The 243793-nt window shown below is 41.0% G+C and overlaps 6 protein-coding genes and 1 long non-coding RNA gene across 16 annotated transcripts; 2 read left to right on the top strand and 5 right to left on the bottom strand.

Annotated features, from left to right (window-relative positions):
* Nucleotides 1-11325: 11325 nt before the first annotated feature.
* MOS (MOS proto-oncogene, serine/threonine kinase) lies at nucleotides 11326-12576 on the bottom strand. Its single transcript, XM_010306869.2, has one exon. It carries the CDS (start codon nucleotides 12482-12484, stop codon nucleotides 11435-11437), a length of 1050 nt encoding a protein of 349 aa, XP_010305171.1. The 5' UTR covers nucleotides 12485-12576; the 3' UTR covers nucleotides 11326-11434.
* Nucleotides 12577-21321: 8745 nt separating this feature from the next.
* PLAG1 (PLAG1 zinc finger) lies at nucleotides 21322-73527 on the bottom strand. 7 transcript variants are annotated; one of them, XM_075744062.1, is made up of 6 exons: nucleotides 73318-73527; nucleotides 46126-46308; nucleotides 43806-44033; nucleotides 32292-32391; nucleotides 28147-28505; nucleotides 21322-27551 (listed from the first exon to the last, which is right to left on the bottom strand). In XM_075744062.1, the coding sequence occupies exons 5-6, from the start codon at nucleotides 28386-28388 to the stop codon at nucleotides 26288-26290; spliced, it is 1506 nt and encodes a 501-aa protein (XP_075600177.1). In that variant the 5' UTR covers nucleotides 28389-28505; nucleotides 32292-32391; nucleotides 43806-44033; nucleotides 46126-46308; nucleotides 73318-73527; the 3' UTR covers nucleotides 21322-26287. The 7 variants fall into 7 exon arrangements, with proteins under 7 accessions (XP_075600177.1, XP_075600180.1, XP_075600179.1 ...); XM_075744065.1 differs by lacking the exon at nucleotides 43806-44033 and adding an exon at nucleotides 35331-42407; XM_075744064.1 differs by lacking the exon at nucleotides 43806-44033.
* Nucleotides 73528-73629: 102 nt separating this feature from the next.
* On the top strand, nucleotides 73630-86883 carry CHCHD7 (coiled-coil-helix-coiled-coil-helix domain containing 7). The gene is made up of 4 exons (XM_075744069.1): nucleotides 73630-73866; nucleotides 76773-76845; nucleotides 77401-77499; nucleotides 78318-86883. The coding sequence occupies exons 2-4, from the start codon at nucleotides 76792-76794 to the stop codon at nucleotides 78417-78419; spliced, it is 255 nt and encodes an 84-aa protein (XP_075600184.1). The 5' UTR covers nucleotides 73630-73866; nucleotides 76773-76791; the 3' UTR covers nucleotides 78420-86883.
* A 14382-nt stretch (nucleotides 86884-101265) lies between these two features.
* LOC104644074 (short chain dehydrogenase/reductase family 16C member 5) lies at nucleotides 101266-115048 on the bottom strand. The gene is made up of 7 exons (XM_075744068.1): nucleotides 114901-115048; nucleotides 111577-111920; nucleotides 106638-106769; nucleotides 105586-105685; nucleotides 104294-104438; nucleotides 103607-103732; nucleotides 101266-102519 (listed from the first exon to the last, which is right to left on the bottom strand). Exons 2-7 carry the CDS (start codon nucleotides 111895-111897, stop codon nucleotides 102426-102428), a joined length of 918 nt encoding a protein of 305 aa, XP_075600183.1. The 5' UTR covers nucleotides 111898-111920; nucleotides 114901-115048; the 3' UTR covers nucleotides 101266-102425.
* Nucleotides 115049-124859: 9811 nt separating this feature from the next.
* Nucleotides 124860-129113, top strand: LOC142600725 (uncharacterized). The gene is made up of 2 exons (XR_012834287.1): nucleotides 124860-125155; nucleotides 128358-129113. It is a non-coding gene; the product is annotated as an uncharacterized LOC142600725 (long non-coding RNA).
* A 33693-nt stretch (nucleotides 129114-162806) lies between these two features.
* Nucleotides 162807-173573, bottom strand: LOC104629486 (epidermal retinol dehydrogenase 2). Of its 2 annotated transcripts, none has more exons than XM_075744059.1 (7): nucleotides 173344-173573; nucleotides 172106-172462; nucleotides 168110-168241; nucleotides 166608-166707; nucleotides 164760-164904; nucleotides 163646-163768; nucleotides 162807-163141 (listed from the first exon to the last, which is right to left on the bottom strand). In XM_075744059.1, the coding sequence occupies exons 2-7, from the start codon at nucleotides 172433-172435 to the stop codon at nucleotides 163048-163050; spliced, it is 924 nt and encodes a 307-aa protein (XP_075600174.1). In that variant the 5' UTR covers nucleotides 172436-172462; nucleotides 173344-173573; the 3' UTR covers nucleotides 162807-163047. The 2 variants fall into 2 exon arrangements, with proteins under 2 accessions (XP_075600174.1, XP_075600173.1); XM_075744058.1 differs by having other exon boundaries at nucleotides 173367-173573.
* Nucleotides 173574-186183: 12610 nt separating this feature from the next.
* On the bottom strand, nucleotides 186184-191063 carry PENK (proenkephalin). Of its 3 annotated transcripts, none has more exons than XM_075744055.1 (3): nucleotides 190740-191063; nucleotides 190083-190224; nucleotides 186184-187163 (listed from the first exon to the last, which is right to left on the bottom strand). In XM_075744055.1, the coding sequence occupies exons 2-3, from the start codon at nucleotides 190218-190220 to the stop codon at nucleotides 186501-186503; spliced, it is 801 nt and encodes a 266-aa protein (XP_075600170.1). In that variant the 5' UTR covers nucleotides 190221-190224; nucleotides 190740-191063; the 3' UTR covers nucleotides 186184-186500. The 3 variants fall into 3 exon arrangements, with proteins under 3 accessions (XP_075600170.1, XP_075600171.1, XP_075600172.1); XM_075744056.1 differs by having other exon boundaries at nucleotides 190744-191045; XM_075744057.1 differs by having other exon boundaries at nucleotides 190887-191025.
* Nucleotides 191064-243793: the final 52730 nt, after the last annotated feature.

Genomic DNA, 243793 nt, shown 5'->3' with positions numbered 1-243793 from the left:
AGTATATGTAGCCCACATATATTTTTGCCCATGACCCTCTGTCTACTGTTTTAGAGCCCAGTTATGAAGTCACTGATCACATTTTTTTCTTCCAAAGACCAGTTTAATCTAATCTAATTCTATGGCGAGACAGAGTAGGAGGGAATTGTTTCACGGTGCTTGTGCTGCCTCTCTATCATGGAGCAGGGATAATTTAAGGAATGATCCTGACCTCACACTGCCTTACAACTAGAGGAAAAACTTCTCTTGATATAGAATGCATCACTGCATCGTGGTTGGGGTTTTTTCCTGATAAGTTTTTCCTCTTCCCTTTGAGATTAGTTTCCTCCTTGTGATATTCTTGATCCAACTGGTTTTCAGATGATGAATATTTACAAGCACAAAATTTAGCAAATGCTTGCCATAGATGATGAGGAGATGTAAAGCAAGGGAGAATCACTATCTTGATGGTCAGGACTATTAGAGCAGGGTATTTGTTGCATCTCACAATTTTATCTAGATTGCATCCAGGTGTCACATTGACTTCTGCGGGACTTGTGGAGAGATGCCCTTCCCAACCCTGGCATCTGTAAAGAAAGACTGAAGCCAATTCAGTAATGCTTCTACTGTTGTGACCTGACCCCCTGTGAACTAGCCAAGTTAAATTACTCAAAACCTGACAGAAACAGGAATAGTAACATAAAACTTAGGACCTGGAACTAAAGGAGATACTGTGGTGTTAAAGATGTGCTTTAGAAACAGGAATTATTAGCCACTGAGGAAATCATTACCCTGTGATTGTTCAGAACAGCTGGTTGGATCCACAACGTAACATGAAAGTGATCCAAGAGGCATCAAATATTAAGAAGTTTTGGTTTCAAAGGGCTTGCTAACTTCTCTAAAAAGCTAATGTGGCAAAGCAGCAGCTGCAGCCTACTACGTAGAAATTAAGAGGTTGCGGCAGGGGGGGCAGGAACAAGCGTGGAGTCTGTAATGTCATTGCATAGAAGACCCAGCAGTTCTGTTTAAGAGAACAACTTACAGGAGAGTACAGCAAGTCCATTAAACTTGTCTTTCACCTAAACATATGGCAGAAGTTCCTACTTGTAATGAAAACAGGGCATGTATGTTTCCTTTCACACCAGTCTATAAACCATCATTGTTAGACATATGGAATATGGTTTGGTTAGTCTCCCAGGAAATAATAGAAAACAGAAAAGTCCTTTTCCCCTGCAACAATCACCTAAATGTTGTAGGAGCAACTGTATGTAGAAGCACATGAGCGCACTTCCAACATTCCTACCTCCATGCACAGTGCAAGCTCTAGCAAAAGGTTTTCCAGACGCAGATCAAGGAGAGCAGTATTGTCTACTGGTTTAAAACTGAGGAAAAGATAATATTAGCGATTAAGAGGGTTGTGGTGAAGCATTCAATTTTTCGGCAAATAAATAAAATTTATTGTGGTATAGGTAGAAGGTGGTTTTGAGTATGGTAGCCATGTCCCCTGAAAAAAATTTGAAAAATATTAATACTTGTAATTTTTTCAGCATTATGATCTCATGTATTTCTTTTAAGTACAAAATACGTATATTAAAAAATATTTTTTTAGTACTTTGTTCTATTAATGGCCCTTTTCCCACACCCTTGCAGCAGGTATATTTCCTTTTTGAGAGTCCTGCATGTATTCAGAGGAAGAACTGCTTCTCATACATCTGGTGAAATGTTCCTGATGTGAGGTAGCACCAATCACTTTGTTCTAGCAGGCACAAATGCTTATGCTAATACCTAGGGATTGATTCTCCTCTTTCCTGAAAAAAAAAAACCAAACAAAAACCACACCTTTGATATAGAAAACTGAGCTTTTCACTCTTAAAATCTTCTGTATATAAAAGAAATTTCTTTTCCATTGAAGAATCCATCAGTACTTGTGTACTAGTATACATTCCTGAATCATTTGTGCTATTAAAGTATAGCACTAACTAATCATCATAATTACCACATAGTGAAATCATCAAAAAAGAAAAAAACCTCACAGACAGTTTGGGGGCCAGTAATGGTTGGCAGAGCATTTAAAATTAGCCAGTTTTTCATTTTGATGGGCCAGGACAGTGGGGTTTTTGGTGGGCTGAGAGTGAGGGGAAGGCTCTACTTTTTTTAACTAAACAAGAGACCACTATGACCTGGTGGTGATGAATCAGTGGCTTCATGTGATTTTAAGCACTAGTTCAAGACCTTAGTTTAAGTCACACAGGGTCCTGACAGTCCAGTGGGCAGGTAGCTCTAGCATACAACACAGAAATTCACGTGCCAGCATAAACTTGTTTTTTAATGAGAGCTTCACTGATAGAATGGCATGTAGCAAAGACGTTTGGTTTTGGGGGTGTCTCCCCTCTCCCTGTTTCTGGCTTGTCTCATTGCCTCCGCCAGCCACCTCCCGTGTCTCCCTGTGCAAATGGCTCTTTCGTACCAGCCTTGCTATGATTTGTCAGGTAGTGCTAATTTTTATGATTAGGATACTTTTTCAAATGCTGTTTGTAATTCAATACACAGCTTTTTAAATGAAGTATGCAAGCATGAAAACGTTTTAAAAATAATAAATTTATTTCCTCTGAAAGTCAGCTGTTGACAGGAGTGATTAATTAAATTTTAAGAATATTCTCTTTCTCCCCTTTAAATTAGAAAACATCTAATAGCAATCATTTCACTCCCAAAAGCTATACAAGGATTGACAACTTAAGGGAGGTCTGGAGAAGTTCTGTCACTTTCTGTACAGAGAGAAATTCAGGTGACATTCATCTACTGGCATGTTGGTGCAATGATACATGCCTTCAAAAGCTTTGTGTGAGGCTTTTGTGTTATCTGCAAACCATTTAATGGAACTGTTAGATAAGAGAGAAACAAGGATGTGGCCAAAGTAATCTCTCTCTAAACTTACTGTATTATTTAATATCTACTATTAATTACTGCTAATTAAAAAATCCAGCCTCCCCAGCCTATCAATTCCCATATTTACAATCACCCTTTTTACTATCTCTGTTCAGGTGCAACTTTCTGTACTTCTCTCTGGGGCCAGCTTCACTTGTGCCGTATCTGAATCAAAACCCTGTCACCATTTTTAAGATAAGTGGTTGAGAAAAATACATGGCTTGAAAATAAAACTGGTTTTCCTTCCCCTCTTTTTGGGGGCGGGGGGAGAAACTTAAAAAGAGCTGGACATTTACGTTTCCAATTTGCAGCCTACTTTGCTCTTTGTAGCCTGGCACATGTGCAGTAGAATATTTATTAAGTTATGAATTACCCTATTATCCCAGGTGCCCTGCAAAAGCAAATGCAATCACCTCCCTGCTCTGCTGAACACTCAGGCTATTGAACTTCAGGCTGGGTAGAGAGCGAAATTCAGCCTCGTGCTTGGAGAAGTCCTGGGGCAGATGGTGCCTCTACTATCAAATTGTCCCATGGCATCCTTAGCTGATGGCAGACTGGGACAGATGCCAGTAGACTTTTTTTTTGTTCCATTTTCCTTCTTTAACTGGTTTTAAGGCTTTTCATTTGACAGGCAGACAAATATTTGGCAGCTGGGTTAACTGAAGCATAGAAAGAGGCTCTTTGAGCACTGCATTAAGGTATTTGCAGCAGATAAATGGCTAAAATAAAGTATAAGTAAAATGTTCAAAGTAGAGTTAATTTAAAAAATAACTATTCATTTCGTACCCCTATTTTCACCTTTGTTCTAGCGGATGAATTTCTAAACACGCATGCTAATGGTGCAAAAATTAATACACAAGTCAAATACTAAGCATCCACTTAAGTCCCATTGAATTTTAAATTATTTTTGGTATATCCTGTAAAACATTTTTTTTTTTTTTGTTTTCTTTGCTGCAGAGAATGAAGCTAGATGCCTATGTTTAGATTATATTAAAAGATATGAAAGTAAAAATAGGGAGTTTGGACTGTGTGATTGCTGAAATTGTTTGCATTTGAGTTTTGTGGTAAATTATATGAAATGCAGTCTACCTCATATAGGTCCGGAATTTCTGAAACAATTCTGTCTTACCACAGAATACAGAAGAAACCCAAACATCTTCATGCTTCCCATCCTACCTTCTGTATTAAGGATGTGCCCACCTCCAAATTATATAGTAATTTTATCATCTGAAGATAGTGTCTTTATTTCTGGGTTAAGATAAAGCATGACATCAGGAAAAAAAAAAAAAAAAAAAAGAATATGAAGCAAGCAAGCACGGAAGCAGCCTCCAAGGAAAGGGAAGCAAACAAGAGAACAAGCCAGGAGCAGAGTTACGGAGGCTCCTTGTTGATGGGGAGCCTGAAGCTATGTGAAAGAGAAACAAATAACTGTTCCCTGCTTCATCAATAAATATGTTTAACTGCCATGCTTCCACCCACCCCACCCCCAAATAAAAAGAATAGCATCAGAATTGTAGCTTATGCTTACTTTAAAAAAAAAATAAACAACCACGACAACAAAAAAACCTGATTATGAAATGTTTATTGATATTTCTATTTGGGAACCAAAGACACGAAACCTTCAGTAATAGCTACAGCAAGTGAAGAGTAACACAGAATGATAAAATTACACTTCCATGCTTTCTCTTTTCCTTTTCTCATTCTTCCTAGAAACTGTTTATTACAATTGCATACTTCCCATGTTTCTAGTAATATTTTCTTGCCTTTCTTATAACCACTTAACTGCTAAAGTGATTGTTGGACTTCACAGAACTCAAGAAAGCATGTGTAAGTTGCTTTTCATCATGAAAAAATCAAATTTTGATCTAAAACCATTTCAGCACTAACTAGTATTGGCTCTTATTTGGGGATTCGGTTTGAATTAGATACAACTAGATAAAACTATATAAAATCTCTTAAGTGCATCCTATCAAGTTTTACACATGTGCCCAAATGAGGGGACACATGGGGAGGGTGGTGGATGCCGTTATTAAAAAAAGAAAAAAAGACTAGAATTAGAACTTTTAATTCATGCTTTCCCTTAGTAGACAATGCTACCTGTATAACCAACAAAGCACAAAATATAACACACTAATATGGTTAATGTGTCCAGAGCTACTGCTGTTGATGACTAGACATGAGAATGCAAGCATTTTACAGTATCTTCTGTATATATGCTTTCTGAAATTAGTAAAAGCAGCCAGATTCAGTAGTTAGGTACTGGGAGATTGATGAGAACTAGCTGAAGTTTCCATGCAGGCTGTGGTTCCCCCAGACTGCTATGAGGCAGGAGCTAACCCACCCATTTTTGAATAGTTAGCTCTCAGTGCTGCAGAGCTGGAAGTTTGAAAGGCAGCTTGTGCTACTCACGAACAGAGAGCATAAAACAAAACACAAAAAAACCCCAGCTCACCTTGAGAAAAAGGCCACTGTGACATGGCATCCCTGAGTCCCAGAAATGGCACTTAAGTTGCTGATATAAAAAACCCCAAAACTAAATACAAGAATAGTTTAGTTTCCAAGGAAAATAACTATATCAAGCTGTGGAACTTGGTTAATGGTAAGGCACGAGAGATCTGACATTTACCAGTTGGGACAAATGAGGCTTTGTTCATTCCAAAGAGCACAGTCAAGATGCATGGTCACTCTTATTTGAGGAGGTCCACCCTGTTCTTAGCATCAGATAACTTGTGCCCTGAATAGAGCACACCTGGGTGGCAGAGGGCTGGAGGGCACAGCCCACAGACACACTGCAATACCACTGTGCTCAGACTTACACCAATGCCGCACCATCTGAATCTGTGCAATACTGGATCCCCTGCTTCCGAATTTGCTGGACCCTACAGAGCCGACCAGGACATGAATGCTAGTTCAGCCTTTCAAACTCATTATGCTTTTATATATATCCTGCCAAGACATTTAGACCACAGAAAGAAAAAATGATGTCCTTTTTTTTATTTGGTTGGCTGGATAATTGGGGCAGCCATACAAAGGATCCTCAGCACTGGCTTCACAAGTGTTTTGTGCTCAGAAAGCATAGCAGGATGTTGATAAACTACAATTACCTGGCTGTAGCACTTTCTCCAGGCCTTCAATAAATCTTCTGTTTAGGCTGATCAAGCTGCTGGTGATCAGTTCCAGGAATGAAGAGAATAAATAAACTAGGTACAAGTAGCCTTTAAGGTTTATCCTGACTTATAACCATGACTTGCTAACATCTGGAACTGTGCTGCATACATACGTATGGGGAAGGAGAGATAAAGAACAAAATCAGCTTCTAGAAAGACTTAGGGAAAACTTTGGATAAACAAAATCCCGTAAAAGTGGTAACATAATTGTCTGCAACTGCTCTGCTATCATCACGTGCCTTCTGCTAACATCTTGTATGGAGGTATGCAAGTGTGACAAAGTTAAAGAGCAATGGGCAGCCACGCTAATGAGCTTTTATGCCAGCTTCAGAAGCAGGAAGGCAACTTTTAAAAACCTGAAGCCGTGTCCAGATGAAGAAAATGGAAAGGATGAAACTCTGGTGGATTAGATATAAAAATAATGGAAAAAATAAAACTTCAAGGAACTAACATAAACCCTGTAATTTATAATTTTCAGAATACCAAGAACAAGAAATCTGTCAAGCATCTCTAGTAGATCTACTGATGGCAGGTTTTTAAAAGAAAAAAACAAAACAAAAACCTCAAACCCAAATAATTGAAACCTGATCCCCTCCAAGACAACAAAGCCATTGCAAAGAATCAAAGTGTATTCCTTGCATGTGTGCTGTCACTGGAAGAAACACAGAATAGGCTCATGCTAGAAACATTTTTGTAGGAAAACTCAGGAACTGTCTGAAATTCAAGCATCTATAAATGTTACTATAATTGCACAACTTTTGTGGTTGGAAGGGACCTCTGGAGACTGTCTAGTCCAACCCTCTGTTTAGAGCAGGCTCCACTAGAGCAGCTTGCTCAGTACCATGTCCAGTTGGGTTCTGAATATCCCCAAGGGTGAAGACTTCTCAACCTCTCCGGGCAACCTGTGCCAGCGTTTGACCATCCTCACAGTAAAAATGTTTTCTCTTGCATTTAAAAGGAGTTTCCTGTCCTTCAATTTGTGTCCATTGCATCTTGTCCTGTCATTGGGCACCACTGAGAAGAGACTGGCTCCATCTTTACTGCCTCCCTGTACTGTATTTATACAATCTGATAAGACCCCCCTGAGCCTTCTCTTTCTAGGCTGAACAGTCCCACCTCTCAGCCTCTCCTCTCATGCAGAGGTTCCAATCTCCTAATCAGCTTTAATGGCCCTTCGCTGTACTCCTGGTCCAGTATGTTCATGACTTTCTTGTTCCGGCAGAGTCCTGAGCTGGCCACAGCGCTCCAGATGCGTCTCACTAGGGCTGAGTGAGAAAAGGGGAATAATCTCTTCTGGCAATGCTCTAGAAGAGTTGGCAACACCCTTTCCAGCTCACCCACAGATGCTGTTGGCTGCCTTTGCCGCAAGGGCGCATTGCTGGCTCATGTTCAACTTGGTGTCTGACAGCAGCTTCAGCTCCTTTCCTGCCAAGCTGCTTTCCAGCAGCTCGGCCCCCAGACTGTACTGGTGCATGGGGTTATCCTCCACCAGGGGCCGGACTTTGCAGTTACCTGCATTGATTCTCATCGGCAGATTTCTCCAGCTTGGTAAAGTCCCTCTGAATACCAGCACAACCATCTGAGGTATTGACCAACCACTCCATCCAATTCTGTATTATCTGCAAACTTGCTGAGGGTGCTGTCACATAACCCAGGCCATTAATGGCGATGTTAACTTGTACTGGACCCAGTATCAACCTCTGGGGTACACCACCAGTGACTGGTCTCACCCTTCGAGCCCAGCAGCTCAGCCAGTTTTCAGTTTTCACTATCTAGCCTGTACTTCATCAGTTTCTCCATAAGGATGTAATGGGAAACAGTATCAAAAGCCTCACTAAGGTCAGGATAAGCAACAGCTGCTTCTCTGCCCTCATCCAGCAGCCAGTAATCTCATCACAGCAGGCTACCAGGTTGGTCAAGCATGATTTCCTCTTCATAAATCCATACTGGCTACTCTCAATCACCTTTTTATCCTTCATAAGTTTGGCAGTGGTTTCCAGAATTATTCCATCACTTTCCCAGGGATTTAGGTGAGGTTGACTGGCTTGTAGTTTTCCAGATCCTCCTTTTTAGCCATCTTGCAGACAGAAGTTAGATTTGCTTTCTTCCAGTCCTCAGCAATCTCTCCTGACCACCATGACCTTCCAAAGATAATCAAGAGTGGCCTCACAGTGACATCAGTGAGCTCTGTCAGCATTTGTAAGTGCATCCCATCAGGTCTCATGAACTTGTGTGTCTTGTTTGTTTGAATGTTCCCTAACCTGATCCTTCTCTACCAATGGTAAGTCTTCCTTGCTCTAAACTCCCCACTGGTCTCTCATCTTTTGTGTCTTTATTTCTGTTTGAGTGTCATCAATGTTTAGGATTATGTTTATCCTTGGAGGCATCCCACCATCTTTGCTTGATTTCCTGCTCATTGGGATGGACCAATCTTTAGCCTGGAGAAGGCAATCCTTGAAAATCAACCAGATGTCCTGGACCTCTCTTCTCTTCAGGACCATATCCCATGGAAGTCTTTAAGAAATAACTTTCCTAGTTACATGATTGACCACTATACAAGATACATTAGCAGATAGTATATTAAAGGAATTAACAGACACATAGATATGATTTGTTCAGAAGGAGCCAATATTTCTTTGGTTGGAAGTTGTGCTTCACAATTGTGTTGAATTGTATTGGAATTCTTTAGGATCGCCAACAGCACGCAGATAAGGAGCTAGTTGATATGTTCCCTTTGGGTTTCCAAAAGTATTTTAAAAAAATTTGCAGTGAAGGATTTTTCAAGGTGCCAAGCAGCCATGTTTAAGAGAGAAAGTCCTGGGCTGGATAAGTCAAAAGATAGGAGCAGAGGGTAAAAGCAAAGTGTCAGTTCTCTGAACTAGAGAAAGTGCCCACTGGTGTTTCACAGGGTCCTGCTGCTCAGCATATCCAGAAATGAAGTGCAAGAGGGTGAGCCATAATGTAAACAAATTTGATGATGGCGGAATTATTTAGGACATTGAGTGCAAGGGCCAGCTACAAACTGGCAGAAGGAAACTCAAGGTAGATTGATGTAAAGTGAGGCAAACAGGCAAAACAATCCTCATTGCACAGAACCATGGATTCTGAACTATCAGGCCTGAGATGTTTCTTGATTAGTATTAACTCAAAGCTCATTAGCAATCAAAAAGCAGCAAATCAAATCTTAGAAGTTGCTAAAAAAATAGAGAACATCATTATGACAGCAGATTGTCATGTGCCTACATCTTGAGTGCTGTACAGAGTTCTTACTTCCTCTCAAAAGAGAATCCAGTAAAATTGACATAGACATCTGCAGAGCTGCTTATGCTTCAAGAGTAGGTCTTGGCCATCCACTATTCTTCTGTCAAGTATAACAGAATTTGAAGGGTGCTTGATTTTTCAGAGACTCAAGTAGCACTTACTGATGCTAAAGTATCATTAAGCACAAAATATCAAGTTTCTAGCAGTTTAAGCAACAAGCTACCTAGATTGGCAAAATAAATACAACACAAGCATCTATCAACTACTAAAAAAAAACTTTAATTCAATTTTTTATTATATTCTTCTGAAGACTGGAGAAACATTTTTATGTAAGGCTTGACATTAAGGTGAGGCATGCCAATGGCTTTATCTGACATTTTATTGTACATGTCCTCAGCTAATCATTTTAAAAGGTAACTGGCTTATTATGATAGCTTTTATAAGATATTTATGATTTATTAAAAAAGCTATGCAACACAAAAATCATATGTTCTGGTTCTATAGCACAATTATTTTGACAGAGAAAACACAGGAAATCTATTCCAGAATTTACCTTAAGTTTTTTGATTCCAGCTGGCATTTTACAGTTCCACTTAAAGGGGACAGAAGAACAAGAAATAGTTAAGCTTAGATATGTTTTATAAACCATTACTTTCAATGACCAACCCAAATACCATAAAGACCTACAGAATCATCTCAAATTCACATAGTTGCTCATTTCCAGGATTTCACGGGGCTAAGAACAGATGTGTGTCAGAAATCAGGAAACTGGCTCAATTCCTTTGGGATTTTTTTCCAGAATGGAAGCAGGGGGAGGAAGGGAAAAGAAAAACAATTTTACTGAAACATCACTTTTTCTCCTGTCTTAAAAAGAAGCCGAGCCTTTGGGCAGAATGGCAATATCGGCCACAGCAGTCAGATCTTTGTAGCTCCAGATAAGGGCTGAGATCGACAGATCTATAATTATCAGTTCTGATAAATCAGGAATCAGAGCTCTTTGTCTTCAGCATTGCCTACAGCACTTCCTTTCCCAGACACGTTACAACCAGATTAGGAAAGATAGTAGATAAGACATAAGCAGCACAGAGGATAGTTCAATAGTGTATGCTTTGAGCACCTGCAGAGTATCATTATTACAGCTTTAAGCAAACTTCCTTTTCAGTACTTCCAGTATCTTGTCTAATACTGACCCATGCATTATGAAGGGTGAGTAATCCCCCCCCTTGCCCTGAATTATGAGGGTTTTGTATCTATGCATCTCCCTCCATGGTTTCCTGATTATTTTTTTAAACTCCCCTTGTACCTCCAAAACCTGGGAACTTTCTATTCCACACAAGATGCTCTTGTAATACTTCAGATACTAAAGTTTACAACTTGCTAGTTGGTATATTGTAACTAACACACCTGGTAGCATGAAGGTCTTATGAAAGCACAGGTTATTAATGCATCTTCTTACTCTTAATAGCCTTAGACTGACAAAAAGGTTCCTTATTTCAGTGGGGAGATTGGGTACTTCACATTTTCCATTTCAGAAACAGCACATATACTTAGTTTCAAGTACATCTAAGAACAAGAAAAACCCCCACTGACACTCATTTTTCTACATTCATTGATTTGTGATGCACACTCATTCCTTGGTAAATGAAGAGGAAAAGCTCAAATGCACACAAACCTAGCTAGCGTAAAGAAATACTCATATCTGACATGTTGGAAATACCAAAAGGTATTATGTACCAAGAGCCTTCCAAAACCAGCCCTTTTTTGTATTTGACTTATTTGAAAACAACTATTTTTCTGCACTTCACATTCCTCAGTTTCTCCCTGAGCGAGGCAGCACACAACAGATCAACCAGAAAAAGTCATATTTGCCAATGTCTTGATTCTCACCTCTATCCCCTCCCACAGGAAAACCCCACAGTTTTGTTAAATCTCTTCATTTATCATCTTCTTATAACAAAGCAGCTTTTTTTTTTTTTTTTAAGTATAAAAACCAGCAACAAAGCCTTTAAATCACACAGGGGCTAAATTCATTATGTTGGGAGGAAAGGCGGAGGGAAAGAAGAGTCGACAGTAAAAGAATCAGTAAGAGTCCTGATTTTTTCCTAAAGCCAGCCCTTGAGGGCCCTGAGGCTGGGCAGCAGCTGGGCCGCGCTCAGGCGCTCCTCTGCGTTAGCCTTCCAGCAGCAGCTGATAATGCTCTGCAGTCTCTGGCCCACCGGCGACTCGTGGAAAACAGCAGCAGCCAGCGAAGGGCGTAAGTTATAGGCTACCACAGCGTAGAGCACGTACTGCCGCTCACCCAGGTAGGGCTGCTCTCGCATGATGATTTGCCAGAGGGTGATAGCAAAGGAGTAGATGTCTGCTTTGGCAGTGACCCTCTCACCCTTGAGGAGCTCAGGGGCACGGTGTGTGTACGTGCCCCCTTGCTGGCAAACGTGGGGGCTCTGGGACAAGCCCTCCTCCAGTTTCTGGGAGCACCCAAAGTCTCCAATCTTGCACACCCCCTGCTCAGTGATGAAGATGTTTGCAGGCTTCAGGTCCAAGTGCACAATACCCTGTGAGTGAAGAAAGGCTAAGCCGGTCATGATGTCACAAGAATAGCACACAGTCTCTTCCGTGCTCAGGGCCTTCCTTCCGCATCCTCCTTCATCATCCTCACCCTGCCTCCACACATCCCCAGTGCCGTAAATCACATGGTGCAGGGTGATGTTGCCTACGTACTCCATAATGATGGTGCCCAGGCTGTTCTGGCTGGCCGGGGCACACGTGCTGGCAGCCACCACACGTACCACATTATCGTGCTGTAGCCGGGCTACGTTCAGCTCAGCCCAGAAACTCTGTCGTGACGCCAGCCGGTTTTTGCTGCTCTTCTTCACCTGCTTCACAGCCACAGTTGCACCATGGTAGGTGGCTTTGTAGACAGCACCGAAGCCCCCAGAGCCTAGGGGCTGCAGGAGGCAGAGCTGATCCCAGTTAATGGAGCACCAGGCCAGGCGTGGAGGCAAGCGGCGAGTCCTGACTGAAGGAGTTCCGCCCAAAAAGTTTTTGCTGTCTTTGCCAGGGATAACTAAGGGGCTGCTGCAGGGTCGCAAATCTGCAGATGGGGAAAACTCCAAAGGAAGAAAACAATTAAGAGGAATGGGTGATGGCATAATAAGATGGAGAAAACAACAGGCAGTTACTAAGGCAGAACACTGGAAAGTTTCCCTGACAGAAAGGACTCTACACTGGCTTCCAAAACTTTTTATCCTGTCTTTACCATTCTCCCTCCTGCCCCCAAATGAACTGCATCTGTCACAACTAGCTGAACTCAATCAGGTTCACCTGGAAACATTCTGCTCCAACCCTGAAGTAAATCTCTAGACCAAGGCAAATGGATTTAAAACTAAAAAGATGTTAACTCATATGTATTTCATATAATTTCTAATCTCAAGAGAAAAGAAAGTTGTTCTGCCCATTGAATGCCTCTACCAAAATGCCCCGGGAGTAAATAAAGCAGTGATTGGTGAATGCATTCCACCATGGCTCCAGGCAGGAGTGATCATCATCAGATGCATTAAACAGCTCAAAGTCATTGTCAGAGGAAGCAGCTGAAATGGCCAGTGCTAGCATTTGATGAGGCAATGGCAGGCCTAACTAAATCTAAGTGTTTGTAGAAACCTGCCGCTTCAACGTGAAATTGGTTTGGCTGCTCAACTCTGCCCATACAGGACAACCTTAATAGCAGTGTAAAGACAAAGGATTGCTCTGTATCGTCCATTGGATATAGTAACTAGAATTGTACATAAATATTTGGGCATCTTCCCATCACACCCCACACAGTTACTACAGGTGTGTATTTTATTTCCAGATCCTCCTTAGTAAACTTCTTGCTAAATTTACAGAGCTGTTCTGGCAGAAGGCAAACATGGATCATTTTGCCTTGCTGATCCCAGTGTTTTTTTCAGAGGGGCATTTGCTGTTTTGACCCTGCTTTCATGTATTCCCCATGCTCATGGTAACTGCTGCAGTGTTTGGTACCTGCTGCACTGCCCTTCCATCAGAGTGCTCTCATGGGACCTAAACAGCTGAGTGCTTTTGAGTATTCCAGTAAGTATCTTTCTGTACATGTTGACAAATACCTTGGAAAGCTTGGTCCCCATTTCCCACCTCCTCGCCCTTCAGAACGTTCCTCTGGATGTCAGATCCTGCCATGGGACCTCAAAGATTGGCGGTGCCCGTGTCTCCAGAGTGTACCTCTGGGCAGCACTGGTACCGCAGGTAGTTCCTGCAGAGTTTTCCTGGTGTTTTCTGTTCTTTTTGCGTTGCTTCTCTGGATGAGTGAGATGCAGCACAGATGCGCTGATGGAGGTTTCAGGGGTGCTCAGAACATGTGCAAGCAGAACTAGAGTGTTCTCCACCTTGAGATGGGTTTGGTTGTTCACCTCAACAGACAAACCTAATGTCCCAAAGACACCTTCTGGCCCTCCTTGAAGTCTGGATCAGCTCAGTCAGAGGGTTTCAAAGGCATCACTCCGTAACAAATCAGTGAGGGAGATCTTCCCCGTACTGAGACTTAGGACTACCAGGAGAAATTTGTCATCCGAATTCACAGGGAAACAAACTTGGACCAATGATGAATGAGAATGAAGAATTTGGGTTACCACCTGCCAGTGTGAAACAGATAGGCTGGGGAAGAACTAGATAAATGGGTGCTAATATGCACTTTGGGAGTGCAAAGTGAGAGTGCAAAAAGTTAGGGATGCCAGAGGGTCTCCCAATGGCCCTGGGGGGGGACAGTCCCTGCAGCTGGGGTACTGACAGCACAAGGCTCCTCTTTCCTTGCCCCTCCTGGAAGCGACTCCACCAATACAAGAGGCTCCTGGACTCCTCTGGTGCCATCACACCCCACGAGCTCTGTGTTGTAAAGCAGAAGCCAGCCAGGTCGTACCCTGCTGCCGCCCCCTTCTAGGGGCAGCTGTCTGGCCAGAGGCATGGCTCAACGTGACTTATGGAGGGGTGCTTTGGGGTGGGGGGGAAGACTAAAGGAGTGTTAGTGTCACTTAAAATATTCAGTGAGGTAAGCCATGGAGACAACAGGTATCTTATAGAATCATAGAATCACAGAATGGTTTGGGTTGGAAGGGACCTCGAAGATCATCTAGTTCCAACCCCCCTGCTACGGGCAGGGACACCCTCCACTAGACCACGTTGCCCAAAGCCCCATCCAACCTGGCCTTGAACACTTCCAGGGATGGGGCATCTACAGTCTCTCTGGGCAACCTGTTCCAGTGCCTCACTACTCTAACAGTAAAGAATTTCTTCCTAATATTTAATCTAAATCGACCCTCCTTCAGCTTGAACCCATTACCCCTTGTCCTGTCACTACACTCCCTGATAAACAGTCCCTCTCCAACTTTCCTGTAGGCCCCTTCAGGTACTGGAAGGCTGCTATAAGGTCTCCCTGGAGCCTTCTCTTCTCCAGGCTGAACAATCCCGACTCTCTCAGCCTGTCCTCATAGGAGAGGTGCTCCATTTTACACTCCTTTTCGGACCAGAACTGTGATTTTATGCTTGCATGCAAAAGTTTTCACTTCCGATCTTTGCAGAGAATGTTTTCTAGGCAGGTGAGCTGTGATGGAGATGAAAAGCTGCGGTAAGCAGATGAAGCTATGCTGAAGAGAAAAAGGATTTTTTTGAGTGCTATTAGGGCTCTTGCATGGACTTCTGTGCCATATAGTGTATAAAAGCAGCAGAGAGACACCTCTGCTATGAATTCTCCAAGAACTTCAGCCTTCTCATGGGAGAAATGCACTTGTTACAACCTGTTTTCACCAGGTTAAGGTGGCAAAGAAGGTTCAAAGGGAAAGTTGGTTGAGGGAGAGGAGTAGAAGGATGTGTGGATGAAGGGCCTGAGAGGGGACCTGTTAAGCTGATAACTGTAGGAGCATATCTGGAGACTGAGAATGCTACAGAACACAGCAGTAAAATCTATGTTCATAAAACAGAGGGTTAAGATTAGGGCTGCTCCCAAATTTCTTTGATTGAAGTCTCATTTGGAAGGATATAGTAGACCTTCCATACTATTTTTTTCAAACTCTGTGTCCTCCCCACTCCTTCTAGTTGTCCCTTTTTTCGTAATTTTTCTGTTACTCTTTTCTGCTAGAAACCTTTCTGGTTTGCCCCTGGCATAGCAGGCATGTTGTAGTGTTTTTAGGGAATACACTGAATTTTGAACAGGAAGAGGAGCGTATTTTGGGTTCTAAACAGCCTTAACGTAACTTACTGTCCTGTCCGGAGCTGCTTGCTGAGGACCAGAGCAGGGGGACATCCAGTGTCTTTCAATGTGAATGCAATTAAAGCAGATTTAAAAGCAAGTAGGCTTTTATTCTTCATAAACATTATTTTCCAGTTATCCATTGATGATGGTCCAGCGACTCCCCACGAGTCACAACTGCTGTAGGACGTTCTTGCCACACTTCACGGCCCTGTTTAGCTCCAGCATTACCTCAGGCTGGAGGAGGGGGGCACAGCGTGGCCCGGGGAGCCATTTTCAGAGGGGAGCAGGGCTGCTGGGGACAAGCTGCCCCTTCCCCAGGGGAATCCACAGGATCGCACCGAGCACCCACAGAAGCCTCCAACCACACTGTTCCCATTTCCCTGCTGTTTCCACGAGGAAAAAGGAAGCTGTGTGAACCAGAAGTCATCATCAGAGAACGCCACAGGAACTTTTGCAAGTGTCAAGAGGGAAACATACAGTCTGCATCCTGAGGGCTGCAATATGTCACAGCTCCACAATATGTCACAGCTACCATAACCTGCGGCAGCGAAAGTTTTGTTCCAAGCTTGTGTGTCGTATTTCTGCAAGTAAAGCATGCCTGTGCATCCGATGCTGCAACAGCTGCCTAACCTAATCTGTGCTTCCAGCTGAGAGGGAATACAGAATCAGTCTCGCTCGGTTCACTTGTATATCAGGAATACAGAAACTCCTTGTCTGCCATTACTGTTAGTTACTGCTGCTGCTCCTTGAGTTGCTGGACAGAAGTCAGTCCCGATGCTGAGGGCCTTAAAAGACTGATAGGGATGTAACCCCCCACAACAGAGAACATCTACCAAGCACCAGAATTTCATCTTGATCAAGGTGCATCATCGTTGTGGTTCTTAACAGCCAAAGTTTTGTCTAAAACAGGACAGAACTGGGGATTGGAACTGATTTCAGAGAGTTTAAAAGTGTATAGTTGGATTCTTCCCCACAACCATTACTTTTATTTCTTTGTACGTTTGGTTGGCGTACCATGTAACAAACCCTTGAAGGCTTGGCTGTCCAGTGGCTTATAAGAACTGCTTTACAATATAGAGATAGCATTGTGTTTCTACTAAGTTACTTTATAAATCTCGCTAATGGAGTCAAATTTATCTTCTAAGTATTTAAATTACAGTCCTCCTCTCCAAACAACACAGGTCCTTAGCCTGTGCCTTAGTGATTTCTGAGAGGTTTTCTTCCCAGTTTCAAATCAAAGTTTTCTTTTTTCTCCAGTTACTGTCAGTCCCTGTGATCTCAGTTTAGGATTTGATTATGAACCTACACTCTTCCTTAGGCATACAGTGTTTCATGGTCCAGATGTTGCTTCCAGTCACACCTCATAGACCTCAAATGATATTTTTGATATGACTGAAAAGCAGTCCTGATACAATCAATTGCACAAGTGTAAGCAATACCATTATTTGAAGCCAGTCCATACACAGGCTTGCTCTGAAGACAGGCCACTGAGTAACCGGCGTTTTTCTTACTACAAGCACAAGCCAGAAAATAATCCAGTTCATGTTTCAGAGTTTGGTTGTTTTGGTGAGACAATGACACCTTGGAATAGCAAATACAAGCAAGTTTTCATTAAAGCAGTCAGAGGTAAACACAAATGCAAAGAACAAATACATATGCAAGAATATGATGCTATTTTACTGCTGAGAGACGTAATAATAATAATAAAAAACCAAAACCCCAACATCTAGAAAGGTTAAACCTTAGTTTATAAATAATGAGATAAAGTTTCAAACACACATCGCCAAACAGCTGCTTGATGGTTTTTCCCTTCCCAGTAAGGTCACTCCACGTGTTCAAGCGCCCGAAGCGAAGGCGCTCTGTACCTGCGCGCACTGAGGGTTTAAGCGGAGGCAGTGGCATGGCAGGCGAGGTTTCACAGCTAATTTACTGGGGCCTCAGTGACCACCACAGACCGGGATGGACCAGGGACAACAATCTGGGACCTGCTGCTGTAGATTAATGGCACCTTACACAGTAATTTCAGCCAAATTGTCCAAGGTAGTTTTGCAGTCTTGCCCCTGGAGCAAAGCTGACTTTGCTGGGTCACAGGGAGATGACAAGAAGTAATGGTGGAATTTGAGACTTGTAGCTTAAGGACTAGAAAACGGCTTCAATGCTTAATGAGAAAAATCAATCGCCTCCAGCAAAAGGCCTGGGGGTAACATTATTCTATTCTACCGCTCGGGGACAGCTGCTTTCCCAGGTATGTAGATTTAATGCCGATGCCTGGGACTGAAGCATACAAGGGTCGGTCTGTCCCAGCAGCTCGCGCAATCCCATTAGCTCAGATCATGCCCAGCGCCGGGACCCTGTGTTACACTGCCACAGCAAACGTGGTGGCTCCCTGCAAACACCCCATCTCCAGAGAGCTGCCAGGACGGGAAGGGGCAGGAGGATCAGCTAAGTTTGGTGGCTCTGAAGTGATGGCCTGGGCACTCTAGTGGGCTATAGCAAATTATCAGAGGTTGCTCTAAGTTACAGGGGTTTAAACCTGACTGATTAAAATGGGTCATACAGTTCAAGTACATTGTTACAAGGTTTGCATTGGTGAATAAGCAGAAGCTGCTTGCAAAAAACACTGTTGAAGAAAAGTATGCCTAAGCTGAACACAGTCCATAAACTATGGGGCAATCCCATAATACTTTATTGGCATAAGGAGACAAACACTGACAAAAGAAGAGACAATTTTTAGGCAAGGACAGACTAAGCTTTGGGAGTTTAGTCTGTGTTTATTTGTCATTAATGTTTCATATTTGATATTCCTGTGTTAGAGCTCGATGTTGCTCATTGAAGGCATCCCTTTAACCATACAGAGCCTGTATTTTATTTTCGTTTTCAATGTAAGTACTTGCCAGGGAACTTAAGGACTTATCCATAACCACGTGTAGCAATTGAACACAAAGGCAGTAAGCCAGAGGTGAGCTTAATTTCAAAGTCACTGCTCACAGAACTTCTCTGCTGAAGTCATATCTAATCTGACACAAGGATAGCTGACAAACACCTTCCTTGCGGGAGTCTGTGCGCCCCATAGATAAATTGCTGTCTCTCATAGATTAATCAAGTATTTGGAAGAAACTCTTCCAACTTGCCAGGGAAACCACACGCTGCGTTAACTAGGAGACACCTTTACAAACTGCACGATTCATTTTGGACTTGTAAAACACAAAAAGTTTAAACTTTTTGAAGTAAACCAAAATAAAACCAGTTTCTCAACTTTTCCAGGTTCGATTGCTACCCTCTCGTGCATACATACACGTACACATACATATCTACATGTACACACATACGTATATACGCACACACAGATACATATACAAAAGTTTAAGCAATGACTGTATTTCAGAAGCTGTGACTGTTCAGGCTCTCTGCATTATTTTACACACGAAGCAGAGATCCGACCCATTTATAGGAAAATGACACTAAACCATTCTTCTTTGCATGTTGCAGTGCAGTGCAACAGGGAAAATCAGTGCCATGGGCAAACTATCAGGGATCAATTTAAACGACTTCCAGCCACAGCCACAGCGTCCATTACCACCGTCCTGTTTCCAGAGTGCTCAGCTGATAGCTGATGTCTCTTCAGTCTCCTCTGAGGCAAACTAGCTTTGCAGGTGGCGATTTTGTGACACAAGCATCCCCAAAGGAGACAAGGTTGTGGGATGACAATGACATTTGAAGAACACAACTGTTAATTATATTTTTCAAAATACTTATTTCTCCAAAAATGTTCATTTCTCAAGGACACACAGACTATTTCAACAAATTAATTATATAAAAATAAAAATACTGGGCAAGATATTACACCTTTATTGGGAGTACAGAAAGTTTATACTGAATTACCTGGGATATAGCATGCAAGCAGGAACTTGAAACTTCACGCTATTGCTGGTGTCTGTCATTTTCAACGCTGCTATCTCCGCTGTTGTTTAAAACAGAAATATGGCCTTGCTGTTTGTTTGCTAAAGGCCCCAGCTCATAATCCTCCAATACACTTCTCAAACTTTTAAGCACAGACTAAATTTTGTAATAGAGCTTATCTTGCTGTCCTACTTGCCGCCTGTTTGTGATCGCCGACCCTTGCCGTGCCAACAACGGCAACTGCCACTTTGGAAAACTTAATTTCTACGCAATTGAATGCAATGTTTTGATTTGCAAAGCGAGGAAGGCAACAGCACGTAGCTGCTCAGTTCTTGCTAGTCCAGCAGCAGCTCTGCATCACAGTTTTGGATTTCTCTGTAAAAAAAACATTCTTTATCCTAGGGGATGCTTATACATGGGAAGAAAAAGGAGAGTGAAGGGGGAAACTGGAATAGTCTTTCTCTTCCACTCCTGGAAGACAGCAAGACCAGGTCCAGAGGATACTGAAGGACCATTTTTCTGTACATTCTTACACAGGTTTTGGAAAGGGGCGTTACAGGAGAGAGAGAAGGGAAGATGCCTGTGGCTCTGAATTTAACAAGGAAAGCTCTGGAGGGACTGCACCAAGAGATCTCTGGATATAACATAAATATCATCCATGCAATCACATTCCACTTACTACAGAAGCTGACACAGTTTCTAGAGTGTGTCTGTGTGGAAGGAGGATGTGTTAATTCAGTAACGGTGGGTGAGACCAGCTATGATAACGACACAATGGGGTGGCTTTCTCTCGGGGCAGGGGGGAATAAATGGTTTTGCAGAGCATTTCATATCGTAGAGCATCTGTAGAGCTTCTGACTCTCAATGTAACAAGACCAACCCTCTCAAGCAAGTTAGAAGCCTGTGATACAGAAGCAGTAAGTCAGCTCAGAGGACAGGGGTAGAGATCACAAGAAAGGAAAAATGTCTGTACACAGAAAGCAAAACCCAACAAGTCTCTGTAACGATCGTTTCTCTCAGACTGGGTTACAGCAAGAAATCTAAACAGTCAAGACCTGGAGAAGAGAGGAAACCAAAAGCAGGAAAACACAGGCAATGCTGAGGATGTTCACAAAATACATTCTGAAAAGCAAAGACACGTGAAACACTGGTCTTTTACTTTCCTGGCAGTCTATGCTAGGGAACAACTGTATGGAACGGTCAGAGGCAACGTTCTGCAGTTGTGAGCAGGCCGCCCGTCTGGCTGCACAGCACCTCTTCCCCCACGTGTTAGAGTCAGACTTCTCCAGCAGCGCCACGGGCAGACGGGAGGTCTGTGGGGTCAACGCGACAAAGCTTCTCCTGGAAACGTTTCAGAGAGACAACCCACATGCTGTGTCTAGCACATGCCACCCTTACAGTTTATCCTACAAACTGTAAGGATCGATGTAAATGACTCACGTTAATCTGAAGTGATGGAGAATCACTCACCTACGTCTCCCAAATGAGTGGTCCCACTATGGAAACCCCAAACTCACCTTCCAGCGTCTCACAGCATTTCAAAGTGCAATTGGATGCCAAACTCAATTGCTTCTTTCACTTCAGATCTGTACTGTCACAGACATAGTAGCGTCATGCGATTTGTTCCTTGGTGAAACCATGCAATGCAGATACTTATGCTTTAAGATTTTCTGAAAAACGGGACATTTTACCAGTCACAAATTAGAAAGACAGTGATACCTTTGCAAACTCAGAGTAACTACACCCAGCAAAACTGGATGTATTCTGTAATTACTTATTGTAACCCCAAACATGCAGATCAAGATTATCTATTGAAATGCCAGGCATAAGTTATTCATTAACTAAAACCATTCTGTAATTTTATTGATATATTTTGTGGAGTTCACATATTTTTGTACAGCAAACATAACACTGTAGGCCACAAGAAGCTGCAGCACTATTGTTTAATAGCAGCAAGGTATATTTTATAATCAGGGTATGTGGACAATAAATAGTCTGTTTCTTTGGATGTGAATGTTTAAAATGAAGTTCTGCTGCAGCTTCATAATGTGATTGCTATTTTACAGAGCTTATACACAAAAATATATATGCAATCTTTTTGTCTATATTTTATACAAATACAACAGTAGTTTGTGAATACATTTTAAAGTACATATACATGATAAGCAACTCAATTTCCCATATCACAGGATAGCAAATTTTAAATGCAAGAAACATATACAAATTCAGTCTGGAATGCAGGGTTTTCTGTGTTCTTTTTTTTTCTCTCTATTTTTGACTCAAAACTTTTATCATTAAAACATTTTAGCATAAAAGTCCAAACAATTTTTTCCACTAGCTAAAAATATAATTTCAGCAATCCAAGTCAGGTTTGGGTGTGTCATCATTCCCCAATATACTTTTCCCAGTTTTTGTCTAAATTCAAAGGCTTTTAGTAATATATAGTATGTTCTTCACTCCACACCATATAAAAAGCCCACATTTAATTTTAACTAGCAGTCACCTATTTTTGTGAACAAGAGCTGGGCTTGTCAGCGTTTAAATTTGCATGTCCAAAATTTTACTTTTGCAAGTGCATATGAATACATTGTGGTGTTGCACAAAGTTCATTAATGACAAATTAAGTCACAGTATAAAAATATATCATACAACTATAGGTCTAGTATAGTCCTTTTTTTTTCTATGGGTAAAAATACATCTGAATGAGACAGGGAGGTTTGTAGCACCATGAGAGGAGTTGTATCCCAAGTTACATTAGCAGCATGATCCAATATAACAATATTGCAGGAGTGTTTCTGAGGAGATAAACATTCACTCTGGTTCAACTGTACCACTGAAGCTTATACTGAAAAGTGTTTACATATGATTAGCAATAGTTCTGTGTCACTTCCAGGGCTAGATAACTGTTATCAAAAGACACTGCCTTCCAACAAAAGTAAGACACCCTTATTGCATAAAAGCTTTGGGACTATCCAAACACATTTTGAACTACTGTGGTGGTGTTTGTACGTTGAGCGTGATGCTAAGTAGGCTGTGGTTTTAACTGTACACTGGGAGGATGCAGGATGGGCAGCTAAGCCTATACGGTTTACTACATACCAGATAAGTACATTTCTTTCAGAGGCTTATCTATAGACTGAGAAGAGTACAGCATGAGCTGCTAAACCAGTGTATGAGACAGACATAACAAAGGATGCAATCCTGCTCCCCTCGACCTTTACGGACGCAGGATCAGGCCCTAAGTTAACTTCAGACAGCAGCATAGCGATGATAGGATATGATAAAAAAAAAATCTGTATCAAATACTGCATGTTAAACATTTTTGCCATAGTTTACCATCCAGAACTCCAGAGGACACAGTTTGCAATCGGTGAGGACAAACTCCTAATTTTTTTTTGACTGGTATTCAAAATGGCAGTAGAAGACAGTGTAGTTTGAAACATGTAAACCTAGTAAAAACCATTGTAAAACCCTTAAGAAAGACACACTGGTTCTGTGCAATATAGCAATTGATAAGAAAACACTGTAAAAATGTACCTGTTTAAAATTACAATGTCTACCATTTTGTACACAAAGCATTATACCAAAGGCCTACATATATGTAATCTAATGGCACTTGAAACAAATTATAATAAAAGGTTTTATAATAAAAAGCATAACCTGTAAGAAATTTTCTTAAAAGGTTTAGGTTTTCTTTTTGAAAGTGCTATATCTTGTAATATGTGTAACATAGAGGTTGACCAAGCTTTATTTTAAAAAATATTGGCCTATAATACATGTTTAGCTCACTAGGCAAATGATCCTGAAAATATGTACTCTTAACATTCATTATTAGCTTAATAAAGCAATCAGCTCTGGCTCATGTTTCAGTCAGTATATGGTTTTTAAAAACCTCTACTGCCAAATTAACAATAAATCACTCTATTCCACAATTTACTACTAAATAAAGCACAAGCAACAAGTACACAAAAATATATATATTTAAAAAAAAACCCCCTTACTAGAAATTTAGAAGTTGCACAAAGAGTGGCGCATGATCAGCCAGCCCTCCCCCCCCTCCTGCCGAGAATCCATCTAAAATTGAGAAAACAGGGTTTAAAACATGACGTTTTCGTAGTGGCCAATACCGACTCTGCCTATGTAATATTCAAAAGCACTGCGGCGGTGGTAGCATTGCTTACAGTGTCAGTCTGCTTCCATGTTACCATACATCCTAGGTCAAGCGGCACACACACTTGGTGCTGCCACCCACTGAAACCCTGACTGAATGAGGTTCAATATCTTGTCTGAGGTCCCTATTTCTCAAGTGAAATGTACGTCTAACTCCAAAGTGAAATGTCAATCCCTTTTCAGGAAGCTAAGGCACGAACAAAGTAGTAAGGACTCTGGCTACGCGCTAAGAAACAGATGTTGGCAAAGTGTCTGTTGGGTTTTGGTTTGTTAATCAAGTCTAATCGGCAACTGAGACTGATGAACAGTCGCTACGGATTGGAAACTGGTGTGCCAGAGGCTGCCCAGGACAGGCAATGCTGCCCGGCCACGCTGCTGGGCCAGCCGCAGGATGCAGAGCCCTCGCAATTTCCTCTGCTGCAGGGGGAATTACAGATGCTCGGCTCCACGCGGGACGTGGCCCACTGGAGGAATTAAGTCCATCTATCTTCATCTCAGATTGATTTAAAAGATCGAGAATAAACCCGAGTTCTTCCTAGATGCGTTATGGGTTGCTGATTTAACTAGAGTTACATTCGGTTGCGTTCACCTTGTGCTCTGTTCATCTGTGTTATTCTTTCCTTTAGAAAGGTGACGAGAAAAAAAGCAATATTGAACAAATCATTCAACTAAAGATGTAAGTAAGCGAGCAATCTGTTTCACAGAAACCAGAGGAAGCAGTCATGAAGCAGAGCTAAAAGCCCACTTTGAGAGAACGTGCTCCTAAACCCAAAACCTAGGAGTAGTTTGCAGAATTTCAAAAGGTATTTTCCTTATTAATACATCCTTATTTTAATGCCTTTGGAACACAAACACATTTATAAAAATGGTATCTTTCAGTAATAAAATTTAAATACACATATGTATAAAATAGTAAAACTACACCTGCATATTGCTCCTAGAATTAAAAAAAAAAAAAGTAGGAGCTACTGATAAAACATCTGGAGCATGAGCTCCTTAAATGGGAGCAACTTTTGTTTCTGTGAAGTATATTTAGTTTAACCACTTAAAACCTTGTATGAATCCTCATTATTGTTTGAGAGATCTTAATGTACGTGATTTCTATTTTTTAATTCCTTGAACAAAAATAACAAGGAAAAGAATGTTATTGTTGAATTACAGCAAATCTAGTTTGCTTTCATGCATCACAGGGTTAGTTGGTTGTTTTTTTTTTTTTTTTTTTTCCTCTTTTGGTTATTAGGGGTTGGGGAATAGAATATATTGCATTAGGTAAAAGTGGTGTAAGCAATATGCTTTTACTTCACTCCTAAGAGTCCTGTTTTTAAATCTTGGCAATGGGCAAAAAGTCCCTAACCAAGTACCCAGGTGTAGAAAGTGTGATTAACGTCTAACTTGTTGCTTAGGAGGACATAACACACCATGTAACACAACTGAAAAGATCATTCCAATAAAAAAAAAAAAAAAAAACCAAACAAAAACTGGTATTTGCAAATTTACATTCACTCTCTGACTGCACACTAGTTTTGAACTGAAAATAGATACACACTTTCTGGCTGGACTTGATCCACCCTTTGGCGGTGGCAGCTGGGAGAAGACTGATGCCTACAAATGTGAATACACTATTGGAAGATTCCTATGCAGTACTCTTTCTATGCTACTAAAGAGAAAAAACAGCAAGTTAAGAATTAAAACAAAAACTGCGACAAAATATTCTGCATTACTAAATTACAACACTTTTATATTTCAAGATCAGCCATTAATTTCGCCTGTTTCTCTCTACCAGAGTCATGAAAGCACAACACAGTTCCAAATTCAACTTGAAACATTTGTCATTTAGGCAAGCAGAGATTCTCTGTTGAAATTCTGTTCAGCCATGATTTTAAAGAATTAAACTAAATTTTTTTCTTCCATTATGCGTAACAGGCCACAAAAATTTAAGCCAGAAAATGGCAAAATTCTTAACACCTTTTATAATGACTTCAATACAAGTCAAAATGCTATATATATGTACATGTGTATATATGGACTTCTATATATACACACACAAGTGTTCAGAAAAATCTGAATTCCATATTTATTTAAAAAAATTTAGATTTGTCGTTATAGAACAGATCAGATGTGTCACCATTTGGGAAGAGGATTTGTTTGGAAAGGGACTGGAGAATTTTTTTTCCCAAATCTTCAGGAACCTTTGTGATACACATTTTAACTGGATTCTTTGCAAATACTTAAATATATTAAAAGGTAAAAGTGGTAGTTCTACCACTGACATCAATAAAACGGAATAGCTGGTATGGTTGAAAAAGTTTTTAAAAAGGGATGAGTGTTGAGAGTTTGCTTGGGATGACTTTCTACTGAACATTTTAAATGTGTCGATTGGCAGTGAAAATGAAAACAATACAATGAGACTGTTCTAAAAAAAAAAAAAACCAACAAAGTAAACACAGCTGAGAATAAACACTTTCAAAACATTTTAAAAAAGTTAATTTAAATTTCTTACTGGCTTCATGAGATTGGTACTGTACAAAAGCAGAAAATTTATAATGTCTTATAGTAGGCACTAAGTTAAAAATGGTCACCTAAGGCATTTCTACAAATAGACAGTAACAAGCCAGCTTTGTACATCCTACTGGAAAGCTTGATGAAATCGCGGTAGGGTGGTGGTTGTGCTTAGACTGCTCGTGAAAGCTGCTGACAACGAGTGCAGAGACCCAAGACCTATACTATTGCTGGGATCTTGTGGATCCTGGGTTTGTGGTGGAAGTTGAGTCATAGAAGAATGTGCCTCCTCTTGCGTATAACTCATTCCGAGGTTTCCCACTGAAACAGAAGGATTATAGGGAGGGCCATTTACAGGTATGAAGTTGAACAGCTGCGAAAAGTCCAATGATGGGGTGTTTAGAGGTTCGCTAATAGGAACGGAGCCCTTGGAAAGGGAAACCTCCCCAGACCCATCATCTAGTGGCCCTACTTGCGGATCCAGCCCTAGTTTTGATGAAGATGCTTGAGAATCCTGGGATGAAGAAGGCATACCACTTTGCAACTCCATTAAGTAACTTTCGATTTCCCCTTTCAATGGCTGTTCTTTTTCAGGCATAGAAATTGCGTATGAGGTAGTACCGAGCGGATATTTCAACGATAGCTGGTGAGAAGGGTGGACAGACTCCATATCTATTGGACAAGGCATTCCCAATGGTAACGATGTGGCAACCATTTGGTGTGCAGATGCAGAACTCTGCATGGACTGAATCTGAGTGTTGTAGAGATTTAATTGCAAAGTGTTTGTAAATGGCTTTGATGTCAGTTCACTGGAAGGTAAAGACATCACTGGAAGCAGCTCATCCTTAATAGGCACAGAAACATTGCAGGTAAAGGGATCTAGAAGGTCCATTGGCTCTGTTTTGACCTTCAAAAGTTCTTGGTTGTGACTTTTCTTCATGTGGCGTGTGAGGTGATCCTTCCGCCCAAATCTCTGTGCACAGTACTGACAGAGGAAGTCCTTTCTTCCAGTGTGCACTACCATGTGTCTACGGACATCCTTTCGGGTGTAGAACCGACGATCACAGTGTTCACACTGGTGTTTTTTCTCCTTCACTCCACCCGATGACTTGCCTGCGTGAGTTTTTAGGTGCTCCAGCAGCACTCCTGTGCTTTCAAAAGTCTGCAAACATACCTTACAGGTGAGGTCACCGCTTGTTGCAGCATGCAAAGCCAGGTGACGTTTGAACCCAAGCTTGGTATTGTAGTTCTTTCCACATTCTTCACACTTAAAGGCCTCTTTGTTGGGATTGTGTGTATGTAGGTGATTCTTTAGGTGATCTTTTCGGTGAAACATTTTCTCACAATAATTACACTTGTGGGTTTTCTCAGGAGAATGAGTAGCCATATGCCTTTAAACACAGATATATTCTGTAAGTAATTATTTTGACCAAAAAACACACGTGCTCATTTTTTAATGGCAGATAAATACTACACTAAGGGCTGCTTTGCAACAGAACCTTTTAACTGAAAGCATGACACTACAAAGACAGTTCGACAAATTTAAATATAGCAAAACGCGAGCCATTTCTCTTAAATCGACACTTTAGTTTTGGTGGGTTTTAGCTAATGTAACAGGGGTATAGGGGCAAGTATGAAAGTACTCATGTAAAAGTCCATAGCCAAAAAATTTTCAGTCCATATTCTTTTTTTCTCGTGACAATTCCTTATACAAATGAAAATTCTACGCTCATTTAGAAAAAAAAAAAAAACAGCAAACAAACAAACAGAAAACAAAAGCAGAAAACAAATTAAGAAACAAAATCAAAGACATTAGCTTGCAAACTTAGGTAATTTAGAATTCTAGAAACAATCCCATGGCTACTTTAATTAACACATCCTCTCTGCAATCAGCTGAAGGCGTACACAAATATATACTTTTACACGGCTTAACACGGCCAACATAAAATAGATAATATAATCTGAAAGATAAATAGAGTTTAATACCTTAGTAATTTGTACTTAGAAACAAAGGCCTTGGTGCAGTCTTGTTGTGTGCACTTGTAGGGCCTCTCTCCTGTGTGAGAGTATGAGTGAACCTTTAATTTCTCAACACTGTTAAAGGCCTTGTCACACAGTTGGCAAGGAAAGTTTTTTCTTGGTTTGGTTTCACCACGCTTACGTTTCCCTGAAGGGACTTTCTGGGTATCTCTTACTTCTGACAAATCACCAGGAATGACAGTGGCCATCGCAGCCTAAACCAGGCCTTCTTGTTGGACACTTGGGAATTGCCCAACTCCACTAAATGATTTAGCTTTAGATGGCTTCTCAAGTTTCATGTGGTCGTAAAAGAAAGCAAAAGGGGACTGGAAAAAAAAAATAAGAAACAACTAGTTTGTAACTAAACTTAGATTTTGAAGTTTACTTGCTATGTGATGCTTCTGAATAAAACTTAAAAATAAAATTAGGTTCAGCTGGTCTAATGTAATACCTGTAGGTTTCTTTACACTATTTGCTGCAACTCTTAAAATGCATTGCTCAGGATGAACAGATCCACATATGTCCTGACATCACACCTCACAACCTTCCCCTCAAGCAATGAGGGAGAACAGCAAAGGTTCTGTCAGATTACGGGAGGCATCAGGCAAAGACCCTACCTACCCAGATGGCTTTTGGCAGCTTCAGATTTCAAAGGAATTAAAGCTGCGCCTCTGGTGTTTGCACAGACACACACATGCACGCACACATGCACACACAGAGTTATCAAAGTGAAAATCTGTTAGCCTCGAAATGTTTGAAAACCTGCGCGAAAAGCAGCAACTCCCATGCTGACAGTCTGGGGGGGCAAAGCTCGTGTTCTCACGCATCCCTCCTTGTCATGATTACTGCACATCTATGCACCTACTCTAGTCAAATGTATGCATAGCCAATGATTGCTAATGCCAGGTGAAATTATCCTGTAAACTTACCCTCTGCTAACAGAGACTTGATGTATCAGCAACAGAAATCCCGTGGATTAGGGATAGATTAGACAGATTGGGGTTTTATTATCCCAGCACTGGAGACCCCTACCCTCCTCATGCTATTCTGCAAGGTGTGAGCACTGTAAGCATTGAGATTTAGGCTAGCTGAGGACAGAGGCTCTTAGCTGGTCCTTCTGGGGCACTGCAAACTCTGAACTAAACCAGCGGCTTTCAGCTAAAGGAGGTGCCCAATGCTTGTGTCTGACTTGCTGGCAAACAGCTTTAAATTCATCATCTGGTAACATATAGTAGCAACTGGGCACCTGCCATTACAGGGCACTCAACAGTCCTCCTTCGTCAGGGGTAGCTGACAGCTTTTTGTCATCGTGGGAGCACAGTTGCTACTTTAGATACCAAATCCAGCGCTACCTGTTGTGGGAAACCCCAAGCGTGAGGTCTGCAGCAGTAGGGGCAAGGAGGAGGATGGCAGGAGGGCAGCACTCAACGCAAGGCATGGGCAGGGCCGGAAAGCCTTAAAATTTGGCCTTTCTCCCTCAAAAGCAGCAACCCCCCTGCCTCGGTGTCACGGCTTGCAGCTGCCGTCCGCTCTGGCCTCTGCCGGGGCAGCTGCACAAGAGGAGGCTGGGCCGGGTGGCACCGAGGCCGGGGGCAGCAGCCTGGCTGGGGGCTTGGTGGCCGGCCGCCCCCGCGGCCCCTGGCAGCGCGGCAGGGGAAGTCAGCAGCTGCTGGGACAGGTGGAGCCGGACGGCTGGGAGCCGGGCAGGGAGCACCAGGCCGCAGCTGCTCCAACCTAATGCCACCTCCTTGATAAACAAAACGGACTCTTCCCCGCTGGCAGCCAGGGGAGGCTGGATAGCTTGGTCAGAGGCCGCCTGGCCCCGGTCTCAGCTGTCCTCTCTCCCCTGCTGAGGCTCGGCAGAAACAGAGGGAGACAACGGCTCCAGAGGGAAGTGGAGAGCAGCGCCCAGGTGCGATGGGGGCAAAGCTAAACAGTCCTTGCAAGAGCCCCAGCGTGGCCCTGCAAGAAAGCAGGGAGATATGAGAGCCTGTGGTTTCCTTGATGCATGGCAGGACAGGGTGGCTGGGGACAGGAGGGGGACAAGGGGATGTGCATCTTTACTGTCTGCATTTTATGAAAGCTTTAGAGTGAGATTTCCATTTGAGACATGTACACAGAGTACGTCTTTGTCTGCGCCTCTTCCTCCCTCCTCCCCAAAACTTTTCCCTTGTCTTTACAAGAGGAGAGAAACACTGGCACACCAAGATGGAAATCTGCTGCCTTTCAACCCTATAGTCCTTGAATGGAGGTTAAACTATGCTACCTTCTTTGAGCAAGAAGTTTTGTAAGACCACCTTTACTCTTCCAAATTTTATACGGAACCACTAATCTCTTTAAAGATACCCAGCGACAGGAAAGGTGTTTCTCTAAGGACTCATCATCTCAGATTTGTCTCGAACTCATTCCCACTCATGGGACAAAGCCTGGAGACATCAATTCCATGAGTGGGAACATCTACAGGTCTTCAAAGAATCAGCTTAACTTTATTTTCTGTCTTATAAGCAGCTTTCTAGCTCTTAAGTGAAAAAACGAAACAGGTGTTTAGAGACTCGAGACCAAAGTGTTTCTGCAATAAATGAAGACTGGTTCCAAAGACTTAAATGGAGCCACCAACGTAATCAAAAGGAGGGTCTGATTCACATCAAAGTTGTGATAAATTTGTGGATTGAGAGATTTTTCAGTATACGCTTTAATTAGAATCTGGAAATAAAATTAATTGTGCTTTCCTGTAAATGAACACACTGGTTTTCTACGCATATTGGCCTGAATATAGAATGAAATCTTGTTTTAGCCTAATCTCTCCTCACAAATGAAGTTCTCAGGGAGAAAAAAAAAATCCAACCCACTCTCTGCTTACACAGGGGGTGTATCTATACCACACAGCCACCTATGAGGGACCCGCCACACAGAGCCGACAGTGCAGCAGCTGTGGCCCTCAAGGAGTGGTCTCAAGGAGTAAGAGAGGGCTATGGCCCCTTTCACCTCCCTGCCAAATCCACGTCCAGCTTGAGAGAGGCAGGCATCAGCTGCAGCCAAAGGCCAGAGAACTGCCTCTGCTGCGGGGGAATGTGGTTAAGTTGACCATGCTGGGTCCAGAGCAGCAGGTGGGAAGCAGGCAGGCTGGCAGGATGCGTGGAGGGAGGGTGAGCTGCCACGAGGAGGGACCAGGAACAAAACTAGGATGGGGCTGTGGGGTCAGGGAGGAGCAGGGAGTGCTGCATGGGGGTCTGGAACGTCGAAGGACACGAGGACAGGGCTGAGCTGGTAGCGCTGGGTGCAGGTGGGGAGGAACTGAATGTGCATCAGGCTGGGGAGATGCAGGATATTAGGCCATGCAGAAGGGTGATATGCAGGGTCTGATGTGAGGCCAAAAGCAGTGTTTGCTGTGGAACAGCAGATGAGGATTAACTGTTAAATTAACAACTGACAACTTCTCACTTCTTTTCTCAATGAAAGGATCACACCTCAGGCTGGAGGCCATCCTATATTCAGGCCAGTATGACATTACTGTTATCTTCTCCCAGACTTCAGGTAACCTAGTTGCTGTACGAGATGTAACTCAGAACATTCACACAGGTGAAGAATTCAGGTTTTGTTCCTCTATGATCAAAATTAATTAAGCTGACTTTGAACTGTGTTTGTGTCCTTAAAAATGCATCATAAGAACAAATATAGTGTGGATCCAATCTTTAACAATGACAGTGTTTTATTAAAAAAACATGTATGCACTATTATCTCAGTACCATTTCTCAACAGATGAGGCAATTAAGAACTTCAGTATAGATCTCTGAATAGCAAATAACCACTTTTTTTTCTGTGGATATATAGACTGAGCAATGGAGATAAAACTTAAAAAACCACTGATCCTCAAATATTACACTTTCCAAAGACCAGCTGAAAGAATTTTATGAGTAATATTGCCTGTTTGTGTCTGAACATATTATCACTTAAAATCCTCATTCTTATTGGTGCTTTCACAACTGCAGGATGAATGATTATATGCAGCATCAAATATAACAAACACATTACACAAAACCTCATATATAATACTATTTTGAAAGAAGCATATACTTAAAGCAGGATTAAAGCAGCCTCTGTTCAATGCACACCTGATGTTTGCCCACTAAAGTCCTCAGATTTTGGTCTTAACCAGTTCCGCTGACTCTTCTTGGAGGAAACCAGAATCCAGTACTTCCCATTTTTACTGGTCTGAAAAACAAAAGGAAGAATGAACTAGACTCCAGCGAAACCAGTATATTCAGAAAGGCTGGGATGCGGCAAGACTGGGGGTTGGAAAGAATCGGAAAGGAAAAGTTAAAAGGGATAGATCCAACCCATGCACAGAACATTATGTACTGTTAATTATAAACTGTAGGAATCAATCATTCTTGCATTATCAGTAGCAATTATGCACTTCCATTTGCAGTATACTTACATCATTTCAACTAATGCTATGCTGGACAGTAACACAAAGAGATAAAATTAGACAAATAAAAGGAGTTTTCAATCAAGTTAAGAACAAAACAAAAAAATCCACAGACCACAAATAATTTAGAAATAACAGTGAAACATGGAAAATGCTGGGCCCAGACTTCAGTTTCTTACTCAGAAAGGACTGAATAAGAGAAGATTTCTGGATTAGGCCCAACTTTACTAGAACCTAATGCCTTCATTCTGCTTAATTATACAGGAAATAGCAGCTTAAAAGGTGACCTGCAAAGGAAAATAAAATTAATTTTAAAAAAACAATAAAGCCTCTTAATGATGTACATGCTACAAGTAAATCCCAATAGAGGGCAAGTCTAGGTGTGCCTGAGCAAATCCAGAGGGCCTTTCTGGAATTTCCCTTCTATCTCCCTTTTCCCTGCCACCATCCTTTTGTAAATTTGCAGCATGTCTTCCTTTTCTTGCTAGAAGGCCTCCTGGATGACACAGGTACACACAGAGAACGTGTTCAGCACCTCATTGTAACAGGGAGGTTTATCCTCTCCAACTCCTCCAGATATGTAAAGGCGAAGCCCTATACAGTGCACATACCCCACGTGGCATAGCAGGCTGAAGGTATTTGGCAGGAGCCCCAGAGTAACGTAATATTTCCCCCCGCACAAACCATTTTCCCTTCTCCCTTCCCGTTCACTCCAGTAAAGTATTCTTCCTTTTGGTACCAGAGTTCAGCCTTGCACAGCCCCAGCCTCCTCTGCTGGTAAGCATCAATGCGAGCAAACCGGCGTCCTTGAACTCCTATAAAGGCAAAAGTGCTTCACAGCAACCGACTGAGGCTCTCTGACAGCTGAGGAGCGTTTATTTGGGGCTTTGTACACACAGGAAGGAGGTAGAAACAACTCCAATACCCAAAAAAGTGAAAGCCTTGTTTTCAACTAATGAGCAAGAGAGGGGGCACAACCCTCACCTCCTCTTTCGGAGGTCCCAAAATCGCCTTGATTCAGGGAGAAAGTGCTGATGACTCCTTACTCCCTCTCCCAGCAAGACCTTTATAAATGTTACCCTGCGATGCCTATGTCAAAACCTTCCACTATCATAGCAGAAAGGAAAAGCTTCATTATCCAGATGTTTCTACTAATGTAGCTCACAATAAGTAGACAATATTTAAGACAGCCACATAAACGCAATGAACTAAGCTCTTGTGTCCCTCCACTATTGGTATTTACAGACTATTCCCTGTTCAGGAAAAAACCCAAATTCTGTCTAAAATATTGTAATACCCTCTCAGTAGTATTCAACGTTTTCTCTTAAACGCTTACAATGCTCAATTGTCACCATACATCTAAAGTCGCTCTAGCAAAACACAGATGCCCTCAGAGATGGGCCATCAGAGGCATGGGGCAACTGAAGCAAGGGGAACAAGTAAATAAGCAAGGTAAACACCAGATGGATTTAAAATGCTGAAGAGAATGAAGGAGGAAAGTCAGGTACTCTTATTCATTACCTTACGAATACAGCAAAATCACAGCGCAGTGGATCCAGGTGAGGGCAATGCTATACCTACAATTAGCCAGGATATCGACTTCTTTGAGACCATTATTAAGCAAAGAGCTTAACAACATACACATAAAAGGGGAGAAATTTGTATGAATTATGAAAACATCTGCTACACTTGACAGGATTAAGTGAAAACAGAAAATAAAAAAAATTCCTATGGTTTGCAGCAATAAATCAGACTTTTTGTTATGCACAGCATACAAAAGTTGTCCATGATAATGCTGCTTTTTAGACCACCTGAGAAGCTTTTGTGCTAGACAATCTCTGAGGCGGAATACTGGACAAAGATGTACTATTCTTCTCATAACTGCTTATAGTCATAGTGTTACTAAGTTTTCTTCTCAACCAGATGCATTAGGAACAATTTTTACTGAATAACAAAGCTCAAATTATTCTCCACATGAAGTAGAAAAGCATCACTGCAAAAAGCATTGTCACAGGTACATGCCCAAAACCCACTTGGGAACTAGTAGCAAAATACGATTTCTATAATTTGTCAGATTATAATTCTTAGAATTTATGAGATCTTCTAGTATTCATGAGGCATTAAGTTTGCTAACTGTCTAAACACTCAGATAATTCCAGGTTAGACAATATTTGAATTTCTACCATCTAAGGAGTCAAAGAGAAAAAAAAAGCCCCCAAACCCTAAGCTAAATAATTTATTCCTGGTCTTAATATTAAAAAGAGAGGAACACCCTTTTTTCAAAATTCACAGGTCATCTTTAAAAATCTGAAAAATAGCTGCACTTGAAAATGTTTTAAAACATTACCTGATATCTAAACTAAAAGGATAATGAAGACATTACATGAATACAACAAATAATCCTCCTCCTAATTTGCATTTTTCTTACTTTTCTGAAATGTCCAAGCACAGTAAAGGAAAACACCAGTTTCATGGTTATTTTTTTCAATGAGAGTGATAATGAGAACAGAATATTGAGAACACCGTTTCCGTCACGGCACCTTGTATACAGAACAGTGAATCTAGCTTCAATTCCTGAAATTAATCAGTTTTAAACAAGAAGAAGGGTCCTAGAAACATGAGAGTCATAAAAATGATAGAAGTGATGAAGGATTTAATAGGATTATAGATCCTGGGTTTTAAATATTTCTTTGAGGAAACAAAATGAAAAGCAGTTACTTACCCTATGGAAACTGCGATTCTTTAAGAAGTGCTGTCCACACATATCCCAGGTAAGCATGAACTCACATGAACAGGATTAAGTTCTCTGAAGCAGTAATGTCCATCCAGGCTGTGCCTGTGAACCCTCCTAACTGCTGCCAGAAGTGGTGTAAGGCAAAGGGCTCCCAACCTGTGCCACGTGTGTCATCGCACCACTTAATGTCATCTGTGGCAGCTCCCAGCACTGCTCTTCACTCACGCTGTGGTGCAAGAGCCATTATGTGCACCACTGCCATCGATGCGCTGCCTTGGGAAGTGGCAGCCTCCCTCTTCAGTGGCTGCTGTAGCCCTGCTGCTCCCAAACACATGCTCCCATCTTGGGGTTTCAGGTGCTGGATGAGAAGGTTTGCTGTGGCTGATGAAAGGGAGCAGGACCATGGGAGAGAAACATGTGGGGAAGAGTTGACGTCCTAGCTGGGAGCGCAGTCTGAGAATGGGAAAGCTGAAACACAGGCTGGCATCCTGGTTTGGGAAGAAGGAGGATGAACACATGCAGCCCAAGGAAGCCAGGAGCTGCTGCTGCTCAGGGTGGTAATGGAGCAAACTAAGTTCAGGATGCCCTGGTCACACCTCTCTCAGGTTTGTCACCAGTAAAGCCTCCTTCAGAGCGAAGGACAAGAGATTGCTTGTGGTGCCTCTATGAAGAATGTGCCTGGAAGAGCCACAATTACTGTAGCATAAGTAACCATTTTTCTTCTTTTCTGTATCAGCTGACTAATAGGTGACTAATTTTAAAGTACTGACAGAAGAAAGCTGCTCTGTCAGAGCAGTCACGGATGGCAGGGGGAGCTGAGTTGGAGGAAGCATCAGCAAGAGACAGTCAACATAGCCACTTAGTGTGACTCAGAAAAGCCAAAGTGACAGTCAGACAGCAGTCTGCTACAGAGTGGCACAACTGAACTACAAACCCACCATGTCTGCCCCTCTCAGCCAGCGCTGTTAAAATTGTGCAAATGCCACCAGAGCTCCTGAAGATCCCTGGGTTAAGACAACCAAAGGACCACCACTTAGCCTCCTCCTGCTTTCCATGCTGTGGGCTTACACACAAGCCTCTCACCCTTCCTGGATTACCAAGGATCAACATGCCTACTGCCCACTTGCACTGACCTTGGAGCGAGTGGTAGGTTTGACTGACTTTGTAGAAAAATGCTAGACTTTTTGCAGCAGAAGACTCATCTCAAAGTAGGTGCAGGTAGCATACGGTCTAGCTGCCAACCTAGGACTTCCAGAGGTCCCTCCTATGGAGAATTAACTTCCAGCAAGGGAGCATCTCAGCTGGAGAAGTTGATCCCACCAACGTAAATAGTCAAGTAGGTAAGAAAAATCCATGCTTAACTAGCAAAGATGTTGAAGTATTGATGACTTTAGGGGTGCCTTTCTCCTTGTTAAATTAAAATCAGTCTTCTGACTGACATCAGGGTCTACTTTACTGTTTGTTCTTGGCAGGCCATCTGATCCGCATTTATTTGAACAGCACGTTGCTCTTTAAAGGAGACAGCCAGTGAAGCCTGTTCACCTTTGATGCCCATGTTCAGGAGGAGAATTCTGTCTTTGGTAGGAAGATGCTGATTCTCTCCCATTTGTTTTTGGCTGGATGAGGCTGGAGGGGGAAGGGGGGCAACAAAGGGAGGTGGCCCGAGTTCTCCTATATCTGGAAGCTCAAGCTGAGGCTTCGATGTCAGAGGACAAGAAGGAAGAAGAATGGGCATTGCTGGGGTGAGACTGTTACCCAGAAGGTAGGTTTGACCAGGGAGCTGCCTAGGCCAGGAGCAGCTTATGCCTGGACTTTCACAAAATGATACTTCATTTAATTTTCTGCCTGTTTTATTGTGTGATTTGAAAGAGATTTGAACAGCAAGCAACATGTACACACATGTTTCTCCCCTAAGCAATGAAGACACCTGGCACGACTGTCTATAAACACGGCACTGCCAAACAGCAGGAGGGACAGACATCAAGCCCGCGAGCCCTGCCTCCAGCCGCTGCGGCCTTTGGTATAGAAGACTGCGAGAAGAAAGCCAGCAGGTATGCTACCTGACAGCAGCTGGATTTTACAGCTTCTCTTCTCACACAAGCTGACTGAGAGATGTGAAAAGACAAAGGGGTCCATGCTGAGGCCACGGGGGGGCGAGATGGCATCAAGAAGTGGGTGATGCCACTTAGCCTTTTGCATTTTTGGACAACAGTTATTGTAAATAACCATTCAAAGATGTAGGCGCTGGCCCTACCATACAGCAGTGTTTCGTGTAAGGGGAGCACACACACATAGGCAAACTAATCACGAAAGAACAGATAGTTTGGAGGTTTTTTTAAATATATACAAGACTGTATTTATCTTATCTTGAACTTCAGAACTTCTCCTTATAGCGGGTAGCTGAGTTCAGAGAAATCCTTCTCCATGGGTTCAAGCTACAGGCTATGGTATAGAGGGGGGGCCGGAGCAGCGTGGTAGGACAGCAGCGACAGCACACACAGGCTGCAGAAGACGCAACCAAATCCAAGCATGCAGCAGGAGAACTGCCCGTGAAAACTGCTGCAGGAAAATGGAATGATGTGGGCAAAACAGTGAAAATATCTATCCAGCAATCTTAGGTATAAACATAAGAATGACTTAGAGATAATGACACATAAGATTTTACCCCTCAGGGAAACAGCTTAATACCTAGAACATAATGAATTAACATAAGCACTGAAACTAAAACCAGGCAACTATTGTAGTCTGCTGTTAGTGACAGCACATTATTAATATCTACTGTGTGCAGAACAATGACTATGCTGCAAAGAATATTATATAGAAGGCAGAAAAATACAAGATATTTCATCAATTCAAAACAAAGTCTTTGTTGTGGGTTTTTTTGGGGTTTTTTTGTTTTTTGTTTTTTTTTTTTTAATACATCCACAAACCAGAGAAACTTACTGAAATTGCATAAGGTTGAGCAGGACATCCTCCCCAGTCCTTTCAAACTAGTGTGAAATATGGGTAGGAAGGGGGACAAATGCACTAAAATGATTAAACACATTTCATCTGGGCAGTAAATACATAGATTCCATACATACATTTTATTAATTAATAAAGCAAGCATTTGGAGGAAAAAACCACTCGGTTGCTGTGTGACAGTATTTATATAGATGTGACTGTTAAATACAACTTTTTTTTTCATGATCATAAGACTATTTGCAATTCTTGATAGCTGTATTACAGTCATGAAATTTGGACAACCAGCTTTTTAATTTTAGAAAATAACTCATTCTTATAATATGCTACACTAGAATGAGTATTATATAACCTTTTTCAGATTATAGATGAAAAATTCTATCATGCCTGCCTTTTTTTTTCTTCTTAAGTTTCTGGAAAAGTAGAACATGATCTTAGCAACGTTTATTTTATCATGACCTAATAGTCTGCAATTTAAAGAAAAAAAACCAAATCACAATACTATCCAGCATCTCTTTGTGGGCTTTCCATGTTTCAAATTACTTAGGTCCACTTTACATCCTGAGAGCTCAGTTTTGGTTGCTAAATGTTCCAAAGGATTCCTGATTATATACTAAATTAAAGGAAACAAGAACTGCCTAGAGTTAACCCATCTGATGATTGTGGTTTTATAGGCTTTTTAAGAATCTCTGTAACACTGCATAGATGTTTTTCTAAAAACTTCGGAGAGGCTTGATACAAATAAAGTTGATACCATAATTACTGTTAGAATGTTTAAAACCTGCAGTAGTGCTTTCATGTATCACACACCCTACATGATTAATCTGCAGCCATTTTTAAAGTGATGATGTTTCTGTGAAAGCAAATTTCAGTTACTACTTCACCTGCACACAGGACCATGTCATTTTTATAATAAACTCTAATCCAAAGCAAATCCTGTATCTGTACAAATAAACACAAACACACATCCTAAAGGTGCCGATGAGATTACACACTAATACAATCAGGAATTAGTTGATGTTCATAAGGAACATTATTTTCCTTTGTCCCAAGACATCTTAAAATGAGACTAGGTGTGCAGGCAGATTAACGGTAATCTAGGCCAGTATTCTGCCTCCAGTAATAGCCAAAAGTACGTAACAGGTCACTAATGTGTGAGATTTCTCTTCTGACTTCCAAGTACTTTGATGTCAGGGACTTCCTGAACCATATGTGGTTTCTGTTAGTTTAGCAACTTCAGCACATCACCCTTCCAAGCAACAGTCCACGCTCCCCCTGGAAACCATATCAGTTTCTAGTATCTACAGCACATTTTCGAAAAGTCGTCCCACAGGTGTCTCTGCTACCAATTTTATGGAGAACTTCCTTTTGAAGGCTCTGAACCTGCCTTCCCTCCTAACTGTTTATGTTCTTGCTTTGAAAGGCAGTGGTTAGCCTGCCTCTTCCTTCCTCTGTGGATCTCCATGACATTGCCCTCAATTCATTCCTTTCCCAGACCAAAGTCCCAGTTTACAGAAGCGTTCTTCATATGGAAGCCACCCCGTGCAGCTCATCATCCTTGCTGACCTTAAGCCTCTTCCAGTTTTAAGAAATCCTGTCTAAGATGAAGGTTTCAGAAGTGCACACAGCACTCAGGAGGCAATTAGACCAGGCATTCTTGCAATGACATTCTCAATTTTATTCTATATTTCTTTCCCCTAACATTTGGGTTGTGACAAACGAGCTGATGATATCACAGAATCACCAATCACAATCCCCAAATCTTACTCCTCAATGGTAATACTCAGCTCAAACTCATAAGCTTAGATATAATCTGGATTGTTCTGCCCTGTGCTCCTCAGTTATCCTCATTTATCTACACTGAATTTCATCACCAATTTTGCTGCACAGTCCATAGCACTTTGATGTCCTTCTACTGTTCTCCACAGCTGTCCCTCTTCATAGCAAACTTGCTCACCCAATTGTTCATCCCCTTACTGATACCATTTATGATGTGTTGAACAGTACAGATCTCTCTGGAATGTAATTGGAACCCTCTTTTAATTGAGAATTGACTTTCTGCCTTTCGATCCTACCTTTTAATCTGCCATTTACTTGTGCAAAGACTTTCCCTCTTAGAGTATGGCTCCTTAGTTTCCTTAAAAAGCCTTTTTGATAAAGTTCACTTTGATTTTTGAACCAGAACATCTTTAATTCTTGATGATGCCTCCAAAGAACTCCAACTCCTTAAGACAGGATTCTCTTACAAATGCTGCTTTGACTCTTTCCAAATAATCATACTGCCCAGGTGGCCACCAATTCTGTGCTTTATTATAGCGTCTACCAAAACTGCCTGGTACAGATTTCAGGTTTGCCTGGTACAGTCCTGCCTGGCCCAGACCACCTCTGAAACGGTAATTTTACATACTTACATTTCCGAAGATTTTTCTAACCTGAATACTTTAGGATGTACCATTTAAACAACATAATAAGGTTGCAGAGCACAACTAGATAGGATAGGAAGTTACAAGGTTTACTTTTTGAGACAAAGTCATCTAAATTGAATATTAATGCAAAATGTTTTTAACAGTTTCAGTAATCGGTCAAGTAAGAGGGTTTCTGGTGCTCTAGTCTGCTAAGTGGAAATCACAATGACATTGGTGAACTCATGATAAACTTCACTCACATATATCACCACAGAACACAATCCTGTGCAGGTAGTGATTTCTGCTTGGTCAAAGAGAGATGGCCTGAACTGAACAGCACAGAAAAAAGCAGCCACTAGGCACTCGACTTTATGCTGTGCTCCTCATTTAAGCTGAAAAAGTAAAACTTACCAAAGAGCTCAGTAATTTCACTTGAGGGTCTGCTAGACAGACAGCACAAAGGAATGAGCTGTGCTGGAGAAATTAACAGGGTGCCAGAAGGCAGGGACAGGTTTTAAATAGCAAAGTCTGTAAAATAAGCATGGACTATAAGTCAGAAAACATGGGACTACAATAATCCAAGCAGTAATTAATTGTTTGGGCTCGCAAAAATCCTCTACCCTACCTCAATTTTTGTCTGCTGTTAAAAAAAAAAAAAGGAAGAAAAAAAGAAAAAGGGTAATACTTATCCATCTACTTAACATAACCTCAAAGAAGAGGGGCAAGGTGGTGGTATTTGAAAGAATCGCAATACCACACAGAAGCTGAAAGGACTGTACTAGGACAAGACCTTTCACAGGAGTTAGATTTCCCTCATGAGGTCAGGTTAGGTGGTTGGGAATCTCACATTTGGGACAAAAAGACAACTCATGAAGGATAGAAATAAAATAACTGAGAGAAACGTTAGTCTCCTCTTACATCGCTTCCTGGGTATAGGGGGTAGCTATGCAGTAGTCCGAAGAACATAGCAGAAGCCCAGTCCTGCCCTGAATCACATTGCCTGCACAACATTGCCTGCGGGCAAAAGCTGTGTCAGGGTTCAGCATTTTTTCATCACCTTGGATTTTCATATGATTTATTGGAGCTACTCCAATTAAAAAGCTGATCCTGGTTGTTCCTTCTCCTCTGCCTCTTATCCCAGCCCCCAAAGAAAGGCAACAAGAAAGAGTGCCCAATTTCCAAGCAGCCACTAATCTTCCAATACACCCTACACTTGAGGAACTGCTGTTCCATCTGAAAAGAAAATACTTCATAGACTATTGTAACTTTATGTTAAAGTAAATGGCCTTTGCTACCACTGTGATGCTGGATGATTGTATCAATGACCTTATGAGCTAAAACACAAAAGCCTTAGGAAAGAATAACTAAAGATGCAGAATACTTGGGGTAATACCAAAGCAAATCCCTCTTCAAAGTTGTAGTCAGTAAGCCCTTCAGAACCTGCACAGGTATTTCTGGCTCTCTTCATGTACCAGCTTTGACTATGCAACGAGGTTAGCATACACTTAAACAGCTTACTCTGATTGGAGTGACTTCACAGAGTGTTTGCATGCCATTTTGCTGTGAGAGCATCCTTGCTAATGAGGTAAGTACACAGCTCTGCATTTGTTCCCATCTCCCATTTGGCACGTTGAGTGGTTTATTTACAGTGCTCTGCTTCAATTTGTCATGCAACGCATTTTGGGATGCACATCTGAATCTGTAAGAATTTTGAGATTTGAAGCCAGATTAATGAACAGTTAAAAGCAGTCATGCACAATTTAGAGCTACACATCTGAACATAGCAGAGGAAGATGAAGCCAGGCAGTTAGTATCCAGAGCAGTCACCTGGAGTACAGTTTTTGGATTCAGGTGATCCTGAACTACCGGATTCAGTTTCAGGCAGCAAAGGCAGAACCTGCCAGAAGCTCACACAGATTCTGCCCTGGAGCTACACCAACAGAAAATCAGCCTGGGAGCTCCTGTCAGCCTGATGAAATGTCATAATGATACAGTCACCAAGCAACTTTTCCATTAAATGACAAGGTAACCAGCTTGTTATTGCCAGGGCAAGCAAGTCAGGAAGGATGACAGTAGCATGAGGAGGTTTCTCCACGTCATATCAATGCACAGGAAGTCACAGATAGATTTGAAGGGATAGGGTTCCCTACTGGCACAGAAGCTGTTGTCCTACTCTACCCCAGCTCCACCTCCCAAACACACAGGCTTAAGACTTTATCAACACGATGGCATATTCCTTCACAGTCCCGCTGGACACAGTTTATCACACTAAGCATTCACCAATACTGATAATGGGTGCTCTATGATGAAAGACCTGTGGCCTGCAAGGTAATTTTTTCTACTCCACAGTCCAAGACACCAGGACTTTTTAGAGCTCTCCTCTCAACAGCGACTTAGTAGACTCTGCTTCCCTAATTTCCAAGCCTATATCGAGTGATGGGAGAAAAACACATGCAAGACTTTGCCTTGCACAGCTGCAGACTGCCAGCGGGGCAGGCTTCCAGAAAGGTGGAAGAAAGATGGCGACAAAAAAGATGGAATAAAAATAGTCTTGTGACTGCATGGTATGCATTGTTTCATACGTGCTATGGGAAAAAAAACCTGGAGGGCAGATGGAAACATGAAATGGAGATGGTTTTCTGAGTCCCAGAGAACGTATTCCTCTAAACTGCTCTCCAGCAAGATGCTGGAGCTCCTTTCATGCTATGGGAAAGTAGCAGTAGGCTAGCAAAAAATTTGCAATCAAAAAGGTATGTTTTAGTTTAATTTTATTTTTTAAAAGTTTTGAAGAGATGAGTTTAACAATAGTTGTGTGTTCAATTAATTTTTCAGACAGGTGTTTAAAAAAATGAATTTATTTACTGATTCAGCTGATGGTGCTTTTCCAATGAAAAAATAATGACCTTAAAAACAGAGTAGGTCATGTAAGGAGTGCTCCTCTAGATGATGTACACAAGATCCTGAATACTGTCAGGAAACATTTCTAATTAGCTCAACTGACATAGTAGTCTCAATATGGAACATCATCTATGTTTTGCAGGGGGTTGGAGGTAAAGTGCTTGACCAGTGTTTTGTTACAACTGTTTATGTTTAGCACCTTTGTATTGCCTGTTTCTTGTCCCCTTCCAGAATCGCATAATCCATTTCAATCTTCTGGGAGTTCTCCAGGAAACCCTCCTTTCACCACTCTGCCTTTGCAACCTCCTGCTGAGCTGAGCTGACAATTTCAAGGTTCAGATCCACCTTTTGTTTATCTTCTGAAATCTGATGGCTATCTTTTAGCTAATAATTCCCTTCTTCATATAGGCTGCAGCTTTTTTATGTGCTAAGAGAAATCAGAAAAAATAAAGATGTTACTAGTCACCCCACTCATTACAAACTCTATTTTAATACTGGTAACTAGTTTCTTCCCTCATGACCACATTTGAATTCTTTTCCCGCAACTTTTCTTTTCACCGTGTTCCCTTCAAAACTGCAAGATGCCTTCCAAATTACTTCCACATACTACATATGCTGTTGTAGGTTTTTCTGGGACATACGTAATGGGGTAAGTTGGTTGCTATTGTTTCAAAACTTGAAATGGTCAGACACTGTTGGATAGGCATTTGAGTATAAAGGGTTCTGCTTTTGGTTTTTGGGTTTTTTGGTCGTCTTTTTTTTTTAAGAAAAAGCCAGTAGGCATTACATTTGTAACTGCACACATGTGCAACTAGCTGTCCTTATGCTTGCTGAAGGATATTACTCCCTAGCAAATTCCTGGGAGACTCAAGGGCCTCATTCAAAGAGACAGCAGGCAAACTGTGATAATACATTGCAAGGCTACCTATCAACAAGCTTCATCCAGGAGTGCTAAAGGAGCGTTTCCAGAAAGAACGCAAGAAAGAAATCAAAACAAAATCCCAACACCTCCTTTACCTGCAATGTTTGTGTCAAACCTCACACACATACTCTTTTCACTCTTTTTATGGCTCCTACAAATTACTGCAAAATACACTGCAAACTTAAGAAAATTCTGTAGCAGTTGTTAGATATACACAAGCTCACTCTAGTAAATAAAAGTTTTAGAGCAACAATGCAGTTCAAAATTCCTTGTGTACTTCACCCTCAACGAAGATTGAGCACACTAATGAAACTCCGTGACAGCACGGCTTTATGTTTGAGACTGCATTAAGATTTATAAACACTCTGAGCATGACTAAGGTCTGGAGCAGGGGGGCAGCATAACCAAAGCTGGGGAAGGCTGTGATTAGCGAGGAGGAAATGAGAGGAGATCAAATCAGCTGAGAAAGGAGGCAGAAAAGTACAACTCATGTTTGGGACTTGGCAAAGCAAAGAAATATATGAAAAATGCAGAAGCATCAAAAAGGGTGATCAAGAGCTCTTGTATTTGTGGAGTCAGGTACTGGAGAAAGTAGGGAACCCTGAGTCAGCAGCACAGATGTGACAGATGACACTGACAGGAAGGCAAACCAACACTTGTTAAAGTGAAGGACACATCGCACAGGCAGGGGTGTAGGCAGCAGCAGGAGGAAACACAAAGTCCCATGTAACACCGTCTGTCCCCTACATCTGTGTGTCCCCCCGAACACACGGTTCCCTCCAGCCTTCAAACTCTCTCCCCTTGTACCCACGTGAGGAACCAAGCTCTGGGGAGCATGGAAGTGAGCTGTGCCATGGCTTCCGCTCAGCTGGGATGGGTGTGCTCCCTGACATGCCTAGCTGGGCTGGGCTGCTCCATGCCTTCCCCACAGCTGCAGGGCTCCCCAAGGCAGGCAGGGAGCAGGCAGCGTGCTCCGTGGTGTGATCCGCAACAAGAGCAGGGTCACCTCTCTCCTCCTACAGATCTCCAGGCTCCCCAAACAGGGCAAGGTAGCTACAGGACAGAGTTGCAAAGACCTGGGCAGTGAAGACAACTCGATGTCACTCCTCATGGGATGGATCTTTTACACAGAGGGTAGAAAGCGCAGAGGACGAGGGGAAGGAGAAGACATGGAGGTATGAGGGAACTGATACAGTTAAGTTTCCGAGAAGTCCTTCAGTACAGCAGGACTGATAACTACGCAAGGGTAGCTGTGTGAAGACTGAACAGAATTTGCTAGATTTGACATGCAAAATTTTGGGGTAGGGGATACCACCAGTAAAGGCCGTTGCTCTGGCTGAAAGGGTAAGAGAAATGAAGGGATGTAGGGACAGTAGCTGGAGTGCAGAAGTTTGGAGGTGGCCAGTGAGTGACAGTGCATCTGTGTGGATGAGGAGCCCCCAGCAAATAAATAAAAAAAGAGTCTGATCTAAATTTGAGAAGGGCTAAGTTAAATGGCAAGGGGAAGGCTGCTACCTGAGCCAGAGAGCTCCGCTCCAGAAGAAGTTGTTTAAACCCTCCTGTGAAGTTATTGTGCAATTGGGCATGCAATACTTACTGGATTGGTTTCCTCCTCCAGCCTCTGCAGGATCCTGTAGCCGTTTCTTGGGTATTGTTCACGTCTGATGAGTCACAGTGCTTGCAGCAGGCCCAGGCCCAGCTGGACACTATGGCATAGGTGAGGCTACTGACCTTTGTTTGCTGGGTTTTTACCCGGTTACCTCTGGCCTCTGCTGCGGCACTGTGCACCATTCGGGGGGAAAAATAAATCACTCCTGGATTCGGTGGCAATGTCACTTGCAAAACCACAGCCCAGAGCACGTACGATCAAGCATCCCGTTGTGTTTCTTTGTCTTCTGCTACATCCCTTGTGGTCCTTTGTGTTGATTCATCCCCGAGGCCAGATCCAGGTGTGCTCTCTTGCTTACGCTTACGTAGGCAGTGACCTGTACCTGTCCATCCCATAACGATTCGGATATAAGTATGGTCAGACATACATGAACCGGAGGCCACCAGAGCCTTGGCAGACTCTTCAAAACTGATCAGTCGTTACAACCAACTTGCTTACAACCCCCCCACCACAAAGAGCAACTCTTGGCTACCTGCCAACGTGTATGGAGCATTTACCTCCAGTCAGGATGATCCTGGAGTAAAGAAGGACATGGGTAGTGAGCCAGGTGGGAAGAAATGCAAACTCCAGCACATTCTAAGCAATTAACCCAAAGAAACCTTAGAGTGAAAACTAACACACCGCAACAAGCATTTACTACAGTAAGTAGTCCTTTTTGATATAACTTAAGTTCAGCCTGGACACATGATGCTGTAAGAGGAACTCAAGTGTGTTCAAGGTAACATCCTACTGTGGACTAAGCCATAGTAAATTGGTTTTGTTAATTATTTCCCAGTGATCAACAGCCTAGACATTCTTTCTCACTACCTCCATTTTAAGGTTCACAAAGGGACAATTTTACCCATTAACTGCTTGAGTGAATCCTATGTTTCCATACTTGGAAAAGCAAAACAGAAGTAAAAAAAGAAAATGCAGTAAATTTTGCATACAGTTTCTGTTTGTTAGGACAATTCTTTTTTTCAACGTACATGAAGAATATCATGCAGAAGGTAAAAAAATCCCCAATAGATTATTCTTCATCCTCTTGCCTTTAAAACACTACTCTAATAGATAACACAAATGGGTTTGAGCAACCGTAGTAACTGTTTTCAAGCATATCTTCTCTAAGCTACTGAGATGCCAAAGGAACAGGTCAGGTGGACACACACTTCAGATCTGCTAAGTCCGTGTCCCATCTCTCTCACATACCCCCTCTGCAATTTTGAGCAAAAGCAGTTCATATCTACTGCATATGAGCTAGTGCATTTTTATCAACCTCCAATCCTTGCTTAAACAAACACAATCACTTAACTAAATCCAGCCTACCTCTCTGTCAAGTATGCCCTGACCACCCCTAGTTCCTAACGTGCAGCCCAAGCCACTTGCTCTTCAAAGCTTTCACTGCGCTAATGGCAAAACCTGAGGAATCACTTCAGCTCCTAGCTGCAAAAGCCTGTAGGTCACTGTGCACTGTGAATCAAGTGTTCGAGCTTTCTATGAGATACACAGGCTGTTCTTACTTACAAAGGTGTGGATGTTAAGAAGACACCACTACAAACAGAAGGAGTATTTATTTACAGATATCATTTACAGATATCATTAGCAATTTACAAGAAAATACAATAAACAGGTCACATATGAACAGCTGAAGCACTGAGAAGCTAACTGGGTATTTCAGCTCTCTTAATTAACTTCAGTATTGCATCAAATACTCTAAGAGAGCGACAGATCACTAATGCCAAGTTAGTCATTTTCAGTAACAGTTCTCATGGAATTTTTTCCTTCTAAATAATCAAAACAATTGGTCATTGGACCTTATAAGGAAAAGTGCCATACCAAACAGAATTTCCTAAAATATAGCTGGTTTAACTTCATGGTTCCCTCCAGCATATCTGCAGCACCTGAATTTTGGAGCTGCATTTTTATGTGGTTTTTTTAAACAAGACAACAACTATTAAAATAATTAGCAGTAGAGTAACTCACTCAGATGGTTTCGTCTGTACTTACGACAGTCAGAGATATTCAATTAAACCACAGCATAGCGAATTTTAAACTAATAAACACCAATACTTTATTTTTTAACAGCAAAGTATTAGTCTGTGAGATTTACTGCCAGAAGGTAGCACACAGTTACACAGACAAGACTGACAGAGATAACTGGATCATCCAAAATTATAACACAATTTCAGGAGGGCTTCAGAAAAAGTAATACCAACCCTCTTTTTTCAGGACAAAATCCAAACCAGCAGTGAGTTAAGTAAGAAAGGATCTTCTACTCTGTATCATATGGTTATACCACCCCTTGACGCATCTGATAACAGCTAATATCAAGACAAAATACAGGACTAGACAGAACAGTAGTCAGAATTCCTGTGTCGTATCAGATCTAGAGAGGATAACACTTTTGTGAACTCCAAACAGCAGCCTCCCATCTCTCCAGAGCATCTTTTGAAACATGCAGTTGAGCTTGCCTAAAGAATAGCAATGTATATGTTTTAAGACCTCAGGCACTGGGATACCTGCCAAGTCACAACAAATATGTATACATAATCTAATCTACTTAAATTTTGAGTGGAAACTCTCTGCCCTGTAGATATATCCCTCAAGGCTACGAATAGCATACTTGTTGGACAGGATGAAGTTTCCCTGTGTAAGTAATAACCGAGCTCTCCTGGCATCTAACCACACCTCCCCACTGCTTCCAAAACCAAAGCTCAGGGTGGGAGGAGTGATGGGGATGAAGGTGAGACGGTGAGGAGAAAGAGGCAAAAGAGGGGTAAGGAAGAGGAAACAGAGACAAATTATAAGTGGATTAGGAACAACACGGCTCTCTTAATAAGACAGCCAGCAATCTCTTCCCCACATTCCCCCTTTATCTGGCAGGTGACAAGTTGGTAAAAAAATCCCCAAAACGGAGAATTCCGTGAAAGGTAGAAGGGGGCCTACAAAATGAAGTAAAGAAGAGGCAAAACAGCAGTGCTAACAAATTGCAAGGCAATGCTCACTGTCCAACAGATCTGAATACAGAGAGGATTATTCACAGCTTTGGTATGGTCACCTTTTCTTAGGAAAAAGTGGATAGAAAGAAAGCCAATGAAATCCTTGGGAGCCTGTACGGGCTTCTACAGCTAAAAATAAAATTAACAAAGCAAAAATCAGAACAGTTTAGAATACACATGAAAGCAAATAAACAGGGGCATATTTTGACAGCAAAAAGCAGTAGTTAAATAACTGCGTTGTCTTCTAAAATGAGGGAATATTACTATTTTTCTTTAAAAGCAGGTGACTGTTGGGTTTGAAATTTCATACCGCACTTGTTTCTATGACCTATGAACCTTCTGTTAAGAAAAGCTAAACAACTGGATAAATTTTAATAACAGATCTTTGCATTTGGATTCTAGAAGAAAAATTTCACTAGCAGCCTTATTTCCTACCACTAACCAATCTCTTAAAAATATAATATCTACTAATCCTTTAGAACACTTGATCTAATTGCACGCAATAATGGGCAGACTTATCTGAAGCATATCTAGTGTGGTCTACACTACTTGTTTCAGCGGGATTTTTTTTTTCCTTCTAATTGATAATGTTACAACTACAAATTTCAAACCGCAGCTGCCTTGCTTACCCAAATCTGAGTACCAGAGGGCAAGCAATGGAGATGTATAGACTGGTGCCCATGCTATCAGTGTTTGTAATTGCACAAACGAGCAATCTTTAAGAAAAAAGAAATACTTGTGAACACAAAGCATGGATTCACGACCAGCTAACGCCAGGTAATATATGCTGATAGCACAGCACCCACCCAAGCTTTCTACAATTAAGAACACATGAGAAAGTAACACACGCAAACTTGGCTATACATTTCTTTCCTGCCTACTATCACATCGCAGAAATCTGCCAGGCTAAAGGAAGGTATGCATCCCCTTCTGCAGAGAGAGCTGGAAGCTCACCTTACTAAACCACGCTTGCTACATATTATCGACCACACACAATACACTTACTTCTGACCTGTAGCGGTGATAATCTTCCATCCCTCTCTCCAAACATACCACTCTTCCAGTCCCACCATTTAGCACAAGTTGCCACCATGACTAGTGCTGGGTGGAAATGTCTGCTAAAGGGTCAGGTACAAAATGGTCAAAAAGAATTAGGGTTATGTGAAGGAACAGTTAAGAAAAATGGCGCAATGCTACCAAAACAGGTACATCAGCTTGATGTCCCTTTCTGGTATCATTTGTTTCCTTACCAAAGCAGGGGGGTGCTTTCAGAGGAGCCTGTATCCCAAATGGGAACATAAGAACATGCCAGACCTCTGTGTTTGAGTCTCATTGTTACCATAGTCGTCACCAAAACTTTAAGGTTTGTACCCAAAAGGCCGTACTTGCAAAGACAAGGGCTGATACTTAGCTTGAATTCCAGGGCCACAGAAACCAGCACTGTGAGACATCATCTTTTTTTTTTTCCCCCTGTTCTCTTTTCTTTTAAAAAAAAACCCAAAAACACCACAAAAGAAAATACTGAAGAATCACTCAGCATGGATATAGCTATGGTACAGATAATTGCTGCCAGTTAACCTCAAGGCCTGATCCCTCATCAGATTTGATAGCTGCCTTGGCAAGTAGCTTCAGCAGTTACCTTCTCATCTCTGGACCCAATCCCAAAAGCAAAGCATCTATCTCCAGAATTAGGTAACTCCGCCTCAGCAACAACCTCGTTTACTGGGTCAACCACAGGCAGAGGCAACCATGCCCAGTCCACCCCTGAAGGTGGCCGGACACAAGCCATGTCCTTGCTGGAGGTCGGGCTGTGCAACAAAAGCAGTGCCAGGCTCAAGCGCTGATGAGCAATTCGGAGGCAGAGGGGTAACAGCTCTGCCACAGCACCTTGGCTAACGCTTTGGGATTGTAGATAGACACATCTGTCCAGCTGTCACGCTGAACAGAGCACAGGACAGCACTCTGTCAGCCTGTCCAGAGGTTAGTTATTCTGAGGGTGCCTCCACACTAAAACAATTCAAGGTATGGTGCTTCCTCCCTGTCCTTCTTGCACTGGTGCTCATCTGGCTGCAGTGTACCAGGTCAGAGAGCTAAAACAGTCAAATTAACCCTAGAGAGCTAAAATGATCAAATTAATCCTACAGAAAAAATGCACGCCATTTCTGTGCAGTCTGTCTTTGTCATGGCTTAGCACCAGCACAAGAGGAGGCAGAGAAGAGCCATCTCAGGTAGAGGGACAAGCAGGTTGCGATTCCCGCAGCCGTAGCCCAAACTGCAAATCACTGAGAAACCGCACCCACAGATCCCTACAGTCTCTTGGCACTAACCAGATTGCGCAGCAGTTCAGAGTCAGGAGCAGCAGCAATTTCAGCACCCTGCTAAACAAGAGGATATGGCACCACCTCTGTCTCACAGACCCAGTGCCCAAGAGGGCGGCAAGGGGTACCAACCTGGCAGAACTGATTGAGCGCAAAACACTAACGGAGTATCATGGCACTGCAAAACGCCCTCACCTTAGCAGGGGTGACGAGAGCTACTACATTACTAAGTTCATATTATTGGCAGTGCATGTATTTCCTTGAATAAACTTGGTCAGAACTAAGTCTGCCAAAATCTGTGATCTACAATCACAACAGAGAGAAGCACTGGGCAACTGCTTCAACTCACTATTCCCACTACAGTGAAAATAAGGTAGAAGTTTACAGTCCTCTGCACCAGAGATGGCTACCAACCACAGAGACCAACACAGGCAGGGGCTTCTGAAAGGTGAATTTTAAAAAGTATCTGCTGTACTTATATAATGTTACCATTCATATTGAAATACTGTCTTCTGATTTAACAGGAAGCAAGGCTGCCATGTGATGAGATGGCAGAGTCTCAGAACAGCATAAAATCCAAATAAACACTTTGTCTCATTTCAATATGTAGGAAAGGTGGAGAAAAGTTATCTGGACATACAATTCATGATGATAGCATGGCCTCTTGCTTGGAGCATGTTTTCAAAGAAAGAATGAAAACATGAAGGCAAAGAGAAAATCAAATAAAATGTAACACGATTTTTAAAAGTTTAACCATGTCAAACATCCAACTTTTCTTCAACATGACAAAATAGTCTTTATACAAAGGAAGCACAACAGTTCTAGTCTCACTCAGTAAGAAATCTGATATACTACCACCTGAGCAGTAGTTTTTTGAGCTGAGAAGAGAGGGGTTAGTTCAAGAATAGTATGGCAGGAAAAGCAACAGATCAAGAGGAGATGACAACAGATTTCTTTCTGAAAGGTGGAAGGATGTTATTTATGGACTTCTGCCAAGACTGGTCTTCAGTCTTTTCTGATTCAACATTTTCATTTAGAATTTTTTATGCCTTTAAGTAAGCATTACCAAAATGCATAGAAAATACAAAACTAGAAGGTACCAGAAGTACAGTGCAGACTGAAACAACACACAAGAAAAACTGCAACAAATCTTAAGGACAGCGCGACAGAAACAGGATGAAGATTAACAACGAAGGACAGAGTAATGCATTTAGAGTCTAGTGGTTTCTGCTGAAAAGTGACGAATCATTAGTTGGAAGTAGCAGAGAAGGAAAAAGTTAGTGTATAGCTATCCTATAAGCATCTAGTAAAAGTCACTAAAGAGACCTGGTTCAGAAGAAAGAAAATATGATGATTCAAAAAAGCAGCTGTTTTTCCAGTGCAGAAAGGGACAAACAGATACCTTTACAGCAGCCTACCAAGACGTTGCTGGGAACACCATGTGTTAATCTGGTAATATATATTCACAAAAAATTTATTTGGGATAGCACAAGAAAATATCTGACAAAAAAAAAAGTGACAAAAGGTCTTAATAAGCGTACCAATGAGACAATCAGCAGGGCTGTCATAAAAAACAAGTGTAAGCTTATCAAAAGTAAGTTTAGGCTGGAAATTAAAAGGGTTCCTAGGCAACAAAACACTGGCTTTAAATTTACATGTCAGAGGATAGAGATGTGAATAAAGATGAAAATGTAACTAGTTCGCAAATAGATCTACATAGGTTCACAGAGACAGACATGGTTTCTGTGACAGCAAGGCATTTGGTTCAGCCAGAGTGATTTGTTCCAGTTCTGGGTCCCTGAGTACTCATCGGAAGACAATGATGGTCCTAGCAGGTCAGGGCAGAAGCCCATCCTTGCTCCAGTAACAGCCCACAGCAGACCACGAGGAGGGCAGGCGTGTAGTATTTTGGGGAAGTATTACCATTTGTGATTTAGGGACTTCCTGAGCTAGATAGATTTAATAGCCCTCTTTTCCACTAATTTGGCAGCCCCCTTTTCTGCCTGTGTAAGCTTTTTTACTCACGACATCCCATGGCAAGGAGTTCCACAGCTTAATTTCACACTTTATTAACAACTGCTTTCTCTTAGCTTGCTCTGAACCATCTCCCACTATTCCTCTTTCAGCTAATGATTTTGCTCCCCCTTCATCCCATCTATGCCACTCAATGATTCCTTTATGATCTTTTGACTTTGATATGAAACCTCTCTTGTATCCTCCCTTACCAGGCTGAAAAGTCTAAGCCTACTTTGGCCTTCCTTGCACGGAAGCTGTTTCACTACCTTTTACATATTTTACATACCTTGTCCAGTATTTTCACCATTCTACGTATATCTTTTGTACAGTACTCAGGAGACAGACACACCACAGATTGCTGCCAGTTTTATTTCTTTCCTAACAATTCCCAATATCCACCGAAGTACTACAGTAAGCTTGATGTCTACATCAGGCAAGTTTGCACAAACGTGAGTAACACCAGGGGGCGGAGGGTGGTGGTGGTGGTAAGACACATGAATAAATGCAACATATTGGTGAAGAGGCAGCACAACTTTTGGAAAATGAAATTGAGCTCTAAACCAAGTGCACTTCTCTGAAGAAATCAATAAACATGTAGATAAGGGAGATGCAACTGAATGGCATGCAGGTATGCCTGCACTGAAGTGGCTAGAGACTGAGAGACAAAGCTGAGCAGCCTGGTAGTTACTGCCTCTTCCAATCAAAGAGCTGGAGATGTGAAATAAAATTATGAGGACACAGCCTCAAGAAGGAAATGCACCTGTTCTTCACACATTTCTGCTGTGGAACTCCTTGCAACAGGGTGTTTAGACACTTAAGAGTTTACAAAAGCTCAAGAGGTCACAGGAAAAAGTTCATGGAAAGAGTCCAGTAAGGGTTAGTAAATACAAACCCACCATGTCTAGCTCAGAAAGCCTTTGACAAGCAAATTATTGAAGATGAGGAGAATACTCTGAGAAAGCTATCCCTACACGCTTGCCCTGCTCCTGTGCCTTTCACCACACCTTTGCTTTTGCCACTCTCAGAAACAGAATACTGGGCTTTGATATGCACGCAAGTGTAATTATTCTTAATAAATAAAGTGCAAACAGAATTTGATCAGCATTTATCAGATTGATTAAAAGTAGTGTTTGTCATCTCAGGCCTTGATTGGGCTCATAAGACCTGTGATAAGAGTTCTCTAACAACTCTTGATTTGAAAGCAGGGCAATTCCTCTATTAATTTAGACAAGAACTAACACTGCTGTCAGTAGGTACGCATGCTAACTCAAATCCAGCATATTTTACTATTGGCAGAATGAGTAGGATCACATTTCACCATGCTGCCAAACACTTGCCATTATAAGACAAACTCCTCTACATAAGACAACTTACGACTTTGCCAAACTGCCATTGTTTGGGCTGAAATTTTACAAGTGAGTGTCTGCTTCAGTGTTTTGTTTCTTCACTTTTTATTCATTCAAAACAGTACAGCCATTTAAAAAAAATAAAGGTTAATGTAAAAAAAGTTTTGTCTGTGTCAAAAGTTTCTGGCAGACTTTCCCCACTTTTCTTTTTCCTAGATTTCTGAACCCCTGTCCTTTGGGATGGAGACTTGCAATTAAGACAGGGATAGTGGTAGAGTTGTCATTTCTGTGAACTCAAATTTGGCCAATTTCTTGATTATTTATTCCACAAGCCCTTTAGTCATTCAGAAACCAATCTTTTGAGTCAGATAATTGAATGCTGTCCTACAGAACTCAGATTCTACTAGAGATCTCTGTGTCATTTAAATTGAATGCTACAGAAGAGGTCATTAATTTTCCAGGTCCTTGGCATGGGTCTACGACGAGTGATTTGCAGAAATACTTAGTGCCTGCAGCTGCAGTGGAAGGCAGTGAAAGCTGCATTCTAAACAGATTATGAAGACAATGGTTTTGAAAAACTCAGCCTAGTGATCTCAAAACAGGTTCTCCCAAGAAAAACGCTACAGAAACTTGATTCTTAAAAAAAACAACCCTCAGAGAAACCACAAGAGCCATTTACATTATTCTCACTCTGCGTTTTATCCTGTGCATGCACTGCAGGCTCTCCTGCTTTGGTATCAAGGTGCTTATGGTACAAGCCTCATGATGCAGGTTGGGCAAGTAGTGTCTCTCCATCCCAAGAGTCAGAAACAATGTACAAGCAGCTAGGTATTTCACGAGGGTATGGACTGTGGCTGTAGGGCAGGATTTCTCCAAGTATCCAGAGCCTGAGGCAAAACATCAAACGTGCTAGAGAGCATACCAGAACTCTGTATAAATATGTTCCATTGTCAAGATCCATGTATAAGTTTCCAGCCAGCAAACTGGCTTGTGAACTCCCATCTGCAGGATACATACAGCTCTGAGAACTAGCATCCCACTGGGTATTTGCCTTCAGTGATCCAGGGCTTGAAAATTAGGATAGCATAAGAGTGCCCATGGCGATGACTGAGAGGAACATAATTTGGCTTTGTGTAAATGAGGGACAGCTGAATTTACTATTTTATTTTAAAACAGTAGCGTCAGCCACTGTTGTTAAATTAACACAGAAAATTAAACAAGGTGCGTATATGCAACCGCAAGTACTTTAATTGCTTTTCCCCCTTTCGTTTCCACATGTCTCAGTTCTCCTTCTTAAGAGTAACGCTGCAAGCTTGTCAGGGGAAGGACAGATGCCTGCTGTGTTTTCCTTTTCAGCCTCTAGTACACTGAATCCTAAAAATGGATGCTACTTTTTTTTTTTTTTAAAAGACATGAACAAAGCAACACTACTCCGAAAGCCTCCTTTAGTTCTATTTATTCTTACCCGGTCATCAGTGCTTAGAAACAAACATTCTTCCTGTCTACTGCTCTCCTGTGAAAGACCACAGTATCTATAGTTACTGGAGAAGAGTGCTTCAGTTATCTAGGCTCCAATCCTTCCCATGCTTTACTTTTCAGCTTGCCCCAGAAGGCTTGCATTCTCAGAGGATACCAGAACCAAGATTTCTCTCCTTCCAAAGGCAGCTGCTGAAATTCTCTCTCATCACTGGGAAGCTCGTCAGTCCTTAAAAGAACCAAATACCAAGATCACATCTGAAACTGAAGAGCTAAAGAGTCACTTCTGATCAACTTACAACTTCCAGCCAACCTGCCAGGCCTCCCTGGTATGAGGAAAGCAGTAAGACTGCAACTCTAGCCCTGAGAAATGCTGTCAGAGAGCACAGGCTGAGCTTTTTAAAAAAAGAGCTACCAGCTTCCCCTAAACCATTTTTTCTTCTTAGTTGTATGTCTTCCTGTCAAAGGAAAGGATATTGGGCAGGTGGCACACACCACCACAGTAACACTATGAAACTCTCACCAGGACAGAAATAGCATCAGAAACAGCACCTCAACTTCCTTCAAAATATCCATGATTTTCTAACAGCCCTGAGAAGTAAACACCACGATAATTTCCCATCCTAAGAATGGAACGGCACTAGGGAGCAGGGGGAGAAGGACTATATCAAGCAAGAATCTTTTCTATTCCTTTCTTAAACCATGCCTGCTCACACCAGGCAATCTCACACAAATATGAGATATTTTTGGCTGATCTTGCTGTGCTGTTTTTCCTTGGCCATTTGGAAATCAGATTTATTAAAGAAAATTGTATTTTTGGCTAGAGGTAAGTTAAGAGCTTTCCTCCCTAGAATCCATGAGAAGATACTTCCCTCTTCAGTTCAGTGGAACAGCACAAATTTGTTGCTAAGAAATTTTGGGTGTAATTCTGAAAGGAACAAACAAACAAGCCAAAGTCCAAGTTCATGCAAATATCCTCTCAGGACAGCTATTTTATATAATTCTTCCAGCTGTGTAAAAGGTGCTCTAAACAAACACAGCACGTTGCAGAAGAAAGGGAAGCAGCTCAACACAACCTGAACTATGGCAGAGTTCTTCCCTTGGTGGGCGGGGTGGGCAGCAAGAAGTCAGAGCCCAGGCAGCTGCTGTGGCATACAACACAGGGCAGCAAGACCCAGGACCTGAAACTCCATTGGCAGATGGACATTTCTGATGGTTCATCTCAAGGAACGTCTTAAGACCAGCACACAAGAATCCACTGAAGCATCCAAGTAGTCAGAGGAATGACATATCTTGCAGGTATATCCTTGGCCACGATCTCGTAGTGCTTTATCTATAAACTATTTACCAATACACAAGCATCCCTCTATTTCCTAGTGCTACTATGTCAGAGAGCACCATCAGAGTAAGCAATGCAGAAATAAGAACACAAACGTTTTTCTTTTGCAACTGATGAGTAGTATCTGACTGAAAAATGATGAAAGCAGAGTAGAAAAACAAGCTGGTACGGGAAAATGGTACATTAAAAAGAAGTAGAAATGAAACATTCAGGAGAGGATGAATCAAAACAAAAAACAAACTGAACATTTCCTATAAATTAAAGATTTCAAAATGCTAAACATTAAGAGACCTGATTATGAAGAAATCTAAACACATGCAAAAATAAAAGGGCTAGATCAACAAGGTATTATTATACAAAAATTTGATTATGCAAAATCTTTGCAGTATTATTAAAATGATGGTCCACCTTGTGAAGGTAGTTTTCAGAAGTACTGACATCTCTGAACAATCTTATTTTATGTTCTTCATTTTTTCTTAGAGATATAAATAAAAACTGTTGTTGACGAAAACTGCACAAACTTGCAATAAACATGAAAGAGTAACAAGATGGGAAACAAGTCATTACTAGACAGGAAAAGAGAGAAAGCAGAAATCCAGGAAACCTGAAGCAGAAGAACAAACAAACAGTTTAATCCTTTTGAGGGCAGTGGGACACAGTGATGATGGCTAGGAACACACACTTTTCTGGTCCTCTTTTGCTATAAGTAATTTATCATGGGCTTGACCTCTCATCTGTCTTGGCTTTTTAAATGCAAAAGCTCCTCTTCAGTAACTACATTCTTATCTTTAAAACTTAATTATGATGTGAAAGTTGACACTAAAAATAGCACTAAGGAGCTTCATATTCACGTCTTCTTGATTTCTGTATCAATTTACTTGATTGCAATAGTCAAGCGTATGTCCTCTGGTCCTCAAGACTTAAAGGAGTTCTTATGAGGGTTAGTCCTGCCGAGACGTTTGACAAAGTGACAATTTTGAGTTTACATCTATACATAATAGTTGAAATATCAATCTGTAATTGTAAATACATATATATAAAGGACAAAGCACTCACAAATGTTTAGCAACTTTCTTAAGAAAAGCAAGTATCTGAGTAAAAAAAAAAAAAAAATTAGATTAGGAAAACTTAAAAAAAAAAAAAAAAAAAGGGATACATATTCCACTAATCCATACTGGCATGCCAGGAAAACTTAAAGACAATTTGGAACAAACTTCACAAATTCTTACAATTAGGAAATACATGAGGAATAACATCATGAATAAGTCTTCGAATTAGCAAGTGACCAAGAAGTATATGCTTTGCCAATTTCAGTTCAAATCAAAATATTTCATGATACAAGCATATTTTTAGTACTTTTACAAATAAATGAGTTCTTTGGAAAAAGATTCTTCACTCACTAACATTCTCTTTTTTTTTCCTGCAGTGTCAGAAACAGCCATTTCAAGGTGACTTTTGCAAATCTACACATTGAAAGGGACAATTAACATGTAATCTCATATGAAGTTAGAGTGTTTGAAAAAAGGACAAAAATCTTTTAAATATGAATCTTGGAAAAATCGGTTTTGGTTTGTTGGGTTTTTTTTCCCTTCACTTTAATGACTGTCTGAAATAACTACTGCACTAACCTGATGACACACTTATTTACTATATTTTCTTATGCCCGTTATTCAGCTGCTGGCAGTAATACAACTTCATTTAGCAATAGCTTGGACCCCTCAGTAAGGGAATGTGTACATAGTAGCTCTCTAATCTTGCTGCCCAGCTGCTAAGACAGTCACATGAGTCACTTGCTGCCTTTAGAGCAACACACACCGCTTGCTGAATTTAGAGACATTCTCTGTTTCTGCGCTGGCCATATATATAAATTGAGTAATACTCTATATCCTAATCACACACAAAACTCTCTAGGTGTTTTGTTGTTTGTTGTTTTGTTCTTTTTTATTTAAACTGGTGAGTCAAAGAAAGTATTTTTCACTAATGCAATTAACAACCCAGCTCCACAAAGTGATTTATGTACTGGTTTTCAGCATTATCGTTTTCACTTCAGTTAGGCTAACTTCAGGAATCAGTTCAAATGTAGGTAACTTCATCTAATCGTTCAGTGAAAATCCAGCCCTGGAAAATTGAAGAACTCTATCTGTCAGGGCAATTCAGAATACAGCTTCAGAACAAAACACTTCACAACGATTCCTTCCTTATCAGGATTTTAAACTGTGACTGTTTGGAACACCATCTTATTCAACAGTCTATTTAAAAACAATTTACATAAAGACTGGCATAGTTACTTCCATGCAACACTTTGGTCTACCGATACATAAAACTCCTTGCTGAAAATACTTCATTTATTAACATAATCTATAGGCACTATGTAGGAAGTACTTTCACATACAGATAGTACACAGCCTTACAGCACAACACTGTGAGGAGAATTTTCTCTGGACTGTCACTGTGTCCTCCGCTGAGGTCCTATGACGTTTCATTTTATTCTATATCACATACTATCTTCTTTATCATGTCCTCCCCGTGTCTCATTACAGCACTGTTCCTTGCAGATGGTCGTATATGGCAGTGATCAACAACACAATGCTCTGGTTAAACATGTTCATAGACTACCTGTGTAACAAAACCTCCACAGAATCATGCTCCAAGGTATATGGCTAATGCCACCAAAACCGAGGAGTCTTCTACATTATATGAAACACACTTCTCCAGTTCAAAAATATATTGGCCCAAATTGCAAGACGTGTTTTAGTGTGCCTCAAGAAAGCAGCGTGTAAACCTTACCTAACTCCATCAGTTTAAAGTACGGCCAAGCTTGCCTTAAAATGGTCTTTACAGACTTCTTCCCAGTAGGAAATCACAGTGGGCAATGTCCCAGCTCGCCAGTCGAGCAGCAGCACATTTTCAAGTTAAATACTCTAATCTGTCAGATAACATTAAATAGAGCTCCATAACTAGCCAGAATAGAGTATCAAGTAGTAACAACTAAACTTTTCACACATGTTGTACCATTCTGAATTAGCATTTGTAAAAATAAATGAAAATGGTTATTGCTAAGCTGTTTCAGCAAACTTTGCACTGTAATTCAACCAAGTACAAGCAAATTCCTTGTATTGATATTTAATACCTAACAAATTCTAGTCACTGATGTACACAGTGGCAGTCACCCTACAGTCAATTCAAACTCACACACACATATCTACTGCTCTTACAAATAACACTAAGATTCCTGAAGACAAAAGATAAGGCAGAACTATATTTTTCTGTTGTATTTTTTGCACTTCACAGAATTTTCTGCCAAGTCAGTACTGCTGTTTCCCATGTTTGCATGTCTCTTTACACAGTGACAGTATACAATTATAACAACTGAATGAGGAAAATACGACTTCAGAAAACAAAGTGGCAGAGCAACATGAGGCAAGATTAGCAATTGAAACTAATAATCCAGATGAAGCTCAAGAGTCTCCAATCCAGCTGGCATAAATTCTCATCCTCCTTTACTCTCTCTTTCCCATAATCATTATAGCATTCCATTTGGCTATCACAACATAATATTCTACATCAAAATTAGGAATTGCTACCCTCCACCCTGAAAAAAGGTTTTTGCATATGCCATTTTTAATCAACAATTTGTCTCGAGTAACCAGAATGCCTTAAAGCAGGCCAAACCATGCTCTGACATATAAAACAATTCTTGGAAAAAAGGCTGCAATTTGATAATACATGTATTATGCAGTCTGTTAAAGAAGCTTCTCTCCTTAAGAATTCAAGTTTATGGGTATATTTCTGTGATAACCTGAAACCTTTCAGATGGACTCTAGTAAGAAGTAGTTGCCTGGAATAAAAAACATTGCCTGCAGAATCATGTATGATGGCTTAGTGGATTAGCATGTTAAAAGTATAATCTCTTTTGACACAGCTGTTTTTAAATGGTCTTTAAAAAAGGTATAAAATGTTAATTCTGTTTTCCAATAAACATAATTTTTGATCTGCTGAGTCAGAGGTGTTACACATAATAATCACAGCAGGAGTACAATGCTATTTGTATTTGTTTGGAGAAAAAAACATGAGCACAATTCCATGCAAATAACAAGGAAAAAAAATCACAGAGCAGAATACAATTAAAGGCAAATACACCAGAGGGAAACAGTAATTCTGACAAAACAGAGCACTTGTTTTCCTAGGTACAATCCACATTACTAAAAAGTCAACTCCAAAGCCATGTAACATTCACATTCAGGTTTTACAATATACACTTCCAACACTGGACTAAAATACTGTGTGCTACTAAATTAGTACCACATCACTTTTCTATGTATCACTTTTAATTCTGAATTGAAACCCACAAAACCAACAAACTCACTAACCTTAGAAAGTACTTTATCACACACTAGCTGAATGTAGTATAAGAGTTTTGTGTTTGTACCACTCCTAGAAATAATGATGGCAGGGTTCTGAATACCTATGCATGTCTAGGTACCTAAGCTTTTTACTTTAAAAAAACAATATGGATGTACATGGACACAACATTTTATTTTGGTTTTTTTGCCTTGATCAAGTTCTGATGGTTTCGTTGCTCAAAACTACATTCTAAATGTATATTATGTATTATTTTCATAAACATTTAATATAACACACATTCCATTACTGAGAGAGCCAAGCTATTGCTAAATGAATCTCCCACAACATATAAGTATTATTTACTTGGTTGAAAAATTTCATCAGATTAGTATAGTGGTTATTCTTCTTTGCTTTCAACACAGTTAAACATTTTTCCAAGATCTTTAGTAAAAGGATTTTTGTCCTTTTCAAACACTCTAAACTTAATCTGTGGTTATATTAATTGCCCTTACAAGTTGACAGACTTGTAAAAATCATCCTGAAGTGTCCATTTCTGATACTGCAGGAAAAAATAAAAATGTCAGTAAGTGAAGGAATTATTCAAAATAATTAATTTATTTGTAAAACTCAGAGTAAAGCAGTTCCCTGTTCACACTGTAGAAAAAGACCAATCTTTCATTGCAGGTCTGCTCCTTCCACATTCAGGACACTGAATGTCCATCATTAAGCAGCATCCCCTGCTGAGAAGCACATGACTCCACTGTTCCATGATGTACCCTCAATGACCACCAGTTTCTGAATGATGCTAAAAAAAAATTAAAATACTAGTTTTAGCCTACAACTCCCCCCCCCCCCCCAAACAGCTTGATTCTTGACAACCAGAAAGATCATCCCTCTTTATGAGTGCCACCTGAAACAATCTCAAATGCATGTTACAATTAAAAAAAAAAAAAGGATGGGGAAATACTACTCGCTCCCTGAGAAGCACTTCAACTTTAACATAGATGTCTCATTCTGAGACAGGCTTAAAATGTTAGCATTACAGACTATACAGTTACTACTTGCATTTACTAATGCCCTACCTAGAATTTGATAGATGGAAATAATGGTATTTGGAAAGCATGAAGTAGAGGCTGAGTATCTTGAAGGTCACAGTGAAAAGAATTGTCAGCATCCAACTGGATTTTAATAAGCTTTGCCAGAGGAACCTGGACATGCATTTTTATTGACTGTTTGTTCAATTTAATTTGTTTTGATTTATAGCAAAGCACTGTTGAAGAGGTCAAGGAAACTTTCAAATAATCAAGATCAGACAGGAAAAAAAACCTTACCCTCTTCCATCTACAAATTCTGTAGTTCAGGTCATTTAATAACTTTGCCAGCCACTGCAACATACTCAAAAAATATCAAGGAACAGACTTCCTAATCCACTGATGAATGCAACAAGTGGAGGTGAAAAAAAAAATAATACATTTTTATCTCTACATAACCAGTTTAAAAATACCCAAAACAAGAAGATAGAATACTTGCTCTTCAGGCCTGAGTTCTGCCATGCTTGGGTGGGGGAAATATATGTATTTTTTACTACATAATCTCTCAGATGTACCCCAAACACAAAATCACATCCTGAATTTACAAAGTTGCTAAGTAACAGTTCATTCATAAAAAGGATACAAATACATTATGATCTCCATCCACTAGACCTCTTAACCTTCCTACAAAGGCCTAAGTTACAAAAAGTTTGGAGATATATACATGTATTTATATGGATGGATAATCTTCAGAGCACTGTTGGCAGCAAAAGTGGTGGCAATTTTTAACATATATTTGGGAAGGAAGAATTACCAAATCAGTCAAACACTGTTTTCTTCAAACTACGAGTCTTACTAACTCAATGAAACAAATGCAATTTAAGTACTACTACACGCAACAGTTAGAGAGCACTTGCAACCTGACAGCAAAATTCTGCCTGCCTTTAAGCTTTATGCTAAAATTACCACCAAATATGAAACTAACTCCTTTATGATAAAAGTCGGATGCTTAGCAGAAAGGATTACTTGACCTTCAGCCACAGTTTAACAACTAAAATTATGATAGGAATAGGGGAAGTTTAGGGCATCCATGAAGTCTTTGAGGGTTTGCTAAGAGTCGAGAGACTTTCTGTGGCTTGATTCCTGATGAAAACTGGAACAAACAGCACAACATACAAGTACTTATTCAGACAAAACCTTTAGGAAATTCAGTCTACCTAATGAAGAATTGTGGAGTTCATCTCAAGGTTACTGAATGTATTATCAGTTTTGAGGTTGCAACATTACTGTGCAACTGAAATCAGAAATTCATAGGATTTAAATATTTTGAGAGACTGAGGGGCAGTGATTTAAGTCACCAGAGTCCCTTCCGGGCCCCACCTCCCTTTTCACTCAAGGCTTGAAGAAAGATCTAATCTCCTTTTATGTTCAGTAAAATAGAAAATAATAATATATATTCAACCTCCCCAAACTAAAGCACCTTTCTACTCCAATCAAATGAACAAGTAATCAATGCAGTTAATAACTGCTTAAATGCACTTTCCTTTCAGTACAAATATTTAAGTATAATGAAGAGTAAGAAGTTTGTTTTACATGATGCATAGATAAAAACTGTACTAGAAACCGAAATGTGTTACTCAAGATGGACTTAACTTACTTGTTCTTAAATATTCTGAAGTGGTCAAGTTTTCAAAGGTAAAATAATATTATACTAGAGGGGAGACCCCTAAACCCGTTTTTTTTCCAATAAACTTATTTCATAGTTTATCCTTTCTGAAAGTGTAATCTAGATTTCTGTTTGCCTTCTACAGCAATTGATGCTAGGTGTGTGTTTGAGTATTTCTTATGAGAAATAGTGATACCACATATTTGATTAATGCTACAAGGCTGCAAAACCAGACATTTTCTCCTCATAGGCTAGTTTAACATTCATGCAGTTTGGGACTATTCCAATCATCCAAATACCACTATGATCAAGTTTCCTGTGTTACTCTACACCTGATTATTGTGCTGATGATGCTACAAGTGTAAGTTAATTCCATAGTACTCCTCAGCACCATTTCTGTAGTACAAAATTGATCAATGTCAACACTCAATGGGACACAAATTCCTTCTGAGAGAATGAAAGAGTTTTAAACAAGTGAAAGAACTGCTGGGTTCAGAAAAGAGTGTATCCAAAAGAAAAGGATATACTCGTGCAGCTAAGACAAAAACTCTTTAAAATTACTACTGGGAAAACATTACATTTTACAAGTAATGAGAAATTAAATGAGTTTGATATAAATATTTCATATACACTTTTTAAAGCAATTTCAACACATATTAAAAACAGCCTGAATAATTAGGATAATTAACATATTATGATTCTCGGTAACTTTTTAAGTAACAAATAATGTAACTGTTGTTTAGGAATAGAGCTGATTTCATTGTACTGGTATGCTTATAACTGTACTTAAACACCATTTAAAATAGCATGTAGCAACACCATCCTTTGACAGATGCAATAATATTTTTATTACTTTTTCTGAAACTGATTAAAATATAGCCATAAGCTATATGTTTGTGCTGGGGTATAATTAGAAGTGGTTTAGTCTAAACACAATCCCAGTATTCAAAAGAATTAAAGAAAACTGTCAAGTCACAGAGGAAAAAAAATTTACAGATTCGAATTAACTGGCATTTATTGTGATCAGCTATGTCTAAGCTCTTCTCTAAGCTACGTGGTTCACCGTTTCCTAGTGTCCTAGATGAAACAAACTATGCATGTATTGACCACAAGAGCTTCCAGTGAACAAAATAAGCTTGAACAATGTCGATGTTTAGCTTTTCAACAGAGCACAAAACCCTGACAGGATTTTAAATTTGTTTTATTTTAGTTTAATACTAACTCTTCCTAAAGTACTTCTGAGGGGAAGAGCACCAGTAACTGATAACAGGTAGCTAACACCATAAATTTACATCTTTGTAGTGTATCATCTTATGAAAACATAAGAACAACTGTAGGCAATTTCTACTTTTACATATTTATATTGTATCTATACTTCCATGTGATAAATACAGTATTATTATTAAACCTTGCATGTAGGTAGCTGTAGTAAATGCACAATTAGTATAAATGAAAATTCCACGTGACAGTAAGAGTTTGAAGAAACTTAACATTTACAAACTTGTAAATCTTTTATTACTAAACTATACAGGCTTGATTGAAATTTAATAGTAAGTTGCTAGAAACTCTCTTTATGCCTTTTCTTCAAAAAAGTGTCTTTTAAAAAAAAGCATTCCTATATCACAACTGATTCAAAAGACATGACATTCTCCCTAAACAGCCAGCTGTTTCCTTAAAATGTGTGTATGTACCTGTATTACATATAAATGTAACATTCATGATAAATACATATACTACACAATAAACAGCTTTATTAGAAGTGACAAGCACTTGGGACAATAAAATCTGTTTTGCATACACAGGGTCTTTCTGCTCTTCAAACATTTAGTGTAATGAGATCTCATTACTTCAGACAATTTGCAGGGCTTTTTTTGAGAACTCATGCACTAGTAAATCTGATACATGGTAGTATACAAATACATACTCAATAAATGAAGAGAGAAGATAAGATTTCTGACATTCTCTTTGCTTTTTGATTACTTTGAAATTCACAGTAAATGTGCATAAAACAAAATCAACCATCTACATCTTATTTAATAAGAAATACTTCCGATTTGGCAGCCTCCAAAGTGTAATGTGACCCACAATCATAAAGAAAAGCTTTGAGGGGCAAAGTTAGTGATACACAGTGCCAGGCTACTAGGTAAATTACCTGTACAATACATAAGTAAGTCTATGTGTCTGCATGGTTAAATGATATCAAATAAACTATTATGTACAGCAATATGGAAGAGATTATTATTAGTTATCCTAACTTTAGTAAAAAAACCAACTTTGACAAATAATTCCCTTTAAACACTTTCTAATCTGATTTCTAGGGATATTCTCCTTTGTGAGAGGAATTTAGCACATTAAGTGCAAAAGAAGATTATAGCAATTCAGTTTACTGTAACAGACACCTTCTGCATTTTTCCAAGTTCCTTTACATAGTTATTTCTTAATTGCATTTGATGGCAATTCTAGGTTTTACTTTCCTGATTCCCACTTGACTTTTCAAAGCTGATTTGAGCTATTTTACTTCAGAGTTTTGAGTTACTGTTCTGTGTATTATAGCCACACTTGTCTACATTCATTTGTTTTATCTATCTCACTTTTTGGTTTTATACTAGTTCAGCCCTGATTTGTTTTTTCTCCTTCCTTTCCTTTAAACAAATAAAATAAAATCAGGCACATCAGGCCACATTCTACTCTCTTCATGCCCCTAGTATGTCTATCAAAACTGCCAGGGTTAAGCATGCGTAAAATAGCTCTGGCTATGTATTTTAATGTATTTGACAAGGTATCTCTATACTCTGGACAGACAGTGAATTAGGAATGGGACAGAAATTATTACAAAGAAGGCTATAACAGAAACTGATCTATTCCTTCAACACGACAATAACTATATAAGCTTTCTCACTTTTCACTGTCAAGTATGTACTTATGCACTTATCTCAAAACCCTGCTACGTACAGGGGTTAATTTTAATGCCATGATCCTATAGTAACTGTTTACAAGATATGCAGGGTTTAAATAATAACCATTTTAATATATCCTACGAGAAGGCCCCATCCTTTATAACTTTTATCACATAACTCCTTTTAAAAACATGTTATACCTTGTCAAAAAAATTTAAACCTTCCTCCAATTCTATTAATTTCTGCAAATTCATCCTTCTAAGATGAGACAATAACAGGTGAACACTGAAACTAAAGTAGACAAAAAAATACTTTAACAAGCCAATCTAAATAAAAGTAAAACTGAACTTGCAGTAATGGTGACCAGTTCTGTTCAATATTAGGTTTTCATAACTTGCTTACAATTAGACTTTTTCGCATTTGATATTTGGTGGACAACTGTTCATTTAAAATGCATTAGTAACTGCAATCTATACAATTTTAGATAAAGGGTCACTATATTCCTTGAAAAATTAAAAATAAAATATAGGCAGCTATGTAAGTGATTATATTGAGAGTTAATCAATGTTTTACATTCAAGTTACAAGTTTGCACAGTTTAAAAATCAATATAAATTTAATGAAATTCTAGATGTGATTTTTTTATTAGCAGGAAAAATACACAACTCTCTATTTACAAAATGCTCAGATAAATGCAAATAAAATCCCCTACATTTCAGAAATTTAAACATTTTACATTTGATCAATAGAAAATGTTACTTTGTTCTAATATTTGAATTATTTTTAACTAGTTTTTTAAGGCTACCTAAACATTTGGTAATTGGTAAAAGATGCTTAACAGTTCAGTGGACAGACACTGCACATTTCTTTCAAAAGCAATGCAAGCTAAATCCTCACTACTAGCAGATATTTGGAAAACATCTCCTTGAAGGCAAGTGCTCTATCACTTCAGTGGCGGTGGCTGCTAGTTCCTTTTGCCTCTACACTGATTTCAGAATGGTCTAATTGCTCTAACATATTTCACATTTTCCAGAATAGCTCCCCTTGGTAAAGAGATAAACTTGTTCAAGAACCCTCCCAAAAGGTATTTGCTGACAAAAACTGGTTTTAAAGATATAACAGGTTATAGATACAGAATTTTAAAAACTTATGGTTTTGACTCTGAAATAAACCATCTCTTTTAACAAAGTAACCTTGAACAGTTACAAACAGGGGTTTATTTAGAACAGGAGCAGTGCCCTCTTTAACCCATTAATTTCAAAACACATGCACTACCCTGAAAGGAGGAGACTTAAGGGCACCATTTTGACTGACTTGCTGCAGAGATGGACGACCATTAGAAGTGGCTGAGCTTTGTATGCAGTGCCCTTTGGAATTACACAAACGTTTAAAAAGTTTCTTAATTTAAATCTCAAAGTTTTACATTGGGAAACTAATTTTTCAGGATAATTACCAAATGAAAAGTACACACCAAGAGACACACTTAACTAAGCATTCAAGAAAAGTTGAATGCGTGTCAATTTAGATGCCTGTATTTACTGTACTGTTGTAGAATACTGTAGTTATTAACTTTTAAATATTATTGAATAGGATCGATAAGTATCTAAGAAGGATTTTAATACATTTACAGCTCCCCAGTTTACCTACAAAAAGTAGGGTAACTTTACCAACAATAGCCCATAGTATTTGTTTCCTCAGGTGTTTAATTTTAGAAAATCTTGAAAAAATCATACTGAAACATGTACAGAACCAGAGCAACATATAATAGTGAAGATTATCTTAAGTCTTAGAGGTAAGAAAGCTTTGAAAGCTACTTCTCCTTTTATAAAACACCACATCATACCCATAAGAAGAATTCAGTTTTCTACAAAAAGAGAGTAAGTTTGTAAAAAAACAATCTTAAAGAGCATTTATCTGCTGCTATTATTACCACCATCTGGATTATACCTTAAAATTAAACCCAGTTTAGAAGAGTATCAAATTCTGTGAGAACACCCTTTCCTCTTCCTCCTCCCTATGTCTTGAATTTTGTACTATGGTTGGATACACTGAATTTACTCTGTAATACCTAACTGTAAGTCAAGAAAGATACTCCACAACATATGCTTCTTTCATGTTGTTATTACTAGCGCCTATACCTATTTTCAGCATTAAAATATTAATGATTTAGAAGCTCTTAATTAGGTAAAAATTAGTATGAACACTTCATACTGATGGTCACAGACACAGTATTCAAAGAGTTTTTAAATACTGTTCTCAGTACCATTAACTAGTTTATTAAAGTTAGTTCTGTACATCTACTACTATCTATCTACCCTGGTACATTAAGAACACCAACACATGGTGTACTGCTATTAATTTACCAAATTTCTTTGCATTTCAGGATAACATTATTTCAGTCAATAAAAAGAAGAGATCAGTGTAAGAAATATTTGGAAAGGAACTTTGAAGTATGAATTCTTGGTAACTATAAAAGAGATCTCTAAATCATAAAGACAGTTTTGGAAAAATGTTCAACTTCATTCCTTTATACAAACTGATTAATCTTTCTTCCTTAATGAGCCTTTTTTTCTAGCCTAAGAGTAGTTAATGTGATTTAATTTTCATAACTGTGACTCACTGGAAAACTTTGAGATTTCTTCCAAAATCTTTAACCACAAGACTGTCCCAGTCAACAACTACTGTACAACAGCTTCTTTGGTCACCCTTGCAGAAAAGGTACAGATCATTTGCGAACACATGCTATTCCACACAGAGGGCTATCACAACTGATACCCAACTTCCACAAGTTCAAAGAAAACATTTGCTGAAATAGCCTCCCTACAAGTTCAGTACTCCATCTTCCCTCTTGAGAACCACATACCCACATTCAATTTTTAATCTAGAATTAAATATAAAGATTACAAAAATAAGGCATGTGTAAAGGAAACATCATAACTCCTCATAAAGATATCAAATTGCCATGTGAAGAGGCAATGTTGATTTTTTAAATAGGATATTTCACTGAAAATTAAAATACATAGGAGATAATAGGGACAAGCAGAGCATTTCCAATCATTACAGTTAAACATTTACAAGTTAAAAATTAAGCAAAAAACTGTATCAGCCAGAATCCATGCTAAAAACATGCATGGACGCACACATGCACACATATACATGAAACTAGGCTGCAGTTAGGATGATTTTTCTTTTTTTAAACAAAGCCAGAGGCAGTTCTTCCAAGTGATGTTATAATTACACAGCTAAGGTGTACTTAAGCCCCTAGTTTGGCCAATTAAAACCTACAGTTATTTTCACTATTTTCAGAACCTTTGGGGACTGTTCAGAAGTTTTAAGTATAGAACAAGCTATACAATACTTTTCAACAAACTTAGGCGTCCCCAACAAAACTGTATTTATTCAAAGTAAAAATAACGTGCTTCACAACTTTTACAAAATGTCTGTGAAATTGCCCTATGCACATAGGTCTCCTCCCAGGGAATTCACAGCTAGCAGAACAGCACTAGGTTTTTAATATTAAATAATCTGAACATATTTCATTTCTGCAACACCCATTCCAAAAAACGCTCTCCAAAACACAGCATTTTAATTAACACACCAACAAAACTCCCCTGAAGACCTGCTACACACAAAAGAATTGCTTTGATCCAAACGAATCTGCAGGTTTTTCCCTATTATCCTGCCTTAATTTATCAGACCAGGGCCGATTTGATACCCTTCCATGAAAAAAAAAAACAACGAAGCATCCCTCTGCTAGAGGCAGAGGTGCTGCAGAGGTGATGATAACCCTAGGAAAAGAGAAGCTGTCTCTTTAAAATGCCCTGCTATGTCCCTGATCCCACGTGGAACCAACATCAGCAGCACTTTCGCATTAACTTCAATGTGAGGCGAGATGAGGCATCATTATTTTATATAAATAAAACGAGGAGACTGCAGAATACATTCTTTGTAGGAGACAAACAGGTGAACTGAACGTGCCAGGGAAATCAGCAACCACCCGCAGAAGAGGTGCCCTGCCCCTGAGCCCTCTCTGCTTTCCCTATGGAGCATTACCTCAACCCCACACTACTCTGAAGAATCCAGTTTAAATAGAGGAGGGAGCCACCAGGAAAACTTCAAATTCAAAGGCAACGAAAATGCACTTTATAAACCGGAAAGGTTTACTCTTTGCCTCACACATCCTAATTAGATCAGGAAAGTGACACTACAAAGGCATTACATTCCGGTCCGAAAAAAAAAAAAAAAAAAAAAAAAAAAGAAAGAAAAAAAAGACAGAGGAAAAGAAAGGAGCCCCCATCTCCACAACCCCCCAAACATACAAAAAAAAGCATTAAAAAAGGAAGTTATAAAGCAGCACATACAGCATTTATCTTATCTAGGATCACTTCACATTACCCCCAAGTTATGCACTTTCTGCACTATCATCTCCCCCTACCTCTCTCTCCTGAAAGGGATTTTCACGTTTTCTCATTGTCGGTGGCGAGTTATAAGAGGCTTTTGCCTTTCCAAAGAATTCATCAACAAAAAAAAAAATAATAAATATTAACTCCTTGCTCCCTGAAACCTTAAAACGGTCTCGGGAAGACACGGGTTTTATTCTGTTACCTTGAGGAAGAAAAGGGGGAGCAGCCTCGATTTTTAGGTATTTTTTGGCAATTTTTTTCTGATTTTTATTTTGTTATATGCCTCAGTTCTCCCTCCATTTTGGTTGTTTATGATACTGACAACAAGCTGTCCCTGCTCTCTCTCTCTCTCTCCGGATCTCTCCTGCTTTCAGTTAGCAAACCCCCCTCCCCAATGCAACACGACTCAGCACTTACTTGGGTTCACACTTTTCTCTAAACACACACCGATGGGAAAGGGAAAAGCTTCTGGGCCACTCGGAGGGGGAGAGCAGGCAAATTCGTTTCTTTATTACGAAAAAAAAAACTTTTGTCCAAAAAACGACGGGAAAGGGGGGTCGAGTGCCCCAAAGTCACTCCGGATCCCCCCAAAGACACAGCCGCCAGGTCCGAGGGACACCCCACAGGTAGCCCGGTCCACGGGGGAAATTTCTGTGCGAAATTCGGCCGGTTTGAGGCGGGGGGCGAATTTATATTAATTTTTTCCCTCATTTTTCGGCACCGCGGTCTCTAATGTCTTCCGCTCCCTCTCGCCGCTCTCGCCGCTGTCACTGCATTCACAGCACAGGCTCCGGAGAGGCGAGGAGGGGAGGGGGCGGCCGCGCAGCTCCTGCTTCTGCCCCTGCCCCGCGCCGCCGCCGCGGCCCCGGCCCGCCGCGGGGGTCGGCGGCGGGCACCCCGCGCCCTCCTGCCGTCCCCCGGGCAGACCGCTGCCTCGCCCGCTCGCTCGCGAACCCACATAGCGCCGCGGGGAGGGAGGGGAGGAGTGGAGGAAACTCCTGAGAGAGGTTTTTCTGAAAATCATCTCTTTCTCCCTCCGAGGGAGGAGAAGGGGGGCACCGCTCGCCTCGCCTCCCCTCCCCTGCTTTTGCCCTCCGGGGGGTGTCCGACGCGGGGCGGTGGGGGGCTGCGGGAGATGGGGGAGAGGGATGGAAGGGAGGGATGGTTAACACAAACTTTTCCTCACTGCTCGCTGCTCCTCTCTCCTCTCCCCCCTCCTTCTCCTCCTCCCCCTTCATAATTTAAATAACCCTGATATTTCCCTGCTAAACCCCGGCGCCTGCCCCCCAAACCCGCAGCAGACTCACCGCGGGAGCCTCAGCATCCCCTCTGCGCCCCGTTTCCACCCTTTACAGTGTTCTCCGATTTTTCTGTAATTTTTTCCCCATATTTCGGGCTGGACGCGGCGGGCCTGGAAATTGTTTGCTTTCCCGTCTTTCCAGCAGCCATTGTAGTGTATGCGCTGCGGTGCAGCCCAGCCTGCCGCACACGCCGCGCCCACACCGCCCGCCGCCCACACGCACCGCGGGTTGGACGCCTCCCCCCGTCAGTCACGGCCGCGGCCGCGCCCCGCCGCCGGCGCCTGCGGCCCGCGCCGCCCGCTCCGTTGGTGGAACGAGGCGCCGCTCAAGGCCGGGGCGGACCCGCCGCCGCCGCCATTGGCGGCCCGGCCTTGCCACTCAGCGCCGCCGGGGCGTGGGCGGCGGCGGCGCTGGGCCGGGGGGAGCCGCGAGGCCGGGAGCGGGGTAGGCTGCGCCCGTACTTAAGCGGGCTGCCCGAGCCGCTGACGTCTTTCGAATTGGAGACGGGCTGCCCCCTCCCGCCCCGGGCTCCCGCGGACACGGCCGGGAACGGAGGTGAGTGCCGCCACCGGCGACCCGCGCTGTCCGTCTGCTTACCGTGCCTGCGGCGGGCCGCCGCTTCCCCCGCCGGGGGAGGGAGGGCTCGCTCGCCCCTCGCCGCGGGCTGGGGGAGCCCTGCTTGGCCGGGAGACGGCGCGGGGGGCCCGGCGGCGGGCTGCGGCGGGGTCCGGCGGGGTCCGGACACCGCTTTCTGGCGGCAGGTGGTGCTGAGGAAAGGCTGCGCGCGCCGGCCGGAGGCCGTTGGGCACCGGCGGCCGTTGGGGCGACGGCCGTTACCCGCGCGAGGCGGCGAGGGGCACCGGTGGCGGCAGGAGGGGGGAAGGGGGTGCGGGGCTCCTCCGGTCCCCCGCCGCCCGTGGGGGAAGGCGGGGGCTGGGTGGTGGGCGCCGGGGCGATACTGGCGCCGACCGGCCCCGTGGCGGCCTGCCCGCCTCCTCTACACCTGACCTGCCCCCCAGCCCTCTTCTGGAGGCTGAGGCGGGTGAGGCAGCCCAGCGGTGCCGAGCGTCCGGACCGCCGGCTGCCTCCTCCCGCCCCCCGCTTGTCCCGCTGTAATTGCAATAAAAAACGTAGGATTTTTACACGGCCTCCACTCCAGGGTTTAAGGTTTAATAAGCTGGTCTGTATTGCAGCATAATTAGCAACGTTGCATGTATGTATGCATTTAAAAAACCCAAACATTTTTCAATGGGAGGGAGCCCTACAGAAAAATATCCTGATGGTTTATGAACTGAAAAAGCCCTGGGGTTAAAGAGTGCTAGCAACAAATGCATTTCTCTGTAGTACAGTTTACAACTGTTAATGTGTTAAAGCATAGTTAAGAACTGTGGAATAGACAAGCCTTTGGTTGTGGTCGGGCTCAGACCTGTAATCTGAAAGCAGGAAGGGAAGCCTGTGCATGTGCAAGAACTGGGGGGAAAGCTCGCTTCCTGCTCAACTGCTCATTCAATCGCACAGCAGCATTGCGGTGTGACCTGCCTGCCCTTCTAGCTGATAGTGTTTCAAATTCCGAAGTACTTCGGAGAGGGGGAGAGCGCAACACGCTCAGGGGCTATCAGACCTTTTTGGTAGTACTAAGTATATTTAAACATTTGCCTACTCTGAACTAAGCAGCTTCATGAGAACCTGAACTGCCTGCTCATTAAGGAGGTGTTTCATGTATTGTGTGCATTGTTCCTTAAACTGGGTACGGTTGCAGACTCTTGGAGTGTAATCAAACTGAAAATGTTAATTGCAGTTTGTATAATGAACACTGACACATCCTAGGACTCACGAATGTCCTTTCAGAGAGGAAGGCTGAAGTCAATCTCATACTGTACACCTTGAGGCGTGTCTGCGTAAGTGGTGCTCGCACCTCTAGTATCAATAAATGGACTTATAGACACAAACAAACCTCTAAAAATGTTGTGTCTGTGGTACTGACTTCAATGAAGCATTGTGATATGCTGCTCTTGTTTTTCTTCTTCTTTTCCCTCCCTTCCTTGAACTCTGGGATGATGCTGTTTTCCTACATGCTTGCGTTTCCATTTGAATTAGAATTGCTTGATCAAAAGTCTTTGCACCCAGAGAAAAGCAAACATTTGCCTAGCTGGTGAAGTTAACTTAAACGCTGGATAGTTCTCAAAGGAAGGTGGAAAGGTTTTCTGATGCTGTTCTGTAAAAGGCCCATTTGCAGGAAACTATCATGCTTGATGTGTTTTTTGCATTCCACCAGGAGAATATACTTGCACAGGATGTAAAATCTAAAGCTTATTCACTTGGAATAGCTTATTCTTATCCAAAGAAGAACCTTCATCTAAACATTGTTCTCTGTCACTGAGCTAAGAGCGGTATTAAATTTTTTGTTTGTTTGCTGATATCGAACAAAACTGGCTTTTTACTGCAGACTTGAAGTTATCAATCTCTAATGTGAACAGAAACAGGTTTACATTTAGAATTAGCAGCATTGTCTTTAGGGAAAAAAAATAAAAATGAGATCAAGCAAGGTTGTTCTTTCACAGCTTCCTTCATCAGCTGTACTTTAATTTTCTGCGAAGAGCTCTCTTCCTCAGTCCTGTGTTTCTGCTTGCATTGGCCCAAACAGTTGTCTGGCCAACATTAATTTATTTTTGGTTAGATTTAGTATTTGTTTGAAAAATACCTGCATGGCCATATGTGTGCCAGAGGCAATGTATGGGAAGTAGTAAAGGGAATGAGGGTCTGCTGTTCATCTTGATGTCATCATCTTGGATCAGTGTAGGTTCTTGGCACTGAACTTTGTGTGTCTCAAGCTTACAGCTCCTGGAGTCAGTGTCAGACTACTAAACTGGTGAAAAATGGGATTCAACCTGTCATACACAGTGTAAATGGGTCTGGTCCCTCCTTATGGTGAAGCCATTTCTTTTTCTGTTAAAAATCTGATACAGCCATGCAGGAGGTGTTTGGGCACTTGTTAGACCTGGGAAAACTCAGTGAAGACACAGATGTGATACAGCTAAGGAGTAGGCACAAATCTGGAAATGTTTACTTGTACATTGCTCCCCCGCACTGTTAATTGAAGTGTCTAGAGTGTTGGCTGTGAACAGCTTCTATGGAGCTGTTTCTCCTAGACACTGTCACTTCCTCAATGATATGAGAGGCTGGTATGAGAGTCACCACAGTGGCTCTGTTCTCTGCAGGAATTTATCAGGGAGTAAGCAGTCTTGGTGACAGGCTAAACTTGCCTGAGTTGTCTTGCCGTTAGTGCTTTTGAAATAACATTTTGCAAAAGAAGTTCGGTGGTGGTGTTTTGTTTTTTCTTTTTTTTTAAAGACAACTGAACTGTGTGCATTACTGGAAGACCTTTATTAATGTTGTAGTTCAGATTTCAGTTACTATTAAAAGTAAATACTTAACCTGTTTCTTTTCTGTTTCTAGCCAAGGTACAAGTGTCTGTCTAGAATGTCCAGGCGTGTACAACAGCTTAGAGACCATGATATAAATCCATGTGTAGTGGTAAGGTGATCAAATGGGATTTCTGTTTCAATATTAACTAATGCAATTTCTAGAGGATTATTTTTTATGACTATCACTCTTGCATTGGCATTTTGCATAAAAAGTTTCTTAAAGAATCTGAAGATGGGAAAAGCTGAAAATCATCCATTGTAGTAAGTGTGAAATGACAACCAGTAATTCCTCATAAATAGGAGTAATACAACTGATGGCAATCTCTTCAATTTTCTGTCCTTAAAACCAGAGCCTGAAATCCTGGTTAGACAAGCTTGGTTGATTAAGTCTTTTGTGGGTTATACCAAGCATCCTTGTAAACAACTCTTCTGTGGACTCTATCCTTACTATTTAAAGAGTACTAATGTCTGTTATCTCTAAATGAAGTCACTGCTTGGAATTACTGATTATCCTTTGATAGATGTTTCTCTGCTTTCTTTGATAGTAATCTCTCATCTGAGAAGCTGTGTCCTATCTTCATAGATATTCTGGGACTTGTTAAAATTTTTAGACACTGAATACAGTAGCTTCCCTCAGCTCTTAAGTATGCTTTCCATATTAAAGGAAACAGATGCCTCTAGAAAATGCATGGATGACAACAACTATAACAAGAATATGTGTACTGCTTATTTTTTGAAGTACAAAAGCTGCAGAAAATTCTGGGTAAGCACAGTAGATTTCCTCAGTTTTACTCCATGCTTTGCTTTAAGTACGTTACTTCTGACACATTGCTTTCTGAACTCTTCAGGCTTAGCTAGTGCTGACTGCTGCTGGTTTTACAGTGACTTAGAGGCCTAGGTAGTCTCAGTGTGTATTGCTAGAAGACTTAAGCAGGTGCACATCAAAGTACTTCACTTGGTTCTCCTCAGTTAGCCCTCTTAGATTGTGAGTGAGTGTTCTTGCAGTACCTGATATGTTTTCCTCTGAATTTGAGTCAGATATTTGTGTTTTAAATGGATATAATGAAAAAATTCTGAGGTAATATAACTTCATCTAGTTTTCCATTGGTTTGGGTCATGTTTACTTTAACCTAAGATGAAGCTTAGGAAGACTTCATTCTTACTTGGTGGTGTCCTTATTTCCTTCTCTCTTGTGGTAGAAAAGCATGATGAGGAACTATGTGCAGTTAAACTGTTCTCTGCCATTTTCTTTCCTTATGCCAGAGTAGTAAAGAGTCTTTTAGCTTAGCCTTTAAATACTTGTACAAACTAACAACAAACTGTTTACAGACAATTGCACATTAGTCTGATGTAGTGTGATGGGAATACCATAATTTTGCTGCCTTCTGAAGCAGCAAGGTAAACTATTGGGTACCTTCAATTAATACTAGTACATTTAGTTTTCAGCTAATCAGACTTAAGACAGTCTGATTCTTGATATATAAAGAGTACTTCTATTTAAGAATCTTATTCATTTGGAGCTCAGAGGCAGAGACTTCTGAGAAATCTGTGTTCTCATGATCACTTTCCTTTTATTTTCAGCATGATGTTATGATGCAAAGGAGAAGAAATGGTGTGAAACCAGAGATGCCCTCAGCAGAAGAGAGAAAGAAAATGTTGGAATCAATGGGGAAGCCTTACTGACTAGAAACTTGCATTGGTTGACTGTTTTCCTGTACACAGAAGACTTAGCAGCAAGTTTTCCTTTTATCAGCTGGACTTTATGGTTGCCACATCTTGGATTAAAATAAGTTCTTAAACTTTGAAATGTCTGAGCTTTCTAGGATAGAATGTTTTGGTTTTATTCATACTCCTTGTCATGGACACTTGGCAGCTCACTGGAAGACATGGGTATCAACACAGCTTATGTCTAGACACTTTGGAAGTGGAAACTAACTTGCTGTGAAATGCTAAATATAAAATTAATGGGACTTGCAGAAAGTCTTTTTAAAAAAAGAGGGGGCTGGTGAGTGTTCCAGTGTGGTTCTAAGTATGGAGCAGGTTGAGAGACTGGTATGTGCAACATGTTTCTTGTATCCAGCTATTCTGCCTTAATAGTCTAGATTTATCATGTGTGATCCTATCGCTACTTTCACACGAGTTGTATTCTGTGTCCCTGGTTTAAATAAGACTGCTCATGAACTAAAATCCCAAACACAACAAGCTTGTCGTTAGGTCTGCCACTGCACTCATCGGTGACGGCAGAAACTTGCAATAAATCATATCCATAAGCTTTGTTACAAGGTTAGAGAGGGTGATGAAGATAGAACTGAACTCCTCGGGTCTGAACTGAGTAGTACTTTCTGTGGATAGTAAATAGATACTTTGCTGGCAGGGAGGCAGGAGGGCTTGTAGACATGTAAACATATACTCTGAGTGACATGGCAGGTTTAACTATAGTACATCTATCTAAGACTCTCTGGACAGCTGGAGCCCTGGGTTTGGAAATGCTTACTCATACAAGACTACAAAGCTCAGTTTGAACAGGTAGTCTGATCTTAAGATTGATTCCTTAACTAAATTGAACAACTAATAAGTGTAGATGGGTTGCTGTCTAGTGGAAACACTATTTTCTTACCTCTAGTACTTTCTAGTGTCCCAGCTTAAAAGCTTGCACCCTGTGGTAGAACAGAAAAACCACTGTCATGAGCTCAAGTTCCATGTGAAATCCTTTAGGACTTACTGTGATGAAGTTGGCAGACCTCTGGCTGACCTCATAGAGGATGGTATAAAAGTGTTGTCTCTCTATTTAGACTGTTTTGGAAAGACTTCATGGCTTCCTGTTCCTCCTTCTGTCTGGCTTGTCTTGTTTCTTTCCACTGGAGGCCTATTTCTATGCTTAGTGGGATTTTTATGCTGTTTCTGCCTTCCCCCTTGTTATTTGACCTGACTAGTAACTAATGGAGATCTGCTTTTACTCCTCCTCTTGGTCTGGTCTCCCTATACATCTGATTTTTTGAAATGGATTGATCATACCCTTTCTGTTCCTGGAATGGGTGTGTAACTCTCTGCCTTTTGAGTATGTAGTTCTCTAAGCATAGCTGTGCAGCCTCCGAGCCATGTCACAAGCTCTCTAGTCAGTTCCTAGCAAGGAAAATAGACCTTCTTCAATCAAGATTGGATTCTGTATTTTAAATCAGTTTCTCTGCACTTCAAATTTTGCTGACATTTTTCTTTTTTTTTTTTGGTGTGTGGAACAGAGAAGAAACTTTCATTATAGATTGAAAGGTTCTTCCTTGCTCACTCCCTCCTTCCTCCAGTACCCTCCTACATATTATCTTTCCTTTTTTTGCCCATTTGGCACCAATTCTTTTTTTACTGATTCAAGCATTTTGTCTGTTCTCATTTCAACTTTTTATTTAGTAGCGTTATTCTGTCTCTGATTCAATGATGTAGTCCTGCAATGACTTTCTAATACAGTTCCTCTGGAAGGTCTTGTGTTCTCTGCTCTCTCTAAGTGAGAGGAGCGGTCCCTGCTTTCATTAGTCAAACTTAGCCATAACGCCTCCTTGTTGGCCATGCCTCAATTTCATCTTGTTCATCTGCAGTTTTTGGGGAGCTGATTGACGCCTTTTCCTCAGGGCTATGTCTCTCTGGATTTTTCTGGTTTTGCTGCCTTGCTCATCTAAGGGCACCTTCTCTTCCACTTGGCACAAGTTTGTCATTTGGCACTTCTGCTGTATCTTTGGGCATGTTCTTTGCTCCTGTGGCTCTGGCTACTGTCCTAGAGTTTGCTATTTCCATGTTGCTGTGCTCTGTGTTCTGAGCTTACATTAAAATCTATGCTATGTTTTAGTTCTATGCAAGAAAAATGGTTTCTCATCTTGATGTGATTGTGCTGATTCTTCCTTGTGTAAGCTCAAGTTCCTTAGTCATATCATTTATCCTAGGTTTTCCTTTCACATTTTCTTTGAGTGTAGAAATGCCCTTTCTTCTAGGTTAACTGTTGCATTTACATTTTTTCCTGCCAATATTTACTTGGAAAGTTTCCACTGTTTTTGTTTTCTTTCTTTTAAAGGATGATTGACTTATCTTTAGGCTTTAATAGATACCCTGTACTGCTTTGCAGAGTGTTTGTAAAGAACTAGTACTGGACTTCAGAAAGGCAGAAAAGGAGATGCATTCCCTGCTTTCAAGTATCAAACAATGCAAGAATGTGGGATCACAGAACAGGTTAAGGCACATGTAATGCAAGTACAGTATTCTAATATTACACTTTCTGATCATCAGTGGACACACATGGTAAGCTCCCTGCAGGTGTTACAATGAAACGGAGTTTAGTGAAGAACTGAGGGCAATTTAAGCAGTGACTTTGTGGATTTAATTCGGGTAATCAGTCATCTGTTGTAGAGTGCCACTTATTCCTTTATTTCTATTGCGTATGCCTTTATAGTTATGTTAAAGAACATAACTTTATGAAAAATCTTTGAAAACAAGAAGTTTTCTTCCTCATGTCATAATGCCTTTCAAGAGTAATCCATTAGCAAAGTCTTGAGTTTTCATCATTTTTCCCCCCCACTGAAGGTTGCTGTTCCTGCTTTCACTACTGAAGCTCAGGAGTGGTAAGTTACCATAGTTAACACATAGGCTTTTATGTGTGAAATGGTTGAGCTTTTCCCATTAATTTTTGTAGTGTGATTAACTGTCTTTGTGAGCCAAAGATAATGGTCTTTTCCTCATATCTGAGAGCTTATATTCCACGCTTCACTGAAACACTGAGGAAAGCTATGGCCTGCCAGTCTTCTGGGCAGAAATAAACTGAGTTGAATTCTTAGTTTTGTTAAAGCATGCTCCTGTGTACTAACCCAGAAAACATAACACAATGGACCAATATAATTCATTCAGAAGCAGGGAAAAGACCTGTGGGTTTTGTTTAATAGGTATAATTCTTCATTTTGCTTGTGGTACAAGGAACAAATCTGGATAGTGGCATTAATGTTTCTTAAGTTTTGTTTGACAGCTGGATGGTGCTGTTGCACAACAGACTGAAAACAGAATCACTCCACCCACTGCTGGCTCTTTCAAGCTTTTTTTAGCCTCTTCCCACAGAGATGGTAGAACTCATGCAGGAGAAAGGGAAAATCGGTGCTGTTGCTACACTGTAAGCAGGAGGACAAGAGTCTAAATCACTGCTGGAGAATAGGAGTTTTTTTGCAGCCTGAGAAGCTTTGGAATATGGTCCTTGAAAGAGTATTTTTTCACTGTGGTCATCTGATCAGATCTGAGCACTGAGCAGCAGCTACAGGTGCTCTGCCAGGCCCAGCTGAACATCCACACTCCTACCTGTACACTTTCACCATCTTACCTTTCCCATTACCCTACAGTGCAAGGCCTCTATGGCTTGAACTTTTCTGCTGCTGCAATTGGGATGAGTCTGGGCTCTTGAAGGTGTTAGAATAAAGTCATCTAGCTCTAGAGTCCTGAAAACTTCTTTGGGTTTAACAGCTAAAGCTTTGAAAAGCAGGGAGTTGGATGTGCTGCAGCTCTGAATCTTTTTTTCATGGTTTTCTCCTAAAAAACCCTTGCACTTGTGTGACCAAGGCATGCATATAGGGGAGGTTTTCCTAGAACTTCTGCAGAACAGATAGGATGAACGTGGAGTATACAATGTTACTCTGCTCTAATGCCTTTGGAGGCAGCACTCAACTTACGCTAAAGGTATCTGCATCTTTAAAGTCAGTCTTCCAAAATAGCTATGAAAAAAGTAATTGTGAAAAAAGTTTGGAAAAATAATACACTATTGCAGGCTTTTATTCTCTTAGAAGAATTTGAGGCAACTAGAAGAAATAGTTCCATAAGAATTAAATTAGTAAAAAGTAAAACAAGCATAGTACTTCAGAATATTTTTACTTTTTGTTGCTGCCTATTTGATAGAAAAAAAGAGGGAAGTACTGCATTTATACTGACTAAATGCAGTGAGTCATAAAATAAAACCTTAGTATGTTTTTCTACATAGGATATCATGTATGTACTAGGACTCATCAAATTTTGAATGAGTAACTTCTGTCCATCCTTTAGGTTTCTGTCTTGATGCTTCCTCTCTCAAAATCCTTTTCTAAGGATTTTCAGTTTTAAGGTCTTCAATGTAATGATCTTCAAACCACACCTGATTACCTCCTTTTGACAATTGAGCTGCTAGACTGAATGCAGCAACTTGAAATTCCTTGGCAACTTGCCTGTCTCCCTTCAGCATCCCTTTCAATAAGCTCAACGTCTTGTCTTCCTCACACTGATGCTTTATTCTGCCCTGTGGACACCATTCTCCTATTACATTATTTTTTCGTTTTTTTTTTTTGCCTCAGGTACAATACTGTTTCATCTCCTGATTTCTATATTACTTTCCTGCTTTTATTAATTAGACTGCTTCCCACCGTGTCTTGGAACTTGGTGATTGCCATCTGTGCCTGAGGTTCAAAGTTCATCTTGGAGGTTTCATGCTACGGCTTTATCCTTCCTAATTGCCTTTGCCTAATCATCTCTTTCACAAGCTAATTTCCATTAGCTCTGACTGGTATATCTTCCCTGCTTATATATACATTATACAACTGACTATTTTTTTCCTAAATGTCTGGGTTTTTTACAACACTCTCTTGCCCTTCAACCCAAAAATGCACTTCTGCAGCTTGTGATTGCCTGTGATTTAAAAAAAAAAGCTACTCTAGCAGCATGTTCTTAGACTACCTGTGTATCTATATAAAATGCTAATTAGCTAGCTAGTGAAAGCATCTCCCTTATTTTTTTAAAGTTCTGGTAGTCCTTTTGCAAAAAAGCTTTCCAGTCTCACTTGTATGGTGGTGAATCATGTTTAGTTCAGGCTGTCAGCTCCTTGAGCAGCAGCCTGCCAGTTCTTACTAGCCTGTAGAAAACTGTACACAGCTGTGACATTGGAGAAACAGTAAAAGTAATACTGAAGTTGCTTAGGCTGAGAACTGCAAGAGATTTTCATGTCTTTCAGATGCTGAAGTAATGTGGCAGATGGCCTAATTATGAGTTCTTTCCCTAGAAAATCTCTTCTGAGGAAAGACGTGAAGGCCATTTAATATGAAATGCTTATTATGAAATGCTGATGCTATCTATGGGAGCAATTCCTTAACTTAGTACATAATATCTAACAATCAGACAGGTTAGGTGGCATGGCTCTTCCATCAATAGGACAGGGGTTTCTTTTGGTAGTTTTTTTTTAAAGCTGATGGAATTTTCATTGCCAGTGAAGCTAGGCATGAATGTATTTTTTCTAAGAATGTTCTTTTAATTTTGAGAATTGTTTTCTGTATCTAGGCTTTCCCCCCTTTTGCAAAGTAAACTAATTGTATTTGCATAATATTTGCATTAACTTCTAGGGCTGTTATACCTTAAAGGATTATTCATATTCACAGCCTCCCTATTGTAGGAACTGCATGGTTTTTTGCAGCATTTAGTTTGAGCAGATTCTGTCTGGATCCCCAACCCTAATCTATTTAAATCCATCTGGAGCTCTTCAACAACCTGCTGTTTGTTTTGAAACTCAAGTATTAATTGGTGGTGAATTAGGTTTTGCATTGCATGATTCTTCCAATTGTTATTCTCTTAAAAACCCCACTACTCTTGGGCTACCTCTTTACCTATTTTACTTTGATAAACAGCTATGCACTGCAGTCACTTCCTGATATTTATGTAACTCTGGCAGAACACAGACTTGAAACAAAAATGAAAATTGCTCAATCCTTGCTATTTTCATTAACATTGTTTTCATTTTCAGTTTCAAAACCACCTTACCTCCTCTTTCATATTTCTTCTGCATCACATCAGTGGATACAAGCTATGAGCCACCTTTTGAAGCTGCTATGTAACACACATTTTATGTTCATACCAAACTTATTTTACCTGGAAAACCTTTTTACCTTTTTATGGTAAACATTACCACAAATATTGCCTTCTGTTTGAGTTTTCTCTCTGTACTGCATATTTCATTCTCTTCTAGCAGAGAAGTTGTCTTATGTATCTAACATCCTCAGTGGAACAGAAATGCATGCATCTTTGACTACATGTTCTTTATGTTTTATCTTTCACTGCTCAATATTTTAACCTTCTTCAATGTACTTTGTATTTTTTTTTCTTAAAGGTTTTTTAATCTAGCCTTTGCTTCTGGAAAAGGTGCCGTTACATTCCTGTACTTCACCTTAACCATGCCATGTTTGGTTTGTTTTGGTTTTTAACAGCATGTGACTGTTGCCTGGCACAAAACCTATCCTTTGTGCCAGGAAATATCAATGCTATCTGTTGTCCTGTAAAATAAGAATAATCACCCTTAGTCATTACAACATGCCATTTAATGTGTGCTATGGATCAGTAGACTTAAAGTAACAAATCAACAAAACAATTTTTTTAAAAAAGCAATGTTCTCTTAAATTTAACTGTTACTGTAAGGGATGAAAATGAGATTTAACTACTTTTACTGAAAAGCAGTTGAATATGAATGCTGGATGATTTTTAAAAGCTGCAAACTATAAGTTTGGGAACTCTGTGGGTCGGGTCAGATTTTTGTTGTATATGCATACAACAATATTGAATTAGCGTCTGTGAAAATGGAAAACAATTATGATGTGTAATGATAAGATTATGCTTGAGATAGAAGAGGTGCTCAATATACACTAAAGCAATTCACAGCTGTAAGACAAAGACTAATAGAAATAGGGGAGCATCAGCTCAAGCTTGCGAACACTTACAAGCCTGTGAAGAATCTAAACACTTTTCGTTGATAAGATTGCAATTCTTTTTTCAAAAAAGATTTCTCAGTGTTTTCACAGAAATAGCCTGCTGGTAATATCTTTTATTGTGCCACATGTGAATCTCAATTTTTCTTGCCTTGAAATGTGGACCTCTGAGCAGTCCTTGGCTCTAGAGTTGCACGCAACTGTTGAAGTGATCAGCGAATGTGGTTGCATGTGAAAAGTAGGGTGACAGTACTTTGGTATTTTCTCCTGATTTGTTAAATAGTGGAATTGAATGAAGTTGCTGCACTGGAATATGTTACAATGCAGTGCTTGCTGTGATGCATGAGTAACATAAGGATTCAATGAAGATAAAGAGATAGGTGCTGAAGTAGGGTGTAGGCTATGAATCTGCCATATCCTGCAATATCAGTCTTCAGTGCTTTGGCTCTAAGTTTCCTAATGGTGAATGGGATTCAGACTTGTTACTGATGGTCTAAGAAATGCTGTGTTTTAGCATGCTTCTACTTGACAGGTAAACAAAAGCAGTTCCTTAAGTGATGGTTTAAGATCCTGGCCTAGTCCTATACAGGATGGAAGAACCACTTTGACTCTCAAATTTAAAATGTTAGAGCCCTAAGGGTCTGTTCACCTGTTGGTTGTTTCTGTGCTCAGACTGCTAGAGCCTGTGGGTGCCAAACACTTTGATATCACAGGTCCTGGTGCTCCATGTTCTTCTTGGCAGCGCTGACGGACTGGGTGTCCCCACCTCTGCACTGCTGGGATTTAGGGAATAAACATTTCACTCTCTCATCCCTGGGGAATGATTTTGAAGTCTACTAGTGTGGGGGTGAGCAGAAGGGAATTTATTTTTCTGCAGGGTTACTTGATGGTCATTACTTTTAGTGGTTCCCTTCAGCAAGTGCCATCCAAGTCCCTTGTTCCTGCCCTCCAGCTGGTGCCTCTGTGATCCCCACTGTAATGCTGGTGCAGGGCTCCAGCCTGGGGAATGTATCCAGCCACAAAAATAGCAAAGGGAAAATGGTGAGAAAGGGAAGACCAGTGCTTTTCAGCCCAGCTGGACTCCTGGGCACCTCACTGTGCAGCTGTGGCCACACTTGTGCCCCTAGACTGGAAGGGACAAGGCAGGGTGTCTGGGTGAGCAGCACAAGATGGAGCAAATGCTGAAGCTGCAGCTGCTATCACAGATCAAACAAGGCTTTTTGGGCTTGGGGTATTCAAAGCTGGGAGTACACGAGGGCTGTGATTCTTGAGGTGGCAGGTAACTAAAAGCAGATAAAACCTAGGAGGAGCCACTATTTCGTAGCATCTCCAGCCAGGCAGTTTAAATAGTCGTCTTGACAGTGTGCCCATCCTACATGTGATCACATAGCAATTAAGTGCTGCAAGCATGCACGTATGAGAAAAGCACTGAAAAGGCTCACTGGCAGGTTTTACCTACCTGTGCTTTAAAAGCAGTTTTCAGGTTTCTGCCCTTTATGTTTTAATGTCCAAAACCCTGAGAATCAATTGTGTTACTTTCACACCTCAGTCCTTCTAGTCTTGCTGTGGGACAAGAAGAGTTCACAAAATACTTTGGTTTTCTGTGGTGTAGAAAAATTGCCAGCCAGGAGTTGGCAGAGAGCATCAGTATCTCTGTCTCCTATGGTTGGCAGCTGCAGGAGATGAGCCTGCCTGAGGAGCTGCTGTAAAGTGGCTGTTTGTGAATAGCCAGCCACAAATTGTGTCAGGGAAATCTCATTCTCGGTTTGACCTAAAACGGGTAGGTTTTATACTGCTCTGGAAATGCAGGCTGGTCACTTCTGGCTGTGTTAGTGAGGTCATTTGTTGCTGATTATTGCTACCAACTGGCCTCTGTAAAGCAGTGAGAAGCTGACACTGTTTCTAAAATCAGAGCAATTTGCTAATTTAAAATGTTAATGGCTGCATTTATGTTTTTGTTAGTGTCCTCTATCAGCTCTAGAATTGCTATTTACTTGTAGAGAATCTATTTTTATGTGCAAGTTTTTCCTTGTGATTTATTTCTAGTTCAGCTTTCACATTGCTACATTCTGCAGCAACCCAAGAGAAATAACACTTTCTGTTCAGTAAGGGATTAATACTTTTGATGAGATGTTTCTGACACAGGAGGTTTGCAGATGTTCTTGCACAAGCCTTTAAAAGGACATTTGACATGTGGTGTTACAAGAACATATTCAGCAAATTTTAGGTAAGCAAATTGACTTAATTTAATAAACTGCTTTTCATCGGAACTGGACGGAGCCAAATCAAGTACTTTGCCAGGAAATGTATTGTTATTAGTGCAGTATAATTTGGTGCTTACTAAGCTATCTGTTTCAGGCGGTGGTTTGGAGGGGAAGGAGGGGAGCGGGTGGTGTTGGGAGGTTTCCCGCCGAAAGAGGGTGGCTCCGCTGGGAGCGCAGCAGCAGCGCTGGCTGCAGAGCTGCTCCCTGAGCTTTTAAAGCAGCAATCGATATTGTGCTGCACAACCCATCCCTGAAACTCAAAAAAAAAAAAAAATTATAATTTGAAATGAAGGCTGAAGAAGAGTGAGCTATTTCCTGTGCCCGCTTCACTGGAAATAACCTGAGCTGGGCTAGAGTAGGAAATTGTCACCACACCAGAAAGTGTCCTAGGACTCTACTTCCAGTCTCACAGTAATTTCTGGGTTTTCTAACAAGGGGAACCATTCACTGTGTTAAATTCACATGCACAAACCCTTTTGTGGGTACTGAATCCTTTGGCATACACAGACTTCTTTCAAAAGTGCGTGTTCAATACAGATGTCAACATTTCTGGACAGCAAGTCATCTCTCTATCCCCAAAGACTGAGAACCGCAAACGTTGGGTGCTTGTTATAATTGTGACTTCTCCAAAGAGAGATGATTGTACTATCAGAAAGGAATATTTTTTTTTTTGCCAGAAATTGTCTCCCTGTATCACTTTCTCTACTGAAAGATGTGTGTGGGATTTGGGCTATGCTGTATCTTCTCAGTGGGTCTTGGATGAGATGTTACGGATCATGTGCTTTGGACTTTGTCCCACACAGAGCCTGTCAGGCAGCTCACAGATAATGTTGACTCCCACAGTATTTATCCAAATAACCTTAAAATGACTTAGTCAAAGAAAATAATAATAAAAAAAAAAATACAGCCTTCACCTCCCCACCTCAAAGCCCTGAAGAGATGAGATTTCTTTGAGAGATACAGGAAGAAGACTTTGTTTATATTCCCCTTATTTACATCACAGCAATTATTTTAATACATCCTGCTGTTTCTGGGTAGGTAGCACTCTGAGTGTGAAATACAGCTGTTTTGCTGGCAATTTTGCACCATATTATGAAGGCAGGTCCTTAGTATGACTTTTTTTATGGTATCCACAAGCTCTTTGTTTCACTGCCCATGATCCCCACTTTAACCTGTCACTTCTATCTTCATCCCCCAGCATATGCAAACTACTCTGATTTCTTGGGGTTTAATAAGTCTTGCTTGATGTTATGTGAAATAATCAGGCAAACCAATATTAGATGTCATTACTGCAGCCACTGGAATAAGAGTTTTGTTAGCAAAGTGAGATAGAAATTAATTTTATTTTGAAATGTTAGCATTTGTTTGTGAGGTTATCTGTTTTCCAAGTTAATTTTATGTTTCTTCATGTACCTATTCCTTAGACTCTACTATCATTTCCCGGTTTCTGAAGCTGAAACAATATTGTTTTTCTTTCTAGTCACTTTTTTGTTAAAAAGGATTGATTTGGTTCTCTAAAAATAATCAAATTAGGCTTCTAATTTTAAAAGTTTAGCAATTCTGATAACAGAAAAAACTTCTAAAAGCAGTTTTTTTAAAAAAATCTGGACACTTCAAAATAAATAGCACCAACTAATTGTCCTTCACTAATGTCATTGTATTTTAATTTGTCTTCTATTTCTTTTAACAGTATTACCCACTGATATAACCCAATAAAGACATCAGTCATTGCATCCATCAAATAGTCTTAATTTATTGAGAAACATCCACACTCACACAATCTGTCCCAAGGAGCTGAGCCAGCACCTTGCATGCATGCGAATGCTTATTAATTTCACTGACGCATCTGAGAGAAGCTGTTAGCAGTCTGTGAGGACTGAGCTGTAGTGTTGAACACTTCTGGGTAACAGGTAGGACTAACTTTACTTCTATGAGATGGATGAGAAACACTTAAGCTACTGAATACTCGTTACGTGTAAGAAAAGACATTGCTTGTGGCAGGGAGTTTAGCCATTCTTTTTCCAAATGAACCTCAGAATGTTACATGGTGCTGTAAAGGAGGATGGGAGCCTTTTGAAATGTTCCCTCTCTGCTAAACAGAATGAAAGCTGTTTGAGAGAGATGCAGGTGTGACATCCTGCTTATTAGCAGGTGTGTTGTCATCTAACAATGTATCTGGGGGTGTAGCAAACAGCATTGCTGAAGACTGGCTTCACCTATAGATGTTGAAAGAAAGCATCCCCAACCTCTGGCCACCCAAAGGAGTTTTCCTTCAATAAAGGCAGCAGTAGGAAAGTAATTTTTTTCTATTCCCAAGAAACCAGATCATAGAACTGGTACTTTTCTTCCTCAGGTCCTACAAATACCTAATTCTTCAAAGGAAAAAAAAAAGACATCTGGCAGTAGCTCCGTGCTCCTTATGTCTGCCCTGAATTTTGCCCTGCTATCAAGGACAGATAAGATTTTATTAACCAATATAAAAAAACAAACACAAACCTTCCACATTTCTCACACAGGCCACGTTCTACCAGCTATGCTGCAAAAAATGATGCAAGGAATGGCAGCTAATGGCATCTCTAAAGAGGCTGTCTCTAACCCTACTTTGAAGACAGGTAGTTTCCCAGGTAAACCTATACCAATGGTTTAATTGTTCAAACTTCTAGGCTTCATTTCCCTAAAAAATACCCAAAACAACAACAAAAAACCCAAGAAAAAACAAACCGGAAAAACCCCCCCAAACTAGAGCAAAACAGCACGTCTAAGTAGGCATTTACATGTCAGTGTTTATTGCATGTGTATGATCATGGGCATGTTTTCTCTCTGGTGAAGCAATCACAGTTCAGCTCCCAAAGCGAGAAGTGTACTTTCCCCCCTGTTCTTTGAGACCTGTTTATTTGGATGTTACTAAGCTAAGTATCATTCATGAGGTTAAATCAAGCAAGGGGAAACAGAATGGAAAAAAAGAATATTTGAGAGTATTCACAGACTTGTTTTGGTATTTAATAACAGAACTATGGGTTTTTTTAAATAATTAAAAAAAAAATCCTCTAGAAGAGGGGTTTTATTGCCAATGTAAAATCTGGGGGTTTTGGGGGAAAAAAAAAAAAAACAACAAAAAAACCCCACAACAGATCTAGGCCATAGACACCTCACTCTTTTGAATAACTTTTGAAGTTCATATGCACCTGTGGTATCAAAGTTCCTAAGTCAGCAAATGGCAAAGTCTGGAGCTTTGATGGTTAGAGCACATGGATGAGGAACACTGGGGTCAGTGTACCATTTGTTGTAGACCTGTGGCATTCCCACCAGACTCCTGTATTCAGGTCCAAACATTATGAGTTTCAGATGAGGTTTCGAGAATGGGAAGCTGTGATTTTAGGCAGCGTTTCTTCCCTGTGACTGTTAGGCTTCTGGGTATGTCTCAGGCTATATTTGTAGTATGGAAAAGTCTAACCCCTTGATACATCTCAGATCCTGACCTTTAACTGTTCATATCAGACTCCTGATATTTTTACACCTTCATTTAAGTTCCTCAAGAACCTGCACCACATGCTAAATTCCCATCTTTTTCCCGTGTCTGGGGAAGTGGGGGGGAAAAAAGGGAGAGAAGATAGGGGAATATTTTGCCGCCATTTACGCTCCCTTACAGAAACTGAGCTCATTTGGGAACCTGGAGCCTAGTTCTAGTCCAATTTTCTTGTCCTGAAGTAAAGCCCAAGTTTGCCTTTCCTTTGAGAAGACACATGTCCACTCCATTCACCTCCATCCTTGATGGCAGAACATGTTTTCAACCCAGACTGCATGGTCAGACTGGAGGTGCAGTGGATGCTCCCTCTCTGTGGAAAGTACAGATCAAAGTGATTTTCGAGACTTATTTTGACTGTAGCCAAGTGTTCTAAAGGAGTGCACAGTCTGTGAATTTGCTTTTCAGCACTGTGGGTTAATGAATAATCCTCTGTGTACCTTTATCTTGCAAAGTTTGGTGTTTAATTGTTGGTTTCAGCAGATGGAAAGCAACTAATTATTACTGATTATTTTTTAAAGTGGTATCTGAGATAAATAAACAAAACATTGTAAGGTGAATTAAATTGTAGGGCTGAGCTAACAGCTCACCATTGTCAAATGGGGAGACCCTGCTCCCTTTACCCCATCCCCTTGCCTAGGGACAGTCTCATCTTCAACCTTCCGTGCCACTTCTCGTACTCGCTGGATCCTTCACTGAGCTGATCGCATTTTCTAACCCAGCAGGTTAAAGGGAACAGCTTCGGTGGGGTTAATGACTGGTCTTATGTAATTTCACACTTAAGCAAAGTGATTGTGCAAGCACTGGGACACGTGAGCTACAGGCACCGCACAGCATCTGCTCACAGATAACCATTTGTGATTGCTGCCCTTCTGTTTGGTTATGAATATTTAGGCCAAGAGACCTCCCGTGTAAGCTGGGGTTACCACCAACCAAAGGGATGAGTCAAGACTCTGCAACAGCTCATATCCTCTGTGGCTCACCAGAGGACCTCTAACACCAAAAGACTCCAATTGCATGACAGTGGGTTCAGTTTCAATTTTCCCATCTAATTGTTTGACTTCTTAACTACCAAAGTCTACAAAAAAAGCCTGACAAACTAATCTTATGAGTATTGCTTCCTGTGTTCTGAAGCTGAAGCCAGAACAACAGTTTGTGTAATGATGATGAACTGTTAAATAAAATTAAGTCTTAAGTCCCTATGGATTTTGTAATAAAAATTGTAAACAATATTTTGCAAATAAAGCTGCAGGCCTATGGGCTGTCACTCCCAGATGGCATGAATTAGTGGAAGAAGGTTTGTTGTACTTCCTTTCCCCAGCCGTCCACCCCTCCCTGGGTTTTGGATGTGCTAGCCTTGGATGGGGATGACTCAGCTGCTGGTGAATCACCTGCTGAAGTGCTAAAAGTGATAGCTTGGCTCCATTTCCTCAAGCAACAGTGAGCTGTCAAGGCAGACTAGCAAGAAAATTGTCTTGTGCAGCTGGGAGAATTTTCCTGCTTGCACATCGAGATTCGCTGGAGTTAGAGGCGGTTGCACGGATTTTACTGTGACTTCAGCAATCCCTATTGAGATCTTGTTTAATAAAAGCTTCCCTGTGCAAGTGCTCATTCATGATAGGGCTTTCCACAGGCATTGCTGTAAAGCTTTCTTTAGCAGAAAAAGCAATGGCTGAATAGCTCATGTACAATGTAACTAACTAACTGGAGAAATATTGGTCAGGGATGTTTCACTTTTCCAGTTGGCAACATGGAAAGTAATGGAATCTTTCCAGCCAGAGAGATTGTTCCCGAAAAGAGATGAGAGCTAGAAAAGCCTTCTGAAATCTTGCCATTTTAAATTACTGTTTTCTGGATTGGTGATAGTGGAGAGAGACAGGAGAAAAGCTAAAAAAACACATGGAAAACTTTGCCAGGCTCTACATCCCCACAGGACTGCACATGTCCAACCAGCTGCTAGGGAGAAAAACGTGGAGAAGTTATTGTCACTGCGTGGTGAGTCTAAATGTCCTTTACAAAGACTGTTGGGGAGACACAAAACAATGCTAGTTCACCACAATAATTTTTAATCAATGTGATCAATGGGCCTTTTTTACTATTTCTTTTAGTGTCGGTACCTTCTTCCCCTTGATAGTCAAAGTAGCGTATAAGCCATCTGCCTTATCTTGGCAACAGTAGCACCAACCGCCCCTGCTGACAAGCAAGTAGACATTGTGAGATCATCTCCAAGTCTCTGTTGTGAACCTTGGGAAGAACCAGCATGCATTTTGTTCTCCACCTGCTGTGGTACAGACTTGTACTACTTACTTAATCTAACCAGCAATAGTTCCTTGAGTGGCTGAAGTTTGAAGAAAATATAGTCAGAGCTAGTTACTTTGTTTGCCCACCATGAAGAGGATAGAATTTAGTAAGTACAAAGATAAAACCCCTAAGCTTTACCTACTATGGCAATTATTTTGCTGAATGTTGTTTACTTTGGCCTCTTTGTTGTATACCTTTATATATATTTGGGGATTGGCTCCATCCTCAGGAAAAGCACATCTTCAGCTCTCCGCTCTTCCCTGTGGAGAGCAGCAGTATTATGGGCCCTGTTCAGCTGGTTGGTCAGATCACCCTTCCCAACAGGTATTTCCTATCAATCATCTTTGTCAGTGTCCTCTGAGCCAAAAATCCTCCTGCAAACCAGTGGTGGCACAATGATGGTTAAATTCTCAGTCATGTAGGGTAGAGAAAACAGTGCCAAAAAGAATTATTCAAAGAAGTTATGTATCATCTGTGTAATTCCTCATTGTAGCAAAGCCAGAGGGTTCATCAGCTGGCAGGACCAAGCTAAATGAACAAGTGTAATTTTATCAATTCTTATTTTTGGAACAAGTCTGACTGCTATTAACATTTTTGTGGGGGAAGGTCCAAGGATGTGGCAGAATCCAAATATGAGCCAGGTTTGCTCATATATCATGCTTACTGTCTCTTAATAAGCCTTCAAATTAGTCTTATGATAAGCATGTTGTTTGAGAAAGATAAGAGATTTACTCAAAGGCATTCCTTCACATATTTTTTTCCATGAACATCCCACATCTTTAATATAAAAAAAAAATTCTATTGTCTGGAATAAAAGACATTGGACTTGATGCTATTTGAGGTTCTTACACGCAGAGGTGATGTTCCAAAACATCACCACATGGAGAATGCAGATATCCAAATATCTGCAGAAAAAGAAATGCAAGGGTGTGTTGTGGCATGTAATACTGTGTGCTCTAATACCATTCGAACCTCAGTGGAAAGCCACTGCTAAGCTGTGTGCTTAGTTGCATGACAGCACACAAAAATCTTAGAGCCAAACAAGTATTATGAGCATTGTACTGACTATTTTGCCTTTTTTCGTCTTTCTACCTCAATTCATTTTCAAACCATCGGCCATTTTAGTGTTGCAAGTCTCCAGACTAGAGCAGCTAACTATTTACCTTTCTATTAACTTTATTCTAAAAAAGTTAAAAGCACAATGTATGTGTATGTAAGTTTACAGGTATTTTTTTTTCTCATCAGATAATCGCTTTTGTTAAGAGGGATCTTACTTCTTAAGGGTTTATACTCCATTTAGCAATCCATTTTGTTAGTCTTCTTTAAAAAGCTCTAAGATAACAGCAGTCAATTTATAGCAGTCCTTTCCCTACACAGACAAAATACAAAGGTTCTTAATATTTTCCATCCAAGTCTCCTTACAGTCCAACTTGGGAGTGGTAATAGGATGAGAGCCAAGGAATTTCCAGAAATCTTGAAGTGCTAGTAAGTCATTACTGATGCAGTGCCATGAATATTTGGTTGATGAAAGTTAGATGCAGGACCATTCTGCCCCTGATTAGTGGATATTATCAGTGCATCCCTACAAAAGTCAAAGCTTCTTGCTTGCTTACACAGTGAGGAAAGAAGAAGGGTAGTTACTTCCCCAGTTGGGAACAAACACAACCTTCCAGCACTGTGACCTCAAATAGTCTCTGCAAGACACCATTTTAGCTACTGCCTTTTCTGAGCCCTTTCCTCACCTCAAGTCATTCTTCATTTAGGTTATATTTGGTTTACAGTTTAAAGATTAATAGATCTACTGGTGTGAAAATGTTCTTTAAAAATATTTGTAGGTGTATAAAAACTGGAGACCAGTCCTGTGGCAAAGGGTGTCTTCCAAAACAGATTTCATGGAATACATGGGTGTGAAGCCCTAACTAATGCAGAACTTTGTTAGTCTCTACCAAGCTGTAATAGTTTACATGTAGGAATGTAAGAACAGACATTGTAGATTTCTTCAGGGTGATTTCCTGGATTTTCAAAAAGTGGCTAGATCAGGTGCTTCAAAATAGTTAAGAGAATTCATATTTGCTTTCCAAAGGCATAATTTGTTGTCCTAGTCTATCTCCCCCAAATCCTCAGCCAAGGAATGGTGTGATCCCTGAACATCTCTCCTAGCTTATTCCCTTAATCTATGTGTACTTTCAGTGTTTCTTTTGCATGTTAAGAGAACACCATTAAAAAGAAAAAAAACTGAAACCAACCTATAACTCAGGTGGAGAACATGGATGGATATTCATGGTATGTCTTTGTCTGCTGTAATACAATAAACCAAAAAGCATATGTATACAAGAGAACACAGGACAGGCCTCCACAGTGGAACTAATGCAACAGCTCTTCCTTCAAATGTGAAAAATCTATTATTTCTGTGTCATCATCTAAAAAACTAATGGCAAAAAGGCTTGCCTTGTGTCTGGGTGAATTAAAAAAAGATGCGAACATGCCAGTGTTGTCTCGGTGTGTGTTCTTACCAGCCAGGGTGCTACGCCATAAAATGCCTGTAATTTTTAAAGAGATTATTTAATCCAAGAGAGAAAGCATTGCACAGGCAAGTCACTACATGGCCTCAGATGTAAAGCTTGAGTCTGCTATGGCATACCACATTGCAAAAACTTTGAAAAGGGGGTGGATTTGGAACCCTTCCTGTCTGCCTCAGGAAGGGTGCGTGTTGCTCCTTCGCTCACAACAGCTCTGATCTACCTCTTTTTACCTCTGCACAGGCAGAGTCCAAACAAAACTTAAAAAATACACTTCATATATGTATAATTGAAGCATATATGTGTATATGTGTGTGTGTATATATATTCTGTGGACCCAGAGGGCCTTTGTTAGTATTGCTGTCATTTTGTCAAATTTGTAACACCAAATGTTTATGGACTTCCTCCCTTCCTTCCTCCCTCCCTTCCCTCTCCCTCTCTACACCAGCTGAAATCCCACATTAAAACAATCATGGCATGATTATTTCAAATTATCTCTGCAGCATTATGTATTTGTGACTGCAGTGGTGCTTTTCAAACTTGTAGTACTTTGTAGTTAATCTCTACAGTAGCCCATTACAGTTAGTTTCCAGACTTGTACAAACAAAATAAACACCCTCCCAACTTTACGTAGATTTTTATGTAATTATCACGCTACACTAAAATCCACCATATTTAGTAAGTGGTAAGGTGAAGATAGCAAACATAGTTGGTGCAGTGCTCCCAATTAAATATCTTGAGAAACACAAACCCAAAATATAGCCTTAGAAACATGTCTCTTCCTGTATTAACAACACTGCTAGTTTCAGCAGACACCCTTCCCGTCCTATATTCGGCTTTTCCAAAGTGCCTAAACCTTTGCTTATCGTCTTTACAAAACACCTTGTTTGAGACTTTAAGACACAACGCTAACCCGCCCCTTGTTTAGCTCAGGAAATTCTGTAAAACAGTAGGAACAGACCCAGCCTTCAAAAATCCTGTGGACCAAAGGGTATCTTCTGATACTTCTCATAAGGAGACCATGTACTAATTAATTACTCATCAACAATATCACCCTTCCCTCTTTTCTTGCATCCCTCCACATATTTAGTGGACTCCCATTTGAAGTGGTGAAATAAACTTCCTCAGTACTTTTTCTGCTTTTATGATGCTGCTTTTACAGTGATGCACTTCATACAGGTGATGCAGATTCCTCCCCCGTAGTACTGCACCATCACCTAGGTTTCATTGCTTAGATCATGGCACCTTCACGGCATGAAGCTTACGATGCTAACAGACAAAATTTGTTTGGTAAGAACCTCTTTTTTTGCTGTTGGCTGCATCTGCTGACAGCACTGCTGCTCACGTTCTGGCTCTGCTGATTTTTTCTGCACCACAGCCAGGGATGCTGCCTCTAGACCTCAAGACATGGAGAGGAGGAAGTGTCAGAATATGCCAGACCCTGTCTTAGGGCTCTGCCTCTCCTGGGTCTTGTCTATAGTTCTTCCCTCCTGGGCAAGGAGTCTGGGAGACTATCCCAGAACAAGTCCTGCAGAACTGTGTTTCCTTAGATAGATGTAGTTATTCACCACCTTAGATAAATGTGACATCTCTCAACACAGCTATACCAATAATCAAGGTTTGTTGTAACTAGCCAGCAGACCCAACACTGCAAGGCACCTTAGCATATAGTCTATGCATTTGTCATACCCTTTTGTACATTGTGTCCAGATCATGAGGACACTCTTATTCCTAGTGTGAATAGTGCCAAGGGCAAGGGAAGAAGGTGTGAAGGTTTTTTTCACCCTTCTTCCCTAGACAAAGCTGTTTTCCTCAGGTACATGCTAACTGCAGAACTTCAGGCTGCAAGCTTGGTGGCTTTGGCAGAGAGATACCTAGGACTACAGAGAAACTGTGTTATACACTGAGTGAACAAAAGCCACTGCCTGTAATTCTCCCCCACCTATTGAAGCACCAATGACCCTGCTAAGTCTCACTGGAGAGACAGTGCATTCTCCTGGAATATCTGATAGCTGTGGATCCAAACCTGACTCTCCTGATTGTCACAATGAAGAAAAACTCATTTGGATACACTAAGTTATTTTGTTTTATTTTGATTTATTTTGCAAAACCTATGGTTTTGGACAGCTGCTTAGCAAAGCATGGAGTCCACGTAGGTGTCTTGAGAAGATCAACTGCTACTAGAAGAGTTACCAGAAAAAGAGATTTGGTTCCTTCTTGAAATTGAGATCAGACCATCATGAAGACCAGCTTCCAAGCAGCTACATATTGCTCTTGGGTATGATTTCCAAATTCATAAAACCATAGAATCACAGAATGGTTTGGAGTGGAAGGGACCTTAAAGATCACCTAGTTCCAACCCCCTGCCCTAGACAGGGACACCCTCTTCTAGATATATAGCCTGTATCTCAACTGCTATTTTTTTTATTGTTTTCCTCCTCAGTCTTGTTCAGAGGATCAAGTTAGTGCCAAGAAAAATTACATTATCTATGCTTTGAAGCATTAGAGGATAGTTAAGATTTCTGTTACCGCAGGAATATAACTCACATGGAAAAGAAACGCAACAGGCAACAAAACGCCATGCTCTGGACTGTCCCTGAATCACTGTATCAGTGATTGTCAAGCCAATGCAGCCATCCCAGTCATTTTGTTAGAGACTATTAAAAGTTTCAAGCAATGGTCATGAAACCAAGAATTCCTTTGTGGGAGCTGCCTGATGTACTTCAGAAAGCAGTCCCCTGCTGTTGTGAGACATGATGCTGTCACAGCTGAGATGCTCTTCCAGTTCACGTTCCATCTTCTTGTTTGGATCTTACAGCAATCCTTCTGTGAGGAGTTTTCTTGCTGAGAGCAGGAGAGAATCGTTTTTGGCATTAGGAAAGTAATCAATCACTGTTAAGCTAGAAGTAAGCCATCTTTTATCTCACTTGAATCACTTGAAGATTCAAACACTCCCCCCATACCACCTCCTGAACACAGGGGACAGATTTGTGCTGCTTAACCTCCATGATACAACTCTATGTATCTGTCATGCCATCTCAGGAAATGTGGGAGATCGAAACCACCAACAGGATACGCAATTATCCTCCAGCCACACAAAGTAACATGACAGTGACCATAATATTCCAAGTAGTAGCAGCACACTTGCATGAAAGCAGTATTTGTGTGCTCCTACCAGGACAGCTAGCTAGCAGAGATTTTCTAGTGAAGCTCTGTATGAAAGATTAGGCACACTTAACCTATTACAGAACTTGTTCTCTAAAAGGTGAACACACTGCAGTGAGTCCAGTGAAGGGCCACAAAGACAAGTGAAGTACTGGAGCACCTGTCATACAAGGAGAGGTCAAGAGCTGGAACTGCTCAGTCTAGAGAAAAGGCTCAGGCTCAGTGTGCATCAGAACCTGATGGGAAGGTGTAACATACAGAGCCTGGCTCTTAGTGGTATCTACTGAAAGGACAGGAGGCAATGGGCACAAATTGAAAAAAGTACATTCAATTTAAATGCAATTTTCATTTATTTGTTTTTAAACTGAGTGCAAGCAATCACTGGAACAGGTTGCCCAAAGAAGTTGTAGAGTCTCCAGCCTTAGAGATACTCAAAACATGACTGCACACAGTACTGAGCAACTGGCTCTAATTAACCTTGCTCTGAGTAGAGGTTCTTTCCAAGTTCAATGATTCTGTGACATAGTAAAATCCCTATGGAGATGTACTTCTCTGGCACACATTATCAGGTAAGATCCTCCTAGTGGCATAACAAACCTGAACCTGCTGAGAATCCACAAATCCCACAGCCAGACTCACTGCTTTCAGTTTCCCTCAGCAGAACATGTTCAGAGAGACACCAAGAATGAAAAACTACTTGATCTCAGACAAGCTGGAGTTTGATACACACTGTTCATATGTATAATGTACTCCTCCTTTGCTCCAGAATCCTGCACACCTAGTATTTCGTATTTAGGAGGAAAAATGTGCTTTGTTAGTATAAAAAGGCAAGGAGTCTACAAGACACAGGTACACCACATAGTTATTAGTGATTGACTTTGTGAGCAGTGCAATGTATGTATGGACAGCACATTTAGGCAGTATCTGTTTTTTAATTAGTAACTTTAATTTCCCAAAGTGTACTGTAAAATGAGCAGAATTTCTGAAGTAGGAAAGATGCAGATGTGAAAGGACAGTAAGATGAATCTTTTCTTCATCAGTCTAACTCTCATCAATCCATCATAAAGGTAAGACTATTTTCAACACACTTATTTTCCTCAGTGTTTATTGCTCATCAGTAGTAAAGCAGTTCTTTGTAAACCTTTCTCTGTTGGTAAACCTCACTAACTGTATAGACAAGGGAAATTAAGGTACTTTCTAGGCCATCATGGGGAAAAAACCAAAACACCCATTTCTCTATTCTGTCCTTCAATTAATTTCATGCTCATGCATTTTAGTCTTAGTTTGCAGGTGTTACCAATTGCCAAGAGTATCATGACATGAGGTGGGCTTAGCCAGCACATGCATAAATGACATACATTTAAGGTATAATATTCCTTTTTCTTGTTTTGGATTTACCAAAAGTCAAGGGGACTTTCAGTTTTCTTGGTGGCCATTGTCAAAAAGGGCAAGGCCTCCTCAGCATAGGTCCAAAATAAATGGACCGTCCTAAGAGTAAAGGGAAAGTAAAACAAATCTCTATAGACACAAGGCAACCTGCTGCCCAATTCAAAGAAGCAAAACATAATGCTGTTACCCAAGCTACGGCTGTAATGATCCCATTCACTGCAGTTCTGCCAGCATCATTCCTTTCTGAAATAATCCCAAGAGAAACCCGGATTATACAATGTAATATCTTTGGTTTTAGTAGCTCACTATCTGACTTGGCAAGATGTTTGATGGTCCACCTTGACTGACAGTCTTATGCTTTATAACTACAAGTTTATTCTGCTTAGGAGATGAAAATTTAAAGTTGTTCTTAAAATATTGCACTTAGAAGATACAAAGACTTCTACTACAAAGTTGCAGTCATAGTATTAACTTTTAAAATAAATTAGACAAAAAGTAGATGAGCAACACAAATACATAATTGTGGTGGTTTAACCTTGGCTGGAGGCCAAGTGCCCACCAAGCTGCTCTATCACTCCCCTCCTCAGCAAGGCAGGGAGGGGAGAAAAATAAGATGGAAAAAACCAAACTCGTGGGTCAAGATAAAGGCAGTTTAATGTAAGAAAAGCAAAAGGCCATGCACAGAAGCAAAGCAAAGAGCAAAAGATTTATTCTCTACTTCCCATCAGCAGGTGATGTCCAGCCACTTCCTGGGAAGCAGGGCTTCAGTGTGCCTAGTGGTTACTCCAGAAGACAAATGTTGTAAAAAAAGACAACCAACCCCAAACAAAACACCACAAAACCAAAAACCAACCAACAAACAAAAAAACCCACCAAATGCTGCCACCCTGTTCCTCCCCCTCTCTCAGTTTCTTATTGCTGGGCAGATGTCATATGGTACAGAATATCCCTTTGTTCAGTTGGGGTCAGCTGTCCTGGCTGTGTCCACTCCCAAGATCTAGCCCACCCCCAGCCTACTGCTGAGGGGGGGAGAAACATTGGCAAAACAGCCTTGATGTGCGCTGGCACTGCTCAGCAGTAGCAATACCACCAGTGTGTTACCAACACCTGGCTGGCTACCAATGCACAGCACAGCACTGAGGGCTGCTGTGGGGAGAATTAACTCCATCTCAGCCAGACCCAATAAAATAATATATATCCTTCCCCCCTCCCCAACATCCATAGTCGTCTGTGAGACCTGAGATCACCACCTCCAAAAATTAGTATTTCATTGGTTTTGCACCAACACAGCACAAGTTTTCGTTTCATAAAACTTCCATTTGTATAAATTCAGATCTGTTGTGTCAGGAAACTCTTTAATTCCTCAGCTTACCAGGGAATGGCAATGGCAGCAGCAGTACAGCCCCTCCTCGTGGTTCAGTGAATGGCAGGTCCACTACAGGCTTTCCTGGCTCCCTGCCAAGTACACTTGGTTTCTTGGTCTCTTCTCCCCCCCAAACCTGCTAGTTTGCGATGCAGGATTGTATTTAAGGCATTATAACAGACATAACCAAAGGAACTAATTTCAGTTAATGTATCTCCATAATGAGGTGAAAAGCAAACAGTTCACTAGATTTAAAAAAGTTTGAGTGAAAGCTGTTGATTAAGAACCAATTGAAAATCAATTTCCTTAAAAATTGTTACTAATGAGAAGTGAGGCACCTTAAGTTCAGAGCTGCTAGAGAGGAAGACCTTTCCCACCACCACCTTTAACAAGGTCCACTTTAGAGTTGCTGATCTCTGAATTTTGTGCTTTTTCAGTCCTTCTTCGCTCGACCTTTAAAGTTATCCATGATGTTGGGGTTTCCCAAATAATCCGCAATGAGAACACTTGTTTTCACTGGTAGGATACTGTAAGGTAGAGGAGTTGAAGAAAAAAACACAACAAAAAAAACAACAGAAAACCCAGACATCAGAAGAGTTATGCAGTTTATCACAGGATTAGTTTAACCTGGCTAATACTGGCTGTCCTAGTTTCAGCTGAGAGAGTTAATTTTCTTTCTAGTAGCTGCTATAGTGCTCTGTTTTGGATTTAGGACAAGAATAACATTAACACACTGACATTTTAGTTGTTGCTAGGTAGCTGTAGTCCCTACACTAAGTCAAGGCCTTTTCAGGTTCCCACGCCCTGCCAGGTGCACAAGAAGCTGGGAGAGCACAGCCAGGACAACTGGCCCAGACTGGCCAAAGGGATATTCCCTGCTGTATAACGTCTTGCTCCATATGGAACTGGGGAAGCGAGCCGGGAGGCAGGATTGCTGCTCGGAAACAGATCTGGCATCAGGTTGGTCTGGTTTTTTCCTTTCCGCATGTGGTGAGCGATTGCATTTGTGCATCACTTGTTTTATTATAATAATTATTACTAATGTCTTTTGTTATCCTATTAGACTGTCTTTATCTCAACCCACAAGTTTTTCTCATTCTCCTCCCCATCCCCTTGGGGGGGAGGAGGAATGAGCGAGTGGCTATGTGGTGTTTAGCTGCCAGCTGCGGCAAAACCACGACACTAGCAAAGACAGTCTGCTCTCTAGAACAGAGTACCACTGGTCCTCTCAGAACAGCCATTACACTCATTTGGCAGCCTGAGTTATTAGCTCAATTTCCCAACCTGGCTCGCAACGGAGCCAGAAGTGCCCTAATGCTGGGGCAAGACCCAAGATATGCAGTTACTGAGGAGCAGGCCCCGACTCTACAGCCCACAGTAAAACTGCACCCCACTGGAATCAGCAAGTCACAGTTAGACATTTCTGTTATTGTTCTGTGGTCCAAGGGTAGACCGAACCCCTAGAAACAAACAAAACACCCCTCCAGAAACATGCAGAATTTAATGAAAATGTACACCAAGCAGAAGCCTGGTTTGCACTTTTAGTCAAAAATATAGCTGAAACATCCCTGGATAAAAAAGAGAGAGAGGAAAAGAAGGAAAGGCATAACTTACTTTTTCAAAGCAAATAAAAAATAAAGACTGCGTGGTAGCAGCAATATTTCTTGGTCCTGACGAACAGCAGTGACTATCTTCTCAGCCACATACTCTGGATCTAGAGTGGGAAGCAGACGTGGCCACCTGGAAGAGAAGACATTTCTTACTATAATACAAATTGCTTTGGATTCACATCTTACTCAAAATAAGTCTCCATTTTGCAGTTATTCAACTAAAAGAAGAAATAAATACCACAAATCCTATAAACAGCAGAACCTTCGTTATGTTAGAGAGTGAGCGGCCATTGTTATTTTCCCTTTGTAGGGTCTCTCATAAAACAAATCCAGATTAAGACATACTAACTAGGCTTTGATTGGGCTCCCACATTTGTCGTTATACAAGCATACTGAGCAAAGCTGTGCCACTGATTTCAGGAGTTGAACAGGGGTTTAGAAACCAGAGAGGATAACTGGAGTATTTGGCTTCTGTAGAGGAAAGGACACCAATTATGTTTCACATTTCAGCTTAAATGAACAGTAAAGTACCAAAGGCTTTGCCATTTGGGTTGCCCAGTCACTGGATAGCAGTTAACGCCCTAAAAGTAACACACAGAAAAGCCTATCTCATGATTTTCATAAAGGAAATAGGAGTACATAACATGCTAGATGTGCAAGTTGCATAAATCCCTCACAAGAGTCTACTCACTTGGTTCTGCAGCCATCAAACATTCCCGTGTTTATGATGTAAGGACACACAATTGTGGTTTTAACACCAGTCTTTCCCAGATTTCTCATCTCTGAATCAACTGACTCTGCAAAACCCACTGCTGCAAATTTACTTGAACAGTAATCTGTAAAATAAATAAAACAGTAATTGCAGTTAAACATTTTAATTTACTACTTAATCTTTACTAAACAGGTTCAGCAACTCCTACCACTGACACCAGAGCAGTCACAGTTTGACAGAGAACAGGGACAAAACTATACTCTAGTAAGTAAACTAACTAGCCACAGGTGGATTTGTTTGTTTGTTTTGGTGGTTTGTTTTTACAGTATACAACAGCAACACTATATTATAGAAGTGATATATACACAGTACTTGCAGGAAATTACTGTCCCATAATAAAATACAACAGAGTAGGAACTGTTTTCAGGATTAAGTTACTAATAAAATTTGCCTTTGATTTGATTTACTCCTTTATTTTCCCTCTCCTAAGTTAACTTGTACTAGACTGGCAAACAGAGGCTTTCTCACTGCATTCCTGCTATCACCTTTCTGCTCCCTACTGAAAACTAGCAGATGAAATTATCTTTTCATACCAGACCTTATCTTTGAATTCATGCACTAGCTTCTTATGCATCAGACTCAAGCTTTCAAGACTCTCCAATATGGTTTCAACTTGAAACTCAATTTTTCTTCATTATCACTGCCTTGAAGCTAGATTTCTTTTACTGTTATGTCACCTTATTTCATTTTCCAGAAATGCCTTCTGAGTTTGATCTAATCTCAACACTTTCCCTCCATCACCATACGGGTCCTCTTGAATGAGCAGCTGAGAGACAGAAAACGCAAAATGAGATATCGCACCTCTGCTTCTGTACCACATCTGAATTTTAGTAGTTCTTTGAGTTAGGGAAACCTGTATGGCACTCTGTGTAGCTTGAGAACATGCTTTAAAAAAGAAGGGTGGCCTCTCCCCCACTAAATACCCGCAGGTTAATTTTAACAACATTGAAGCTCTCAGTTTCCAAAGTTCTATATGGCTCCTAGATCCTCTAACTGCCTTGGCAGAAAAACCTGTTTCACAGCACTGCTGAGCATCTGGAAAACTCTTTTGAAAGGAATGGTCTGGTTAAGGTCAGTGAGTTTGAAAGTGTGATCATTTGCTCTACCTACATGCAAAGGCCCAGAAACTCAAGATCAGATTTTTTTTTCATGAGTATTGATTGCAGAGTTTAAATCAAACTAATTGTCTAAATGAACATTTCATACACTACCTGAAAGGCGATTAACTCCAGCCAGTCCTGCTGAGCTTGCAATACTAACCAGGTGTCCATGGTTAGAGGCCATCATTGCTGGGAGGAAGGCTTTGTAAGTCTGCAATGTAAGTCAGAGTTGCAATGAAACATTTTACTAAGCTACATGCTATAATATTTTGAAGGTGGTGGTGTTAAAGAAATTCTCCCTACAGTTGACATAAGTTTCCCTGCTTCCATTATGGAAGAGAAGGGGGGGGGGAACCCACACCCCACAAAAGAAAAAAAAAGAAAAGAGTTTGTTGTTTGAACTCCAGCTTTCAACTACTAAATTGGGACTTTCCAGGCCCCATCAGTACCACTTTCTCCTCAAAGACAGATGCTAATTTGCTGCAAGCTAAAGATACAGCTTCAGCTAGTTAAGTTTTTTGGCCTAAAGCTCAGCACTGCAATGTTTCAAATGAGAATTAAGTGCTCACTGCAAATTTTGTAAAATGGCAGAAATTTGAATTTCATGTCTTTCTTCTATTAAATTAATCTGTGATTAAATTTATTTATGAAGAAACTGGAGCATGTTTTAATATCCCCTTTGCAATTCTTTATGCTAGGAACACCATATAGATGGCCTGCCTTCCCTGGAAGGAAGAAAAAGCCCATTAAGTTACTCATTTTGGAAAAAAGCCCCACACTAACAGAATTGAACACTTCTCTGTTACTAGAGCAGCAACATTTAGGCTGGGCCTGCTTCATGCCAATTAATATTGAGGTATTATAACACATGATTAGCTTCAGAATTTCACGAATGGTAAACTTCAGTTCTTAAGACTTATTTCTAAATACAAAGCAGTTTTGCTTCCACTTACCTACCCCAGAAGTTCCTAAAGGATCCATTCTTCCACCCTTTTATTTTACAGACTCCCAGGCATAGAAAATAATTTCTTGAATAATTTCTGACTGATCTTACAAGGAGCTATATATCCTTCCACATTTTCCTCAATTCCAAAAGGCAAAATTAACACTGAAAATATGTTAAAAGGATGTTTTAGTATGTATATATAAAGTATAGGTACTACCCAGAAGTGTGCCATTGTGTTCACTTCCATGGTTTTTTCCACAAGTGAATCTGGACAATCAAGAAATCTCTTCCCAGTTACAACAGCAGCATTGTTGACTAGGATGCTAACATCGCCAACTTCTTTTTTAACCTAAAACAAAAAGTATCAAGATATTACACAATAAATACAAAACATACTTTTCCACTTTTATATATGAAAACATAATAGAAATATTGCACATTTCAATTAAGTTGAACTTATTACGCTTGTTGTGGATCCAAACACCTCAGGTTCTTGCACATTCTCACCTGATGCCTTTTTAGAGCTCAGCTTACAACTGGACTTTCTCTGGAGGTGTGGAGCCCAACAGTTTCCACACAGGCTTCTGCTTCCAGCACCTCTGGTTGACTGCTCCAGGTAAGTCTCTATTGCTTAGAGACAGCTTAACTACAGTAAACCCATCTTAAAACTAACGAGCAAGTCTGTTTGTAGGGCCATTTCTATGCCGTGCAGTGAGGTACAGTACATAGGTCCTCAGGCGAGTTCACCAGAATCAGGTACATCAAATCTACACAAGTGCTGCAGTACCCAAGCTTCCAGTTGTGAGGTTCCTTGCGTTATACTCAAATCCTCCCACATTTTCCACAGATTAACTTGAACAGAAAAGCAGTGCTGCCATACAACTCGATGGCTTAAGCCAGCTTGCACAGTTCTTGAGTCTTCTGATGAGCAGAAGGAAAAGTGGATTCCCAGTTGGTAGCATTAGTTGCCTGTATCCCAACAGCCCACGGATTCATCTCTCCCACTGCACAGGGCAGCAGCTACTTAACAGCATCTTAATATTTCATATGCCTGATTGTTAAACACTGACATGTATTACACAGTAGTTTTTCACTAGTGTTAATTTCACTCACATTCCACAGCGCACACATTAAGCCAGACTTCCCTACAGCTTTTTTGGGGAGCAGATGGAGTTTTCTGCCCTCAGTGTGGTGGAATGAGAATGGGTAAAAAGTCATTTCTGATAAGAAGCATTCCTCTATGCATAGGCAGTGAGAAAGACCACCTGTAAAATTAGTTTTCTCCTTACAACATTTTTATTTATTCAAGTATCTTGACTCCTTCAAGCAACTTTACAGGTCAGGAACTTAGCTGATATTACCAAACAAAAAAGGGTTGTTACAAGTTTATTTCTCATGAAAACAGGCTGAAAGAACACCATGTCTCCATTGACATTAGCTCTCAGGGCAACACAAGAAGAGAGAAAACCATTAGGAAGGGTAGTAGTCTGTTATGAAAATTAAACAAAAGCTATAAGGTTCTGAATAAAGGAAGATTTTAGTCTATGTGCATTCACAGAAGGCAAAAGTCTTATGAGCTTCTGCAGCTCATGGTGTATAAGCTTGTTTCTAGTTTATTTGCTTCAATTCTACTGCTGTACCAGAATCCTTATAAGATGGTTCTCAGAAAATAAGTTGGCTAAAGAATAGTATCTACACATTTAGTTCAGTAAGAGGAAGTATAGTTCTCATTTTAGCTCCAGACTGAGAACTTTCATGAACAGGCTCACCTGAGAGAACAATCAGAGGCCAGCTCTCAAAAGGAGAATGAAAATATTGAATGTAGTATTCGAAGTACAGTTCGTTAATCTGAGCTATCTGGGGAAAAGGAAATGAGTAGTCTATGCTTTTTAATTTATGATTTCCAGATCAAGAGCTAAACATGTACTGATCAGTATCTTTGGGAAACCATGTTGGTTTTATACCATCTTGCCATACAGTTGCAGATCACAGAACCTCATTTCTTAATGGCGCTTCCTTTGTGAGGTGCCTACAGTGACTAAAGAAAGCACAAGCAGACCAGGTAGGCTAGCCTGTGTAACAGTAAAGAATTAAAGGATAATTTACCACCTATCCTTTATTCTAGCTTAACTTCCTCATCTTCCTTAAACATGTTCCAATCTTGTCCACGCTTGTTAACTAAGTGTTTAAAAAACAGAAAGCAGCCTTGTTAGGATTATACAGAACAGCTTTTATAATAAATTCATCAGTCAGAGCCCCTCTCCACCTTAGTTATTGCTCACACATTCTTGTCTGTCTATTCCCCTCCTCAAGAGTTGTCACGTAACAATTTAAGTATTTCTGAAGCAGTGCCGCATGATCTCCATAGGCAGCCTTAGAGAAGTCGTTCTAGTCACCAACCTGAGTATGTACTTCTCATCACAAGCTAAAAAATAGCATGCATTCAAACAAATAATTCCAGCTTCACAACACCTCTGTTCATGCTGCTACTCTACTAACTAGATGTGGCAGCTCTGTCCTCAGCAAATTGGCTGGTTTAATTCCCTTCTCTCAGCTCTCCCTTGTGCACAACAGAGCCAAGACACTTAGTGCCAGGCTTTCACACTCCCAGTACAGAAGACCTTTACCAAGCCTTTCAACTAGCTATTGTGGGGTGGGATAATGTCAACTTTCCAAAGCTCTAAAGCTGCCCACTTGTGCAGTGCAGGAAAGCCTCTTCCAGGTCTTTGTTTTAGGCCTAGGTAACACAACCATTATGCAAACAGCTGATCTAGATAAACATTTTTTTCACATGTAAAGACTATTTCCTGTTTGTTCCTGCATTTATATTTATGCTTTTATATTGAAGTTTAGTAGTGAGAAATTCCCAGGGTTCCCCAACAGCATCCCAAAGCATCTGCTTTCTAAGAACCACAAACCCCTCCGTAACTGCCTGCAAGAGGTGGAATAAAGCACTGAATGTTTTACAGGCAGCATGAAATACCACCAAGAAATGTGCTTCTACTGTTGCTCCTCTGCACCGGAAAGATGATTCTCAGAAAAGTAGAGAGTGTAAACTGTCATCTTGACTAACAAGTGGATAAACAAAAACGCACCATGTAAGAGAGATCCTAGAAGTAAGTGTGAGTCCAGATGCAACTTTGCAACATGATAATGAGGAACAGGCTTCTGTTTCCTTACAAGTAGGAGGATCAAAAGACAGAGTTACTTCCCTCTTTCAAAGCTCTAGCTTCAAGTTTAGCTGAACTCAAGGGAGGGAGGGGTAGATCAGAGAAGGCCACATTCCTTTTGGGGTACAGGGACATTAGAAACAAGTTGCAAGCTATAGCTCTTGATAGACAAAAGCTGTCCTTCATCCTGTTGGTACAGGAAAAGAACAAGGACACCACACGTGCAGGGCTTTCTTGTTTTCTTCCTACTGGAGTGACTTTTTCCTGGTCTCTCTGTGGCTGATCAAGTACCAGAAGCAGGTATAAGGTTCACATACATTTCATTTTGGCTTTGAGACTGTTTTAATGGGCACAAATTTTCAACCATATCCTGCCCTGCCTGCATGAATTTTGTTTGCTATAGTCTTGCAAGACTCCGAGTTATTGCATGAAGCTGAATCACCGGGGGTAGAAACAAAACCTGGAACCATGCTGCCTCATTTTGCAAAGGCCGATGGCACACACTATGAGCCAAAGTCTACTACACCACATCAGTTAGTGTGTGGTGCCACTGTTTACCTGAAGTCTTTTTGCCACTAATAAGATGGGAAAATTGTCAGCATGATTCTACATCAGTTGTCAGCAGGACATGACACTTCTGAAATAACAGTAGTAAGGTATTTTCTTCTATATGGATCAACAGGAGGACTATTAGTGGGTCAGCTGTTAGCGAACTGCTGACAGAAGATTATAAGCAATGAATCATGCACTGAGACCCTCTTACCACTTCTTCGCTCCTGTCTACCTATGCTTTTATCATTCCTAACCTGTCACACACATATCCACACCCTCTTCTCCTTTTTATACTTGGCCAGAAAGTCTCTGCTACTGCTTTTCTCCACAGGACTGAAGTGCTAGCCCTTGAGTCCTCAAAACTGAAAGTTAGTTTCCATCTTCATTTCCAGTGTCCTTCACACTACAATACTCCCTCCTCCTCCTCCACCCCTCCCAGTTCAGCAGGAAGGAGGGTTACAGGCCTGTGACGAGACATGTGCAACTGCTCTGCGGGGACAGCAGACTCAACCAGCGTAACGGAGCTGCTGGGGGAACCAAGGGTGATCAGCATTACCAGAATACAAAAGCAATAGTACCAGAAATAAGCTGCAAGTCATGCACAAGATTCACTTATCAGAAAGATTTTTCTAGTCATTTTTGCATGGATAGAAAAATATAGAAGGCTAGAGCTTCTTAAACAGCACCAAAAGGGGAACATTATTGCAGCTAACAGATGTTCCTGAAGACAGCTGAACAATTTTTTTGTTTTTTTTTTTTTAAATCCATCCTCAGGCAAATACTCACTGTGGAAACTTTCTAGTCCAATAGTTAAGTTTAGCAACATTTTAAGCAAATGAGAACAGGTTGTTATAATGGAAACTGTTAAGCAATTTTAGCTTTTGGCAATTCTACTAGTCTGCCCAAAATATCTAACCACATGCTATATTTACAGAGCTCTTCAGAAAGGAAAGTAAGAAATATTTAAGACTTCAAGATACATTTATTAGTTCTGATAAATTGAGTCTGCAAGAATCTATTCACAACCATGGAATTATCTGAAAATTGCCTAAGCAGTTAATCCTTTTTACAATGTACGGTCTTTAGGGTTTACTTTTGGTAAAAGGCTGCCAGAACTTGAAATGCTGCTTTAGCTTCAATAAACTCATTTTCTGCACTTCACCAGTAAGCGCTTGTTCAGTATTCGAATGAATAAGAAGCCACCCAGTTGAAATTAGCTACTGAAAACAAAACCAGCTCTTTTTATTTTTAAAGGAACATAGATACACAAGTCAATCCTAAAAAAAACAGTATTCTTGAAATAGGTAGCATGCACAATACATTCTGAATGAATTAACTTTAAATCAAGAGATTAAAGTTGCTAAAACTTATCATACATCATACACACGTGTAAGCACTCAGATTAGTGTCAAAGCCACAAATAAGATACTTTACCTGATCAGCTACTCTGTAGATGTCCTGCCTTTTGCTACAGTCACAGACATAACAGTGCACTCTCACTGCTCCATTTTCTCTCGCCAGTCTACTTGTCTCCTTGAGCCCCTCTTGATTAATGTCCCAGAGAACCACTGTGGCTCCAAGGCTGGCAAACTTTAAAGATAAGATTCTTCCAATGCCACTTCCTGCTCCTGTTATTAATACTATTTCACCACTAACATTCTTCTTCCGCCTAGGCACAATGAAGAATACTAGCGACTCCAGTGAGTAATAAACAATAAGTCCGATGACTTTGAATGTTTCCAGAAGGAAGTTCATCTTGAGGCTATTTCTTTAGGTACCTGATAAAAGAAAATGTTTACCAGATAGAATAACCCATAAAGAGAAAAAAATGCAAACATCAATATTTGAAAATTGAAAAGCACTTGTTTCTGAGTGTTGTTTCAACAAATATATAAGCTTACATCTGCACATCTGACCCATTTGTCCTGTTTCTGTATCATCTCCAGATTGATCCTACTCTCCTCTAGAGCACAGCACAGGATTGATTTACCATTTGACAAGAGGCAGGGAACACCTGCCCTCATCTGCTTTAGAAATTCCCCACCCCTCCCATCATGGGTTTCCATCTCCGCTCTGAGAGAACATGGACTCAAAAACTAGAATCAAAAAGTGATAGTTGCCCCTTGAGCATCTGAAGCAGAAATGCGAGGCAATTACGAATGAAAACTTATGGCTTGATCGAATGACTTTAGTGCTCACAAGCTAGTACTTTTGTGGTCCTAAAAGAAGACTTTTTTCCTGATCTACTTTTTTGCTTTGTAGGCACTCCTTGTCATCAAGAAACCATACACAGACCAAGTCAGAGTCTCAACCTTGCTGAAAAACTGCCAGCATAGGGAGCTTCCGAACACAATATCCTTTTAAATCTCCAAAACAGACCAGGTAAATTACTGGCTGCCACTACTAGCTTTTTAACTACTACTACTACCACTATTGAGGTGAGCAGCTTTTGCAAATGAGTGGAGTATTTTGTTTAGGAATGCACTGCAAAGCAGTTGATTTTCTTCTCATCACCTCTCTGCATTAAGTAAATGTCACAGGCTTGAATCATACCATCTCAGGTAAGCATTTAACTTCACAGCCTGTACTCATCACAGTAATGCTGACACTGATCAGGCATTTAAGTCCTCAAAAGAATGCTGTTTATTTCCCAGTATACAAATGCTATGCAAGAAATGCACCCTTGGTCACAGCAGGTTTTAATCTTTGATGAACTATGGTATGAAGGATTTATACCTTCCTTCTCAGCTAAAGGTAGAGCACGTTGGCGCTTACACTGCAACCTTTAGCACTACATACCCAGTTTGATCACATCTTAGCTAACACTGCTAGCTATGTGTATAGGTAATCGTGTTTGGCAAGTGCCAAGAGATAAGTTACTTAGATATCTGCTACTCTGAGCAAAGTTCACAAAATTTAGCATGTGGACATCCATATGAGTCTCAAGTTTTGTACAGGTGAAACAAGGCCAGTTCTGAAAAGGGATAGGCTGCTGTTAGCACAGAACAAGTTATTTCAGAAAGTTCTCTGGCAGGAACATTAGGACATCTTAAAACTACTCTGGTAACAGAAAAGCATTCATCAAAAACATAGTGGGTAGGGAAACAAAATCTTTTTTCTGAAGAAGAGTCACAGGGTGAACACTGTGTTCCTCATTCCCTTTAAAATGGGACAAAAATGTGCACAGAGGTTCTGGCACAGACAAAAGGTAGTAACGCAAGTAAGAAATGGAAGAAGTACCAAAACAGCACAGGAACATTTTTCTAGAGCCCGTATTGACATCTCCTGTAGTAGGATCTCATAGCTATAGATCTACTACAGATATCAAGTAAGATCAGAGAGTTATACAGGAAAAGCATTATTAAATTTCATGTATATCAAAAAACCAGCAAGTTTTTTGAAACGCAAGTTCTTTGCTGGGTCTAAAAAAAGAAGGACCAAATCTTTAAAATAAATACAGTTGCTGAATTTAACTTGATTACACTAACTTAATGCACTTAAGGTAAGAGCCTCCACTTGTATGAAAGGAGATTGGTATCTCTGGAATAGATAAGATTGTTACAATTAATACCTATGGAAAAACAAAAGCAGTAACTGCTTTCAATGTATAATACACAATTTGATCTAAACCCAGTTTAGAATTTATGTCAGTAATTTATTAAGTAAAATAATCACGTATTAGGCTTGCATCAGAGACACGGAAGATCTTAGAGAAGTACTGACTTTCTTTTACAGAAGTAGAGTTGGTTTAGGCATACAAACCCCAGGAGACTTTCTGTTAGAACACCAACTCCGCATCCTTCAATGCAACAATTTCCACTGGCAGATCTCATGCCTAACCCAGCTTTGTTTGGGCCAGGAGTCCTCCATTCTCACTGGCTCGCTGCATTACTACTGCTAATTACACCAGCAACTGTTCCCAGCATACCCACATAGACAATTAAATTAGCCAACACATGTGGAGTGATTTTGGCTCCTCAACTAAAAAGCAAGCAAGGCTCTATTTACAGGTGAATTAGCCAACAGTACCTTTGGCACACATAACATCTCAGATCCCTTCTGATGCCATGTATTGTTTTTTTTAATATGCCTACACCCACACAGACATAAGCGTGGAGGGCTTTTGTATTGCAGAGAAGTATCAAACACTTTACTGTGGCTTACCAGACTTCTTTTCAAGTGCAGACAGCTTTGCCAGCACACACTGGCTGGTACCTGTGCTAATGCTCAGCAGAGCGGCTCTTGCAGATGGACAGTCCTCACAAAGCACAAGGACAGAACTGAGGATAGCATCTGAACCGCAAAACACCTCTGCTAGCCAAAGGGATTACAGGCTGATCATGCAATCACCTGAGCAGAGTTTGGCAAGTGTGCATTTGCTCACTGCACCTGGAAGGTTGTGACTGCCCAAAACCACAGTGGTGCTGTAGCTAAGCCCAAGGACTGAGGTGCAGCGATGCCTTCCTCACCACCTGGACCACGCTGCACCACCTTACTCTCACTTGGCACACCTCACCTACTAAGCCAATTAGCATCGCACGATAACCCCACGGGCAGCTTCCAGCTGCTGTGACCAACTCACCACCCTCTCTCAGGCCTGACTCCCCGGGGCACGCCGCGACACACTGCACCACCCCCGCGCAGGGCCCGGCTGCCCCCCGACACCCTCGCCAAAAACGGCCACACACCCCGCCCCGCCCCCAGCGCTCGCTCAGCCCATACCGTCCCCAGCACCGGGACCCCCACGGCCGTAGGTACCTCCGCCTGCCTGGCGTGACACAGCGGCCGGCTGCTCCCAGAGCGGATGAGAAAGGCAAAGCAGGCCGAGGAGAGCAAGCAGCAGGGTGGGGCAGCTCGGCCCAGCCTTTATAGCGGCAGCCCGCCCCGGTGCGGGGCTGACCGGATGCCCGGGGGCGGGGCGGAAGGGTTCGCTCTTCGCGGCGGCAGGAAGCCGGGCCGGGGGCAGTGGTGGGGCTGCTCCCGAGAAGGACATCAGCGGTCCGGGGAGCCGGTGAGGGTGCTCCGGACTCTCTGCTCCTCGCTGAGGCCGGGCGAAGGGTTCTAAGGACGGAGCAGCTTGTGGGGCGAGAGCTCTTGGGGCAGCTCCCCCTTCCTCCTCTCCTCCACTCCCCCCGGCCTAGTTCGCTTTTTTAAAAAAGCGGTATTTATTGTGTACTTTTGATTTTTGTGAGGGAAGAAGTAACGTCTGTTGGAGAGGTGATCAACCGGGAGAAGGTGGATTTCGTGCGGCTGGAGTAGATGTGTGTTATAGGGCCGAGGTGGGCTGCGGGGGGAGCAGGGAAACGTGGGGCTGCTGGAGGGTGGTACCGAGGGAGGGGAGGGCAGGGCGCCGGTTTCGGCTTCGGAGGAAGTTTGGAGAAACCTTTTGGGCAGTGTTGGGCTTCAGGATGTGTGGGATTTAGGGAAGCCCGTGTGAAGAAGTCACCACGCTTTGAGGTGGTTGTCGCTGCGTGTAAAGAGACCCGCACCTGAGGGCAGGCTGGGATGTGAGGGGATTGCCTGGTCTGTAGGGCCCAGCCCCGCCTGGAGCCGTGCTGCCTGGAAAGGGTCTCACCGGGTGAACGTGGTCCTCCAGGCTGCTGTCTTTCCAAGAGAATGAACGAGACTTGAGCTTGAAAAATGTGCTCTAGCAATAGTCGGGATACAGGACAGAAATGAAAATGTGAGAACAGAGCACAGTGCTCTGTATTTACTGCTATCGATACTTTCTTCCCTTAGACCAGCATTGCTTTGGAGGGTGTTTTTTACCTTAAGCTCATCATTGGGCAGCAGAACTCTGATATTGAAGAGCAGTAAATATTAACAACTTCAAAGAATGTCCATATGAGGAGAGGATGCTTAGTACCACCAGAAAAAATGTGATTGAAGGTATTTCCTTGGCACCGAGATCCTTAATATGCCTCCTTTCCGGGTTGCTGTGTTTGTGTTGCTGTTAACACTTCTGCAGAAGTGAGAGGACACAACTTTCTGTATGTTATTTTCATCTGATGCAGTAAGCAAACACTGGCTTATGAAACACTAGATTTTATATGCTGCATAATAAAGAATATGAAACAGCAATTCATAATGTAAGCTTCTTTAGGCAGCTTTAAAAATCTGCCGTTTGATTCAGTGATTTCCAAGGAAATTTTGAAAACTCCCTGCGCACAAACAGTTTCAAGGAGAAAGGATGGAGAGAACACTTGTGATACATTCTGGCGAGGGAGCAGGTTGCTTGACTTGCCTGCTTTGGAACAAATGGCTGCCCATAGTAAAAAAGAGCAGGGCTTTGAAAGGTGCTGTGCTGTTTAAATAAATACTTTTCTTGCTTCCTCTGCACATTCTATTTAAAGTGTTGTTGAAAGAGGTCAAAAGGTCTTTTCTTTCAGGTACACAGCTTTGGGTCAGGGTCTAGATTCCTTCTAGACTACTGCGCCCTCAAGAGCTATTCACAGAGAGAAATTAACTGCTGGATTAGAATATTTTAGTGGGAGTTAGTGTATTCCTGTATTAATACAGAAAATCCAGGAGGCTGATGATACCCAAGCAGTGACACTGATGATATTTCGGGTTGGCTGCTGCTTTCTTTTTGTGGATTGTATTGATTGCAGTGGCTTGCTTAAAGAAATGTAAAAAACCTCCACCCATTCATTTAATTTTCAAAAAGGTTTAAATAAAATATGTGCTTTGTAGTAATACTTGGAAATTAATAACATTTAACATTGAGACTGACCTTATGATCAGAGTTGGAGGCTAGAAGGTGGGAGACCTGGCTCTTTTCCCCACCTTGTACAAAGATTTCCTGCAAGTAATAAACTCACTGAATGAAACTTACTGAAATAACACTCACTAAATGCCTTACTTGTCTGTATGATGAGACTAAAATTAGCCTTAAAGTAAAGATACCCTTTTTAAAACTGTCAAGTCAGTGTCTTCCACAGTCTGCAGTCAGGGAAGACCCAAATGGGATTGTTACTCTTGATTCAAGTTCAGAAATGGAACTACCCTGATTTGTATTAGATGATGATGTCTCCCTCTTGCCACACATTACTTTTGGACCAGTATGTGAGTGCTGGCAAAATCCCTGGAGTGCAGAACTGGGACTGGTGGTGTTTGTGTGTTTTGTGTAACATCGTGCTGGATGTTTTCAAAGGAACCCAAGGTCATTCAAGTCATAAGGACAAGTCTGAGGAACTTTTTAAGTGCTCTCACTTTTACTTGTCTGTAGAACTTGTGCTACCTAACTGTACTGCTAGTCTGTAGCCATTTTTTACCAAGGGCTGTACTGTATTTTGGTCTACCTTAATTTCCAGAAAGCTCTTGGCATTTGTTGTCAGGTAGGTATTGGCACCTCTGGTGGAATAGCGTAACCAGTAGCACACTAAATTGCTATTTATGCTTCATGTGCATCTGTAGTAGATTCTTGATTACACTGACCTGACTTCACCATTTAATCTTGGTGATGGATGTGTCACAACAAATGAGGATAAAGCAAATAGAGAGTAAAGGTTGGTCTAAGCTGGATAAATGCAGCTGCACAGTGACTAGGATACTCATCTGCACTTTAGAATAATAAAAAACCAACAGCCTGGCTTGCTGTTGGAGCCACATTCTCTAAAAAGCACTCTCATTTTTTTTATTGTTTCTATCAGAGCACTCAAAATATGATAAATATTTTTATATTAAAGCATTAATTACCCCCCACCTACTTCAGCTGCTGAAGCGGAATAGTGTAATATGCTTGTAAACAGTCTGATCTTTCTGCTTTCTTTTAACTGGTAAAAAGTAGAAAAGGAAGTACAAGCGATACCACTGGTGCCTATATACTGTGATTCATTCTATATATCTACGGTGAAACTTGTAGAATCCTAATAAATTTCCAGGGGCAGTGGCAGCTGTTTAAGCAATTGCAGGGACATCATCGCAGCATACACGAATTGTCTTTGGTCACATATTGCACCTACCCAGGGAGGATTTGGTCTTAGATTGGAAACTGGTGCCTTGCTAGTAGAAATCAAATGTCTCTCGTGTTGCTTATGAAGGAAGTAGGGCAAACACCACTTAGCCAGAATTCTTCAAAATTGACTTTTTCTTTGTACTCCAGCAGAAGAAAACCAGCTGGGCCAAAGGAGATTCCAGTCAAAAAGAAAGGATCATCATCCTGAATGTGGAAAACTGAGTTGCATACTGAATTTTCATTTACCATATACGTGTCCTTTCAGTCATATTTACCCTCTGACAGAAGTTTATTGAATTCTAGTTCCCTCGGTCAGATTGAAAATACAGGAATTGTAGAAGTGACAAACTACTATGCGCTGGTGCCCCATTCGCTACGTCTAGGAAGAGTGCGAAGTCCTGTTTAGTGAGGGTGGGGAGGTGAGATGTGCTGTACTAACATCTTCTGTTCAAGGTATTTACTACCTACACAGCAAATACAACCAGCAGCTTGGCGCACTGAATAGCACACCTCTATCCCTTGCAAATCAAATTAAGAAAGGGACAAATCCTCATTGGAAGAGGACCACGCCAGCACTGTCATCGTGACTTAGCCACTGGATGCTCAGATCCCAGAGTTCACAGCCTGTTAAGGTACCGTGTGTACAGTGTGATGGTTTGTGTCAGGACCTGACACTTTGTCTTTCATTCCCTGAGCATTTTACTGCAGTGTGGTGAACCTCATCAAAGTGATGAGTAAAACCCTGCAAGAAAATATTTGGGTTTTGCTTTTTCACCCGGGCTGGCTCTGTAATCAAATTTACCGTATGCGCACATAGTGCAGAGGATTGTGTGGGAAGAGGAGTGAAAGCCTGCAAAACCAGGCTAACTTAATCAGAGCTGCCATGGGATGTGAAAGTGTGGCATGGGCAGAAGCCTCTAACCTTGGCAACAGGTAGCATTATAGGCAGGGGTGTGTCTGAAATTATGTTCCTTACCTGAACAGCAATGCCTGTGACATTAGGCCTCTAATACCAAGGTCCAATTATTCCTTGTGGATGTAGGTGGCTACATCAGCTCTTATGAGTAACAGGTTTGCTGATGGTAAAAGTGGTGTGTATACCCCTCAGTCATGGAAATGTGTGCCAATCTCTGTTATAGTATGGTTGTGATGGTGTGAAAGACCTAAAACCACATTTTCCATCTCCTGAGAGGACATGTCAAATACCTGGTTACAATTTCTTTATCAGATCTGCAGATCTTCAAGTCGTGCTGAACAAGCGGGTACAGCACAGGTATCTGGCCTTGCTGATGCCTACCCTTGCCCAGCAGTATAAAAATGGATGGCAGCAGCACCTCTTTGAAACCATATTTGCCAAGGGTGCTGAATTTTATTGAACTCCCTGCAGTGGGGATGGAATTGGCACACTCTGGTCCCCTCTGGGCACAGAAATGTTCAGTCTATTGATCCCAGACATGCTTTGGCACAAACTAGGTGGGAGTGACAGCTGAGGGCTGGCTTGGGTAAGAAAGCAGCATCACCTGAGCTCTCATTTGCCTCCAGAGCTGACCCGCTTTGTTCAGAACAGCGAGACAAGTGAAAGAAAAGGTGCAAGTAATTCTAGTGTGATACACAAGTGTTAAAGCACATGCTCAAATATTAAGTTTGTTTCCAAGTGGTGTTACAAATCCAGGCCTTATCTAGCAGTGTCGTGTTTTCCAATCCCTCCACTAGCATTTTATTTGCAAACGCACAGGCTTTGATGCACAACGAACACAGATAATCGGTAGCCTGCCATAGTCAGCTGCAGAGATTGCTGCTATGTAGCTCTTTGCTCGCTGCTTTTGCATGCTCTCCTATGTGCCTGTGGTATATATTCCTCATAGTATCTCTGCTTTTAAGAGAACCTGCCTGTACTGCAGGAGGAAGTGGCCCATGAGATTTATCTCCTTTCTCCATGAAAAAAATATATACATGAGTGGTTACTTGGAGAGTTTGGGCTAAAACATTTACAATACAGATGTGTACAGGCTGTCAGGATGGATTTAAAGGGAGAAGTTGGAAAAAAGAAAGGTAATTCATACTAATATAATACTCACTGAATAGTAAACAGAGTGAGGCAGCTTCCTACCATTTAGGACTTCGAAAAATTTCTTCCTAATAAAGAGTAATGCAAGGTTTCTGACAAGGAAAAATTAGAGACACAGTAGGGAAGCAAAACTAGCAAAAGAGATCCGAAGTCTGTAGTGATGTTTGGGAAATGAGGCAGCAGGGCTGACAGCCAGCTAAGAGAATGAAAAGTTAGCAAGGTTTTAATTAATTGAGTGTATGTGAAAGCAGTGGGTGGGAGAGTGTGTTCTAATATGGGAATAAGCAGGGACTGGAGGAGAATGTGGGATGGAAATAGCAGGGTACAACAAACCAAAGAACTAAGTTAAACCTCTGTGCACTGAAGGGAAGACTGCAGGTGAGCCCGTGATGAGTATCTCCTCTGGGCTTGCAGATCTGTGCCCTAATGGAAAGTCAGGGCAGCCTTGCAGGTAGGTAGGGGCTGCATGTGGAGAGAAATGATAGGGGGAGAGGGAAACAAAGAAAGAATGATTCTGTGCCAGACCTAATCTTCATTTCTCTTTTTCCTTTTCAAAATCTGTTGCTTTTTGTCTTGTTTTACATGGGAAATAGTCTTGGTTCAAACTTAAATGTCACTCTCCCGCATCTACAGATTTGCATTTCTATGGTCCACTTAATAGTTTATTTAAGTTGAACAGCTCCCCAAAAGTAGATAAGGGTGTACAGGCCCGATTTCCACCAGGTGGTTCTGGATGTGCCTCGGTGGCACAGGCTTATGCTGCATAGTACACGTGATGCTACATGCAGTGCAAGTCGCTGATTTCGTGATGTAAAGTTCTGATCAAAACCGGGGAGCTGATTTGTATTCAGGACTTTGAGGTCTTGGGTACTAATGAGGCTATTGGCCTATGTAGTGCTCTGTGGGTTAGAAAGTTGGAGAGAATAAGGAAAAAGACATTTGAAATATAAAAGCAGGGGAAAAAATCCTGTCCAGCTCTTTTAGACACATTTCCCAACCCTTTTGTACATTGTACTACATTTTGGTGTATATTAATTACCATATTTACACTTCGATGATTTTGTTACATCAATTTGCCTACATTTGTTTGAAATGCATTTCAAATTTATAAACTGCATTTATTAATACATTTTTCCTACAATAAACTGTTTTATCTTTGTATATTATGTATAAGATTCATATTTTGAAAATTCACTGTTGTCACACTTCAGCTCTGATTTTAATGCCTATACCTGGCTTTTCATGTGTGAAACTGAGCATCATGTTGTTAGGTGACACAGGGCTGTTGCACGTGATACTACAGCAACACAAAGCGGTATGATAAAACAATCTCACTTGCTAAAATACATCTGCACCAACAGAGTTTGTGAAGAAAGGAAACCTGCCCAGGAGATCTTTAGTCTCAGCTAACCCTATGGAAAAAACTTATCAATGCTTTTGTAGCCATTTATCTTTCATTGTGTTTTATACTAGAAAACCTAATAAAACAGTGCTCAGTTAAAACTTTTTTCCACAGCTGACTTTGAATAGCCACAGGAGATTTGGACTTTTGTGATTTTTTTTTTTTTTTTTTAGACATCACCTTGCTAAGTGTGAAACCTTACCCACAGAGAATCCTATGAAATCAGCTCTGTATTACAGAGGCAGAATTTTTTTCCCCTTTTGTTTTGGTTACTTTTGAATGCAGGTTATGATCTTAGCACTCACTGTGGCATTTCTCATTTACTTGAATATGAAGTGGGTTCCTTATATTTTCTAAAATGGCTGTATTTCATAGTGGTCATTTAATTTCTGAAATATTTTTCTGTACTAGACTTGAAATCTATAATGTGTTAATTCCATAGCTCAAAGCCAAACAAAACCATTTTTAAAAAGCTCCACTGCTGCCCATTTAACTTCATGTAGTTGAAGGATAGTTCCACTAACATTATTTTCCCCAGCCTTCTTCCCATTCCCTGAAAATTATGCTGGGACAAAACATGACCACTGAACCTGCTTTTAGACTGGACTTTATTTCAGAAACTGTCAGGTTGACAATCGCTTGCTTTTTAAACCTAAATCAACAGTCTCTGAAGTAGAGAAAGAGCTCAGAGAGCATTAGGAAGAATGTCAGAGTAACATGTGCAATGAAGGAATAGTTTTTCAGGGAAGAAATGGATAAGGAAATAGAAAGCAGTAATCACACCATGCCTTAATCCATAGTTCACCCACATCTTGAATGCTGGGTGAAGACTAATTCCCCTGCATCTTTGCCCCATCTCAGAAAGGATCTAGTAGAACTTGAAAGCTATGCAGATGAGTGAGCAGGCTGGTTACAGTATGCAATAGCTTTTGCTTAAGAGACATTTCAACAGCTTGGAAGAGAGTTGAGAGGGGAGGGGTGTGATAGAGGAGTATAAAATCTCTAATGGCATGGATGAAGGAATGATTATTCAGTTTCTCATAATAAATAAGTAGGTCATAACAAGAGAACATCATCCTCAAGTTATAAATGGAAAAAAAGGAATTGCCCTTTCCTGCAAATCAGACTGATTTTCCTGCAGCAAATTGTAATCCCTTATGCAAGTTGTTTATAAAACAAATACCTATACATAAAAGTGCACTTATTAACCAGTGTTTCTAGTAATTGCCTACTAGAAGCCCCTTTTCAGAGATTCAACAGTCACCTAAGTTATGTATGAATGAAGAAGTGATTGTGGAGAATGTTCTTATTTTTCAGAGCAGCAGTTTAAGGAATGAAGCGTTTCGTTTCAGAAAGCTAGATTACATAGCTGATCCGACACGACTGATTCTGGTACCTATACTGGCTGTGACATAGTTCTTTACAGAACCCAGTGCGTACAGACATGTTCATTTCAGGGACTTCTGAAGCCCAGAAAATAGTTTTGTGTTTAATGGTCCCGATGGATAAATAGAGCAACCTGTATAACTATGGAAATGTTGCTTTTCTGCCTTTTGATCTCTGGATAATCTTGTGTGAATTTCCCCTAAAAAAGACCTTTTGTATGTAAAGTGCATGTTTTCAGTTTGTCCATATTACTGTGTCACCCATGTACAATTAAAGTCTCAGGGTTTTATCTGACTTACCTGCCTTTGTAGGCATTAGAGTACAGGCACATAATACTTATACTGTGCAATTAGGGGAACTGATTAATTATTGATGGTAACACTGAATTGGAAAACAATGTGTATTAGCCTATCATCTACTGCATTTTAAACTGATCCATGGATCATGCATAACATAATGACAACAGTAACTAAAACAGTAAACCTCTTCTCACTGGGCTTAAATCTGCCATATGGGGACACACAGCTTCACTGGAAAATTTCTAGGCATCTGCAAACTGAGATTGCAAAATATATTAAGGGAAGATCAGTAAGGAAGGTGGGAAAAATCTTCCCATCACGTTCAACAGAGACCTCCACCCCATCCTTTTTTTTTTCCTTTTTATTTTAATCGATACGTCACCCAAACTTTTTGAAGAAAAAGTGACCTACTAACTTTCTGAGGAAAGAAAATCCACAGGCCAGCTTCTGCCGTGTTGTCCCAAAGGTTTGCAGTTAGAAGCAACCAAACCCAAACCTTAGCTTTGAAGATTCAGTTCTTATTTTCATGTTGTCTGCATTTAGCACTCCCAAATACTTGCGGGTACAGTTTTGTTTTGCTTGTTTATGGTGATTTGATAGACTGTCTTTTCGTGTTTGGTATAACATTGGGTGAGCAAACAGTGGTCAGGAAGGTATTGCCAGAGATGGCCCAGCTACCAGCCTCACGTTCCTGGTCTGCCACGAGAAACAAAAAGATGCCTGATGTGTATGCTAATCTCAGGTCCTGTAAGAAGAGGGCAAGGGTCTGCTGCAAGTCCCTGTGGAGCGGTGCAGAGCCACAGCGCCTGCCTCCCAGGGCCTGAACTTTGTATTTGGAAGAAACGCCCATAAAGGCAGTAACAGCCCATCGGCATGGCAATCCTCTAACAGCCGTTCCTCTCCAGGATGTCCATGAAGTGATTACAGAGATCATAAATTTAATAAATGATTTTTAAAATCGATTTCTGAAGTGCCACAGCCCTCAAAAGGAAGGAGCTGCTTCTGCCATGTAACAACCTGGGAGCCAGCTGAAAACCTCCTGTGTACTGACTGGCGCTACCGTTACTGGTCCCAGTAGGAATGGGGACTGAGTAAGTGGTCTTGCTTTTTTTAGGCTTTCCCCTTTAGGTTTGCACCTACAAAAAAAAAAAGAACAAAAAACCAAACCCAAACCAAACCCAAAACCAAAGAAACAACTCCCTTCCTTCCTACGGTGCATCAAGCCGTTGATGCTCCGGAAAACCCGGAGGCGGAGAAACGGGGCTGAACTTCTGTCGCGCCCTGTTGTCGCGCACCGTCCCGTCTCAACCCGCACTTAATCCCTTTCGCAATGAGCATTTACGTTATCCGCCAGCAGCCGAGTTTTACTGGCAGCTGCAGGTGCCCACCGGCACCGGGAAACACAAACCGCCTCGCCCCGCCGCTGCCCCTCACGGGCGGCCGTTGTGGCACGCCCCCGCTAACGGCTCTCCCGGCAGCCCCCGCGGCGGCCACGGCGCCGTTCCCGCTCCCGGGGCTGCTGGGAAATGTAGTGCCGGCGGGGGGCCGTGGGGAGCCAGGACGCGGCCCGTGCGGAGCGAGGCGCGAGTGATTTCGTAGGGCGTCTGGCGGGCCGAGGGCGGGCATGGCGGCCGCCGCCGTCCCCTGCTCGCAGCCCCCTCGGGCGGCTGGCCTGCGCGCCGGGAGGCTCGGCAGCGTCCGGGGCGCCTCTGCGAAGGCTGCGTGAGGTGTTGGGGCCTCTTGTGCCGCAAAATGTCACCTGCTGGTTGCGCCGGAGCGAGCGGGAAGCCCTGGCGTCCGCGGTTCGGTCTCAGCGCGAAGCTCAGTCACGTACCTGAGGGCAGATGTACGTCCATGTGTCAGTGACGGCAGTTGAGCCATGACACCTGATAAAGCGATAGGTAACCGAGTCCTGAAATGTTTTCTCTGAGCCTAGAGCTGAGCTGTGCCCCTGTGATGACAAGTGGGAAAAGTACCTGGATGCTTACATGTGAGCTGGTTTCCACTCCCTGGTTTCACAGTGCTGGGGTTCAGCGTTACAGGCCATATTACAACCAGGTCTGCTTCTCCCTGTTGCCAGGGCTGGTACCTCTTTTTCCCCATCTGTGATGTTTAAGGCTTACATCATCCACAATTCCTGTCCTGCCTCGTGTTCCCCGCAGCCTTTCCTTTGGTGGTGTCATGCCTTCCTCAGCTCTTCTGGTATCAGAAACAGATCACAGTCCTTCCTCCTTTAGGAGAATCCTACCTACTTCCAGTGAAACAGTTCGGAGATCCTTAGTCCAGGATCCTTAGGCCAGTCCATATTTACTACATGTTGTAATGCTAGCAGTCTCACAAGCATCACCTCTTCAACATCTGGCTGTATCTCATACTTACCTTTTTAAGGACAGATTCTCAGCTCTTCTCACCACTCCATTTTTGTGCATCACTACCTTCAGCGCTCCCAAAACTCAACACTCCCTCCTACTCAGCAAGTTGACCACTGTTTTATTCTTTTCCCCCTTACTATCCTTTTCAACTTTTTTTAATTTTACTTCTTTAAATCTTAAAAATCAATCCTTTACTTGCCAGTCCCATTGCTAAAATGGTTATCTATGTCTCAGTCATTCCCCATTGACCTCAGAAATGTAAGGAAAGATTTCCCCAGAGGAGGTTGCCCAGACACTTGAATATTTAGGACAGTGAATTGTGTAGGAGATTATCATAGAATCATAGAATCGTTAAGGTTGGAAAAGACCTCTAAGATCATGAAGTTCAACCGTCGACCCAACACCACCATGCCTACTAAACCATGTCCTGAAGTGCCACATCTACATGTTTTTTTGAACACCTCCAGGAATGGTGACTCCAGCACCTCTCTGGGCAGCCTGTTCCAATGCTTGACCACTTTCAGTGAAGAAATTTCTCCCAATATCCAATCTAAACCTCCCCTGATGCAACTTGAGGCCATTTCCTCTCATCTTATTGAGAGGCTGGCGGCAGATCAGTTCCCAGTACAGCAAAGCCAGAAGCATCAGGGATATAAGAACGGAGAATGCATTGTTAATGACCCACAGGATCTGCTTCTTTCTTCATTCCTTCTGTTAGGTCTGGAAAACAGGGACAGGAGGACCTCTGACGCACATGCCTGCTGCCCCCTCAAAGAAGCCTCTGCGAGGAGGGGAAACAACAGCAATCAAAGCTGGGATAATAAAGCATATAGGAACGTGGTTCGTCAGCCTGACTTACACAGGTCAGGACTGCAGCCTTCTGCTGCATGGGCCTGAACAGAAGCTAGTGGGGAGGAGAAGAGGGGTAGCAGCAAGATTTTACTAGTACCAGTCCTCCTTCACTTCTTTTCCTTGGCACTTGGGGGGTGCTGGTCTGAATGATGCCAACCATTAAGTTACCCACTGTAACGTACTAAAAGGTTACTATGAAATGCAGAGCACCTCTAACACATTATTGGAGTACCTTGGCCACAGGCAGAATTCCTCCCAAACCCATACAAGGAATGGCTGACTTAGCTACTCTTCCTACATCTTGCTGAACATTCAAATATTTAGGTCTGTCTCCACAATTTCCTAATGTTTGTTGTCTCTGTTTCTGTTGTAACTCACTTCTTTATGACTGTTTCTCATGTAAGAAAAAGTGAATGAAATTTGGATAGGAGGCAAAGTGCTCAAGAACAATTCACCCAGTGGCTTGCCTTTTTTTTTTTTTTTTTTTTTTAGAGAAATAGACCTTTGTTTCTTCATCTTTCAGAGACTTATCCTACCATTGCAGTGTTCAGATGTGATAGGAAAGGAAACCCACTGGGTTTTATTTCATGTACTTGCCTGTAAACCTCCTTCATATTTGGCAAACTTGCTTTGCCATGTGGAAAATTGAACTGTTAAAAATTTAAATACACTCAGATATAGTGATTGTTTGAAGAGGTGATGGTCATTAAGGGGTGCTGGAAATTACATGCACCTATCTTTTAACAGCATACACTGGGTGGAGTCACAGAAAGCCACAAATTAATCACATTTCTTGCAAAAGAAAAACATTTCAGTGTTTCACCACCAAGCAGCTGGTTGATGTGTTTCACTAGAGAGGTGGTTGATGCCCCAAGCCTGTCAGTATTTGAGAGGCATTTGGACAATGTCCTTCATAACATGCTTTAGCTTTTGGTCAGCCCTGAAGTGGTCAGGCAGTTGGACTAGATGATTGTTGCAGGTCCCTTCCAACTGAAATAGTTCTGTTCTATTCCATTCCATTCCATTCCATTCCATTCCATTCCATTCCATTCCATTCCATTCCATGTTGAAAGTCAGGGAAAGAAGAATTACATTGGAAAGTGTAGTTTTCATCTCATCCCAATATATTTAGACTTATATTCTTGTTACATTAACTGTCCATAAAATGTCTAAACCTGGGGACCATTGAATGTATGAAGGTCAGTGCAGTGCACAGGTTTCAGATTTGATAAGTGAATATGATTCACAAAACAACTGAATTTTAAAGAAGATATATTTGTGCTAGCATAGAGGAATTTCCCCGGTGTGTAATATTATGGCTAGATCTCCAGTGACTGTGAAATCTTAAGTGAAAAACCTAGGCAGTGAAGGGCATGCAGCTCCTAGAGCAGTTGAGCCAGCAGTTGTCTATCCTGAACAGCTGAGCCAGTGCTGTCTGGTTTTTAGATCTAATGCCCAGACTAATCAGTCCTTCCAGTGGAGCCATTACTTGTCTATATGTTCTCAGCATCTTGTCTCTGGTGTGTCCTTCTGTAGAAAGTTGCTGTGCCAAATTTCTACTTTCATTTAGTTTCTCCTGTTTTTTTTCTTTATCAATGTACCCTGTGAACTTCATCTCGTGTGTTCGCCACATCCCACGTAGATGTAATGATGCATTCCTACATTTGTTTAGGACTTGCAGCAACCACAGCAGGAGGTACACACCAAGATATTTAATACATATTAAAATGACATCTTAATTTGATTTATTACCAAGAAAAATGGGGCAAACATAATAAGGAAGTCCCAGGCTTTCATATTTGCGCAATTAAATGTGTGCGAAATGGAGCAGGCAAGATTGTCATCATGCTGTGTTCGGCCTTACCTAACCTCACTTCAGTTCCAGTTGCTGGTGACCATCTCTCAAGGCCTGACAGAACTGGAGATGAATGGAAGACATCAGAGATGAGAAGGCTCAGAAGTAAAATATAAACTGGAGCTCACTATGGGCAGAAGTCAAAATGCCACCTTAGATTTCAAAAGTATATATTTGTTGCCTCATAAAGGATAAGATAACTTTGTATCAGCAGTAGATAACTTTATTTACCTCATGTAGGTCGATGTAGTTTAGTAATAAAATATATTGAATGACCTTGTCAGGTACACCTGTAAAATAACTTTATACTATTGATAAAAGGAGGCAAGAAGGGTTCTTTTCCAAGGCAACGTTCTTTTAGCGCTAAGCTTGTGTTCACATCTACTGGAGCTGCACACCTTCCCTGACACTTAGGTGTGCTGGGAAGGGAAGATTTTCTTCCCTTATGGGTTATCTTGCTGTTAGTGCTTGAAGTAAAATGTTAATTTTTAATTTAAACAGTCATTCCTTTTCTTTTACATATATTTGCCTTGTCTGTTATACACAGTCATACATGTCCTACACTCTGTATTATTGTAATACTTGAACTTCTGTCTTTTCTGCACAGTCTTGTTCTTTGTTTACTGAGTGTGAAAATGCAACTTTTAGGGGCTTTCATTTTTCTGATAAAAAGCACAGTATTAGGTGTTTCTTGTGAAAATTAGACACCCTTTTACAAGTTGTGAGCACAAGGACATTACAGTTTCACAAATTGAATAATAAAGGTATCCATTAAAACTACTCCCATTTCTCCATGTCTGTTCAGGTTTCACATTGTCTCTTTTGCAACACTTAGAAGCACAGTTGCAGGTCAAAACTGAAAGTAGCTACTGTCTTTGCAGGATGTTATTTCCTGATATTCAACATCAGTTTCAAATGCAATTGTATTTCTCTTTATAGAAAAAATGTATGTATTTTGTACTCTACAGAATAATTTGCATAGGTAAAATACAAGCTTGTTAGGCTTATGACTAAATTTACAGCAAACAAGAACACCATAAGAGCATAAGCTCTTAAACCAGAAAAACAGGGCCAGCAGTGCATTGAAGACTCTTGAGAGATTAAGTGTCTCAGTTTTTCTGAATGGGATGGTCACATGAGGGAAGAGAGGATTGCACACAGAAGGGTGAGGGGGAGGTGGGTGAGCTTGTGATTGAAAAAGCTTGGTCATTAGCTCAATAATCATGCTGGTTTCACTGCACAAAAATGTCTTAACACATTGTCAAAATTGCTCTGTAATGTCTCACACTCTTTCAGGATGTGCAGTTCAGTAACACTCTGATCTCTGAATACCAGAGTGAGGAATCAAGGTCCATGCTAATGCAACCTTACCTCTGCCTCCTGGCAATAATCACTTGGAGTTGTCTGCTGGTACCCAGCTGTGTCCCCAGCTTTAGGTGATACTGAATTGTGGGGTTTGGGGATTAGCTGGAGCAGCTTGAAAGAGCTGTTTTTGGGGCATGAGATGATCCACTCCATTTATATGATCAGAAAAAGACAAGAGAGATTCCCTAAGGGATCCAGAATGGCCAAAGCCAAGTTTTATACCATGTGTCAATGGTGGACTCCCATGGTCTTGTAACGGCTGCGAATGTACAGGGAAGAGGGGGTTCTGGGGGTCCATGGTAGGCCTGTGAAAGTATAACTTTGTGTAAGAGTTATGTGGCTGAGAATAAAATATACAGTTGTAAAATTTAACAGGGTTAATTCTGGGTACCAGACTAAAAGTTTGAGCATACAGCTGTGTGGGATGCTTTGGTTTTATATGTCTGTCTTGTAAACATATGCTTTGATTTAGCAATGAGGTGGAATTGGAGCCTCAATTCTAGAACATTATCTGTAGTCTTCACAGGCAAAATATATTTATGTGAATTAAACTACAGTTGCTCAAAGACAGCAGGACTTAGGTGGTTTTGGTGTGTATCTTAACTCGTTATTGTCCGGCTTCAGAAGTTTGAGTGACACTGAATGTGGTGCATGGTTGGTATGTGATCCTAGTCTGATCCTTCCTCTCCCTGTACACTTAACTATAGTGGAACAGCGCTAATGGTCGTATTTTGAAATAGCTACAATATGTTAGGGCCAGTGAGAGAAACAAAAAATTTGGTCTAACTCTGCCAAATCCTGACAACGTATTGGGGACATCCCTCTCCTTTCCACTTACCTGCTCACCTTTTCCCCAAATACGTTGTCCTTACACCAGGCAGCATTCCCAGCTCACCCTCTTTAATTCCCATTGAACTGTTGCAAGTAGTGAAGTTGTGTGTAAAAATCCGGTGCTTTCTATCTCATATTTTCTGTTGCTGGACACGCCATGGACATCACTTTAGTTTGGGGTTCAACACTTCTGGGTTACGTGGGGTACCTGATGTGCTGCATCTGGAGATGCCTCTTTATAATGGGGTGATTAGCTTGATGGTTTTTCTTTGAAAAGGAAAGGGTGAGACTCTTCTCATGTTCAGCCTAGTGAATTTGTACTAAGATCTGATCGAAATGGATAATGACTACATTGATTGGGATAGATCAGTGCTTTGAGTGGAAGATGAGCCCAGGCCAGTGACTCCTCAGTAATTTATGCATAGCACATGTACATTAACAACAAGCTTGTGATCACTATAGTCACCCAAATCATGTATAACCATATGGGTATAAAGTGCTCCAGGAAAGTAAGCAATAAGAGGTCAAGATTTTCTGGCAGCAGCTCCTGGAAGGAACAGAGCCGGGATCTCTGATGGCTTGTGAGAGCTCTGTCTACTCTGTGATGAAGAGGAGGCTTATTTAAATCTCATGTAACTGGAGTGTGCTGTAGTTTTGTTCTTCCCAATCTGAGGGTTAGATCTGCATTTCCTTCAATGTCTCTCCAGCTAACATGCAAATAACTTCCATGTGTCATTTCTTTTCTCCTTAAAAATAGTTGGGGTTCCTTCTAAATGATGTTCACTATTTACAATATACCCCAAAAATACAAATATCCCCAAGTAGTTTTAATTTCTTCATTTCAATATCTTGTTGAGGGTTAGAAGACCTACTCTGTTCTTTCTTCAGTGCTAAAGAACAGCAGTCTCCCAATATTCAATCAGTGTCTTAAACTCCCAACACCTCTCTGAACTTCAGTTTTGATAAGTTATTTCATGTTTCTGTTACATAGACAAAGAAATGAAGAGTGAGGTGAAGTTCCTTCATGGGGAGCACAGGGAAAGTTGTTTTTTAGTATGGGTTGAGACCCCAGGACTCTTGTCTCACAGGCCTAGTTTCTGACCATGACAACACATCGCTAACCAGGCTGTCTTTTGGCTGCCCTGCCGGTAATCCAATCAGGAATATCTGGCAGAAGGACATAGAAGTTACATTTCCATACTTTTGTGAAGAGTTGTAGGAAAGAAGAGAGTCAAACTGAGGGAAATGCAGGAAGAACTGAGTCACTGCCTGCTCCGAGAGGCAGCCAACGCTTGGCCAGTCCCCCAGTGCTATCTGGAGAGGGTGCTGTCAGTCCCCAGCCAAAACGGCAGGAGCTATGGAGAGGAGACTGAGCTATGGAGAGAAGACAACAAGGGTGTGAACTAAGTAGCCTGAGCTAGGCATGTAAGGGAGGGCTGAAGGTATTGCAGGGTCCTGCCTTGGTGGGGAACAGCTGGAAGAGTTGCACTGAGGAGCAGAAGGGATGCAGGAGAAGGGACAGGGGTGCTATGGTGGTGCTGCTGGGGAGATGCAGGGCATCGTGCAGGACCCATTAGTTGTGCTGCCCATGGAACAGTTTATAATTTAGGACCTCTGATTACCATTCAGAGAAAGAGATGAGAAGGAAACAAGGGTGGCAGAGAATCATTCTGCTTCCTTTTGTGACGAAGTGGGATTTCAATGAAGGGCACATGATCACATTTAGGGCCAATATAGCTTTGCAGGCTCTTTCATCAGGAATGTTTTTGTTTCTTTGAAGATGAGATTACTAGATTCTGATAGAGCTGTCTGTCTCCATGGTAGCAGAGCAGGCTATGGAGGGGACGAATGCAAACCCAAGTTTTCATTTCAGCTAACATTGTTTTCTTAGGAATTGCCTGCACTGGGACACTCAGGAATGTTAAAATGAAATAAACTAATGCACATATGCTAAGTTTCACTAAACCTCTATGTGGATGCTCTCTTTCATTATAACTGAGGTCACCGCATCTTAGCCTACCATGAAATAAAACTGCTTTTCTTCTGAATGAAAATGTAATAAAGCCTCACTTATGTACCTCGACTAGTTAATTTGTCTTGACTAGACATTTTCCTTAGCGTCCTCATGTAAATGAAGCTTTAAGTGAACACAGTACTGAGACCACATTGTTGGGCAATGAAGATCCCAAGCTTAGCTGAGAGTGGTGTGAGGGTATGATAGGACCAGACACCAACTTCTCCTTAGGAAGCCCTTGTTAACACAAATCTAAAAATATCTGCTTCTTGATGCAAACAGTCACATCTATTATAGGACATTTCAATCTGCCTTTTTGAAAAAGTTTATAGTGAGGCAATTCCAGAAATATTTGGAGGCTTCATATTTCCTTGATCCTAGCCAAATTGGTTTCAGGCCTCATTATGGTAGGGAAATTATAAGGCTGTTTGTCTTATTAGCTTACTGGCAATAGCCAAAGACTGAGTTATGTATCAATTATCTACAAAAAACAGGATCAGGGAGTTTGGGAACATTCATTATAGACAAATATACTTCACTGGCAAATTGTTTGACAAATACACTGGCATTTCTTTTGGTATAGAAGGTCACAGTGAAAATGACAACTGCTCTTGTGTTACAGGATTTATTGCCTGACATCTGAAAAGGTAGAATGAATATGGAGTCTTGAGAAGACCAAATATTATAGGAGTGACTTCCCTAATTGCTAGAGCTCAGAATTTCCTATTTTGTGATGATGGGTAGATACATGACTTTGAATATGTCTTAAATACTTGCATTTAATTCATTTTGGTCTTTGAAGATACAAAAAGCTACAAATATGTTTTGTCAGTGATTCCACCCATAGGTAGTCTTGCTTACCTAGAAGCTAAGAAGTGTTCCCCACAAGAGCAATAAATAGGATCATTAAGATCTTTTAATATCTTTGTTGGTGACATGGACAGTGGGATCGAGTGCACCCTCAGCAAGTTTGCCAATGACACCAAGCTGTGTGGTGTGGTCGACATGCTGGAGGGAAGGGATGCCATCCAGAGGGACCTTGACTGGCTTGAGAGGTGGGCCCATGCAAACCACATGAAGTTCAACAAGGCCAAGTGCAAGGTCCTGCACACGGGTCAAGGCAATCCCAAGCATGACTATAGGCTGGGCGAGGAATGGATTGAAAGCAGCCCTGAGGTGAAGGACTTGGGGGGGCTGGTTGATGAAGAGCTCAACATGAGCCGGCAGTGTGTGCTTGCAGCCCAGAAAGCCAACCGTGTCCTGGGCTGCATCAAAAGAGGTGTGACCAGCAGGTCGAGGGAGGTGATCCTGCCCCTCTACTCCGCTCTCCTGAGACCCCACCTGGAGTACTGCGTCCAGCTCTGGGGGCCCCAGTACAGGAGAGACATGGAGCTGTTGGAGAGAGTCCAGAGAAGGGCCATGAAGATGATCAGAAGGTTGGAGCACCTCTCCTATGAGGACAGGCTGAGAGAGTTGGGGTTGTTCAGCCTGGAGAAGAGAAGGCCCCAGGGGGACCTTATAGCAGCCTTCCAGTACCTGAAGGGGCCTACAGGAAAGCTGGAGAGGGACTGTTTACAAGGGCATGGAGTGACAGGACAAGGGGTAATGGCTTTAATCAGAAAGAGGGTAGATTTAGATTGGCTATTAGGAGTAAATCCTTCACTGTGAGGGTGGTGAGGCACTGGAACAGGTTGCCCAGAGAAGTTGTGGATGCCCCCTCCCTGGAAGTGTTCAAGGCCAGGTTGGATAGGGCTTTGAGTGACATGGTCTAGTGGAGGGTGTCCCTGCCCATGGCAGGAGGATTGGAACTAGATGATCTGTACGATCCGTTCCAACCCAAACTATTCTATGATTCTATGATTTGATGATCTTCAATCAGTTAAGAATGCATTTCACATTTTTCATATCAAAGAACCTCCCTCTCTTTGTCTGAAAGGGCATTCCTACAGGATGATGAATGTAGGTAAACACCGTTGTTCATAAGTGGAGGCTGACTGCATCCCAGAAGTTAACTGAGTTCTGAACATGGAGATGCGGGAGAACAAGAATCAGCAATAGCTCTTTGAAAGATCCAGAGCAGAAGACTCCAGGGATCTGCCACGTTTGTCAGCCCAAATGAGTATGTCTGTCTGGACCTGGATAATATGTCATGTTCTTTAAAGAAAATGTTTCGCAAAGCCCCAAGGAATGTAAAATGAGAGGTAAAGGGAGAATCAAGAAGTAAATGGGTGGTATCTCTAAAGCACAGCAGAACTATATGGATCATGTTTGTTCTTTTTCCAAATTATTAGTTGCACTCTAGAAATCAAATGAATTTTTTTCACCAACAGAGAAGGAGTAATGTTTAAAGGGATTAGCACTTAACAAATAGCCGATGCTGAAATGTTGAAAATAAGTAATCAAAACCAGGAGATTCCAACTAAAGTAAAATTGTTACAATGAAAAGGCAAGGCAGAATTAATAAAAAAAGAGAAAAGAAATACATTATACACTGAGGCCACCTACTGGGTACTGTTGAATTAGCAGAGCAAATGGTAGAAAAACGGGAAGAGTCAGTTGGCAAGAGTCCAAAACAAAATAAGAGAATTATCTTGCTCTTAAAAAAAAAAAAAAAAGGTATAAAATCTATGTTCTATAAATTCAGATTTTTTTTTCTCTTGAAGAAGTTTCAGGTTTTTGTGGCTATCAGTCCTCCGAAGGGATGTTATAATTTTTTCCAATGATAACATTATCCCTTGTGCTCTAGTAAAAGTGACATGGCTGAGCTGGGGCTCAGACTAATGCAACTCCTTGGATCTGGATTCTGCTATCCTAACTGAAAAGCCTCTCTTCATCTTTCTCCTTTGTAAAATCAAAGTAGGTTGTCCTAAAGGAATCTCGAAGACAACTTGTAAACGAGTTAATTCTGGTGCTTTAAACTAGTCCTGCTCAAACCAAATAGTAGAGTTTGTCTATGATGGTATGGTGGGAAAGGTGCATTTTTATCCCTTGAAGTGTGGTCAAGATATTAGAAATTATGACTAACCGTTATATACCTGAGTTATTCCTTTTAACTCAATCATTAAAATGAATTTTATATCTGGATTTGCTTATGGCAATGTAAGGCAAAGTTGCTCTGAGAAGAATGTAGCAGGAAAATCAGTATGCTAGTGCTTAGGCTTTATCTAGTTCTCCAGCTTTAAGATACAAGTGTTCCTGGGGATAATCATGAGTCCAGGAAAATCTTTGGACCTTTTAATTATCGGTGTAGAATCAGGGGAATATGAATGAATGTAACAAACATTCAGCACTGTCTTGAGGAGAACTTTGCATGAATGTAGCCTGACTGTAAAAGTGAATGATTTACAAGAGCTGAAGGTTCTTAATGTCTGCTCTTTTCTACCACTTGACTTGCAAAATCCTGTCTAAGTAGAACATTTTGGGAAGATGGAATGCCGTCACCAGAAGACACCTGCCTTTTAGGCGCTTCACCATTTCTTTTATTTTACACAGCCCTTCCCTCTGTTGGTATGGAAAAGTGTGAATGACTAAAGAATGTGTAGAAATTGGGCACTGATTTCAGTGCAAAATTCACCATGAAACATAATCTAAACAGAACACTGTTATTCTACCACCTGTATCAATATAATCTGTAGCATTGAATTATCATAAATGTCAAATGATAACACTAGATTTTAAAGGAAACAGGAGAAAAATATCAAGGATTTGGCAGATTCTCATTCATATCAGTGTGGAAGTTGAACTAATTTCAGTTGAGCTAATTTGGGCATGCATGTGTTGTGGGTAGTGCTGTAGGCTGCAGGTGTAAACAGGCTGCACACGACATCCTGCTAATGGTCCCCCACGGTGGCAAGATCAGTGCTGGTGCCTCAGTCCTGCTCTGCGAGCCCTGGTGTGGCTGGTTGGTAGGACAAGGACTTTGCGTGCCTTGGGAGATGATAGCGTGGGAAAGATGTTGTGGCCCTCTGTGTAAATGCATGAGAGATGGAATTTGTTTGTCAGAGGGTGAAGTAGGAGCAGGCAATGCTGTATGGGGTTTGGCTCATCTGAGAGAAATGTTTTTGAGTGGGATGAAAAGCAGGTTAGCTTCCAGGCTGGCCCTCTTAGGGACTGTAGGAAGAACTCTGATTTAGTCATTGCTGGATGCATTAAAACATAGTGGGCTATGAAATTTAGAAAAAAAATAGAACTGAGCTGAGTTGAAAAGAAAATTCAGCCTTCCCGATGGGCATGGCTGAGGCCTATTGCTGTGATTGGTCCAGGTGGTAGCATTGGAGGGAGGACATTTCTTTCAACCTGTATGTACAGCTCAGACTCCAGAAAAACTGGGGAGCCACTCAGTTCACCAGGACAGCTTTCAATCCGGTGAGACAGGGCAAGAGCTTGGCTGGTTATCCAGCAGAAACTTGGACAGTTTTGGCCTCAGTGGTCATGATTTCTGCTTCTGGTTGTTTCATAACTCAATAGAAGTGGAGAATACAGAGCTCAAGAGCTTATTCCACAATTAAGAAAGAACAACGTGGGAACAGCATAGACATGGCTAAAGCGACGGGGAGAAGTCTGAGCAAAACACACACTATCTAGGGACAAATGATAGGGGAGAGGCACCATTTTTCACTCAGAGCATCTGAACAGGGCCCTGTGTTTGCTGATGCTGAAACATCAGAAGGGGGGGAAAAGCACTGTCAAGGCTGAAATTCTGCTGTGTGGTTTTCCAGGCTTTTCACTGCGGATTTATAGTCGGTAAACTTGGCTTCTGAATTGTAGGGATGTATTCAATTTTTTTGCTGGCTTCAGTATGTTGCTGATCTTCTCTGTACAATTCTTTCTTCAGAAAAGGTTCCAGTTCCTAGGGAATGGATTCTAGGTTTAAGTTCTTCTGTCTTCTTCCCTGCTGAAAATAATATACTGGTCTTCAACAGCTCTGGAAGAGCTAATCTAGCTTTCAGCGTATGTGCTACTTGGTATTTACTGAGACCAACTACCAAAGTGATTATGTAGTCACAGCCTCATACAGTATAACCAAATATACTCACAATCTCAATCAGAGGCTTTTCTCATTCTGCGTCAGGTAAAGAACAGATTGTAATGGCAGTGAACAACTATCTGATATCTTGTCATGAGACTGGCAATGCGTACAATGCTTGGACCCTGGATAACACCCCACTTCACACATCTTACATGTTAAGATCACTATTTAAAAAGATGGTAGAAGAGCTGGATATTTTTTTTGTTTGGTTGTTTTTTTACACAGGACAGAAATGCTTCTTATTCTGAGCCCTTTTCTGTGCAGTCATCAGTTGAAAGCAAGGACAGATGAGGTGTATGATAAGTCATCGCAGTTTGGGTTCCTGATGCATGTCCTATCTAAATGAAATAATAATTACTGACTAATCAGTTAATTCACACTCTGTTCATCTGAACTTTGTCATTAACTGTGTCACAAAAGGGCTGAATCCCATACAGTGTTTGAATTTGTGGTGGAAGAAGCAACCTGTCCATTTTTGTGGACACAAAGACATGCTCCTCTATCAGCAGAGGGATACTTACTTACAGGCTGAGTAGCAGCCCTGCTGGAAAAGACCTGGGAGTTACAGGGGACAAGCAGAAGTCACATTTGAGCCAAGACTGTATTCTGGCAGACAGTAAGGCAAACTGCATAGTGGGCTACACTGGGAGGAGCATGGCCAGCAGGTTGCGGGAAGTTATTATCCTCCTATAATCATCTAATGACAAAGTGCAGTGACCACAGACTGTGGCCTGGGGTATTCAGGATGGACATTAGGAAAAACTTCTTTGTTAGATCAATAGTGCAGCACCAGAGAGTCAGGAGATGGAGGAATCTCCTTCCAATTTTCAAGGCTCAGATAGCCAAAGTCCTGGCTGATCACGTGTTGAGTGGGAAGCTGGGTTAGAAACCTCTAGACATACCTTACAGTCAACGTGTCTATGATTCTGTGGCAAGTCCTGTGAAAAAGAAAAGATAATTCTGCCTGCCTGAAATGAAAGCTGGCAAAGTTCAGCTGCACTTACTACAGCCCATGAGTATTTTTCATGTGATTTAGGAATTATTCCAAACACAGTGACATCATTCACACAGCTCTGAACTGTACACTGGTTACAAAGAATCATTGCTATCATTTTTTGGCTGTCAATAGATGTCTATATGGCACAAATTTAAACCAGAAATATCTACGAAGCCCCTGCAGTCCTTGTCCCAGATTACTTGTAGATATGTGCTCCATAAACAAGAATAGAAAACATCTCTGCACTGTGAGTTTTTTAAATGGTTCTACAGCAAGTGGCCCATGAATCAGAAGAGGGAAGTGATCAGGCACCACAGCCTTCCCCGGCTCCTCTGGGACTGTGCGAAGATGCATTATGCCCTTGGTTTTCCTCTTCATCTATCAATATCTGCATCTGTACCAGTAGGAAAAAACAGCATCAGAGCCTGAGCACTCTCCCATGGTCATCTATAGTGTGGCATTATCAGCGGGTTTTGTCCTTACCAGGCAGCACTCTCCCAAACAATGCGTGGCCATGGTTTTGAGGACAGTACAGGCCAGGGGTGATTCCCTGAGGCCACCTCATTTTTGAGGGGAGGAGAATTTAAGATTGTAGACCTCAGCGACTTGACATCCTACTTACTATTCACATGCTTGCTGCAACACAAAAATGTCCAAAGTTGTTTGTATCTTCAAGGAGTCAAGCAAGAGAATGTGGTTTCTCAGGTGGCTCATTAGACGTGAAGATTCAGTCGCTGGCAAACATTGAAGTGTTGCTAGTAGATTCAAGCACCATAAAAACTGCTCATCTAGTGTCTAAGATTATTTAAGAGCTTGCAGCTGTCCTTCTGATGAAAAAGAAGCTGTAATGATACACACATTTGTATCTACAGTGCATTTTGTGGCTAGTATCATTTGATGTCTCCCAGATGTTTTAGAAGAGATTCTCTATTCACCTTCTTCATGCCACCCTGTATTTCTGGACCTCTTACCATATTCCCAGCTGTCTCCTCAGCAGGTTTAGTAGTCGTAATCTATTCTACCTCTTCTTTATAGGAAGGCCACTCTGTGGTTCAGAATTAGCCTTGCAGTCAGCAGGGCTTTCAGTCATGCTCTTGGTATTCATAATACACATAATTGATCTCACCCAGTAGCATAATGACATTTTTTGTCTTGTTCAGTATTCATCTCTGTATAATTCATAGCATTTCCTTTATTTTTTTTTTAAAATTATTATTCAACACTGATATTTGATGCTTGTGTTGATATTTTCATGTAACTACCTATTATATCTTTAAAATCTCACTCCATAATAGTAATAGCCAATTTGGGGCCATCATTCGATTTGTGTGCAAAGTTAGGATTGTGTTTTCATGTATCATTTTACATTTGTTTACATAAATGTAACTTCCTCTGCTATTTTCATACTTAGGCACTCAATCTCCTGAGGCTCTTTTGCAGTTCATTTTCAGCCCTCGTGGTGCCGTATAACAACATCAGCAGCACACCGTGTCTTTTTTCCTAGTGACACTTTCTGTGGTCATTTTAGATATGATGAATACCTTGGATCTGAGCACAGGTCCTAGAGATGCTCCGTGTATTCTGTAACAGTTGGCATTTACTCGTATGTCTCCTATTTTTTGAAGAATTATAATGACTCAAGGGCTTTTTCTGCTAGCTCGTCAGTGTATTTTTTTCATCTTGTTGAATGTCTTTTTTGAATCTGTATAGGCTATGTTAACTTTTTCTCCCTTGTCTGTTGGCTTCTTGATTCCTTCAAAGAAGAACAATAGATCTGTAAGGCAATGTAGTAGCTTTCCTAAGGTACATGAAATTCTATCTTTATTCTGTATTGTTGGTGTCAGTCATTTACAGGTAACAAATATTGCCTCTGCTTAGTATAGGTAGAGATATATTGAATGATTTGAATGGAAATGAACACCTGAAACCATGCAGAAAAAGTATTTCTGGAATATATAATTTGTTTGCTTTGTTTGCACTGCTTTAATAATCTTATTACAGAATTGCAATAATGTATACATTGCACATCTACCATTCACAGTTTCCTCAGTCATGAAATACTGCTGATGCAAGTTACAGTTTCCCATAAAAAAATTCCTGAGTAGTTATGCAGTAGTTATGCAGCTACCCACTAGTAAACAGATATTATTACTTTTTCCTATTCCATTGCAACGAGGATATGCAAAATATAAAGCAATGCTACAGAATATCTGTTTTGACCAAACACTAGTTTGTTCTGTGCTATGAATAAGAAAGTAAAGGACTCTCATGGCTGAAAAAGAATTGCAAAAAAATTAATCCTGACAGACTTACTGTATTTAAGTGTTCCAGTCACTAAATCTTCAGTCTTCATTATGACCGATTAACTGAAGAAAATGAAATGGCAGACATTACAGAGCTCAGGTGTGGACAACATGTCCATCTTCCTGTGGGTTCCAACAAGCAAGCACTTAATCTACAGAAGAAATAGGATTACTTGACCTCAGGCCTGGTCATTGACCCACAGAGCCATTTAGCTTAGTGGTTAAATGTCACTAACATGAATAGAAATGACTACTTACAGAGAACTAGCATGTTCGCACCCTCCCATATCCTCCCACAACACTTGAGATGGTCAGCCATGAAAATAAGTTGTTTCCTCTGAAAGGGAAGGATGCTGGAGGATGTACTAAGTTGCTTTGAGTCCTTTCTGCAGGCTTGTGGTGATGAATAATTGCTAGATACTATTGGACTTCTCACATGTGGAGTTCAAAAACAATCTCTCTTGCATCTTTTTTATCATCAAGCTAAACTGATCAGGTGACATAAAGTCAAGTACTAGAAAAAGGTAGATGATACACTGCTCTGTCTATTACTTACTCTGTGCAACCATGCTGCTGTTTCTGTCTTGTTGGCTCTGTACTTGGACAAAGTTAGCCCAAGGATGAAAAACAGCTGTGTGAAACAGAACCCATGCAAGAATCACGATGTGAGGAAAGACTTTCTGAGGAGTGCGAAATGCAGTCTACTTTGGAGTTGGTCGATCCACATCTGTAATTGATCAACTGAATCTATAATTTAGAAGTCCTTTTGCATTCCTTGATTGTGCTAAGTTCGGACATAGCATTACCCATGAGTAATGCTTTCTATGAGCTCTGATTGGCTAGAAGACCCCATCCCATGCTGGCAGACAGTGACATGTTACTTTTAGTTATTCATGCTTCACTTGCTTCCTGGCTGGACTACAAGAGTCTGATGTATTTGGTCACCAGGCTTTTCAGCACTTAGAACAATTCACCTAGAACAAAAAGCCCTCAGCCATGCTGTTTATTTTGAGTGTATCATCAGACCTGTCCTCAGCTGTCTACAATCTCTTCCTGCAAAGAAGTCAAAAGCAAGATTTGGTCCTTCTCATCACAGTGGGGTTTCCCGCAATGGCCAAAAACCATCTAGAGCTTAGTGTTGACAACTGCACTCATCTGTCCCTACAGACCATTCCCTTTGCTCCCTGTCTCCACCTCAGTAGGGGTAAATGCTGTCATAAAAGTTGTTTGTCCAGGAGACAGAATGTTCTTGGAGACCACTATGAGATTGTGAAATGAATATCCTGGGATATAAGGACAGTCACAAACCTGACCTTCCATTCAAAGTACGAGACATATTTATTTGACCTCCTCTACCAAAAACACTGAGGCAATGTAAATGTTTATAATCGAACTAGCTCTACCGAAAGACGACGCTTCACTGCTCAAGCATCTTCCCTGGGGAAGAAGATGAGAGAACAAACAGCATGCAACAAGCAAGAAGTCATGCTGCTTAATGTATTTTGGAACGACTCTCCAATGCCATGCTAGTGAGTGAGGTATAAAGAACTCTTGCAAAGCTGAGCAGTTGCTCAGAGCCTAGTTCCCATGCTTTAAGCTGGTCCTGATGCAACCTTGATACCTGCATCTTTGAACATGTAAATGGGGTCGAGAAAGTAAACACACCCTTTCCTTCGAACACATTTGGTTCTGCCACTGGAACATTTGCAATGCTGTCATGGGCCGTAACATACAAACTGCAAACACTCAACATTTTTCTCTTGTTGAAGTTTTTATGATTGAGGCTCAAACTCCGCAAAACCCTCCTAGTTCTCCTCTGTGCTCAGCCCCAAACTCCTTATCCAATGAATTCCTCCACTCCTTCTACCAGATGCCAATTTTTTTTGTCAAGCTTGCAGCTTCCTTATCCACGACAAGAGCTCTTAGGCAGACTTAACAAATACATGAACACACAAACTAAAAAAGTGTTGTCATACTGATAGGAAAGTGTAAAAGCAAATACTAATAAAGCAATAAAATTAAGATAGTTCCTGTATTTTTATCTTCCGCCTTTTATAAGAATTCATCCTCTTTCATCTTCTGCCTCTTTAGAATTCAGTAGAAATCTAACAATATTTAGCACTTAAGTTGTATTTTAGTGATAGAGCTGTGTGCACTTAAAATAAATATGTGCAGTGGAACCAGCGTCTTGGAGACCCTGTGACAGAGAGTCCTGTCAAAGTTTTGTGAAGTACCTATGAGACAAAATGAATTTCTATGGCTCATTTTACATCATATAAATAAATATGAACTCTGTACAGGAACACTTCCCGCCCCCCCCCCCCCCAGTTGTAGGTAATTTTGACCATTGCAGACAGTGCCAGGCAAACACAAGTTGTAACTGACATTTACCATATTTTCTCTACAAAAATATAAAATTGTAGCACTCCTTCCCAAAACATTCAGAGTTTAACTGGTGGCTTCACAGCTTAATTTGCAGTTACTTAACTCATATGGAGATTTATCGAGCACTAAAGGCCAGGCTGAAGATCACACTTCTGGAACCTTGGATAATAAGGTATCAAGTCTAGCCACTGTTAATTGAAGCTTATTTTCTTTTAGACTCTAAGTAAATTCCAGAGTCACCACAGAATCTTTCCTGGCACTTTTTCTTATTCTTTGTATGTTCTTTCCCTTTCCCAGCAGGCCTCAGTACAGAGCCTGCAGTTGCGTGATGTGCTAGGAGCTGCTATCCCATACCAACCCAATCCATGTTTCCATGCCATCTTGGCTTTCCAGCTTCTTCAGGTGTGGCACTGAGTTTGGGACAGTGAAGCCAAGAGGTGTGTTGGCAGAAGGCAGGTACAGCTGATGAGATGCCAGCTGCCCTTCACAGGAGGCAAGACTTTGTTTTTTGCAAGAAGCGGTTTCTCCAGGCATCCTCTGCTAGTTTTCAGAGATCAATAAAAGACTGAGATATTGCAAATTCATTCCAGAAGTTGGCCAGGATACTGCTTCTCTCTTCTGCGGTGAAATGTGAATTGCATCGGCATTGTCTTCAGTTACTTTTATGGATCTAGAATACTCTGTGACAGGAACTAACATTCTCTGTATTTAAATGTGGAATTAGTGTGCATGTTATTTGACCCTGTGCGTAACTGTGTGCATATCTGTGCACACTGATGTGGAATTTGCAGCTGAATGCCGTAATACAAGGAATTCTTTTTGTGATTTCTTTCTATTACACTCAAATTTGAGGAATTACAAGTAATTATAAAAACAAAGAAATTTTTAGAATACTCATTAAAAAAAAGATAAATATGATTAAAGAGGAGAAACGTAAAGGCAATAATTTATTTTTGAGGATGTGGGGGGTTTATTTGTTTTATACTTCAACCAGTTGAGAAAACTAGTTTCTAGAGAGAAAAGAAATTATGCCTGCTCCATAATAGCATACTCCCTTTTCTTATCTGATTCTTTATTTAATTATATGCTTGTTTGCATTCAAATATTTTCATGGCCTGTTATTTGAAGGCAGTTATCTAACACCCTCCACAGCCCCATACATCATCAAACAGAAGCCAAGAAATTACAAACAGGAGAAGTTCGCAACTATTTACTGACAAATAGAGTTTTCACAGAGATTAGCTAAAAAGAACCTTGTGCAAAAGTAATTCTTTTACTGTTTCACACGCAATGTGTAAATATATACTAAAATAGCTTACTTTCTTTTACCTTTTTATAAGGAAGCACTAAGAGTCCAGATAGATTTAGTGTGACACTCAATGTGAGTTATGTTGTTTTTAAAAATAATGAATAGAACTATATTTGTGAAAGAATAAAGAGCAATTTTCACAGCATCATTTTGTTTAACAGACATTAAGAATAACATCCTGAAAAATTTTCAGTGTCATACAGAAAATATTACCTAAACAAGAACTAAACCTAAATAACTCATTAATTCTGCTAATGACAACAGAAGAAGTTTAAATTACTAGCACCAATGTTTTAAACCTATCTCGTTTCAGTCCTTTTCTGAACCATGATGTTATCTAGGTGGTTGAAAATCCCAATGTAATTCAAAACAAGCATTATTGTTGTCCTTGGTGCAAAACTGAGGTGGCAAATACAGAATTTCTGTTAGTCCATAAATCTGTAGAAGTCACTTTCTCCTTCCTCATCCTCAGTGATCCAATCTAAAATCAAAATGGTTAAGTTACACTTCACAGCATTTCTTTACGTCTCAGTTTCGTTTTCATTTTATGTTTGCAATGTTGCACAGGAAGCAACAAAAGTAGATGAATCCACATGACCAAGAGCACAGGGTAGATGCAATCATAGAAATTGCTAAATTGCTGGCATTTAAGATCTTCACAGCCATTTACTTTCAGACATTTCTCTTTCATTCAGTGAATCTTCAACAAACTGAGTAATTTCACTCAATGAAAGACTGCAAGGTAAATGAAAGAGTTTAGCATCACTTTTGAAGGTGCTAAACTGAGGAGGTGTTTTTAGTTAGCCCTAAAATATTGTGTGTTCCCCTCACTAATGGTATCTAAAAACCCCTTAATTGTATCTCAACTCCCCTGTTAAATTCACAATATCTATATTAATATATAGTTATTGCAACATGCTATTTAGATATTACTGTAATACTGTCTTTAGTAATAAATTTGATGGTCTTGCATTTCCGACACATCATCTCTTCATGATGTATCTGACGTTCTGAGGTTGCAGGTGAAGAAGGACCCTCACTTCAGTCAAGCCCTGTCAGAGAACAGTCAGTAACGGAGGCTTCAGAAACTCGGAATTGTGGATTCCTCCCTCTCAGGGCATTTTGCCAGAGAATTCTGCTTGAGACTCATGGAAATTCTTGGACTAAATATATGCATGCATGGGACTGGAAAAATATATACAAAGCATGCGTTTCTATAGGAATCCTATTCACCTAAAGCATAACAGGATTTGAAAACACTTTTTCTTTGTGACTCAGATCAAAAATGACTGTGAGCTCAACAGTCTATCTCATTGCACATTCTGTACCAGGTTTGTAGTAATCGATATTTGCTAATCGATAGTTGGCAGAGAGAAGAAAGAGACTATAAAGAGGAAAGACACATTCTTAAGTGCTTAAGTAAGAGTGTGCTTGCATTTTTCCACTTGAACTTCAAACGTGATCTTTCTGACAGCATACTCTACATCTAAAGTAGCAAACGAAAATGTGCACCTGATAAAATAAGAAACTCGAATTTCAAAAAAGTGTAAAGTTTCATACTCAAGTTTCCTTATTTTAAAGCAAGTTATTTCAGTGTCGATTCTCCAGTCTCACAGAGATCTCTCTGAAGAAAATCTGTAAGAACAGCTGCAGACATCGTGAGATTTTAACAATGAATAAATAACACTTCTGCAGCACTACTTCCAGAGCCTGATGAAATTTATAGGACTTTTTCCCACAGTAACCGACTTGTTCAAATGTTTGCTAACTCGTGCTATGTATAAATATTCAGGGTTTTACTTCTGTAAATGCATGCCTAATCTGGGCCAGCTGAAGGCGACTCTCCGTGTTCAGTTTCCTGCAGCGACACGGGCACTTTTCTGGGAAGGCAGACTTAATTCACACCCTCACATACTCAAAGAGGGCTCAAAATCTCAGTGGTACTTCAGACTAGTTACTTTCTTTCAGTCTCTTTTTCTTTGGTCTTTTCACTGGCTGTGTGGGGAATACACTCCTGCAGTTATGATTGACAATTCTCAGCGTATTCATTACATACAGCATGTTAAAAGCTGAAGCTCATGGTTAATGAGAAGTACCGCTGGTACAGCCTGGTGACACCTGGACCATATCAACATTACCTGGGATATTGTCTGTCTAGGTAACTACAAAGGATGCCAGAGTTCCTGGGAAAGCCCTTTTTCTTTCTTATGCTACGTTACACATCAGGAGCTATAACATGCCGTGAAATACTTGTGCCTTCCAATGGAAATTGAAGTAAAAGCATGAAGAATGTCAATGTCTTTCAATGGGGTGTTCAAACTGAATCTAAACTGGATTGGGAGAAAGCATTTATTCTTCAAGACTGAAGCATATAGAGAGTGTACAAAGATTTTATTACAAATGCATGTAGCCACACAGTGTGTGTCTCTGCCCCAGAGAGCCACACATTAGTTCCAGGCTATCTGTATGGTCACTCTGGTTTGGATATGCCAGTAAAGCATATCCACATGCTGTGCAGGCTTTGCAGAGCCAGCGAGTGACAGAGCTCATGGATGACTGCATCTGTCTCACAGTATCTGACCCCCTCAGGCAGGTGCACAAAAGCACCTATGGTTTTTACACTGCATGTCTGCACAAGGACATTTTTTTTTTCTGTTTGTTTCTGAGGATATTTGCAGAGCAGCTGTTCTCCACAGGGAGCTTCATCTGCTTCAGGAGAAGGAAGAATTAAGCCTTCCTGAGCGCTAGACCTGGACCACAGGGATATCACTATTTTTTTGACACTGCTGTACATCCTGGATGTCCTCATGTTTACAGCAGGTGAAAACCTCCATTCAGGACATCTCAGCTATGTGGTGCCAAAGGAAACCTGCACTGGAATGAGAACAATAAGAACTCTCTCCTGCAGTAGAACCTAAATACATGACTTTTCAGTGTAAGTCAGATCAGTGATTTATTTACCTCTTGATCATGCCCTGGAGGACACTCTTTCTCTTACTGTGTCTTCATCACTCTTAGCATAGCTGATGTGCAGGGAGCTGTGGCTCCCCATCCCCAACTCTTCTGCATTTCTCTATGCTTATCCTTCTCTTCCTTCTTTAAACATTGGGCAACCTCATAGTTTCCTGTTATTTCGTGTTACCAAGGGCTTCCAAATCTGGCTCTGTCCCACGTCTAATCTTGTGGATCTACAGTGTTCTGGGCATCTCCTTTTAAATACCTTGCTGCACTTTGAATGTGACTTTTATAACAATTTGCCTTCCAATTCCACTCATGTGCTCAGTTTTTTTCTTATTGCTAGGCTTGCAATTAATTAAAATATTATTAAGGATGTCTTAAAAAGACCTGAAAGGAATACAAGAAGAGTGCAAGGCATATGAATGACTCCAGGATGCTTTAGAAGGTGTACATGATTTTTCTGGTACACAGGAGAGTTTTCTAAAAAAAGCCAAAAAATACTTTCAGCTCAAAACCATGAAAATTTCACTGAAACTTTGAGAAATTAATGAAAAGGTATTGCTTTCAATATAGAGATGTTTTTATTCAGTAGAGGGCACTCCCCTGTGCACCATGCTTATATGGCACAGTACAGCCAGGCGAGATCTTAGAAGTATCAGCTGGATCTAGGATCTGACAGTTTTGTAATAGTGTCATGTGAATTTGTTTCCTTTAAATTGCTTTCTTGCTGTACAAATCTATCATGCCATTGAAAGGTGAACTCCTCATTTTGGGAGCTGCGAAGGCAGGGTATAAAAGAAGGGGGTGAAAAGAACACTGACCCCTTGGTCACTATATTTTCAATGGGAAATATCAACCACCGGCATCGGGGGCGGGGGGAGGGAGAAAAAACCAACAGAATAAGAACAAGTTCTGCCTTTTGGCTTCTAAGTTTTGTCTACAGGACTTGAGGAGCAAGTGAAGAGGCTCTGGAATCGCCCCGTACGAACGCAGGACGCTGCCGCTCCCGCCCCCGGCTCCGGCGCTGGGGCCGTGGGCGCTGCCCGGTCCCGCTCCCGCCCGGCCGGCCGCGGCATGCCTTTGGTGTGGCGAGTCTGTGAGGATCTTCGTCTTTCCAAATAATTGATGCGTCCTAGGAATTATGTGCTAGGGGGAAAAAATAGAATAAAATTTTAAAAAATTAAGTGTTACATTAATAGATGAATTCCTTGAGTGGAAGATGCCGGTTTAATAGAATTAAATAGCCGTTAATATACAATGAAAATGTCTATAACTAATGTAAAGCGACCGCCGCTGGTCAATGGAGGGTTAACACAGCAGCTCAGGCGTTGAGGCGAACACGGCAGGTCGCCTCCAACAGCGGCGGGGCCTGCCGGGAGCGCCGGCCGGGCCGGGTGCGGCCTGCAGGGCGCCGCGGGCCTGGCAGGGAGCGGGGCCGCCGCCAGCCCAGGGCGGCCGTGGGCTCGCAGGGGCGCGGCTGCCACGGCGGCTGTCGGGCACCGGCGGGACCCCCTCGCTGCTCCGGTGTTGGGGTGTACGGCCTTGCTCGGGGGGGAGGGCTGGCAGCGCGGGGCTGCAGGCGTGCGGCGCCGGCGCCGGCCCCGTTAGGAACTGGGGCAGCGTGCAGTTCCCCAGGGGCCAGGGTGCTGGTTATGGGCAGGTTGAGGTTTAGGGTAAGGCTGTGGCCGCTCCTGCCCTCTCTGATTTTGGGAGCAGCTGGTGAGCTGAGGGAAGATCCAGCCAACACAGTCCTGTATGGCAAATGGGACAGCATGTGGGAGAGAAGCCAGGGTGCCGCGTTGCAGACAGGTGAGAGGACACCCTTGGTGTACCTGCGTGCGCGTGATGTGGCGTTACTGCCTGTGCCATGGCGCCGGAGTACGCTCTGAAGTTTAGCATACAGGCCCCTGCCTGTAGGTGTGTGTAGCTTAGGTCTGTGCCCAAGTGCTAGGCTCAAAAGGAACATAGTGTGTTTCCTCCTTCATGCCCACGGACCCCTCACCTGCAAGAAAATTGTGGGTCACTGAAATGTATGATGACCTGTTAATCCAGCAGCCCTGGCTCACTAGCAACAATCTGCTCATTCCTAGTTTTAACTCCTGCTTTTTTCCCTTCAGTGTGTAGCTGGGTAGGTACGGTGAGTACAGATTTTAGGATCTGTTCGTCTAAGATCAAAAAACCAGAGTGGGTACAGCTTGGCCATTGCTCCAGCAATGAAACCTGAGCAATGCAGGGACAGGAGGCAACCCACCTCCAAATCCGAGCCCTCTGCTCTTCAGTGCTGCGCTGTTAATGGAGGCAGGCCACAGTGAGGGTCTCCCAAACTCTCCCTGCCAGATTGATCCCCTTTAAATTGCTTTCAAAGTTATAATGAGTCATTGAGTTGCTCTTTTCTCTTATATTCTGGCCATGGTGCTGTCTACACCACCCCTGGGGAGTCACGCCTGCAGTGAACTAACTCGAAAATTTCAGCTGGTTTTCGTCTGGGGATAATAAAAACAACCCAGTTTGTTTGCCATAGTTTAGCTGGTAGCTAACTAGTACTTGTGCACTGTGGGTGCCTGGGACATGAAGGTGCCAAGCGAAGGAGGGAGTGAAATAAATTACTAAAGTATCCTTAATATCATCAGTTGATTTTGTTACTTCACTTTTCACCCTGTCTTCCAGATCAGTAACAAGTGCATGAAATGAGCATGGCCCCCAGCACAGATTTCTTTGGGTTTCCCTGAGGAGCCCACCTCCACTCTGGAAATCAATTCCTTGCTCTTACTGGTTGTCCCTGCCTTTTGGGTGGTTATTTACCTGTACAAGTATCTTCATTTTCTGGTCTGGCAGCTTAGTTTTCGTAAGTGAAAACCAGCGTTTCTAGTTAACATAGAAACTTACAAGGTACTCTAGCAATTTGCATGATAATAAAGAGACAAAATGTTCAGAATTTGAACCCAAACTTCATGTCTTCATCAGTATTTTTCCTGACATGTTTGCCTTTCTGACGTTGGGAATAAGAAATGGGAAGCAATCCTTTTAGCCAAGGCCACACTCACTAAAACTGCTTTAGAAATGGCAACTACTCATTCCTAACCTCAAGAGCATTTCTGAGGTTAATATCCTGTAAAGCACAAAAATCTTTCACTCGGCATTGATCTTCATACAGAATGAGTAATTTTACCAGAGGAAGGCTGTTACCTAAATTACCTGTAGCTAATTCAGTAGTGATAGGAAAGACATCTGGTGTTTTAATGCTTACCTTGCCTATCACATTCAACTCAGAGTCTATTGTTTCCAGCTTGCCCAATTAGTACAAAGTTATTAGTTACAAATAATTGCTAATCTATGAAGTGAAGAACAAAGGGATAATCCAATATATCAACAGGATTGTGATGTTTTGGCATTATGTATAGTTATAAGTAATTTTTAATAACAGTTTAAACTTGGATTTAAATTAGCTATATCCTTCCTGTCTGTTTTGTGATGGACATTAAAAGTCCAAATATTTGAACTCATATCACTGAGAACATAGGGTGGAATTCCTTTACCCCATTTTAGCCAATTAAATGGACATCTCAGGATAGGAAATCCATCCAAACTTCCTCATCTGCTGGTAGAAATAAATTGCTGCAAAGGAATTCATCCTATCAGAAACTAATCAGGCAATGAAATGAGCAGCTTGGGTCTACCACCTCACTTCCACAAAATTAAGGGAGACAGATCACATACTTACTGCTGTGGAATCATTCAGGTGAGCAAACAGATTTCAGTATAAATAAGCAAGCACTGCACAGTTAGATCTTCAATTTAAAGTGTGCCACAAGTCTGTGTAATGTACTTTGAATTTAAATGAGCATCATTAAGGAATATTCCTTCTGCTATTTAAGCTCAGGAGAGCGCTTCTGTGATAGTGATGAAAAGAAAGATGTTCGTGTGCAAACAAAGCAAATGACTGCATGATATTAACAAGTGAAAGCCAGGAAAGACTATAATTAGTTTAATTAATACTCTTCATTCTGTGTTTTTGTGAGGAAAAATAGTACATCTAGGAATAAATGCCGTAGACACATTTAAACTTTTATTTATTAAATCAGTTTCACCTTGACTGTTTTGGGTTTTGGTTTTAAAGTTTACACAAAGCACCAGAACTGTATTTTGCGTGCTTTTGGTCCAGTCAGAGAATTGTAGTGACAGGGAAGACGGCTTTGCTGCCTTTCTCAGGGTTGTGGAGCAGCATTTTTCAGAGAAGGAATTCTTGCCTCCAAACCAAAGGAACTATTTTACCTCTCCTGCTTGTGCTAAGAATGGCAGCAACTATCTCAGAGTGACCTTCCCTTTTTCTGAGTCACCTACTCCTTCCTTTGTCCCTTTTTCTCAGTCAGGATCAGAAAAGCTAACTGTGGACCAGTGTTCAGCTAGGAATTCATTTGGAATTAAGTGTTGTGGGAGCACTTTTAGCTTAAATCGAAATGTGTATAAATACTGAATTAGCCATTTTAACAGAATATTTCTGTAAAGTAGTACATAGTCTGGGGATACAGTGTCATCCAAGACCTTTCTGATGAAACAAGACTACATATTTTTCAAGATGACTGCAAGCTCCTGATTTTTCCCCCCACATTTTTGGGGAGGCAGGAGGTCACTGGTATCACAGACTTGGTCTCCAGCACGTCCCAGAGTACATTGGGATCTGCAGAATTTAACAAGATTTTCCAGGTGGTTGATGCCGGCTAAGGCTAGCCCAATTCAAAGTGACCAGGTTAAGTTAATGACTATTTGAATATAATTTGAATGATGCAGAATAAGGGAGATTTTTATGCTAGAATGCATTTTTTAATAAATCTTAAAATCAAGGGAAATGCTAAGAATCTTTGGCTTTTTTGGACCAGAGTAATCTGTGAGAACTATGGCAGGCTGAAGACCCAGACGTTCTGGGAAGAAGCAGCCACCACGGGGACATCAGCCTTTGCCTGGCCTCTCAGTAACTGTGGGAGGTGCCCCGGTGTGGGGAGCAATGATGCCTCACACATAACTGGTAGCCCCATCTCCAGCGAGTAGGGAAAACTGGGAGGGAAGCTCTCTGTTATTTGAAGTGACATACATTATAGGTATTTTTGCTAATACCTGGGGAATTCTGAGCAATTTCATGTGCTCTAACGTAAAGGGGGGAAGTGTGGTTGTGTGTTGGCGTTTGTGAATGGTGACAGAGAATCCTCTCATCGGTGTGGGGCACGAGGAGTTACCTGGTCAAACTCGAACTCTCCAGCAGCCTCCACTGTGCCCTGGATCTCAGCATACTTCAGTAGGGGTCTGAATCCTCTTAACCTATGCAGAGGTTTATTTTGGGAGAGGAAAGAGGTATAAACTGTTAGGTGTCTTTTTGTAGCTTTCCGTGCTTTTCCTTCCTTAGATACCTGTCTGTAAGCCAGAGCTAGGAATTTATTCTGCCAACATCCATTCAGGATAAATCCACTTTCTACCAAATTTTTAGCACTTTCTACCAAAATCGTGATGTTTGACACTAATTGCTTACTGTCCTTTGCTTAAAGGCATATCTTAGGGAAGCACATGAAAATGTTCTCCCATAACTGAGAGTTTGCGCACTGATTTGGCACAGGTAATATAAAGATTTCTTCTATGTAGCTTTCTATTTTGTTGCTTTTTGTTGATCTTGTCGAGGTTTACAGTTTTAGGGAAACTGGTTAGTTCTTTCTGACTATGCAGGCTGAAATACATGTATCTGGAAACAAGTATTCCCTGTAAGAAAGAGTCTTTGAAGTCTTTGCCTCTAGTAAATGGGCTTCATTTGATAGCCAGGGGAATTTGAAAATGGATCTTCTCATGTTTGCAATCAGTGGAATATTATTTTACTGTTACATTTTCGCAACATTTAGGTCCTAGCCAGCAAAGATGAGGAGCAAGCGCACTGAAAGAGCCAAGCGGAGGCAGACTGTGCTGCGTCCTGGTGCTGTAGCCTCTAGTGAATACCACAAGCTGAGTTTTACCCTTGCTGTGCCACCCAGGCATCGGCTAGGCTGAGGACCTAATACCATCCCTGTTCCTAGTCGCATCCCCAAAACCAGAGCAATACCAGGCACTGCTGCTGATATACCTTTGACTAAACAAAAAGGCCAAAAGCAGAAGTATGTTTCCTCCTTTTTTGACACCTAATTCTGATCTTTGACCAGAGTAGCTAATCTGTTTTATGGGAAAGCTTAAGGTCAAGCAGCTTCCAAGGCACTTTAGACTATTTATTACAGACACAGTTTAAGTGTTGTCTGTAACTTCCTTCTTGAATCAGAAAAAGATCGTAGTCCTGTTTGGTTAATCCCCTTTTCCAAATGTCACAATTTAACAAAACATAATCTTAGAAGATTTATTCTTCTAGGGAATAACAACACATAAGCAAGAAATCCTACCTTACCTGTGTGGCCATCCTCTCTATTTCTGTAGCCATGCCAGTAGGCAAACATTCCTTATGCCTCATTTTCTTTGGGTAACCTAAGTGCTGCTTTTTTACTTTCTTTGTTAGCAACCTAGAGCACTTAGGGTAGCTCCAACTGTACCACAGTTTAAGGCAAACTGCCTTTCAGTCTCACCTGGAGCTCTGCTTCTTCAGCAGTGCTCTTTCTATCTGGAGGACATATGCATCATTCAAAAGCCCCAAAGAAGACTCCCAAGGATTGAAGTGTCTCCAGGGTAATTTTTAAGTTGCACGTCAGAAACCCAAAGGATAATTCTCTATTAAGAAAACAAACAAACAAGAAGCAACATTATTTCACTGAAACATAAAAATACAAACTATGACAAAAAGAGGCTCATGTGCACTTTAAGGTCTGTTTCACCTCCCTGTTTTCCATGCAATGCTAGTTAATGCCAAATGCTTCTTCCTTGTATTTTCGCAGAAAGATGACATTTCCAATTAAAAGTACAAGAGAAACACAATGCTACAACTGTAGTATTATCAAATTCTCCTAATATTAATCTTCTGTATTTTCCACTTAGGTATTTTAACAGTTTATGTTAATAAGTATCTGAATACATCTAGTCACGCTAATAATAAGGGCGTTATTTTAAAGGTATTTTGCATTTGGTGGAATACAAACTACTAAAACTAATTAATTAACATTAATGTCATCAGATATGTTGCCATCTCCAAGCTGGAAACACGCCATTCATTTACAAAGTGCATGTGATGAGAATTTATCCCAACAATGCATCTGTTGCTGCTATATGTGGCTGAAGTCACCTGAGTTTTACATTGTGAAAAATGTACCACGATTCCTGAATTATGATGTAGGTTGTTCCTTATGTAGGAATTCTATCTGTTGCTTTTGCTGATCTATAGCAAGTTTGTGTCTAATACAAAAGAAATGCTGTTTCTCTTCCTGATTCTGACTTTAGTTATTGCAGTGGCTTCTGACTCTCATGTAAAATTATGTGCCTTCTTTGGAATGGACATTGTAAAAAATGCAAATTGAAGGAAATCATTAATTAGAAACTCACTGTAAAGTCTTTGCATAGCAAGCAATCAGCTGTCATGAAATTATATATATTAAAGAATTATATATATTAAAGAAACACCACCAGTTTACCAGATGGTAAACATACCTGTATAAAGGAAGCACGTTCCTATGTAACATGGCTTAAATATTGAAATGGAACAATTTTCTTCTGATTTCCACTCCAGCATGGGCCTACAGTGTGGGTGCTCACCTCCTGCTTTCCAAGGTGTGGTTAGAATCATGGCTCTTCTCTTAATGTATGTGGGGACTCTCAGATTTACCAGTTTAGCAGTTAAGGCACTGCTATTCCTTCAGCGTCCAGGGAAATGTAAGCTATAGATAACGAAAGACTTTAGATAACAAACTAGACATCAGGTCTAGCCTGATTTCCTACTTTAAGCTTATTTGCTGTCAGACTCTAAGTAGCTTTCAAAGACCTTTTCAGGACTATCACGCTCCCTGGCTTCTTTCAAACTCTTTTCCTGTTCTGGAGGAGTATCTCGTTCCTTATTTCCTGTTACCTCCTCACATATCATCCCAGGCAGACAGGCAACACTACTGACTCTTGAGCCAGCTCTACTCAACCCATTCTTCTGCAGAAAAGAAAGTAGCTTTGTGTGTGTAAATGTGAGAGAAGAGTATATATATGTGCATCTGCGTGAAATTTGTGTTTCATTTAACTATGGGAAACCATGAGAAAAGGAGCATTAACTAATGTTTTTTAAAAAAATAATTTTAGCATACTTAAAGGTTAGTATGCATGACTCAGCTAGGGAAATATCAAGGAATTTAAATCTTTTGGGGAAACTATTTTCTGATACACATAGGCTGGCAGCTAGAACCATTTAATTCATGTTTGTACTCCTCTTTCATATGTATGTACTTTGCTTTAATTATATATGGGCTCTCCTTCAACACTAACCTAAATTCCTTTGTTTCATTCTTTATAGGACAGTTGAATCTTGTGTACATTCTATAATGTCCAAAACTCAAGAAGCACATTAAAGTATATTATGATTGAGCTGAAAATTATATTTGGTCTTTCCCAAAATGAAAACCAAAGGCATTTAGAACCAAATGCATTACATCTATTTTAGATAAACTCTTCTGGGGATAAAGTGCCCTGAAAGCTTAGCCTTAGCAAGGCACATGCAACTTGGCTGACTATACAGTCGAAAGGAAGAGTAAAATTAAAATAAAAATTGCAATATAGGGAGATGCCTAGAACTAATCCATGGGTAACACTGACAGCATCTGAGGAGCTACAGAGCTTTTAATGTCTTAGAACATGGACGTATTTCACAAGACTTGCATAGTTCTTAATTACAAGGTAAGATGGGTTAGATAATGAAGATATTTAAATTTTATTCATGGATGCTTTGTCTGGTTGTGTGTCAGCATCTCTGTTGTTTGTACTGGGCTCATCATTGCTGCTACTTTACAAATGCTTTTTTCTGAAGGAGCTGAGTTTGGTAAAGAGTAAATCATTTAACAGTGTAAGATATTTATTAATATCTTCATATGGAACTGATGATTTGCCTGTACTTCAAAAAATGTAAGGCCATAAATATGTAACTAAAAATGTTAATTATTTAAAAATGCTAACATTGAAAAGATAATTTTCAATAATGAATATTTAAGATTTGTGGGTATTTTGACTAAGCAATTGAGAAATGGAGGACTAAAGCAGTAATTTCTGTCCTTATATCATCTTTTTGTCTCTCATGAGTGAAAAATAGAAATGATACATTTATATATACATTTTATATCACTTACACTAATTTTTCTGTGCTTCCCAGATTACAAATGCAGATATCGGAACAGCAAATATGTTGTGTAGGACACTTTTGTGAAGAAGTGCCTTTAATCATCAGCCAGTGGCTTGGTGGGATGGCAAGCAATGCTTCATGCGAAGAACTGCTACAGTGGTGCAGTGAAAAAATACCATTTGAGTTTTCTGAGTTTTCCATCCATTAGATAGGAGGGCTGCCCTGGTAGCTGGGGAATTCAGTTGACCCAGAGTAGGCATCTACATCCTACACACCTATAGACACAAGCTACCTAGATTCCCTTTAATGACAGTGCAACAGAGAAGGCATTCCTCGGTATGATTCATCTAAACCAGAGAGCAATAAAACCTTAGGTGAATGGTGACTTAAACAGCACTCAAAATATATATTTGAAATATTAATGTATTATTTGTTAACCACATTTCTGAGAAAGAAGTAATGATGGAAGTGACGGAACAACTGCTAGAATGCCACTTCCACCAGCAGGATACATTTGATCAGTGAACACCAGGGAAGCATGGAGTTCATGAAAGCATTGAGCAATGCCTTGTGACTATTTAAATCACTGCTACCCCAGGCAGTGCTGCCAGCTGCGATTAATTAATGAAATGGATGGCCACCTGATCATTTATTTCGCTTCAGCAACAGTTCTGTGCAATGGCAAATGGCAATTAGATCTGTATTAATTATTTTTTAAATTAAAACAGTCATTCTTTATTAGCAGTCTGTGACATCCTGAAGTATTTAACAGAGGCATTGTATTGACTGAAGAAAGAAACTAGAAAAATCCATAATAGTAATCAACATAGAATTTTGATCTGTTAATAACTGAGCTCTTTGGATTGATTTAGGCCTTTCTACCTCATGAAATTATATGAAGTATTGAAAATCATGAGATAATATAGAAAGTAATAACATTTTCTAGGTGTAAAAGTGAAAAGATGGAGATTCTATTTATGGTTAGCCTGAAAAATTCTGTATGAAGCCTCCTTGTCCACAATTTATAATAGTGAAAAATAGGGACAGTATATTTATACATACTTAATGCCACTTTCACTATATTTTGTGTTTCCCAGGGTACAAATAAGGATACTGGAACAGCAGGATTAAACCTTTTGGTCAAAGACAAAGGTAGTGACAGAGGAACAGGGGATTTCCTGACTTCCAGCTCCAAGTCTATTCATCTATAAGTGTCCCATTACTTGTAGGAACTAAACATCTTTCCATGCAGAGGCTATGAAGAAGATACAGGTTAGTCATTGTCGTGATTTAACCCCAGTGGGCAACTAAGCACCATGCAGCCGCTTGCCCACTCCTCCCCCCACAGTGATGGGGAGGAGAATTGAAAAAAAGTACAGCTCCTGGGCTGAGATAAAGAGAGTTTAATAAGACAGCAAAGAAAGAGAAAATAGTAAGAATGATAAAAGAATTTATAAAAGGAGTGATGCACAAAGCAGTTGCTCACTACCCATTGACCAACGCCCATCCCTGAGCAGTGATCACTGCCCCCTGGCCAACTCCCCCCCAGCATATATGCTGAGCATGATGTCATACGGTGTGGAATATCCCTTTGGCCAGTTTGGGTCAGCAGCCCTGGCTGTGACCCCTCCCAGCTTCTTGTGCGCGTCCTGTAGAAAGCCCATGCATCCTCGCTGGCAGGGCCTGGGAAGCTGAAAAGCTCTTAATTGCAAACACTGCTTAGCAACAACTAAAACTTCAGTGTGTTATCAGCATTATTTTCATCCTAAATCCAAAACACAGCACTATACGAGCTACTAGGAAGAAAATTAACTCTATCCCAGCTGAAACCAGGACACTCATGAATGAGACTTCAAATATTGCAGGATTTGAAAATACTTTTTTCACTTTGAGTTAGTATATAAAACTAGCCTCAAATTAGCTTTGAGTATCTTAGAGTGTCTTTTTATAAAAGCTGTCCTACTAAAATGATTTCCTTTATTTCTCCCACTCTGGGCAATCTTGCAATAGGTTCCCCAGTTTCAGAATTACTGCTCGATAAAATAGGAGAATAAGGTGACATTGGGAACTCCTAGTATCTAGTAAGTAACGTGCCTGTAGCACGTGTTTCAACACTAAGTGAAATTAATGGGAATCTTCCCCATAGTGAATAACATACTCAAATACTTATGTGTGCTGCTTTGTGGTCTGTGCACAAATACATCTGTGGTCTTTGTGCAGGCTGGGAGCATCTGATGCAAACGAATCGTCCTTATCTGGTATCCCGAGACCTTTGGCCGGGTTTCCCGCAAGCACCAGCATCATGATGGCGTGCAAGGGAAATTTTGCACACAAAGGTCTTCAGACTGGCCCTTGCTGTCTTTTCCCATCTGTTTCCTTTGGTCTTCTCTTTGACTGTACTAGTCATTTACTCTCTCAGATTGGTTTGACTCTTTGAAACTGGGATCCAAACTCATTAAATAACTTAAAATAATGAGTTTTCCAGACTAACATTTATGGAGGGTGATCGGGCCTTTGGAAAGCCTGAGGTTGTTCTGGGAATGTTTTATAATTTAATGGGATAATACCAATTCAGGTGATTAAACAGAACAAGCTATTAGAATTTCTGGGAAAGCCGAGTTGTTTCTATGATGTGCTGCAAGTTACACCTCAGTGTCTCTAAGGTGTTGTTACATGCTTAAGTATACAAATGAATAATTTGAGCATATATAAGAAATTGCAGCGATGACTTATAGGGAATATAAACTGAATTCGATTGGGTGGAAACTTTTGTCTCTCCAGTAAAAGATGAATTAAAAAATGTAGGAGAACATATGTAATGTATCTCCATCTCCATGCAATGGCTGTCTTCATTAGAGCTGTGTATTTCAGGTGGTTATTTTGATTTGGCTATGACAGCGCATTATACACCCAGAAGGAACTGCAGACATTTTGGGTCTGAGCCTAAAAGGCTGCTGCGTAACGATGTCTATGGTATAGTGTATCGTACCCTGAAACAAGGGTATGAAACAAGAGCAAGAAACTATATTTTATTTGACACCACAGATATTATCTCTGTATTGATGCAGCAACACAGGTAGATTGAGCCCACGGCTAATCCTGCTAATCCACTTGTCTCTTCTTCATCAGTTTTACAGTGAACCTGGATTCCTCCCAAATGAGAAAAAATGAAGATAAACTGCCTTCCAGTCCCATCTGCAGCTTCAGCAGTAACAGAATTTCCCCTGCAACATTGTTTTTGTGTGGAGGAATTATGAGTAAGATGAAAACCTCAAAGAAGGAAAGCACAGTTACTCAGGAGTTGTCAGTAACTCTGAGATATTTCTTAAGTGGCACAGTATGTTTCAAAATTTTATACTGAAAACCAGGAACAGCATCCAATCGCTTCTTCTGAACTTAAATAGGAAGGTCTTGGCTTACAGGATCCATCATACTTCTTCTTTTGTAAAAATAAAAAAAAATGAAATATTGACCTCGTATTTTCAGAGAAAAGAATGAGTTCCTGATTTCTAGGGCTGATAAGAAGATCTGACAGATCACTGTGAGACTTAGAAAGTCTAATCTTTACAAATTCCTTCTTGAGACAAGCAGATTAGCTAGAAGAAATGGAGCCAAAGAGTGCCCTTGGCTGAGACTGCAGCAATACAGAGTAAGGCTCTGCAGGGTGGCTATGCAGGGCAGGTGAAATACGGCTTAGAAAATAAAGCGTTGTTTCCTTTATATTGTTCTTAATCTTATGTCCTGTGTATGTAGATGGTAAACTTAAAACTGCAAATGTCAGCAGTAAGGTTGGCATATTTTAGTTAAACTGAAAAAAAAAAAAAAGGGTACCGAAAGGAGAGCTCTTACAATGTGCTCTTTGGCTGCAAATATTTCATCCTGACGTACCAGATTTTTAATGATGGCTAGGCCACCAAATCTTAATGTCACTAACAGGTAACTACTTCAAATGTGAGCCTTATTTTACAAAGCATTTTAAAATGTATGCCTTTCGCCTTATGAGCCGGGTTCATAAGCTCTACAGCACAAGCAATGAAATTATGTCTTAAGCATATTCAGGCCTACAATACATTGACAAATATAATGTCAATATAATTTGTGTGGTCTCCTGTAACCATACTTAAAAGCAATCATAGATCTATAGCCACAGTACAACATTCATGTGGAATAAGGGAATCTCAATATTTAACATATTTGTTTGCGGTTGAGGAAAGGATCGTTATTTGCAAGGAGCAATTTAGACTTTGTTCCTGGCTCATTAGTTGGAAGAAACACATATTTCAATTACTGATCACCTAGAGAGTTTTTCAAAATATAAATCAATAAACCTTGCTTTGCAAAAAGCTAAACTTCAGATAACTTTCTCCTTCTCTCAGCTAAAATTTTCCCCATAATATCTTCAGGGTACGTTAAAGAATTTACTGAATGTATGTGTACTTTGAAAACACTGGGATTTAAAAAAATAGTTTTTTAATTGGAGCGTGCATTCTTATGGGCATTTGTAGCTGGAAGGGAGCTTGAAAGTATGGGGTTAGTTAAGTACGATAGACATATGGTGACAAATGTGGGCAAGAGGTGACCGTTCAAGGGTCTCTTTAGTTCCTTACAGTGGAGTTTTATAAACTATGCTTTGTAGGTTTCCTATTCTGGTTGCAATTTATTTATTTATTTTTAAATTAAGCAAATTATGAATGTTTTCAGTTAGCATTTTCTGATAATTTGCATGAGGATTGTTTTTTGTCAGTTAAGTACCAGCACATACTTTTGCATCACTAATCTTTGAACTTTTGCTCTTGGGGAGTTTTTGCCTTTAGAATCTTTAGGTTGTAATTTCATTTAGAGACAGTTGAAGGAGATGGATGTGACTTCTTTCCAAATAGAAGAAGAGATTTTGCCCGAGAGCCATCCCATAATTGTCCAAGAATACATGAGGTATTCCTCCTGTCTATATTTCTTTTCCCATGATTTGTAGCACAGTTCAGTTTCACACTAACAAACAGGCTACCTCATTGAAAAGCAATGTAGTCCATGCAAACTTGTTTCTTGGTCACTTAACATAATAACTATATCATTTTAAATTTTAATGATTTTTCAAAAATTACTCAGAAAACTGCCAAACAAAGATTTCTTGCACAGATTCCTCACAATACTCTCAAGTCAACAATTTTCTAAGTAATTTTACTAAGGTCACTGAAACTAAAGAGAACTGCGTGGACCAGTTTGCAGGTCCAGATTCAGCTGCTGACTTAGGGACCTAACCTGGGACACACCACCTTAACCCAATTACCTGGCCTCAGCAGGGTGCTTCAAAGCCACATAGGTTGTCTCTAGGGTCAGCGAAGGGAGTCGGATGCCTATGGACTTCACCAGTGCCCCCATGCAGCTGCCTACAGCAGATGCTCACCACAGAGCCGTGTCTATGAACTCTGATTCTTCTGTTGTAGGAAGGGTTTACAAAATTTATAGAGGCAATTAATTACCATATAAGTAATTTCTAGAAAGGATTTTTCCCTGCCTGCTTCTTCTGATTGTGGGGCTTCATCATCTTTCCTTTATGAGTAGGCACATGATTTTTTGCCACCACTGGTTTTACAAATACTCTTTTAAGCCACGGCCTTTGATAAATGATCTGGTATCAGCCTCTAGCCATGGATTAAAACTGAGGCACACACTTGCCTTGGAATTATGTTTAGAAAAGTGTGCTGTGACTAACGAGGAGCACGGTAAGCAGCAGAGCGCTGCACACACTTTATTAGCACTCATTGCAGTTCACTCCTGTTCAGGACACAGGTTCCCCAAGTGGCTTGCCAGCCAGAGCACATCATCCCACAGCACCCTTCTTCATGTCAGCTTTCTGTGAACTGCAGCGCTATTTTGACCCTGAGAGGGAAATATGTCAAATGCTTTGTAGTTTTTTTTTTTTCCTTTCTGCATGAACAGTAGTGTGTTTTTCCCATGCTTTGAGATTTTGCTCAGAAATTGAGAATTCAGAGTATGAAATTAAGTCAAACCTCCCTGCTTGGTGTTACTGATTTTTATTGAAAGCACAGGTAAAACAGCATGCCATCATGAAATGAGAGAGCAGCTTGTGGCTAAAAATTAGTGATTAAAAGACAGTTATGAAGAATTAAATTGCATTTGACCAATGTCAAATATCATACAAGAAGCAAATATCTGTCAAAGACTAAACATGATTCAAAATTACTTTTTACTGAAAATTCTCAATTAGATGGCACTCAAGGTCTTCAGAATATTTTGGTTTCAATCCTTTTTCTTCCGACCAAAGGCTTTATCCAAGCTGCTGGTGATCTGAAGGCATGATTCTAAGAGTAGTACCATTTTTCTAGGAATGAGACTGAGGAGACAAACACCAAGTTAGCCTTATGGTTTTTTTAAAATAATGTACTCTATCAATAAGGAAATGATAAATTCGTTATATGTGCTAAATACTTCTAATGTCTGACAATAACGTGCTTGGTGCTCCCATGCGATAAGTGGGGAAAATGAATGACAGATCAAGCCATTTTGTGAAAGCCCAGCCAGCGGTGGAGGCAGTTCCTGGAAGCAGACAGCTCTAGCCCAGGCATTGCTCCCAGCTTACCATCCCAGGAAAACTTTTGAAATTTCTGTACCCAACTATAGCTTAAGACGTGTATTAGAGACAGAAGTGGCCAAAGGAATGCTATTCACCTAGATTATTAAAATTTTAAATCACTGTTTCTTCATAATGGGGTACATATAACTTGATTGACTGCAGTAATACTAACTAAAGGACTGTTTTCACTAAACTTTCCTGCTGATTTTGCAGGCCTATGGCAAAGGAAAGAAGGCAATACTAGAAGGTGAGTCACATTCTTACGTTTTGAAACCAATAAAGCGTAAAGTCAGAGGCATGATTAGGTAAAACTTTTCCTTTTGAATTGCATCCATGATCTTGCTGGCTATATATTCTGCATCATAAACAGGAAGGAAAAGGGGGTTTCTGGTGAAACAAGAAACAAAGCATTATGAAATTACAAAACTTTACTTTTGAGATGTATTCTAACACAGAAATAATTCAATTAAATCATTTTTTTTGCCATCCCCTCAAGTAGTCTTGAAAAGGAGTCTCCAATCCTCTTTGTTCCTTCCATCATCAAAATAACTTGAAAAAACTTTGGTGATATTGTGCATTTTATTGACTAATGAGTAACTTTTTGTGCAAGCCCTGCTCAGACCCTAACGAAGTTAATACCCGCAATAATTGTGGCATTGAAAACTTCCCATCTAATCCATAGTACATGCTGTTCTATGCATGAGTTCCGCCCTCTGCACACCTCCTCCTTTTCTACTGTAGATGTTGAGGTGACAGTTACACAGACCAGGAGTAGGCCAGTTTCCAGCCAGGAGAAAGGCTGTGCTCTGCATAATATATGCTACTACAGGATGATGAATGGTGGAAGCAGAAACAGAGCACTGAAAAACCAAGATCACTGGTAGTGCGCTACTGCAATGGCTAACTCGGTGCCTGCAGCCTCTACCATCACTACAATACAGCAATCCACCAGATACTACCACCACTACAGCTATTCTCACTTATCTAAGTGTAGTACCTGCTAATACAGTTAATAATGATAAGTCATGGGTATCCTGACAGCCATAACTGTAATCACTGTGCCAAAAGTACATGAGGCAGAGAACCTCATCAGTGCCCATTCTACTGACAAATAAGGTTGACTTAAATACTGCCGTTCATCCCTAACCATTCCTTGACTGCAAGGTTTTTATGCAGTCCCTATTGCACGTCAGTTATCAATTGTATGCAAGCTTGGATTTCTTAGGTCAGGAGACAGAGTTGTATGTGCCAATAGGGCAAAAATACTGAACTGAAAAGCAAATCAACCCTATAATAGCTAGAGACTGAATATGGCGTATCTAGTGAATAATGATTATTTTTTACAAATTAAATAGTACGTGATCTAAGTTTTACTTACTGGGTTTGAAAACCTTTAGCTAATTTGGTGTTAATAAAATAAGGGCAAATGACTGTGGTTTTAATGCCTCGTTTTCCTGCATGATACAGTTCCGAATCTATGGCTTCCATCATCCCAATGACTGCAAACTTACTTCCAGCATAATCTGAAAAGTGAAGAAAGAAGAAATATCCAAAGTATGTCAAAAGCACCACAGTAAGTGTTAGATACAGAATTTAATGTTTTGTAACGCTATTTAAGCCCTGATAGTTAGTTATGTAATTAGCAGTCTTGTAATTAGTATTCTAAGGATGCTGTGCATGTTGGTGATGCTAACTCTGAAAGTTAATGGCTCTTCCCATGATTGATGCGCAGTTATCTAAGGATAAGATTAAACCTTTCCAGAGGACTTTTTTTCAGTGCACTATAGAGAGATATAGGGAGATGAGCTTATTCAACATTTTATGTGCATTTCTAGATACTCATGTACAAGCCAGGCATCTTTCAGTTCAGAATGTCTTCACCCTTTAATATCACAGGTTACATTTCAGTAAGAACTATTTCTAGTGGTAAAATCTTAATACCTGACTTATAAGTACTGCTTCAACCTATGTTACTACTTCTTCTGATTTGCCCTGCAACTACAATACCATTTTGTTTGCCTGAGAAGACTGAATCTTGTCTGATTTTTATTGTTTGATGAATGTATGGAACGCCATCCTTGCAGATAATCAAAATTTGCCCTCACAAGGCCCTGCGTAACCTGATCGAAGTTGGGCCTGCTTTTATTTGGGAGTATGGACCAAATGACCTCCAGAGATTCCTTCCAACTCAATTTATTCTATAATTTTGCAACTGTAAGAACCGTATTTTAATATAGGAATTTACATGTGGTTTCCTAAGACTTTTTCAAATGCATGTGAAAATAGTTGTTAGATGCAATGAAATCCAATTTTGCTAAAAGAGTAACTTCAAAAACTGGCATCAGAGGCAGTTTGTTATTCTTCAGGAATTCGCCCATAGTGGGTGATGGAACCATACAACCTAAAAATGCGTAGCTAAGGTGTAAAAAGTTAAAATGAACGGATGGACAGCTCCACTCTCATAAGTCTTACAGTTAAATGATGAAAGTTGGATGTGAGCTATTATCAATACCGAATCTGATCCAGCAATAACAGGTGGCAAACAAACACTAGAGTAACACCATCAATCAGCAGAAGAAACAAGAGATACTTATGACACTGAAGTTCACATTCTCATAGGATGACCTAAGAGATACGATCAGGATGTCAGAGAGGCTTGAGGAGAGACTGGGCAGCAGACCCAGGCTGATGAAATAGGACTGTAGCAGACGGCTCTTCTAAGAGAAACAACTGAGAACATGGAGCTGTTAAATAGCTTAAAACACAGTTCATTCAAATTAATTTTAATGAAAATTCTGCCAAAATGCCTTCTGGACCTGAAAACCATTTCCCATCTAAATGTATAGTTCTAGGTATAACTAGGTATAATCTAGGTAAGTCTCAGGGCTCTGAACATTCATCTGCAAAAAAACCTGCCATGAGAAAGTGTTAGACAACCTGTATGCAGGGCTCCCTCCCAATGCACACATACGAGCCGTATTGTCCTCCTTCTGTGGAGATAAGACAGGCTGCAGTCAGACAGTAAAATCTGCAGTGAGCTCCCCGTGCCACTCAGGGAACATGCCATAACCATCCTCTTCAATACACCACCACCTTTCCTATCTGCAAGTTCTTCCTGAGTGGTCAATATGTCAGTGTGAACTGCTTCAGCCAAGCATTTATGAGATCTCCAAGAAAAGTTATTGGTATGTAGACCTAATTCAAAATAGCACTTGATGATACTAACCTGACATTCTGTGGACTCCCAACAATCCTGCTACACTGCCCATGCTAACCAGGTGTCCACGGTTACAGGCGATCATGGCTGGAAGAAAGGCCTTGCAAGTCTGAAAGACATATAAATAAACCGCATTATAACTAGATGCGCCAAAAATGTTGCATTTCAAATTAGACTTTACAACCTGATTTGCTTTTTGGGGCTTCACTATACAAGATGCCCAACTGACCTTCTGTCTCTGTAAGAATTTATAAATGAGAGACAGCATTTCCTTGCATGGCTGCCCTCTCTGAATATCTGTCAGCATTAAAATCGTGTGATTAAAAGCAGCAAATTTTGTTTTGTCTCTGCCTCCTCACAGTTTGAGTCCTCTGACTATTACCAAAGATTTGGTACACAAGAGGGAGCTAGAAGTCAACACATCAAGGGGAGTTCAGCTGCCTATGGGCCCTGTTTATTACAACCCTCACTGCCTGACAACTCCGGGCCCCCACACCACCACCGTGGGTGATGTTAACTAATATATATAAGCAGGATGCTGGTGTTTTATGAGGGGGAAGAGAAGAAAAAATACAAAAGCAGTAACAATTTTTTTTTTCAATAGCTGAGGTGTGCTGCAATGTCTATTCAACTCCAAATGTGTATGCCTAGTACATGATTTTTTGGTTGAGGGCTCACAATCACTATCCTGCTGCCCCATGTCCCTTCAGACCTGCTAGGAAGAACATCTGCCTCTGGCTCAACTATTTGGAAGAATGATGCTCTGTGGGTTGGGCAATGATTAGAGGACTTCTATCCGCAATGATTTTCTGCTGATGAATGCCATTTAGAGAGGGATTTGCAATAATGCTACATTTTTACCTGATGCGGGCTGCTCACTTGGGCATATAAACAACAAATGCAAGAGCAGGCAAGAGTAACACTCCCTCACAACAAAACCACCTAACGGCCAAGTGAGATCCCACATAGCAGCAAATTCCTTCAGAGGTATGAAAAAACCCCACCGAAACAACAAAGATAATACATACTATCTAGATTAGTTTTCTATGTACATTAAGGAAAGGGTGACTAGGAATGAAAGCACAACCTGAAGACTAACACCAACACATGCAACATGGTTGTGCCTCCCTGAATGCCGCAAGCCTATTAGACAAAACACTGATGCCAGCAAACATCAGGAGTAGGAAAGTCACGTGCCATCACGTCAACACTAACTCAGCCACAGCTGTTACGTATAGAGCACATTTCACAATATGGTTGCACAAACTTTGGATTTAGCAAAGTGCCCGGGCAGGTTTGTGTTAATATTACTGTGACGTAATGAGGAGATTGTCAATTTGGTGTGTCTTCAATTATAAAAATTATATAAAAATGTATCCTCCCCCATTCAAGGCCCTTCCCATCCCTGTTCCAAACTGAGTTCCCCAGGTACATGCCACCGTGGTGATTTTTCACACTAAAACCACTTGCCTGTACCTTTCACACACCCAGGAGAGAAAAAAATACATTACCCAGACTTGAGAGAGGAAGTTGACTCTTAAGGTCTTTTCAAAATCTGCATCTGGAATATCACAGAACTTTTTCCCAAGCAGTATGCCAGCATTATTGATTAGAATAGTAACATCCCCAACTTCTTTTCTCACCTGAATAAAAAAAGGATAAACAGAAAGCCTTAGAAGGTATCCTTGCCTCTTGTGCTCTGTGTATGAAAATGTTTAGTGATATTTGCAATTATTTATATCTCTACTGGAAATATAAGTATATAAGAACTGTTGTACTGCATCAGATCAAAGGTCCACCTAGCCCCCCATAGCCCTTGTCCCATGGTTGAAAGCAGTAAAAAAAGGACCAGGACACTAAGGTCTCCTCCAGTGTAGTATTCAGCATTTCACACTCTGCAGCTTAGGATCTTCCTAAGACAGATAAGGTATCTATATCTTTGTATTTAATATATCACAATGACTTTTTTTTGTCAAGAATTTAATTGATTCCTCAACCCCAGAATACTTTGGGTTTCCACAGGAACCTAAGGTAATAAGTTACAAAGCTTTAGTGTGCACAGTGAGCATGCTTTAATTGCAACCCTAACATTTCTTGTCCCCTCTTTCTGGTATTGTGAGAATCTGTACTCCTCACCCAAGCCTGTTCAATCCCTTTTCCAGATCGTTTCTACTGAACAGGACAGAATTCAGCACAGATCCCTGGGGGATACCAATCTTTTGAGTACAGAAGCATGTACCATGAAATAGATAACATCACTTGGAGAAAAGGTCAAAATCACCATTAACTCAATTTGGGTTTGCTATAAAAAGATTTTATGCCATGATTTGCATTTATATCAAAGCAGATGGCCAAGATTTACTTATACTATTAAGAATCAGGCTCACTGCAGAGATTTCTGTGCTAGAGGCAAACGGTTATTTGATGTCTCAAAAACTACAGAATAATTACAAAAACATAAAAATCACAGATTTGCTGCTGTCTGGCAATTTGGAAATAGGTGCCTGGATCTGAGGCCCCAACATTTGACCTTCCTTTGGCTCTCTCAGTGAACCTTAGTGTTCAGTGAAGACTCGTTTGATGTTCCTCCAGCTGTGTCAGGCACTCTCCTTGTCACAGACCAGCAGGGCTCACACACGAGCACCCTTCCACCTGCCCAAATGAATGCAAATCTAGACACTGCCAAGTATGGCAGGATTACCCAACTCTTCCTTTGTGGGATGTACCTGTACTTTCTCCTCACTCTTTTTCTTCACATGACAACACAGCAGCAATTTTTTTTTTTTTTTAAATCTGGCTTCATTTCAGTTGTTTACTCACTACCCCCAAAAAGCATGGGAAGCCTGACTTCTATTTACAAAAAGTCAAGCTGATTATTCCCCAATATTCATTTCTCCAGGTGTCTATTAATTCTATTCTTTATTATAATTTCCACCAATTTTCTGTATGACACGTTTGTAGTTTCTTGATGTCCTCTCAAGTGCTCTTTAAAACTGGCACATGTGCTAGTCTTTGTTCCTTGGAGAACCTGTTGTAGCAAAACACTCCCCACGCATTTCTAGGTCATGAGATCCATATCTGATTTCCTTCGGAATTCCCAGGTGGACACTGCCTGATCCTGAAAACTAGTTGCTACTCACTTCATCAGTTTATTCTAAACCCTCTTTTTAGGGACTTCAATGATCTGATTTACTTCCTAGAAAGAAAGCTCCCATTGTGGGAAAATACCTAAGTTTTTCTGCAGTGAAGAAATAAAAGCAATTAATTTAACTTTTCTGCTATTTCTTTATCTTCTGTGTCCCAGTTCAAGATTTTTTCCTATTACCAATCAAAAAATTGCAAATATTTCCAAGAGTAGAGGAGACCCCTGGCTGAAAAACTCTCACTCTAAAAAAATTTTGGGTTCCACTGTTCAATTCATACAAATACCTACAAAGATATCATTAACAATAATTAACGTCTCAGCAGCAATTCCTGAATTTGAAACAGCTCTTTGAGTTTCTGCTTGTAGGTCAGTCTGCGCACTTCAGAATACTCTCTGCTGATATGGGCACAGCAAATTTGGCAGGCTGGAGCCCTGTGACTGATTCAGTTAATGTGTTTGGAGACTGAGAATTACTTGAGCGCACAAAACAAACATTTGAGACTCTGCTAAACTAAGAACAAACAAATCATTTCAAAACATTCAGCATCAACAGGAAAGTAACAGAAATTACTTACAAAAGCTGAAAGTAATCATTTTGGTGCACGTCTTTGCAAGAAGCAGATAGCATTTATAGGAGTAGGGATTTAATGCCAATTTAAAATGTTATTTTTTAAAGACATTTGATCTTGGTAAAGTCTTGGTTTTTTCTTGTGAAAAGAGGATTCTAGAAGAATTGCCATTTAATTTATCATATCATTGCAAATGAAGATCAAGCATTACATTTGAAGTACTGACCACAAGTTGCTCAGACTGATTTTTCATCTTGCTGGGAAATGATAACAGATATTAAGATTGTTAAAATTACTGGGATTCTTACTCCAAAATTGCAGGAGTCAAAATCAATGTCTTAGACAGTGAGGATCACATCATCTGTACTGCCCAAGTAATTGTCAAAGAACATCCTCCTTGAACACTGCGTATTAGGTCAGCACGGGCCAGGACACTCAACAGCTTGCTCATCTCTGCAGACATACTATTATGGGACGATATACCCTTGCCACCACTGTCCAAGTAAGACTGTGATACCACTTGTGGTTCTTAACACCTATCACCAATGGCCCCAATGGATTGATTTTTTTTTTTCCTGTGCACTGCTAGTTGGCTGCGCCCCAAAGGCTGCTAACAAGTGTACGGGTAAAATAATACCTTGCTGACTGCCAGCATGGGAACTGCAGTTCCAGATACTTACAGATCCTGAATCCAGTTTACCCTTTAGAAGTACTTTTCATCAGGACCACTTCTTGAGGAAAAACATTTATTTCAAACTTTCATAGCCATGTTCAGAAAGAATTAATCTGATTTGGTTAAAATTAAAAGCAACAAGCACAAAAGAAAGAGCCTCCCTGACAACTCATAGAAAATTAATGTTACATTTCAAGGCTATTCCACAACAATCTATCAACATTCATGTGTCATGAAATATTTTAGCTAATTTCTCTGATGTATGCCTTCAGACACAGAATGTCAAAGATGTGACTTAAGAGTCATGTATATAAGCATACATACTCAGAATTTAACAGAAGAAGAATTTGTCCTTGGATAAAACAGAAGAGTGGCTAACTGGATTATAAGTGAAGTTATACTGGGAAATATTTTCAGGCAGTATGTAGTTTAAGGACAAGTGAAAATTAATTATGTTAATTTAATGTCCAATTTCTGGACTCTGATAATAATAATAAAAACCTAATAGTTTACAAAGCTTCGGACAGCATAGTAGAAGAGTCTCATTTAAAATGGAGTCCTTCGCTACCTTACTTTCCAGCTGGATTGACCAAAAAAATAAACTGAGGCTGAATCATCAATTTGACTGGAGACCAGCCATGTCCTGATGGTATTTCTGAAACTGTTACACCCCACATCACCCTTAGAGAACTACAGTTTTCTAAACAAATGGACAAAGAAAAGGACACATCACCCTTATAATTTCCACTGTTGTGTTTCTTTTGTTGTTGTTTTATTATTATTTAATTTATTTCTTGGTATCTTAAAGAAATTTTAAAGCCTAAACAAGTTAATACATGAAGCTAACCTCTGCTGCATGTTTTACCATACTCTTAATCTAAGAGAAGTTACCACCTGACAACAAAGACTGGAAATGGATAAATCTCAACAGAACAGATTAAACCCAGTTACTTTATTGCAAACATAGGTTAAGTTCCATCTAGAAGCTACTTGTCAAAGACAGAAAGTTGTTGGCCTACATGATTACTTCCCTTTAGTGAATAGTAGTTTCTGGAAAAGAAATAATAGCATATACTATAAAACAGAAGTAAAAAATCAGAAGTAAGAAGCTGTATCTTACCTTGTCTGCCTGTTCATAGACCTCCTCCCTATTGCTGCAGTCACAGTGGTAGGCAAACACTCGTTTAGCTCCGTTATTTTGGGCTAATATGCTTGTTTCTTTGTTACCTTCATCATTGATGTCCCAAAGAACCAAGGTTACTCCCAAAGGAGCAAATTTTAAGGCAATCTGCCTTCCAATCCCATTTGCAGAGCCAGTAATAAGCACTATTTCCCCAGCAAAAGTTTTTTTGCATCGAGGAAATATGAATAAGATTAAATTCTCAAAAAAGAAACAAAATAATAATTTCAGGAACTGTAGTATCTTCAGGATGCTTCTGAAGTTGAACATGATTTTTCAGGCACAAACACTGCTCTTCTGTTATGCAAACACAGAAATACGTTACTGGCCCTTCAAAACACTGAGATATTGACTGAAAAAAAGAGATTGACTTTCAAACATCTATTTCTTTCACATTGTTCTTTTGTGCAGGTACAAAATACATTACTACAGCCTTGTTTTGTGAAAGCTCCTGGCTTCTTATTAGTAGGAATAAAGCACATATCTTCTGCTAGATCCTACACACCTGCTGTTCTGTTCCAGAGTCCTTGGCTTCCATCTCAGTTTTTTAAAAGGTTTGGTAACATACACTTTATACAGGTATGTTGTGGCGAGGGCTACAGAGTGCTTTGTTTTCACAGCAAGGTGATATCAGCTGAACAAAAAAATACTGAAAACACTGGCCTGACATCAACCTTAAAAAGGAAGGTGTCCTCCTTGGCAGAAAAGGTGATCCACCGTTTCAGAAAGCGGGCAATAGGAACGCATCCACACCGTGTATATTTTCCAATGCCATATGGCTGAAATCACGCCACATATTTTCATTTGTGAGCAAATTACCAACTACACAAAGAAGCATGGCCCTGCAAATTAGGATGTTTGCCCTGCATTTAGACCACACCGTTTCCTTTACAGTATTTTGGACGGGAAGGGCAAGGCTCCGGAGACGGAGCCCCCACCACCGACCCGCCGGCCCCAGCCCGCTGCCTCCCGCCGCCCCAGCCGGGCTGCGCTCCCGGCCCGGGGGGTGACTCCCGTCTCCCCGCGGCTCTGGCCCCCTCCCCACCTCCCTCCAGCCCTGCAGGGGCAGGGCCGAGCGTCCCCTCCCTCAGCGGGCTGCCCCCGGCACCGTCCCGCTGCGCCGCCCCCCGCCAGCGCGGTCCCCGGCCCCCGCAGCCAGCGGGACCCCCCGCTCTCACCGCCGGCGCTCGCTGCCCCGCACCCGCCTGCCCGCCGCGGCCCAGGGGTGGCCTGGCCTGGCCTGGCTTGGCCCGGTCCTGCCCGGCCCAGCCCGCCCCCGGGGGTTTGGCTCCGTGCGGGGGCGGAGGCGGCCCGGGGAGCTGCGGGGCTGGGGCCGGGGCAGGCGGCGCTTCGCCACCGGGCGTGTGCGTGAGAGCGGCGGGGAGGCCGCCCGGCTCTGGGGAAGCGGGTGCCAGTCCTGGGTGGCTTCCCAAAGCCGTCTGTTGGTCGGCACCCCCTGCTCCCGGGTCGCGAAACCCTGCTGCTGCATCGCCTTCCCTCCTGCGCCCGACCTGCCCCGGTTGGCATCCCGGGTTGGCGTCTCGCCAACTTGAGGAACGACCTGGCCAAGGACTTGGAAAGCAAGTGCTCTTTCCTTCCTCTGCTGCCACTTGATTGTAATTATGGGTTCAAGCTGAAGGAGGGTCGATTTAGATTAGATGTTAGAAAGAAATTCTTTACTGTTAGAGTGGTGAGGCACTGGAACAGGTTGCCCAGAGAAGCTGTGGATGCCCCATCCCTGGAAGTGTTCAAGGCCAGGTTGGATGAGGCTTTGGGCAGTGTGGTCTAGTGGAGGGTGTCCCTGCCCATGGCAGGGGGGTTGGAACTAGATGATCTTTAAGGTCCCTTCCAACCCAAACCATTCTATGATTCTATGATTCTATGATGTACTTCCATGTACAATTAACTGTTGCATATTCTATTTAGGTGCCAGCAATAGGCGAAGCTGAAATACACCCATTGAGGCTGACGGAAGATCTGAGAGCCTCAATGAACCGTGGTGCCAAACAAGGCACCAACCAATGCCAAATAGGTGGGTAAGGTAACTCCAAGTGTCTTACGCTGTAATCAGTAATTACATGGCAAAAGCAGCAGATTATGAGAAGGAGAAGGTGAAATGATTCAGCAATGAATTCCCAGTTATGAAACAAACCAGAGGAGATACTTGTTTATTAGGACAACATTTCAAAGTAAACCACATTGGTGAGGAATGGTGTTGCAACCAGAACTTTGCAAACTGTAGGGTAACAAGAGGAGCCCGTTTCCAAAGCATGTGCTTGTGCAAGTATGTAAACACGTAACTTCCCTGCTCTTACACTGAACTGACCTAAGGAGCAGATTGCTATCGTTCCATAAGTAGTCAAAATGACAATGATGATTAATAATTTAGATACCTAAATTAGAGGCTTCGGTGTGGTAGTGGCGGGTTACAGCTCATTGCTGGCTTTAGATAGAGAGTGGAAGTGGTGAGTGACAAGGGACTTGGGGAACACACAGTGTGTTTAGGATAGGTCGCATTCTGCTCACCACCAGCTAGATTTGATGGCTCCTTTAGAGACTTGTTTAGGATTTGGTATTCATATGTTTGTGCGGTTTTTTGTGCCAATTTTGTCCCAGCGTTTCAAAATGTTGAATGTTGTTGTCAAACAGAAACTTATTCTTCTGGCTGCTGTATGCACAGTAACTAGTCTCCAGCCCCAAACTTACCTTTCTTTGCACTGAACTGCAAATGGCTCGTACAAAAAGCTCCATTTCATAAGTGATAGTAAGAATACAGGAATGAAATTGTCTGCAATGTTTGACTGCACTGAAAAGAGTAAATAATGCTACAGCCAGAGGAGCCATGCAAACAGTTCTGTGAGAGGTATTTTTATTATTGACGTTCCAGTAACAAACCTTCAGATGGCTGGCATTAGTTGTAGTCATAGCAAAGCTGTTAAATATATGAAACAGGGTGAATGCACAATAGATTAATTTAAAAGTTAAAGGTACGCAACTAACAAGATCAAGAACAGAAATAACCACACAACTGAGAATAACTAAACATGATGGTACACCAGCATCTTTATGCACCTCTGTGTACTTTGTATATACTCCATGTTACAAGAAGGTACAGGAGGCATATCGAATTAAGCCTATCAAGTCTATCAAGCGAGTCTATTACAATAAATCACCATCCTGCTTTTTTGGCTGCGTAAGAATTGGTCAAACACACATGCTAAAATCTACCCATGTAGCAAGGGATTCAGCTGAGGTTTTTTCATGGTGTAAATCCTCTGGCATACTTGCATTTTCCCAGGTGATAAAGATGACATAATATTTCAGTAAGTGTATGTTTGTTGTGATACGCCGGATTGTCCAAACAGCTATAGGCCATGCACAGTAAATGCAAGTGTAACTCATTTTATGGGCTTCTTGACTGGGAATAAAGATCAGAGTTAGAGAATTATCTCCTGTTCTCAAGCCAGCTGGACCTTTAGAGTATTTTTGGTGGATAACACATTGACCAACATCTTCTTGTTACTGAGAATGTGAAGAAGCTTACTTGCAAGGCACTGAGGCGAATGATATTGAAATGTGCCTTGACCTCTGAGCTGTAATATATATTTTAAATACCAGTTATTAATTACTAGTCATTATTATATTCAACAGCTTTTTATAAATGGTTATTAAGTATGTATCAATATATTAATAAGGAATTCATGTATTATCAGTATGTAAAACTTAAAACTCTACTGCCAAAAAGAAAAAAAAAACACAAGGATTTAGTAGAATGAGATTACTTTACTAAAATGCTCGACAAATAATTATTTTATTGGGCAGCTGAATGGCTTGCATTTGTCTTTTCTAATATAAGCCATTCACATGATGCAAAGAGATATGCCAAACAAATGCTTTGATAAATACAGATAAATTGATATATTAATATTTTCTGACAAAACTAATTTCTGCAGATGATAAGGGTGCTTTAGATCTCTGCTGAAGTTGTGAAGAATTTTCAGACATTCAAAAGTAGTGTGATATCATATCAGTGCTAACAATTAATGTAGTTGTGCAGATCATGTAGTAAAGTAATTTATATTCATATATGTGGAGAAACAAAAAAAAATCCAAATATACCTAATTCCTCATAAGGTGAACTATTTAGCACTGGTAAGGACTGGTGAGGAAAAGCAGCTTTCTGCAGGTCACTAGTATTCAGTGATGTTAGTGATCTGATCCTATTAAAAGAAAATGTCCAGGCTCGTGAGGACCTAGACAAGAAGTTTATAGCATCTGTCTGTGACACTGAATTTAGTCATGTGATTGACTTTTAACCCAATATGGAACACAAGATGAAATGTGGGAATCCCTTCTTACACAGGATTTGTGACAACCTTAACTCTCCAGCCCTTCTTTAATAATTTTAACTTTCAGAAGGGCAGGGAAAGCTCAAATTGTCTCCTAAATGTCTGTGTCAAAACATACTCTTGATCCATAGGGGTCAAAGGTGTCAGTCTGCAATCTCACCAGATAGCTAAGACTCAAGCTAAATGAAATCAAAGTAGCAGTTTGATTAATTCATCAGAAGGAAATGAAATCCTCAGCACAAACTTAATGTGTCCCTTGGATCTGCGTGTATTATTTCTAACAACTTTGCCTAAATCTCAGGACTACAATAGAGCACCCAGGAGAGAATACACTTTGCAGTGAACCTGTCATTCTACCTCAAGATGAAGCTGATCAGGGATATGACGGAAGTGACTGTACACCCTATACATGCAGAGGAAAAGGAGTTCCAGCTCACAGAACTTGGATCTTGTATCCTGAATCAAACCATGAGTTTCTTTCTTTCTGAGGAATAGTAGGGAGCAGAGAGGACCTCCTTTCCTATGTTTTTTTCTTTTCTCCTAATTGGTTCAATATACTTCATCACACAGTCAAATTAATCTAATTTCCAGTCCAAGTGTTCAAGTGAAAGTTATGAGTTGCTATATCAGATGGCTGTTGCAATACTGCTGGGGCACGATCCCAGAGATAAGACAACTACAGGCTACTGCAGCTATGGGAGGGTTTGTATTTCTCATAGGCATTTAAGAAAGACTTTTAATACTGTAAAGAAAATCCTTATCTATTGAATTTAAGCCATCCTACAGTGAGCCTACAGAGACATTGCAGCTCAAATCTCTATAGCTATGTAGGGATCCCTCGGCAGGCCTGTGCATGCCACATCCATCTTTGAAGCTGTTGCTCATCTGCATCAGCATCTAACCCTACAGGTGCTTAATGTTCTGCAACACCACCCCATGACTGAGAAGGTGCTTGGAGGATACACCTAGCTAGCACCAGATTTGTAGTCCTGTGGTGGGCCAGGTGCCCACCAGCGCCGCTCTATCACTCCCCTCGTTCACTAGACAGGGGAGAAAAAGTATAACAAAAAGCTTGTGGGTCGAGATAAGGACAGGGAGAAATCACTCACTAATTATTGTCACGAGCAAAACAGACTGAACTTTGAGAGGGAATTCATCTAATTTATTACTAAGCAAAACAGAGTAGAGGAATGAGAAATAAAACCAAATCTTAAAACACCTCCCCCCACCCCTCCCATCTTCCTGGGCTCAAGTTCACTCCCGGCTTCAACCTCTGCCCCCTCCAGCGGCACAGGGGGACGGGGAATGGGGGTTACGGTCAGTTCATCACACGTTGTTTCTGTCGCTTCTTCATCCTCAGGGGGAGGACTCCTCTCATCGTTCCCCTGCTCCAGCGTGGGGTCCCTCTCACGGGAGACAGTCCTTCACGACCTTCTCCAACGTGAGTCTCCTTCACGGGGTGCAGACCTTCAGGAACAGACTGCTCCAGCGTGGGTCCCCCACGGGGTCACAAGTCCTGTCAGCAAACCTGCTCTGGTGTGGGCTCCTCTCTCCACGGGTCCACAGGTCCTGCCAGGAGCTTGCTCCAGCTTGGGCTTCCCACGAGGTCACAGCCTCCTTCAGGTGTCTCCACCTGCTCCAGCGTGGGGTCCTCCACGGGCTGCAGGTGGAATCTCTACGCCCCCTCATCCTTCCTCCATGGGCTGCAGGGGGACAGCCTGCTTCACCATGGTCTTCACCACGGGCTGCAGGGGAATCTCTGCTCCGGCACCTGGAGCACCTCCTGCCCCTCCTTCTGCACTGACCTTGGTGTCTGCAGAGTTTCTTACATCTTCTCACTCCTCTCTCTGGCTGCAAAAGCTCTCCCTAACTGTTTTTTTTCCTTCTTAAATATGTTATCACAGAGGCACTGATGGGCTTGGCCTTGGCCAGCAGTAGGTCCGTCTTGGAGCCGGCTGGCATTGGCTCTGTCAGACACAGGGGAAGCTTCTAGCAGCTTCTCACAGAAGCCACCCCTGTAGACCCTCCCTGCTACTAAAACCTTGCCATGCAAACCCAACACAAGTCCTTGTGATCTGGCAGTATCCAGATGTGATGTCTATGATAGTACGGTCATATCTAGTGTGAGTTTCACAGGGCACCAATTCTTGTCAGCTGCTTCACTCCAAGGAAAACACACAGCTGATGGTACCATTCCTGGCGAAGAGGGCACAAAACACAGAGCTTGGCATTATTGTGCCTAAAGACACTTAAGGATTTAAACTGCAGAACCTCAAATCCCTAGAAATGTGTGTCATTTGGGAAAAGCTACTGTTGACTGTGCTCTTCGCAGGGAAAAAGCCAGTCATGGAGACAGGTTTAGGCAACTGAGCAGAGGACAACATATAAAGTTTTCTCTTCTATGTAGGCAGGTAAAAAGAAAACTGACTTTGCTTCCCAGGGCGAAATGTCCATATTCCCCAGAAGAAGCTAGGGAGAATGATGTCCTCTGTAAGTTAGTCAGATATACAAAGTCTTTTCTTAAGTAGTCTGACCAGTTCTTTCTGTCAAATGGTATTCTGTGTCTCCCAGTTAATTGAAAAGACTGAAATTATTTATGATTATGGAACTACATATTCTTTTCTCTCTTCAACCCCTTTCATAGAACCATAGAATGGTTTGGGTTGGAAAGGACCTCAAAGATCATCTAGTTCCAACCCCCCTGCCATGGGCAGGGACATCCTCTACTAGACCTCCACTTTTCAGCTTGAATGGTAAGCAATTGGGCTGATTCACTAGGATGGGTTGTTTATTTGCATGTGGATATAGCAGCACTTGAATGTACTCTTAAATAATTTGCCTTTCTTCTTGTATACTGAAAAAATTAGTTCTTATATTAGTGACAGCATTGTTGAGGACTACAGAAGTGGGTTGTCTGATCTCTTTGAGCCTGATTAAACAGTACCCAGTGTCACTGTGGTGCTGTAGAGCCTAATCATGATGGGTAAGGGGAAGGAAACCTGGTATTCTTGCTCAGCAAGGGTCTCTTTTCTGAGATCAGGGACCCTGGGTTGGATTCGGAGACTCTGAATTCCAACAGTAGTGAGACAGTGCAGAGCAGAAGGCAAAGGGGATATGCTGATGGCTGTCTGGGCACTTAGGCAGACAAACTGCTATTTTTTATAGTAGTTGGACCTTTCTCAAGGTGTGACTCAATGTATCTAATAAACTTGAATAATCAGATAGTCAGAAAAATCACTAAACAAAGAATAATGATGCCAGGAAGAAGTGCAACCAGGAGACTGGAACAGCTGGAGTGTGCTAACAGTGCCAGCGAACCACAGAAGATCTCAAAGCTTTGCAGGAATTGGAGGGGCAGGGGACTGCAGTAGTGAGGGACATTGTTCAGAAAATTATTTCCTCTAAGCATTTCTCTTTACCTACTGCTATGTCTATTTATTTTGTCTCAGGTTAAGGTTAGCTAGTGATTTAACTGCTCTTTTCATTAAGATATTGAGAAAACTGAATGATGACGATATTCACATTTACACAAAGAAGGTAGAGTAGATGTGTCAGTGTGCTGCCACAGGCTTCTCCAGTGACTTTAGCCTTTTGAGGGCCCACAAGGTTTGGTGCTGGGACAGTGAAGGTTGGTGTGTTTAAAAGGCATTTGCAGATGCTACGTGTTATGAATGGTCATGAAGCTGTCAACAGATTCATGTTATGCAGTGATGGTGAAATTCCTTGAGTCTAAGGGATCTCTGAAGAATTCAGAAGGAGAAGCTATTACTTAGAAACCTCTTAAACTAGCCTGAGAATCCTGTTTAAGTAATTTTTGTCTCAGTTTCTACAAAGAAACTCAGTATGATGGATATCTGGGAATGAAACACTTCCCTAACCTCAAGTCTGCTGATCTGCATCTCGGTAAGCAAAGTTTAAGCATGCATGGGCTCCCATGGAAGTTCTTCGCTTTGACTAGTTTCCTCTGCTTCTGTTCAGATGGAAGCTGACAGGTTTTTTCCTGGCTGATGGGCAAAGAATGAGTTAATCACTTTCTGAGAATGACTTTGTCACATTAACTGTGTCACTAGCTGTCATAGCATGACAGCTATGCCGTATTAACAAGAAATAAAATAAAAAAGATATTCTTCCATGGAATATTTCTCTAGATGGAGGAATATGGTGAAGTTGAAATTTCAGCCCCATTTCCCACCCTTCTCAGCTAGTTATTTGCAGAGATGAAGATGGAAATGTAGAGAAATGTGAACATCCCACTGTAAAACCCATTTATACTGCACATCATGACTGAAAAATGCTGGTGTATATGTACTAAGAAAGGCTTATGTGGCTTATCTGCCTTAACTGCTTTTATGAGAGAAATTCACCTATTATTTATACTGCTGCTGGCATTGTCTTCTGCTCATGACAGAAAGAAAAAGCATTACCTGAATAAGTGTTTTAGAATATTTTCCAGAGGCATTAAGTCTAAGAGTTAAGATGCAGATTCTTATATGAGTGTTGGAACAGTTTTCATAACTCAGTGTCCTGTAATTTTATATGGATTGGAATCGAGATGAGATCTGATCAGAGATCTGCACGCAGATCTCACTGCAGACTTGGAGCACAAGTCAATGCATACATTTAAATTTAGTAGGAAAATACAGGCTCAGTAGGATCTTTTGCAAACAGTCAACTGTTGGGCTGGAAAAAACTGTTGAGAAAGGGAGTGATGGCAGAAAGGCAAGAGGCAAAGGTCATGTTTGCCCCTGTGTATCCACTGACATGGATAGCTATGGAAAGGTTTAGCACTCGGAATCTCTCTACAAGGATATGCCAGCCTTCTCCTTGAGGAAGCAGTGTAGTGCAGTGCTTTTAACAAATCATTTAGCAGAATGATGTGATTTTGTGATGACTGTTTAACCTTGAGAGATTTCATTCGATAGTTTCAGCAAGGATTACAGTAAATGCTCAATTTAGGTAAAGTCACAATCTAATTAAACAAATTCAGTCTAAATCCCTGCTGGGCCAGTAAAGATTTGTCTGTCAAATACCTCTAAGTGTTTTCATTTTCTATAGCAACAGTTAATTGGATATGCAACTGTCAGTTTAAATGCTTTAAATGAGGCTGATGGGATTAGTAATTGAATGCTCGGATTAATGATTTACAACTGGCTTTGCTACCCTGTTCGTTGCTTACAGCTATGTTCATGATCGGTCCCTACCCTGATCAGGTGGGTGGAGTAGTGGTCTATAACTGCAATACAGTGATGACGTTATGAAGTACAGTTAATGATACAGATTTGATGTAATCGGTGCATTCCTGATGGTATGTATAACTAGTTTTAATACTGTGGGCAGCAAAGCATTATGATCAAAATATTAAAAGCAGAAAAACTAAAAATAGCCACCTAACCTCCACAGTTAGGACTTGGTACTGGAGGTGTCAGTCATTTTCCAATTAAATGTATACAATTGTCTTTTAGGGTTTGAGTCAGAAAGCAAACCTCAGTTTCGTGGGTGGTGAAAGTACACCCAAGGCTGTGAGTGGAAACTGACGAAGGGATTTCTGTGAGAGATGGTAGGACTGCAAAGGAAGTGGAAGAGATGAAGTCTGTGCACTGCCAAAGCAGCTGCTCTTGGAGAAAGAGACCAGACTGCAGAGTTTAGTCAGGTGGAGGGATCTCTTTGGTGATGCTTGAATCGCCCATCTTGGTGGGAACTGAAGAGAAACATGAAGGATTTAAGACTCTGATAGGGAAGTGGTTACAGTGTTCTCTGTGCAACTTTTTAGATCCCACTTCAATGCTTTAAAAGGCCAGAAATATGGTATGCTTCCTGGGTTGTCCCAGAATGTCACTGTAAATAAAATGGGTTTTAGGGCCAGCTAACCTGTACTGGGATTTTTTTTCATTCTCAAAGCGACCTCAGGTCAGGGAACTTAACCATTCATTTGCCTTTTAAGTTGCAGATTCTGGGATGTTCCTGTTGGTGTAAGAAGGAATCTTGCTGTTTGTGTCCAGCTGAGCTCTGTAGTGCTTGAGGAAGGAGGCTGTAAAGAAAACTTTCTGTGGCACTGAGATGTATACATAAACTGTAGAGTTGTGCTCTGAATTTATCATTCTGCCTTATATGTAGACCTCCAAAACCATCCTTAATGACAGAGAGGCCCTTATACACCATACACGAAAACTTTGGTTCTTGTTAATTAAGTTCCCTTCAGAATTAAAATGAGCCAGTGCATATTTAGAGTCTATGCTGAACACAGTTTAATAATACTTATTTCAGTATATTAAATTAGAACATGTTTCTGTTCTTACAAAGATTCTATCTTGGGAAACATTATCTGAAACAGCTAACAACATTGTATTTATGATCTGGTTATAAACAATTATAAAGTAAATTATTATAATTATTTAGAAATAATTATTGTAATAATAATTTTGTAGTTATTTATTTTTATTATATATCATACTACATATTCATTTACCAGAAAAAAAACCATCAGGAAATTAGAAGTTATGCTCTGCATATTTCAGCTCATAGAATATACCAAGTTCATCTGAGATGTGGGAATGGCTCTATGACCTTTCCTCATTATCCCAAGCTTTAAGCTTAGGTTTTCAGGCAGAGCTCCAGCTGCATGCAGTTTGGTATTCAGAAATCATTATATTCATTGGCTTCTCTCTCCCTCATGATCTGCTCCCGTATGTGAACTCCATTTGGTTCAGGAAATCCTTTTTTTTAAAATTTTCTTTTTTTTTGCTTCCTTCTTCTAATTAGTTCCTATAAAAAATCCCAACCCATCCTTGCCTAACCTCAACTAGACTATCTTTTTCTTCCTTTTGTTCCCAATGCAGAGGCATTAATCTCTGACTGGTCTAGACCCTTCCAGCATTCATTGTTTCTGTTCAGTTTTTGTTAGACTTACTCGGTATTCAAAGCAATGATACTATGTTTGATCACACTCTAGAATATTGATTGCCATGTAAAAATGCCAAACCAATGATGACAGCCAGTGAAAGGAAATGCAGAATCTGGTTTTTGGTCTCAGGATGACATTTCTTCCTTCAGAATACTCTTGCAATTAATTTTCTTTCCAGACATCAGGCTTTCCTCCACTCTGCTTTTATTTATATAAAGTAATAGAGCTGTTTCAATAATCTTCTGATGAAGTGACAGCTCTAGGAATGTATTGTAAGAGGAAAATTAGGGGACGCTTTCAGAACTTAGACCAAGAGTGAGATGCCTTTTTTCACCTCCCAGCCCAGTAGACCCTATCTTCAACCTTAGTTGTGATTTGTGATTTAGTAAAGTGGACTTGAGGAAACCTTGTTTGATTCACTGGTACATTTTGAGCTGATGCCATCTGAAATGTTAATTACTGAGGATGTTAGAACACTTTAGTGTTAGAGAGCCCATGAGTGATGGCGTAACTGAAAGTCATAAGATAAGAAATTCCACATCAACAGAAGAAATTAGATGTTACTCTGATTTCACATCTTTTAAATTATAATCAAGGAAGGGTCTGACTGGAGAGATTTTCAATTATAATGGAAGGAATGAGGACTATTCAGCTTTGCTATTTCATTCAGAGAACCAAAGTTGCATCCCCTTTCCATGTTGCATCCACCTGCCTGTTCAACCTTGGAAGAGACTTACTCCTCCACTTTGCTTGCCCTCACTCCTGTTTTGGGTTGTATGCATATATCCCAGTTAGATGTCTGTATCAAGTACATTTTTTACTATACAAATTGATATAAATAGGTAAGTTTAGTAGATCAAAACACTTCATTCTGCAAGATACATACTAGGATACTCTAGGGCTTTGGGAATTTTATTCCTCATTAAATCAATTTTTTGTTTACTGTGAAGGATGGGTGACAACAACTAGTAAACCTTTTGGATCATCAAGTACAACAATGCTTGTTTTAGTTAGAAGGCTGGCAAGGGCCTCTCTTCGGCTAAATTAAGCTTTAGGTAAAAGAAGTGAATAAATGTTGAAGTGAAAGATTAAGGATGCAACTGCATTGTCATTTTAGTTCTTTCTGGAGTGTACATTTGAAACAAACCTGTTGCTGATGCCTGCATCCCATGCAGGGGTTTGAGCTGCAGAGCAGGCTCAGTGTGTACAGCCCCAGGTTCTTGTGGATGAAACCACTCAGGTGATGTGTTCCAGGAGCCTGACTGATGTCCTCCAGCCACGAGTGGGCAGGTGCTGTGGGGGGAAAGAATGGAAAGACTTTTCCTGAGACTGGTGGCGTCTTGAAGAACTCTCTAGAAAGGTGATAGGGGACACAATCCTGAAAAGGCCACGGAGCTTTTACAGGCATCTGTATTTTCTGTCTTTTGAAATGTCGTATCATCAATCCTGTACAGCAGGAAGAGGAAAATAGGTGGCCTGCTTTTTATTGAAGAAAAATAAATACCTTACCATTTATCAACTCTTCAGCAGGATTTTGGCCACTTCAGACCACCTAAATCATTCTCTAAGGGCCAAGCCAAAAATCATCACAGCTAATTTTATGTGATGAGGCTTTTAAGTCCATATTTAAACACAGCTTAATTTTGAAAAGTCTCGAGTACCTACAAGATCCCATTGACTTGAACTTAAAGAAAAATCAGACCCTTAATTTGCCCTTTGTGTCAATAGGCAGTACTGTGCAAAGCTGAAATACAGATACCGAATGCAAGAGCGACAGATGGTTTTGGACATCTAGCTCCCATAAACTATTTCGGCAATAATCAGTTATCTAAACAGCTTCAAGGATTTTGACTGTAGAAACTTTAAATGATTGTCAGTGCCGGTGGTCAAAGCGATTTTTACCATGTTAATTTAAGTGGGAAGTAACCAGTAACTAGTAGCAGTAGGTGGGGGAAAGATGCTCACAGACTAGGAATCTAGGGGGACAGTCCCAATGATGGAAGGAAGTGCACGCTGGGATGGGAGCTGGCCTTCGATCTAAGTGCCACCTATGTAAATACCAAAGGATCTACAGTGTTAGTGTTGGGGTTTCTGTTTGTTCTCAGGTTTACTTACACTGCCTTTGTTTGAAACAGAAAAGACTGACCAGCAGTTTCCCATATTTCAGTAGTGCCAACGTGATTTATACCAGCTGAAGAATCAAACATGAAACTGTTTTATGGAAAACCATTTGTCAGGTGCTCTGTAAAATTAGGATTTTTAAAGGTTTTTTATGCAGTTTTCGGTCATGTTTAGTTTGCACACACTGACTTACCGCTTTTTGAGTTAGTGCTTATAACTTTAAGGCCAACCGTACAATTCTACATTGGATGGATATAAAAGGTGTAACTAATCAAACATGGCATTGTGTTGTGCACTGGAGAAATGTTTTTAGTGCTTTTAAGTCAAACACACTTATGATTTTTTTTTTTAATGAGAATTGGCTGAACACTATGAATTATAAATTTAGGCTTTAAACATTTATTCTGTTAACTGGTTAAAATGAGAGCAGTTAGAGCAAATACAGTTATAATCGCTTTAGAGCACATTTATTATTCTAGTATTCTAAGAAACTGAGAAAACTAAAGACAAAAATGTGTTTTAGCTGGTGTGTGTGCAGTACAAATTCTGTACTTACAGAAAAGAGGTCACCATTGCTCTGATTGCTTAAAGAAAAATTGGGATGATGTTTGATTAAATGACTGAGAGAAATAAGTAACATTTCAGAATTTATGCAGTTAGGATGAAGAATTTATTGTATATACAGTTAAGCAACGCTACTGTAGATGTACTTCCTCTTTAAAGAAAATTAATACAATAATCAAAATACTTCTAGCGTGGAAACTACAATACAGACTGAAACTTGACTAAACCAGAAATTAGTTATTTGACTTGAAAGAACGCAGAACCTGAAACAACAAATCGCAAGTTGCATCATTAACCAAGGACAGTAAAAAACTGTACAGTACAAGCAACACGTTACAATAAGTTATGACCAATAAGGCAGTCTTTCTCATTTAGGACAAAAGGGATAAAGGGAAAGGTATTAAAATCTCATAAATCCACCGTATCTCTTTTCCATCTCTGGGACCTCTTTGGAATAAGTTTCCCCATCTTCTTCTGAAGGGAGAATGGAGTCAGCGAAGCGCTTAAGAAACCCGCCATATCGTTTCTGGTAATCCAGCCACCATTCTGGCCGGCCCACTCTTCTCATGAAACCACCGTATCTCTTTTGCAGCTCTTTGGCTTCATCTTCCAATTCGGGGCTGCGCTTTATGCTTCTCATGAAGCCTCCATATCTTTTGCTGACGTCGCCATCGTTTTCATTTATCTCTCGGTAATGCCCCGCTTCAGGGTTATCCCCGGTTCCTAGAAGCTCCTTCAGCAGATCAGAGGAATTAGCAAGGGCATCATCATCCGAGTCTTTCTTCATAAACCCTCCATACCTCTTAGCCAGGAATTCTCCATTAGCTTCATCTTCCGGTTCTACCCGATAGAGCTCATCCATTTTCTTCATGAACCCCCCGTATCTTTTCATGAAGCCTCCGTACTTCTTCGCAAGCAAATGATTCTCATCCAGCTCTTTCTTGTCTCCTGGAGCAATGTTGCCATCCTCAGAAAGATCCAGCTTTGCCAGTTGCAGGAGCTCCTTGCAGGTCTCCCAGGCTTTGGCAGAAGGCAGCTTTCCTTCACATTCTAGTGTACATGCCTGAAAAACGGATGCGGTTTGCTGAGAACGATTTTATAGTAACAAGCACCTCACTGCCACCTTGTCTTAGCTTTCCTTGTTTTTAAAAGACCACGACTAAGCCTCTCTTTGTGAGTGGCTTGGCAGGACTGCTCTTTGTGAACAGCTATTTTGGTACCTGTCTGTTCTGAAGTTCTTCATATCCCTCTCTGAAGGACATGGTAGTCTCCACTCTAAGAGACAGAATACGGGACAAGATGAATCGTGGGTCCTGTATGTCAAGGCTGCCGCTATGTTTCTGTTTCAAAGGAAGCCACACTTACAGTTCTTGCACCTCCCTTATCTTGGGTGTGTTGGTATGATTATTTTTTTTATTTATTTACTACTGGGAAGCCAAAAACCAATTGTGGTTTGCTTCATACTGAAAGTGTAGAAGTGTATTCAATCTTCATAATTAAAAGTAACATTCAGAAATTTTAGGAACGAGGTTACAAGGCGTTGTCATTGCACAGAAGCCATACTGGTCAGTATCTTCAATACACTGCGTAGCTTTAAAGGCTGCATTTCTGTCTGTTATCATTAGTTTCTCTTTGTGGAACAGATCTTTCAAAAGTGTACCAATATGAATGTAGAAAACCATGCTCTCTTAGGAAGGATCAAAGTTCTGTTTTTACTAGTTTGACATATAAAGTAGTGAACATGAGAAAGAGGGAAAAAATCCCAAGCTGTGTTTCTTCTGACTGTAATGAAAAATTTTCAGGCTAAGACATAAAAAAAGTTTTCAGTGCCTGTATGCATATTTCATAACCTGTCATGTAAAGATAATAACAAATACATAATAGCTTCTACTATCTCTGTTGTGTCAGGGGAGTTTACTTCTTGTGAAGACACACTCTTCAGTTGCAAAAAAGGTGAATCTGGTGTTTTTCCTTCTTGTCCATGGTTTTCATACCACAATAATTAAAGAAGAAATCATCAATATTTTCAATAAGAGAAACACTTATTCTGCCTATGGATAATGTTTTCTAAGGATCTCAATATATTTTAAAAGTGTGAAATTAAACCCAAGCACAGTTCTCTCTAATAGCTAACTGACCAGCTCCCTACCTCTGGCCTTACCTGTCTCTTGAACCCTATTTTAGTCTGAGAAATTTGTACATGATTTTTAATATGATCACAAGAAAATTAAAGGGATTTATGTATTTTGCAACACAATAATTTAACTGGCACTACCTGCTTATTGTTGTGTATTATAGTTATGCTGTAAAGAGAACGGGATCTCACCTTCAGTCTGCCTTTGAAATTGCTCTAAATCAAAGCAAGAATAGGACTTTCCCCTTCTCAATTAATGACCCTCTACTGTCACATGAACATATGCCATCTCATAGGTGTGAATGCCCAGGTACAATGTGATAAATCTCTGTCTTAGAGATACGATGTGATAAATTCAGTTATGATGTTACTAGATGCTAGTATCTAGAAACATTTGTTTCTAAAAATTGTTTGTACATGTATAATTAAATAAGGTATGGCACATTGCTGCTTTTTCTATTCAGCTAATAAACGTTGTTACCGAATGGGACTTTGATTCTTTCTTGAATAATTACTGAAGGTGTGCAAGAGAGAGTATCAATATAGATATCCACAACATATACTCCAAAGAGCACGTATCCCTCCCTCCCTCCGAAAGAGCGAACTACCATTTTTTTCCCTAATTGACACTAAAGCTGAAGCTTGATTGAAAGCTAAGGTAAGCAAAAAAAGTATAGGGAACTGTTTTGCCAGTTATCCCAAGAATATTGCCCTTACGAACCTGCTGTGGTTAACAGTGAGTCCTTGTGCTTTTGGAGTAAGCAGAAGTAGTCAGTGATTCCTAATTCCGTCCAGTCCTTCTTTTTGTGTGCTCCCAAATAATCGATGACATCATAGGAACAAAACTTTTCAGATCATTTAGATGTGCTGAGAGCGTGATGCCTCAATACACATCTACTTGAGGTCAGGAACCGCAGGTGCCACTGGCAAAGGACTTGCCAGCCCGAGTTCCCACCTTCTTCAGGGAGGGCTGAGGGACCCCAGACTTTTCCTGACCCCGACCCTTAAATTTCAAGTTGAATTGCTTCTGTGACTATACTTTTAAATAATTCCAATATCATTAAAATTACAGATAGAAAAAAGCCTTCTGCAGTCTAGAGTTTTCTTAGCATGGTTTGTCTTGGGAGACAATGTCAAAGGGATCTCTCACAGCCATATTCCTAACGCTGTGCAGCACCGTGCAAAGCAGCAGGGCAGCGGGAGGTATTGCTACTCAAACCAGGCTTGAGCCCCACTTTTTGTGAGATTACAGGCAGAGCCGCCTCTTTTCAGCTCGACAGCCTTCCTGCCTGGAGAGATCTCATCCTGCCGGGGAGCCTGCCGCCGGGGGTCGGGACACCCCCCCCCCCCCCGTCCCGCCCCGCTTCCACCCGCCCTGCCGGGGCTGAAGTGCCCGGCAGCGACCTCTCCTTTCCCCGCAGAGCTGCCCTCTCCGGCCGGATTCCCCTTTCCCCTTACGTTTTTACTCGGCTTTTTCCTTGCTCCCCCCGGGGCTGCCCGGCGGGGGTGTCTCCCCCCCCCCAAGCCGCCGCTCGCTGACGGGCAGCTGGAGGGACGGGCGGGCTGGGGGGAAACTCCTCGGGGCGCGCTGGGTTTGTGTCAGCCCCCCCTCGCCTCGCCTCTCTCCCCAGCGCCCCGCAGCCCGCTCCTCCTTCCCCCCCCCCCGCTTCAAAAACGGGTCTTCCAAGCGACCCCGGCCGCTTCCCCCACTTATTTATTTTTGTTATTTCCCTTCTTTGCCCGTTCCCCTTTCCCTCCCTCCCAAAGTTAAGACGGGGCGGGTGCCCGGCCGAGGAGTCTCCGCGGCGCTGAAACGGCCGGGCGGCCCCCGGCCCCGCTCCCGCTTACCAGGGGGTGGATGCCGGCGCGGGGTCCCAGGCGGTAGGCGCAGGCGGCGCAGTCACGGCCGCAGTCCGCCCGCGCCCGCGGGAGCAGGCAGGTGCTGAGGGCCAGCAGCGAGCAGCCGAGTCTCAGGAGCAACGCCATGGGGCTGCAAGAAGGAGAGGTCAGCCGGCAGCCGCCTCACCCCCCCCCCCCGCTCCCACCCCCGGCACTGCCTCCCCCAGCTTCGGGGCGGGAAAAGACGGCACGAAATTGTTCGGCCGCCGCGGTTTGAAACCAAGTCCTGGGTCGCACGCAACTCCGGTAACTCACAGGGGTTTTGGAGCCGGAGTGGTTGCTTACGGTAAGCAGGCGCTTGGCAGCTGCCAAGGCAACGGACCTGCGGCCGGAGCGGGAGCGGACCCGAAAAGATTGGAGCGACCAGAAGCTCCCGTCCGGTGAAAGCGTTCGTCCCCAGACACTTTATCCCGCCCTTCCCGCAAAGCCCGCGCCTCAGGGGGACAGAATCCCCGCGGAGCGGCACGGACGGGACGGCAGCCCCTCCCGGGAAGGGTTTCCCACCGGAGCTCCCCGACTAGCCGCCCCGACGACGGGCACCAGCCCCGGCAGAGCCGCCCCCGGCCCTCCCCCGGTCCCAGCCCGCAGGCAGAGCAGTTCACTCACACACAGGCTCCCTTCGGGGCTCCCGGGAGTTGCTCGGAAGTGAGCTGCGCCTTGCTGGAGCTTCGGCGTCGGAGCCGCTATTATTTATAGCGAGGCCGAGCAGCCTCTGGAGAAAACCCGAGGGGGGGCGCGGGGGGAGGAACTCACAGCCTGCGGCCGCTGATGGCTGCAAGTGAGAGCAGCTCTGGGGGACGCCAAGCCAAGCCAAGCCAAGCCAAGCCAAGCCAAGCCAAGCCAAGCGCCCGCTGCCGGGGCCGGGCGCACCGCTGCGGAGCGGAGCGGGACCGGAGCGGGTGCGGGCGGCGGCGGCGGCACTTTATAATTAGTGAACGCGGGGAGAGTGCGGCCTCCCCCAATCGCCGTCGGGCTCCCGCTGACGCAGCACTTACGACATCCCCCCCCCCAGCGCTGCTGCCCCGCCGTCAGTGACTCCGACGGGACTTGGGATGGGGGGGTGCCCCTGCCGTCGGGGGGAGCGGGGGACCGGCACCGGGAAAGTTACCGGGGGACGTTTCCATCGGGGGCGGGCGGGGATGAGACATCGGCGTGAGTCACGCAGGGAGGGAGAGGGGCCCCTGGGCTGGCAGCAGCCCCTCGGCGGCAGCCCCGCTCCCAGGGACGACGGGCGCAGTTTTCCTGCAGAGCGTTGCACAGCACCGGGGAGCGGGGTTGGGATTGGGGGTTTTTGGGTTGTTTGGTTGGTTTTTCTTTTTGTCGCCTCGTCTTTCTGCCACCCTGCCAAAACCCCAAGCCGCTGGTGCTGAAGGTGCCGGCTGCATACCTTCTACCTCCTTCCCTGGGCCTCAGGGGTAAAACACTGTGTTTGGGGGAAGCAGGTTTTACTGGAGCGAGTGAGAAGATAAGGTTTTTGATTTGAAAATATTGGACTTTCACCAGTATGCATAGATTTGCCTGACCAGGAAAACCCGAATAGGAGGGAAACAGAGACAAAATCCCAAGCACTTCTGCAAGGTCTTCAACCGTAGCAACCGGGACATCTCACGGCTCTGCTCCGTTCGGCATCCTGGGGAACTGGCGTAGAGCGGTGACGCTGATCCCTGACACCTCTTGTTTGTAGAGAGCTCTGCCACAGCTTTGCTAAGCTGCATTTCTTTGACTGTCAGAAGCCACCTTCTATTTCCAGCCACAAATTATTTCTAGCTGGTTTATATTTATTTGTTCTTCTTTCACAGAATCATAGAGTAGTTTGGGTTGGAAGGGACCTTTAAAGATCCCCAACCCCCTTTCAGCATTGTCCTTCAGTTTAAAGAGCACTTTTTCCCTTCCTGGTGTTTTTCTGGGGTCAGATTATTCTCCCTAGTCCTGATTTTGCTGAAGTGAACAAGCTGTGCTCTTTGTCTTTCTGTCTTGAGATGGGCCCTTTTCATGTAAATGTTCTGCTCTGCATTCGCTTTACTTGGAGTTTATAATTTCTGAGCATGAGTGATGGGAACAGTACACATTATGTTGGTTGATATTTCATTAGGACATTAATGCATAATTATCTCCCTTGGAGGAGGAAGACATCTCAATTTATACCTCCTCAGATCTCACGTGCCTTTCCTAATGCTGCAGTGCATCGATGTCACACACTCGTCTAGTAACTGAGATAGAACCAGGTCTTTGTCCTTCAGAACTAACACAAAATCCAGTACTATTATTGTGTGGAAATTGCACTTTCTGCCACCTGTTAATCTTTACATCAGCTATCTGACTCAGGTTAAGGATGCTCAAATGAATGTCTGGATTTTCAGAAATACATCCATTCAAGCCAAAGACATAGCTCTTGGGTATAATCAGGGTATGTGAGAAGAGAATCAGGTTCTCTGTTTATGTAGTAATATCAGCCAGCTTTGTGAGTGAACCCTCAAGAGAAGGGGTAGACATTTTAAAAATCATCCCAGTGGGTATATTTATGTTAGCATGTGAGGGATCTGCGTTTGGAGCAATGAGCAAATTGCTGTGCCACTGAATCAGCAGGGATGCTATAAAGTTTGTTCCTAAGATGGTTAGGAAAGCACTGACTAACTCCAGAGGTGACACATTCGGTGCCTCTTTTGCTGTAAGGATGCTCTCTACAAGCAGAGCTTTTTGTGATGGACATCATCAGATTAATCCTCTGGGTCAATTACTGACCCTCAGCTCTGCCATCATTTATTGGCTTGCACTCTAATTTTCAGCATGGCGTGATGGAACAGATAGCCCAGTAGCCTCCTGATTATTCCTCCTGCAGCATACATCCCACGTCCCTGGGCTGACTGGCTCCTGCTCTCATTGTTCTGCACGAGCGTCCATGCTCAGCCTGCCCACTCAGCTATTCAGCCTGCCATGTCCTTCATCACTCTGTTTAATGTCACTTATTGTATTTGATCTGGTCGTGATGAAAACCCAGCCAGTGTCAGAATCTCACTGTGTACAGATGTGCAGATAATCCCTGTAGGTAAGATACAGACTATGACAGGAAAAGATGAAGGAAGAAGTAAGAGTTGTAGGTAAGATACAGACTATGACAGGAAAAGATGAAGGAAAGTAAGAGTAATGCATATAAAAGGAAGAGTACCACAAATAAAGGGTGTGTAAATTCTTTGTGGAAAAGAAAAAGTGAGGAGGGTTATTTTACACTGGATAAGCTTATGGCTGCTGGTGGGGACCAGGGAAGAGGAAGAGATGGAAAGAGATCAGGTGTGAAATGCACTGGTGCAAGGACACCATAAGAGACAGAGGAAAGGTACCTGTGCACAGCCAGCGCTGGGCAGAAGATACCCAGCCATGGATCCAGCTGTTGGAAGTGCTACAGATATCCCTGACTCTTTTGTTCATCTGCTTCTCCCTATCCTCTGTCATTTGAGACTTTGGCTGGTTCCTCTCTATCGCTGGTCCTCATCCTGCATCCTTACGGGGTTTGTGTGAGGGTCCCCAGGACCTGGCAGGCTGGGGAGTGGGAAGAAGGTCCCAGCCAGACTCTCATTTTACATTTTTCCCACTAGGTGTAGCAGTGCCTGCTACACGGAGTCCTCTCCATCCTCCTGAAAGATGCTAATAGTTAGAGAGAATGAGTAGTAATACAAGGAAGGAGTAATTAAGAAAATATTTCTTGAAGAGCTCACTTTTCCCAGTGTCAGCAGATAAAAACTCTGTAATTCCCAGTCTGAGTTCAGTTTTGTACAGGGAACGTATTCTTTGCAGAGAGAGAATGAAAGCAGGAGAGAATTTGGACAATTTTGACAAAATGCTACAGAGCAAAAACTACATAAGGAAAATTACTCACTGTAGGTGTGGAGGGTAATATTTCCTCAGCAATGGAGGACTGAGAAACAAAGAAATACAGAGGCATAAAAAGAAAGGGAACACTTTTTATAGCAGTAAAGATGATAACTTGTTGCTCCCTACTAACTCTGTAATAAAAATGTCCTGGTGTTGATAAAAACTTTGGCATTTATATAATCCAGAATTACCACAGACACCAACTGCTTTTTATCTGTCATCAAAATATACTAGCCAAAAGAAACCTGTTTGTATTGCAGTAGTGCTTGCAGCCCCAAGGGTTCTGTCGTCCTGTGGCTTGCCCAGACTCCCAGACTGGAGTGGAACTCCTAGACCGAGGTGAAGCCAAGATGAAATCATCTTTATTTTACTGATGGAGAACACAGTTTGAATGACTTTACAAAGTCTTGCCAAAAGTGGGCAGCCGAGCTAGAAACTAAATCTCTCTTGGATTTCACATGAGTATCTTTACTGCAGGACCAGCTTTCCTTTCCAAACTATACTCATCATGCTAATTGAGCTGCTACAAAATCATTAAATGAAGATAGATTTACGGAAATATGAAATAAACATGCTGTTAGCACCCCAAGCAACCCTTCTTGCAGCACAGAGCCTTTCTGATAGAATTGAAATGAGGAACAGGGAATGTAAAACAGCATGTCGATTATTTTCTTCATCTCAGTGCAAAAGGTCACAGCATTTCTTAAAACCAGTTGGTTGCCATTTAGCACAGACTAAATAGGCTTAATTTTTAATGGGAACATATATAACTGATATCAGAGCTGAGAAAGGCATTGCAAGTCAACTCTCCTATACCACACTTATCATCAAAGTAATTTAGAGACACAAGTTATTAGTCTATAGATACAAGGTATGCATTGCTGCTTTTTAAATATCATTATTAAATTATGGTTAATGTAAGCAGAGAGGAACTGTTATACAGAGAGATACTCAATGTATGGTTGGTATGGTATTGCCCAAAACTTACTTTTACAGGACAGAGATGTTCTAGTGCTTCCAATATCTCTGTATATCCCTTAATATACACCTAGGTATATCATTTAAGATATGAAGAAATAAGAAAGATATCAGCGATGCAGATATTTCTGATCACAGCTGCTGAAGACAATCTTGTATGAGGAACTGGAATGGTAAACTTTTCATCTCAAACAAAGCTGGGTCGTGTTAAAAACATTTTTGCCTTTGAACAAATGACACCTTTTTTAGAAGGCAAAACCACGAGCTGATCTAGTGGCGATAAGGAGATGTGTTCACTGAAAGAGCACTGACAGCTTCTGTCCCTGTCTCGTGGCTGATGCCAGGCAGCTTTCTAAGGGGGGGGAGGAAGTTTCATGCTATCCTCTCTGAGTGAAATAAGAGTGTGACATGCATTCAGTATAAGCATACAACAAATACAACGCTTGGTGCATTTGTTTACCTGCGATTGTGTCAGACAAGATAAGAACGAAGCAGAGAAGTTTCTACTGTTCTGTGGGGATACACGGACGTTCACTTGATTGCATGCTTCGCTGTTTCTCACAGGCACACGAATGTGTGCACTCAAAGATTTCTGAGATCAGGCCTGAACTGCAGTAAGTAGAATGTGCTGCAGTGTCAGTAGAACAAACTGTACAAAATCCGTATTCATTATAAAAGCATTATGTTGCTCATTTCCACAGAGGCCATGGGAGGGGTACTTTCAATAAAACAAGAAGAAAACAGGGTGCTCAGTAGCAAAATACATTGTGATGGAATCCAGGCACAGTGATTATTATTTAAGACAATAACTACTCCACAAGAGTGGAGTGATTTATCCTCATTTTTTTAATTAAGAAAATGCATTCATGAATTACAAAGGAAGTATTAGATTCCATCTATGAAAAGGATTGCAGTGTCTAATGCATATGTGGAAGGATTAGCTGAAAATTTTAAATGAGAGATTTTGATCACTTCAGTCATATTAAGAAAAACAAACAAGCAGAGTCTAAATAATGTATCTGGAGGGCAAGCTTCAACTATTTTCCCGTTATTCACATTCATACAGCAGAATTTTGGAGCTTTTTCCCCAGTTCCAGCCTCGCATTTTCATTGCTAGTATTTTATTGCCCAGTTGGGGAGTGCTGTGTTCACACTTCAGCACAACATTCAAAACAAGTTGTTTTTGCAGACTGGAGCTGTAAGGGGAGCCTGACGCATTGCATGCAGACAGGGTAAAGGCGGGCTGGATTCCTTGTTGCACTCCTCGGGGGGCACAGCTTGGTGCTGCAGGGCAGGCAGAGGTGACTTGAAACTCCCATATTCTGGGCAGTTCAGAAATGTAATTTAAAATGGTGTCGGTGGTGGCTGTGATTTCCAACAGCCCAACGGGGAGCGTTTTTTGGCCGACCACCGAGCTCTCTCCTTTCTGCTCCCACCATGGCCTGGGCACGACCTCTCTCTGGGCCACGAAGGAAGCGGCGAAGGGCCACGTGTGCTCTCCCTCTTCTGCTCTTTCGCTGGAGGGATTCCCCAGAGGTAACCTAGATAGCAATGAGGTCATCCTTCATTTCATTATACCGCTGCTGGAAATTCCCTCGTCCACACCGGGAATCTGTCTGCCTTACAGCTTGTTGTGGCTGTAGCACCCAGCCCGTGCACAAGCAGCACAGAGCCTCTTGTGTTCTTACAACACACCTTGGTCTAATGGTGGGCTAAACTCCTCAGCTGCAAAAGAAACTTTATGCTCATTTACAGTAGAGTTCACTCTGGAGTTGCTACAGCCACAGTTGTAATCCCTGCGGAATTGCAAATACTAAACAGATGACGTTCATGCAAAAAATGGAGTGGGAAAGGTGCATAAAGCACAGGGTTCTCACAAGCACCATGTGAAAGGTCCACTATTTTTCTTTCAATGTAAATGACTTTCAATGCCTTTACATGAATTGGGACTTCAGTTATGTTCCAGAAAGTGGTTTCCATAGGAAGGAAAACTGGCAGTTTAATTAATCAAGTTATCTAGCTAGGACAGGGAAGAAGATGCTGACATAAGAAAACATCCTAAGAGTATTTGAAAATGAAATAAGAAACATTGTCATCCCATTCCTTCATTTTACACGTATTCAACCTGTTCCACTGGCCATTGTTTGCACCTCTTTGTGCTTTGTATTTCTATTAAAAAACCTGGAAACTGACCTTTTCCTTCTCAGTTCACTCGTCTACATTCCTTTTCTTTAAAGCTGCTTGAAAGTCGTTTCATTTCTCCTGCTGCATAATTGAACACTCTAGAAACTAAAAAGCAACCTCAGCCAGCTGAGCCCTTATTGCTTTTCCTGTACAGCCCTGGTGAAAATATTTCATGAAAGTTGAAGCTGTGAATTTGACTGGGGCCCAGGCTTAACCTGAAGATTGAATTTATGCAGAAGGTGAGGAGATCCTGAATGATTTTGGAAGCAGAAGACTTATCACATTGGGTGAGAATGTAGGTGCAGTGACAGTGCATAGTAAAGGAAAACGACAGATGTGGTAAGATATTTTGATTATTTTGGGATGACATACATGTATTGCAGGAGATTGCCTCGTGATTGACTCCTTTCCCTCCTTCCAAAGATACATCTTGCCTTTTGGTTGTTATATGGCCTTGCTCTCATGATACCTAGCTTTTCCTTTCTCAGTCTGAAAGCTTATAAAAATCAGGGTGGCAACCACTGCTAAAGTGGAGGTATAATACAAGGGTTATTTTTAACATGAAAGTGCTCAGAATGACATTGTCACGCAGCTGATCAGTTGTGTCTGGTCTTTTCTAGTTCTGCCAAAAGCTTTCTGTGTCACCTCAAAGTGATGAATTCACCACTTCCCTCTAATGTAATGTAAATGCTATCAATTATGACCTGATAATACCTGTCTTGGTGTCATTTTTCTAGACAAAGCAGTTGATGCTATTCCATAGCATTTGATTGAGTTCATTCAAAGTATCAGGTATAGTACCCTAGGATTTAATCAGCTGATGTGTTCAGACATATCTAAGGTAAATAGACTGATGAGTGCTAAGATTTCAGAAAAAAAAGACATAGAATATAAAATAATGCAAATTTCATAATACTAAAATATTAATATATTTTAAGCAGAAATAAGTTGCACTTCAACTTATTCAAGTGCGTCAGCACTCTGAGTATAGAGAATGGGTACTGTAAGCAAATAATTCACAGAGAAGAAAAATTGAGTCTAGGATGAAGTAGAATGGGGAAAGTCACACTTGGGAAGTTTTTATGAGATTAGATTAGTTTATGTCACAAAACATTCCTCAAGCTGATTACCTTCCTCTGGATTTTATGCTGTTGCCTGGTGTGTATTCCCTGCTTCTTTGCAGGCAGCAGCGCTGGTCCGTAGCTGAGGCAGATTCTCCACCTGCTTCTGAGAGCATCCTAGAGACTGCCTTGTCACCTCACCCAAATCTTCAGGATTAGGTGGAGCTTTATCATGGGACACAATGAATAGAGATAAATCATTTACTGAAGTTAGGACTACTCTCCAAAAATGCGGCAGCAAAGTTTTTGTGCCATGAAGTTGACTAAAGTGCTCTGCTGTTTTCTTGTGGCAATAAATAAAATGACTCATTTGTCTAATCGTCTTGGTTTTTATGATTACACTAGGCTGAAATTTCCAGAATATTTAGGATTGGTCTGGTGTATACTTTGTGCTAAAACTGGATGTAACGTGTGTGCCAAAAGTGATGCCAGAATTTGGAGGAGCTTTTTTTATTGGTGCTTTCCTGCTGGTTCTTTTAATGTCAGTTTAGTTTTGAAAAGCAGTAAGCTTGTTATTTGAAACTGCAAAAATAAATATTAGTGAATATCTTTAAAATTACAGCAAACTAAATGATGTTGCAAAAGTAGCTGGGATCTGTATTCCCTGGCCAACTGATCAAAATACCACTGCAAACCAAGAGAAGGAAGTGGGAGGCTGTTGAGGTCAGGGTGCTTCTGGACAAGGGTGACCATTATCACCAGCCTGGTTGTACAGCTTTTGGCTTTAGCACTTGAGGACAGAGCTGCATGTTGTCACTCAGCTGCTTTGCTTTCCTTTGAAGATGGAGTATATAAAGTAATTCCCATATGTAAGAGCTGACTGTCATTTTGACCCTTAGAGCATTGTCTTTACCCCTGTTTAAGCAGTGCAGAAATGTGCAGGAATACCTGCAGGTGGTGGAGGGGTTCCTCAGGGGACCAACGTTGGGTTTCATCACTGATGGAATATGCAGGCTGGTAGCTTTCTAAATATGTCTGATATGTCGATTTTTTTTCTCCATGGTACATTTCTGGTTTTATTAGGACAATGATGGAACCTCTGACAGCGCTCAGCAGCTGAGCTTCTGGTTCTTCTTCTGTTAAGACCATGTATGAGCTCAGGAACAGAGTTGCAGATGGGATGGATGCCCAACATGACGGGCATGCATGTAAACCTACTGAGAGGATGTGTGAAGTAAACTAACTATAAATCAGTAAACTATAACTGTGAATCAGTAAACTGTAACTATGCATTTAAAGCTCAAAGTTAGAGCTCATGAGGAAAAATGTCAGATAAAATACTTCATTAGTGTGATTTCCACGTTTTTCAAAATGAAGTGCTTGTGGAGATCTGATACGGTTCCAGTGAATTCTGCTTTATCTTGTTTGCAGGCTCATCATCTTCTGGACATTTGATGGCCTCCAGGTTCTGTATGTCCACACTGGAGCTCCCTGTCTTTGTGTGTGGTGGGCCATGGCCAAATGAACATCTGTTATGAAGAGTAGAGCTACAGCAACAGAAAAAAAGATGAGAAAAAGTATAAGGTGCATCATGGTTTTCAATCATACCAGTTATTTGGTATCATGGTGAAAATCTTCCACCCATCATCAGCTTTAGCCTGATATCCATATTTGTGTTATCCTTTGCATGGGCCATTGAAGGATGCTTTGGAGGGGAGAAGTGGTTGCTCTCTTTTTTCCGTAGTCTGAACAAGCACTTGAGTCTGAGAAAATAATTACTGATCCTTTTTTATAAAAATGTGCTTCCCGTGGAGATAAACCAATGTTTGAAATCCAAGGTTGGTGCTTTGGGCTTGGTTTGGCTGCTTAACAGTGATGAACCTCACTGATCACTTCTGAATCCGTGTTTTCAGTCAAAATCTTCCCTTCTCCCAAAAGCTACCTGCCTTCTCTGGTAATGTTCACAGGAGTGCATATTTTCTATTTTACACCTCCAGAGTTTTCCATCAAAAAGTTACATGACATGATGCTAATTGAAAACTAATGACTGGGAAACCATTTATGGATTATCATAGTTTTTAAGCTAATAAGGAGACAAAAGAAAACAAAAGGCAGGGCAAAGCAGTGTTAATTTATTTAACATCTGTGGCTTAGGTATTTATGAGAATATTTTGCAGTATGACATAGTGTATTGGGTTTGCATGGCAAGATTTTGGTAGCGGGGGGGTGGGGGCCAACAGGGGTGGCTTCTGTGAGAAGCTGCCAGAAGTTTCCCCCATGTCTGACAGAGCCAATGCCAGCCGGCCCCAAGACGGACCCACCACTGGCCAAAGCCGAGTCCATCAGTGACGGTGGGAGCGCCTCTGGGATAATGTAGTTAAGAATGAGAAAAAACCCCAAAACCTGAGAGCAATTTCAGCCAGAGACAGGAGTGAGAATATGTGAGAGGAACAACTCTGCAGACACCCAGGTCAGTGCAGCTGGAGGGGCAGGAGGTGCTCCAGGCGCTGGAGCAGAGATCTCCCTGCAGCCCGTGGAGAAGACCATGGTGAGGCAGGCTGTCCTCTGCAGCCTATGGAGGCTGATGGTGGAGCAGATACCCACCTGCAGCCCACGGAGGACACCACACCAGAGCAGATGGATGCCCAAAGGAGCCTGTGACCCCGTGGGGGACCCACGCTGGAGCAGTCTGCTCCTGAAGGTCTGCACCCTGTGGAAGGGGCCCAAGCTGGAGCAGTTCATGAAGAGCTGCAGCCCGTGGGAAGGACTCATGTTGGAGAAGCTGGTGGAGGACTGTCTCCCATGAGAAGGACCCCACACTGGAGCAGGGGCAGAGTGTGAGGAGTCCTCTCCCTGAGGAGGAAGGAGCAGCAGAGACAACGTGTGATGAACTGAGCACAACCCCCATTCCCCGTCCCCCTGTGCTGTTCAGGGGGGAGGAGGGAGAGAAAATCAGGAGTGAAGTTAAGCCTGGGAAGAGGGGAAGGTTGTGGGGAAGGTGATTTTATGATTTGGTTTTATTTCTCATTACTCGGCTCTGATTTGATTGGTAATAACTTAAAATTAATTTCCCCAAGATAAGTTGGTTTTGCCCATGACAGTAACTGGTGAGTGATCTCTGCCTGTCCTTATCTCGACCCACGAGCCTCTCGTTATATTTTCTCTCCCCTGCCCAGCTGAGGAGGGCAGTGATGGAGCGGCTTTGGTGGGCACCTGCCATCCAGCCAGCGTCAACCCACCACATATAGTAATTGTGTTATTGCATATCCATTCAAAAAAGGGAACTGTAATGTGAAACATTGCAAATGCTCAGCAAAATGGGTTGAGAATAATGGAGAAATATGTGACATTTAATTTTTTAAAGGATAACTACATTTTTAATTTATCAGATATGGATTAATGAGTTTTATCAACTATTGCAATAAAATAAGTTAAATATGAGTAGTATGGAGCAATATGAAATTCAAAGAAAAAGTGGTGACTTTACCTCTTAATAATGTCTTCAGTTAAAAATTTAATTAAATTATGACTTGGAGCTTCTGCACAAGCTTACCATTATGAATGCACAGAATCCAGTAATGTCCACCGATGCACACATAGAAGTGAGCAGTGCATATATTTTTACAGGATAAGAACTTTCCTGTAAGCCTTTGTCTCTGAAAAGAATAAAAATCAAACTGAATCTGGTATTTTCAAATGCATTTTACAAACACAGAATTAATGCAATTCTGTAAAACTCTTAACTTAAATTTTGTAGAGTTTTGTGGCTAATTTATACGTGACTATATGGTATTTGGTTCCAGGAGGCCTATTTAAAACAGAGGTTCAGTTTTAATTATCTATTCCCTCCTTGATCTTGTGAAAAGACACTCTTCACTTTGTTTGAGTTGTGATTAGTATCTATTGTGCAGTTAGCTGAGTTATAAATTAGAACATTTGAAAGTTGCGGGGGAATACTATCTGAAATGCAGTGATCTAAGTATTAAATAATTGCTACTTTAATGGATCATTGCTTCTTTACCATCAACTTAAAATAGAAAGCAATTACAATATGTTACAGAAAAGAAAGTCATGGCGTTAGTACCCACGCTAATATTTACTGTCCGGGTTAGTCTTCCTTTTTGTTCCACCTTTTCTGAGAGGGAGGAAAGGGTTATAGGTAATTTACTCTGTTGGGTAATCTGGGCTTCTTGAGTGGCCCCAAAATACCAGCATTTAACTCTCTCTGTAATAAAATAACCCATGAAAACATGAGAGATTTTCAGTGCTCTACCTTTCCCCAGCTGTTCAGAGCAACCTCCTTGCCTAATCTTACTTAATCTCTACCTAAGAGTCAAGATCCCATATCTCAGTCCCATGAGGAATGTGCCAAGGAGCACAAAGTGTCACCCTTTAGAAATTTAGTGTCAATATCTTGGATGGTCCAAATTTGTGTAGCTACAGTGATACCGTATTCTGTATTCTCAATGAAGTTTAAAACTACTTTTCCTTGTCTGCGTGTCATATACTCACGTTAATATTTTTCCAGTCTGCCAGTTTTTATGGCACTGATCTTTTTAGTTGCTGTGCATCATTTGATTTAAATCCATTACAGACAATGATTTATAACTGCTTTATTATAAAGAGAAGCAATCAGAAAGGAAGATAGATGCATGACTGTGAGCAGTGACATTAAAGTAAGCTAAAATCTGATGTACTTTTCAGGAAAATCTTTTAACATAATGAAGTGCTTAGACTGTTCCCCAAAATTAAGCTGCATATGAGGTAAGTGGTGGCACCCCTATTACTTGATTTAGTTTCAGCCTGTTGATTTAATTACGTGGCAGGGGAACAATATATCAGTGCAGTAAGGATGTTTAGGAAAGCTCACTCCACCTCCTATTTTGATGATTTGATGCATAGTATATTTCAATGAGAATATACCTATAAACTCATAAATATCTATACACTGAAGATAAGCCTTGCAGACCTTGTTAATCCTGTTACTAATGGCAAAGCCAAACTTACCTTATGAGAATCAAGAAAAAACTGATTTCTTTTAAAATTCAGTACAGTTTCACTCAGGTTTTTTGTATCCATATTCTTCTCATCCAAACATCTCAAAGCACTTGCATGGAACAAGCTAGTCAGTCTCATTCCTGCAAGGGCATTACTCTCTGTGTGGTTTAGGAATGAATGCATTCATCTATTGAATTTCCTACTGATGCCATGTTACCTGAATTGCATCCTTCATCAAGCTACTTATATTTTTTCCATATACCATTCACCACTTCTGTGTGTTCGTACATGCTTTGAACTTTTCTGGGTTTACTTTGTCAAATTTCTCTAATCTCTAAAAATGTGTGGAAGGTGATCCTCACCTGAAGACCTGCTGCAGATTACTAAACCTTTCAAGGGTGACCTTTGCAAAAGTTTAACATTTCTTCATTATCTCAGGTTTGTACTCGTAAGGATTATCCATTGCTTTAAGCCGAGGTTGTACATGAGTAGTCAGAAGATCAGAACCTTGTGACTCCCATTTTCTTGCCCTCTTGAATGACTTTTCCTGTTTAACATTTACATTGCTGCATCTCAGGCAGCACTGTGGAATAGATGACCATCTCTTTTGCTGTGAAAACACAGTTGATGTGACCATATTTTTAAGTGTCAGTGTATATAGATTTCAAGGACTTCTATATTCTCATACACAAAATTGATGTGGTGTAGATTCTGTCTGCAGCTTTCATTCAGCTAAATTCCACTTGCATATTTATAACATAAATTTACATGTGTACAGTGAAACAATTCTTCATATTTAAATAGGTATTTACATGTATTTTCAAGTCAGCTATAGCCTTCTGTTACTTGAGTTTTACTCTGTCACGTGGCAGCTTGGCTGGTTCTGTTAGAAATGACTCCTCATGCTTCCTGTTGATAGGGAGAAAACTTAGTTCAATTTCTGGAAGTTTCCAAATCAATTCTGTAAACAAGTTTTAAAAATGTAGGTAGCGGCAGATAATGATCAGAAAATGTTAACTGCCTGTCACATGAATTGTTTATGAAAACAAGAGATCTATGTCTAAGAAGCCGTTAGTAGCATCATGGATATGAAATTTTATTTCCATTGATTAGACAATGATGTCTTTTATTATTCAAGGACAGGAGAAAGAAAATATCAACTTTTCATAACACAAATTTTTAACTTTTTCATTTTAGCAGAAGCAGCAGAGAGGCAGCAGGATGCAAAACAGCCGAAGCAAAAAATAAATGTATGTGATTATAGATTTCAGTTAAAGCAATCAGAGCTTTGCCTAAGACGTGCCTACATTTGTCAAATCCAAGACAAACTCTGTAAACTCTGATCAATAATTTGGAGCTGCAGTTTGCCAAGGATCACTTAGACTAAGGTTATCTTAGCAGTAAATTATTTCTCATCCATCACTCCCTCCATCTTGGTATATTGCAAGACAGATTTGATAAGATAGGATTACTTGCACAAAGGATAGCTTTCCTCCATTCCAGACTGCACATCATAGTCTGTTATATGTACTCCTTAAACTGAAAAGCAATTTTCTCTATAGTAAATTGGTCCATATGGAACCAACCTTTGGAAAGTCACCTAGATTTCAAACTCAGTCAATAGCAAGCTAGGCAGCACATTATCTTGGTAAGTCTTGCTTAATAATAGATTTTTATTATTAGACAGAAAAATATTTATTATTCTTATTTTAAAGGTGACTTTCAAGGGATACGAATCTATGTTTATTCATCATGTGTAGGTATTTAAACAAAATTCAGTCCTGGAAGTCTGCAACATAACCCTGCCTGTCTCATCTAAAGGCATCTAAAGGGAAGAAAGCTGGAGTAAATGGGCCACTGACAAAGGTACAAAAGCCGCAACTCACCCAGCTGCTGAGTCAAACAAGACAATAATGAGCCACCACCAACGAGCCTTCTGGCGAAAGTCAGAGTGCTGAAATGGCGGAGGATATTCCAAAAAACTTAGTAGGAAGCTCAGAAAGAAATGGGGGCCAAGTGATGTTGACCTGCGTACAGCAGCTTGCAGGCACAAAGGAAGTGCAGGAACACCAACAGATTAATGCATTTTGAACAGGCATCATTATTCTTTTGAGGAGTTCCATGGCTCAGGAGCATCTCTGCCGTCTCTGATTCATGAAGATTTTAAGTTTCATCCAACCTATGTTCGGTTTTCACAGATTTTACTAGTTTATGCCAAATATGCAAGAAATTCCAGTCTGATTCTGTGTTGTCTAATGTTACACACATTACAATTACTTCCCCCTGCCGAAATGCGGTACATGGGCGAGGTGGTGCGGCTGTGCGCGAATTTAATCTGTTGCTGGCTGTCGTATACTACTCCCTGAAGAAATAGTGCATATGTCCCCACGTTCAGCTAATGGTTTTTACCATCATTATCTTTATTCAATATACATAAACTTGTTTAACATTACTTCTATAATGAGAGAGGAAATAAAACAAGTAGTAAGTTATTACATTTTTATTTGAATCCCATGTACCCAAGAATGAGTTCATGCTAGCTGGCTTTTAAAGAGACAGATTCTTTGCAGCTGATAAATAAATGGGGCTAAAGGCAGGCTTAATAAGTCTTTATCATTGCAAAATACCAAATAGAAATGTTAGTTTCTCTTTCAAGTCCATCCTTCTCTCTGCTGTTCTGAAAAGCAAAGGCATCCTTTTTTTTGTTGTCAAATGAAGAGTGAAAATAAGATTTCTTTAATGAGGAATAGTATCAATAAATGAAGAAGAAAAGCACCTAATGTACTTGTACCAGTGTTATCAGGAAGGATTAATATTAAGAATAATTAAAAAGTCACATTAACGTTGTTTCAAGTTACCACCAGCAGAGAAAATATTCTTTTCAGATAATCATCATATAAATCAATGTTAAGGTCTAATAAGCATCTTCTTGAGCCACCTCCCTTTAGTAAATGCCATGAAAATAGTGCATATATAATGTGTTGTTAAAACGAAGTTGGACACAACTTCATTTGATTTTACAGGAGAGAAGTCTTATTATAGTTCAGCTGCCTTTTTAGCTCTCTTTCCATTTTGCTTTAATGAACCATGAAAAAGAACCATGCTATTTAACATTAAAATCCAAACCATTTAAATTGTAGGACTTTTGTTTTGCTGATACATGTGTAAAGATGAAAACTGGTTAAGTTTGTTTAAATTGTTCTACCTTATGGTTGACACTGCACCAGCAAAGCTCCTTAGAACTGCACATTTAAATTGAAAGTGTTAGTTTCCATATTTCAGAATTTAAGATAGTGGGTTTAAATGAGGAAAGCAGAATACAATGGAGAATATCTGTCAGTAATTATCAAGTGACATAAATACCAGCCTACATTTCCAGCATTTCATTTGCCATTTCCCACCACTCTATTTCTCATTAAAAACCTCAAGTGTTAAATCTGGGGTTTGTGAAATGACTTTCCATCGTGCATCTTGTCACACGTAGGCAAAACTATCTATTTAAATTTCCTCCTTCAATTCCTGGGCTTTTAGAAAGACTCAGATTCTATTTAAAGTACTTTTTCATTCCTGTGTGCATCATTCCATCAAGATCCATCAGCCCAGATGCATCAATCCATTGAAAGGACTTTAAGATGCAAGTTATTTAATTTTTTTATTTGTTATTATGAAGGTGAGTACTGCAAAATACCTGGGAACTTGTTTACATTTTCTTCAAGCACCAAGATAACGAAAGCATTTTTACTTGCTTTTTTTCTGAGTTGTATTACTACAGCAGGTTGCTCTTCAGGCTATGACTTTGCTCCTAAGTACTGTCGTACTCCAAAAGCAGCATTTGCATTAGGTGAGAGTGGATTCCATCAGGTCTGCAGAGTAATTCCTTAACATATTTTTCAGCTTTCTAAATTTTGATTCATGTTATTTTCAGCTGATTTTAAGACCAGGATTGACTATTAAGACTAGTCTTATCCTCTTGTTATCATAGGTCATTCAACTTCACCTAGTTACCCTGTTATGAGGCCAATATCTTGGCTTTAGAAGCAGCATGTTGTTCTAACGATATCCAGAGATGGAGGATGCTCAAATTCTTTTCATAGCTTTTCCTAGTAATTAACCTCTTTCCCCATAATTAAGCAGTGATGCCTAATTTTTAATTTAAATTAGTTTTGCATAGGATTCAGCTCCTGATCCTTATAATCCTTCTTCTGCAGGATTACACAGGCTTTCCTATCTGATGTTTTTTTTCCAGGCTAGTATTTGTGCACTGTAATCAGATGTTTTCTAAATGTAGTTTTTCAAATGAGATATTAAGATCTGTCTGGTCTCTCCCAGTAAAGGACTTTCTCCAACTCTCAAATAGTTCTTGTAGTGTCTCTATTTTCCTAATGCCTTTAGAGAACATTGATTCCAGAAGTGGACATATCATTCCAGCACTGATCTCTATCAATGTTGTTATCTTAAAGAAGGAAATCAGACCTTTTTGACATAACATTCTTGCCACATTGACAAGTGTTTGCCACCTTTTCCTATTGGTAAATTCTATGTGATTTTTCTATTGAATATGTAATTACTTCAGTTCATACCTGGAGAAATAGTTTTCCTGTCTCTAGTGTAAACAGGAACTCCAACAAACCTTTATGCTAAACCAAATAACCAGTATTTTAATTTCCCCCCCTCCAACATGCTTAACAATCTACGGATTACAAGTTTCCCTTAAACAGCGATTAATCTCCCCATTTCCCCCCCTACCCCTTAATTTCTTAATATCAGGTGTATCATACTCTTTTTCTCATGGCAGGAGGAGGAATTGCTCTATGTGACAGACAATCTAAATCCTGTGCAAACTCTGGAGATAAGCTGCAAGTTTAGAAAGCAAGGAGAGAGATAACTATGGGATATCAGGTCTTTCTGGTCCCAGGACTGGAAGGAGAAAAGGCTTCTATCCATGTCATGATGTATTTCTTCAACCCAAGCTAGTTTTGAAATTCAGTCCCAAACTCTACAAGCCACCTGCTGACTAACACTGAATAACATTTGATGAGGATCACATTGAATTCTGCAGAACCACGCATGCAGCACGGTATTGCTCAACGTGACTGAAAGTAAGAAAAATTTGGCCCCAAAGAAAATGACTCATGCTAGTCTCCCTTTACAGTTATTTTAATAATGAAGTAATTAGAACTGAGCCTGACTATTTCTCCTGTTTCTTTCTTGCCAGCCCACCAACAGCTCTATTTTATGCCAACCCACTGGCACCATGTCCAGGTAGCTGACGGCTATCTTGTTAACATGAGGATTTATGATTTTTTCTTTTCCCAAGTAGTTTGTACTCCACGCAATTCTTTTATACAAACGTGAAATTGAAAGGGGTTAAGTACAGTTTTACTACTTAAATATTATACAATATAATTTTTATAGCATTTATTGAAAGATGGAAAACGCAGAAAGCTTATAAATACTTCCTTGTATTGAACAAAACCCCCGCAGGATGTGAACTTCACTGATCTGAGTGTTATATCTGTCTTACAGCCTGGGACATGCAGATTCCTGTGTGCTGCTTAGCTGCCTCTTTGACAGAAAGGGATCAGTCTTGGACAATGGTTTTGAGAAAGGCTCTGACTTGGGCTTGTTAATATGCAGGATCATGACATGTTCTTTGAAGGAGGGTAGCCAGAAAATACCTGAGATTTGTAGAGCTTCCTAATGAAATAACTCCTATTTTGTGACAATTTTTATCTAGGAAAAATATTTTTTTTTCTTGTGCATTTGTAGAAAATAACTTGATTGCCTTCCCACCTCTGCAATCCTGTAGTGAGAATTTCATGACTGCTGAACCCTAGAAGTCAGTGGGAGCTGAAGATAAAACGCAGTTGTGAAATGTTTTTTCTCTGAACTAGAAGTGTCTTTAACCTGAACACCAGTGACATTTTGATGGCAAAGCAGAAGTCTGGATGGAGACTGATGCATTTTCTCTTTGGTAAAGTGAAGCACAAGAGTTCACGATCATTAACCAAACTAATTTTGTGATATTTTTTCCTGTTGAAATTTCCCCTTTCCTTCTCTCATCCTAATAAAATGAGCCATCCTGGCTTAGATCAGCGATCCATTTAGTTCAACATCCAGTATCCCACCGTGTCTATAAGTACCCAGTTACATCATTGTCTAGGAAAGTACAAGAACAGGCCAAGGATTTGTAATACTTCCCACTTATAGTTTCTTAGCCTTTAGATATTTTCAGCACCAGTGTCTCCTGAGCTGGATTGGTTTCTGTGTGTCCCATTGCAGAGGACTCCTCTCACATGAGCAGCTCCTCTGGAAACCGTGTCAATTTTTAGCATTCCCAGGGTCATCTCTCAAGGGACTCTGAAGATCCACTACTCCATATGTGTGGGACCACCAGCTTCCCCCTAATCCTTTTTTAAGCTGACTCCTGCTACCTTCATTTGTAGTTCTGGTATGAGAAGAGGCAGCAAACTGTTAAATCCTATACACTCTTTCCACATCCCTAATGATTTTGCAGTGCTCTGTTGTATTCTCCATGAGTCTTCTCTTTCCCAAACTCAAACACATTGGCTTATGAAGCGGTTCCTCACACAGAAACTGGTGTATGACCTGATTCCTCTCTCTGCCCTTCTCCCAAAGTTTTCCGGATCTGCTCTAAATATTTTTTAAAGATGAGGAGATCAGAACTGCATATTGTGTTCATGATGTGGATTACCCATGGATTTATACAGTGAATATTTCCTCTTATTACATTTATAAGGGCATTTTCATTAGTTTGGGATTTTCTATTTACCTTTAGAAAGAATGGGAGTGAATACTGGTAGGAAATACAATAACTATTTAGGAGTTCAGGGGAAAAGGTTGTGCAAGAATCTAACAATATACAAGAAGTATGCTACTGTTTATTTGCTTTCTGAAATACTTGCGCTATATATATGCTTAGGAACTGAAGATCTTTTCCTTGTTTTGGGCTGAGATATTTTTAAAGACTACTGAACACATTTTATGTGTACAGGAAAACACAATTCAGCCTCACTGGCCTTCCCTCTGCTCTATGCTACTGTCACCATCTTCCCCCTTGCTTGCCCAGTTAAGATGCGTATGAGCAGAGCTCTTGCTCCATACTTTGACTCTATTCTTTGGAACATAGCTATCAAATATAAATTAATGCAAATTTGTTTTTCATATCAGCTCAGGCGTACGCTTGTTTTACAAAGACATTTTAGGTAAAAGTAAAATGCATACAAAAATACGCAGATTGTCCTTTTTTGCTGTATTAGTTAACTATAGAGGGTAAATGGATTGGTTCTCTTTGCATTGGTGTAGTTGTATCTGATAGAAGATGTAGCACTGTAGCACAAAGAGTAGAGTAGTGCACATTATGTAGTCGTGTGATTTCGTTTTACACTAGATACTCATTCTGCACGTTTTATACTAATAAGCTTTTTGCCTTATTGTTCTTTGGTAGGCAAAACAAATAATGGGAAATGGAATTACAAGCTTCACTGGCACCAAGAACAGTGCTTGTTTCCTAAGCCGTATACTGTAAAGACATGTCAAAGCATTACTGATTCTTCAATATCTCTGGCTGTATGATGTTCTGAACATAGTTCTCAAGAGGATAATGAACAGCAGGCTGTTCCTGTTCACATCAGCTTTATTTATTTATTTTTTAAGATTTACCGTATTCTTCACAACAGAATTTCTTTGCTTTATCTTGTTGCTGCTGAAGCAGCTGTTTTGCTTGACTTTGGTGTCCCGTCCCTCTTGATGGGTTCTGAAAGTCAGGGTGGTAGTCCATTTATTTTCCTCACTATAGAAAGAAACAAGCCTAAAACCACATTCAATTCTATTCTACAGTTCCACTTTGAGGACACAGGACTTCTCTTTCTGTTGTTCTGATTTCCAAAGAATTTGGTGTCAATGAAAAAGGTCCCCCAAAACCACAACTGCTGCACTTTCTAGAAGGCAAATGAGGTTTATCTTTAGCCTGCTTTGTATTTTCCATGAACTAACTCTGTGAAGTTGTTCCAGTGAAATAAATGCTAGGGGGGTTTGTTATAAGTGCCATTCCCAAGAGATGTTGGGATGATGCAACTTATGACTAGAAAGGATCTGTATTATCTCATCTGCAGAGCTGGGATTTTGTTGGAATTCATTCAGGATGTAAACTCACTGAGTTAAACGCATGGCAAGCTACATGTTTTCCCCCTGATTTGCAGCACTGTTCCCAAAAGGCTCTCTCCTGCTTTTACCAGTATTACAACGGGGACTATTTGTCTACAGACATGTAGAATTTAGCTGAATTTGAGAACAGTTACACAGTTCAAAAAATCAAATAATGTTTAGCAAAATATCTCTGCTAAATGCATAAAAGCCAGCAGCCCCCTCCAAAAAAATAATTAAGAAGGTACTGAGTTTTTAGGTTAATTTTATGTTAATAAAACCTATTTTTTTAGGTTAATAAGAACTTGCTGAAGTTCTTCAGAACCCAATTGATTGAATCCCCATAAGAGATATTAATAGTCTGGATTTTCCGCAAAGGAGAAGTTTTCCATGGCACTGGACAATGACTGTTTAGTTTACCAGTTTCTACCCAACATTTCCTACTAGCTAATGTCTGATCTGAAGAGTTGTAAAATGTCTCTTGGGGACCTCAACTAAATATAATGAAAAATCAGTTCACAAAATTTCTTTGATGTTTTGCCTAAAACCAATGAAGAAATATTAGTTAGAATGCTGATGTCGTTTCATACTGAATTATTCTTTTGATGAAAAACATTAGCACTATAGTTCTGCTTATTATATCATTTTGTATGCCCTATGCACATAAAATCAGAGACACTGTTGCAGGAGATGTTGACCTTAATTTAGTATAAAAGCAGGATTTTTGATACTTTCCTTCTAGCAAGGATTAAAAAAACAATTTTAAACAATTTTGGTTCAAGAATGGCATATTCGTGTATGAACCAATAGAACCGTATAACTTTGCTGCTTTCTGAGGGTAAAATTACATTATTTTCAGGCATTATTTAAAAGGATGCTATCCACAGTAGCATTAGCAGCTGTAAAACTGCCAAGTGAATGAAACCATGCATAGGAAAATTGCTGATACTTTATTCAAAGAAGATGTGAGCTACTCATCCCTGAATAACCAAACATTATAGTAAAAGATGAGGATAGAAGAGAAGATGAGAGGGTGGGGATTTCTTTTTGCTTAAGGTGGTAATATTTAGAGCAAAGGGTGAAACATCTGTGCTTTTGGATGGAAGCTACCAGGTGGGTTTTGGGGCTCCAAATGAAGAGGAGAGAGAACTGGATGAATTTTTGGTGAAAGTTTGATGTCAACTCTGTTGGGAGTGGTGTATGACAGAGCTACTGAGCTGCAGGTCAGCTTCCACAGGAGTGGGGCATTGCTGCTCCTTCCATGAGATGATTTTGGTGCACAACCAGTCTTCTCCCTCTGTCTCAGAGGGAAGTTCTGTGGCACAGAAACTAGCAAGACCATTCAGAAGAGCATTTCACCCTTCCCATGTACATGAATGAGAGAGGACATCACTCATCAGGCCCATGAAGCCAAGACTATCTCAGTTAATCAAATTTCCTGTTTATTCTGAGGGAAATGAACAACAGAATGAGCTGATATGCCTCATAAGTAAGTTTCACCTTACTAATAATAATTAAAATAAAATTAAAGTGAGACTTTTCATCTTTGTGTTTTTAAACAAAAGTTTCTGAAGCGATGCCTGATCAGGGTAAAAAGCCATATGTCACCTCTTCCCATGCTCCAGAGCAGCAGGGAACAGAGACAGCTCAGGTCTCAACAGTGGGCAGGCAAGACAGGTCTTACTGACTGCACTAAACCGCTCCCATTTCAGCCAGCGCTGGCTTCTGTCTGAAGAGCAAGACAAGAGAATGGAGGTAGCAATCTGCATGAAAACCCTTGCACGTGATTCTAGAGACCCGTGGCAAAGTACTAAGGTTTTGGTGAGTTAAGTTTTGCTTTAGATGATATCAAATTCCGTATTTTGAATGTGTCCCCCTTTTTCTTCTGCAGAAAGTGAATGTGAACAAAAGGGAAAAGAAAAATTATAGGAGTGAATGTAAAAGAAATGCTAAATTTGAAATTAAATGAAGTTCAGATAATCATCTGTCACTCAGTTTCCCAGTATTATCCCTTAATAACCTTATTGTCTCCTTGCCTATTTGCTTCTTATCTATTTAAAGCAGTTGTTTATCATTCACGGACTGATTGGTTCATCATGTATGTATTTCCAACAGAAAGGGAAGATAATATTCCTAGGACCCAGACAGTTTTTCCTCCTTTTTGTTCCATTGGTTGATGAGAAAGTGGGGAGTTAGCATTTAACACCCCCCGCCCCTGCCCCCCCCCCCCCCCCCCCCCCCCCCTTTTCTAGCACTAGATTAAAGATGGCCTTGAAATACAGGGCTTGGATCCATCCTTCCCAAAGTTTGGATGAGCTCACATTTGGGCTTTGGGGGCTGGCAAAATGCTCATTCCAGGCTAGCAATGCATGAAGTCCATGAAAAGCACAACCTTTTGTTCCAAATGAATAACTGAGAGACGCTGAGGGCTCCGACTGTCAATTACTTAACATTTTTAGTGTGTGGAGTATTCTAGGGTCCCACAAGCCCAGAATTAAGCACTGTAAAGTGCTTAAACACATGCTAAATTTGAAGAGACCAGAGAACCCTGAGCCTGGCACAACTGGCCCCAAGAAGCTACTGCTGAGGACACATACAAACATGTTCATCTTCCTGGCATCGTTCAAATATAGTTGGTAGGTCTGGTTTTACTAGGAAGTAAGTAAGTACATGTGTGCTCTGAGAATGATTTAATGTTTGAAATAGCACTTTTGGGGATAGTTAAGTAAGGGATGATATTTTACTTTGTGTCAGAGTATTCCCACATCAACCCATTTTTAGACACATTGGTGCTGTCAGGACTGGCAGCAGAGCTGCAGAGCTCTCTCAGTGTTAATCCACATGTATGGACTGAAGCTCTGTCCCAGCTCTGTGTGTAAGGATGCTCCCACCAGACCCAGCAGTAAATTGGTGCTGGGCTGCTTGAACTCATGATGGATGTCAGCCGTATACTCTCTGGTGTGCTGTTGGTCACAGAAATCGATTTGCTTTACCAAATAGATTCAGGTGGGCAAAAGGCTATGGGATGTTAATCCGTGTGTGCCAGCTTCTCCTGTACAGATGAGAATAAATGTCATGTACCAACTGCACAAACACCAAAATCTTGCCTTTACCATGTGGCTCTTGCCTGTGTTTCTTTGGCACAGTGTACAGGAACACTTTGAGGTATTTGGCACACGTGAAAATGGGACACGTTATTGAGTTAAAAAGAGTAAAACCCAATAACAGAGCCACTGCCGCACCTATCTTCCCTTCAGGTACTCTTAGATGAAATTAAATATTGATTGGTTATGCTGTTCTTGCATCCTCAGTTTTCAGTCTGATCTGTAATGCCAATATAGTGTGTTATGTCTGGAGGGTCCTGGCTGAAGGACAGTTTGATGGGTTCAGGTATCTGTGAGACAGTCTGGGATTGTGTTATGGGTTTCATGATCTCAGTCAGATTTCAGTGTGATAGCTGAAGAATTTACCCCAGCAGGTCATCTGGCAGGGACTGGGGATGCAAAGGCCTGAGGTATTTTAAAACAAACAAGAATTGATGGCACTTGCACTCGCACTCGCACTCTGGGCTGAATTGATGGCACTGTCACTTGCATGCTGGGCTGTGAGTGAGGTGGTTGGAGACCATGTTCAGCTGTGGTGTTGGTGGGGTCGGTAACCTTGGGCGTGGGGTGGGAGGAGGGGTGGGGTGGGAGGATGGAGGGGACAGAAACCAGTTCTGCTGCTGCCCCACCATGGGCTTTCGGATGTAACGAGGAGCAGGGACCGGGCAGTGTCACCTTGTGCGTGGGGTCAGAGGGAAGTGGGATGCCTGAAATGCCCCACTAATTCCTCATCTCGAGGAGCGGGATCTGTAGCAACTGCTGAACTATGGCAGCTTAGCAGACTGAAGTAAACAAAAATTACATTTCCTACCGCAGGCTTTAAACTGTGGAGATGGGAGAGCTGTCACAAGACTGCTCAGCTGTGGTCGGAGCTGGTGCTTCGGGGGCAGGACCAGATGAACAGCTGGGGAGGGGGGGCAACTGGTCCAGCCTAATCCAGGGAAATCATCTCTTTCTTCCCTAAAGTGGTAGACGTTTCTGTCGAAGCGATCAGCAGTGAACCAGTGAATGGTGCTGACACTGGAATGAGGGCCCTGGGTTTCTGAAGGAGCACCCTGCAGCCGACCCCGCTCGGAGCCCTTGCCGCAGCCGCTGGCAGGGACCTGGCATTCGCGAAGCTGCTGCTGAGAAAGGCACGTGGCTCTGAGGTTCCTCCCTGCCCCTTCACAATTGTATAACATCCCTCTTGCAGCTAAAGCAATTGTTTACATGGAAAACTAATGTTATTCACATTTTTTTTCTTCTGTGTTTTTTTACCCATCTTTTAATGTGATTTAACAGCTGGAGATAAGGAGAAGGCAGCACCAGGAGAGCAGCCAACTCTCTGCAGATGGGCAGAGAGTGCTCTGGGGACTACCACTGGTCCATGGATGACAGATGGGAACTTATGGTCTATAACTTAACAGATGGATCACAGCTCTGTTTTTGACTTGCATGGAGAGAATCAAATGATTATGGAGCAGCTAAATAAAAGCAGCTAATCAGAAAGATCTGTGATTCAGTATAGTGATTTGGGAGGATGTAATTTGCAGGGATGAAAACCTTGTGGCAGTGACTAATGTCTAAAAGCAATGGCAAGAAAGATGAATTATTGCCCTGATTCACATTCCATAAAACTGTATTTCATCGGATAAACATCCTTTTTTTTTTTTTTGTCTGCCACTCACAAACACTTTTTTTTTACATGATTTTGTTTCAGAAAGTGAAAATTTAGTTTATTGTGGAGACTAAAATAAAGATGTAATGTTACTTTTTGATGTGACATGCTAAATATGCATTTTTATATATATGTATTTATTACCCCACTCAAAACTATTTTCTGCATTTTCGTTACCAGCTATCACTAAACTGACAAAATCAACAAGGACTCTTGTGACCTCTGTCAATCCCTGACCCTTTGTATCACAGTGGGACACAGCACATTTTTGTACCTGTCATTGCTGATAGTGTGATGCCTTTTTTCCACCTATATTTCATGAATGCCTGTCTCGGTAAGAGATACTTTTGCTATCATTATCTTTACTACTATGAAACATACAGCAAGAGCACACAGGAAATACATTAAATACTTTGATGCCTGCATTTCTTAGTAGCCTTCAAGATCTTTCATTATCACAAAACTTAGCAAAAAATAAATGGGATGCAACAAAGTCATTCTGGGTAATGGAAACACCAAAGGATACTGTACATTCCCTTTTCCCTTCTCCGCAGTTTGCTTATCAGGCTCTAACAAAAAGTGAAATTTAAGGTATGTTGCCTTTCAGTGGATGAAGTTTTCTCTCTTTTACCAGGCTATCATGGATCACTCAAAGTTACTTCTGAGCAGAAGTGTGGTTGCTTGTGCTTTTTTTTTTTTTTTAATGTGATGCTTTCTTTTCCCAGAACCAAGGTGTTGATTTTTTTCCTTATAAGTTTCCCACCTTTGCTCCAAAGGTATGTTTTACTTTCATATCCTGGTTTTTATACCTAGATGCCTGAAAGAAATAAGATTTGTTCCGTCCTACTGTGTGTGCGTTTGCTTGTATCAGACTCCCTATAAGAAGTTTTGAACTTGCTCAATTTCAACCCTCTTTAACAGAAGGGTGGAAACCTCCCAGCTGGTAAGTTCCTACAACACTTAGGAGAACAGGCACCCATGTAGATAGAAAGGCTAAGAGTCTCACCCTTTATCAGACATCAGAATCCACAGAGGAGAGTAAAACCAGAAAAACTGGAAATTTGAGTTTCATTAATTCTGCTCTTTATCAAATTTTTTGTCTTTAGAAACTCTCCCAGTGTCACCCCTTCAAAGCTTATTAATCCTGAAAGCTGTTACAAGGCTTACTTTCAGCATGAAAATGGGAAAAACTGTGGCTCCTGACAATTACTAAATTATAATGAAACAGAATGTGTGCCCCTTTCACATGAATACTAAGTTCATCAGGATCAGGCTGCAGTATTGGAATGAACTCCAAAAGATACTTGTTATGATGGGTCAGAAAGGAAGCTGAAGGTGAGCATGGTGCCACAGCTGTGTGTGACATCCACAGTGAAAAATTAACACAGCTTTATGAAGGCTCTCAGGGGAGAACACAGGGAGAAATAGCAAAGGTGCAATATTATAGAGCCACATAGATTACACATTCATCCTCTTCTGCTGATTTGTGTGAATTAGAATTGTGTATTCTTATTCAACATGTGCATCTTAGTTTATGGGGTGAAAAAGGGAGAAAAGGAAACCTCAGGGAGAACACAGACATAAACCTAAGGAGAAGAAACACTAGAAGAACCACTTAAAAATGTTCATTTTGTTAAAAGATGGCAGTACTTGCAAGAAGAAAGACTAGACTAGACTAGACTATTTCATTGGAAGGGAGCTACAACGATCATCTAGTCCAACTGCCTGACCAGTTCAGGGCTGACCAAAAGTTAAAGCATGTTATGAAGGGCATGGTCCAAATGCCTCTTAAACACTGATGTGCTTGAGGCACCAACCACCTCCCTAGGAAGCCTGTTCCAGTGTTTGACCACCCTCTCACTAAAGAAATGCTTCCTAATGTCCAGTCTGAACCTCCCCTGGTGCAGCTTTGAACCATTCCCCACATCCTGTCACTGGATCCCAGGCAGAAGAGCTCAGCACCTCCCTCCCCACTCCCCCTCCTCAGGAAGCTGTAGAGAGCAATGAGGTCGCCCCTCAGCCTCCTTCTCTCCAAACCAGACAAGCCCAAAGTCCTTAGCCGCTCCTCACAGGACATGCCTTCCAGCCCCTTCACCAGTTTTGTTGCCCTCCTCTGGACACATTCAAGGACCTTCACATCCTTCTTAAATCGTGGGGCCCAGAGCTGCACACAGTACTCAAGGTGAGGCCGCACCAAGGCTGAATACAGCGGGATAATCCCCTCTTTTGGCCGGCTGGTGATGCTGTGTTTGAGGCACCCCAGGATGGGGTTTGCCCTCTTGGCTGCCAGGGCACGCTGCTGGCTCATGTTGAGCTGCTGTCGACCAGCACCCCCAGGTCCCTTTCTGTGGGGCTGCTCTCCAGCCACTCCTCTCCCAGTTTATACTTGTGCCCGGTGTTACTCCTTCCTTGGTGCAGGATCTGGCATTTTCACTGGTTAAATTTCATCCCATTAATCGTGGCCCAATGTTCCAATCTATCTAGATCCCTCTGCAAGACATCTTGTCCCTCAGGACAGTCTATAGTACCTCCCAGTTTGGTGTCATCCACAAACTTGCTAATGGTGCATTCAACTCCTGCATCCAGCCCATTGATAAATATATTGAACAGGCCTGGCCCTAGGACTGAACCCTGAGGAACACCGCTGGTGACCTGTCGCCAGCCAGATGCAGCCCCATTCACTACAACCCTTTGAGCTCTGCCCTTCAGCCAGTTCTTCACCCAGCACACCGTGAACCTGCTTGTCCCACAGCTGGACAACTTGTCCAGAAGGATACTGTGAAGGACAGTATTAAAAGCCTTACTAAAATCCAGAAAAACTACATCCACCCCCTTCCTCTCATAGCACCTGACCTTATGTTTTCATGGCAGTAGACCTAACACTGTCCTATGATTGAGCATAGAAGAAGAAAACCATAAATATGAAGTAGATGTCTCTCACTTAAGCCTAAGAGACCATTAATACCGCCTGTATTACAATTTTGGATCCCTCCTGAACAATACAGACAACAAGTTGGGCATTACTAGGTCTGTGTTGTGAAAGAAGTTAGAAATATGTCATTTCAAAGCACCTCTCTCAGAGAGATTTTAAACAAATTGCAGAAGTCATTATACTTAGCGTCTTCAATGTTTTCTTTTCCCCCAAACCATGGCAGGCTACATTGTATTGCCAAATACTGGAGTCAGGAGCCTCTTAGAAAGTCAAGTATCTTCTCTTGCTGCTCATGGTATCCTCTCCTTGTATATGCCCAAGAAAGTGAAGCTGTTCTTTAATGGCTGGCCATAGCGAGAGTCCTGTTAGACCTTACTGTGGCATATTTACTCCCATACGGGTAGAGTCCATTGAAGACACAATAATGCACATGAGGATAAAGATTCACAGCAAAATGTAGGCTGGAAGGTATCTCTGGAGGTCATCTAGTTCAGATTCATGCTCAAAGTTGGATCAGGTGTGTCGTGGTTTTACCCCAGCCGGCAGCTGAGTACCACGCAGCCGCTCGTTCACTCCCCCCCATCGGGATGGGAAAGAGAATCAGAAGAGTTAAAGTGAGAAAACTCGTGGGTTGAGATAAAGACAGTTTAATAGGTAAAGCAAAAGCCACGCGCACAAGCAAAGCAAAACAAGGAATTCATTCACCACTTCCCATGGGCAGGCAGGTGTTCAGCCATCCCCAGGAAAGCAGGGTTCCATCACGCGTAACGGTTACTTGGGAAGACAAACGCCATTGCTCCGAACGCCGCTGCCCCTCCCCCTCTTCCTCCAAGCTCCTTATAAACTGAGCATGATGTCATATAGTATGGAATACCCCTTTGGTCAGTTTGGGTCACCTGTCCTGTCTGTGTCTCCTCCCAACTTCTTGTCCACCCCCAGCCATCCCGCTGGCAGGGCAGTGCAAGAAGCAGAAAAGGCCTTGGCCTCGTGTAAACACTGCTCAACAATAAGTCCATATAACAAAAACATCTCTATATTATCAATGCTGTCTCCACCACAAATCCAAAACGTATCCCCACACTAGCTACTATGAAGAAAAATCAATCCTCTCAGCTGAAACCAGGACAAGGTGCCCCAGGACCTTGTTCAGTTAAGTTTTGAAACTCTGCAGAATGGAGATGCCACAATCTTTCTGTGCCACCTGGTCCAGTTGTACTCACTCTTGCGATGAAGGATTTTTTCCTTAAAGGTTCATATTCATTCCCGGACCAGTTCTCCCTTTCCGGTCTGTGTGCTTATGGTGATTGATTTTGCACTGGGAGATTGTGCAGGAGTTTGAACAAAAGATCTCTAGAGCTAAAAGCATGTGAACAGTTGCTTGAGCTACATTTGCTGCTTAGAAGTCACAGCTAGGATAAGTACCATCCTTTGTGGATTGGGCACAGTCAGAGACTAGTAATAATTCCCATAGGGTTTCTGTGACTCAGGACCCTGAAGAAGGTTTTTTTTAGCATCGTTTCCAGACACTCCAACTTTGGTAGCTAGAGATACATGGGATGACATTGGAACATTTTGCATGGGAAGGTACAAATGGGGCTTTGGAGTGGTTTTGACAGAGCCTCAAAACTTTATCAGTCTCTTGGCCTGGGCACCCAGGAGAGGAGGGAACACAGCAATTCATTGTGATGGACCATCATGAAGTCCAAAGTAGCACTCTGTTAAGGAGGGAGGTGGGGTGATCCTCCAGTCAAAGCCATGTACCCTGGGTCATTGTAGGGAAAAAGGATCTGGGTTGCAGTTGTGCTAAATGTGTTCAATTTAGCCTGAAAACATTAGGAATCAAAAGATGTTGATGGTAAACCTTACCCCAGGGACTTCATGAGAGACAGGGACTGGCTTCAAAAAGGGGAGAAAGGACAGTGACTACTCCCCTCAGGAAGCCAGAATAAATAGTGAAAACCAGCATACAAAATGTGTCTGTGGCTGGACATAAATTGTCCATACAAAGAAGTAGCTGACCTATGTGAGCGGAGGGCCCGGGTGCATCTTGGCATTTATGGAAAGGTTCGGATGTTTGAGTTTCTACAGAGGAAGTTTCGCTGTGTTATTGTGGGCAGAGAGGAAATCTGTGTGAACAAAAGGAAGGGTGGAGAGAAAGTGTGGAGAACCAAGGTTAGCTAACAAAGCTTTCCACTTTGTTCTGTGCTTCTGGGACACTTAAGTATTAGGTCTCCTGTTAATGTGGAAATTATATCATGGCTTGCACTCTCAGTTGCATAACAACTCTGTGGCATGACTGCTGTTGTTTACTGACAAATATTACTAGGAATGTCTCTTGTGTATGTTTTTTAATCCATTAATGCACTTTGGCAGCTGGAGAAAAAGAAGGTCAGCCAGCTCCCCACAGACTATGGACAAATGCTCCTTAGACTGCAGTGGGAAGTCAATTGAATGTTTAATACAAATCTGTGTAATTGAAAGGTCTCCTGTATTTGGGGATGTGGACACTGGCAGTCATAATCAGCGTTTCCCTGAGGCTTTGTGGTTATATGGAAATATCTAACACTTGATTGTACACTTTAATGCAATGTGGGAAAATCTTCAGAGTGAATGGCTTGTAAAACTCAACCTCCAGGCCCACTGTGACCTGGTATTTTCTTGAAATTCAATATGACTATTGCCATTTTCATGTTGGGTTCATCAATTTCTCTTTCTAATAACTCTCTGGAAAGGTCACATACAGTTTGTATTTCATACTTACATTAAACTGTTCCATTTCTACATCATGATTTTTTGTTTTTGTCTGTATTAAATCTTCAGTGAAATATATTATTAATTATTCATTGGCCAAGAGATACGTTACCATCTTTTCCTATGATGCATTCAGATTTTGCAATATCTCAACACTTTAAGAACTAGCAAAGCTCAATATAAATCCCATTTCCTCCAATTGCCCAAATGCATTAGTTCACACTTTTTCTGGTGAAGAATGAAAGGAATAACCTTAGGCAAGCTGTTTTAATGCATTGTGAACCAAATACACAAGCATCACAAAAAATACGTACTGCAGTTTGCTTCAAACCCTCGCACATTCCTTTGGTCATTCACATAAGAGCAGGAAACAGACCTTGGAGGTACTTTCCACTGTTGGATGTGCCTTCCCAAGCCCATCTGACTCACTAGGAGCAGCTGCTGTCCCTTTCATGCCAGGGTTCTGCCTCCTTCCACTCAATCCATTGCTCAGGTCATTTTACTAAGGAGGCAGGGCAGCTAGCAGTGCTGCACCGGTGACCATACAAGGCAGAAGGGGAAAGTTGGGGAGATCCACCAATCCAGCATTTTGTCACCGTGATGGCGAACTCTCCTTTGCTCTCTGCTTGTCCTCAGCACATCACATCCCCCTTTAGTTCATTGCTGCGGGCATGTGCCTACCCCGTGTTCCCTCACGGGTGAACTGCTTTGTTCATGTGCTCAACAGTCAGACTAATGCCAGCTGGTGCTAACTTCAAGTGTGAATGTGGGTATTTCCAAGTCCTCATTGTGTGATAACCTTTGCAAGGCTGATTAAAATCAATGTCTCTTGTGAGCAGGGGTTCTGGTCTCATCCAGCCTGCATGTTACCTCCCAGGTTGGACACCACTGCAGAATTCAGCTCTTGTCCACACATGCGATGTGCACCTTTTGCAGGTGCACCTTTAGAAGATGGTAGCTGTAGACTGCAGTGCTGATGCCACATAAATTCAAGACTTACTCTTCGTAGCACTGCTAAATCTCTCTAGGCATACTTGAGACAAAGTCTCAATATTTTTCATATTTTACTTTAAAAACTGAAATAAGGTGCTGCTGTGCTGTCTTCCAGCCCCAAGACTGACTGGAAAAGTAATGAAGGTTTAACCTCCCACACAAGCCCTAGCTGGTACAACGTGTGCTCCTGTGCTGAGTGTCTGCTCCTTCCTCTCTCCAGTGAGATCAGCACAGCCCCTTCTCTTCTCCCCATCATTTTAGGCACCCTGGTGGGTGCCCAGATTTTGTATTGTGAGAGTGGTTAATTTCATCATGGAAATTGGAAACAAATGTCTACATACTTAATCTTATCTCCTCATTTATGCAGAATTGCCTAATTACTAATTATTTTTAGTAATAATTATCTAGCAAAAACCAGAACTTTTTAAAATGGAGTAGAGAAAATACCCAGACAAATCTTGACTACTTGTAGGGTGGATTCAGTGATGAATTCCCTAGAGCTGCTCTATGCTATGATCTTTGTTTCTAACAGTGTTTTATTCCTTCTTATGAAGCATATCTTGAATGAAGTGGCACCTTTAGTTATAGTATTATTTGAAGATATACTGCAATAAGAGGCTCTGCTAACAGTAATGGCATCACACATCTTTGACAACCCAGCTTTTCAAGATCTGCGTAAGTTTCTAGAAATCACTTTAACAAAACATATTCCAACTGTGTAAAATGAAAGAAGATAACCGAGAAGTGATTTGCACAAAGAGAGAGCCGCCTGTTTACCACACACAGCAACAGTTTTTTTCTATAGATTATCTTCTGTAGGTCTATTAACCTATAGACTGAATAGCTTGCAGCCAGAAAGACAGTTTTGAAGCATAGTTTGTCTCTTTCAACATGACTTAGAGGTTGTTTCAGGTTGTACAGATGCCCCCAACTCTGCTGGAAGTTTTTGCTTTTGAGAGTGCCAACTAATTGCTTTTTCTTGATGAATATCTCCTAGAAATTGTATTGCTAGTCAGCTGGAGAGTAAGGACTGGGCGGGGGGGGGGGGGGGGGGAGGAAACTATAAAATTGTTTCAGAAGATGCAAGTAAAAATTATTTGAATCATCCCTGTGCACATTTCCCCAGATTATTCACTGAGTAGCAGTATGAAGACAGATGTGACCTACCAAGAGGAAAAGATAAGTGTAGGGTCATATTTTCAGGTACTATTAACTTCCAGTTGACCATACTCAAGTTTTTGTTTTGCCCACCCTCTTTCACACATTCCCAGTGTTACCTGTCACACAAGTGACGACGTAAGTAAGTGGAAGTTCCAAAGGTTCATAATGCTGTTTGCTCTTCTTTCACCTCCGGGTAGCTGATGGCTTGCAAGGGCAGCTGCTGTTGCAGAGCACCGGCTGCGATTCCAGGCTGAGCCACGCATGGTGAAGGTCACCAGCTCTGTGCTCTGTTGCAGTTTTCAGTTTTTTAGTTTGAGGTCTTTCCACTCCATCTCTCCTTCTCCATTTCTGTCATATTCTGCCCCTGCTGCATAGTTTGCATTTATTTAAGCTGAAGGAGGGTCGATTTAGATTAGATGTTAGAAAGAAATTCTTTACTGTGAGAGTGGTGAGGCACTGGAACAGGTTGCCCAGAAGGCCCCATCCCTGGAAGTGTTTAAGACCAGGTTGGATGAGGCTTTGGGCAACCTGATCTAGTGGAGGGTGTCCCTGCCCGCAGCAGGGGCGTTGGAACTAGATGATCTTTGAGGTCCTTTCCAATCCAAACTATTCTATGATTCTATGGTTCTATTCTATTTGTATAAAATACTTACTTTTACAACTGCTTACGTAATTACATATTCAGTTTCCCCCTAACTCATTCCATGCATCACACACTTATGTTTTATACCCTTCACAGTCCCCGGCATCGCTATGATATTGTTCCTCTAGGAAAGTACTTTTTAGCAGGTGAGCTATGGGGATGCAACACAGCAGTGTTGTCAACCTGTGCCATTTTAACACCACTCTCTGAGTGTTGTTTGCTAAAGCTCTGACTTGTGGCAGACCTGTAAATGTGAGTCTTCCAGCTTACCTATAACAAAAAGGAGTATATCATTTTAGCTGTCTTAGTGACAATGAGAAGAACCTGAAAAGTTAATGCCAAAGTATCCTCAATGAGAGGAAAATAAAAAGAATTTCACTTCTACCAGTCTTAGCTTGGTTTCTTAAGTAAAGGAAGCAGAAGTGATAGCTTATTTGTTTCATGTAAGTTTGCAAACCATGTGTACACTATGTAATCTTTCACTAGTTCTGTGCAACTAGCGAATGCTTAATGAACAGATAGTGAGATTAAAAAAAAAAAAAAGGAAAAAAAATAGAGGCAGCTGATAAAGCTCTGGTTCTTATCAGCCAGCTGGCAGTCACCCCTGGCCAGCCAGCACGAGCACTGCTCTGGAGGTGAAGTACCCAAGTGTATGTGGGCAGAAGAAGTTTTGCAGTGGTGCTTCATGGACAAAGAGCAACCAGCCAGAGGAAGCAGAGATCATTAGTTACGTGAATATGCTGCTTGTGGAGCAGTGATTTTATGATGTCCTGACACAGAGCCTGAGTCATGATTTTGGAAACCTTCATGTTGGCAGTAGAGGGGCTGACAGACCCACACGTACAATCTCTTGACAACCTTTAGGTTTAAAATCTTCTGTAGCCTCTTCATCTGTCACCTGTTCAGGAGGAGGAAGCATCACCCCCAAACTCAAGCTCCCAGGCATGCTGTGACCATATATTGCCATGTAGCATCCCTCACTGTCCATGCCAGTTTTGACACTGTGTAAAACCCCCTGAAAACAGCTTTCTTACTGATTTCAATCCCTTGTCAGCCCATAAAAACGGATTAAGGCAGAGAGAGTTGGCAGACTGAACAAATACAAGGATATCACAACAGTTTCAATCCCTGGATTTTGGGACCAGTGATTTTAGTAATGGATATTGATATTAGAAGTGAGAGGGGGGTGTTTCAAAGCCGACAGGAGGCTGGTAATTTGCTTTTTTTCACCTTTAAGCTCTTCTTGATAAACTATCAAAATTCCCTTACATTTACTATCATATTAAGATTGATTTTACTCTGTATTTTTCACGCTGTCATATATTGCATGATTATGATTAACATCGGAGAATAAAATGTAAAGCCCCAGTGATTCTTTTCATCTTTCTCTGGTGTACTTTCTGTGCCTCTCTTTAAATCCTTTGCTTTTAATTTCACCCAAATTTTATACCTTGCAGAGGTAAATTTACTTGCTCCTTTGCACTTAGCCTGGGTACAAATATGAAATGGGCCCACAAATTTGCAATTTTGTTGTGACTGCCATCTAAAAGTCTTTGTTAGAGAAGGCCCCTGCACTCTCCAGTTTGCCTTGAGAATTGTTAGAAATTATTGTTTATTGTTATGATAATTATTAGATGCTGTATTTTTATCTCCTCCTGTAAGCTTCTGTGAACAACTGAAGCCACAGTCTCTATATCCAGTAATAACTGCTGTTTTACAGATGTTTGGTTACTCTTTCATTTTTTGGATAATATTAATGTACATAATATTCATGTACATTAGTTTGCATAATGTCTGTACTTCATAATCCATTGCAGTTTCATTTACAATTTCACAACGTAAGAGTGCCACAGAGTCAGGACCCCCGCACTTTACAAAATTAATTTGCTGTGTGCTAATCTAAATGTGTTGCGGTGTGTCTGCTTGAGTCCTCTGCATCAGGGTAGCACTCTGATGGGAGGAAAGCTGTGCTGACGTGTGTCTGTCACCTCTGCTTATAATGGTTTCTGTGGAGCGTATATAGAGAAACTGCTGACACAGCCATGTGTGGAAATAATTGAGGAAGGATCTGGAGGAAAGCAGCTCTGCTCTGCCATAGTTCAGTGGTACAACATCCATACCACAGCTCTCCTCTTCTTCCCTCCCGACTCAACCCAGCTGGATCCAGCCTGGACAGTGTTAGCTGCAAGAGGCTGCTGCTAGGGAGGGTCAAGGACAGCATCCCCACCCAGTGGGACATCTAGGACCTTTTGACTTACTTGACAGCACATCAGCACATTAAATAGAAAAGCCATGGGAATTTTTACTAGTGTTTTGTCACTGTAAGGAAAGACAGCCATGAGATTAAAAAAACAAACTTGCTTTAGGTAATGATTTAGATATAATTTTTCTATAACATTAAAACTAAATTTTTTTCCCACCGGTTTATTTCTATCTAGATTTTTTTTAAACCTAGCTGAAAGTATCTTTTATTCCTTCCAGTGCTCAGCTGGACGCATGCTGCTGCATGATTTTTGTCCCTAGTGGTTTTTTTCCCAAGATGCCCAGTTTGCTTCTCTCACTCAGCCTGGAGGTGGTAAGAAAAGTCTTCTTATAGAATGTGTCCTAGTTTTCCGTAGCCTTCTGCAATGTCCTGTTAGCATAGGCATGGGAAGACTCAAGACTATATTGGAAATTAATTTACTGTATTCTGTGTGTGAATACATTAATGGGACTAGGAATTCAGACTTAAGTATGATGAGTTGTTAAAGCTTCTAAACTATAACGAGATCAAACATTTAATAGTGCTGAGGCTGTATTATTGCCTCCCCTGCAATGAAATCCTCCATTTTCTACTGCTCTTGTGCATCTGTTTATTGATGTCAAGCGTGATACAGACCTAAGCTGATGGCAGGGGAGAGAGCTGCAGCCACATGGCCGTAATCTTATCACAAAATGCGAGCACATATACCTCTGAGACAGATGCCAGTGGGAGCCCCCTTAGCTCCCATGTCTGAGGGAATCTCCTTCCACGTAGTGCTACCTATAGTTGGAGACTAACTATGAGGCAATTGGTGGCTTATTTAATAGAGTTTATTTTTACAGTGCTCTTGTAACTGCATGGAAAAAGGTCCCTGAAGTCTGTGCAGACCGTGGTGCAGAGCAGGAGGGGAGGCTTCTCTCTCCCTGCTCATTCTGCGGCCCCACGTGCCTCATGTCGTGCAAGAATGTCTTGCCTTTCTCCACTGAAGAAGAGCCAGACATGAATAACGGAGAAGGGAAAGGATTAACCAGCATGGAGCTTGAGAAATTCATTGTTTCCTCCTGTAAATGCCTGCTTGGGTAGCAAACTTTGCAGTCTGTTTGCCAAGAGGGAGCGTGCAGTGTGTGGCTTTGTGGGGGCTGTGGCAGGCTGCTGTTAACGTGAGTTTTAATTTTTTAGGTTTTTTTTTTTTAAGAAAGTGTCTTCTGCTTTTGTGATTTCCCAAACACTTGCTTAATATTCGATTAGCAGTTTTAGAAAAATGCCATATACAAACTCACTTCATTGTCACTGCAGTTTTCTAAAAATTGAGACCATTTAAATATTTTGTCAAGAGAAATGAAAAACAGATGTCAAGTAATTGTCCATTTTGCTTCTGGATTTCTATGTAGTCATCATGGGCATCCTGTGGTAAGTGAAAAGAGATGGGCAGACAGAGAGAAGACTATCTAATGAAACCACCTTATTTGCCTGTGACTCCTCCATCTGCAAGGGCCCAATGCAGCCAGCAGCTGATGCCAGATACTTTATACAGTCATCCCCTGTTTGGGAACAAAATGATGGCAATATACGGTTGTTATGAAACACAAGGCTTGAAATTCTGGACTCGGAGAATAAACGGCACAACTGTTGCTCTTTTCATGACTTTAATCTCAAATGGGAAACATATCTCACGCAGGATGGAAAAAACAGGGAATAAGCTAAGAACCAGACAAGCCAGGGTCAAACCTAAGCCATGGGACAGGGCTGGCTGATGGGTTTGGCTTCGAGCAGGGTACGTGTTGCACCTAGGGAAAGGCGAGGAGTAAGCATAACCATAACTGAGAATAAGCCCAGCTAGATTCAAGAGTGTGTGATTGTAGGGGGTACTGAATGTAGCTCCACGAGCTGCTTTCGTATGAGAGGATCTAAATGTACTCTTGTGTTACAGCTGCTCTGCAGGTATTATAATTTCTAAGCAAGAAGTGAATGAGGAAAATGTTTTATGTTTCTACTCACCCGACCTTTTGGGTGAAGGGCAGATAGTGGTGGATATGTGCATGCTGATAAGCATTCTTTTCTTATGAGAATAGTTATTTAGATAGTGGCTAAATTTTACGGCTCATAAAAAAGGCCCATTACAGGATGTTTTAAATTAGAGATGGTCTCCAGACTAGAAGTTTTTATATGTGAGAGGTAACAGAAATTAAAAGCATCTCACAAGCCTGTTTTCTAACATTGAATGGAGCTCTTGAAAAGTTACTTTTTTAATGAAGTCTTGTTTTCATTGAAGATTTGCTTACAGAAAAAGCTTGTGGAAAAATTCCAAGAATGTTGAGGTCTCCAAAGTAGTAAAAAGCATTTCAATTTTTGACTTTGAAATGATGGCTTGATCCAATTTAAATGTATTATATACAGAACCATGGAGTCAAAATAAAAAGACAATTGAAAGAAAACATTTCCATTAATCAGAAGTTAACCTTTGCCTCTAAAATTTTCCTATGAGAAGGTTTAAGCCTTTGGATTTTGCGGTGGCTCAGAAATTTCAAATTTCTCAGTGAAAGGAAGTTTCTCCAAAGCATTGCAGATTTTTTTCTCTATTATAAACCTGACAGGTATTAAAACATATTTACAGTGATAGTATAAAACAAAGAAGTTCAGCTTTGTGCACAATCACAAAACCAAAATGGGCTTATTGTGGTCACTCAAGTATCAGTCTGCCACTTAGTTAGCATTGATAAAAGACTGTACATGGTACCATTCTTAAAAATTTTGAGTGACCAGTAAAGTTCTTGTTCAGCAATGTTATTAAAGTTAAATTAAGACTTTTAAAATAGAGTCTGGTTATATTCTTTATGTGGAATTATGCGTCTTGAATTGATAAAGACATTTGACTGATTTCAGTTTATACTTTTTTTTGTGTTTTGAAATTTGAGTATCATAACTTGTACACTGGACATGGTTTCTAGGAGGAATCATCTCTTTGTAGGGAGTTTTTGTAGTCAAAAACTGAAGACACATATGAGCACTACAGAATGTGCTATCATCGTATACTATACTGGGTAGCAGGAAGAATGATTTATTTGTACCGTATACTCACTCAAAATTCACTTCTTTGCTACTTTATCTTTTTTTGGAGGTAAAATATCCACACATTTTAAATGTCGTCTTAGTCAGTGTATACAGTGTCAGGCAAGCAATTATGCCATTAATGGTTTAAAGAATGAGTCAGCTCTAGAGGATACATTTTTATCACTTTTGTGTTTGAGGTAATCAATCTGCTATGTTTAAGCATACCACAGATATAGCAAATTTCTATATCTATTTGTGTGAATGTAGTCAGTATTTCTGTGTGCTTTCAGTTACATCATGATTTCTATGGAATATATTAATGATACTGCCTTCATTCCTGTGCATTATATATATTTATATTTGAAATTTATATCTGCATTGTATTTATAGCACATTTTGCATATTTCTTTTTTCTTTTGGGTCAGTGTAACTTATAATAAAGCTCTAGTAAGGATCTTCATATTTGTGAGCCTGAGCTTGCTACAAATATTCGGCAGGTATTTGTTGTCTCAGAAAATGAATTCCATGAATGCTATTGCTTGTAATAACACAGAGTTATTAATGGTGTTAACCTTTGTTAAGTGATGATGACATGCTTATTAGTGCATGATTGATAAACAAATTTAGATAGTGTAATAAAGTGCTTACAGTCCAAGTCTGATCTTGGAAACATATTTTTATCTGAAAATAAAATATATCCAAAAACCCGAAACAATGCTCCACAATTGGAACTACATTAGCATTGTAAAATTAATGTAATTTCCAAGAGAGCTTCTGTTGGGATGGAAAGGAGATGAATTTTGTTTCCCCATTTTCAAATTTGCCATTACCTTAGTATTAGAAGTCACATTAGTATGTAGAATCTGCATTAGATATTTGCTTAATGTGCTGGGTACTAAGGCAATATCAAAGATTTTAAAAACTCTTTTTTTCCAGAGTGCAGTGATACAATTTTCTTTTATTACTTAGCAAAGCTCAGAGACCATGTACAGATGGATGACTTTAATACCCATCTAGCACTGACATTTACAAAAGTGCCATATTTAGAGACAAATAATTGGACAACAGGCTTTGCACTCTTAGCCTCAACTCCCCAAAAGACACACTGCTGAAAAAATATATACACTCTTCTGAGGACAAAGAGGTCTGAAAGTCTGTTAACGAATCGCGTAAGAAAGGGGATTCTGAAGTCTTTTGACTGTAATAACGTCTTCCCTGCTGAGAAGTTAATAATCTGTTGGCTCTCTTTTCCTCTTTTGAACATTAGTTTGAAGAGCTTCCATTATTGTTTTTCTTCCTAGCTGGAAAGAAAATTCTTTGACCCTTCTATTATGAAGAAAAAAAAAAAAAAGTTTTTCCTTTGCAGTCGCAAAACAAATAAACATTTTTAAATACCAACCTTCCACCTCTACCCAGCTGAGTGACCACAGGGAATCTTAAGTCCATGCTCTGTACAAGACCTTGTGTTGGGCCATCCTGAATGGCTTTTTTCCCTTGAAAAAGGGGGATCCCGGATAAGAATCCAGGTTGCAATCTTGTACTAAAGCATACGTGACTTTTTCCTTACTGCCAATTTACTCGTAAATGTTATATTAAAATTACTGTGAGTGTACTTGCCTTAGTTTTTATTGTAATTTAATATATAAATATATATAATTTAGCATATATGTGTCATACTTTCCTTTTAATTTGGTTGCAACAGTGGTGTATGAAGAACTTGGATGCCTGTAATGCAGATAATTAGGAAAACATCAGTGAACCAATAGTGGGTTTTTTTCCCTTATGAAAGCAATGAAAAACCTAGGATTTAGGGTATTGAAATGCAATTTTTGTCCATCAATGATACCTACTATTTTAATAAGGTATTAACAAATTTTATCTCACCTTTTCCTTCTTCTGGGATTTACCTAAATCATGGTAATATGATTATGTCTCTTGCCTAAATGGTTTTCGTACCACAGTGGAAATTTTACTTCCAACAGGAACAGGGATGGGAGCATCCATAGGACTTGTAAACTGCTGTAGATACAAAGAATACTGGCTTACTTAAGACACAATGGATGGATCATTATTGACAGATGACCTGATTCACCTTGTGAGTCCTATGATCATGTGGATGCTGGGCTTTTGGGTTTTTTTTGTTTTAAACTTATTCCAGGATTTTTAGAATTTTCAAGTTTAATTTAAAGCATTAACAATTTTAATAAAAATGTCATACTTTACCTTTTTTCATTAGCAAAGTATCTGGGGTGTGAAAAAGGTTTCACAGCATTCTTGTTTCAAAATCTGGATTTTGTTTCAAGCTTTTTATATTTGGAGTGCTTGAATCATTTCTTGTGACGTGGGTCCGTGCCCTCGCAGCAAAATTTTGCTGACTAATTTAGGAGAATCTTAATTAAGCCATAAAGAACCTGAAAACTAGTAACTGTGAGAATTGAATATTATGCTGTCCTCTTTCTTGGGGCGATTTTTGAATTCACTTCTTTTGGGAGCTTAAGAAATGATACAGTCAACATATTTTAAAGAGGATATTCAACAACAACAACAAAAAAAAGCATTTTAACTTGGAAAACTTATAGTTTATTTCTGAGTGTTGATTTCCTAACAGTTTTGAAATACCTGTAATTTTTCCATATATCTTTTCTCTCACTCTTCTTGAGATCTAAGAAAAGGGAAATACCTGTTTAGATTTCATTGCCCTAAGGAAGGGACTCTGAACTAATTAACAAAATAAGAACTAGAACAATTTGTACCTTCTTAGTATGTGGACTTGAGTAATAATTTAGTGAAAAATCAGATCTACATTTTAACCCATCCACTAAACTCAGGGCAAAACTCAGTTCAGCCATGGCTGGGCATGTGAAAAGGTGGGATATCATCACTTCCTAATGACTTCTTTCTGTAGATGTTCAGCACTGACTGCATATAGAAGTCAGTCATGCAAGGGGTAAGAGCATGTAAGTCATGAAGACCAAAGCCAGTTAAAACCAAGACCAATTAATATGAGAGAGAGGGTGCAGCACTCGCTACATTGGTGTAGAGCATCTTGTCTCATATCTTAGTCTTGTATTTATGGATAGCTTTTACTCAGCAGAATAAATTCTACCCTTTATTGTGGTTGTATTGTTTTTTAAATCCTTCATATTTCAGAAACAGAGTTTGAGTAACCACTTTTCATGGAGCCTTTTTTTGAGTCAAACTCTGAGCAGCTGACTATGAGAAGATATGATGCATTTTCTGTGGACGTAATGACGACAAAGGAGCATAACAGTGCATGGAAGATTTGGAAACTAGGAAGCTAGATGCACTCCTTAATTGTCACACAGTGAAAGACTTTTGTCACAACAAAGCTTTTAGCATCCAGCAGAGAGTTTATGGATAGTCTAATTTCTTATTAATCAGGAAAGTGCCTGTTATATTATTGAGTGAAGTGGGGTTCCAAAAATTAACACTGTTTAATTGCCCAGCTGGAATTGTAAACAGTTATCAAATCTGACTGCTAATGTCACAAATCCATCTTTAACGTGGATTATCATGCTTCATCTTGGGCAGGGTAAAAGTAAAAGCTATGTTTGACTGTAGAAGATAAACAGTCAGTTGAATGGCTGTGATCTCAGTGCTGTTCAGCTGGATAATAGTTCTGCAGATGTTGAAATAAATAGGGAAAATATTAAATTAACAGGGAGTGAAAAGCTGAAGGAACTTGTTCTGCAATTTTCTTGTTAGAGAAGAGCTAATCCCATTGGTCCAGTTCTCCTGCTGTGCTTGGAAGTGGTTGATACTTTCCTTCTTAGGTTTCATAACTAGAAAATATGGAGTATATGTTTGCTTGTGTGGGCTATTCCCACACACCGGCATGACCTTGAGTTTGTGTCTTTTTCTGAACCGGGTGACAAAAGATGTGAGAACAGGGATCCCTAAGTGGATCTGCCCTTGTGTTTGGGGTCAGTTCAGAGCATGCCCTCAGCCAGCTGTAATCAGGAGAGAGAACTTTGCCAACCTCCTTCATTGGTATTTTGTGTCGGATCTGGCACCCAGTTTGTGGGCAGAGCTCTCCCAAGAAGCCACTCTTGCCTCTCCCTCGTGACAAGTCTTCATCACTGGGGATGGCAAAGAGTGTGGCACAGGGCAGGGGAGGGCAAGGGGGCAGGCGCGCCCCCTCTCATCTCCCCGTGGTCAGTGGGGACTCCACAAGGGGTGCGGAGGACAGAGGAGCTTGTGCTGAAGGCTCTGCATGCACCTGCGATGGGGTGAGACTTGCTCTAGCAGCGAGACCGGAGGTGATTTTGGGGTCTTGAGCTTGCTGCCGCTTGCCCTCCCAGCCACTTGGGTAGCCCGGTGCCATCACCCAGACTGCAACTGTGCTGGTCTGATTTCCACATCGTCCCCTTCAGTCTTGCTGTGGGAGGATGGGATTATCTCCAGCTCAGAGGGAGGAAGCTCTGAAGGTACTTAAACTCCATCTAACCATTTGTCATTAGGATCTCAAAAACGCACATGCCTCTGACTTCAGCACCGGGGAAGCCAGAGCACCAGTCATTGCCTTACCTATGATGGCAGACCTGGGACTCAGAAGTAAATAAAATAAAGGGTCCACTTCAAACCTGACTGCATGGCAATATAGACCCGATTCTATCATGGACGTGGATGACAAATGTGATAAATTGACAGCTGAATAGTCCTAAGGGAACCTCCATACAGATTTGGAATAAAACTTTCTGGAAAAGTGAATTTTCTTGCCCCCTGACTTTCTCTCCCTGCCCTACACCACTACATTTCCATGTGCCCTCAGGAATTTTCTGAAGCAATATTTCATTTGTTGTAAAACATCATTTCATTAAATTCATAATGCTTCACAAGGAAACATCAGTTTTTAAATATTTCACACTTGTGAAATTTTTCAAAATAATCAGATTATCCTCCTCAGATATTTTCAAAATGAGAAGTTTTGTGTTTTGTTGAAACTGTATTTTTGACTGTACAGTTCTGTTAATGATAAGATAAACCTTTAAAGGACACACTTAAAATAAACTATTTGAAAATTATTTAAAAAAGATAATTTTGTCAGATCTCATATGTCTTGGGAAGATTATTTGTATAAGCTTTTTTTTCAACATTTTGACTTTTGTTTAAATCAAGATGAAAATAATTCTTTGACATTTATTTTCTTTACCTGTAACCCAAAAAACTCTTTGTATTTTTTTCACTTCGAACACCAGAAACTTCAAAATTGTTTTTATTTATTATTCTTGATGAAACCATATACTACTGTGAAGCTCATAATATTCTCATATTTATAAAATTCAATAAAAAATTCTCAGATGGCTAACAATACTGTGCAACTCAAACTAATATTTTCTACTATGAACAAAACTGTTGCTTTTCAGTGGTAATCAAAGAATCAGTGATGACTTGATTCAAGCTTTCTGGTAATGCATTTTAATTTTCTCCTTTTTGACTGTGTTAGGTGACTTGCACATAACCCTGAGGGAGTCTGAAATTGTATTCACCAACGATGATAGAAAAACTATATTGCTTTCAGAAGTGTTTATACTGGGCTCATCAGGAACAAAGTGTAAGCTCTTCTAGTTGTGCTATACTGGTCAGTCCTTTTACAATTACCTAATTACAACTTAAGAAAGTTTTAGTTACATTTCTGATTTTTTTTTTTTTTTTTTTTTTTTTTTCCCCAGTGGGGACACAAACATGACAGGAATGCTAATAAAGGACACAACTCTCTCTGTAGTGAATTATTCTATTAACATAGATTGTCTTTAGCTCCTGTTACTAAGAGTTAGCATGGACACAAGAAAATCATCTCTCCTCACTGTCTTACAGCTACTGTTATAGCTCTGGTGCTTTCTTTTGTCTAAAAGCAGCACTGGTCATGTGGACCACTGCTTATTTGACATTGTTTCCCAGAACACCTCTCCTGACATCCCTTGATTTTCAGTCCCAGTAGATACCTTCAATAAACTTCACATTAACAAGTGGATGTGTACCTTTTTTGCTTGGATCACATACATGTTCTGATTTTTCCAGAAAGACGATGAGGTCAGCTGATATTGCTCTTCATGAACAGATTCAAATTGTAAGTTAATTCATTTCAGTCCTGTTTAAAATGGAAAAAGGGCACAGAAATAAGTTCCCAGAATGAAGAGAATGAATGTGGCACATTTTCTTAGTAGTTCCCATGTTTCAATGTCAGTTGAAAATGATAATTTTCCCCTCTACATAAATATATTCTGAAGTTATTCTACAGGGACAGTTTGTTATCTTTTGAGCCATCAGTCACTGATTATAATTTCAAAGCAGTACTAATAGCTATTGGTACTCGTTTCATAATAAGTTTGACCACAGGGGTTTTGGCTAGGGATGTACTAAGACAATTAATCACCGAGTATTATTGCAGATGATAATTTTATGTTAAACTTCAGCTTAGCAAGAATAGAGTTGATGCTGTGTCTGTGCCTTGGCAATGATAAGACAACCTCTGATGAGTATTATATTTTCCTCTACCTTCAGAAAGAATATCAGTGAAATGAACATTTGAAATATGATATTGCTGAGACCAAAGCAGTCATGTCAGTGGGCTGCATACAGAGACCCTTAATGATTCCTGATGTTTATGAATAGCAATTTAGTTATGCAATATAAGAATATCTTAACTGTTTGCCAGTGATATTATCCTGATGAGGTTATTTCTCATTGTTTAATGGAACACTTGTAATCTTAAAATCTGGGGTGGATTTCTCTCATGTTTTTCCTGTGATCACACATGTGAATGAACTCTAGAATACAATTATCATTAGTGGTGCTCCGAAGCTGCACTCTTTTTCATTCTCCCAGTACATATGCTGCAGTAGCTTTGCTACTTACGGTCTTCAGAGTAAGTCTCGGCATTCATCCCTGGCTAGTGATATTATATTAGAAAAGCAAGAAACCTCAAAGATGGCAATGCAGGCTGCTAGGCTCCACTTGTCTGCACATGAGACACTTCCAGGGTAACTCTTGCCCCCACACCCTGCTACTTGCCCAGCCCAAGACACTACTGCAATACCCTGTATTAAGAGAATTTGTTAGTTTTTGTAACCATCTGCCAACAGATGAGTGGAACACAGTGGGGATGAATGAGGGAAGATCCTCCGGGTTATCAGCTGTGCCTGGCACTCCGGTGATAGCTATCTGAGCCTGTGCTGGGCTGCCTGTACAGCACTTATTTGTCCCACCAGCTCCCAGCAGCTCAGTGATGGTACAGGGTGCTGCAGAGTTGAAGTGTGTCATTTTGGCCTTCATTGTCCCTCTGGCACGTGACTAAGAATTGGGTGGCCCCATTGCCGACGGTGCTGAGAAGCTGACCTCAGCACTGACAGAGCCAACCAGCCAGTAGGGACACAGCCTTTGCCTAAGGATTGGCTAAATTGGGCAGGTTCCTGATTTTCTGTGTGCTCATGGAGACAAGATAAACATTATCCCCCAACACACATTTGTTCCTGACAAGAAATGAAAGCTCACTGTTGTTCAATGGATGACACTTTTGCCCTCCTCCTTCACCCTGGCCCTTGCAGCCAACATCTTACAACCCATGCTGGGGTGGCACTGATTTGTGGGGTGTTCTGGAAGAGACCCCAGGAGCCCAGGAAAGGACCCTGCACCTCCTCTGGGTGGCTCTGAACAGGCACACTCCCAGGGCAGGGAATCAGACCTCGGGTCCCCAGGCCCATAGGCTAAGATAATATCAGGAAATGCTTTGCAAGCTGTGACCATCAAATGTGTCCTTCCTACCCTAAATTAATTATGCTTTCTGGGAACAGCATTTGGACCTAAACTGAATAGAGGTGCACTAAAAAGAAAAATGTGCATTGATGATTGGAGGCTACCTTCCAAAGTGTTTAGGCTTAGACATAACAACAATAAACCTTTTCCAAAGGGAAAGCTCTTAACTAAAACCCAGCTAAAGACAGACACTCCCTAGGGTCTGTCCTTGGTCTTCCTTCTTGACCCACTAGAAAATGTAAAGTTTCAAATTTCTGGATGTGTGGGCATGCTAAAGTTTGCTACAGTTCATATAACTACTCTTGCAGGATACCAAAGCCCTGTCTTAAGCGACCAGGTCAACTCCCATTGTGCTTACCTTCTGCACTGACAGGAGCTGGGTTAGATCCATCTAATAAAGGTGTTATATATAACAGGACTGTATATTATCAGTATAGATTTCCATAAATACCTGGAAGTTCAGAAACTTGTGCTTAGGTGTTTTTGAATGTTTTCCTCATGATGAACAGAACCTTGATGTAATGATAAAATTAAAATGCTAAAAATGGAAACTGTTGCTAGAAAGCAAGCACTTTATTCCAATTTTATATTTTCAGTTCTATTGCAGAATCTCTGTGAATTATTTTTCTCAATCATCTGATACGTCTAATAGTTTTCAGATCTTCATCATCTGCCTTCAAGCGTGTATTCTTTTTCATCACAGAACAATAAGATTTCTGCCTGTTTTTTCAGCATTTTCTTAAATTCCCATGTGCACATGCCAGACACTGAGGCATAATTATACCATCTCTAAGGTATTTTAATCTCCTTATAATTTAATTAAAAATATTTGCTGTGGATTTGTTCAGTGATAGTGGAACGCAGGGCTTTGCATTCATTTCATGACTTAATTGAAATCAACTTCTGTCAAAACAAGAAATGATGTTGCCTAATAGATTCTGGTCACAGATTAGCTGATCTGAACGGGCCTTTTCCTCAACAGTTTTTCTGTTTTCTCAAGAAATTGCAAATCCCACTGGTAGTTCTTGGGATTTTCCCTGAAAAATGTTCCTGCCGTGTATATGAGCACAGACAGGCAGATTGTATGCCACTTCACAGCTTCATTTCTTGGAGCAAAGCTGTTTTTGATTTGCATCCAGATAGCAACTATCCCCATACCCTTTAAGTAAGCAGCTCACAATCCACAGAAATATGCTTCTATGTCTTAGTCTTTCCCCATTTTGCTCAATCTCTTTTATATCTTATGTAATGTAGTCACATTACACGTCTTCTAAATCGTCACTGTTCTTTGGCTCTTCCTCAGTCAGTGCACAACACTTCTTCAAAAAGACGAGGTAAAGTTAGCATCTTCCCTTGTTAAAATATACGTGTTGCATTTAGGGTCACTGAAATTATCTACACACTGTGGAATAAGGGAAACCCTTATGTTAGATGACTGGACCCCCATTTGCAGGTCTCAAGGTACATCCCTCCCTCCACTGGCAGGAGAAACAATTTAAGCAGCTCTAATTCTCTCCCCTTTTTTCTCCTCCAGCACAGATCAAAGCCCAGATGAGGCTGGATTGTGCTTCCCTTGGGATGACAGACTGTCTGTTCTGCCTGGAAAAACTTCTGCCAATGTCCTTGTTGACAACAAAAAGAAAATGTTTTCACAAATCAGTAACGTGTAAATGTTCCTGAAAAGCTGGTGCTTTTCCTGGCAGTGAGTAACACCTTGCTGGATATTTGCACTTGCTTCCAGGGGGCTACATGCAGGGTGGGATTTAACTCAGTGTGATTAGTAGCCAGGCAAAATAAGGACAAGAACTATATACTGGACAAGCAGATGCATCCAATGTTTTAAATGTAGCCTTCATTTAATTTCAAAAAATTTCTTTGACTATCAGCTGCTGCTGAATGACTTCATCCTCATTTTCCCCCAAGAAAGTTTCCTCTCATCTGCTTTGAAGCCCCTCATGGTCCCATCCAATATGGTGGAAAAAGTCACATCATCAGAACCAAGGTAGTAATTGAAAATCCTTAATAAAGCTCTTAGTCTGGCAGACCTTTCTTTTGTGGAGTCCCCCAGCAATGTTGTATGAAATTGCTTTTCTACATGTTACGCCAGCTAGTCTTGTGGCTTAGCGCAATCCCGTGGAAAGTCTTCATATATCAGGGAAAGTAAACAGTTTATCAGAAAGTCTTTCGGATGAATGGATCTCTGGTAAAATAGCCTTTAACCTACAAAAGTCTATTACAGTCTCTGCTGTATACGAATATAAACCTTTAATTCTGTGTCACAAACAGTAGGAAGGAGTGTGAAGCCATGCAATGTGTAGCCAACATGACTGTGTTAAGTTTTTGCAGGGAAAAAGTGCAGAACAGCCTGCAGAAATAACAGTGAATTGATTTAGGAACTCTGGATGTTAAATCAGACAATTGCTTATGGCAGCATGAGAAACCTAATCACCTAATCAGTTTTATCACCTACAGTGTGGGTGTAAGAATCAATAGGAACATTTTCCCAATTTTGCCTAGTGTGTTGGTACAAATTAGTCTGAGCAGGTCTTTGGCTTTGTAAATGCAGGCATCTGTCAGTCTTCAGTGGGGGAGTTGTGCTTCATAACAATGTATGAATGTGGGAAGTAAACCTGTCACCTGTCAGTCTGTCTGAAATGTGCATAAGGTTCCTCACTTAGCCAAAGATCATTAATTGCACACAGTGACAATGTGTGGTATTTAAAAGAAATGTTAAGCAGGTATTTATGGGAAAGTTAAGCAGCGAGTGTATTCTGCCCCTTGAAGAATGAGAGATGGTGGTAGAACGGGTCTATGGAGTAAAGCACACTGATTGTTTTCTTGACAGGCAAAATTACTCAGTTCTTGGTGGAAAGCATTTCAATATTGAAGGGCAGCAAGAATTTTCTTTGGCAGCTCAGTGTGATATGCATCACAAATGAATATTAGCAATAATTATCAGTTTTATGTTCTGTTAAGCAAAACTCCATTTTTTGTTTTCATTTCCTTTCCACATTCACACATACTCATTTTACAAAATGATAGATTTTCATGGAAAATATTGGATGCCAGGATGAAAGTCTAAAGAATTATCTGACATTTCTGTGGAAAAAAAAGTAAAATCAGTTAAAATATTTGATATCCAATCATGAGATGAACAGGTGGTCACAATCCTTTTTCTGTTGAATTTTCTGCAAATCACCTAGATACAGATCTGGTTGGATTTTTAGCTGGGTTCCATGCAGAAGGAGTGCATGGTGCATGTCATGACCCTGGCAGACTGTGTCCTACTGTGTTCCTTTTCCATCTGGCATTTGATCAGCTAAAATCCCCGGGGGGAGGACACCACATTTTGTGCTCTGGAGGATTCTGCCCTGCCTGGTGAACTGGTTTGTAACTGATACCTACCGAAGCAGCCTGGGTACTCTTTTTTCAATTTATCCAGCATTTCCTCTCTATTGCCTTGCCTGTTCTTCCAGAACAGGCCATTTGCATTAATTTGTATCCATTTATACTGATTTATTAGTCATGTGTATTATCCTGCCATATCCTGTTACACCAATTAAATCTTTGTTCTGGCTAAAACCTTACAACCCCCTCCAGCTTATTCCCCGTGTTTTCTGTGGACTGACACACTTCCTTCTTCTCCATCCTTCAGCCCTCCTCTGAGCAACCCTGTCTCCCAGTCTCAGGTTCCTTGTCCAATCTAAGCTGTTCTTACACATACCCACTCACCTTTTGTCCTTTCCCAATGACACTTGTTTAAAGCTCTCCTCACTAGCTTAGTGATAGTGTCCATCCTTAATCAATCTGTCACGAACATCTTCCCATGTTTGAAGAAGTAAAGCTTCCTGAGAGGGGAGACCCACATCCACCTTTTCTGGTGAGACTGGCAAGTCTGTCAGCTTGCAACAGAGCAAGCAGTGCCTGATGTGCTCAGTTGGCTGGGTGAAACGTGGCCATCTGAGCACGTTCTCCCTCCCATTTAGCAACTTGGGAGGCAGGACACAAGGTATGATTCAGATCCTGCCCCCAGATGGACATTTCACTTGCCTCAGGATGGAAGCACTCACCACTGCCACTACCAGCACCACCTGTTTTGTGAGGGGAGGATGTGAGATGTGTAACTTCTCTTATTCCACCACAGGTGTTGCCCCAAGACAGAATTCTTTATCAGTTAAGTGGTTCTTTCTGAAGGAGAAATGTTAATGCCTTTCTATCCAAGGTCAGAGGCTAAATGTTCCTTGTGGAATAACCAGGTCCTCTTTTGTTGGTACTATTCCATGCTCTGGTAGATGGCAAGCTTATTTGGATTCCTTTTAAATAATAATAATAATAATAATAATAATAATAATAATAAAAAAAAGATTAAGTAGTCCTGTTTCTGGGTAAGTACTTCCCATATGCTGGTTTTACCACGGAAAAATTGCTAAAGCCTGTAGAATTTTGCCATTATTGTAAAGATAAATAGATGGGAATAAGAAGACTGATACCAAAATTACCAGCCCAATCATGTGCCTTCTTGCAGAGAGTACATTGATTGGTTGCAGAGGAAAAATGTAAGAAATGGCCTAAAAGGTAATTTTATAAATTTTCCATCAGTTTAAGCTTGGGTGTGGTTTAACTAAATATACAACTAGCATGTCTATAGTGATCTGAACAGATATTTTTCATCCAGTTGCCAAAATTTACTGGTTTTCTTATTTGATTCTCTGTTTCTGGCTAAATCAACTGTATCCAACTGTAAAAAATGCTATCGTCATTTTGTCATTCAGCCAGTTCAGAGAGGTGAAATGGTTGGAAGAACTCTTGGTATCATTTTCCTCCTAGAGATTTAAACTGGAGCGCTTAAATCAGTGTTTCCAAGCAGCTATTTGCTTTCATGAGCATCAGACTTTTCTCCACTAACTGCTGCATGACCTATGCTTCAATGAAGTCAGTATGTCTCTTCCTTAAAAATTATCTCTGTATCATTTCCAAGTAGTTCAAAGAACCGAAATACCATCACAGACTTTGCAGTAAAGATTTATTCCAGGTAGAGATTCAGCCTTCAATGATACTTTTTAATTTCAGCTCATTTTCAGCTTGCCCTAGCCCTCAGGGAGGCAAAACATGGCTGTGCAGTCCCAGGAATGGCTCAGGATGCCCAGAGACGGAGAGCAGCTATCTTCATGCTTTTCCCTTGACTGCAGGTGGGAATGAGGGAGGGAGATAAAGGTGTTTTCCACACCTCTGCCAGCATCCTGGAATGTCAAAGTGGCTTCTATAACTCACATTGTCATATTCACGTTCCCTAGTGTGATGAAAATACTCAGATTGTCTGTAATTTTCTCTATTGCCATTTTAGCACATAGATAACCCTATGATGAAAGCAGGCCTTGGGCATGTAATTAAAATGCTACACAATAAGAGAATGGCACTGGAGTAAAGGTGCTAGAATAACAGTCATCAACTTTATAGTTGTCAATAGAAGAGATGTCTTCAGTGCATTTTGGTTTCTTTCCTTTCAACTGCTTATTCAGTTTATTAAGTATTTCTTCAGTATGAAAAGCTCATCTCTTCCTATGCTCTACATGTTCAGATGAAGATGACTCTTAATGCACGTATGTAAAGCCAAGTGTTTCTTCATCTTAGAATGAATATGTAACTGAATATAAACCAAAACACACACAAATTATCTAATTAGAGCAGATGTGAGTCAATCCAGGAAGGTGAAATCCCTATCCTGAGATGGCTTCCAATACTGGAATAATGACTGATTGCTTGAGATTGGCTGTTTGCATGTGTGATCTTAATTCAAGCTGATGGAGGAGAACAGAAATACTGGCATTTATGGGCACAGAGATGCACTGATATCCCCTTTGGAAAGATTTACAGGATACCAAGCCTGAAGGGAATAAAAAAGGGCCCAGAATGAATGATGTTTTGATCACCTTCAAATTATGTCCTGATGAACCTTGATGGCTTATTTCTGTCATAGTGTAGTATCAATTACTCTCCAAGAATGTGTGAAAGGAAGGATACAGAAGTTAAATTGCTGATGGAGGCAGGAAGGTCATTAGCAAGTCCATTAATCCATTCCCTTCTTTCTAATAT

This window comes from Balearica regulorum, chromosome 2 (assembly GCF_011004875.1).
Source record: "Balearica regulorum gibbericeps isolate bBalReg1 chromosome 2, bBalReg1.pri, whole genome shotgun sequence".
NCBI lineage: Eukaryota > Metazoa > Chordata > Aves > Gruiformes > Gruidae > Balearica > Balearica regulorum.
The sequence above is the reverse complement of the archived record's forward strand: the minus strand, read 5'-3'. Positions and strand labels throughout refer to the sequence as shown.

Coding starts and splice junctions, on each gene's coding strand:
- MOS (XM_010306869.2), bottom strand. CDS start 12,484: ATGCCATCACCCATTCCTCTTAATTGTTTTCTTCCTTTGGAGTTTTCC.
- PLAG1 (XM_075744062.1), bottom strand. CDS start 28,388: ATGGCCACTGTCATTCCTGGTGATTTGTCAGAAGTAAGAGATACCCAG. Junction 27,552..28,146: donor TCTAAGTACAAATTACTAAG/GTATTAAACTCT, acceptor CTGTGTTTAAAG/GCATATGGCTACTCATTCTC.
- CHCHD7 (XM_075744069.1), top strand. CDS start 76,792: ATGTCCAGGCGTGTACAACAGCTTAGAGACCATGATATAAATCCATGT. Junction 76,846..77,400: donor ATATAAATCCATGTGTAGTG/GTAAGGTGATCA, acceptor TCCATATTAAAG/GAAACAGATGCCTCTAGAAA. Junction 77,500..78,317: donor AAAGCTGCAGAAAATTCTGG/GTAAGCACAGTA, acceptor TTTTATTTTCAG/CATGATGTTATGATGCAAAG.
- LOC104644074 (XM_075744068.1), bottom strand. CDS start 111,897: ATGAACTTCCTTCTGGAAACATTCAAAGTCATCGGACTTATTGTTTAT. Junction 106,770..111,576: donor TCTACAGAGTAGCTGATCAG/GTAAAGTATCTT, acceptor TTTTTGTTTTAG/GTTAAAAAAGAAGTTGGCGA. Junction 103,733..104,293: donor TTTGATGGCTGCAGAACCAA/GTGAGTAGACTC, acceptor CTTCTCTTCCAG/GTGGCCACGTCTGCTTCCCA.
- LOC104629486 (XM_075744059.1), bottom strand. CDS start 172,435: ATGTTCAACTTCAGAAGCATCCTGAAGATACTACAGTTCCTGAAATTA. Junction 166,708..168,109: donor ACTTCCTCTCTCAAGTCTGG/GTAATGTATTTT, acceptor TATGTCTTTCAG/ACTTGCAAGGCCTTTCTTCC. Junction 163,769..164,759: donor GCTAAAGGTTTTCAAACCCA/GTAAGTAAAACT, acceptor TTGTTTCACCAG/AAACCCCCTTTTCCTTCCTG.
- PENK (XM_075744055.1), bottom strand. CDS start 190,220: ATGGCGTTGCTCCTGAGACTCGGCTGCTCGCTGCTGGCCCTCAGCACC. Junction 187,164..190,082: donor GCGCCGGCATCCACCCCCTG/GTAAGCGGGAGC, acceptor TCCGTTTTTCAG/GCATGTACACTAGAATGTGA.